Raw genomic sequence first — 259,170 nt, 5'->3', positions numbered from 1 at the left:
AAAAAATCCAGTTAGCTACTCTGTGCCTTTTGGTTGGAGATTTTAACCCATTTTTATTTAAAATAATTTTTGGTAGGTAAGGAGTTATTATTGCCATATTGTTAATTGTTTCCCAGCCATATTGTAGTTCTTTGTTCTTTTCTTCCTTTGTTGTGAATTGTTTGTCTATCATTGTTTGTGAATTGATGGTTTTCCGTATTAGTGGTATACAGTTGAGCAACACAGTGGTTAGTGGTGACAACACCCCATGCAGTCAAAAATCCACATGTAACTTATGATTGGCCTTCTTATATGCAGTTCCACCATATCTATGGTTCCTCTGTATCTTCAGTTCCATATCCTAGGATTTTGTCAATTGCAGATTGTGTAGTACTGTAATATTTACTTCAGAAAAAAAAATCTGTGAATAAATGGACCTGCACAGTTCAAATCTGTGTTGTTCAAGTGTCAATTGTACTCTCATTACATTTTCTTTATATTTTCTGTATCTACTATAGATTTTTGTTTTTTGTAGTTATCCTGTGGCTTACTTGAAACATAGATACAACTTATTTTAAGCTGATAACAACTTAAATTTGATCACATGCAAAAGTTTTTTACTCTGCTCCATGTATTTTATATTTTTGATGTCATGATTTACATATTTTTATATTGTTTGTCCATTAGGAAATTATTGTAGCTATATCTATTTTGGAATGCAAAAGTAAGAAGTCAGGAGATACTTGGAGTAACAGCCAAATTTTGCCTTGGAGTACAAAGTGAAGCAGAGCAAAAGCTAACAGAGTTTTGCCAAGACAATGCACTGGTCATAGCAAACACCCTTTTCCAACAACAGAAGAGATGACTGTATACGTGGACATCACTAAATGGTCAATACTGAAATCAGATTGATTATATTCTTTGCAGCCAAAGATGGAGATGCTCTATACAATCAGTAAAAACAAGACCTGGAGCTGACTATGGCTCAGATCAACAACTTCTTATAGCAAAATTTAGGCTTAAACTGAAGAAAGTGGAGAAAAACCACTAGGTCATTCAGATATGCCTAAAGAAAATCCTTTATGATTATACAGTGGAAGTGACAAGTAAATTCAAGGGATTAGATCTGGTAGACAGAGTACCTGAAGAACTATGGATGGAAGTTCATAACATTGTACAAGAGGCAGTGACCAAAACCATCCCAAAGGAAAAGAAATGCAAGAAGGCAAAGTGGTTGTCTGAGGAGGCTTTATAAACAGCTGGGGAAAGAAGAGAAGAGTAAGGGAGAAAGGAAAGATATTCCCAACTGAATGCAGAGTTCCAGAGAATAACAAGGAGAGATAAGAAGGCCTTCTTCAATGAACACTGCAAAGAAATAGAGGAAAACAATAGAATGGGAAAGACTAGAGATCTCCTCAAGAAAATTGGAGATATCAAGGGAACATTTGTGCAAGGATGGGCATGATAAAGGACAGAAATGGTAAGGACCTAACAGAGGCAGAAGATATTAAGAAGAGGTGGCAAGAGTACACAGAACTATACAAGAAAGGTCTTAATGACTAGGATAATCAGAGTGGTGTGGTCACTCACCTAGAGCCAGGCATCCTGGAGTGTGAAGTCAAGTGGGCCTTAGGAAGCATTATTACCAACAAAACTATTGGAGATGATGGAATTCCAGTTGAGCTATCTCAAATCCTAAAAGATGATGCTGTTAAAATGCTACACTCAGTATGTCAGCAAATCTGTTCAGTAGACATGTACAGATATGAGTGTTAGACTGTAAAGAAGGCTGAGCACAGAAGAATTGATGCTTTCGAATTGTGGTGCTGGAGAAAATGCTTAAGAGTCCCTTGGACAGCAAGGCGATCAAACCAGTCTATCCTAAAGGAAATAAAACTTGAATATTCATTGGAAGGGCTCATGCTGATTTTGAAGCTCCAGTACTTTCTTTGGCCGCGAGATGTGAGGAGCCAGCTCATTGGAAAAGACCCTGATACTTGGAAAGACTGAAGGTAAAATGAGAAGTGGGTGCCAGAGGATGAAGTGGTTAGAGAGCATCGCTGACTCAATGACATGAACTTGAGCAAACTCCAGGAGATAGTGAAGGACAGGGAAGCCTGGTGTGCTGCAGTCCATGGGGTTGCAAAGTCAAGCACGACTTAGTGCTCAACAACAACAATACATCATTAGCAAAAAAAAAAAAAAAAAAAAACCACAAAGTGAGAAACACACGTTAAAATGATGTATAACATAACCACATTCATTTACGAATGTATTCCAATATCAAATGGCAGAGTTCAACAATGGAAAACTGCTGTTACTTCTGAACCAACAAAATATCTACAAAAATGATCATGTTATCTCATTTTCTAACATATAACTCAGACAGAAATTCTGTTTAATAAATAACATAAATCCAACCTTTATCAAAATTGAGAGAAAACATGCTGTAATTAGAAATAATGTAATCAGAAAGAATGTGGAATGACCTTTAGTAGTGAATATCAGTTTACTCAACATCAGGGAACTCAAAGCAAAACAAAACAAAAAGACATCAGAGAACTCATACTGGTGAAAACACAATGACTGTGAGAAGATGTTTAAATTTAAGTCACTCAGTCCTTACCATACCATAGAGAATTCATATTGGTTAGAAATTTACTAATGTTAAGAATATGAAGGCTTCCCTGGTGGTTCAGTGGCAGAATGTCCACTTGCCAATTCAGGAGATATGGGTTTGATCCCTGGTCTGGAAGGATCCCACATGCCACAGAGCAACTAAGCCCATGTGCCACAACTATCAAGACTGTGCCCTAGAGTCTGGGATCTGCAACTACTTAGCCAACTCACCACAACTACTGAAGCCCACATGCCCTAGAGCCTGTGTTCCACAACAAGAGAAGTCACCACAATGAGCACCCCATGCACCAAAACTAGAGAGTAGCCCCCACACACCTAGAGAAAAGCCTGCACAGCGATGAAGACCCAGCACAGCCAAAATAAATAAAATTATAAAAAGAAGAATATGAGAAAGTTGTTATTTGTGTGGATAATATAGTCAATACCAGAGAATCTATACTGATGGAAAATCTTGTGAATATAAGGAATGTAGGTAGTTGTTTAGAACTAATTGAGTTCTTTTTGTAAACCAGAGAATTCATACTGGTGATAAACTTTATGACTATTAGTAATGTGGGGAAGCCTTTCTTATGTGCATACAAATTACTTAACATTGGTAGTTTATACTGATGAGAAACCAATGAATGTAAGAAATATGGAAGAATATTTAGATTTATTGCAGTCTTTACCATGTATTAGAGAATTCATACTGGTGAGATGCTTTATGAATATTAGAAATGTGATAAGGCCTTCATTGTGTGTGGACAATTTGTCCACATTAGAATATTCATACAGGTGAAAAACAATAGGAATATAAAGAATGTGGGAAGGTCTACAGACTTGATTGCATTCTTTCCTCAAGGTGGAGAATTCATACTGGTGATAAATTTTATGAATGTAAGGAGTGAAGGAAAGCCTTTATGTGTGGACAAGTTACTCAACATCAGAGAATTCATACAGGTGAGAAATCACAGGAATATAAAAGAAGGACTTTAGACTGAATTGAGTTCACTCTTTAAGTCAGAGAATTCATACTGATGATAATCTGTATGAATGTAAGAAACGTCATTATTGTGTCTGTACAAGTGACTTAATATGAGAGAATTCATACTGGTGAGATACCTGATTAATATAAGAAATGTGTAAAACTGTTGCTGGGAATATAAACTGATACAGCCACTATGGAAGACAGTATGGAGATTCCTTAAAAAACTAGGAATAAAACTACCATATAACCCCAAAATCCCATTATTGGGCATATACCCTGAGAAAACCATAATGAAAAAGATACATGTACCCCAATGTTCATTGCAGCACTAATTACAATAGCTAAGACACAGAATCAACCTAAATGTCCATACAATGCAATATTACTCAGCCATAAAACAGAATGCATTTTGAGTCAGTGCTAATGAGGTGGATGAACCTAGAGCCTATTATACAGAGTGAAGTAAGTCAGAGATAGAAAAACAAATATCATATATTAATGCATATATATAGAATCTAGAAAGATGGTACTGATGAACTTATTTGCAGGGCAGCAGTGGAGACGCAGACATACAGAACAAACTTATGGACATGGGGAGGGGAGGAGAGGGTGGGACAAATTGAGACAGTATCATGGAAACATATACCCTACTGTTTGTAAAATAGACAGCCAGTGGGAATTTGCTGTATGACTCAGGGAACTCAAAACGAGGCTCTGTGACAAACTAGAGGTGTGGAATGGGGTGGGAGGTGGGAGGAAGGCTCAGGAGGGAGGGGATATGTGTATACCTATAGCTGATACATGCCGATGTATGGCAGAAACCAACACAATATTGTAAAGCAATTATCCCTCAATTAAAAATAAATTGTTTTTAAAGTGTGCCAAGACAACCCACAGAATGGGAAAAAATATTTGCAAACAGCTGACTGGCAGGTGATTAATCTCCAAAATTTACAAACAGCTCATGCAGCTCAATACCAAAAAACCAAACAACCCAATAAAAAAATGGGCAGAAAATCTAAATAGACATTTCTCCAGAGAAGACATACAGATGACCAAGATATGAAAAGATGCTCAGCATCAGTAATTATTAGAGGCAAACCAAAATTATAATCAGATATCACCTCACAAAAGTCAGAATGGCCATTATTAAAAAGCCTACAAACAATAAATTCTAGAGAAGGTGTGGAGAAAAAGGGACTCTCCTTCACTGTTGGTGGGAATGTAAATTGGTAGAGCTACTATGGAGAACAGTATGGAGGTTCCTCAAAAAACTAAAAATAGACCTAGCATATGATCCAGCAATCCCATTCCTGGGCATATACCTGGAGAAAAACGTGTTTCAAAAGCATACATACATCCAAACATTCATTTTAGCACTGTTTACAATAACCAAGACATAGAAACAACCTAAACGTTCATCGACAGATTGGTGGATAAAGAAGATATGGTATATACAATGGAATAGTTAAAATGAAAGTTGCTCAGTAATGTCCAGCTCTTTGCAATTTCATGAAATTCTCTAGGCCAGAAAACTGGAGTGGGTAGCCTTTCCCTTCTCCAGGGGATCTTCCCCACCCAGGATCAAACCCAAGTCACCCACATTGCAGGCAGATCCTTTACCAGCTGAGCCACAAGAGAAGTCCCAGAATAGTGGAGTGGGTAGCCTATCCCTTCTCCAGTGGATCTTCCTGATCCAGGAATTGAACCAGGGTCTCCTGCATTGCAGGCAGATTCTTTACCAGCTGAACTATCGGGGAAGCCCCCAATGGAATATTACTCAGCCATAAAAAGAGTAAAATAATTCCATTTACAGCAATATGGATGGACCTGCAGATTTTCATACTAAGTTAGTCAGACACAGAAAGACAAATGTAATATGACATTGTTTATATGCTGAATCTAAAAAAAAATGATACGAATGAACTTATTTGCAAAACAAAGACTCATAGACTTAGAAAACAAATTTATGGTTACCAAAAGGGAAAGGTGTGGGGAGGGGAGGGATAAATTGGGAGTTTGGAATTGACATATACACTCTACTATATTTAAAATAGGTATGCTAAAAAATAAAAATAGGTAAGCAATAAGGATCTACTGTATAGCGCAGGGAACTCTACTCAATATTCTGTAATAACCTAAATGGGAAAATAATTTGAAAAAGAATATAAGTATATACACACAACATTGGAAGTCAACTATACTCCAATATAGCATACAAATTTTAAAAAACGTGGAAAGATATTTAGACTTAACTCAGTCCTTACTATATGTTAGAGAACTCATACTGCTGAGAAGCTTTATGACTATAAATACTTAATAGAGTCTTTACTGTGCATGAACAACTTACTTAATACCAGTTTATTAATATTGGCCGAAAAATTCTCTGCATGTAATCAAAATGGGAAAACTATTAGCATGTATCAACAGGTTCTTTGATAATATTCATATTGGCAAGAAGCTCTTTGAGTGTAAGGAATGTGTGAAAGCTTTTAGATATAATTCAATCCTTAATACATGTTGGTGAATTTATACTGGTATGAATTATTATGAATATATGGAATGTGAGAAAGTTTTTAATCAAAGAAGACATCCTGATATGCAAAAGAGAATTTATAATGATGAAAATTCTATAAATATAAAATACGTGGCAAAGCCCAAAATAGTGGCTATCAGATTACTCAATTTCAGTGAATTCATACCAGGGAGAGACTCTATGGATGCATGGTATGTGGGAAGACCTTTATTCATGTTAGAAATCTTAGTTTTCATCAAGTAATTCATTCTGGTAAAAATAAATTTTAGGAACTTAGGAAGAACTTTAGGCAACATTTACATCTTTCTCAGTTTGGGAGAATTCATAATAAAATTTAATTAACAAAGAAAGCCTTCACTTTTTATACTTCTGTTTGTAGATAATCAGAATATCTATCCCAGAAACAAAATGGGTAGTGTAGAAACTCTGTATGCTAATTTACGTTCATATATCTTTTACTGGTGCAGTTTTACCAGGTATAATTTGGAATTATAATAGTTACTTTGGAGAAATTTTGATATGGACTAGAATGTTCATTTTGAGGCACAAAGGAAATAATATTTCTACTTCCCAGTGGAATGCTTTATTTAATTTCTGTGAGGACTCTTCCACCTTGAAACTGGACTTTAAAATTGCCTGACAAAATAATTGCTTAAAGCAAATTAAAATCATGAGAAAGTTAGAAATGCCTTATTTGTAGATCCACAAAAGCCCATTACGTTCCCCTCCATATCTTTTCTACTTTTCCCTTACCCATCTTCCACTTCCAGGACCTTGTTCAATTTTCACTGATTCCTTACTTTTACTCCTCCTCCTTTTCCTCAACTGACAAAACCCTCATTAATGCCTCTTAAATTTTATGTTCTCACTTGGGAAAGACTTCAACATGTAGCCATGTTTGGATTTCTGTGCCATTGTTTGGACTTCCCATGGCTCAAAATAAAAAAGAATAACGTTTATTAAGATGATCATGTGTTTTTGTCTTTTATTGATTTAGAGTATTGCACTAATAGATTTTCAGATGATGAAACATCCTTGCATTACTGGGATAAATCACCATTAGTCATGATGCTTTATCTTTTCAAAATTTTGCTGGATTCAATGTACTAGCATTTTGTTGAGTATTTTTGTCTATATTCATAAGAGATATGGGTAGGTTTTTAAAATTTTTTTTATTTGTTTATTTGGCTGCACTGGATCTTAGTTGCAGCTTGTGGGATCTTTGATCTTTGTTGTGGCAGGTGAAATCTTTGGTTGCTACATGCAAACTCTTAGTTGTGGCATGTGGCATCTAGTTCCATGACCACAGGTCAAACCCAGGCCCCCTGCATTGGGAGCGCAGAGCCTTATTAGTCACTGGACCAGCAGGGAAGTCTCTATGTGTTCTTTTTTTTCTTATAATATCTTGTCTGCTTTTACTATCAGTGGCCTCATAGAATGAGTTGAGAAATATTCCTTCTTTTCCTATTCTTTGGCAGGTGTGATGTAAAACCTCTATTAAATGACTATTTGGTCCTGGGATTTTCCTTGTGGGAAGTTTTTTTTTTTTTTTTTTTAATGACTAACTCAATCTCTCAGAGAAGGCAGTGGCACCCCACTCCAGTACTCTTGCCTGGGAAATCCCATGGATGGAGGAGCCTGGTAGGCTGTAGTCCATAGGGTTGCTAAGAGTCAGACACGACTGAGTGACTTCCCTTTCACTTTTCACATTCATGCTTTGGAGAAGGAAATGGCAACCCACTCCAGTGTTCTTGCCTGGAGAATCCCAGGGATGGAGGAGCCTGGTGGGCTTCTGTCTATGGGGTCGCACAGAGTCAGACACAAATGAAGCGACTTAGCAGCAGCAGCAACTCAATCTCTTCACTTGTTATAGGTCTATTCAGATTTTTATATTTTTTCTATAATCAATTTTGGTAGTTTGTGTCTTTCTAGGAATTTTTCCATTTCATCTACATTATCTAATTTGTTGTTCCACACCTGTTCACAATATAACCTTATCATATATGGTTCTTATTTCTACAAGGTCAGTAGTCATGTTCTTTCTCTCATTTCCAATTCTAGTAATTTTATTCCTTTTCTTTTGTCAGTGTAGCTAAAGTTTGTCAATCTTACTGATCTTTTTAAAGAACTATCTTTTAGTTTTATTGATATTTTATTTTTTCTTTACTTTAGTTCATCAATATCTATTATGTCTTACTATTTATGTCCTTCTGGTTGATTTAGGTTTAGTTTGCTCTTCTTTTTTCCCTTCAGTGTCTTAAGGTAGAAGTTTAATTTATTAATTTAAGATCATTCTTCTTTTTGAACTTACAGTTGTAAATTTCCCTCTAAGCACTTGTCTCCATTATTGTTTGGTATGTTGTGCTGTATTTTTATTTACCTCAAACTATTATTTTTTTGATGTTTCTTCCTTTGATGATTGGTCATTTAGTAATATATTATTTAATTTTTACATATTTTTTATTTCCCCAATTTTTTTCTGTTATTAATTTCTAATTTCCATTAAAGGGGAACATCCTTTAGTGAGTTATCTTTTTAAATTTATTGAGACTTGGTTTATGTCTTGTTTAAGGTCTATCCTGGAGACTGTTTCATTGAGTACATTGAGTGTATATTTTACTGATGGAGTTTTCTGTAGAAGTGTGTTGTATCTAGTTTCTAGTATCTAGTTTCTACAGACAGTTGTTCAAGTCTTCTGTTTCCTTGTTGATCTTACGCATGGTTATTTCATACAGGATTGATAGTGGAGTATTGAAATCTCTGTTGTGGAATTATAATGTGTCTTAGTGTTGGTTTCTTTTTCTTTTTTTTTAACAAAAGATAAGAGTTACTTTTACTTAATTAGCTCATTCTCTGACCTCCATGATGGCAATTTAAATAAACATGGAATCACTATCCATATTTTCCTGTGTTAATTTCCCAACTATTTTCAGTGTTCATTTTTGTCTCAGAGAAATTCACAGAATATACCTCAAACTTTACAATTTTTTAAAAACTGAGTACAGTTAGCTCCGTGATGCTTCATTTCTAAAAACTTGTTAACAATGATTACAATTCACAAATTTTTTAAAAATTGAAATAATAATTACATGGTTATTTTTACAAAGTGGCAGACTAAAATCCAACAAAAGAATACACTATAATTAAATTTAATGATGGGCACATTTATAGATAAATAATGATTATGGTTTTAATTACATTATCAACACAGTGGTGCCTATTTTATCCAAGTGCAATCTGTCCAAAAAAAGGGTTTAAGATACACTCTTCATTCAAGCACAAACTTCATTCAATGGAAAATAAAAGAAAATCAGCCAGTAAATTTCACCACCACCAAATTAAATTAAGGAGACAAAATCAGAAAGAAATAGAATATCCACATTCATGAAAAGCTGTGATCATAAAACAATCATATGAAAGTCAAAAGAGATTTTTATGTTTGTCAGTAAACCTCAAAAATTATTCCAAGTCATATTAAAGGGTGTAAATACTCAGTAAGGCATATATGTCAAAACTTTTCTTCAGGTGGAGAAGTGAGCAAGTTGGGAAAAAGAGACGTTCTCTCTATGTCTTTATCTTGTATGAAATAAAAAACACAGCACTGTTTCCGCCACAGAAAGAGATAAAGGGAGATAGGAAGGACAAATTAAATCAGAAATCTAGTTTCGTAGCAACGTTCACAGTAGTAATTTCATAGTGAGGTTCATGAGATTCCTAACCCCTAAGAAACTTTTTTTCTTATAAGGAAGTTAATCTATGTTCCTCACAAGTAATTATTCTAAGAATGGGACTATCACATGCATTCATATGATCATAGTTCATAGGCACCAAATCTCAGCAACTTGTAGCTGAGGGGAAAAAATGCCACGTTTAAACACTGAACTATGCCAATGAGTGAGCCATAATTACAATCCATTCTCTATTAAGTCTCAATAAAATATTTTTCTTTAAAATTAAACCACTTATTAAGATCTGTTCCATAACAAAGAGAGCCAGAATACTAGAGAATTTAAATATATACATATATATATATATATTAGCTCTCTTAGCACATGAGGACAAAAGGCATTTTCATGGGAAAGTGAAACCTGTATTTGGCTGAAACCTGTATTCTTGCTGAAAGTGACTTGCTCTTATCTTTTCCCTACATTAGATTTGGGGTACTGATAGCTTCCACAGCTAAAGACTTACTGCTACTGCTAACTGCTGCTAAGTCGCTTCAGTCGTGTCCGACCCTGTGCGACCCCATAGACAACAGCCCACCAGGCTCCACTGTCCCTGGGATTCTGCAGGCAAGAATACTGGAGTGGGTTGCCATTTCCTTCTCCTGTTGGTTTCTTTAGATTTATTCTACTTGGAGTTCCTTGAGTTTATTGGATTTGTAGATACATGTGTGCACTTTGCTCAGTCATGTCCGACTCCTTGCAACCCCATGAACTGTAGCCAGTCAGGCTCCTCTGTCCATGGAATTTTTCAGGCAAGAATACTGGAGCGGGCTGCCATTTCCTACTCCACAGGATCTTCCTGGTCCGGGGATCGAAACCATATCTCTTGCATCTCTTGCATTGGCAGCCACCTGGGAAGGCCAGTATATTTTTAAAATAATCTTTCTACTCATTTCTCCTTCTCCTCTCACTCTTGGGCTCCAATAATGTATATATTCTAATTATTGGTGTCCCATGAGTCCCTTAGGGCTCCAATTACTTTTCTTCAATCTTTTTTCTTTCAGTTCCTCAAACATTTCCATTGTCCTACCTTCCAAGTTTGCTGATTCTTTATCCTGTCTACTAGTTTTGGCTGTTGAACTACTCTGGCGAATTTTTCACTTCAGTTATTGTATTTTTCAGCTTTTTTAAAAAAGTATCTTTGGTTGTGTTGGGTCTTCATTGCTGCATGGGCTTTTCTCCAGTTGCGACAAGTCGGGGCTCCTCTCTAGCTGTAGTGTGTGGGTTTCTCAGTGTGTTGGCTTCTCTAGTTGTGGAGCACCTGCTCTAGGATGTTCAGACTTCAGTAGTCATGGCTCCCAGGCTCTAGAGCACAGGCTCAAGAGTTGTGGCACATGGGTTAAGCCACTCCACAGCATGTGAGATCTTCCCAAATCAGAGATCCAGTATGTGTTTCCTATATTGGCAGGAAGATTCTTTACTGGTGAGCCACCAGAGAAGTCCTCAGGTTTTTTTTTTTTTTTTTTTTTTCAGGTTTGTTTTTTATACCATTTTCCTATTGAAGAGTATCTTATTTTTCCCCCCAGTGTTTTGGATACTGTAAACAATGTTTATAATGCTATTAACATTTATCTAGAGGTTTTTTGTGTGAATGTAAGTTATTACTTCTTTGGGATAAGTGCCCAGGAGTGCAATTTTAAGTCTATCTATTCCAAAAGAATAGGCCAATCTATTTTCCAGAATGACTGTTGTATTTTATATTCTCAAGAAGCCACTTATGAATGATCTAGTTTTCTTCATCCTTGCTAACACTTGATATTTTAACTTTTTATTTTAGCCATTCTGGCAGGTATATAATGATATCTCATTATAGTTTTAATTCGCATTTACCCAAATGCTACTGATATTGAAAATATTTTCATGTGTTTCTTTGACATCTGTATATCTTTTTTGGTGAAATGTTTCTTCATGTCTTTTGTCAAGGTTCTAATTGGGCTATTCACTTTTTTACTGTTGAATTTTGTTTTTTCATTATACATTCTAGATATGAGTTCTTTGCCAGTTTTATGCACTTGCAGACAATTTCTCCAAAATTTTAGCTTTTATTCCCAAACCCTAAATATGATATTTCACAGGGTGAACTTTCTTAAATTTTGATGAAGTCCAATTTATCAATTTTTTCCTTTTACAGACTATGTTTTTGCTATCAAGTCTAAGAACTCTTTCCCTATGCTTAGATCTTAAACATTTTCTCCTATTTTTGGTAAAAATTTTAGAGTTTTATGTTTTATTTTTATGGTAATGATCCATTTTGAATTGATTTTAATATAAGATGTGATACTTAGGTGTGTCTTTTTGTTTATTTTTTGTTTTTTCTAACAAAGTCCAATTGCTGTAACAGTATTTTCTAGAAAAGCTGTCTTTTTTGCATTTAATTGCTTTTGCACCTTTGACAAATTCAGTTAGTTCAGGACATTTGAGTGGGTCTATTTTTGGATTATTTTTGTTCCATAGATTGATCTACCTGTCTGTTTATGTACCAATAATACAGACTTGATTTCCACAGCTGTATAATAACTCCTAAAATAGGATACACTGGTTCCTTCTAATTTTTACTGTTTTAAAAAATTGCTTGAGGTGTTATAGTTCCTTTACCATTCCATATAATCTTGTCTATGTCTATAGAAAATCTTGTTGAGGTTTTGGTAGAAATTGTGCTAAATCCATATGTTAATTCAGGAAAAAGTGACATCTCCCCATAGCATATTGAGTCATCCAATTCATGAACACAGTAGAAATCCCCGCTTATTTAGATATTCTTCCATTTCTTTTATCAGTGTTTTGTTGTTTTCAGAATATGGTATACACTTACACCTAAGTATCTTTTTTGAGCTAACATAGGTAGTATTGTATTTTAAATTTAATTTTGGTATGTATATTTTCATTGTTAGTAAATGGAAATATATTCATTTTTGTATGTTTGTTTTCTGTGACATTGCTGAACTGACTTCTCTAGGAGGTTTTTAAAAATTCCTTGAGGTTTTAATGTATACAGTTGTGTTATCTGTAATTAGGGGAAGCTTTGTTTTTCTCATCCATATGCCTGTTATTTCCTTTTCTTGCTTTATTGCACAGAGTAGAACTTCCTGCACTATGCTAAAAAGAGTAGCAAGACCAGACATTTGGCTTTGTTTCCAGTCAGAGATTGAGGCATTCAGTTCTTCACAATTAAGTGTTTTCTAGAATCAATATTGCCAGGAGAAATATCAGTAACCTCATATATGCAGATGATACCACCTTTATGGCAGAAAGTAAAGAGGAACTAAAGAGCCTCTTCATGAAAGTGAAAGAGGAGAGTGAAAAGCTGACTTAAAATTCAACATTTAAAAAAATGAAGATCATGGCATCCAGTCCCATTACTTCATGGCAGATAGAAGGGGAAGCAATGGAAACTGTGACAGACTTTCTTTTCTTGGGCTCCAAAATCACTTTGGATGATAACTGTAGCCATGAAATTAAAAGACACTTGTTCCTTGGAAGAAAAGCCGTAACAAATCTAGACAGCATATTAAAAAGCAGAGACATAACTTTGCCGACAAAGGTCCATCTAGTCAAAGCTATGGTTTTTGCAGTAGTCATGTATGGATGTGAGAGTTGGACCATAAAGAAAGCTGAGGGCCAAAGAATTGATGCTTTTCAACTGTGGTGCTGGAGAAGACTCCTGAGGGTCCCTTGGATGCAAGGAGATCAAACCAATCAATCCTAAAGGAAATCAGTCCTGAATATTCATTGGAAGGACTGATGCTGAAGCTGAAGCTCCAATACTTTGGTCCCCTGATACAAAGAGCTGACTCATTGATAAAGACCCTGATGTTGGAAAAGATTGAAGACAGGAGGAGAAGGGGACGACGGAGGATGAGATAGTTGGATGGCATCACCGACTTGATGGACATGAGTTTGAGCAAGCTCCGGGAGATGGTGATGGATAGGGAAGCCTGGTGTGCTGCAGTCCACAGGGTTGCAAAGAGTCGGATATGACTGAGGGACTGAACTTTCTATAGGCTTGTCATGGATGCACTTTATCAAGTTGAGAAAGTTCTATGGTTTTTGAGGAAAAGTCAGATATAATTTTTATATTTGTTCATGTATAGGTAAAGTGTATTTTCCCTCTGGCCTCTTTCAGGATTTTTTAAAGTAAACTTTTTATTTTGAGATAATTGTACATTCAGATTTAGTTGTAAGTTATAATACAGAGAGATCTTGTGTACCTTTCACCCAGTTTCCCCTGATGATAACATAGAGTAAAACTGTAGTACAATAATAGAATTTTAATTTAATCTTTGATTTTCTATAATGTGAAACTGATATGCCTAGATGTAGATATTTTGGCATTTATTCTGCTTAGTATTATCTGAGCTTCCTGGATCTGTGATTTGATGTCTGAAATTAATTTGGAGGAAATTCTCAGTCATTATTATTTCAAATATTTCTTTTTCTTTTCTCTCTTCTCCTAGTACTCTCATTATGTGCATGTTATACTTTTTAAAATTTGGCCCACTGTCCTTTGATTTTATGTTCTGTTTTTTAAAACCTTTTTACTCTTTGCTTATTGTTTTCTGAGGAATCTATTGATACATCTTCTAGCTCAGAGATTCTTTCCTCATCCGTGTCCAATTGACTAATGAAGATCAAAGTCATCATTAGTCATCAAAGTCATCTTTCATTTCCGTTACATTTTTTAAAAAATCTCTAACATTTCTTTTTGGTTCTTCCTTAGGACTTCCATCTCTCTGTTTACATTGCCCGTCTCTTCTGTTCTTACATATTGTCTATTTTATCCATTGGAGTCATTAGTACATTAATCATAGTTGATTTGAATTCCCAATCTGATAATCTCAACATTCCTGTCATGTCTGGTTCTGATGTTTGCTCTGCTCTTCAAATTATGGAGTTTTTCCCCCCTTTTCGGTATACCTCATAATTTTTTGTTGATAGTTGGACATAATATAACCGTAAAAAGAACTTTTATAACTAGTCTAATCATAATGAGGTGGTGAGGTGTGGGGAGAAGGGAAACATTCTATAGTCCTATGATTAGGTCTCAGTCTTTTAGTGACCTTATGCTTCTGCACTATGAACTTCACAAGTGTTTCTCATTCCCTCCACCACAGGTCAGACAGGATAGCTAGAATGCCCTGGAACTGGGTGTTTTTCCTCTCTCTTATGGAAGGTTAGATTTTTAGTATATGTGCTGCCAAAGAGTTAGAGTCTGCTGGAATTGGGTATTTCCGTTCCTTCAGGTCAGTTAGGCTCTGATAATAAACAATAAATAGTTAAACTTCCATTAATTAGTTTCCCCTGAGGGAAAACCTCATTAAGAAGCAAAGAGTACTCTGGGTATTTCACAATGGTTCCTTTTCCCCTCCCACTGCCAGAAACATGAGGGGATTTTTTCCTGATATTTACTGTAGGAATCTGGTCATGTCCTGGGAGATAAATTTCAAAACATTTTTGCCCTCCTTCACCTCAAACTGCTTCCCCCTAGATTTTTCAACTCTGAGACTCTAACACATTGAGCCTCCAGCAATTTATGCATTACAATTCAAATACTCCTGCTCCAGCTCTGATTCCCATAGTGGCTATTGCTCTTGGGTCTCTGTGTCAGTAATTTCTGACTTTCTGTATTTCCCTATTTCTTTTATTTTGGGGGCAGTGGTTTGCCCTGTGTCCTTCCTTCTCTTACATATCCAAAAGAGAGTGTTGACTTTTTTTCAGTCTGCTCAATTTTTGTTGTTAGAATGCAGTGGTGATTTCAAAGCCTCTTACATTCAGAACTAGAAGCTGGAAGTCCTTGATAGTGTCTTTTGATGGAAAAATTATTTTTCAACTTTTTTGGAGTCTAATTTGTCTATTTCTTATTTTGTTGCCTGTAGCACATACAGGGAATCATCACCAAACTGAAAGTCATGAAGCTTTTGCCATGTATTCAGCTAAGTATTTTACAGTTTTAAGTCTTACATTTAGGTCATGGATCTATTTGAGTTAATTTTTGTATGTGGTGTTCAGTAAGGGTATAACTCATGAGGATATCCTGTTTTCCCAGGTGGTGCTAGTGCTAAAGAACCCACCTGCCAATGCAGGAGACATAAGGGATGTGGGTTTGATCCCTGGGTCAGGAAGATCCCCTGGAGGAGGGCATGGCAACCCACTCCAGTCGTCTTGCCTGGAGAATCCCATGGACAGAGGAGCCTGCTGGGCTACAGTCCATAGGATCACAAAGAATCAGACATAACTGAAGCAACTTAGCATATCCTGTTTTCCCAGCACCATTTGTTAAAAAGACTATTTTTCCTCCCCTTGAATGGTCTTAGCACTTTTGTTGAAAATTGTTTGACCATATATGTAAGAATTTCTTTCTGAGTTCTTTTTTTCTATCCCATTGGTCTATGCATCTGTATTTATGACAGTAACACAGTTTTGATTACTGTAGCTTTGTATTAAGTTTTGAAATCAAGATGTGTGAGTCTTCTGGCTTTGTTCTTTTTCAGGATTGTTTTGGCTATTTATGGTCCCTTGAGATTCTGTATGTTTCCATATGCATGCCTGCTAAGTCACTTCAGTTGTGTCCAACTCTTTACAATGCTATGTACTGCAGCCCACCAGGCTCCTCTGTCCATGGGATTCTCCAGGCAAGAAGACTGGAGTGTGTTGCTATGCCCTCCTCAGGGGAATCTTCCTGACCCAGGGATGGAACCTGTGTCTCCTACATCTCCTGCATTGGCAGGCAGGTTCTTTACTACTAGTGCCACGTGGGAAGCCTATGTTCCCATACGCTGCTGCTGCTGCTAAGTTGCTTCAGTCATGTCTGACTCTTTGTGACCCTGTGGACTATAGTTCACCAGGCTCCTCTGTCCATGGGGATTCTCCAGGCAAGAAGACTGGAGTGGGTTGCTGTGCCCTCTTCCAGGGGATCTTCCCGACCCAGGAATCGAACCCGAGTCTTCTGTATTGCAGGCAGATTCTTTACCACTGAGTCACCAAGGAAGCTCATGTTTCCATATACTAATTACCAAAAACTAAAGAAGGAAACTCCATTTTGTCACCACCAGAGAGAAGACAAAAACTGTAAAGAGATAATTTATCTCAAACATGAAGCTTTAAAAAAGCAAGATCTTAAAGTAAAGTGAGAGCGACAGGAAAGGCGTAGTGCTTTTTCAATGCTATTTTCAAGGAGAGGTGACCAGGGACGCCAGTGCCTGCTGCTCTCACTTCTACTCCTTACAGCCTGAGGGACAGGCAGTGGCCAGATTCGTTCTCCGTTCCTGAGGAAGCCAAACACAGCACCTTTGTGGGTCGCATCGCCCAGGACCTGGAGCTGGAGCTGGCGGAGCTGGGGCCTTGCCTATTCTGGGTTGCATCCAAAGGCCACAGGGAACTTCTGAAGATGAATCTGTAGAATGGCATTTTGTTTGTGAATCCTCGGATCCATTGGGAGAAGCTGTGTGGACAGAGGGCGAAATTTAATATCCACCTGGAGGTAATCGTGGATAAGCTGCCTCAGGTTTTCCATGTGGATGTGGAGATGCATGTTTTAATAAAAATCCTCTGGTCTTTAGAGCAAGAGAAACAGGTTAATTTATTTCTGAATCTAGACTGCTGGATTCGCGTTTCCCGATAGAGGGCGCTGCTATCACAGACATTGGTACCAATGCTATTCTAACCCTCAGCTCCAGGGTTTATTTCTCTTTGGGTGTACAGGCACGTGGTGAACTAAGTCACTTTAACCTGAATTGAAGTCTTTGAATAAGAAGAAACACCAGAACTTCGTTTATTATTGACAGCCACTGGGACGGGAGCAAACCAGAACTAGAAGGTACAGTTCAGCTGCTGATCACAGTGCTCGACGCTCCATTGTTTGCCCAGGACGTGTACACAGTGTACTTATTAGAGACTATAGCAAATGGAACATTAGTGATCACATTAAACACCTGTGACGCTGATGAAGGTATAAATGGTGAAACTGCCTTTTTCTTTGGCAATGATATCCCTCTTGACATAAAAAGAAACAAAAAGCTTCAAAATTGATTCCAGCTCAGGGGAAATTAGGCTAATTGGTAGACTGAATATGAAGAAATGAAACCCTACAAAATTCAGGTAAAAGCAGTTGATAAAGGAGGTCCTCCAATATCAAATGACTGCAAGGTTTTAGTGAGTGCTGGATGTAAATGATAATACTCTTTACCAGTCAGAGGGGACCCTCCACTCTGCACTGTCATTGCCTTCATCTCCTTGTCCAACTGTGACTGCGGTGTCAATGGGTAGGTGACCTGCACCCTGAGGCCTCATATCCCCTTCAAGCTGGTGTCCAGCTATGAGAATTCATTGGTGCTGGACAGCACCCTGGACTGTGAAAGCGTGTCAAAATATGTGGTGGTGGTGACTGTAAGGTGCTCACCTTCCCTGTCGACCACGACCAGCGTGTTCGTGGAGGTGGCCAATGTGAACTGCAACATGCCTGTGCTGCTGCCTCCCAAGCTGGATGACTGGGCCATGCGGTGAGCCAGCTGGTGGCAGGGTAGGTGGGTGCCGGCCACATGGTGGCGAAGGTGCACATAGTGGAAGCGGACTGGGCTACAACACATGGCTGTCTTAAGGACTTGGGGATACCATGCGTGGCTGTCACACGAGCTGTAGCTAATGGTGGGTGGCGAGCACAGCTGTACACTGGTGAGATCCGCACGACGCACGCCCTGGACAAGGTGGACGCACTGCGCCTGCTGCTGCTGGTGAAAGATGAGGGTAAGCCGGGCTGATGGCCACCGCTACCATGCTAGAGGACAGCAGCTGGGCGCCCACAGCCTCTGTGTGGGTTTCGACGGGCATCGCTGGAGCGGAAATGGTGTTGGTGGATGTGAACGTTTACCTGATCATCGCCGTCTGGGCGGTGTCCAGCCTGTTGATGTCATGCTGCTGCTGTACACGGCGCTGTGCTGCTCCGTGCTGCCCAGCGAGGGTGCATGTGGTCCACGAAGCCCAAGCTGATGTGCTCCGTCACGGTGGGGAGCTGGTCTTACTCTCAGCAGACGCAGCAGGGGGTGGGTGCTCTGAGGAGGGCCGCCCAACACTGACGTCATGGCTTTCAGCTCCGTCTTTGTTCAGGTCTGAACATGTTGGGAGGAAAGGAACATCCAGAAACAAATTCGGATCTTTCTGGTAATGTAAATTCAACTCCCAAGCTTTAGGTTTAGTTTTTAAAATTTTTAACTTATCTAACCATCTTTTCAAATGTCACTTTAAAAACTGTATTCCAAGTGTTCTGATTAAAGTCAGAACAAATCTTACCATTTATTGTAGATCTTTATTCTATTACATATGGCTGCATCTTGAATGGAACTTGGAATCAAACAACAAGCACATATAGGGACAAATCATATTCCTTGGTTTAAATAGCAGGATACTTTTGAAAGAAATACTGAAATATTAAGTAGGTTTGAGCATATTTAACATAGGATCTTAATGTAGTAAAATACAGTGACATTTTCAAGTTTATATCTCACAATGAAACGTCAAGGTCTGGAAAAAAATTATAGGCAAATTTTTAGAAACCATCTGCCTTAACATTTTAAGTTTCAAAGTGGGCAATTTAAAAATCATTTTAAGCAAAAGTAATTTAAAAAATATTTTTAGGGTGATATTTTAATTTTTATATTAAAATATACAGTTATTTTTTGGTTGCCATTATGGTCACTATCCTGATGCCAATGACTTTGAGTTCTGGTTCTAGAAAGCTTGATGTGGAATGAATTTGTTATTATAGGATCATTGACTAGGAAACACTTACTGAGCACCTTCCATTTACTCACAAATGTTCTAAGACACTTTATTTTTACTTCTCTCAACCTTTCCAATAACTTTGTGAAGTGCATACTTCTTTCTGCTGTAAACTCAAACAGTTGATTCCTGATCATTATGTGAGGGTTTAGCCATATACTGAAGAGTATGTGTGATTAGTTTTGCAAAACCAGCTGAAACATATTTGTTAAAAATATTATACTTGCTAGTCACTAAGTCAAGAGCATAATGTTAAATTTTATTTCCTATGTTTAATTCTGAAGTTACACAAGCATTAAATGAACATATTTTTGTCTGCAAACATTCAAATAAACATACAGAAAAATCCTATGAAAGTCCCTTTATAGAAGCATTCTATAAGAAGTTAGTAAAATTTTTTTTTTTTTTTTAGGTCAATCCCAACCTCCCACTTCCCCCCACACCCTCCCCCGTCCCTGTAGAAGTTAGTAAAATTTAGTAGTTAAATTTCTAGAGATTTGAACTGATATAGAGCTGTTGCTTAGAGTGTTTCAAAAAACAGGTGGTGAGCATGTTTCCGCAACTTTTCAAATATTAATTATCACCCCCCCAGGCTTCTGGCAAAAATCAGCAAAATAATAATAATAATAATTTTAAAGTCATATTGCCAAGTTTCCAGCTCCTTTAAATATGAGGTAAACTTTGCAAGATTATAAAGTTGAGAAAGATAAATTGAGTCACAAAAGAATTTCTCTTCCCTAATTCATACTACCTATGTGCCCATGTCGAGGCTTAGGAATTTCTCTAGGGACACTCAATATATTTACTGATGGATCCATTCCACAAGCACAGACAGAAAGCCTACTGCATACTAAGTCCTGCTGTAGAAACTAGGGACCTAGCAAGAGTGAAACAAGATAAGTAAGGTCCCTGGCTTCAAGGTGATCACACTGTAACCTATTTAAAATCACAATCGTGTTATGAAAAGACTTGGATTAGGGGTAATATTGCCTTTTCAGTTTTCTTTGTCTAAACAAATTGTCTTATAAAGGAGAATCTCATTCTATTAATAACTTTTTAAAAATAGGCAATATAATGCTGACTGCTATTAGCTGTAGTTAATATTCTTGTGCTGTTCGGAATCTTTGTGCCAGCTTTCAATAGTTTTGTATTCCTTTATAAGATTTCTTCCATGAAATGTATTCCTTCCTTTCTTCTTCATTAAGATGACCCAGTTGCCTTATTTGTCTATTTTTCCACCATTCTTTGCTATCATTAACGTGTTATATAGATTTATGGGAAATTTTATTTTTTGGCACATATTTCATGGTATGTTTACAATTCAAATTAGTCATTCATTTGGGAAATTTATTAACTTAAAATGGCCATATCTTCAAAAGGTAAAATTAGATATGCTGAGATCTTATCAGATATAGTGGGCTATAGTTCATAGAGTTGCAAAGAGTTGGACACAGCTGAAGCAACTTAGCACACATGCAATTTAATTAGTTTTGGTTAATATTAATTATCCATTAAAGCTGGCAGCTTCACACCTTTGTCATACATCTGAAAAAACTAGACAGAGATCATTGTGCTGTTAATACTTTTTATTCTCATTTTCCTATGAAGGCTCCAAAAATCATCCCAGTGGAAACAAAACCTATCATTGCTTTCAGTAAAATATTGGTAAAACATACCTTATTATCATTTGATTATTCAATTTCAGTAATGAATTTCAATTTTATAACTATGATTTTAGGAACTGTAATTTTACTTTCATGTTATCTTGGTATGATTATAACAATGTAATTTAATTTGTAAGGGAATACTACAAATTAGCTTTGTCTAAAATATAAGGAATAATACCCAAGAAGACTATTTCTTGATATGTTCCTTCTTTTTCAGAAAACTTCTTTTCTAAGATTAGAACTGTGATTCTATTTTCTAGTATTTGTTGTTCAGTTGCTAAGTCGTGTCTGACTCTTTGCGATCCCATGAACTGCAGCATGCCAGGTTTCTCTGTCCTTCACTATCTGAGTTTGCTCAAACTCATGTCCATTGACATACCATTCACCTGACATGTCCAAACTCATGACTATTGAGTCGGTGATGCCATACATCTCATCCTCTGTTGCCCCTTCTCCTCTTGCCCTCAATTTCCCCCAGCATCAGGGTCTTTTCCAATGAGTCAGCTCTTTGAATCAGGTGGCCAAAGTACTGGAGCTACAGCATCAGTCTTTCCAGTGAATATTCAGAACTGATTCCCTTTAGGATTGACTGGTTGGATATCCTTGCAGTCCAAGAGACTCTCAAGAGTCTTCTCCAGCACCACAGTTCAAAAGCACCAATTCTTTTGTGCTCAGCCTTCTTTATGGTCCAACTCTCAAATCCATACATGACTACTGGAAAAACCATAGCTTTTACTATATGGACCTTTGTCAGCAAAGTGATGTCTCTGCTTTTTAATAAGCTGTCTAGGTTTGTCATAGCTATTCTTCCAAGGAGCAAGTGTCTTTTAATTTCATGGCTGCAGTCATCATCCACATTGATTTTGGAGCCCAGGAAAATGAAATCCGACACTGTTTCCACATTTTCCCCATCTATTTGCCATGAAGTGATGGGACTGGATGCCATAATCTTAGTTTTTTGAATGTTGAGTTTTAAGCCAGCATTTTCACTCTCTTCTTTCACCTTCGTCAGAGGTTCTTTTGTTCCTCTTCACTTCCTGCCATTTAAGTGATATCATCTGCATATCTGAGGTTGTTGATATTTCTTCTGGCAATCTTGATTTCAGTTTGTGATTCATTCAGCTTACTGTTATTTTCTAGTATGTGCTGTGCTGTGCTTAGTCATGTCCGACTCTTTGCGACCCCATGGGTTGTAGCCTGCCAGGCTCCTCTGTCCATGGAGATTCTCCAGGCAAGAATACTGGAGTGAGTTGCCATGCCCTCTTCCAGGAGATGTTCCCAACCCAGGGATCAAGCCCAGGTCTCCCTCATTGTAGACAAATTCTTTACCATCTGAACCATCAGGGAAGTCCATGAATACTGGAGTGGGTCGCCTATCCGTTTCCAGGGGATCTTCCCAACCCAAGAATCAAACCAGGGTCTCCTGCATTGCAGGAGGATTCTTTACCTACCAGGGAAGCCCATTTTCTAGTATAACAATAAATAATTAGAGAAGTTAGGTGTCACTTCAAGTACCTTTGAGACCTATGGTTAGGCAAGGATACAAATAGATGAGAATGAGAAACAGTTGTTTATTTTGGTAGCCACTGTCAATATTCCTGTTCTTCTCCTTCTGGGAACACTGGAGGATTTCATTTCCTTGCTATCATGAGCTTTGATTTTCTTTGATCAAATACATGTGAATGATATATATCACTTCCAATCAGAAACAGATAATTGCCAGTGAAAGATTGCCTTCTGCTGTCTTTTCCTGTTGTAGCATTTATGGAAGTAAAGGTTGATGCTGAGATGCCATTGATCAAAATATTCTGGGATGCTGAGCCAACATGTGGAGAAAAGCTGTCCTAGACAGTCTCCCTAAACCACAGAGGACTTTGTCAGAGATAAAATTGTGTTTATTTAAAATGGAGATAGTCAATATACAGCAACATGATCATTGGGGTTCCACTGCCATTAAGCTAATGTGAACAGAACACATTTTACAAGAAGAGCATTACAACAGGTAGTCTATACAACTGATAGGAGAACATTATTACTGACCCTTTCACTAAAGTATCTGACCATTAAGTAGATTAGATAACTTGGATTCCATGGAAAAATTACTGTGTAGTGATTTCTTTTTATATAAAAATCAGGAGAAGAAAAATAATAAACTGAATTTAAAATGTCTTAGGAACCTCTTTTTTTTTCTTGCCTATCATCCACTTCCCTCTCTTGTTTTCTTCCTTCTTTGTTGGGGCTTTGTTGTAGTTTTGTGAAATACTTGAATGAGCATTTTTGAAGAATGAATGCTCAGAGACATAAAATCACAGGGAGTTGACAGTTTGCTTTGGTAAGTGCAAAGGGTATTCTTTTAGCAATGGATACTATATTGGTTTTGTAGTGCTTCTGTATGTAACAAATTACCACAACCTTGGGGGCTTGAAACAACACAACAGAAATGTATACTCTCACAGTTCTAGAGGCCAGAAGTCCAACAAGGTGTTGACAGGGCCATGATCCTTCTGCAGACTGTAGGGGGAGAACTCTTCCCGGCCTCTTCCAGGTTGTGGTGGCTCCAGCCATTCCGTGGCTCGTGGCAGTGTAACTCCAGTTTCTGTCTCAGTGTTCACAGTCCCTTCTTTCACATGCCTCTATGCACTTTTTTCTGTCTCTTATAAGGATATTTGTCATTGGATTTGTGACCCACCCAAACCTAGGATAATGCTAAGATTAGGGTTATCTTAATTATGTCTGTAAAGATCTCTATTCCAAATAAAGACACATTTTAAGGTTCTGAGTGGATATATCTTTTGGGAGCTACTATTCCAAACACTACAGATACAAAGAAATGTCAAGTTTATTGGCTGAGCTTGACCAAGTATTGGCGCTTCAGCTCAGCATCAGTCCTTCCAGTGAATATTCAGGGTTGATTTCCTTTAGAACTGACTGATTTAATCTCCTTACTGTCCAAGGGACTCTTAAGAGTCTTCTTCAGCACCACAGTTTGAAAGCATCAGTTCTTCAGCATTCAGCCTTCTTTGTGGTTGTGACCTCCTTAGAGTAACTGAAGATAACTTTTATGCGTTTTGAACACTGACTTACCCTCAATTCATTTTGTTTTATCCCTATGTTATCTTTGTCATATTTTCATATCATTTGTGTATGAAGGGGACAGCAAAGAATGATTAAAGTAAGATATTCTCAACACTAAAAAGAGATCAATTGTACTGTTCTTGAATAAAAATCCAAATGTAGTAGAAAAAGAGATATTCTTAATTAAGAATACATTATCCAGATGAGGAAAATGAATTATTAATTTACAAACATCTGTGAACAGTCCAGAAAGCAAAATTAAATCACAAAAGCAAAAATGAAATCTATAAATATATTTTCAATTTATAAAATATAAACTAAAATATCCTTTGATTTCTATGTGCTTTACTTGAAGAAACAGAAAAAAATTTCTGTTATATCTAAAAGAACTGAAAGCAGGGTCTCAGAGGTATTTTCATGGTGGTGGTGGTTTAGTCGCTAAGTTGTGTCCGACTCTTGTGATCCCATGGACAGAGGAGCCTGGCAGGCTACAGTCCACGGGATTCTCCAGGCAAGAAAACTGGAGTGGGTTGCCATTTCCTTCTTCAGGGGATCTTTCCAAACCAGGAATCGAACCCTGGGTCTCCTGCATTGTAGGCAACTTCTTTACCAACTGAGCTACAAGGGAAGCCCATATTTTCATACCCATGCTTATAACAGCACTATTCTCAATAGCTAAGAGGTGGAAGCAACCCAGATATCCATGGACAGATGGATGAATGAATAAGCAAAATGTGGTATACAAAAAACATCAGAATATTATTCAGCCTTATAAGTAAGGAAACTTATCACATGCTACAACATGGATGAACCTTGAGGATATGCTAAAGTCAAATAATCCAGTCACAGACAAACTGTGAGATTTCACTTATGTAGGTACCTAGAGTAGTCAAATTTGTAGAAACAGAAAGTAGGATGGTGGTGAGAGAGGTGCAGTGTGGTGGAAAAGGGGAGTTGTTTTCTAATGGGTATAGAGATTCATGTTTGCAAGATCAAAGTTCTCAAGATATTTCACAACAATGTGACTATAACAAACTAAACTGTATACTTAAAAGTGGATGAAATGGTAAATTTAGTTATATATTTTTAACACAGTAAAAGGGGGAAATGATATATTGCAGTTTAAGATAGGTATTTTTCCTAAATGAAAGCTATCAGAAAACTTAGCCTGGACAATTGCTAAAATTTAAATCTACAGAATCAACAGTAGAGCCTAGATTTTGGCCACATGATGTCGCTGTCTTACCACAGTATAGTTCTAAGAAGAAAAATACCCAGAACCCTATTGTAACTCCAGCGAGGAGGAGAACAGTAAGAGAAGCAGCAGGACTTGAACAGAGATTAGAGGACAACATTTAAAATTTTGCACAACACGATATTCTAATTTGATCAACTCACTGAGAACTGGTGATGGTGTCTTCTAAGAGAAGGGGCGTGGAGGTCCGGCATCTGTTTCTGCTGCTTCTGCTCTTAGCTGTAGGTGAGGCTGGGAGCGGCCAGGTCCGCTACTCAGTCCCTGAGGAGGCCAAACACGGCACCTTCGTGGGCCGCATCACGCAGGACCTGGGACTGGAGCTGGCGGAGCTGGTGCCGCGCCTGTTCCGGGTGGCATCCAAAGGCCGCAGGGATCTTCTGGAAGTAAATCTGCAGAATGGCATTTTGTTCGTGAATTCTCGGATCGACAGGGAGGAGCTGTGCGGGCGGAGGGCGGAGTGCAGCATCCACCTGGAGGTGATCGTGGACCGGCCGTTGCAGGTGTTCCATGTGGAGGTGGAGGTGAAGGACATTAACGACAACCCGCCAGCATTTCCAGTGGCGGTAAAGACTATCCGTTTTCATGAATCGAGACTGCTTGACTCACGGTTTCCACTAGAGGGGGCATTTGATGCAGATATCGGAGTAAATGCTCTTCTCACCTACAAGCTCAGCTCCAGTGAGTTTTTCTTTCTAGATATACAGACAAATGATGAACTAAGTCAGTCTTTGTCTCTTGTGCTGAGGAAATCTCTGGACAGAGAGGAAACTGCTGAAATTAATTTGTTACTAGTGGCTACTGATGGGGGCAAACCTGAGCTCACGGGCACCGTTCAGTTGCTTATTAAGGTATTAGATGTGAATGACAACGAACCTACTTTTGACCAATCAGTTTACAAAATACAGCTGTTAGAGAACGTGGCAAACGGAACCTTGGTGATTAAATTAAATTCTTCTGATGCAGATGAAGGATCAAACAGTGAGATTGTGTATTCATTTAGTAGTGATATGTCTCCCAATATAAAGACCAAGTTCAATATAGATCCCAGCTCAGGGGAAATCAGAACTAAGGGACAATTAGATTATGAAGACGTGAAATTCTATGAGATTCAAGTTATTGCGTATGACAACGGGACTCCGTCAATGTCTGGGCACTGTAAAATTTCAGTAAAACTTGTGGACATCAATGATAACTCACCAGAAGTCTCAATCACGTCTCTTTCACTTCCCATTCGAGAGGATGCTCCACTGGGCACTGTCATTGCTCTCATTACGGTGGCCGACCGTGACTATGGTGCCAATGGACAGGTGACCTGCACCCTGATCCCCCAAGACCTCTTCAAACTGGTGTCCACCTTTAAGAATTACTATTCACTCGTGTTGGACAGTGTCTTGGATCGCGAGAGCATGGCGAACTATGAGGTGGTGGTGACTGCGAGGGATGGGGGTTCGCCTTCGCTGTCGACCATGGCTAGCGTGTCCGTGGAGGTGGCCGACGTGAACGACAACGCGCCCGCGTTCCCACAGCCCGAGTACACGGTGTTCGTCAAGGAGAACAACCCGCCCGGTTGCCACATCTTCACCGTGTCTGCGTGGGACGCGGACGCGCAGGAGAACGCGCTAGTGTCCTACTCGCTGGTGGAGAGGAGGGTGGGCGAGCGAGCTCTGTCGAGCTACGTGTCGGTGCACGCGGAGAGCGGCAAGGTGTACGCGCTGCAGCCGCTGGACCACGAGGAGCTGGAGCTGCTGCAGTTCCAGGTGAGCGCGCGCGACGCGGGCGTGCCGCCCCTGGGCAGCAACGTGACGCTGCAGGTGTTCGTGCTGGACGAGAACGACAACGCGCCTGCGCTGCTGCCGCCCGGGCCAGGCGGAGGACTCAGCGCGGTGAGCCAGGTGGTGTCGAGGTCGGTGGACGCGGGCCACGTGGTGGCGAAGGTGCGCGCGGTGGACGCGGACTCGGGCTACAACGCGTGGCTGTCGTACGAGCTGCAGCCGGCGGCGGGTGGCGCGCGCAGCCCGTTCCGCGTGGGGCTGTACAGCGGCGAGATCAGCACGACGCGCGCCCTGGACGAGGCGGACGCGCCGCGCCAGCGCCTGCTGGTGCTGGTGAAGGACCACGGCGAGCCGGCGCTGACGGCCACGGCCACCGTGCTGCTGTCGCTGGAGGACAGCGGCCAGGCGCCCAAGGCCTCTTCGCGGGCGTTGTCTGGTGCAGCTGGCGCAGAGACGGCGTTAGTGGATGTGAACGTGTACCTGATCGTCGCCATCTGCGCGGTGTCCAGCCTGTTGGTGCTCACGCTGCTGCTGTACACGGCGCTGCGGTGCTCGGCGCCGCCCAGCGAGGGCGCGTGCGGGCCGGTGAAGCCCAGGCTGGTGTGCTCCAGCGCGGTGGGGAGCTGGTCTTACTCGCAGGAGAGGCGGCAGAGGGTGTGCTCTGGGGAGGGGCCGCCCAAGGCCGACCTCATGGTCTTCAGTCCTAGTCTGCCTCAAGGTCCAGGCTCAGCGGACGAAAGACAACAACTCTCCGAATCGGAACAATTCGGAAAGGTGAGTCTTAATTTTTTCCCCATCATCTCTAAAATTGTTTTATTTCTTTTTTCTCTATAATTCTATTAGTTATTTTTATTCATAGCTCTGTTTTTATTTTATATCATTGTCCTATTGTGCAATATGTGGTATGAATAGAAATCAATTTCTTTCATTGAGAATAAATTACTTAGATGATCTTTTTACATTTTGAAAATTCCATAAATTCCAAAATTATTCCAAAATAATTTTCCAAATTATTCCTTTCACCACAAATAATAGGATTAAAGGAATGAAAAAAATACTTCAGGAAAATCTGAAAACTTACTATTACCTGTAAATTATTTTTCTCATATTAAAAAATTACAATTGGGAAAAATTTAGACCATGATTATGGAATATATATTTTCAATTTACATCATGCATCCATTCTGTCAAAATATGTTGGAAATTTCCCAAGTTATTCCTTTGCTCAAGAATTTGCCTCTGTTTATGTAACAGTTAATATGCTAGTTTTTCTCTCCATGTATTTAAAAGCAGCCTGAATAAATTTATAATGCCTGGACCTCCAAAGTACATATCATAGATCATCACAACAGATGACATCATTTAGAAATAATTGCTAATCTTACATATGACTTTCAATAGTAAAAACAACCCCTTATTTGGGATAAAGATTTCACATTTGCGAAATTCTTAGTTTTAAGGCACAACAGAGAGTTCACCAAGAAAAGAGCTCCCTTTCAATGTTGTTTAATTTAAAAAACACTTTAAAAAGTCACATTGTGGGGTGGCCAGGTAGTGGGACTTTTTCTTCATACAAGTGGAGAATACTATATAACCAGTCCTTATGTTAGTGGGATGTTTAGTCAGGCTTAAAGTGTATCACTGGGTTAATGTGCGCAGACCTCCCACTGTGCAGATTGACCACCTTCCTCTGGCATCACACACAATGTCTATGATAACATTTTCCAAGAGTGGCAGCAATCATATTCCTATGAAGTTTGAGTTTTCCCAAAAGGTAACATAAGGAAGGGCTTCCCAGGTGGCACTAGTGGTAAAGAACCTGCCTGTCAATGCAGAAATAGTAAGAGACTCAGGTTGATCCCTGGGCCTGGAGGAGGGCATGGCAACCCACTCCAGTATTCTTGCCTGAAGAATCCCACGGACAGAGGAGCCTGGCAGGCTACAGTCCATAGGCTCTCACAGAGCCAGACACAACTGAAGCGACTTAGCACCGCACACAAGGTAAGGAAAATGTAGTTATTCAATGGAAACTACTATGCTGGATTAAACACTAAACTTGGTGAGTAAATGTTACATTTGGAAAGGATGTTAAAAACACTTTTTTCCAACCAAAAGGAGATGTCTTGGGGTGAAATTACTGTCTCCTACTATTCTTTGGTCCATAGTTATTTGCTTTTTTCCCCTCAAATATATGTGGATATTGATGATTAATGAAATAACTTCCACTAAGTGATCTTAGCTTTAGCCATTTTACAGATAGGCCAGAATATAAACTTCTATCTGGGATCTGTTATTACAGGAATGGAGTTTGGTGGGGAAATAGTGACCTCCATTTAAGTATAATCTGTTCCTTCAGGAAACTTATTAGCACCTCAGAGTTGATATACCTCAAAATGCAGGGAGTATATATTTCCTGGGAATCAGAAAAGTTCATCTGAGTCTTTACAGAGAAAAACAAATGTCTTGAACAGATGAGGAAAAAGCTCTTTCTTAGATGAGTCATCACTACTCATCACTTTCTTGAGACTTGTGTGCAGAAAGTATGAATGGTCAGATGGACTCTCTCCTACCATAAGTCTGGTAACTATATTCTATCCTAGGTAAATTGTAAGCTTTTAATATTATATCCAGGTGTGTCCATATCTCCAGAAATCACAACAGATCATTGTATAAGCTCTTACTGATTTTTACTTCATATTTACATTTTCTTGACTCAGTTGCCAAGAGATGTCTAAGTGAGAGTAGGTATTACTCACTAATACTTTATCCACATATTAGCTCAGTTTTGTAAACTCATATAGTTTCTTTATTATTACCTTCATCTCTTAATAATCATTATGGAGTCTACTCTGTTATAAATTCCCCATGGCATTCCATTTTGCAGAAAGTATACTCTTAAGTGTCATGAAATGTATAGTATTACAGTAACCTGTGAAAGATATCTTACTGATATGAAGTCCATGATATTTAAAAATTTTAATTTTGTCTCTCATTTTAAAACTAACTACTACTACCTTTAAAGATCCACCAAAGCACCTACTGGCATACTGATAATTATAATTATTTCCTAGATCCATTCTTTTCCAAAATAAGTCTTAAATGTTGACTTCTTTTTCATGAACTAGTATAGCAGAATCAATTAGAAATTATGTGTTTGATATAAACATCATTAATTTAATTTACCTCATATTTTAAAGAAAGTTAATTTAAACTATTCACTTATTTATTAAAATTTAATTGATAATTTATTCTATTCTAAATATGAATGATAAAATATGAGTAAATGGCAACACTGGCTTGCATTCAATGCGTACATGGAAAAACCTGCTATGGGAACTAGTCTCATAATACTTAAATCACAGTTTGTTTTTAGCCACACTCCCAGCACTGGAAGCAAGGAGTCCTAACCACTGGACCAGCAGGGAATTCCCTTAAATCACGTGTTTGATTTCATTTAAAAAGAGTCTGATTATAAGCAAAATTTGGGCATACTCTTACCTCTCTAAATTCAACCTCTTCTCATGAATTTTCTCTGTTCAACTTCCAAACGCTCAGAGAATGCACACATCTTACTAACTTCACAAATACATTTAGTATAATTCATGGCCTAGTTTTACAATATGTTGACTAAGTGAGTCATATTCTAAAACTACTTTTCACTCTTTAATGATTAAACACCAGTTCTTTCAAGTAACAACTTTTTAACAAATTGGAATCCAAAATTCATCCAGAGTGAAGATTATTGAAAACACAATCATGTCATATTGGGAACATTTTAGGATATACCAGTAAATAGAAATGTATAAATGGTGTAGAAATTTTAAAAAATTAATATAATTTCCCTGGTATGATGTGAATATAACAAATATCCAAATCAAACTGTTTTTATGCAGCAAAAACCAAATTTACAAAATAACTGTACTGTAAAATACTGACTTTGGCTTCCCTGGTGGCCCAGTAGTAAAGAATCCGCCTGCCAATGCAGGAGATGTGGGTTTGATCCATGTGTCAGAAAGATTCTCTAGAGAAGGAAATGGTAATCCACTCCAGTGTTCTTGCCTGAGCAGTCCCATGGACAGAGGAGCCTGATGGACTACAGTCCATAGGGTTGCAAAAGAGTCAGACACGACTTAATGACTTAACAACAACAAAAAGACTGACTTGTGAAATCTTCATATAAATAATAGTTGAGACAGCTAACAAAGATGCAGTTGTTGGATAAAGGACACAAGGATGGTTTGTAGACATTCTACAAAGGAAGAAATACAAGTGAACGTATTTTATAAATTAACAAATTGCCATAATAATATAGAAGTAAATTGTGTATATATATATACACATTTTTATCAGTCTTGTTGTTTTAATGGTTACAAATATCAAAGGCCTGATTTTTCTGTAAAATGTAGACTTTGTGATCAAGTGGTTAAAGTCATGAATCTTGAATTAGATTGAGATCCCACTCAACACCACCAAGTCAATATTATTTTTTCAGTTACTAACCTGTACATGTTTCCACTTCAATATTTGTAAAAACTGAATCATATTAATACCTACCTCAGAAGGTTGTTGTGAGAATTTAATGAGATAACCCATAACCCTGTTAAAACAAATGAAATAGTACTTGTCACACAGGAAATATTTCCAATAGATGTCCACTACTGTTACAACAATAATCCCTATTTTACTATATTTAACTATATGGAATGGACTGGCCTAATTGAAAGTCATGAGTTAGTATAAACGTTCTAAGCATATATTTTAAAAAAAATGAAGACTTTGAGGAATGGGAAGGAAATTAACAAGGAAAAAATTGAGGGAAGTTCAATGGAAGATAGATTTATTTAATACCTACACCTTTAGCCACATGATGTCGCTGTCCACCGCAAGGTATTTCCTCACCAGAGGAGAAATACAGCATTCATTACGTAGTAAGATGCTGCTTTTCCTCACCATCTGTGAAATGCGGGCATGGAATGATTATTTATGAAATGAGGAATAAGGAACTAAAAGTATTTTCAATTTTTTGATCGTTGCAAAAGCGACCCAATACTTGGAAAACGCTTGCAATGGTACTTTCCTGGAGAGAAGGTCAGGGAGACTGCCGACTACTGCTTTCGGTAATGCTTCTCCTATTCTGGGAGGCCGGGAGAGGCCAGGTCCACTACTCGGTCTCCGAGGAGGCCAAACACGGCACCTTCGTGGGCCGCATCACGCAGGACCTGGGACTGGAGCTGGCGGAGCTCGTGCCGCGCTTGTTCCGGGTGTCGTCCAAAGACCGCGGGGATCTTCTGGAGGTAAATCTGCAGAATGGCATTTTGTTTGTGAATTCTCGGATCGACCGGGAGGAGCTGTGCGGGCGGAGAGCAGAGTGCAGCATCCACCTGGAGGTGATCGTGGACCGGCCGCTGCAGGTGTTCCATGTGGAGGTGGAGGTGAAGGACATTAACGACAACCCGCCGGTTTTTCCAGTGGCAGTAAAAAATTTGTTTATTTATGAATCCCGGCCGCCTGGTTCTCGGATTCCGCTAGAGGGCGCATCAGATGCAGATATCGGAGCTAATTCTTTATTGACTTACAGGCTTAACTCCAATGAATATTTTACCTTGGATGTAAAAAGAAATGATGAGGAAATTAAATCCCTTGGACTTGTGCTGAAAAAACTTTTAAATCGAGAGGACACTCCTGAGCATCACTTACTTATAACTGCAGTTGATGGTGGGAAACCAGAACTCACTGGTACTACTCAACTGAAGATCACCGTTCTAGATGTAAACGACAATGCTCCAGAGTTTGAGAGCACGATCTACAAAGTCAAATTATTTGAAAATGCACCAAATGGTACCCTAGTAGTGACTGTTAATGCCTCTGATTTGGATGAAGGAATAAATAAGGACATTGTGTATTCTTTCAATACAGACACATCAGCAGATACTCTGTCGAAATTCCACTTAGACCCTGTTAATGGATACATCATTGTAAAGGGTGACATAGATTTTGAGTTAACTAAGTTATATGAAATACAGGTAGAGGCAACAGATAAAGGAAATCCCCCAATGGCAGATCACTGCACGGTTCTAGTGGAAATTTTGGACACCAATGATAATGTTCCTGAGTTGGTTGTCAAATCACTCTCTTTACCTATATTAGAAGATGCTCCAGTAGGCACAGTCATCGCCTTGATCAGCGTGTCCGACCTCGATTCCGGTGCCAATGGGCAGGTGACCTGCACCTTGACTAATCATGTGCCCTTCAAGCTGGTGTCCACCTTTAAGAATTACTATTCACTTGTGTTGGACAGCGTCTTGGATCGCGAGAGCGTGGCGAACTATGAGGTGGTGGTGACTGCGAGGGACGGGGGCTCGCCTTCGCTGTCGACCATGGCTAGCGTGTCCGTGGAGGTGGCCGACGTGAACGACAACGCGCCCGCGTTCCCGCAGCCCGAGTACACCGTGTTCGTGAAGGAGAACAACCCGCCCGGCTGCCACATCTTCACCGTGTCGGCGCGAGACGCGGACGCGCAGGAGAACGCGCTGGTGTCCTACTCGCTGGTGGAGCGGCGGGTGGGCGAGCGCGCGCTGTCGAGCTACGTGTCGGTGCACGCGGAGAGCGGCAAGGTGTACGCGCTGCAGCCGCTAGACCACGAGGAGCTGGAGCTGCTGCAGTTCCAGGTGAGCGCGCGCGACGCGGGCGTGCCGCCCCTGGGCAGCAACGTGACGCTGCAGGTGTTCGTGCTGGACGAGAACGACAACGCGCCTGTGCTGCTGCCGCCCGGGCCAGGCGGAGGACTCAGCGCGGTGAGCCAGGTGGTGTCGAGGTCGGTGGACGCGGGCCACGTGGTGGCGAAGGTGCGCGCGGTGGACGCGGACTCGGGCTACAACGCGTGGCTGTCGTACGAGCTGCAGCCGGCGGCGGGTGGCGCGCGCAGCCCGTTCCGCGTGGGGCTGTACAGCGGCGAGATCAGCACGACGCGCGCCCTGGACGAGGCGGACGCGCCGCGCCAGCGCCTGCTGGTGCTGGTGAAGGACCACGGCGAGCCGGCGCTGACGGCCACGGCCACCGTGCTGCTGTCGCTGGAGGACAGCGGCCAGGCGCCCAAGGCCTCTTCGCGGGCGTTGTCTGGTGCAGCTGGCGCAGAGACGGCGTTAGTGGATGTGAACGTGTACCTGATCGTCGCCATCTGCGCGGTGTCCAGCCTGTTGGTGCTCACGCTGCTGCTGTACACGGCGCTGCGGTGCTCGGCGCCGCCCAGCGAGGGCGCGTGCGGGCCGGTGAAGCCCAGGCTGGTGTGCTCCAGCGCGGTGGGGAGCTGGTCTTACTCGCAGGAGAGGCGGCAGAGGGTGTGCTCTGGGGAGGGGCCGCCCAAGACTGACCTCATGGCCTTCAGTCCTAGTCTTTCATCTGGTCCCATAAGTGGAGACAGAGAAGAGCAGTTGGATGTGGAGACTGATCTTCCTGCCAAAGTGAGTAATTTTTAAAAACCCTTTCAAAAATGTCTTTGTTCTTAATTCACTATTTCTGCTTCTTCGGAAGCATTTTTTACCAGTAATTAGTCTTGTTTCTGGCAGTAGACTTTTCCATGTATTGGTTTTGTGGTTAAAATATTTGAATTTCTTGTGACTAATGAATGATTTTGAACCAAATCAGCAATAAGCTGTGAGTACCATACTTGCCAGTGTTTAAAAATCGTTGGAGGATTATTATATTGGTAAAAGTCTGGATAGAAAAATATATATATTTTCCATGGTACTTTGCATTGTTTACAATATTTGACTTAAATGTGGTGTACTAATACCTGCAAAATGCTTCAATAGCTAAGGATACTTTTCATTTGAAATTTGGAGTAGACGTTAGTCCAAATGTCACTGACCCATATAGTTTTTTTTTTTTTAACCTGTTGTCTCCTATAGATCCCCTTTACTCATTTATTTATTTATTTGGATTCTCATTTCTTCTTTCTACTTGAATATGATGTTTTGATTTTGTGTTCACATTTTGCAATACTGGGTATTGTTTCTAGTTTTCCAATTGGGTAAAAAAGCTAGAATAGTAAATTTATTGCTTTTAGAATTGTATCTTTTTCATCTTCAGTTTCTTACTACTTTTCATTAATAAGCATTAAGAAATCAACAGGAAGTGAAATTTTAATACTCCCTTTAGTATATCATCATTTAGAAAATGTTGCTTTTGGAAGAGTATTATTAGTCTTGTTAAGAACTATTATTTTCTACCTGCACAGTGTTGCAAAAATACTGTACATCTCATTTAAAAGCCATTCCACTAGCAAAACTTATTGTCATTAATCTCTTTTACATACAGTATTAAGGATGCTAATATCCAAAAATTTCAATGTCATTACTGGTGACCTTCCTCTGAATACCAACCCATTAATGTATGTCATATAGTAAGTACAAAGTTCCAAATAATTGGAAGTAAAATTATTTTCCATTCATACCATTCATTGATATTTGTTCAGTTCTCCTAGTAAATTGCTGAACTCCCATTGATGTTTCTTTGCCACTGGAAACCAAAGCTTAGGCATGTTAGTGACTGGAGAATGGGCAAGTATTTCTAAACCATTAGAGACAAAAATGAAGACACCAACCTTTCTCATGGGAGGGGAACGTGTTCCCATGTATTCCATTCTGATTGTATGCAATACTTTTCTACACAAGGTATGCACTCTACAACTTCCTACTTCCTTGTTCAAGTTTCCTTGGTAAAAGCTGGTTAATACTCAATGACATTGTAGGGGAGGCTAACATATAAAATAGATAATCCTGCATTTTCCCACTTCCATTTCCACTTTCTGGCTCTGTCCTTTGTGACCCCCTGGCCATCAATTGGGACTTCCCTGGTGGCTCAGATGGTAAAGCATCTGTCTACAATGCAGGAGACCTGGGTTCAATCCCTGAGTTGGGAAGATTCCCTGGAGAAGGAAAGTATGACCCACAGCATGTCCAACCTCAGCTCACTATTTATTTTATTAGGTATCATTTTCATCCTGTTGTAAATAATAGAGCCATCCAGAGTTCTTGTCTTCCAGGATATGGGACTTCAGTCTGCAAATTCAGTTCTCCTCTTCAAATTCTTGACTAACATGAGTCTCAGCTAATAAGACATTTTAAAAACTTTTGAATTTTTCCCTTTAGAGATGTGTTGCTACTATACCAGGTAAATACTGAATAGTTCCCAAATATCCTTTCTGTTCTTCTGCATTCCTTATCTATTTATTTAATTATTAGCAAAATAGAGTAAATGGTCAATGATTCTTTTTTACTTTGTTCCAGTGTTTAATACCAATTATTTTGCACAAATCTACAGGTTGAGTCCTGTAACTGAAACTACTTTGATTTATGTTTTAATTCAGAAAAAAAATGATGGCGGTGAGGAGTGTGGCTTTTCCTAGAATGGGAGCCTAGGGCTATTTTCACTAGATTGATTTGATTTTTTTCTTTTTTTGGCTTCACCATGCACATGCTGGGGATCTTAGTTCTCCAACCAGGGATCCAACCCTTGCCCCTTTCAGTGGAAATGCAGAGTCCTAATGACTGGACTGCCAGGGAAGTCCCAGATTGATGTTTTTTGTCCTCGACAACTATGGAGTATGTGGTTTATGAACAGAAGAGTCAAAGTTTGAAAATAACTACCATTATGTCCTTCTATATTGGTGTGTGTGTGTGTGTGTGTGAGAGAGAGAGAGAGAGAGAGAGAGAGAGAGAGAGGAGGGTATATTGTGCTGTGTTATTTGGGAATGCTTAATTGACCATCAGAACTATTAATGTCTCAAGGATCATGCTTGCCAAGAACCGGAAAGAAAACTAACCTGAAATCTATGTTTTCAATATGGCAATTGAAATCTATCTTACATAGAGCAGTGCCTAAGGAAAATATTTCCTTTATCTCTGGAAGTTTATAGAGGTTGCTGAGACGTCATATTTTCCTAACTAGCTACATGATCACCTTAATTTAAAGCATTTTATTAAGCAATAGAAGAAAACCAAACTATTCTATTCAGTAAATATTCACTAACTACTCAATAAGTATTCTGAATATTAAAATATTATGATAAAATATTCTCTTTAAAAGTTTACATTTAAAAATGTATACCCAAATACCTAAAAAAGAGAAATTAATGTAATAAATGGCCAATGTGATTGATCTAGATGCTATAATATAAAAGCAAGTAAAGATGCCTGCCCAGTTGACTTAATCATGAAAGTCTTCCTTGGTCAAGGAAGTTTTAAGTTGTTATATAATGGGGGAAGAGGCTTTTAGAAGAGTTTGGAAATGCTGGATATTACTTAGGCAGAGAATGAAATGAGTATATTTGTTTAGCAAAAAATGTTATTGGAAGCAGCAAATTGTCCACCTTGACTAGACTATATGAGTACTCTAGGAGAAACAGAAGTTGAGGCATATTAGGTCCTGAAGAACAAGCAAGTGTTTATAAACCATGAGAGCCAAAATGAGAATACCAATGTTGTTCATGGGAGGTGAATGGGTTCCAGTGAATGAAATTATTTGGAATACTTTCCAACACAAATTGTATACTGCAATATCTTACTTTCCTGTTAAAGCTTCATTGCCCTCCACCCTTAGATTATTTAAGGAAGACTCTCAATTATTTGATGATGGTCTTTGCTTCCTTTTTTGAGTATTTTTTGAAATTCCCTTTCAATTACCTATTTCTGAGATCAGAGTTTTCCTAGAGATGTATTCTCTGAAGTCTTCAATAACCAGAATGTAAAATCCAATGATGAATAGTGTCATCATTAATAATTACCTTCCTTCACTCTCAGGAACACAAAAATGTCACAGATTTTCCTAGTCAACACTTTGCCAACTGTATAAAGTGTTATGTTAACTATAGCTGGGTCTCTGTAAATACTTAAAACTTGTATGGAAAAAGTATTGCCACTGAAGTGAAATCTGCTCCTGTGGTGAAACTAAGGATCACAGTCAGTCAGTAGCGCAAAATGTGTACTGCAGTAGTATAAAATGTGATTCTATTCTCCAAGGGCATTAAAATCCACGGAAAGGCAGAAAGAAAAATGAAGACTTAACAGTTCTTAGTATGGAGTTCCAGAATCTGTTACTTACGGTTTTGAGCCACATGATGTCGCTCTGTACCATAAAATAGATACCATAAAGCAAAAAAAGAAAGAAAGAAAGAAATCCCTCCTGTTCTTATTCTAAAGAAGCTGCATCCACCACTGAAAAAATGGAGGCTGCAATGGCACTGGACTGAACGGTCAGGAGGTAGTGCTTCGTTTGGAAACAAGACCCTCTTCATGAGAACAAAACACTGAGGACATGAGATGGAGTTTTCCTGGGGAACTGGCCAGGAATACCGGCGTCTGCTGCTCTCAATTCTGTTCCTCGCAGCCTGGAAGGCCGGGAGCGGCCAGGTCCGCTATTCTGTCCTGGAAGAGGCCAAACACGGTACCTTTGTGGGCCGAATCGCTCAGGACCTGGGGTTGGAGCTGGCGGAACTGGTGCCGCGCCTGTTCCGTGTGTCATCCAAAGGCCGCGGGGACCTTCTGGAGGTTAATCTGCAGAGTGGCATTTTGTTTGTGAATTCTCGGATCGACCGGGAGGAGCTGTGCGGGCGGAGAGCAGAGTGCAGCATCCACCTGGAGGTGATCGTGGACCGGCCGCTGCAGGTGTTCCATGTGGAGGTGGAGGTGAAGGACATTAACGACAATCCTCCTGTGTTCCCAGGAACACAAAAGATTCTGTTTATGGCTGAATCCAGGCCGCTTGACTCTCGATTTCCACTAGAGGGCGCCTCTGATGCAGACATTGGCGCCAACGCTCTGCTGACTTACAGGCTGGGTCCCAATGAATATTTCTCGTTGGAAAAACCATCCGATGAGGAGCGGGTAAAACGTCTTGGGCTAGTATTAAGGAAACCTTTAGACAGAGAAGAAGCTCCGGAGATTTTTGTAGTGCTTACCGCCTCTGATGGCGGCAAACCTGAGCTGACTGGCACTGTTCAATTACTCGTCAGAGTGCTGGACGCCAACGACAACGCCCCAACTTTCGACAGAACAATCTATGAAGTGAAATTACTAGAAAACGTTCCTAACGGAACGTTGGTAATTAAACTTAACGCCTCAGATTTAGACGAAGGCTTGAATGGGAATATTATTTATTCATTCTCAGCTGATATTTTACCCACTGTGAAATCCAAATTCTACATGGATCCAATTACTGGGGAAATTATGGTAAAGGGATATATTGATTTTGAAGAAACCAAATCCTATGAAATTCTTGTAGAGGCCATTGATAAGGGGCAGCCGCCACTTTCTGGCCATTGTACAGTTATGGTGGAAGTTGAAGACACCAATGATAATGCCCCAGTAATGGAATTCAAATTCTTGTCACTCCCAATTAGGGAAGACGCTCCACTGGGCACCGTCATCGCCTTGATAAGTGTGTCTGACCTCGACTCCAGTGTCAATGGGCAGGTGACTTGTACCCTATCGCCCCACGTCCCTTTCAGGCTGGTGTCCACCTTCAGGAACTACTATTCACTCGTTTTGGACAGCACCTTGGATCGCGAGAAAGTGTCGGTCTATAAATTGGTGGTGACCGCTCAAGACGGGGGGTCGCCTTCCTTGTTCACCACAGCCAGCGTGTCCGTGGAGGTGGCCGACGTGAACGACAACGCGCCCGCGTTCCCGCAGCCCGAGTACACCGTGTTCGTGAAGGAGAACAACCCGCCCGGCTGCCACATCTTCACCGTGTCGGCGCGGGACGCGGACGCGCAGGAGAACGCGCTGGTGTCCTACTCGCTGGTGGAGCGGCGGGTGGGCGAGCGCGCGCTGTCGAGCTACGTGTCGGTGCACGCGGAGAGCGGCAAGGTGTACGCGCTGCAGCCGCTGGACCACGAGGAGCTGGAGCTGCTGCAGTTCCAGGTGAGCGCGCGCGACGCGGGCGTGCCGCCCCTGGGCAGCAACGTGACGCTGCAGGTGTTCGTGCTGGACGAGAACGACAACGCGCCTGTGCTGCTGCCGCCCGGGCCAGGCGGAGGACCCAGCGCGGTGAGCCAGGTGGTGTCGAGGTCGGTGGACGCGGGCCACGTGGTGGCGAAGGTGCGCGCGGTGGACGCGGACTCGGGCTACAACGCGTGGCTGTCGTACGAGCTGCAGACGGCGGCGGGTGGCGCGCGCAGCCCGTTCCGCGTGGGGCTGTACAGCGGCGAGATCAGCACGACGCGCGCCCTGGACGAGGCGGACGCGCCGCGCCAGCGCCTGCTGGTGCTGGTGAAGGACCACGGCGAGCCGGCGCTGACGGCCACGGCCACCGTGCTGCTGTCGCTGGAGGACAGCGGCCAGGCGCCCAAGGCCTCTTCGCGGGCGTTGTCTGGTGCAGCTGGCGCAGAGACGGCGTTAGTGGATGTGAACGTGTACCTGATCGTCGCCATCTGCGCGGTGTCCAGCCTGTTGGTGCTCACGCTGCTGCTGTACACGGCGCTGCGGTGCTCGGCGCCGCCCAGCGAGGGCGCGTGCGGGCCGGTGAAGCCCAGGCTGGTGTGCTCCAGCGCGGTGGGGAGCTGGTCTTACTCGCAGGAGAGGCGGCAGAGGGTGTGCTCTGGGGAGGGGCCGCCCAAGACCGACCTCATGGCCTTCAGTCCCAGCGTTCCGGACTCTGGGGACAGAGAGGATCAGCAGCCAGCAACTGTGGATTCTCTTTCAAAGGTTAGTTTATAAATATCCTTATTTACTCTGAAGTCTCGGTATTCTTTAATTCTTTCAATTTCTTCTTAATTAAAAATTTCTCAAAACTAAATTTCTCTGAACTAAATTTGTTTACTTTTTCTTTCATCCCCTTTTAAACTAAAATCTTTTAGAGTAATAGGACAACAAGGTAATACTTGTTTTATTGTTTTTAATATTTATTATTCAATGCATATTTATATAACTAGTGTTATAAATTTTGTGATTTCTATCTTCATCTTTATTTTCTGTTGTAATTAACTTTTAGAAAGCATTTTCTTGTTATTTGCCTATAAATCATTGAAAAGTACACAGAATACTACAGCTTAATCAACTATTTGAAAGTGAAAACTGTTACCTTCACTCCAGAGGACACTCAAATGTACCTCCCAAATGTCTTTCCCCTCTTCCCCTCATATGTAGCCATAGTTTTAATTTTATAGCTGATTAATTTTTACCTGCTTCTTGAATTTTTCTAAATGGAATTGCACAAAATGTGTTGTATGTGTGCTTGTTTCTGTGTTCTTCATATTTATCATTCACTATTCTGTGGAATCATCCATATTGCCCTAAGTACTTGGAGTTAATTTAATTTATTATCTCTAATAGTTTTTTCTTTCTCTAGTATGTTTTATGGACAGGGTATGCGTTATTCTGTTGAGAATTTCACATTATTTCTCTTTGTATGTGTTTTACCTAATGCTGCCATCAATAGTTTGTAAAGTTTTCAATGCCTATTTACAAACTTTTCTGTATTATTTAGCTAGGATGGAGATTAGTGGAACATAGGCTCTGTACTTATCTTCTCCTTTAATTGATCAGTTTAGTGGCTCAATCATGACTCTTTGCCACCCCATGGACTACAGCAAGCCAGACTTCCCTGTCCTTTACTAGCTCCCAGAGCTTGCTCATACTGATGTCCATTGAGTTGGTGATGCCATCCAACCATCTCATCCTCTGTCTTCCCCTTCTCCTCCTGCCCTCAATCTTTCCCAGCATCAGGGTCTTTTCAAATGAGTCAGCCATTTGCATCAGGCCAAACTATTGGAGTTTCAGCTTCAGCATCAGTCCCTCCAATGAATATTCAGGACTGATTTCCTTTAGATAATTGGTTTGATTGGTTTGATATCCTTGCAGTCCAGGGGACTCTCAAGAGTCTTCTCCAACACCACAGTTCAAAAGCATCAATTCTTTGGTGCTCAGCTTTCTTTATAGTCCAACTATCACATCCATACATGACTACTGGAAAAAATCATAGCTTTGACTAGATGGACCTTTGTTGGCAGGGTAATGTCTTTGCTTTTTAATATGCTCTCCAGGTTGGTCATAGCTTTTCTTCCAAGAAGCAAGCATCTTTTAATTTCATGGCTGCAGTCACCATCTGCGGTGATTTTGGAGCACCCCAAAGTAAAGTCTGTCACTGTTTCTATTGTTTCCCCATCTATTTGCCATGAAGTGATGGGACCAGATGCCATGATCTTTCTTAGTTTTCTGAATGTTGAGTTTTAAGCCAGCTTTTTCACTCTCCTCTTTCACTTTGATCAGGAGGCTCTTGAGTTCTTCTTTGCTTTCTGCCATAAGGGTGGCGTCATCTGCGTGTCTGAGTTTATTGGTATTTCTCCTGGCAATCTTGATTCCAGCTTGTACTTCATCCAGCCTGGCATTTCGCATGATGTACTCTGCATATGAGTTAAATGAGCAGGGTGACAATATACAACATTGACATACTCCTTTCCCAATTTGGAACGAGTCTGTTGTTCCATGTCCATTTCTAACTTTTGCTTCTTGACCTGCATACAGATTTCTCAGGAGGCAGGTCAGGTGGTCTGGTATTCTCCTCTCTTTAAGAACTTTTCACATTTTGTTGTGACCCACACAATCAAAGGCTTTGGCATAGCCAATAAAGCAGAAATAGATGTTTTTCTGGAACTCTCTTCCTTTTTTGATGATCCAATGGATGTTGGCAATCTGATCTCTGGTTCCTCTGCCTTTTCTATATCCAGCTTGAACATCTGGAAGTTCATGGTTCACATACTGTTGAAGCCTGGCTTGAAGAATTTTGAGCATTACTTTGCTAGTGTGGGAGATGAGTGCAATTGTATGGTAGTTTGAGCATTCTTTGGCATTGCCTTTCTTTGGGATTGGAATGGAAACTGACCTCTTCCAGTCCTGTGGCTGCTGCTGAGTTTTCCAAATTTGCTGGCATATTGGGTGCAGCACTTTCACAGCATCATCTTTTAGGATTTGAAATAGCTCAACTGGAATTCCATCAGCTCCAGTAGCTTTGTTCGTAGTGATCCTTCCTAAGGCCCACTTGACTTTGCACTCCAGGATGTCTGGGTCTAGGTGAGTGATCACAGCATTGTGGTTATCTGGGTCATGAAGATCTTTTTTGTACAGTTCTTCTGTGTATTCTTGCCACCTCTTCTTAATATCTTCTGCTTCTGTTAGGTCCATACCATTTCTGTCCTTTAGTGTCCCCACCTTTGTATGAGATGTTCCCTTGGTATCACTAATTGATAATGTCAATCAATTGGTATCTTTAATTGATGTCAATTTCCCCAAATGCTTTTACCTGTTCACACTTTTGCTAGTTCTGTATGTTTCAGTTGCTCTTCATCATCTGGAAAGCTTGGCATTGTTAATTTACATTGTTGCCAGTTTGCTTGATGTGCTTATGTTTCCCAATTTATAATTGAGGTTGAGCACAGTTTTGTATTATTATTGGCCATTTTAATATCCCATTCTGTGCAATAACTGTTCAAATCTTCTGCCTATTTTCCTATTCTGTTATTCAGTAGAAGAATCTACTGTTTTTAAAATTAATTTTTGGCTGTACTGGGTCTTCATTGGTGTACCTAGGGTTTCTCTAGGTTTGGTGAGGGGGGCTACTCTCTAGTTGCAGTGCATGGGCTTCTCATTGTACTGGCTTCTCTTGTTGGAGAGTACAAACCCTAGAGCACTAGGGCTTCAGTAGTTGAGGTGCATGGGCTTATTTGCTCTGTGGCATGTAGAATCTTCCCGGACCAGGGATCCAACTCACAACCCCTGCATTGGCAGGCAGACTCTCAACTCTGGACTACCAAGGAAGTTCCTTCTACTTCTTTTTGAAAAGTTTTATGTTCTGGATATGACCCCTTTCTTGATTTTCTGCATTGTTGCACACTGTGACTTGTCTTTTCATTCTTTTGTCATTTGGTGAATAGTAATTTTCATTTTAGTTAATTTATCATTTTTTTTATCATTTAGTTCAATTTATCATTTTTTTTATTCTTGATTCTATTCTCTGAAGATAATTTCTTGTGTCTTTTGTTTTCTTGTTTGCATTACATATGCAATCAATTTTAATTTTTTGTCTTTGCTGAGACCCAAGGATCAAGCTTAACTTTTGCCAAACATGTTCATCTGAGGCAAGACCATTAAAAAAAAATTTAGTTCCATAGTTGTTCCTTAAATAATCATAGTCTTCTTGCTTTTGTTTTTCTAATCAATTTGATTGTTTTTTCCATTAATGTCATGCTGTCTCTTTAATTTCAACCTAGATTTGTATATTAATTCCATAAAAACAACTTGGTGAGCTATTGATTTGGATTGCATTGTATCTATTGTGATAATATATAATTATCCTGATAATTTTGTCAGGATAATTAGCTATATTAGCCTGATAATTCTGTACTGAGTTCTGGGTATTGTACATGAAACCAGTTGACATCTTTACAATAATGAGACATTCACTTCATGAGCATGCTCTATTTATCTAAATAACCTACAATGGTTCTTAATATTTTATAATTTCCTGTGTAGAGGTCCTATTCATCTTTTATAAGATTTATTCTTAGATAATTTCCATTTGTGATCATAATACATATCAGCTCTAAGTTTAAATTATTTTCTTTAATAATGGTACATATGAGGAAATTCCCTGGTGGTCTAGTGGTTAGGACTCTGTACTTTCCCTCCTGAGGGCCCAGGTTAAATCCCTGGTTGGGGAACTAAAGAAGAAATTATTTTATATTTCTTTTAGTGGTGGTAAAGAATTCTCTAATATTTAGTATATGAGAAATATGCTTATTTTGCCAGCACTTCTGAAAAATAGTTTTGTTGAGTATCAAGTTCTGGGTTGTAACTTGTTTCCCCCCACCCTATTGCTTTTAAGATTACATTCCATAGTCTTTTGAGAAGATGGCTGTCAAGTTTATTGTTCAGGTAGTAAAACCTTTTTTTCCCTGTCTAGCTGGTTTGTAAAATTTTTCTTTGTTTTTTATTTTCAAGGGCTTTATGCTCGGTTTTAGTTTTCTTTGGTTTTTATCTTGTTTGCAGTTTTTAAAGCTTCTTGAATATGTGGTTTGATGTCTTTCATCTGTATAGGGAAAATTCCAGCAGTCTGCCTTTGATGATTGCTTCTGCCTCATGTTTTTCTCTCTTTCTCTACTTTAAGTCAAGGAATAGGTGTGTTAAATCTTTTCACCATATCTCTTATATCTTTTATGCCCCCCTCTATTTTTTTCAGCATCATTTTTGCTATTACCTGATGGATATTTTATTCTGACAATCTTCTACTTCAGCAAATTTCTCTTCTTAAGTCATCAGTTGAATCTAAACTTTGATTATTATCTTTTTTAGCTTTAGAATTATAATTTTCCTTTAAAATATAGATTATATTTTTCTGGTGAAATAATTTATTATGTATTTGTTTTGGTACCTTAATTACAGTTTATTTATGGTCTGTCACATCAGTGTAATAATCGGATCATCTGTTTGTGGTTTTTTTTTTTTAAATTTATTTATTTATTTTTTCAGTGGGTTTTGTCATACATTGACATGAATCAGCAATAGATTTACACGTATTCCCCATCCCGATCCCCCCTCCCCCCTCCCTCTCCACCCGATTCCTCTGGGTCTTCCCAGTGCACCAGGTTCGAGCACTTGTCTCATGCATCCCACCTGGGCTCGTGACCTGTTTCACCATAGATAATATACATGCTGTTCTTTCGCAACATCCCACCCTCACCTTCTCCCACAGAGTTCAAAAGTCTGTTCTGTACTTCTGTGTCTCTTTTTCTGTTTTGCATATAGGGTTGTCGTTACCATCTTTCTAAATTCCATATATATGTGTTAGTATGCTGTAATGTTCTTTATCTTTCTGGCTTACTTCACTCTGTATAATGGGCTCCAGTTTCATCCATCTCATTAGAACTGGTTCAAATGAATTCTTTTTAATGGCTGAGTAATATTCCATGGTGTATATGTACCACAGCTTCCTTATCCATTCATCTGCTGATGGGCATCTAGGTTGCTTCCATGTCCTGGCTATTATAAACAGTGCTGCGATGAACATTGGGGTGCACGTGTCTCTTTCAGATCTGGTTTCCTCAGTGTGTATGCCCAGAAGTGGGATTGCTGGGTCATATGGCAGTTCTATTTCCAGTTTTTTAAGAAATCTCCACACTGTTCTCCATAGCGGCTGTACTAGTTTGCATTCCCACCAACAGTGGAAGAGGGTTCCCTTTTCTCCACACCCTCTCCAGCATTTATTGCTTGTAGACTTTTGGATAGCAGCCATCCTGACTGGTGTGTAATGGTACCTCATTGTGGTTTTGATTTGCATTTCTCTGATAATGAGTGATGTTGAGCATCTTTTCATGTGTTTGTTAGCCATCTGTATGTCTTCTTTGGAGAAATGTCTGTTTAGTTCTTTGGCCCATTTTTTGATTGGGTCATTTATTTTTCTGGAATTGAGCTTCAAGAGTTGCTTGTATATTTTTGAGATTAATCCTTTGTCTGTTTCTTCATTTGCTATTATTTTCTCCCAATTGTTCATTTTTTCTCGTGATTCTCTTTCTTGGTAAGCCTGATAATTTTGTATTGAATTCTGGGTATTGTACATGAGAAGCTGTAACTATTCTAGATGTAGTTATATTACTCTAGAGATGGATACATAATTTACAAATACCTGATAGATAGGCATTTAGAAATTTATGGAAAAGTTTGAATTAAGGTAAATATATCTTTTCCTTTTTTATCTTCTACAGTGATGTCTGTCATTACAAATCTTCTGAACATTTTATTTTATTTTATTTTTTTCTGTTTTTTTTTTTCTAAAAATATGGAACGCTTCACGAATTTGCGTGTCATCCTTGCGCAGGGGCCATGCTAATCTTCTCTGTATCGTTCCAATTTCAGTATATGTGCTGCCGAAGCGAGCACTGAACATTTTATTTTTATCTCTTCTACCTTATCCAAGGTCTATTTTGTAGTCTCATACAAAGTTAATAGAATAAGGATTTTGTACTTTATTTTAACCCTTTTTCTGTCCTCCTTTCCTCTTTCCTTTGTTCATAAGAACCAAGCTTACTGAATTTATTTATTTATTTTTTGCTGTTTAGTTTCCCTCCTTCTTTTTCACCCTGGATATTTACTAATGCTTTAAGAATCTTGCATCTCATCATGTTTCCACTCACTTGGCCTAGAATTTTAAAAGATATGACCTCAGAGGTTGTAATTTCTTTCAATTTAATGACTGAATTGTGGCCTGGAGACACACACAAAAAATTGAGGCCATATGAATATTATTATGAATGCATAGAATAGAACCAAAAGTGCTTGAATTTAGCTCATTGTCTCTTTCCACTTTTAAATGAGCTCATTGGGAATAATGAAGGCAAGAGGATTGTGAGTAAAAACTATGCTTAATTTAGCTTCCTTATTCCCTCAGAGGTACTTTAAAATTACTCTCAGGTTTCCTCAGAATGTGTATATAACATAAATATTTTAGCACAATATTTTGTTGGGAGGCTGAACCATTACAAAAGTAATGTAAAAATGTGTACCATATGCATATTATGTGAGGTAATAGGATAAGTTATTTTTTACATATAATTAAACTTTTTGTTCATATTTGATGCAGGAGGATGAACTGTTTACAAACCTTTAAAAGATTGCTTCAATTTCACCTGTTACATCTCAGCAGTGTGGTAGACTTAGATAATTTTCTACACATAGGTGGGAAAATAGCTTATTAAAATTTTATTCTGGAGTTTTGCAGGAAATGAAAGTCATCTAGACTCCAATACAAAATTAAATTTTCTAGTGTACTGTCCTCCTGAATGTTCCGCAGTAAATTAAGTAGAGATACCTCAAAATACTATTTGGTTTCCTTAATCTAAATTCATTGTCAGGAAAGGAGTCTTAGTTCTGCCATGGGGCATACATAAGTATAACTGAAAATTTTCTAGAAACTATGTAATAATAATCTATAATATTTAATTGAAAGAATGGATTGGAAAAAGATTTAAAGAATTTTCTCTACTTATAGATTTTATGGAATTACAACTAAAGAGTCTATATTTGTTGAAAAAATAACCTCCAAAACAAGAGTTGAGCAATGAAAGACAAATGCAAGGGATAATTTTAAAACTCTGTAATCTAAAAGATATGAAGACAGTTCAAAAGCCAAGAGTCTTATTTTCTCCTGTATATATTTATGTGAAAAAATTACAAGCTGAAAGAAGCATATGATACTATTGATGGCATTTTCTCCATTGAGTGTATTTTTTAAAGTTTTAAATACTTACTGAAAATATTCTGTAAAATACTCTGCATGCATTGTTAATATCACACTATCAGTTGGCTTTTAAATACTTAATATTTACCTTTCTTAAGAGTAAATTTTTTTATTGTAGTTTTGTAGATCCACATCAATCATGGTTCCATAATAGAAGGTGAATCAACATTAACTGATGATATTTTCAACTCAGATATTATAATTTTTTCTTATAATGTATTAAAATACTTTAAATTATCCTTATAAGTGACTATTAGATAAATAGCTCTGAAATTTGATTGCTGTTTAGCTTTTTTAGTGTTTGGATGTTCTGAATGCTAATAAATCTTTCAAAAACTAAAGGAAATGATAAATATACTCTTAAAGATTGTATCAGAAACAAATTCCATAACATTATCTGATGTCCTTACATTACTGTTTTGAATACTGAGAAGCAAGTTAATTTCAATTGACTTTGTATTTTCTAGTAATCTTATTTCTTTCCAAGCTAGTTTTTATAGTACCACTTTTCCATGTTTGCTTTATACATGGACACAAAATACATCTAATTCCACATATGACTTATACCAACATTAAAAAATGTGTTTGGAGCTTATGCTTTACATGTGAAGCATTAAGTAATAGAATTATTGATTTCCTGGCCCCTCTTATATTCACAAGAAAAGATAATTTTGTAATATTTAAGGAATTCTAGGAAGGTATATACTTAAGTAGAATGTTAAATTTTTTTAAGAGGAAATGTTGGTTTATTTTATATTGGCCATATTTATTAAGTGAAGTCCAAGTCCGTATAGCAAATAAAATGGAGCAGTGGAATGAGATGAAATTAACAGAGTTAACCTGTTAATAATGTGATTTCTTTCCATGTTTTAGTTTTTACTGGAACTCAAATATTTTATATAATAATATATCTCACAAACAACATTAGGATTTTGATTTGCTACATAAAAGAAAATATATATGCTTTCACAATTTATATCAATTGTGATTTATCAGTTATAGCAACTTGAAATGCTTGTCTGTATGCTGTGCTGTGCTATATGTATTAAGTTGCAAATAGTGTCATGTCCACATTACAGTTTTTGAGTTAACACTAAAAGTAGGTAGGTAATATAGAGAAAAAGGAAATCAATAAATTTTCAGCAATTTGAAAATCAGACTTCCAAATGAACTCAGGCACAAATTCTATTCAAATAGCTTGTTACTTTGAAAATAACATCAACAAAAGCCAATATTAAATATTGCAAATAGGAATATAAACTTGTTTTGTGAGTGATATAAAGACTAGTGTACAAACATCCCATTAAAATAGTAGAGAAGAAAATCGGTAATTTTAGTAAGTAATATGTAAATACGGAAAGATATAAAAAATCTAAAACTTTTAAAGTCCATTAGGAACTATACAAACCCTAAATATACAGAATAGGCCAATACAAATCATGCTAGTAAAGATTGGGTGTCATAACTTGAGTAGTATTGATTCTGCAGTATTTTAATGAAACTTGATACATTTTATTAAAAATTTAATTATGTGTTTGATTAGAGATAAGGAATATAATGAGTCGTTGAAATTGGGAAATATTTAAAGAATGTAAGGTAAATAAAACATAACAAAGTAAAATAACTCCTTTTTCGTCCACATGATGGCGCTGGAAACCGCAAGTTCAGTTTCTTTTTTTTTAACAACAAAGGAACACAGCGAGTTTATTTTCCTGAGAAAGGAGGAAAAAGCCACTCCATTTTTTCACTCTGCTGCTGAAGCATAAAAGGTGAGCAAATACGAAATTGTATAAAATTGGGAATTAAATTTCCAAGAGCTACATGGTAGTGCAATAGGTATTTGAAAGTTGATACAAATTTGCGATGGTATATTCTCAGAGAAAAAGTCGAGGATCTCAGCGCCTGCTGCTATTGCTTCTGCTCCTCGTAGCCTGGGAGTCGGGGATCGGCCAGGTCCACTACTCGGTCTCCGAGGAGGCCAAACACGGCACCTTCGTGGGCCGCATCGCCCAGGACCTGGGACTGGAGCTGGCAGAGCTGGTGCCTCGCCTGTTCCGGATTGCATCCAAAGGTCGCAGAGACCTTCTGGAGGTAAATTTGCAGAATGGCATTTTGTTTGTGAATTCTCGGATCGACCGGGAGGATCTGTGCGGGCGGAGAGCGGAATGCAGCATCCACCTGGAGGTGATCGTGGACCGGCCGTTGCAGGTGTTCCATGTGGAGGTGGAGGTGAAGGACATTAATGACAACCCTCCAAGGTTCTTGCGACAAGAACAAGCACTGTTTATACTCGAGTCAAGAAGAGCGGATTCCCGGTTTCCGCTAGAGGGCGCGTCTGATATGGATATCGGAAGAAACGCAGAATTGAGGTACAAGTTACAAGCAAATGAGTATTTTGACTTGGATGTTAAAACAAACGAAGAGGAAACAAACTTTTTAGAGCTAGTTTTGAAGAAACCAGTAGATAGGGAAGAAACGCAAGAACATCGTTTATTGCTGATTGCAATTGATGGAGGAAAACCTGAATTAACAGGTACAGTTCAGTTATTGGTCAGTGTTTTGGATGCGAATGATAATGCTCCAGAATTTGATAAATCAATTTATAATGTCAGATTATTGGAAAATGCACCGAATGGGACACTAGTTATTAAACTGAACGCCTCAGATGCAGATGAGGGCATTAATAAGGAAATAGTATATCTCTTTAACAATCTTGTTCTTGACAATGTAAAATCTAAATTTGCGATCAATTCTAATAGTGGGGAAATAACAGTTAAAGGAAAACTGGATTACGAAGACTGTAATTTATATGAAATTAATATTGATGCTGTTGATAAAAGTTCATTCCCATTAACTGGACACTGCAAAGTAATAGTGAAACTGTTGGATGAAAATGATAATATCCCAGAGATGGTCATAACCTCACTATCTCTGCCTGTGCAAGAGGACGCTCCACTGGGCACCGTCATTGCCCTGATCAGTCTATCAGATCTCGACTCTGGTGCCAATGGACAGGTGACCTGCTCTGTGACGCCTGATGTTCCTTTTAAGCTGGTGTCCACCTTCAAAAATTACTATTCATTGGTCCTGGACAGCGACTTGGATCGTGAGCGCTTGGCGAACTATGATGTGGTGCTGACTGCGAGGGATGGGGGCTCTCCTGCCTTGTCCACCACGACCAGCGTGTCCGTGGAGGTGGCCGACGTGAACGACAACGCGCCCGCGTTCGCGCAGCCCGAGTACACCGTGTTCGTGAAGGAAAACAACCCGCCCGGCTGCCACATCTTCACCGTGTCGGCGCGAGACGCGGACGCGCAGGAGAACGCGCTAGTGTCCTACTCGCTGGTGGAGCGGCGGGTGGGCGAGCGCGCGCTGTCGAGCTACGTGTCGGTGCACGCGGAGAGCGGCAAGGTGTACGCGCTGCAGCCGCTGGACCACGAGGAGCTGGAGCTGCTGCAGTTCCAGGTGAGCGCGCGCGACGCGGGCGTGCCGCCCCTGGGCAGCAACGTGACGCTGCAGGTGTTCGTGCTGGACGAGAACGACAACGCGCCTGCGCTGCTGCCGCCCGGGCCAGGCGGAGGACTCAGCGCGGTGAGCCAGGTGGTGTCGAGGTCGGTGGACGCGGGCCACGTGGTGGCGAAGGTGCGCGCGGTGGACGCGGACTCGGGCTACAACGCGTGGCTGTCGTACGAGCTGCAGCCGGCGGCGGGTGGCGCGCGCAGCCCGTTCCGCGTGGGGCTGTACAGCGGCGAGATCAGCACGACGCGCGCCCTGGACGAGGCGGACGCGCCGCGCCAGCGCCTGCTGGTGCTGGTGAAGGACCACGGCGAGCCGGCGCTGACGGCCACGGCCACCGTGCTGCTGTCGCTGGAGGACAGCGGCCAGGCGCCCAAGGCCTCTTCGCGGGCGTTGTCTGGTGCAGCTGGCGCAGAGACGGCGTTAGTGGATGTGAACGTGTACCTGATCGTCGCCATCTGCGCGGTGTCCAGCCTGTTGGTGCTCACGCTGCTGCTGTACACGGCGCTGCGGTGCTCGGCGCCGCCCAGCGAGGGCGCGTGCGGGCCGGTGAAGCCCAGGCTGGTGTGCTCCAGCGCGGTGGGGAGCTGGTCTTACTCGCAGGAGAGGCGGCAGAGGGTGTGCTCTGGGGAGGGGCCGCCCAAGACCGACCTCATGGCCTTCAGTCCTTCCCTGCCTCAGGGTCCCATCTCTGTGGACACAGTGAGTCTCAAAAACTTTGTAGAATTTTTTCGTTATGTGCTACTGCTGCTAAATCGCTTCCGTCGTGTCCGACTCTGTGCGACCCCATAGACGGCAGCCCACCAGGCTCCCCCGTCCCTGGGATTCTCCAGGCAAGAGTACTGGAGTGGGTTGCCATTGCCTTCTCCAGATTTTCATTATGTATTTAATATTCTTTATCTTCTCTTTAAATTTTTAAAGTATGGCTTTGTAAGTAGTTATTGTATCCTTTTAGATATAAATTCTCATGGTACTAATTAATTTCTCTATACTTAACAGTTATGCTTAAAATTTACTTTGTTGAAGACAACTGCTTTGCACTATAGTGTTATTTCAGTAACAATGCCCTTTTTATGAGCTTTAAAGGCTTGAGTTAATGAACTGGTTTTCAGTTCACCATAGAAAATGTTTCCAGAAGTAAATTTTCAGTGAACATTTCAATTTTCAAATTTTAATAACTGTTATAGGAAGATACTTGTAAGGTACATTCTTGGTGTTATCATTTATTGTTAAAGTCCAGTATTGTAACTATACAGAAATATTGTAACACATCATGTCAACTTGCTTTTTTTCCCCTCCACTGACTATCCATTATTTGATTTTATTTGTTTGTTTTTGTTTGTTTGCAGTGGGTCTTCTTTGCTGCCCTTGGGCTCTCTCTAGTTTCTGAGAGTGCTACCCTCTAGTTGTGGTGCGCAGGCTTCTCATTGCTATGGCTTCTTTTGTTGTGGAGCATGGGCTTTAGGGTGCACGGGCCTTAGTAGTTGCTACTAGAGAGCTGTTTAGCCTGGGTTCAGTAATCATGGCCCACAGGCTTGCTCCAGGGCATGTGGGATCTTCCCCATCCAGGGATTGAACCTGTGTCCTCTCCATCGGCAGGTGGGTTCTTAACCACTAGACCACCAGGGAAGCCCCTATTTGAGTATTTTTGTTATACATATTGAATTAATTTTTCCAGTAATATTTGTGCATTGAATGACTCTTTCAAGTCTTGTTTAAATGTTAGCCTTGGCATGCTCATGGTGAGTTTGATACTTATAATTTGAAAATTTTAGCTCTAGTGGCTTAATTTTATTCATTTTTTATTATAAAATATATTTCATGATTTAAAATGTTTTAAAATGTGTCCATTCCACCTCCAACATCAAGCCACTTAATCAGTTCAGTTCAGTTCAGTCTCTCAGTCATGTCTGACTCTGCGACCCCATGGACTAGAGCATGCCAGGCCTCCCTGTCTATCACCAGCTCCCGGAGTCCACTCAAACTCATGTCCATTGAATCAGTGATGCCATCCAACCATCTCATCCTCTGTCTTCCCCTTCTCCACCTATCTTCAGTCTTTCCCAGCATCAGGGTCTTTTCCAATGAGTCAGTTCTTCACATCAAGTGGTCAAAGTATTGGAGTTTCAGCTTCAACATTAGTCCTTCCAAACAACACCCAGGACTGATCTCCTTTAGGATGGACTGGTTGGATTTCCTTGCAGTCCAAGGGACTCTCAAGAGTCTTCTCCAACACCACAGTTCAAAAGCATCAATTCTTCAGCACTCAGCTTTATAGTCCAACTCTCACATCCATACATGACTACTGGAAAAACCATAGCTTTGGCTAGATTGACCTTTGTTGGCAAAGTAATGTTTCTGCTTTTTAATATGCTGTCTTGGTTGGTCATAGTTTTTCTTCCAAGGAGCAAGTCTCTTTTCATTTCATGGCTGTATTTACCATCTGCAGTGATTTTGGAGCCCCCCAAAATAAAGTCTCTTATTGTTTCCATTGTTTACGGATCACATACTGTTGAAGCCTGGCTTGGAGAATTTTGCGTATTACTTTGCTAGTGTGTGAGATGAGTGCAATTGTGCAGTAGTTTGAACATTTTTTGGCATTGCCTTTCTTTGGGATTGGAATGAAAACCGACTTTTCCAATCCTTTGGCCACTGCTGAGTTTTCCAAATTTGCTGGTATATTGAGTGCAGCACTTTCATAGCATCATCTTTTAGGATATGAAATAGCTCAGATGAAATTTCATCACCTCCATTAGCTTTGTTCATAGTGCTGCTTCCCAAGACCCACTTGACTTCGCATTCCCAGATGTCTGGCTCTAGTCTAGTGATCGCACCAGCGTGGTTATCTGGGTCATGAAGATCTTTTTTGTATAGTTCTGCATATTCTTGCCACCTCTTTTTAATATCTTTTTCTTTGTTAGGTCCATACCATTTCTGTCCTTTATTGTGTCCATCTTTGCATGAAATGTTCCCTTAGTATCTCTTTTTCTTGAAGAGATCTCTAGTCTTTCCCTTTCTATTGTTTTCCTCTATTTCTTTGCATTGATCATTGAGGAAGGCTTTCCTATCTCTCCATGCTGTTCTTTGGAACTCTGCATTCAGCTGCTTATATCATTCCTTTTCTCGTTTGCCTTTAGCTTCTCTTCTTTTCTCAGCTATTTTTAAGGCCTCCTCAGACAATCATTTTTCCTTTTTGCATTTCTTTTTCTTCAGGATGGTCTTGATCACTGCCTCCTGTACAATATCATGAACCTCCATCCATAGTTCTTCAGGCACTCTATCAGATCTAATCCCTTGAATCTATATGTCACTTCTACTGTATAATCATAAGGGATTTGATTTAGGTCATACCTGAATGGTCTAGTGGTTTTCCTTACTGTCTTCAATTTAAGTCTGAATTTTGCAATAAGGAGTTCATGATCTGAGCCACAGTCAGCCCCTGGCCTTGTTTTTGCTGACTGCGTAGAGCTTCTCCATCTTTGGCTGCAAAGCATATAATCAATCTGATTTCAGTATTGACCATCTGGTGATGTCCATGAGTAGAGTCTTCTCTTGTGTTGTTGGAACAGGGTGTTTGCTATGACCAGTGCGTTCTCTTGGAAAAACTCTTTTGTTAGCCTTTGCCATTCTTCATTTTGTACTCCAAGGCCAGATTTGCCTGTTACTCTAGGTATCTCTTGACCTTCTACTTTTGCATTCCAGTCCCCTACGATGAAAAGGGCATCTTTTTTGGGTGTTAATTCTAGAAGGTCTTGTAGGTCTTCATACAATCGATCAACTTCAGCTTCTTCAGCATTACTGATTGGGACATAGACTTGGATTACTGTGATACTGAATAGCTTGTCTTGGAAATGAACAGAGATCATTTGGTCGTTTTTGAAGTTGCACCCAACTATTGTATTTCTGATTCTTTTGTTGACTATGAGGGCTACTCCATTTCTTCTAAGGGATTCTTGCCCACAGTAGTAGATATAATGGTCATCTGAGTTAAATTCAACCATTCCAGTCCATTTTAGTTCACTGATTCCTAAAATGTCAGTGTTCACTCTTGCCATCTCCTGTTTGCTCACTTCCAATTTACCTTGATTCATGGACCTAACATTCCAAGTTCCTATGCAATATTGTACTTTACAGGATCGGACTTGACTTCCATCACCAGTCATAGCCACCACTGGGCATTGTTTTTGCTTTGGCTCCATGTCTTCATTCTTTCTGGAGTTATTTCTCTACTCTTCTCCAGTAGCATTTTGGGCACCTACCAACCTGGGAAGTTCATCTTTGAGTGTCATATCTTTTTGCCTTTTCATACTGTTCATGGGGTTCTCAAGGCAAGAATACTGAAGTGATTTGCCATTCCCTTCTCCAGTGGACCACGTTTTATCAGAACTCTCCATCATATACCTGCTGAAATATTTCAAATGTTCTAATTTATTGGTTATTCTCCTAGAGAATTTTTTATATACAAGTGAACTGTCTTCTCCTACTTTAAAACACAATGTTTATATTGATTTTCCTTTCCTCCTTCATTTGATATAATTTGTCTATTATTTAAGGAGATTTTTTCATTCTTTTCTCTAGTCCATGTTGTCCCATTTTGCAGCTGTATCATAATTCCCAACACCAATGTTAAGTAGAGCAATGATTAATTCTTCTCTTATTTTTTCTTTTTCAATTCACAAATTATTATATTGGTGGGAAGTAATTGTGAATTCTCACCCCTGGGAAAATCTTAACTTTTTTTAATTAGAAGACATTTGTTTTTTTTGTTGCCTTTTGTTTTTAGATTAAAAATACTATATGATATAATGAAAAATACTGTATGATATGAGTTTATTGTTTACTAATACAATTTTTTTTACAACAAAGCCATACATTTTGTCTGCTATAGGTGATAATGCTCTTCATATCAAATACAGAGAACTATTTTTCTACACTTTTTGAAAAAACAGTATGGGCTTAGGCAGTAATAAATATTTCACATTTCATATGACAAAATGCCAATTTCCCTTTTTATTGCTTTTTCTATTTCTATATATTCTCACATATATTTAATTCTTAAATATATTTATAACATATTATTTAAACATTTCTAATATCTCATTACTTTGGGGAAGTCCTATAAACAGAGAAGGCATTCTCACCATTGTGTGAATTTGTAGTTACCAGTTGTCAGCTTTTTAAAAATCAAGTTAATTCAGTTTTGAAATATAAACTCTTTGATTTATAACTAAAATTTTTCTTTGCTGAGGAGGAAGCTGTTAATAAACTTTTTTCTGTACATAATATTTTTCCTTGACTAGATGAACTATTTGAGTTAATAACTGAACAAAAATATAAGATGTTTCTTATGAAGAGACCAGTATTTCCCTTTTCCAAATTAATTTATTTTGCATATATGATTTCAGTAACATCGTATAATTTTCTACCTGGAGCCAATAAATAGAATTATTGCAACTCTTCCAATTAATCAGATTATATTAGCAACCTTCTGGAAATTGCTAGGAACTCCAATAGAAAGAGAAACTTGATACTTTAACTATGTTAGAAGTTGATATTCAAAGAGACTCTTCATTTAGGGCAGCAATTTATGAAATACCTTAACCACTATAGAAAACTTTCAACTAACAAGACTATACGGCAATATAGATTTTGTCAAGGCTTATCTTCCTGTAAGCAAAGGAATCTTTTGCTTGGGGGGCTTAGTTTTGGTTAGCAAATGAACTCAATAGTTACTAAAAATAATTGTAATAGAAAGTCAGTGATAAGGACTACTACTTATTGGATAAATGTTAGATATAGGATATGTTATGTAATTTATGTAAGGTGTTCTCATGTTGGGGATACTTTGTATTACAGTTGTCTGTGAGGATTATACAAGTATATCAGGATTCTGGAGAAGGGTGAGTGTTGGTGTGTGTTTATTTGAAAAATCTTTTTTATGACTTTCATTGTATCATTTAGAGAGAGTTTAATTATCTACAGTTGATGACAGTAAGGATGAATTCATGGTAAAATTGACATTTTGACATGACTTTCATATGAGTGGAGCATTTTTTACAGGTAAAGGTGGAGATAATTTTAAAAAATTGAACAAAGATTCTATTGAGGAAGAAGGCAAGTAAGTGATCTATGTTGTCTGCAAAATAGAGATAATATTGGAAACTAGTTAAAAATAACACCAGAAATGTGGCTTGTGATCACATCTCAGGTCACAGAGAAGTGATTCTAACATCTTGGAATTTATTCGTTTAGTGCAATCCAATAAAAACTGTACCCATGAAGATAAATATGGTGGTATGTGATAAGACAGATGGGCTATAGGCCAACTTTGAATAGGACAAGTAGGGGACATGGAGTAATAAAAAAAATTCCATAGAGGTGACATGTAAAATGTTAATGCCATTAAATAAAAGGTGAATTGAAGGGTTTGAATTTGGTGAGTATTAATAATTTATCTTTATAACCTTCAAATTGTAATAAAATTATTTTCTGGGAGTTATCAGCATGTATAGGTAAAAATGATTATCACAACCATTGAAAAGAGGAAGGAAGATGTGAATTGGGGAATACCTTCAACAAAAGTCTTGTTTGAAATGTTGGAAGTGGATAAGAGCACTTTAATGAAGGCATGTAAGAGCTTGAAGTAGAAAGAAAAGGATAACGTCATTAAAGCACAATAGGTAGAAATTCCACAAGATTTTGCAGTGATGGAGATGTATGCAAAGGAAAACGTTTTGAGGGGGAGACCTAATAGAAGCTGTAGAGAAATTAAGAAATGCTGTAAAGATTATGTTCCCAAATTTTCATCCTCCATTATTAAATAAAGGAAACATTATTAGGAGCAGTTGATGTTCATTGAACAAAGGAAGAATGAACTTTGATCATCTATAAGGTCTTTAAAATTTGGGTAAAATTTGTTAATTTAAAATCACACTCTTTTATCAGAGCAAAATATAATAGCATATCTTGTGACAGAAATATATGCACATGTTTCTTCTCTACACAAAATATGGAGGATAATTTGCACTTCTAATTCCCACTTAAACTTGCTAAACTGGTTGATACAGTTTTTACATTACTAGAAGAAAAGTTGTTTCACTGTGAATATTCTGAACCCTTACTCTAAACTAATAAGACAGATGAGATATTTACAAACATGAGGAGATATACTATAAAAGTAAGGTAAAAGACATATATATATGTATAATATATATAGCATGAATTCATTTCTTACCCTTTGGAGCCGCATGATGTCGCTGTCTACCATGAATACACAAGCTGCTATTCAAGTCCATTTCCTCCCTTTATTGCATCCTTCCAAGAGTGCTGAATGATGGCAGTCGCAGAAGAACTGAATTAACAGACTCGGGATCATACAATATTTCATCTTAATGCCTAGACAAGATTTCCTGATGGAAATAAACCAGCAAGTATTTGAAATGGTTATTACGCTTGAAGGTCGACTGAGATCCTGGTGTTTGCTGCTCTCGCTTCTGCTTCTTGCAGCCTGGGAAGCAGGGAGCGGCCAGGTCCACTACTCGGTACCGGAGGAGGCCAAACACGGCACCTTCGTGGGCCGCATCGCCCAGGACCTGGGACTGGAGTTGGCGGAGCTGGTGCCCCGCCTGTTCCGGGTGGCGTCCAAAGGCCGCGGGGACCTTCTGGAAGTAAATCTGCAGAATGGCATTTTGTTTGTGAATTCTCGGATCGACCGAGAGGAGCTGTGCGGGCGGAGCGCGGAGTGCAGCATCCACCTGGAGGTGATCGTGGACCGGCCGCTGCAGGTGTTCCATGTGGAGGTGGAGGTGAAGGACATTAACGACAACCCGCCTGTGTTCCCGGTAAAGGAACAAAGAGTGTTGATTTACGAATCTAGGCTGCCAGATTCTTTGTTTCCACTAGAGGGCGCATCGGATGCAGATGTGGGGTCAAATTCTATCTTAACCTACAGACTCACTTCCAACGAGAATTTCGCGCTGGATGTGAAAACAAACAGCGATGACAGTACACAAATTGGGCTCGTGTTAAGGAAATCCTTGGACAGAGAGGAAGTGCCCGAACATAACTTACTCCTCATGGCCACTGACCAAGGCAAACCTGAGCTCACTGGCACTGTTCAGCTGCTGATCACCGTACTGGATGTGAATGACAATGCTCCCAGTTTTGGACAATCTGAATATGAAGTAAAAATATTTGAAAACTCAGATAACGGAACAATAGTTATCCGAGTGAATGCTTCTGATAGGGATGAAGGAGCGAACGGGGAGATAGCATATTCTTTTAATAGTCTTGTTCCAGCCACTATTAGTAACCAGTTTAGAATAGATGCGAATACTGGAGAAATAGTTATTCAAGGGAACTTAGATTTTGAAAATATGAATTTATACAAAATCCGTATTGAAGCGACTGACAAAGGCCACCCTCCCATGGCTGGTCATTGCACTGTTTTAGTGAAAGTCTTGGATAAAAATGATAATGTCCCTCAGATTGCATTGACTTCCTTATCCTTGCCCGTCAGAGAGGATGCTCAATTCGGTACTGTCATAGCCCTAATTAGAGTGTCCGATCTCGACTCAGGTCCCAATGGGCAGGTGACCTGCTCTCTGACGCCCTATGTTCCTTTCAAACTGGTGTCCACCTTCAAGAATTACTATTCACTAGTGCTGGACAGCACCTTGGACCGAGAAAACGTGGCGAACTATGAGGTAGTGGTGACAGCGAGGGACGGGGGCTCGCCTTCGCTGTCGGCCATGGCCAGCGTGTCCGTGGAGGTGGCCGACGTGAACGACAACGCGCCCGCGTTCCCGCAGCCCGGGTACACGGTGTTCGTCAAGGAGAACAACCCGCCCGGCTGCCACATCTTCACCGTGTCGGCGCGAGACTCAGACGCGCAGGAGAACGCGCTGGTGTCCTACTCGCTGGTGGAGCGGCGGGTGGGCGAGCGCGCGCTGTCGAGCTACGTGTCGGTGCACGCGGAGAGCGGCAAGGTGTACGCGCTGCAGCCGCTGGACCACGAGGAGCTGGAGCTGCTGCAGTTCCAGGTGAGCGCGCGCGACGCGGGCGTGCCGCCCCTGGGCAGCAACGTGACGCTGCAGGTGTTCGTGCTGGACGAGAACGACAACGCGCCTGCGCTGCTGCCGCCCGGGCCAGGCGGAGGACCCAGCGCGGTGAGCCAGGTGGTGTCGAGGTCGGTGGACGCGGGCCACGTGGTGGCGAAGGTGCGCGCGGTGGACGCGGACTCGGGCTACAACGCGTGGCTGTCGTACGAGCTGCAGCCGGCGGCGGGTGGCGCGCGCAGCCCGTTCCGCGTGGGGCTGTACAGCGGCGAGATCAGCACGACGCGCGCCCTGGACGAGGCGGACGCGCCGCGCCAGCGCCTGCTGGTGCTGGTGAAGGACCACGGCGAGCCGGCGCTGACGGCCACGGCCACCGTGCTGCTGTCGCTGGAGGACAGCGGCCAGGCGCCCAAGGCCTCTTCGCGGGCGTTGTCTGGTGCAGCTGGCGCAGAGACGGCGTTAGTGGATGTGAACGTGTACCTGATCGTCGCCATCTGCGCGGTGTCCAGCCTGTTGGTGCTCACGCTGCTGCTGTACACGGCGCTGCGGTGCTCGGCGCCGCCCAGCGAGGGCGCGTGCGGGCCGGTGAAGCCCAGGCTGGTGTGCTCCAGCGCGGTGGGGAGCTGGTCTTACTCGCAGGAGAGGCGACAGAGGGTGTGCTCTGGGGAGGGGCCGCCCAAGACCGACCTCATGGCCTTCAGCCCCAGCCTACCAGCCTGTCCAGTAGTGGCGGATATGGGCGAGCATCAGGATTTAAAGGATGATGGTCTTTCCAAAGTAAGCCTGAATTTTCATAATTACCAGTTGATTTTTTAAAATGTTTTCATTATTTTCCTTGGGTTTATGTTTAAACTTTCCTATTTCAACAAAGTGAGTAATTTTGCATTATATACATGTTTTTTTTCTTCGTTAATTATTATAATCTCTTTGGTTTTTTAAACTTGAGTAGAGTGGAATCAGACATTATTAAAACATCATTCTACACGTCAAGATTTTTGTCTCAAAACTCAAAATTTCCTTAGATAACCAATTGTGATACATTTAAAAAATGCATTGGTAGTATTTTTCCTTATTAATTTTGTAGACTTTGATAATTTTGCATTTGAACTTCAGGAGAGTTATTTCACACTCATTTTAATTGATATATTATTTCAACATCACTTTATTATAGTTTTATCCTTCAGCTTCCTTCTTCCTTCCTTTCCTTCTTCTTTCTCTCTTTTCTTTGATGCTTCTGCTTAGCCAACACTGTCGATTATCCACTTTGTTTAATGACTGTCTTCATCATATCTTAAATCTATATTCCTTTTTGGGCTTGGTGATTCCAAGAGTCCAAGAATCTGTAGTGCTTATTTACTGTTGTCCTTTTAAATGATTTAGAGACAAAGTACATAATGATAGTTATTCCAATAACTAATATTCTTCTTTTTAAAAATTATTTATTTATTGCTTTGCTGGATATTCATTACTGTGTGGGGTTTTCTCTAGTTTTGGGGAGCAAGGGCTACTCTCTAGCTGTGGAGCATGGGCTTCTCATTGTAAAGGCTTCTCTTGTTGCAGATCACAGGTTCTAGAGCTGGTGGGCTCAGTATTTGCAGCTCCTGAACTCTAGTGCACAGGCTCAATAGTTGTGGTTCATGGGCTTAGTTGCTCTGGGCATGTGGGATCTTCCTGGATCAGGGATTGAACCCATGTCTCCTGCATTAGCAGGCAGATTCTTTACCTTTGAGCCTCCAGTGAGGCCCAGAATACTTCTGATTGGGATGAAAAAGTAAATGGGGAAATTTCACACTCTTTCAACTACCATGTAGCACCCATGTTATTGCTCGGCTTATCAGGGATCCAAATATTTGACAATAATTCAATAGAATGTGGACTTTGACCAAGTAAATTCATGTAACATGTGCATTGAGTTCTCAGACACTGAAAACCCCATATTTATGTTTGACTTTTATTTGGTGGGCTCCTTTTCATAGGGAGTTTATTTCTTCTAATTTAATGCTTTCATTATTTATTCTGTATTATGATTTAAAGTATTCATTTCTCTACATGCAAGAAATAGATAGTAGTGTTAATTTTTGTAAGTTTTGAAAATGATGCTGTGCCAAGAATCATTGAGTTAGCAAGACCCAGCCCCTGGCTTCAAGAAGTTGGTAGAAAAATAAAGATATCTGTCATACATAAATATTATCATCATAGAAGGCTGAATATTATAACAGGTACAAGAAATGTAAATTACTGTGAGTGGATTGAACAGAAATAACTGCCTATTTTTCTATTTGAAGAAACCCTTCAAGAGGTATGATACTTTTAGCGGTTTGTAAATGGAAAAGTTTCCTTTGAGAGAATACTGAGTATAATAGGTATTCTTGGGAACAGAGGAACTTAAAGAAATGAGTACATACAAAATCCCAAATGTACCTGGACACAGAGAATAGTTTGTTTTGGTTAAAACATGGTTCCCATAGGAAAGAGTATGTGATAAAGCAGGAAAAGTAATGTGAGAAAAAGTTCTTGGGTAATTTGAGCACTTCACTAAGAAATTTTGACTCACCTCTCATTATTTGAAAGGTATAAAAAATGTGAATCAATAGGAATAAAAGGTGTTTTTCACTAAGATGACTGCCAGGATTAAGAGAAGGATAAAGGAGTTGTGACAAGATGACACAATAAGAAGCTATTGCAATAATTCAGGACAGCAACAATATTTAAAACCCATTTAGGTACATGTAAAACTTGGAGAGCATTAGAATACAGATGTTAATTATTTTATTTGCATTGGGAACATAGGAGTGAAATATTTTTAAAAAAACCCTCACTCTGTTAAGTAGAAGTAAAAAGGATAAAACACCCCAAGCTTGATTAAAGTCTGCTTTCTTAAGTAAAGAATGTGAATTATTTCCTCATATTCCTTGCTCCCCCAAACAAATAACCTTTCTAAGTTTTTATTCCATTAGATTCTTGAGATCCTGGGTCCCTAGAGAGACCAGGAATTTTCTTAAAAGAAACAGAAGAAAAATGAATTTTCTGAACTGTGAACTAAGGATTTTAAAATTTACTATTGCTAACATAATTCAATTTGTAACTAATTTTTTTATCCTAATTTTAAATGTTTTGTAAAGAACATATTTTCAAGGCATAAGGAACCACAATTATGGTCATATTAAATATTAGGCACATAAATCTCCTAATAAAGCCTTAAACAAGCATGAGAAATATGGTCCTACACTTGAAGAAAAATAAAGAAAAATTCAGAAGTTGAAATAAAACCTCGTGTCCTAATAATACAAAGCTGATTTTTTTAAAATTCGTACTTACTATTTGGGCCACATGATGTCGCTCTTTACTGTGAAATTCTCTCAAGTGAGAATTAAGTCACATTGGAAAGAGTCTCCACTCTGTTCGGAGGTTGAACAATGGCGAACACATCATGAAAATAAAGAAGGGATAAGAAGATTCCTCTAAATTTTGGAACAAGATACACTGGAAGAAAATCCCAATAATTTGAGATGTACTCAATTCTAGGTGACTTGGGGAACCGGCATCTATTGCTATTTTTTATAATTCTCTCGATCTGGAAGACAGCAAGCGGCCAGGTCCACTACTCTGTCCTGGAGGAGGCCAAACACGGCACCTTCGTGGGCCGCATCGCCCAGGACCTGGGACTGGAGCTGGAGGAGCTGGTGCCGCGCCTGTTCCGGGTGGCGTCCAAGGACCTCGGGGACCTTCTGGAGGTAAATCTGCAGAATGGCATTTTGTTCGTGAATTCTCGGATCGACCGGGAGGAGCTGTGCGGGCGGAGGGCAGAGTGCAGTATCCACCTGGAGGTGATCGTGGACCGGCCGCTGCAGGTGTTCCATGTGGAGGTGGAGGTGAAGGACATTAACGACAACCCGCCTGTGTTCCAGGGGACACAAAAGAATCTGTTTATCGCTGAATCCAGGCCGCTTGACTCTCGGTTTCCACTAGAGGGCGCCTCCGACGCAGATATCGGGGAGAACGCTCTGTTGACTTACAGGCTGAGCTCCAGTGAGTATTTCTCTCTGGACGTACCAACCACCGACCAACAGGTAAAACCTCTCAGTCTTGTATTACGCAAACCTTTAGACAGGGAAGAATCTCCGGAACTTCATTTAGTGCTCACGGCCACTGACAGAGGCAAACCTGAGCTGACTGGCACCGTTCAGTTACTCATCAACGTGCTAGACGCCAATGACAACGCTCCAGTTTTTGATAGAACACTCTATGCTGTGAAATTAGCAGAAAACGTCCCTAATGGGACGCTGGTAATTAAACTTAACGCCTCAGATTTAGACGAAGGCTTGAATGCGGATATTATTTACTCATTCTCTAGTGACGCTTCTCCTGATATAAAATGTAAATTCTACATAGACCCTGTAAGTGGGGAAGTTACAGTTACAGGACACATCGATTTTGAAGAAAGAAAAACCTACAAAATCCGAGTAGAGGCGACTGATAAAGGCTCCCTACCCCTGAATGGTCACTGTACAGTTCTTGTGGAAGTTTTGGACGCTAATGACAATCCTCCAGTGTTGACTGTCACTTCCCTGTCCCTTCCTATCTCAGAGAATGCTCAGCCAGGCACAGTCATCACCTTGATTAACGTGTCTGACCGAGATTCTGGAGCAAATGGACAGGTGACCTGTTCTCTGACGCCACATGTCCCCTTCAAGCTTGTGTCCACCTTCAAGAATTACTATTCGCTGGTCCTAGACAGTGCCTTGGATCGTGAGAACGTAGCGAACTATGAAGTAGTGGTGACAGCGAGGGACGGGGGCTCGCCTTCGCTGTCGGCCATGGCCAGCGTGTCCGTGGAGGTGGCCGACGTGAACGACAACGCGCCCGCGTTCCCGCAGCCCGAGTACACCGTGTTCGTGAAGGAGAACAACCCGCCCGGCTGCCACATCTTCACCGTGTCGGCGCGGGACGCGGACGCGCAGGAGAACGCGCTGGTGTCCTACTCGCTGGTGGAGCGGCGGGTGGGCGAGCGCGCGCTGTCGAGCTACGTGTCGGTGCACGCGGAGAGCGGCAAGGTGTACGCGCTGCAGCCGCTAGACCACGAGGAGCTGGAGCTGCTGCAGTTCCAGGTGAGCGCGCGCGACGCGGGCGTGCCGCCCCTGGGCAGCAACGTGACGCTGCAGGTGTTCGTGCTGGACGAGAACGACAACGCGCCTGCGCTGCTGCCGCCCGGGCCAGGCGGAGGACCCAGCGCGGTGAGCCAGGTGGTGTCGAGGTCCGTGGACGCGGGCCACGTGGTGGCGAAGGTGCGCGCGGTGGACGCGGACTCGGGCTACAACGCGTGGCTGTCGTACGAGCTGCAGCCGGCGGCGGGTGGCGCGCGGATCCCGTTCCGCGTGGGGCTGTACAGCGGCGAGATCAGCACGACGCGCGCCCTGGACGAGGCGGACGCGCCGCGCCAGCGCCTGCTGGTGCTGGTGAAGGACCACGGCGAGCCGGCGCTGACGGCCACGGCCACCGTGCTGCTGTCGCTGGAGGACAGCGGCCAGGCGCCCAAGGCCTCTTCGCGGGCGTTGTCTGGTGCAGCTGGCGCAGAGACGGCGTTAGTGGATGTGAACGTGTACCTGATCGTCGCCATCTGCGCGGTGTCCAGCCTGTTGGTGCTCACGCTGCTGCTGTACACGGCGCTGCGGTGCTCGGCGCCGCCCAGCGAGGGCGCGTGCGGGCCGGTGAAGCCCAGGCTGGTGTGCTCCAGCGCGGCGGGGAGCTGGTCTTACTCGCAGGAGAGGCGGCAGAGGGTGTGCTCTGGGGAGGGGCCGCCCAAGACCGACCTCATGGCCTTCAGCCCCAGTCTGCCTCCATTCCCAGGTGCTGAAGCCATAGGCAAACAGCAAGACTTAAATGTTGATCATTGCACGGAAGTAAGTCTATTTATGTTTACATTATAATTATTTACAGTGAAATATCATAATTACTTTAAAAGTATTTCATATATTTTCTTTTTAAAATATATTGCAAATTTCACAGTTCCTTATACAAACATTATTTTGGTTTATAAATATCTACAATTAATTGTTAGTTTCCCCAGATTTATAGAAATAGTTGTTGTATAACATTCCCCATAAGGTGTAAAAGATGATAATTTTATATACGTGTATATAGTGTATTTAGTTGCAATTTCTCAGTGCTATCCGACATTATTAACTATTTCCCCAAGTTGGATTTCTGGTCAAATTAAAATTATCCTTCGATGAATTTCTTATTGGATATGATTTTATCCTTTGTAATACCTCACTTTATGAACACTAAGAACTTCCAGTGTATATGTATTCCTCCACGTAGCATTTATTTTCATGATTACGTATTGTGTATACTATTTAACCTTCACATTGTATGTTTTGATAATATTGAAGTATTGTTTGGTGATTAGTTTTAATTTACTCACTTAAGATCAGAGTCCATACATTTCATTTCATTTTCTTCTCTTTCTTACTGTTGTTATATAGATATACAGATATATCTACAACTTTAACTGTACTATTTTCAACCCGGGTCTCCCATATTTGGGGTTATTCTTTACTGTCTGAGCCACCAGGGGAGCCCGTATTTATATAGAGTTTCTCTGTTGGTATATTAAGCAGTTTAGTTATGCTGTTTTTCAGTTGCTAAGTTATGTGCAACTCTGCAACCTCATGAATTGCAGCATACCAGGCTTCCGTGTCCTTCATTATCTCTGGGAGTTTATTCTAACTCATGTCCATTGAGTCAGTGATGCTATCCAACTATCTCATACTTTCTTGTCCCTTTCTCCTCTTGCCCTCAATCTTTCCCAGCATCAGGGTCTTTTCTAATGAGTCAGCTCTTTGGCTCTTTGCATCAGGTGCCCAAATATTGGAGCTTCAACATATCAGTCCTTCCAATGAATATTCAGGGTTTATTTCCTTTAGGATTGACTGGTTTGATCTCCTTGCTGTCTAAGGGATTCTCAAGAGTCTTCTCTAGCACCACAATTCAAAAGCATCAATTCTTCCACATTCAACCTTTTTCATGGTCCAACTCTCACATGCATACATGACTACTGAGAAAACCATAGCTTTGAGTACCTGGGCCTTTGTTGGCAAAGTGACATCTTTGCTTTTTAATACACTGTCTAGGTTTGTAATAGCTTTCCTTCCAAGGAGCAAGTGTCTTTTAGTTTAATGGCTGCAGTCACCATTCACAGTGATTTTGGAGCCCAAGAAAATAAAATCTGTCACTATTTCCACATGACTATTTGCCATGAGGTGATGGAACAGGACGCCATGACCTAAGTTTTTTGAATGTTGAGTTTTAAGCCAGCCTTTTCACTCTCCACTTTCACCCTCATCAAGAGGCTCTTTAGTTCCTCTTCACTTTCTGTCATTAGTGTCATCTAAATCTGAGTTTAAAGAGTAATAATTTCTTCTCAAAATTTAAATGTTTTCATCCTATATTTATTATAGACCAGAAATTATAAAAATAGGTAATAAAAAAGGAATAATAAAAATAGGAACTATCAGGTTATTCCTTGGAGGTCCAATGTTTAGAACTCAGTGATTTCACTACTGGAGACCCAAGTTTGTAAATCCCTAATAGGGGGAATAAGATTCTGCAAACTACTCAGCCAAACAAAGAAAAAAACCCCAAACAGAAAATACACAAAAAACTCACAATACAATATCCTCTCAATACAATATCAAATAGATCATTTTACTATTTCAAGATATATACTTTATTATCAGATAATTTTTGTCATGTCAATCATTTAATATGTTTTGAGGATGTAAGTATAGTGAATAATTGCTTTTAGACTGATAAAAATCTACTTAATTCTAATTATTAATATTGAATAAAGTACTATCAGCCCTTAGTAGATGAGTTGGAGTAGTGCGGGAAAATATTTCTCATTGATTTTTATTTTATATGTGACTTAGAAAAATATTGTGAATAGAAGAAGTATGTATGAATGCCATTCTTGGTGACCCACTGGTAAATTTATAAATTTTCATTACATAGAATATGCAGATGTTAGGACCCATTAATTCAAGTAAAGATTTTTAGTGTTATAGAGTAAAATTTTGAAAGTCCAAGGAAGTTTATTAGTTTGCCATTTCATGTTTTCATTTTTTTGCTTGTTCTTGTCTTTTTAAAATATTTTTTCTTATAACTCTTTGACCTGCCTTGATGTTAATCAGACAGTCATAGATTTTGAGCATTTTCTTTTGGAGAAAATAGTGTCATTTAATGGAATAGAACGAAAGGTTTCTGGTATTCTCAATTCTTATAATTTGTTATTAACATATTTCTTCATCTTATTATCAGTTACAGTCAGCAATGTAATTTGTGATCTCATCTTATTTCCTTTGATCAATTGTAAGTAATCTGAAATCAGTGTTATTTTGCAGTTTATTTTATATTTCTTAAAATGCCATCACTGCCTATAGTTGATTATTAAAAGTACATGACATAAAAAGAATAACTTTAATTTTAGTCTTCAATGTAAATGGCTGTGTATTGTTATATATGCTTATTTTTATTGTACTGCTTGAATCAAATATGGAGTTTTAACTTTGTGAACGTGATAGTACTCTTAGATTTCCTATTCCATGCTTATCTGATTCTCAGGTATAACTTTAATCCCTCAATTCTCCTCCTGTTTATTTTTTAAAAATTCCTTAATTAGAAACAAAGACTGTTTCCACCACCTACCATTTACGTGACAACTCTTATAATTTCAATCACTTTAGTTCTGTGTTCCTCCAACTCTCTAACTGGTATTTGAATTTCAATTTGGAAGTATGCCTATCACAAAGAGGGAGTCAAAATCTACATCTGTATTTTAATACTTTTCACTATTTTATCAATGCAAAGCTTTTAGCTATTAAATATTTCTTAAACTGAAAGGCACCAGAGCTCAGTTATTAAATACTGTGAACCCTGAAGCATCCTGTATCAAAATTTCATCTCTATAAATTTTTCTTCATATAATGTTTGTTAAAACATCTGTTATTTCAATTCCTTGGCTTCACATCCTATGAAAGATGAATGAGTTCTATTGCATAGAATTTTTGTATCAAATAAGTAAATATTTATAAATTTGCTTATAAAACTATGGCAAGTACTGTGTGCATAAGAAAATTTAATTACTATTATTCAAAAGAGTACAAGGAGTTCATATTTGGAAATGGAGAAACTAAAATCTTTGAAAGTCATTATGACCTTCCATATTACTCTTATGTAAAAATCATCTTTTGTGAAGTTATTTTCAGATTAACCTAGAATGTCTCAATGCTTTGAATTCTTTGGGGTTAGAATAAAAAATTCATCGAGGGACTTCCCTGGTGGTCCAGTGGCTGAGACTCTGCACTCTCAGTGCAGGGGTTCCGGAGTTCAATCCCTGGCTAGGGAACTACATGCCATATGCCACAACTAAGATCCAGCAAAGTCAAATAAAACAAATAAATATATTAAAAAAAAAATTCATCGAAAAGTCAGTTGTTATGGGTTTTGGAAACTCTAATTAGCACTCTGGGTATAGAAAATCTTTTTGGATCTAGAAAGTTATTTAGATAAAACCTCCTTAGGGAAAGTCTAGACTATCTTGTGTGGACAGTGATGTATTTTTCCATGTTTATAAGTTGCATCAAATCAGAAGTCTGAGAACATGTTTGAAATCTTTGTTCTTTTCCATTAGTAGTGTTTCCTTTTCCTTAAAAAGAAATACACAATATGTCTTATTGATGATTTAAAAATTAGTAGTACTTACTTCCTGCTAAGGAAGTAAGCCACATATATAGAGTGTTATAGAATAACTTTTAAAATATAGCTATTTATCTTCATTAAATATTAATAGATCTTTAGAGGATTCCAAGACCATGTCAGCATGCTAAAAACAACTGAATTATGAAAACCCAGCCTCTAATTTTGAAAAGCTTGAGATAAAAAACACATGAGTCATACAACTTAAAAGAAGATATTAAAAAAGCTATAAAAGTGGGGCTACAGTTGAAAGAAAATCATTCCTTGTTTGCATTTTTAAAGGAACACTTGGAAGGGTCATGGTGTTTTCAAATGAGTAAATTTCCCCTGAACACTTCTGTGAAGGAGAAAATTAGGCAAACTTGAAGACACCCACAAGTTTCAATTGACTGGAAACATGGAATAATCCATTTTGATGAAAACATGTGGTTCACATAAAATAAAGGCCAAAAAGTGATATGAAAATATCTCTTGATTTTGAGTACTAGACTAAGTCACTTTGAGTAGTAGATTAAGAAATTTGGATTCTTCAGAAGTTAGTTGGGAGCTAGCAAAAGATTTTAAACAAAGAAGTCAACATTGTATTTCAAAAGTTTGGATGGAAAGAAAATCTAGGAAGCTACTTCAATAATCAAGGATAACAGCATTAGGTAAAAATGTTTCTTAGGTTGCTGTAGGAATATGAAAGAAAAGAAAGATATATAGAAGCATCAGTGGCACCATAAACTATATAATTTTGCTTCTACCAATTAAATTTTTAAAAAATTTTATATTGGAGTATATTTGACTTATGCCTTTACTCTTGAGAAGCACTAAAATCTAGATGTGAGTAATCTATTTGCTGTTTGAAATGAGAGTAGAATTCACAAGTGAACTTTCCTTGTTAAGTAGATACTAAGAAGGAAGAATCCCAAGCATATCTTCAAAACTGGAAACTGGCCTAAGTACTAAAGATGAACAATAATGAAATTAAATATATATTATGAAAAGACATAATATAAACTATAGTGGGGATTTTTAAATAAGATATTCATAAATACTAAGGCTTGGAAAAATTGAACTATATAGATATAGGCACGCAACACATTTCTGGAAACAAGTTATATAATCTCTAATAAAAATATAGAATAGTATCTTGGTACACAATATAGTAAAGCAAATTCTGGTCTTATTTTACATACATTCAATTCATAAAATTACTTAAGAAAATACCCAGTATTAACTGCTCAATTTCCTAAATTATTTTTTCAGACATGAGAGAGTGGCTTTCTCATCGGTAGGGTTTCCTAGAGACCCTGGAAATAATCACCAAAATCTTATAGCCAAAACCCTAAATCTATAAATGTGGAAGATCCTGAATTACAGGATGAAAGAATCTTCCACTTTAAAATTCCTGGTTGTTTGATCATTTTTATTGTTACTTCATTTCTGTGATTATTTTAAAATTGTGTGGAATGTTTTCCCAGGTGACAAAAGTTCACAATTTTGGTTTATACTAAACTTTTAGAGGTACTTAGTTTGCTAGAATGCCTCCAACAAGACACAAATAGTGTTCTCTATTTCATTAAGGATTAAGAAAAAATTCAGAGAAGGAAGTAAAATTTCTCAGGATAAGGTAAAATGTTTAGCCATGGAGTATGTACTTACTTTTTGGGCCACGTGATGTCACTCTCCGCCGAGAAATTCTCTGATTCAAGGCGCCAGCCATCTTTGAGGCTTAGGAAAGATACTCGAGTCTTTTATAGTTTCCTAGTGCAGAACAATGACGAACACAGCAGGATGGAACTGACGGAATCAGAAGATTTACCTTAATATTGAGACATTTTTCACTAAGAAGAAATAAGCTCGACTATTTGAAATGCTGTGCGCAAGTCAAGGCAACCAAGGGAAGCGGAATCTACTACTACTGTTTGTCACCCTCCTAGCCTGGGAGACAGGGAGTGGCCAGGTTCGTTATTCAGTTATGGAGGAGGCCAAACACGGCACCTTCGTGGGCCACATCGCCCAGGACCTAAGGCTGGAGCTGCAAGAGCTAGTGCCCCGCTTGTTCCAGTTGGATTCCAAAGGTCTTGGGGACCTTCTGGAGGTAAATCTGCAGAATGGCATTTTGTTTGTGAATTCTCGGATCGACCGGGAGGAGCTCTGCGGGCGGAGGGCAGAGTGCAGTATCCACCTGGAGGTGATCGTGGACCGGCCGCTGCAGGTGTTCCATGTGGAGGTGGAGGTGAAGGACATTAACGACAACCCGCCTGTGTTCCAGGGGACACAAAAGAATCTGTTTATCGCTGAATCCAGGCCGCTTGACTCTCGGTTTCCACTAGAGGGCGCCTCCGACGCAGATATCGGGGAGAACGCTCTGTTGACTTACAGGCTGAGCTCCAGTGAGTATTTCTCTCTGGACGTACCAACCACCGACCAACAGGTAAAACCTCTCAGTCTTGTATTACGCAAACCTTTAGACAGGGAAGAATCTCCGGAACTTCATTTAGTGCTCACGGCCACTGACAGAGGCAAACCTGAGCTGACTGGCACCGTTCAGTTACTCATCAACGTGCTAGACGCCAATGACAACGCTCCAGTTTTTGATAGAACACTCTATGCTGTGAAATTAGCAGAAAACGTCCCTAATGGGACGCTGGTAATTAAACTTAACGCCTCAGATTTAGACGAAGGCTTGAATGCGGATATTATTTACTCATTCTCTAGTGACGCTTCTCCTGATATAAAATGTAAATTCTACATAGACCCTGTAAGTGGGGAAGTTACAGTTACAGGACACATCGATTTTGAAGAAAGAAAAACCTACAAAATCCGAGTAGAGGCGACTGATAAAGGCTCCCTACCCCTGAATGGTCACTGTACAGTTCTTGTGGAAGTTTTGGACGCTAATGATAATGCTCCTAAGTTGACTATCAAAACTCTCTGGCTCCCCGTCAAAGAGGACGCTCAGCTGGGGACAATCATCGCCCTGATCAGTGTGATTGACGGAGATGAAGGTGAAAATGGACAGGTGACCTGTTCTCTGACACCTCATGTCCCCTTCAAGCTAGTGTCCACCTTCAAGAATTACTATTCGCTGGTCCTGGATAGTGCCTTGGATCGTGAGAGCGTAGCGAACTATGAAGTAGTGGTCACCGCGAGGGATGGGGGCTCGCCTTCGCTATCGGCCACCGCCAGCGTGTCCGTGGAGGTGGCCGACGTGAACGACAACGCGCCCGCGTTCGCGCAGCCCGAGTACACGGTGTTCGTCAAGGAGAACAACCCGCCCGGCTGCCACATCTTCACCGTGTCGGCGCGGGACGCGGACGCGCAGGAGAACGCGCTGGTGTCCTACTCGCTGGTGGAGCGGCGGGTGGGCGAGCGCGCGCTGTCGAGCTACGTGTCGGTGCACGCGGAGAGCGGCAAGGTGTACGCGCTGCAGCCGCTGGACCACGAGGAGCTGGAGCTGCTGCAGTTCCAGGTGAGCGCGCGCGACGCGGGCGTGCCGCCCCTGGGCAGCAACGTGACGCTGCAGGTGTTCGTGCTGGACGAGAACGACAACGCGCCTGCGCTGCTGCCGCCCGGGCCAGGCGGAGGACCCAGCGCGGTGAGCCAGGTGGTGTCGAGGTCGGTGGACGCGGGCCACGTGGTGGCGAAGGTGCGCGCGGTGGACGCGGACTCGGGCTACAACGCGTGGCTGTCGTACGAGCTGCAGCCGGCGGCGGGTGGCGCGCGCAGCCCGTTCCGCGTGGGGCTGTACAGCGGCGAGATCAGCACGACGCGCGCCCTGGACGAGGCGGACGCGCCGCGCCAGCGCCTGCTGGTGCTGGTGAAGGACCACGGCGAGCCGGCGCTGACGGCCACGGCCACCGTGCTGCTGTCGCTGGAGGACAGCGGCCAGGCGCCCAAGGCCTCTTCGCGGGCGTTGTCTGGTGCAGCTGGCGCAGAGACGGCGTTAGTGGATGTGAACGTGTACCTGATCGTCGCCATCTGCGCGGTGTCCAGCCTGTTGGTGCTCACGCTGCTGCTGTACACGGCGCTGCGGTGCTCGGCGCCGCCCAGCGAGGGCGCGTGCGGGCCGGTGAAGCCCAGGCTGGTGTGCTCCAGCGCGGTGGGGAGCTGGTCTTACTCGCAGGAGAGGCGGCAGAGGGTGTGCTCTGGGGAGGGGCCGCCCAAGACCGACCTCATGGCCTTCAGCCCCAGCCTACCTCCGTGTCCTGGATCTGTAGCCAATGATCCACAGGCTTCTTTGGACTCTTCTGGTAAGGTGGGTTATTCTAATATTTTATTTGTTCATTGTTGTGTTCCGTCTTGAAAAATATCTTAATTATCTTTTAAGGTATATTAGAATGCTTTTCATCCATTTATCCTAGTTCTGCCAGGATGTTTAAATTTATTTGCAGAACGTGAATACCTTTATTTATTTATTTTAATTTTGAGTTTTTTATATGTACTTCCAATAGAGAATTATTATAAACCATGCATTAAACAGATATTTTTTGAGACTGAATTCATTTTACTTAGAACCTGTTCTGGGAGTCATATTGAATTCCTGATCCATTGTTGCCACCTTAACTGAAAACTATTAGGTGTAAACAAATTTAGTCGTTACTCTTTAAGTAAATGGCAACACCATTCTAAACTAAGCATGGGACTGTAGTCTTAATTCTTTTGTTTTTAAGCAACCCCATAGCAGGTATAGTGAGTGGGCTTCCCTGATGACTCAGAGGGTAAAGCGTCTGTCTGAAATGCTGGAGACCTGGGTTCGATCCCTGGGTCAGGAAGATACTCTGGAGAAGGAAATGGCAACCCACTCCAGGACTCTTGCCTGGAAAATCCCATGGACAGAAGAGCCTGGTAGACTATAGTCCATGGGGTTGCAAAGAGTCGTATGCAACTGAGGGACTTTGCTTTTACTTTACTTTACTATAGCAGGTATATGAGTAACTGTGACCTTGTTAACTTGGTAGTTGTCTACCTTTTTGGAGACATGGTGGTCAGCACTAATTAGTGTCTGTAACTTCAATGAGTAACTTTCTCTATACCTAGAAAAAAGATGCTTTACTTTAGGAATCTCATTTTGAATATAAGTGTTTCAAATATAACTCATTCCCTCTTGTTAAAAAAAATTTTTTTACATTGTCTGACAGTGTAGTTCACAAGAAAATGTTGTTTAAGAATCTTTTCTACCACTTAGAAAATTTCCTGAAATTCATGTTTTATCTGATATTGAAAATACTTCCTGAAAGGTACTCTCTTTCCTCGAGAAGACTTTCTCCTTTTAAATTTTTTTGTTAGTGATATAATAATGCTCAAGCATTAAAAATATATCTACATTCTGCACTTCGAATTCTCTTGAAATTAACTGTATGGAACTTAAGCAGTTTACAAGAGGATTTTTTTTCTTTCAATAGTTCAAAAGACAGAAATCTGTAGATGAGATTGTGCACCTTTAAATTTATTACATGTTAAACTACATTTCCTGGATTGTGGCTTATGAGTTTCAAATTGGTGGTTCTCCACACTCTATCTTTAGTCTGAACATTCGTTTTCTTTTCTAATTTATATTTTAAAAACTTCCTTTATTTTTGCATTGTATTTTTCTAATGCACCTTGTATTTCTACTCGGGGATTTTATTCTTTATTGTGTCAGGTGTTTTACAAGGTATTTCTTAATTAAAGACTCAGCAGAGCAAAATCAGAATGGCTTTGAGAGTAGAGTCACCATATAACCATAAATGTGCTAGTAAAAATCTCTTAAAATAAAACACTTCAGTGCTTTTCTTGTGTCCAAAGAACATATTTGGTATATGCTACAAAGCAATCTACTATTTTCCATTCTATTTATTTCAAAACTTGAGTATTTTCTGAACTCCTGTAATAAAACCTATGTCTATTGGCATAACTCACTTTAAATACAGACTTATACTTCCAGTTATTTCTGTCTGTGCACTTTTTCAGTTTTCATATGCCACATGTATGTGGGTCAAGGTATTTGATTATGTTATATGGATTGAGGGATACTAGAAATGTCATTTGCTTCTCCCCCAAATTCCCACCACTCTTCTAGTATCTTAGATCTAGTATTATTCATTAAGTACTTATTACATCTTCTATAATTATACATTTTATTCTTTATCATTTTTAATTGTATCAATATAATTAGTAATTTGGTCCCTTATACTAATCTTTATTCCCTCCCAGAACGTGGGTTATCATTGTGTGCAAATTTTCAGATCAGTAAACATCTTAGTCATTTATTTTTCAGGCCATCAGGAAGCATGAGCACAGTATAACTCGGGGAACTGGGAAGTTCCAAAAGAGGGCAGAGGCCAGAACAGAGAGGTGAGAGCTTAGAAGACACTTCAGTGTTTTGCCTGCCTAGTAACTAACTACCCCTCTGTTTATCTGTAGATATCATTCTTCACTTTAAGCCAGAATCATGAGACCAGCAATGAAGCCCCCCTATGCCAGTCCCTGAATTGTAGTGTCAAGATAGGGCTAACTACAGTTATGACATTTAGACACTTTTGAGAGTGAAGGGGGCACTATACAGATTTATACAAGATTGTAGACAAACACAGAGGGTATCCAGGCTGACTGGGGTCTGTGGTCAGCCTGTCCTCAAAACTGAACATTCTGGTTCCCAGACATCACCTCAAATTTCTGAAATTATCAGTAAAATTTGTATTTTAACAAGCATTCCAGGTAACTCTTATTCAACTGAAGTTTTAGATGCAATAGCTCTAATGAGTTGCTTGGGAAAGTAAGTTCTTATCAAGACAAGATGTAACTTAACTACACTACTTTTTATTCATTATTGGAGATTTATATTGGGACATTTATGCTATTAATTGGTTCAAAAATGCTCATTAACAGCAATAGAATTTACCTTATATCATTATCTTGTGTTGAGATGATTAATCAATGATAAACTTATTTTTAGACTCCAGATAGTATTGACAGCTCACACTGAACATTGCCATTATGGATGGATAGATGAACTCATTTAAATTTTGATTATGTTTTGTAAGAAAAGTAACTCTTAAAATCAGAATTTGAATAGACTTTGACACTAGAATCATTCTAGAGGAGTATAGGACCATAATATCAGAATTTAGCAGCATACATACATCAGTGAATTAACTGACCCTCATTCCTATAAATTTTCCTATTCATAAATATTCTATTTTCCAGCTCTTAATAACTGTAAGAGTTCAAAATTATTGATTTCTTTTAAAAATAAAAACATATTAAAGAAATTATCCTTTGGATCAGACAAAACTCTTAAGTTTTCCTTTTTGAAAAAGGAGAAACTTCAGGTTTTATCATTAGTGTAGATGTATTAATTGAGAATTTCAGTTACTGAATATTTGATTCCAAGAATTTTGAGATAAAATATTTTTGCCACAGGTGATGAAAAACTATTGAAACAGAAAATTATTAGATAAAGCCAAAACTCTATATTTGGGGTATTTGAAAAAACAAAAATATGACAAAGATGAAATTAGTTGTCTCTGAAAGTAGAAATCAAATTATATTATTTTAAATCATAATTAAGATTTTTTGCTCATGTAAGATGTGTATAAAAACTGAAACTTCCCCCTCTATAACTACTCAATAAAAGCACTTTTCTGTTCCCTTAAAGATAGGAAAACTGCTCAGCCTGTGCAGCAGCAATAGTAAAGGCTTTATAGGGTGACACCATTTTATAGGTAATAATTTTCCCCAAAGAGCCAATTCTGGTCTTGAGCATTATGAAAACAAAGTGGCTAAAGTGAGTTCTGAGAATAACTGCCATTTATGAAACACTCACTCTCAAAGTACTATTCTAGGCACTTAATATATCATAATTCATGCAACCACCATATTATTATTAATCTTCTATGAGTGTTATCAAAGTGGAAACTGAGATGGAGAGGTTAGATTATTTTCCCCAAGTCACACAGCTAGTAAGTTGAAGACTAGGAATAAGAAGAGAGGAATTTCTGATGTTGAAGCCTGTGACCTTCTCTGCATTCTAGTGATGATTGGCGCTTAGAAGTTGCAAATACCTCACAGAGAATTGATGATTGAAATTAGTGTCTGAATAAGGTTTACTTAATATCAAAATAATGATGAAGAGAGTGAATTGTGTTAGAAGTTGAAGAGAGTTAAATTCGTTATCCAACAAAACACTAGTACACTCAGTATTATACAAATATTAAAGTTGTTTTCAAATTTAGCTAATGACAGTCATGGTTGGAAGGAATTACTTCTGGGTGCTTTTCCATTCAAGAAAATGCTGCACTGCATATGGACAATGATTATTATTGTATACAGAAAAAACATAATGTGTCTTTGAAAGTTCATAAAGATATAAATTTGTGAAAATACAATGAAAAGATACCAATGAGTTGTTAAACTCATCGAATTGTACTTACACATTAAGCCACCGGATGTCGCTGTCTTCCACAAAAATGGCTTTTCAGAACAGACTCATAATCCTGTTTCTCAAGGACTAGGAAAGAGCTACATTCGGAGATCTCAGCCATTTCGATAAAATTGAATGTAAGATATGGAATAGGAAAATTCGGAGCGTGTGGGTGTGTTCTAGACGACCCAGTTATTGATTTGTAAAACAGAAGATGGGTATGATGTTGGTCTACAGACCCAGCGGTCTGAGCACCCGGCGCCTGCTTCTCTCCTTTCTGTTTGTTGCAGCCTGGGACGCTGGGAGCGGCCAGGTCCACTACTCGGTCCCGGAGGAGGCTAAACACGGCACTTTCGTGGGTCGCATCGCTCAGGACCTGGGGCTGGAGCTGGCGGAGCTCGTGCCCCGCCTGTTCCGGATTGCATCCAAAGGCCGCGGGGACTTGCTGGAGGTAAATCTGCAGAATGGCATTTTGTTCGTGAATTCTCGGATCGACCGGGAGGAGCTGTGCGGGCGGAGCGCGGAGTGCAGCATCCACCTGGAGGTGATCGTGGACCGGCCGCTGCAGGTGTTCCATGTGGAGGTGGAAGTGAAGGACATTAACGACAACCGGCCGGTTTTCTCCACCTCAGAACAAAAGCTCTCAATTCTGGAATCTCAGCCGCTTGACTCTCGATTTCCTCTAGAAGGCGCATCTGATGCGGATATTGGAGAGAACGCAGTGCTTACTTACGGACTCAGTTCAAATGAGTTTTTCACTCTTGATATTATAAACAAAAAGGACAAAGGCAAATTACCAGTGCTTGTTCTAAGCAAACTGCTGGATCGTGAAGAAAATCCTCAGCTTCGGTTGTTATTAACGACAACTGATGGAGGCAAACCTGAACTTACCGGATCTGTTACTCTGCTGATCCTGGTGTTAGATGCCAATGACAATGCACCTGTATTTGACCAAACCGTGTATGAAGTTAAGATGTATGAAAATTCAGCGAACCAAACATTGGTTATTTGGTTAAATGCTTCTGATGCGGATGAAGGGATAAACAAGGAGGTAATATATTCATTTAGCTCTTTGGTTCCACCCACCGTAAGAAGGAAATTTTTAATTAATGAAAGAACGGGAGAAGTAAGAATCAATGATGCCATTGACTTCGAAGATAGTAACACTTACGAAATTCATGTAGATGTTACAGATAAAGGAAACCTACCCATGGTTGGTCACTGCACCGTCCTAGTGGAAATTCTGGATGAAAATGATAATTCACCTGAGCTGGTTGTCACTTCTTTGGCTCTCCCGGTGCGAGAGGATGCTCAGGTAGGTACCGTCATATCCCTGATCAGCGTGTCCGACCGTGACTCTGGTGCCAACGGGCAGGTGACCTGCTCACTAACACCTGAAAGCCCCTTCAAACTAGTGTCCACCTTTAAGAATTACTATTCACTCGTGTTGGACAGCGTCTTGGATCGCGAGAGCGTGGCGAATTATGAGGTGGTGGTGACTGCGAGGGACGGGGGCTCGCCTTCGCTGTCGGCCACAGCCAGCGTGTCCGTGGAGGTGGCCGACGTGAACGACAACGCGCCCGCGTTCCCGCAGCCCGAGTACACAGTGTTCGTCAAGGAGAACAACCCGCCCGGCTGCCACATCTTCACCGTGTCGGCGCGGGACGCGGACGCGCAGGAGAACGCGCTGGTGTCCTACTCGCTGGTGGAGCGGCGGGTGGGCGAGCGCGCGCTGTCGAGCTACGTGTCGGTGCACGCGGAGAGCGGCAAGGTGTACGCGCTGCAGCCGCTGGACCACGAGGAGCTGGAGCTGCTGCAGTTCCAGGTGAGCGCGCGCGACGCGGGCGTGCCGCCCCTGGGCAGCAACGTGACGCTGCAGGTGTTCGTGCTGGACGAGAACGACAACGCGCCTGCGCTGCTGCCGCCCGGGCCAGGCGGAGGACCCAGCGCGGTGAGCCAGGTGGTGTCGAGGTCGGTGGACGCGGGCCACGTGGTGGCGAAGGTGCGCGCGGTGGACGCGGACTCGGGCTACAACGCGTGGCTGTCGTACGAGCTGCAGACGGCGGCGGGTGGCGCGCGCAGCCCGTTCCGCGTGGGGCTGTACAGCGGCGAGATCAGCACGACGCGCGCCCTGGACGAGGCGGACGCGCCGCGCCAGCGCCTGCTGGTGCTGGTGAAGGACCACGGCGAGCCGGCGCTGACGGCCACGGCCACCGTGCTGCTGTCGCTGGAGGACAGCGGCCAGGCGCCCAAGGCCTCTTCGCGGGCGTTGTCTGGTGCAGCTGGCGCAGAGACGGCGTTAGTGGATGTGAACGTGTACCTGATCGTCGCCATCTGCGCGGTGTCCAGCCTGTTGGTGCTCACGCTGCTGCTGTACACGGCGCTGCGGTGCTCGGCGCCGCCCAGCGAGGGCGCGTGCGGGCCGGTGAAGCCCAGGCTGGTGTGCTCCAGCGCGGTGGGGAGCTGGTCTTACTCGCAGGAGAGGCGGCAGAGGGTGTGCTCTGGGGAGGGGCCGCCCAAGACCGACCTCATGGCCTTCAGCCCCAGTCTTCCGCCGTGTCTTCAACCAGAAGTGGAAGTGGAAGAACAGTCTATTGAAGGCGACCGCTCTATCAAGGTGGGTTATTACTTTTTTATTTTCATGCTTTGCTGCGTGAATATTTTATTTTACCCCGTTTTCCCGCCTCAAATATATTTCTTGGAGTATCTTTATCTTTTGTCTAAAGAACATACATTTTTATAAAATATCTGAAACATTTCTTGTAATAAGTTTTGTAATATTGTTTTTTTCTAAAGATTCACTTTATATTTTGTTTACAGTACCCTCTGCATCACCTTTTGATTGATACTTCAATTTTTAGTAAATGCCTTGTATACTAAATTCATTTATATTTTCCAGTACAAATATTTTGTGTAGGTTGAAGGTTTTGATGTTTTCCCCCAAAACCAGTATCTTTTTATGTTAGAAATATTTGTAAGGAAAGTACTTTTATTATTAAATCTAAAATTTGAAATGACCCTATTGCATTAAAAAAAACTGCTATGATCAATTCCGTCTGTGGTAAAAATGTGGGTTTTGCTCCTTAAGTAAAGAATATGTGTAGTGCAACATAACTTTTAATGCATACTTGAACTTCAGTGTTTACACATTGGAGTATGTATACTGGGAGATAGTTCATAAAATATGTCCTAATCAATGGAGTTAAGTGTTTGGACTCAAAATATTTTTCATTTTTATTTATTTTATTTTATTGATTTTAAATTTTAATGCGACAATATCTTCCAGTGGCTCTGTTATTAAGATAAATATATTTTTATTTTTAAAAATATTTGGTTGTACTGAGTCGTCGTTGTTGTGTAGACTTTTCTCTAGTTGGGGTGAGTAGGGCTTTCCCTGTAATTGCTGTGCACGAGTTTCTCATTGCAGTGACTTCCCTGTGCAAAGCAAGGCTTTTGGGCTCATGGGCTTCCGTAGTTGAAGCACGTGCACTCAGTAATTGCCACTTCAGGGCTCTGGAGCACAGGCTCAGCAGTTGTGGTGCATGGGCTTAGTTGCTTGGCAGCCTGTGGAATCTTCCCAGACCAGGGATGGAACCCATATCTTCTATATTAGCAGGCAAATTCTTTACCACTGAACCACCAGGGAAGCCCAACATATATCTTTTAAACAACTTTGTGGACAGTTACTTTCATTCAATTCAGAAGGACTGACATTTTAGAATCAAGTCATATAAGTTTCCTGAGTCAAGCATTACTCTCACCCCTTCTCCCTGGGAGCCACCCAGCTTGAGGGAGGGATCTTAATTTCTCCACGAGGGATGGAACCAGAGCTTGCTGCAGGGGAAGCACCGAATCGTAACCTTTGGACCACTAGGGAAATCCCCAAGGATTGCTTTTAACATTCTTGCCAAAAAAGGAGTTAGTCCATTTGTTTTGAAACTATAACACCTTATTTTTATAACTCTGTTTAACATGCTCTGTATTAGATGGCATTAAAATGAGGCAAATTATTAGTATCCCCAACTTTCAATGGCTTAGCATTTGTGATAGCCTGTTTCAAGATGAGTGAAGAACCCACAGGTTTATTAATATACTGTAGTAAGTTAGCTATATGATAACCTTGGAATGTGGGAGCTTTAAAAGCTATCTTTCATATGTTCTTAATCAATGAAGCAACTCTTTAAGGCAAAAGTGGAACAGATTTTCAGCATGGAGTCATTCTCATAGGAACTGGAGTATTTCTATCAGCAAACATGAAGAAGTTTGTTTCCTTGTCATATCTCTTTCTGAATTTAGTCACACCTATATGCTGAAATTTTCCTGCTGTCTTTTAGGTAAATATATTGGTCTTGAATTTATGGTTTCCACAATTAATAAAAGAGAAGTAATTAGAATGAAAAATCTTTGGCATAGATTTATAATTATTGACTCACTATTTTACAAAGTGTTCAGAATAAATATTGTAGCTCACTTTTACATGAAATGTGAGATTTCTTTGGATAACCACTTATAATTTTTTTAAGGAGAGAAATGGGATTTTCCAAATGACTGTCCTCTTCCTGGAAAGATTTCAAATATTGGATAGTTGGCTCCTTAACAATCTTGAGAATGATTAAAATTTTTTTTCTAAGACAACACTGATAAGCTTTATTGCAATCGATGAATAATTGTTAGGCAAATTTCATTGTTTAAAAAAATGAGATAAAAGAGGAAAACAAAATTGAGTGATTACATGATATTTAGAATGCTCCTTATACCCTAGTCTCCTTAAGCCAATTTTGGAATAAAATGGGTATGAACAAAGTGACAAATACAATTTGGATTTCTGATCAGTATGGTTTTGGGGGGGGTTAGGAAGATTATTTTTACAAACAACAGTGGATATAACACAAATTTAAGTTGTCATTCAGGATGGAAATGACAACATTCACCCTGGGCAGATCTAGTAATTGGGAAAAAAAACGTTTAAATGAGACAAAGATAAATATGTTTCATATTTCCAGGAGTCAGTATTTGGTAAATTCATTAGCATCAGAGCAAATAAGTTTTTGGACAGCTTAGAAGTAGCTTGCATATTAGCACTGATTCGGAACATCATCATGTTGAGAAGGTAACAGAGAATTGGCATTTTGAATTATCTTGTACACAACTGGACTAAATGTTTAGAGTAATTTAACACAGTATAAGGTTTAAGCAATAGAAAATTATAGCGTTAGCAATTAAATAAACTTAGTAAGAGGCCATTCAAAATTATCAAGTTCTGAAAGTCTTTAAAAAACTGTATCACTAGTAACTTACAAACATGGATTTTTTTCATGTTCATATACATAATAGTGCAGTAGTATGTTCTCTTAGATGTCTATATAAAAAATAGAACTCTTCTTGGAATTCTAACTTCTAAAACCAAACCACCTTTAAAGAGTTAGTGGTCACACACAAGGAATGAAAGAACTAAAGGCTGACAAAAACAGACTAATATGAAGGAATCACGAAAGAAGTCAAATAAGTGAAAGAAATAATATGAACGCCAAACGCACTTCCACTTTGACCCACAGGATGTCGTTGTTCTCCAAGGAGAGGATTGTTTGAACGGAAAAAAGTAAAGATTATTCCCGGAACAGAAAGACCCATCACTGTTCCGGTGCTTTAAAGACTATACACACACCCATATTGTTAAGATTAGTTGGGATATCAGGACTAAGACTCAAAGATCTCGAAAGGACTACGTATTTCTACTCAGGAAATGTGATTTACTAACCAGGAGCGATGTTAGCTTCAGGATCTGGTGGCCCAGGAGCCCGGCGCCTCCTGCTCTCACTTCTGCTTCTCGCGGCCTGGGAAACTGGGAGCAATCATGTCCACTACTCGGTCTCCGAGGAGGCCAAACACGGCACCTTCGTGGGCCGCATCGCCCAGGACCTCGGGCTGGAGCTGGCGGAGCTGGTGCCCCGCCTGTTCCGGGTGGCATCCAAAGACCGCGGGGACCTTCTGGAGGTAAATCTGCAGAATGGCATTTTGTTTGTGAATTCTCGGATCGACCGGGAGGAGCTGTGCGGGCGGAGCGCGGAGTGCAGCATCCACCTGGAGGTGATCGTGGACCGGCCGCTGCAGGTGTTCCATGTGGAGGTGGAGGTGAAGGACATTAACGACAACCCGCCTGTGTTCCCAGCGACACACAGAAATCTCTTTATTTCCGAAGCTAGGGCTCTTGAGTCTCATTTTTCACTAGAGGGCGCCTCCGATGCAGATATCGGGGAGAACGCTCTGTTGACTTACAGACTGACCCCCAACGAGTATTTCTCTCTGGAAGTACCGAGCAACGATGAGCAGGTAAAACCGCTCGAACTAGTACTTAAAAAACGTTTAGACAGAGAAGTCGCTTCAGAGCTTCTCTTGGTGCTCAAAGCAACGGATGGGGGCAAACCTGAACTGACAGGCACTGTAAAGATAAACATCACAGTGCTGGATGCAAATGACAACGCCCCAGTTTTTGACAAAGCAGTTCACCGTATAAAATTACTGGAAAATGCAAGAAATGGCACACTGGTTATTAGACTTAACGCCTCAGATTTGGACGAGGGTTCAAACGGCCACATTCTTTATTCCTTTGCAACTGATGTTTCCACTAAGACAGAAGCCTCTTTTCGCATAGATTCAAACAGCGGAGAAATAAGAGTAAATGGAAAAATAGATTTCGAAGAAACTAAATTATGGAAACTTCAAATAGAAGCAGTTGACAAGGGAAATCCTCCAATGTTTGGCCACTGCACAGTCTTGATAGAAGTCTTGGACATCAATGATAATGCTCCCGAGTTACTAGTGACATCACTGTTGCTTTCTATTCCAGAGGATGCTCCACTAGGGACCGTCATCACTCTAATCAGTGTAACTGACCGTGACATCGGTAGCAATGCCCAGGTGACCTGCTCACTAACACCCCACGTCCCCTTCAAACTGGTGTCCACCTTCAAGAATTACTATTCGCTAGTGCTGGACAGTTCCCTGGACAGAGAGAAAGTGTCAGAATATGCTCTAGCACTGATCGCGAAGGACGGGGGCTCGCCTGCCTTGTCCACCACTGCCAGCGTGTCCGTGGAGGTGGCCGACGTGAACGACAACGCGCCCGCGTTCCCGCAGCCCGAGTACACGGTGTTCGTGAAGGAGAACAACCCGCCCGGCTGCCACATCTTCACCGTGTCTGCGCGAGACGCGGACGCGCAGGAGAACGCGCTGGTGTCCTACTCGCTGGTGGAGCGGCGGGTGGGCGAGCGCGCGCTGTCGAGCTACGTGTCGGTGCACGCGGAGAGCGGCAAGGTGTACGCGCTGCAGCCGCTGGACCACGAGGAGCTGGAGCTGCTGCAGTTCCAGGTGAGCGCGCGCGACGCGGGCGTGCCGCCCCTGGGCAGCAACGTGACGCTGCAGGTGTTCGTGCTGGACGAGAACGACAACGCGCCTGCGCTGCTGCCGCCCGGGCCAGGCGGAGGACCCAGCGCGGTGAGCCAGGTGGTGTCGAGGTCGGTGGACGCGGGCCACGTGGTGGCGAAGGTGCGCGCGGTGGACGCGGACTCGGGCTACAACGCGTGGCTGTCGTACGAGCTGCAGCCGGCGGCGGGTGGCGCGCGCAGCCCGTTCCGCGTGGGGCTGTACAGCGGCGAGATCAGCACGACGCGCGCCCTGGACGAGGCGGACGCGCCGCGCCAGCGCCTGCTGGTGCTGGTGAAGGACCACGGCGAGCCGGCGCTGACGGCCACGGCCACCGTGCTGCTGTCGCTGGAGGACAGCGGCCAGGCGCCCAAGGCCTCTTCGCGGGCGTTGTCTGGTGCAGCTGGCGCAGAGACGGCGTTAGTGGATGTGAACGTGTACCTGATCGTCGCCATCTGCGCGGTGTCCAGCCTGTTGGTGCTCACGCTGCTGCTGTACACGGCGCTGCGGTGCTCGGCGCCGCCCAGCGAGGGCGCGTGCGGGCCGGTGAAGCCCAGGCTGGTGTGCTCCAGCGCGGTGGGGAGCTGGTCTTACTCGCAGGAGAGGCGGCAGAGGGTGTGCTCTGGGGAGGGGCCGCCCAAGACCGACCTCATCGCCTTCAGTCCTAGTGTTCCCCCAGGTTTGAATTCTGGAGATATTGGAGACCAACAGGAGTTTTGCGAGAATGTAAGTACAGTAATTCTGGGATGTATCATGCCTATTAATGTCAATCACATAGTAGTTCACCAACAAATTACTCTAAGTCCATTGCTTGAAATATTTGTTGTCTTTTTCTTGTGATCGTTTATTCTAAAGCACAATGGAAGTCCAGTCATTTTTACTTCTTTTCTCCACAATCTTCTTAAATACACTTGAGAATATTATTTAATTGTTGGAAATACTAATAACAGTAATAATGAAGTAGACTGTCACAGCTTCCTGTAAATGAGCAAGGCTAAGTCAGCCAAGAAGGAAAGTATCACTGATGGAAATGGAGCATGTGGGTGAGGCTCAAATATTCTACTTCTCAATTTTGCTGCAAGTTCATTCTTCCTATTCATTTTTTAAAATTCTATTCTATTTGGTGCCCTCCACTCATGTTTGTGCCTTCAAAATTTCCATAATAATTCATAGTTCCATAATTTGGTTAATTTGAGTTTAAACATGTTGGAATTCTTACCTCCCTATAAGTTTGTGTATTACTGTCAGGCATGGGCTGTTAAGGTGGCTTAATTTTATAAATCATTTCTTTATAATCAATAGCACGCTTCTTTCATAAAGTAGGTAGAATTTTAGCCTTTCTTTTGGGTATGATTTTACTTTTTTGCCTTTAATCCCTTCATTATTTAAACTCCTTTTCTTCATAGTCTTCAGATGCTTGAGATATACAAACAAAAATTTTTTTTCTAATATAATGATGGGTTTGCTAATTGCCTGGTGGCTTGCTACTCTCCTCCACATTAATTTGCTGATTTTTATTTGGAAGATTTATTTGAGCATTGATCATAATTCTATTTCTTGCATTCATGGTACCTATAATGAGGTTGTGGGAAAATTCATACTCCTTTGTGCTTTGAGTTTCAAAAATGTCTTCTCATATATGCAGAACTGTGATACTTCTGTCCATGTTCACCAAGCTGCTTGGACTTCAAAATAACATTGCCTTAAATAACTTAAGCCTGATAACCATGGAATATCTATAAAGGCACTTCCGCTTGACTGGTGCTGTTGAAAACATTTCAAAATTAACATTGTGTACTTAAAATATTTTTAAACATTGTGTACTTTAGATACATTTGATGCAAATTTCTTTTTGCTCCAATGCTATATTCATGTGAATGGTTTTCCCTAAAGAGGTCACAGAGAACTTGAAATTAGAGCCGTAAGGGTATGAATCAAATAATGTGGAAGTTGATTTTGTTCTTTTTGGCTCAGTTGTGCAAACTAGTGATTCTTTAATTGTATAGTATGGAGAAATAAATTATATATGATATATTTACATGTAGGTGGAGAACCACACTATAGATAGGGTAAAGTTAATGGAAATTCTGAGATAGCTATTTTCTACCCAGAAAGTAGGATGATTTCCATAAAGATGAACATTAGGAAATCTTCAGAAAAGGAAAAGTCATATCTTGATTTATGGCACTGGAATCTTCTTCATCCACAGCTACAGACTACAAGAGTTAAGGATACAACATTGGTCACTAACTATAATCAACCACCACTATTTGAGATATTTCTATTTGTAAGATATGGTATAAAGGGCTTAAATAATAATTTTGTTTAAATCTTATAGCAACCTGTAAAGTACATTCAACTATCCAAGTTCTAAAGATTAGATAAGAGATGGTGAGATACTTATCTGTCTTGTCCACTGCCATCCAGTTAATATATGATGGAGATGATATTCAAATGTACATCTCTTAGATTTAAGAGCCATTCTTTTATTAACTGTATAACTTTTTAGAGTAAATCTTTCATTTAATGTTCAATTGCTCAGTTGTGTCTGACTCTTTGCAACCCCATGGACAGCAGCACATCAGGCTTCCCTGTCCTTCACAGTCTCCCAGTCTGCTTAAACTCATGTCCATTGAATTGGTGATGCCATCCAACCATAGTTCTGGCTAGAAAAATCAAGCACAAGCTATATACAAGTTAATTCTCCTTTCTGTTTTACTTAGGAAAAAAACCTCCATGAGTATCTTCATGATTAACTTTGTACAATACCATAACTGAGATAGGAATTAAAGTTTTTTTAATGTTGCTAAGTGATTCTTTTCTCAGAATGTTCATGGTCATCATTATCATTTGTCTTAGTCAATGCCATACTGAGATAGGAGATTTACATTATTAATAATTAAGCATTGTCCAATAAGCACTGTTGATCACTTGTTTGGAAGTGATATAAATAAGCAAAATCATTTAATATATATGGAAAAGCAGAAGACTGTGCTCTGCTACATTCTTGCAGAACACCAAACCCAAATTTTTTATATATATATATATACACACACACATACATGTACTTATCCTTTTTACACTAATACAATAATAATTATGTTTTGACACATATAAGTGGTAATATAATTATTTCTTGGATCCTGAATACCAGTGAAAAGCAAAGGAGAAAAGGAAAGATATTCTCATTTGAATGCAGAGTTCCAAAGCATAGCAAGTAGAGATAAGAAAGCCTTCCTCAGCGATCAATGCAAAGAAATAGGGGAAAACAACAAAATGGGAAAGACTGGAGATCTCTTCAAGAAAATTAGAGATACCAAGGGGACATTTCATGCAAAGATGGGTTTGATAAAGGACAGAAATGGTATGGACCTAACAGAAGCAGAAGATATTAAGAAGAGGTGGCAAGAATACACAGAAGAACTGTACAAAAAAGATCTTCATGACCCAGATAATCATGATGGTGTGATTACTCACCTAGAGCCAGACATCCTGGAATGTGAAGTCAAGTGGGCCTTAGAAAGCATCACTATGAACAAAGCTAGTGGAGGTGATGGAATTCCAGTTGAGCTATTTCAAATCCTGGAAGATTATGCTGTGAAAGTGCTGCACTCAATATGCCAGCAAATTTGGAAAACTCAGCAGTGGCCACAGGACTGGAAAAGGTGTTTTCATTCCAGTCCCAAAGAATGCTCAAACTACTGCACAATTGCATTCATCTCACATGCTAGTAAAGTAATGCTCAAAATTCTCCAAGTCAGGCTTCAGCAATACGTGAACCATGAACTTCCAGATGTTCAAGCTGGTTTTAGAAAAGGCAGAGGAACCAGAGATCAAATTGCACCTGCTGGATCACCGAAAAAGCAAGAGAGTTCCAGAAAAACATCTATTTCTGCCTTATTGACTCTGCCAAAGCCTTTGACTGTGTGGATCACAATAAACTGTGGAAAGTTCTGAAAGAGATGGGAATACCAAACCACCTGACCTGCCTCTTGAGAAACCTATATGCAGGTCAGGAAGCAACAGTTAGAACTGGACATGGAACAACAGACTGGTTCCAAATAGGAAAAGGCGTACATCAAGGCTGTATATTGTCACCCTGTTTATTTAACTTATATGCAGGGTACGTCATGAGAAACACTGGGCTGGAAGAAGCACAAGCTGGAATCAAGATTGCTGGGAGAAATATCAATAACCTCAGACATGCAGATGATACCACCCTTATGGCAGAAAGTGAGGAGGAGCTAAAAAGCCTCTTGATGAAAGTGAAAGAGGAGAGTGAAAAAGTTGGTTTAAAACTCAACATTCAGAAAACTAAGATCATGGCATCTGGTCCCATCACTTCATGTGAAATAGATGGGGAAACAGTGGAAACAGTGTCAGACTTTATATTTTTGGGCTCCAAAATCACTGCAGATGGTGATTGCAGCCATGAAATTAAAAGACACTTACTCCTTGGAAGGAAAGTTATGACCAACCTAGACAGCATATTAAAAAGCAGAGACATTACTTTGCCAACAAAGGTCTGTCTAGTCAAGGCTGTGGTTTTTCCAGTAGTCATGTATGGATATGAGAGTTGGACCGTGAAGAAAGCTGAGTGCCGAAAAATTGATGCTTTTGAACTGTGGTGTTGGAGAAGACTCTTGAGAGTCCCTTGGACTGTAAGGAGATCCAGCCAGTCCATCCTAAAGAAGATCAGTCCTGGGTGTTCATTGGAAGGACTGATGCTGAAGCTGAAACTCCAATACTTTGGGCACCTCATGTGAAGAGTTGACTCATTGGAAAGGACCCTGATGCTGGGAGGGATTGGGAGCAGGAGGAGAAGGGGATAACAGAGAATGAGATGTCTGGATAGCACCAGTGACTCGATGGACATGAGTTTGAATAAACTTCTGGAGTTGGTGATGGACAGGGAGGCCTGGCGTGCTGCAATTCATGGGGTCGCAAAGAGTTGTACATGACTGAGCGACTGAACTGAACTGAATTGAATACCAGTGAAGGATCAGTAAGTGTTTCCAAAATTGTATACTTCAGGAATAGCTTTAAAGGTGTATATTTCCCATAAAAATCTTTGAATGTGTGTAGGTCTTTCAGAATTCAGTCTTCTTCAGTCTTACTGTTGCCTGAGAGATTGTGCCAACTGAACAAATAATCTGTGATCAAATAACTGTATATTTCAATGAGTCATGATAGCACAGAGTGAACATCACTGCTTATATTCTGTAGTTTTGTAGATACAATGCTGAATGGTACTTCTAATCCATTAATTTTGAAAAACCTACTGGTTTCCAAGAGTGGCTTCAAGATTTATTTTTGGTTCTATGTTTTCAATAAATAGTAGTACTAGATCTATTATGGAATATTAGTGGATGATGAGGACTGGCAGAACATTAAACCATGCACTCTAACACTTGACTAGCAGGACCTACAGCTGGAATTTAAGACTAAGCAGATTGATTTTGAGAAGGTCAGGGTCAAAGTTCCTTAATCTTTTCAGTCAATCTTACAAAATCAATGTTAACATATTATATAGATGTGATTTCTTGGCACCAGCCTATTATCAGATCTCAGGCCCATCCCCAAAGATAAGTTCAAAGATATAATCTATTCTATAGGAGCTAGTTGAGAAGATGAAATCTGAAGTATCACAGCCAAAATGCAACGGATGTGACATTGGTTCATACAGTATATCCAACTCTTTTATGACTTGGCATTCTTCCAGTGTCACTTAATATACTTGTGTAACATGTGGTTTCAATTTAGACATGTAATATAATCTCTTAGATAAACTTTCTCATATTTATTTCTCTACCTTTAAAAAACATCATGTTGCATGTAACATCTCAATCCCAAGTTTCCTTGGGGAAGTGGTTGGAAGTTTGTTGCTTCTTTCTTCTGCCAAATCTGACCGGCTTCAAATATCATGTTAGATCTACTGTTCTCTAGCCTAATGGTATACTTTGAAAATAGGCCTATTTGACTGGTTGTTTTTTATTAATAGATGCATAACAGAATTCAGTGTCACAAATGGTTATCAGTCTGTTTTGTTAGTTTTTTAAAAAGGAATTTTAAATTTACTTTAAAGACAGTTCTAGCAGAATAATAATGTTGGGAAAAGAACAGACTTGAAATAAATGAAACAAGATTTGAAATTAGCAATAGAACATATGTGTGTATTCATGATAAAAGAAAATATTAACATAAAAATAAATATACTAGCAATTTTTTACTGTAATATTTTTAGATTGGATATGAACCATCAAAACTGTACAACAAAATACTCAAGCTAGAATGATATTTATCCTGAACCACTTTCTTCTCTCAGTTTTCATTGTACCCTTTTTTCCTTACTCAAGTCCCAAAGTAATATGAAACAATAAAGGACATGTAACTAAAGTGCAACTTCAGGCAATGAAAATTCACATCAGTTCTAAATTTCTAGTTGATATCTTATGAAATTGAATTTCCATTAACACTGAGGTCATTTAGTTTTTGGTTAAAATCGATTATTTTCTGTTTTCTTTAGCACAATATTAGGCACTTAGAGGCAAAGTGTTTAAAAATAATTTCCCTTATTTTGGATAAATTTACAACCTCAAACCCAGAATTTTTTAAAAGAAGAAATAGGTCAACTATTCTCATGACTATATCTTGATAAATATATAAAAGCCAATGTTGTTGAGAGGAAATACCAATATGGCACAGAAGTTTTCATGGTGATTTTTATTTCATTGAATGGTAAAAAAGTTCACCATGAAAGAAGTAGTCTTTCATATACTGACACCATTACATAAAGTAACAAAGTAATCATTTTGATACCTGTTATTGTTAGCAATGCAGCTTACATGAGAAATCATATATGCCAAATATAAATTTCATTTACATCAATAGACTTTTCTCTTGTGAATTTCCTGTCTTAAATCACCAAATTTGAAATATATTTTTGTTTTCCTTGTTGTTCTTTAGTGGATATAAAGTTTCTTGTAACAGGAACACAATTAAATGTAAATACCAATGAAGAATTAGAACTAAAGAAAAATATAAATCAAAAGCAAGTACATAGTGCACATAGATAAAAATACAATATGTAGGCTTAAAAACTAAAGAATTGTTATTAAAGTTTCAAATTTGTCTTTGAGTTTCCTAGCAGTTGAAGTATCAAGAGAAACTAGAAGTAAAACAATTTTTATATGAGGAAATGTTTGACTCTTTTTTTCATAAGGCTACCTATGGAATTGATCTCTCTCTGTCTCTCTCGGTGTGTGTATACGTGTAGATAAGGAAAAGAGCTCTAAATCAAACATAGGAACAAACATTTCAGTTTGACGTTAATCAAGAAAAAAACACCATTTTCCATATACCATCAATTTCAATATGACTTAAAATCTGAATGTTCCACAAATAAACACTTTGGAAATATTTAGGGTATAAAATAGCTTGAAACACGTGCACTTATTTCTCTTCAAGTACAATTCTGTGGTGTTGGATGTAGGGTACAATACTCACAATTTCAGGCACAAGGTGTCGCTCTTTACTTGGAGGAAGTAGTTCATTCAGGGGTTAGTCTGCGCTGCCAGGAACTCCCCATTTAAAGACTCCGTCATGCCGGATGCTATCGTTAAAGGATCCTTTGAAACTTCTCCAAGATTCAGCAAGATATTTAACCGGGAACTGGAGTCTATGGTACTGTAAGTGTAAAGTATCGTATTTTGGAAGTCAGTATATGAGATGTCCGCGACTCAAAGAAGTGGATTGGGCAATGGGCGACTGCTGCTGTCGCTTCTGCTCCTCGCAGCTTGGGAGTCAGGGAGCGGCCAGGTCCACTACTCCGTCCCTGAGGAGGCAAAACACGGCACCTTCGTGGGTCGCATCGCCCAGGACCTGGGACTGGAGCTGGCGGAGCTGGTGCCCCGCCTGTTCCGGGTGGCGTCCAAAGGCCGCGGGGACCTTCTGGAGGTAAATCTACAGAATGGCATTTTGTTTGTGAATTCTCGGATCGACCGGGAGGAGCTGTGCGGACGGAGCGCGGAGTGCAGCATCCACCTGGAGGTGATCGTGGACCGGCCGCTGCAGGTGTTCCATGTGGAGGTGGAGGTGAAGGACATTAACGACAATCCTCCTGTGTTCTCTCTCAGAGAACAAAAGCTGCTGATTTCTGAATCTAAACAACCTGACTCTCGTTTTCCTCTAGAGGGAGCTTCTGATGCGGATATAGGAGAGAATGCTCAATTGACCTACAGACTAAGTAAAAATGAGTACTTTTCTTTAGAATTACCAATAAATAGTAAGCCGACTAAAAAACTGTCACTTACGTTAAAGAAGTCTCTAGACAGAGAGAAAACTCCGGAATTTAATTTACTACTGACGGCTGCAGATGGAGGGAAACCGGAGCTCACTGGCACTGTTCAACTCTTCATCCGCATCTTGGATATTAACGACAATGATCCGGAATTTGAACAATCAGAATACAAGGTGAGATTGATGGAAAACGCAGCTAAAGGAACTCTTGTGATACAGTTAAATGCCACAGATCAAGATGAAGGAGTCAATGGGGAGGTAACATACTCCTTAATGTCAATTAAGCCCAATGGAAAACCTTTATTTACACTAGATGAAAATAACGGAGAAGTGAAGGTCAATGGAACTTTAGACTATGAAGAAAACAAGTTTTATGAAATTGAAGTACAGGCCACAGATAAGGGGAATCCCCCAATGGCAGGTCACTGCACAGTCTGGGTTGAAATCTTAGATGCCAATGATAACGCCCCTGAAATCACTGTCACTTCCCTGTCTCTACCAGTACGAGAGGACACTCAGCCAAGCACTGTCATTGCGCTGATCAGTGTATCTGATCGAGACTCTGGTGACAATGGACAGGTAATCTGCTTTCTAACGCCCAACGTCCCCTTCAAGATTGTGTCCACATTCAAGAACTATTATTCACTAGTGCTGGATGGCAGCCTGGACCGTGAGAGCGTGTCTGTCTATAAGTTGATGGTGACAGCGCGGGACGGGGGCTCGCCTTCGCTGTCGGCCACAGCCAGCGTGTCCGTGGAAGTGGCCGACATGAACGACAATGCGCCCGCGTTCGCGCAGCCCGAGTACACGGTGTTCGTCAAGGAGAACAACCCGCCCGGCTGCCACATCTTCACGGTGTCGGCGCGAGATGCGGACGCGCAAGAGAACGCGCTGGTGTCCTACTCGCTGGTGGAGCGGCGGGTGGGCGAGCGCGCGCTGTCGAGCTACGTGTCGGTGCACGCGGAGAGCGGCAAGGTGTACGCGCTGCAGCCGCTGGACCACGAGGAGCTGGAGCTGCTGCAGTTCCAGGTGAGCGCGCGCGACGCGGGCGTGCCGCCCCTGGGCAGCAACGTGACGCTGCAGGTGTTCGTGCTGGACGAGAACGACAACGCGCCTGCGCTGCTGCCGCCCGGGCCAGGCGGAGGACCCGGCGCGGTGAGCCAGGTGGTGTCGAGGTCCGTGGACGCGGGCCACGTGGTGGCGAAGGTGCGCGCGGTGGACGCGGACTCGGGCTACAACGCGTGGCTGTCGTACGAGCTGCAGCCGGCGGCGGGTGGCGCGCGCAGCCCGTTCCGCGTGGGGCTGTACAGCGGCGAGATCAGCACGACGCGCGCCCTGGACGAGGCGGACGCGCCGCGCCAGCGCCTGCTGGTGCTGGTGAAGGACCACGGCGAGCCGGCGCTGACGGCCACGGCCACCGTGCTGCTGTCGCTGGAGGACAGCGGCCAGGCGCCCAAGGCCTCTTCGCGGGCGTTGTCTGGTGCAGCTGGCGCAGAGACGGCGTTAGTGGATGTGAACGTGTACCTGATCGTCGCCATCTGCGCGGTGTCCAGCCTGTTGGTGCTCACGCTGCTGCTGTACACGGCGCTGCGGTGCTCGGCGCCGCCCAGCGAGGGCGCGTGCGGGCCGGTGAAGCCCAGGCTGGTGTGCTCCAGCGCGGTGGGGAGCTGGTCTTACTCGCAGGAGAGGCGGCAGAGGGTGTGCTCTGGGGAGGGGCCGCCCAAGACCGACCTCATGGCCTTCAGCCCCAGCCTACCTCCGGGTCTGGATAGAGAAGTCGGAGAAGAGAGGCAGGAGGCAGGATCAAATCAATCCGGTCTGGTGAGTTCTATAGATCCTTCCCTTCTTCTTGAAGTTTATGTTAATTGTTTAAAAAATCCAGTTTATTTCATGGATGTCTTATACTTCGAGTATCGTTTTTAAAAACATTTGTTAGCGAAATGCCAAATGATACACATATCCAATTTTAATCATATAAAGTATTAGGCTACTTAGCCAGTAAATATCCTATTTCTCCTAATGTTTTGTTAGAACATGTTAAAAAAAAAAGGAAGATGAAAGAATGACGTTTTTGTCATCACTTTATTAGAAATAATTTATTTTCAACTCATCTACTCAAATCACTCCGTCATCCCTAATCTAATTAATATAGATAATAACTATGGATTTTTAAAATTTTACTCATCCTCTTTGCTTTTTTAAACAAGCTTTAGCTTTGATATTTTCACATTATTAGATCAATGACTTTTGTCACTTCAGGCTTGTATCAAAATTTTAACACTGTTAATTAGTTCTGAAAGGACTTTCTTTTCTTTTTTTTGGTTTTGAACATTCATCATACATCTATTGTCCATTAAATAATCCTCAGTTTTTCCTCTACCAATAAGATAAAACCTGTTTTCATATTATTTGTGGTAAAAGAGTACAGACTTTTGTCTTAGTGTGCTTATTTCATTGAAATAATATAACTAAAATTTCTGTCCATTTTTAATTTTTTAATTTTGTTCTTTGAAATGGGGAGAGATTTATCTACTATGTACTGAAACAAAGCAAACAAAGCTGCCAGAGTCACTAGGCAAATAAGGTTATTAATATTCCTCAATTAAGTCATTCAAACTTGCTAAAGGCATGCATATAGGCTTATAACATCTGCAATATGTGCTAGTTGGCATTACTTCTTAAGTTTCTGGTTTTATCTATATAGAAAAAATTAATTCTATCAAAGTGAAGCCTATTGACATTTATCAGTTTCTTTCATTTTAAATTTCCTATCCTTAAGTGCTTTATTGCTGGCATTTGTAAAAGTTTCTTTCCATGTAATATACCCATGTATATACATGCCCATGTACCACATCTGAAAATTCTAGCAAAAATCATTTGCCTCTAGGTCATCCTTCTAATTCAGTGGTTCTTAGCCACATGTAGGATGGTGGAATTGCTGACCTCTTTTGAGAAGCTAATGAAAGTCATTCTCCCTTTAAAATTACACAGCAAACCACTTGGCATAATAGTCAAAGACTCCATGCTGAAGCTCATCCTTGGACCTCTTTTTGTGAAACTTTGTATCTCAATATTAATTGTCTAAAAAATTCTTTATTCAAAATTAGTCAATAAGATAAAAATGTAAAATATTTCAGGCTCAAAAGTAATTAATCATATAACTTATGAAAGTTTGTAAATATAAATAAATGTGAATGTTAGATAGGGCACATAATATTACCCATTTCCAAACTAACTTCTTGGAATGACTCAACATCATTTTAATTTAATATAAAATGTAATGTTTTAGGTCCAGGTTAAAATTTTGCAGATTGTTACTATTGCATAATATATAAGTAATCAATACACATTTTAGATAATTCCAAGTTATGTGGATTAATTTCTACAAATTTAGTGTCTTTTATACTTAATTTAAATTTCAAGATTACATTCTAGAATGCAAAATTGTTATTTCATTCTATTTTGTAGTTTGATTGTTTAATTATTGAGCTAACTTTGGATTTTTCTATCAGTTTAATCATTTAATTATGTCTAACAGTGAGTGAGGATGTGTTGGGTCTCCTGAATACATTACAATAAGGTTCCTTGTGAATTATGGTACATTGACATTTTTGAAAATGGAAGATATAAAATGAATAAGCTTGACGGTGATAGATAGTTTGAATAGTCCCATAGCATCAAAATTCAAATATGTATTTCATTAATTCGGGGTGAGTGTGGTAGTTGATTTAAGTTATTTTACACTTGTAGAATCATTATTGGTTATTATTTTCTGGCTCTTTAAAAATTTCACTTCTCAGTTTCCTTTATTATGTGTTAAAATAGTAATGAGAAATTATTGGTTTAAAGATTTTGATTTAAATTTAAACGAGCTTCTAAATAATATGCTTACTTTTTTTTTTTTACAACTTCTGTAGGATCTTATCTGTGTTCTGTTTTCCCTTAAAGCTAGTCTTGAATTACTGAATAAAATTATGAAGAAATATTTTGATTCTCCCTTGAATCATAGTCAGCATCGTTGTCTTCTGAAGAGAAGCTTATTTTATATAACTACTAACTGGCCTGGAAGGAAGGACATAGAGGGACACAAAATGGTCATTATGAAGTTCATATTCTTTTGACTTTAGTCAATGAGATTGGGCTCCAAAACATTTCATGATATCTTTTTCAGATTAGTGCTCTACTACCACTTCAGAATACCATGAAATTTGGAGGTTTTGACTCAACATTTTACATGAAAATGCTTTACTCTTGCTAGAGTATTCTAGAATCTGCACCCACAATTCATTTTTCAACATATTATAAGAATGAGAGCAGCTGTATGAAAAGTCATCACATGTGAGCATCAAGGAACCAAAAATAACATCTTCCATATTAATGATGAGTTCTAATATTGGTCATATTTATGAATAAAATAATTTATATGAATGAAATATTTTCTCCTTTACTGCTACTGCTGCTGCTAAGTCACTTCAGTCATGTCCAACTCTGTGCGACCTGATCCCTGGGATTCTCCAGGCAAGAACACTGGAGTGGGTTGCCATTTCCTTCTCCAATGCATAAAAGTGAAAAGTGAAAGTGAAGTCGCTCAGTCATGTCCGACTCTTCGCAACCCCATGAACTGCAGCCTACCAGGCTCCTCCATCCATGGGATTTTCCAGGCAAGAGTACTGGAGTGGGGTGCCATTGCCTTCTCCATTCTCCTTTACTAGACAAGGAAATTCTTGGCTTTCTCATAAAGACTTAGAATGAAGTGCTTGTGAGGCATGAAATTCCATTATGAATGTGAATTGTAAGCAATACAAGGGCTGGGGCGGTGTTCTCAGGCATGTCCGACTCTTTGCAATCCTATGCGCTGTAGCCTGCCAGATTCCTCTGTCCATGAAAATTTCCAGGCAAGAATACTGGAGTGGGTTGCCATTTCCTACTTCAGGGCATCTTCCCCACCCAGGAATCAAACCCGTCTCTTGCATCTCCTGCAGTGGCAGGTGGATTCTTTACCACTTTGTCATCTGGGAAGCCCAGTGGCAGGGGTGATAGATATTATTCTTCATTTTATTTTCCACAATAGCTAGCTAATGAGTAACTTCTGCCATGCCACATTTCAATGATTATTTTATGATAGACTTTGAAGCAGAATTATTTTAAAAACTGAAGTATAATAGAAGTATTTGTGCTTTGTTAAGAATATTATATATATTAAATAGGTATTTGCAAATGATCCATGAAACTATCCAAAAAGTTGAAACATATTTAAAGTGAACCAAGAAGTGGCTAAACCAAAAAGAACCTCAGGATCTTTCTTGTACTTACATAATCAGTCACATGATGTCGCTGTATACTCAAAAGGTGAAAAGGGAAAACTCTCCAAGTCCAGATTCCAACAATCCACAGAATAGGATAGACTCCATATTGACCGGAAAGCTGGGTAAAATTTACTGAAGATATACTTACGGAAGGGGAGACTGGTCATAAATGTTGGCAGGCGAGCTATCCCTTAAAACTGACAGTCTCACCTCAGAGATCCCTTTATCTGCAATGGTGTTTTCTTGGCGAGGAGGCTTCGAAGCTCGGTGCCTGCTACTCTCGGTTTTGCTCCTCGCAGCCTGGGAGTCGGGGAGCGGCCAGGTCCATTACTCGGTTCTCGAGGAGGCAAAACACGGCACCTTCGTGGGCCGCATCGCTCAGGACCTAGGGCTGGAGCTGGCGGAGCTGGTGCCGCGCCTGTTCCGGGTGGCGTCCAAAGGCCACGGGGACCTTCTGGAGGTAAATCTGCAGAATGGCATTTTGTTTGTGAATTCTCGGATCGACCGGGAGGAGCTGTGCGGGCGGAGCGCGGAGTGCAGCATCCACCTGGAGGTGATCGTGGACCGGCCGCTGCAGGTGTTCCATGTGGAGGTGGAGGTGAAGGACATTAACGACAACCCGCCAGTATTCAGAGGAGAACAAAAGGTACTCATTTCTGAATCTGCTCCTTTGGAGTCTCTTTTTCCTCTAGAGGGCGCGTCTGATGCGGATATCGGCCTAAACTCTCTTCTGACCTATAGGTTAAGTCTAAATGAGTATTTTACTCTTAAACTAATAACGAAAACCGACAAAAGTATATTGCCTGAACTCATTCTTCGGAAGTCATTGGATAGAGAAGAAATACCAGAACTTAATATGTTGCTGACCGCTCTGGATGGCGGTAAACCCCAGTTAACAGGATCTGTTCAGATTCAAATAACCATCCTGGATGTTAATGACAATGCTCCTGAGTTTGATAAGCCTGGCTATAAAGTGGTGCTGTTTGAAAATGTCCCAAACGGCACCAGAATCATTCAACTAAACGCTTCTGATCTAGATGAAGGACCAAACAGAGAAATTTCCTATGGAATCAGAATGATTCTGCCACGGAGTGAGAAATGTATGTTTTTAATAAATCCAGAAACAGGTGAAATTAGAATTTATGGGAAACTGGATTTTGAAGAGAATAATGAGTATGAAATCCAGGTTAACGCCATTGATAAAGGGATTCCTCCCATGGCTGGTCATTGCACGGTCCTTGTGGAAGTTCTAGACCTGAATGATAATACCCCTGAGGTAATGATCACTTCACTCTCGCTCCCAGTGCGGGAGGACGCTCTGGTGGGCACTGTCATTGCCTTGATCAGCGTGTCCGACTGTGACTCCGGCGCCAATGGGCAGGTGACCTGCTCACTCACACCACCCCATTTCCCCTTCAAGCTGGTGTCCACCTTCAAGAATTACTATTCACTAGTGCTGGACAGCGCCCTGGACCGCGAGAGTGCGTCGAACTATGAGGTGGTGGTGACAGCGAGGGACGGTGGCTTGCCTTCTCTCTCGGCCACCACCAGCGTGTCCGTGGAGGTGGCCGACGTGAACGACAACGCGCCCGCGTTCCCGCAGCCCGAGTACACGGTGTTCGTCAAGGAGAACAACCCGCCCGGCTGCCACATCTTCACCGTGTCTGCGCGAGACGCGGACGCGCAGGAGAACGCGCTGGTGTCCTACTCGCTGGTGGAGCGGCGGGTGGGCGAGCGCGCGCTGTCGAGCTACGTGTCGGTGCACGCGGAGAGCGGCAAGGTGTACGCGCTGCAGCCGCTGGACCACGAGGAGCTGGAGCTGCTGCAGTTCCAGGTGAGCGCGCGCGACGCGGGCGTGCCGCCCCTGGGCAGCAACGTGACGCTGCAGGTGTTCGTGCTGGACGAGAACGACAACGCGCCTGCGCTGCTGCCGCCCGGGCCAGGCGGAGGACTCAGCGCGGTGAGCCAGGTGGTGTCGAGGTCGGTGGACGCGGGCCACGTGGTGGCGAAGGTGCGCGCGGTGGACGCGGACTCGGGCTACAACGCGTGGCTGTCGTACGAGCTGCAGCCGGCGGCGGGTGGCGCGCGCAGCCCGTTCCGCGTGGGGCTGTACAGCGGCGAGATCAGCACGACGCGCGCCCTGGACGAGGCGGACGCGCCGCGCCAGCGCCTGCTGGTGCTGGTGAAGGACCACGGCGAGCCGGCGCTGACGGCCACGGCCACCGTGCTGCTGTCGCTGGAGGACAGCGGCCAGGCGCCCAAGGCCTCTTCGCGGGCGTTGTCTGGTGCAGCTGGCGCAGAGACGGCGTTAGTGGATGTGAACGTGTACCTGATCGTCGCCATCTGCGCGGTGTCCAGCCTGTTGGTGCTCACGCTGCTGCTGTACACGGCGCTGCGGTGCTCGGCGCCGCCCAGCGAGGGCGCGTGCGGGCCGGTGAAGCCCAGGCTGGTGTGCTCCAGCGCGGTGGGGAGCTGGTCTTACTCGCAGGAGAGGCGGCAGAGGGTGTGCTCTGGGGAGGGGCCGCCCAAGACCGACCTCATCGCCTTCAGTCCCTGTCTTCCAGCGCCTGGAGAAGATTGTTTAAATCCTTCCAGTGAAGTAAGTCCTTGATATAATTTAAGTATGTTAGTCATTTTGTAGTTTTCATATGTATTAGTCCAAATTTTCAAGCATTCGGTTCAGTTCAGTCGCGTCTGACTCTTCTCGACCCCATGGATGCCAGGCTTTCCTTTCCATCACCAGCTCCCAGAGCTTGCTCAAACTGATGTCCGTTGAGTCGGTGATGCCATCCAACCATCTCATCCTCTGCGGTCCCTTTCTCCTTCTGCCTTCAATCTTTCCCAGCATTCCATTTTATCTTTTCCAATTATTTTCAGCATTAAATAATTGGAGAAGATAAAATGGAGGCCATGGATAACCAGATTTAAAGTTTCCTGGCTCTATAATTTTTCATATTATCTATGAATTTCTAGCCTTGAAAGAAATAAGTACATTTGAGTAAACACTGTCTAAGTTCTGATAAATTTATTTTTAATTGGTACTCAATTTCATAATTAAATGAAATTTGCAAGGCTAGTGTAGAGAGTTCCCAGATATCATAAACTAGATTCCTTTACTGCTCTTTACATGCATAGACTTGTAAAGTAATCTTCTTGATCACTCATCTAGTTGCAGTACAATCCCCTTTCAAGTAGTATAATAAAAATTATCAATTCTAAAATGAGTAATTTATGTTATTGCTCCCATAGAGTACCTTCTTTCTTTCCATTGTGATTGGCTACAGTACTGTCATTATTTACATAAAATATGCCATTTAAAATGTTGTAATATCTATCTAAAGCAGGATGCACCTTATAATTAATGTTTTATAACAATTTAACTGATTCTTTTTCTTGGTAGCACACAAGTAATGGCACATCTTACAATTAGTAACATTTCTTTGATTCCATAAAATATAAGAATAGTTATTCAGGACTTGTCTGGTGGTCCAGTGCCTAAGACTCTGCATTCCCAAAGCAGGAAGACTGGGTTTGATCCCTGGTCTGGGACCCAGCACAACCAAAGAATATTTATTGCCCCCTATTTTGTCCAGGACCTGTTCTAAGATCTTTAATTGTATTATCTCATTTACTTATGAAATCACCCCTACAGTGCAGGTACAATATTTGTTATTAGCATTCTACTGATAAGTCTGAAACTTAAGCCACATAGATCATGCAAAGTGACTCAAACCCAGTTTTGGAGGATCACCACCCCATTGTGGCATGCTACTGCTCTGATACAATTATCAGGTGAATCTTTTAAAAGTGTATTTTACATCTTGTAATTTTCTTCTACACAAAGCCTTTCTAGAGTGTTTTTTAACATGAGGGAAAGAAGTGAGTAAAGAGGGAGATACTGAAAATTAGACAGGCAGAGAAGGAATGAAGATGAAGATGAAAAATATGAATGAGAATAGAGAAAAAATTTAAGACAGTAGGGTTGGCCTTAAAAGTGGCATGATTTTTCCTTAGTAGTGAATGAATAATAGAGAATATAAAGAGAAATGTCGACATAAGAAGAGAGCCATTGAGTTTGTATTTGATGACTTATCTTTCTGGGTAAGTCATCTGAGAATCACATGGTTGGAATGAGGTTGGGAATTTGAGAAAAAAGAAGAAAGTACGGAAGAATCTCTATGGGCAGGAATTATGAATTCACTTGAGGGGTCAATTGAAGTAAAGGTGAGTATAAACTTGTAGAGAATAATGTTAAGTGGCTAATGAACTGAGGAGTTCAATAGAAAGCATGGACAAAATGGTTAGGCTGTGTATTGAAAGCTAAAGAAAATGTTAAAGAGGGGTGATATAAGAAGATATGTACCTATAGGGTATCTGAAAGGGCATGTTTTATTTTATTTTTAAAAATTTTAATTTGTGTTGGAGTATAGCCAATAAACAATGTTGTGATAGTTTCAGGTAGACAGCAAAGGGATTCAGTTATACATACACATGTATCCATTCTCCCCCAAACTCCCCTCCCATCCTGACTGCCACATAATATTGAGTAGAGTTCCATGTGCTATGCAGTAGGTTCTTGTTGGCTATCCATTTTAAATATTGCAGTGTGTACATGTCAATAGCAAACTCCCAAACTATTGGAAAGGCATGTTTTAAATGGTTGACTGTGTGGTCTAGGTTAGGTGGAGAGGTAAAAAAGACAAGGTAGGGCCTGATAGACAAGAACAATTAGAATCAAGAAGCTATTCCCATTATGAAAGTAAAGGTGTGTTAATAAAAGTAATGGAGCAATCAGGAGAATGATGGTGAGAGAATATCAAATACTCACATTTTCAGAGGGGAGCAAAGGTTCAGAAATGAACCCAACTCTTATTTCCTGCAGAGTTGGGCAAAAAACAGGCAAGAAAGTTACGGAGCTATACTCTCTCTTTCCTAGCTCTATTGGCATGGAACTTGGTGACTTGGTAAAGATAAAAGTAAGATTCCCTCCCTTTCTTCCTTGCTAGAGGTGTGTTAACATCTGTATCTACTTGTTGTTACTTGGAAAATCAGAGTCAACTTACATGATAGTAGGAAATTCCCCAGTAATGGTATAAGATAGGGAGAAAGAAAAGGGAAGTTTAACTTACTGGTAGTAATTTCATTTTTAGCAAATACATGAGATACTAGTTCTTGGCATGGTTTATATAAATAAAATCCAGGGCTTCAAAGTATTGTTATATCTTAATGGTCAATAATGTGTGTTTATGTACATACACACTCACATACAAACTCATATTTACATCGATGGACATTTTCTTCCAATACAAATATTTTATCCAAATTCACAATCATGTTTGGGGGAACTTAAAAATATTGCATTTATTTAAAATCTGGTATATCAGTTACAGAATTTTCCATGTTCATTTATTTCATTCTTATGTGATTCGTTGTTTCTGTTTGGAGTCAAGGGAGTTGTGTGAGTAGGTCTCAAAAATATTACAGGAAAAGGACATTCCCACCAAAACCTACAAAGCTATGAAGAACTAGAGTCTGATTTCCAAAAGCAAATGTGGACTACTACCTCTTTTTACAAATTCTGCACCACGTTTTACACATGCAAAAATATTTTTGTGGAAAGATGGAACTCATAAACTGATTTCAACTAGAAGCCAGTGCTGAACAGAATACAGTGAGTAACTGTTGCTGGAGAGAAAAACATTTAATATTCCATTACGTATTTGCAGTGAAAAATGTCATGAAATGCAAGAAGAAAAAAAAAAAACACCCCTACGGCAACGGAAATTATGAACTGAGTCGTTATTACACTTACACATTCATGCGCATGGTGTCGCTCTTCACTGAAAACAATTCCGCGAAGAAAGCGCCGCCGCTCATTCCTTCTTGGAGAGAATTGGGCAGATAGTGGAAAACCTCCGCGAATCCTCCCGCAATAGAAGGCTGTAAAATTACACCTTGAGGGGCATTTGAAGTAAGGTAGCCTATAGACTTAAGATATCTCTGAAGGCTTTTGAGTGTACCATGCTGTTTTCCTGGAGAGAAGGCCCAGGAGCTCGGCTTTTGCTGCTCTCGCTTCTGCTCCTCGCAGCCTGGGAGTCGGGGAGCGGCCAGGTCCACTACTCTGTTCCTGAGGAGGCAAAACACGGCACCTTCGTTGGCCGCATCGCCCAGGACCTGGGACTGGAGCTGGCGGAGCTGGTGCCGCGCCTGTTCCGGGTGGCGTCCAAAGGCCGCGGGGACCTTCTGGAGGTAAATCTGCAGAATGGCATTTTGTTTGTGAATTCTCGGATCGACCGGGAGGAGCTGTGCGGGCGGAGCGTGGAGTGCAGCATCCACCTGGAGGTGATCGTGGACCGGCCGCTGCAGGTGTTCCATGTGGAGGTGGAAGTTACAGATATTAACGACAACCCGCCTGTGTTCCCAGAAAGTGAAAAAAGAATAGTCATTGCTGAATCTAGACCTCCGGAAACTCGGTTCCCGCTAGATGGCGCATCTGATGCAGATATTGGAGTAAACTCGGCTTTGACGTACCGAGTCGATCCCAACGATTATTTCACTTTGGACACACAAAACAGTCGTGAACAAACGTCTTCGTTATCACTTGTGTTAAGGAAATCATTGGACAGAGAAGAAATTCAGGAACATAGTTTATTATTGACAGCTAGTGATGGAGGTAAACCCGAGTTGACCAGCACAGTTCAGTTGCTGATTACAATCCTGGATGTGAATGACAACGCACCAGAATTTGACCAATTAATTTATAAAGTGAGAATGTTAGAAAACTCATTTAATGGCTCATTAGTGATCAAACTAAATGCCACAGACCCTGATGATGGTACAAATGCAGACATAACCTACTCATTTAGAAGGCCTGTATCACCTGCAATATTATATGCGTTTTACATAAATCCCGACAGTGGAGAAATTAGGACAAAAGGTAAACTGGATTTCGAAGAAAATAAATTGTATGAAATATCCGTGGAAGCGATTGACAAGGGGAATATTCCAATGGCGGGTCATTGTACCATTTTGGTGGAAATAGTAGATATAAATGACAATGCTCCAGAAGTTACCATCACTTCTTTGGCTCTTCCGGTGAGAGAGGACGCTCAGGTGGGCACTGTCATCGCCTTGATCAGCGTGTCCGACCGTGACTCCGGCGCCAACGGGCAGGTGACCTGCTCCCTGATGCCCCCAAACCCGTTCAAGTTGGTGTCCACCTTCAAGAATTACTATTCCCTAGTGTTGGACAACACCTTGAACCGCGAGAGCGTGGCGAATTATGAGGTGGTGGTGACTGCGAGGGACGGGGGCTCGCCTTCGCTGTCGGCCACAGCCAGCGTGTCCGTGGAGGTGGCCGACGTGAACGACAACGCGCCCGCGTTCCCGCAGCCCGAGTACACGGTGTTCGTGAAGGAGAACAACCCGCCCGGCTGCCACATCTTCACCGTGTCTGCGCGAGACGCGGACGCGCAGGAGAACGCGCTGGTGTCCTACTCGCTGGTGGAGCGGCGGGTGGGCGAGCGCGCGCTGTCGAGCTACGTGTCGGTGCACGCGGAGAGCGGCAAGGTGTACGCGCTGCAGCCGCTGGACCACGAGGAGCTGGAGCTGCTGCAGTTCCAGGTGAGCGCGCGCGACGCGGGCGTGCCGCCCCTGGGCAGCAACGTGACGCTGCAGGTGTTCGTGCTGGACGAGAACGACAACGCGCCTGCGCTGCTGCCGCCCGGGCCAGGCGGAGGACCCAGCGCGGTGAGCCAGGTGGTGTCGAGGTCGGTGGACGCGGGCCACGTGGTGGCGAAGGTGCGCGCGGTGGACGCGGACTCGGGCTACAACGCGTGGCTGTCGTACGAGCTGCAGCCGGCGGCGGGTGGCGCGCGCAGCCCGTTCCGCGTGGGGCTGTACAGCGGCGAGATCAGCACGACGCGCGCCCTGGACGAGGCGGACGCGCCGCGCCAGCGCCTGCTGGTGCTGGTGAAGGACCACGGCGAGCCGGCGCTGACGGCCACGGCCACCGTGCTGCTGTCGCTGGAGGACAGCGGCCAGGCGCCCAAGGCCTCTTCGCGGGCGTTGTCTGGTGCAGCTGGCGCAGAGACGGCGTTAGTGGATGTGAACGTGTACCTGATCGTCGCCATCTGCGCGGTGTCCAGCCTGTTGGTGCTCACGCTGCTGCTGTACACGGCGCTGCGGTGCTCGGCGCCGCCCAGCGAGGGCGCGTGCGGGCCGGTGAAGCCCAGGCTGGTGTGCTCCAGCGCGGTGGGGAGCTGGTCTTACTCGCAGGAGAGGCGGCAGAGGGTGTGCTCTGGGGAGGGGCCGCCCAAGACGGACCTCATGGCCTTCAGCCCCAGCCTTCCTCCTTGTCTGAGTTCTGCGGAGGGACCAGGTGAAATAGAAGCAGAATTAGAGCAGTTGAAAAAGGTGAGGTCATATTTTAAATTTTCTTTCTGTTTTAGCCATCCTCACAGTTTTCTGTTTAAGATTCTTCAGTTTTTAGGTCATTCTTTAATTTGGTCATTATGGTGTTTAATGAGTGTTACTGACATCATGAGTTCCATTGATCTTCAAATTAAATATTAGTAAAAAACCATAGTATTGGTCATAATGCTAATTATTTGCTTTTGTTGAATTCTTGATAGTTTTAAAATATTTATTGCCTACATAAGCATTTTTCAAGAAACTCCACATTGTGAGTGCTTAAGCATCTAGAAAACCGTAATTAAACATTTTAAAATCTGTGTCTTTAAAATTTATGGATATACCCACATACAGATTTTGTTTTGAATGGGGCCAATAAAGTTTTTTTTTTTAAGGTGCATTTTTCTTACTTCTTAAAGAATCTTTTGTTTGCTTCTTCCTTATTTTCCTCTGGCACATCACCATTCCCCTGTCTGTATACAATCTGAAAAACCTTATGATTTTCCTTTAATATTTTTATTTGCAGTTACATAATTATTCACATACATGCATACACGTGGTGGGTTTTTGTTATTGTTTCTTTTGGAAATTTTGTTAGCATAGATATTGCATTTTACATTTCACAGTCACCATTACTTTGTGGAAATCCCTGATTCATTTAATAGCTGTATAGTACTCTATAGTGTGGATGTACCATTTCTATGATATCATTTATATCATTTATCAGTTATTCACCAGCTGATGAGTACTTTGTGGGTTTTTTGCCCTCATAAACCATGCTGTGGAGAAGGCAATGGCAACCCACTCCAGTACTCTTGCCTGGACAGAGGAGCTTGGTAGGCTGCAGTCGCTAAGAGTCGGACAAGACTGAGCGACTTCACTTTCACTTTTCACTTTCATGCATTGGAGAAGGAAATGGCAGCCCACTCCAGTGTTCTTGCCTGGAGAATCCCAGGGACGGGGGAGCCTGGTGGGCTGCTGTCTATGGGGTTGCACAGAGTGGGACACGACTGAAGCAACTTAGCAGCAGCAGCAAACCAAGCTGTTATATCATTTTACATATTCCTAAAATATTTGTGCCTTTGTATAAAATTCATTTTCAGGTATTGATGAACCTAAGGGTATGAATAATTTCAATTTATTTATTTATTTTTTTTCTGTTTCCTTGACTTTATTTTTTTTTTTAATTAGTTGGAGGCTAATTACTTCACAACATTTCAGTGGGTTTTGTCATACATTGATATGAATCAGCCATAGAGTTACACGTATTCCCCATCCCGATCCCCCCTCCCACCTCCCTCTCCACCCGATTCCTCTGGGTCTTCCCAGTGCACCAGGCCCAAGCACTTGTCTCATGCATCCCACCTGGGCTGGTGATCTGTTTCACCATAGATAGTATACATGCTGTTCTTTTGAAATATCCCACCCTCACCTTCTCCCACAGAGTTCAAAAGTCTGTTCTGTATTTCTGCGTCTCTTTTTCTGTTTTGCATATAGGGTTATCATTAGAATAATTTCAATTTAAATATATGTTTCTAGATTACTTTCCCAAAATTTTGAATTTCTTTTTATCTCCACCAACAAGTTTGAGCACTCTCCCTAAAAGCAATAGCGGTCTTACATTCTCCCAATGTGATATGTATAAAATGGTATCTTTGTTACTTTAATTTTAATTCCTGTATAGCTTTGAGCATGTCATCAGCATTTGGTTTTCGTTGATTTGTCAGTTAAGTTTTTTGGTTGTTTTTCAATTTGGGAGAGTTCTCTGTCAATAATTAACTTTTATCTCCCATTTTTATCACAGATATTTTTCCTCCTATATATTGATTTGTTTAGGGTATATTTTGCCATATGAAAGTATTTTTAAAATTTCTCTGTTTCCTGTTATGGATTTTAAAGACTCTTAGGTTTACTTAGGGATATCTTCCCAAGTTTTATACTGAACATTCATTAATTAAATTCATTTAAAAACATTTAAATTTAATTTAATTAAAAATTGAAGTATAATTGATATTAGTTTCAGGTGTAGAATGTAATGATTCAGTATTTGTGTATATTGTGAAATGATCACCACAGTAAATCTAGTTAACATTCATCACTGTACATAGTTAAACAAAATTTTTTTCGATGAGAACCTTTAAGATCCTTTCTTTAGCATCTTTCAAATATGTGATACAGCATTATTAACTATAGTCACCATACTGTGCATTATATCACTAGGACGTATTTATTTTATAACTGTCAGTTTGTCCATTTTGATCACCTTCACCCATTGCACCCACCCCTTGCATCTGGCAACCACTGATTTGTTCTCTGTATCTATAAGTTTGTTAGATTCCACATAAGTGAGATCATTTTTCTTAATGTAGGCATTTATCATAATAAACCTCCCTCTTAGCATTGCTTTTGCTGTATTTCATAAGTTTTTTAAAAATATGAGTTTATTTATTGATTGATTGATTTTTGGCTGTGTTGGGTCTTTGTTGCTGCGTGAGTGAGTGGGTGATACTGTCTAGTCACAGCATGTTGGCTTCTGATTGTGATGGCTTCTTCTCTTGTGGAGCATGGGCTCTAGGCATGGCGGCTTCAGTAGCTTCAGTAGTCTTGGTGCAGGGGCTTTAGTTGCTCTGCAGCATGTGGGATCTTTCCAGATTGAGGATTGAACCCTAATCTCCTATATTGGCACATTGATTCTTTACTACTGAGCTACCAGGGAAGCCCACCTCATAAGTTTTGATATGTTGTGTTTTCATGCTCACTTGTTTCAAGATATTTTTGAATTTTCCCTTGATTTCATCTTTGATCCATTGGTTTCCAGGAATGTGTTGTTTAATTTCCACATATTTAACCATTGTGGTTGGAGAAGATACTTCATATAATTTCAGTCTTTTAAAATTTGCTTACCCTTGATTTGGATCTAATACCTGATCTATCCTGGAGAATGTGTCATGTGTGCTTGAGAAGAATGTATATTCTGCTGCCCTTGGATGGAATGTTCTACATGTATATCTGTTAGGTACATTGGATGTATAGTTCAAGTTCAATGGTTTCTTATTGATTTCTTTCTGGATAATCTATCCATTGATGAAAGTGGATATTGTAATGTTGTCTATTGTTCCCTTCACTCCTTCAGATCTGCTAGTATTTGTTTTTATATTTATGTGCTCTGATGTTAGGTAGATATGTATTTATGATTGATTTATCTTCTCGATGACATGACCATTTTATCAGTTTTAGTGACCTTTTTTGTCTTTTGTTACAGTTTTCTACTTAAAGTTGATTTTGTCTGATATAAGGATAGTTAACTCTGCCCTCTCTTTTGGTTTCCATTTTCATGGAATGTCTTTTTCCATATCTTCATTTTGAGCCTGTGTATTAGCTGAAGTGAATGTTTGAAGGCAGCTTGTATTTGTGTCTTTTTTTTTTTTTTAACATTTTTGGCCATTCTGTGTCCTTTGATTGGATAATTTAATCCACTTACATTTAAAGCAATTCTTGATAAGTAAAAACTTACTATTGCCATCTTGTTCATTGTTTTCTGGTTTTCTGGTTGTTTCATTCTTCCTTTGTTCTTTTCTTCCTCTCTTGATATCTTCTTTTGTGAACTGATGATTTTCCATTGGGGTATACTTTGATTCCCTTTTCTTTATCTTGTGTGTATGTGTCTACTGTAGTTTTTTGTTTGTTTTGTAGTTACCCTGTGGCTTACTTGAAATATCTTACAGATAAAACAGTTTATTTTAAGCTGATAACTTTGATCATATAAAAAAAAACTCTACTCTTTTTCCTCTCCCCTTACTTTATGTTTTTGTTGCCATAATTGACATCTTTTTTATATCCTGTACCATAAACAAATTATTGTAGCTATATTTATTTTTAACACCTTTGTTTTATAACCCTTATACTAGAATTAAATGGTTATCACACATCATATTACAATATTAGATTATTCTGAGTCTGACTACATACTTACCTTTACCAGTGTATCGTGTATTTTCATATGGTTTCATGTTATTAGTTAGCTGCCTTTCATTTCAGCTTGAAGAACTCCTTTCAGCATTTCTTATAAGGCACATCCAATAGTAGATGATGAACTCCCTCAGCTTTCGTTTGTTTGGAAAAGTCTTTATCTCATCTTCATTTCTGAAGGTCAGCTTTGTAGGGTAAAGTTTTCATGGTTGACATTTTTTCTTTTGGCTCTTTGAATGTATCCTCCCATCCTTTCCTGGCATACAATGCTTCTGCTGCAATATCTGCTGATAGCCTTATAAGAGTTGTCTTGTATAAGATAAATTTTTTTTCCCTGTTGCTTTAAAAATTCTCATTTCTTCTTTGATTTTATACAGTTTTATTATAATTTGTCTTGAAGAAGATTGTCTTGCATTGAAAATTTGAGGTAACCTATTGGCTTCATGAACTTGGATGTCCAAACCCCTCTCCAGGTTTGGGAAATTCTCACCATTCTTTCTTAATTTTTTTTTAAAAAGTATTTATTTATTTATCTTTGGCTGTGCTAGGTCTTAGTTGCTGTGTGGGCTTTTCTCTAGTTGTGACAAGTGGAGGCTACTCTCTAGTTGCAGTATGTGGGCTTCTCATTGCAGTGGCTTCTCTAGTTGTGGAGCTCAGGCTCCAGGTGCATGGGCTTCAGTAGTTGCAGCACATGGGATGAATAATTACGGCTTGTGGGCTCTAGAGTGTGGGCTTGATAGTTGTGGCACACAGGCTTAGTTGCTCTGAGGCATGTGGAATCTTCCCAGACCAGGGATCAAACCTGTGTCACCTACATTGGCAGGAGGATTCTTATCCACTGCAACACCAGGAAAGAACCTGTAATTTCTTTATATATGCTTTGTGCCCTTTCCTCTTTCTCTTTTCTGAGACTCCAATGATTATTTCTTTTAATGGTGTTCCTTAAGTCCCATCATCCTTCTTCATTCTTTTTCACTATTTTTTTCTTTTTACATCTCTTTATCAGATATTTTAAAATGATCTGTCTTGCTCCTTCTACTGTCTTTCTGTAGCATTTCAGCTTTTCTGGTTCTACAGCAGCAAGCTATGCATGTTTGTTCTCAGTGACCATTAGGCATCTAAACTATGGTGGTTCCCTGACAGTTTCAAGTCAAGTGAGACAGATACTAGTTCCTTGAGCAACCCTCCAAAATCCAGAAGGGCTGGATTCATGCACGTTCTCCCTCCTTCCTAAAGGAGCTAGCTGCCTTTTTGCTAGCAGCTAAGTTGCTTATTCTTCATGGCTTCCAGGCATCCAAACTATGCCAGTTCTATCAGTCCTCTGAGTAGGGCAATATATAGAAACTAGTCCCTCATGAAGTTCTCCAAGAAGCTGAAACATTGGACACATGCTCTACTCTTCTCTTTCCCCTTGAGGGTGGGAGAGTGAACCAGGGTGTTTTTTCCTGGTGCTGAGCTATGCCAACTTCTGGGAGGGGCTGCTGTGAGTAAAGTAAAATTACTCTTATTTGTTCCAATACAGCTGTTTAAGTTTTAAACTCATTTGGGTACTCCAACTTCTTAACTTAATTATGGAATTCTTGTAAGGGTATTTCATTACACATATCATTACTAATTAGTATTTTTGTGGGAGATTTAGGGCTGGGACTTTCTATTCTGACAGCAAGGAGCAAGTGTCTTTTAATTTCATGGCTGCAGTCACTACCCACAGTGATTTTGGAGCCCAAGAAAATAAAATGGGCTTCTCTGGTGGCTCAGACAGTAAAGAATCTGCCTGCAATGCAGGAGACCTGAGTTCGATCCCTGGGTCAGAAAGAGCCTTTGGAGAAGGGAATGGCTATCTCCTCCAATTTTTCCTCCCTGGAGAATTATGTGGACAGAGGAGCTTGGTGGGCTATAGTCCATGGGATTGTAAAGAGTCAGATATGACTAATAGCAACATTACAAGATATTAAATATGGTTCCCTGTGCTATACAGTAGGTACTTGTTGTTTATCTGTTTTATATATGGTAGTGTATATCTGTTAACTCCAAATTCCTAATTTATCCCTGCCTTTCCCCTTTGGTAACCGTAAGTTTATATTCTGTGTGAGAATGTTTTTGTTTTGTTAATAAGTTCATTTGTATCATTTTTCTAGATTTCACATATAAGTGATATCATATGATGTTTGTCTTTTTCTATCTGACTTACTTTACTAAGTATAACAATTTCTGGGTCCATTCATGTTGCTGCAAATGGCATAATTTTATTATTTTTCTTGGCTGAGTAAGTAACATTTCACTGTATATATTTACACCACCTTTTCTTTATCCATTAATCTGTTGATGAATACTTAAGTTGTTGATGAACACTCAAACTGCTGCACAATTGCACTCATCTCACACACTAGTAGAGTAATGCTCAAAATTCTCCAAGCCAGGCTTCAGCAGTACGTGAACTGTGAACCTCCAGATGTTCAAGCTGGATTTAAAAAAGACAGAGGAACCAGAGATCAAATTGTCAACATCAATTGGATCATTGAAAAAGCAAGAGAGTTCCAAAAAAACATCTACTATTGCTTTATTGACCATGCCAAAGCCTTTGACTGTGTGGATCACAACCAACTGTGGAAAATTCTCGAAGAGATGGGAATACCTGACCACCTGACCTGCCTTCTGAGAAATCTGTATGCAGGTCAAGAAGCAACAGTTAGAAGTGGACATGGAACAACAGACTGGTTCCAAATTGGAAAAGGAGTACGTCAAGGCTGTATACTGTCACCCTGATTTTTTAACTTATATGCAGAGTGGTGGTAGTGGTGGTGGGTGGTTTAGTCGCTAAGTCATGTCCAACTCTTGTGACCCCATGGACTGTAGCCTGTCAGACTCCTCTGTCTGTGGGATTCTCCAGGCAGGAATACTGGAGTGGGTTGTCATTTCCTTCTCCAGGGGATCTTCTTGACCCAGGAATTGAACCTGGGTCTCCTGCATTGCAGGCAGATTCTTACTGACTGAGCTATGAGTCAGCATGCATTATATGGAACAGCATGCATTATGTGGAACAGCATGCATTATATGCACAGTATATCAAGAGAAATGCTGGGCTGGATGAAGCACAAGCTGGACTCAAGACTGCTGGAAGAAATATCAATAACCTCAGATATGCAGATGACACCACCCTTATGGCAGAGAGTGAAGAACTAAAGAGTCTCTTGATGAAAGTTAAAGAGGAGAGTGAAAAAGTTGGCTTAAAGTTCAGCATTCAGAAAACTAAGGTCATGGCATTGGGTCCCATCACTTCTTGGCATATAGATGGGGAAACAGTGGAAACTGTGAGAGACTTTATTTTGGGGGGCTCCAAAATCACTGCAGATGGTGACTGCAGCCATGAAATTAAAGACACTTACTCCTTGGAAGGAAAGTTATGACCAACCTAGACAGCATATTAAAAAGCAGAGACATTACTTTGTCAACAGAGGTCCATCCATCTAGTCATGGCTATGGTTTTTTTAGTAGTCATGTATGGATGTGAGAGTTGGACTATAAAGAAGGCTGAGCGCCGAAGAATTGATGCTTTTGAACTGTCGTGTTGGAGAAGACTCTTGAGAGTTCCTTGGACTGCAAGGAGATCCAACCAGTCCATCTTAAAGGAAATCAGTCCTGAATATTCATTGGAAGGACTGATGCTGAAGCTGAAACTCCAATACTTTGGCCACCTGATGCGAAGAGCTGACTCATTTGAAAATATCCTGATGCTGGGAAAGATTGAGGGCAGGAGGAGAAGGGGACGACAGAAGATGAGATGATTGGATGGCATCATCGACTCAATGGACATGAGTTTGGGTAGGCTCCGGGAGTTGGTGTTGGACAGGGAGGCCTGGCATGCTGCAGCTCTTGGGGTCGCAAAGAGTTGGACACGACTGAGCGACTGAACTGAACTGAAGAAGACTCTTGAGAGTCCCTTGGACTGCAAGGAGATTCAACCAGTCAATCCTAAAGGAAATCAACCCTGAATGTTCATTGGAAGGACTGATGCTGAAGCTGAAGCTCCGATACTTTGGCCACCTAATGTGAAGAGCTGACTCATTGGAAAAGACCCTGATGCTGGGAAAGATTGAAGGCGATAGGAGAAGGGGGCGGCAAAGGATGAGTTGGTTGGATGGCATCACTGACCCAATGGACATGAGTTTGAGCAAACTCCAGGAGATAGTGGAGGGCAGAGGAGCCTGATGTGCTGCAATCCAGGCGATTGCAAAAAGTTGGACACGACTTAGAGACTGAACAACAACAACAATAGTTGCTGTATAACACAACAACAATGACAAAGGTAACTCTGTGTTTAGATAAACCAAACCTCCATATTGTTTACCTTAATGGCTACACCAATATACGTATCCACCAACCTTGTAGGAAGGTTCCCTTTTATCCACACTCTCCCCAGCGTTTAGTATTTGTATACTTTTTGATGATGGTTATTCTGCCTGGTGTGAGGTGATGCTTCTTTGTAATTTTGATTTGCATTTCCCTAAAAATTAGCAATATTGAACATCTTTTTGTGTGACTTTGGCCATCTGTATGCCTTCTTTGGAGAAAGATCTATTTAGGTCTTCTGTCCATTTGTTAATTGAGTTGTTTGTCATTTTTTGATATTGAGCTGTATAAGCTGTTCTTATATTTTAGAAATTAAGCCCTTGTCAGTCACATTGTTTGCAAATATTTTATCCCTTTCCATAGCTTGTCTTTTTGCTTTGTTGATGGGTTCCTTTCCTTGCAATAGCTTGTAAGTTTGATTAGGTCTCATTTATTTATTTTTGTTTTTATTTCTTTTGCCTTGGAAGACTGATCTAAGAAAGTATTGCTATGATTTATGTTCAAGAGTGTTTTGCTTATGTTCTCTTCTAGAGGTTTTATGGTGGTGTGTCATATTTAAGTCATTAAACCATTTTGAATTTATTTTTGTGTATGGTGTGAGCAAGTGTTTTAACTTGATTGATTACATGTGACTGTCCAACTTTCCCAACACCACTTCCCAAAAAGGCTGTCTTTATTCTTGCCTCCTTTGTTAAAGATTTTTTGCCCATACATGTGTGGGCTTATTTCTGGGCTCTCTATTCTGTTCCATTAATCCGTATATTGTGCCAATACCATGCTATTTTGATTACTGTAGCTTTATAGTATTGTCTGAAGTCTAGAAGGGTTATGCTTCCAGTTTTGTTCTTTTTCCTGGGATTGCTTTAGCAATTCCAGATCTTTAGTGGTTCCATATAAATTTTAGTATTATTTGTTCTAGTTCTGTGAAAAACATCATGGGTAATTTAATAAGGAGAGTATTAAATCTGTAGATTGCTTTGGGTGGGATGGCCATTCGGACAATATTAATTTTTCCAGTTGAAGAACATGGAATATCTTTCCATTTATTTGAATCATCTTCAGTTTTCTTTATCAATGTTTTATAGCTCCCATTGAGTGTGTAAGTCTTTCATCTCCTTTGTCAGGTTTATTTCTAGGTATTTTGTTTTTTTAAATTTGATTTTAAGCCAAGTTTTTAAAAATTTTCTCCTTCTGATATTTCATGGTTAGTGTAAAAAAATGCAGTGGATTTCTGTATGTTGATCTTGTATCCCATACCTTGCTGAATTTGTTTATCAGTTCTAATAGTTTTCATGTGGAGTCTTTAGGGTTTTCTTTATAGAGTATCATGTCATCTGCATATACTGACAATTTTACCTTCCAATTTGGATATTTTTCTCTTTTTCTTGTCTGATTGCTGTAGCTGGGACTTCCAATACTATGTTGAATAGAAGTGGTCAGAGTGGGCATTCTTGTTTTGCTCCAGATTTTAGCAGGAAGGCTTCCAAATTTTCACCTTTGAATATTTTGTTGGCTGTGGTGTATTATATTTATTGATTTTCAGATGTTAAATCAACCTTGCATTCCTGGAATAACTCCTGCTTGGTGATAGTGAATAATTTCTTTACTGAGTATGGTTCTCTAGTATGTTGGTGAGAATGTATGTTTTTATATTCATGAGAGATATTGGTCTCTAGTTTTTTTGTGTGATGTCTTTGGTTTTGGTATCAGGGTAATACTGCCCTCAGAATGAAGTGTTTACTTCTCTTCTATTTTTGAAAAGAGTTTGTAAAGAACAGGTATTAATTCTTATTTAAGTGTTTGGTAGAATTCATTCATAGTAATTTTTGGTCCTATTTGTTTTTGTTTTGTGTGTATTCCTATCATTATTTATTCAATGTCTTTACTTTTTATAGATCCATTCAGATTTTCTATTTCTTTTTGACTCAGGTTTTGTATTTGCATTTTATATAAATTTGTCTGTTTTATATAAGCTATTTATATATTGGCATACAATTGTTCATGGTATTCTCTTATAATCCTTTTTATTTCTGTGAGATCAATAATAATACCCCTTATTTCATTTCTGGTTTATAGTAATTTTAGTCTTCTGATTTTTTTTCTCTCAGTCAACCTAGCTAAAGTTTTGCCAGTTTTGTTGATATTTTCAAAGAACCAACTTTTGGCTTTATTGTTTTACCATTCTTAGTTTCATTTATTTCTGCTCTAATCCTAATTATTTTGCTTCTTCTGCTTGCTTTAGATTTGATTTGCTTTTCTTTTTGCAGTGTCTTAAAGTAGAAGATTAGGTTATTGATTTCTTCTTTTTAAATCTTTTTAAATGTCAACATTTATAGCTGTATGTTTCTCTATAACCATTGTTTTAGTTGCATCCCATAAGTTTTCATATGTTGTGTTTCCATTTTTGGTCATTTAAGAGTATTTTCTGATTTTCCTTGTTCTTTCTTCTTTGACCCATTGGTTATTTTAGCATATGTCATCTAATTTTCACATATTTGTGAATTCCTCAAACTTCCTTTTGTTATGATTTCTTGTTTCATTTCATTGTGGTCAGAGAATATTCTTTGTGTGGCATTAATTTTTAAAAATCTGTTGGAGCTTGTGTTATGACTTAGTGTTGAGAAGGGCAGTCTCATGTGCACAGTCTTTCAACCTTCATTCAGCTACATAAGAATGGGTCTTGGCAAGTTCAATGCGGATGAATTTGAGAACATGGTGTCAGAAAAGCGACTCATTCCAGACGGCTGTGGGGTCAAATACATCCCTAATTGTGGTCCCCTGGACAAATGGCCGGCCCTGCACTCCATGAGCATCAGTGCTGTCCCCTCCTTAATCACACTCACCAATAAATGCTATTTCCTGTCGGGAAAAAAAAAAAGAATGGGTCTTGGAAAGGGAACCTATGTACACTGTTTGTGGAAACATAAATTGGTGGCTACTATGGAAAACAGTATGATATATTCTCAAAAAACTAAAAATACAACTACCATGCGACCCAGCAATTTCAGTTCTGGATATATATTTGAAAAAAATGAAAACACAAATTCAAAAAGATACACATACCCCAATGTTCATAGCAGCATGTGTGTGTGCTCAGTTGCTCTGTCATGTCCGACTCTGTGATCCAATGAACTGTACCCTGCCAGGCTCCTCAGTTCATGGGATTCTCCAGGCAAGAATACTGGAGTAGGTAGCCACTCCCTTCTACAGGGAATTTTTCTGACCCAGGGATAGAACCTGGGTCTCCTGCATCACAGGCAGATTCTTTATTGTCTGAGTCACCAGGGAAGCCCTCGTGGCAGCGTGTTATTTACAATGGCCAATAGAAGCAACCTAAGTGTCCATCAACAGATGAATGGATAAAGAAGATGAAGCCATAAAAAAGAATGAAATTTTGCCATTTGTAACAACATGGATGGACCTCGAGTGTATTATACTAAGTGAAACAAATCAGATAGGGAAAGACAAATACTGTATGATATTACTTATTTATGGAATCTAAAAAATAAAACCAACTAATGAACGTAACAAAAAAGAAATATACCTATAGATAGAAAACAAACTAGTAGTTACCAGTCGGGAGAGGGAAATGGGGATGGATAAGAACAGGGGAGGGAATACAAACATAGTAGTTTGTAGAGGTATAAACTATTATATATAAAATTTAAAAAGCTACAAGGATATATTGCACATCACAAGGAATATAGCCAATGTTTTATAATAACGGTGAACCAGTATGGTGTACATATGTAACTTATTTTTAAAAAGAAGGTATTGTCAAATGTAGTCAATAAAGTTTGAGAAATATTTGTGCTGTAAAGTAATAAAATTGTTTTAAAGTAGAATTGTTATGGCTACACAGTTTGTACATTTTCAAAAATAAGTTGTTTATTTAAATAAGTGAACTTACAACAAAAAATTATACCTAAAAAATAGAATGTGTCTTGATAAGGAATGGAACATTACTTATCAAGAGATGAAGAGTCCATACAGCCTTTGCTAGGTGTATATACAATGTGGGGCTACATTTCCCTGTTTCAGGCTCAGCGGATGCTCTGATTGGAGCATGCACATCATGTGGCACCTTTCCAACTCCACTTAAAAAGTTCTTTTTATTGAAGTATAGTTGATTTATAATATTGTAACATTTTTCAGGTGTATAGCAAAGTGATTCAGATATACATGTATCTGCATGCATGTGTGAGATCCTAGGAATGGTAGCTTCCATAAGCCTCTTATCCTTATCCATCAGAGGGCAGACAGAATGAAAACCACAATCACAGAAAACTAATCAAACTGATCACATGGACCACAGCCTTGTCTAACTTAATGAAACTATTAGCCATGCCATGTAGGGCCACTCAAGACAGACGGGTCATGGTGGAAAGCTCTGACAAAATGTGGCCCACTAGAGAAGGGAATGGCAAACCACTCAGTATTCTTGCCTTGGGAACCCCATGAAGAGTATGAAAAGGCAAAAGGATATGACACTGAAAGATGAACCCACCAGGTTGGTAGGTGCCCAATATGCTACTGGGGAAGAGTGGAGAAATTACTCCAGAAAGAATGAAGAGACGGAGCAAAGCAAAAACAACACCCAGTTGTGGATGTGACTGGTGATGGAAGTAAAGTCTGATCCTGTAAAGTACAATATTGCATAGGAACTTGGAATGTTAGGTCATGAATCAAGGTAAATTGGAAGTGATCAAACAGGAGATAGCAAGAGTGAACGCTGACATTTTAGGAAAGGAGAAAAGGAAAGATATACCCATTTGAATGCAGAGTTCCAAAGAATAGCCAGGAGAGATAAGAAAGCCTTCCTCAGTGATCAATGCAAAAAATAGAAGAAAACAATAGAATGGGAAAGACTAGAGATCTCTTCAAGAAGATTAGAGTTACCAAGGGAACATTTCATGCAAAGATGGGCACAATAAAGGACAGAAATGGTATAGACCTAACAGAAGTAGAAGATATTAAGAAGAGGTGGCAAGAATACACAGAAGAACTATACAAAAAAAATCTCCATGACCCAGATAACCACAATGGTGTGATCACTCACCTAGAGCCAGACATCCTGGAATGTGAAGTCAAGTGGGCCTTAGGAAGTATCACTACGAACCAAGTTAGTGGAGGTGATGGAATTCCAGTTGAGCTATTTCAAATCCTGAAAGATGATGCTGTGAAAGTGCTGCACTCAATATGCCAGCAAATTTGGAAAACTCAGCAGTGGCCACAGGACTGGAAAAGGTCAGTTTTCCTTCCAATCCCAAAGAAAGGCAATGCCAAAGAAAGCTCAAACTAGTGCACAATTGCACTCATCTCACATGCTAGCAGAGTACTGCTTAAAATTCTCCAAGCCAGGCTTCAGCAATACGTGAATTGTGAACTTCCAAATGTTCAAGCTGGATTTAGAAAAGGCAGAGGAACCAGAGATCAAATTGCCAACATCCATTGGATCATTGAAAAAGGAAGAGAGTTCCAGAAAAACATCTACTTCTGCTTTATTGACTCTGACAAAGCCTTTGACTGTGTGGATCACAATAAACTGTGGAAAATTCTTCAAGAGATGGGAATACCAGACCACCTGACCTGCCTCTTGAGAAGCCTGTATGCAGGTCAAGAAGCAACAGTTAGAAGTGGACATGGAAAAACATGGTGATTGCAGCAATGAAATTAAAAGATGCTTACTCCTTGGAAGGAAAGTTATGACCAACCTAGACAGCATATTAAAAAGCAGAGACATTACTTTGTCAACAAAGGTCCACCTAGTCAAGGCTATGGTTTTTCTAGTAGTCATGTATGGATGTGATAGTTGGACTATAAAGAAAGCTGAGTGCCGAAGAATTGATGCTTTTGAACTGTGGTGTTGGAGAAGACTCTCGAGAGTCCCTTGGACTGCAAGGAGATCCAACCAGTCCATCCTAAAGGAGATCAGTCCTGTGTGTTCATTGGAAGGACTGATGTTGAAGCTGAAACTCCAATACTTTGGCCACCTGATGCGAAGAGCTGATTCATTTGAAAAGACCCTGATGTTGGGAAGGATTGAGGACAGGGGGAGAAGGGGAAGACAGAGGATGAGATGGTTGGATGTCATCACCGACTCAATGGACATGAGTTTGGCTAAACTCTGGGAGTTGGTGATGGACAGGGTGGCCTGGCATGCTGCAGTTCATGGGGTCCCAAAGAGTCAGACATGACTGAACGACTGAACTGAACTGAACTGAACTAAAATGGACTGGAATGGGCAAATTTAACTCAGATGACCATTATATCTACTACTGTGGGCAAGAATCCCTTGGAAGAAATGGAATAACCCTCATAGTCAACAAAAGAGTCAGAAATGTATTACTTGGGTGCAGTCTCAAAAATGACAGAATGATCCCTGTTCATTTCTGAGGCAAACCATTCAATATCACAGTAATCCAAGTCCATGCCCCAACCAGTAATGCTGAAGAAGCTGAAGTTGAAGGTTCTATAAAGACCTACAAGATGTTCTAGAACTAACACCCAAAAAAGATGTCCTCTTCATCTGAAATGAAGGGACTGAAATGCAAAAATAGGAAGTCAAGAGATACCTGAAGTAACAAGCAAGTTTGGCCTTGGTGTACAAAATGAAGCAGGGCAAAGGCTAACAGAGTTTTGCCAAGAGAATGCACTGGTCATGGCAAACACCCTCTTCCAACAACACAAGAGAAGGCTCTACACATGGACATCACCAGATGGTCAATACTGAAATCAGGTTGATTATATTCTTTGCAGCTGAAGATGGAGAAGCTCTATACAGTCAGCAAAAACAAGGCCAGGAGCTGACTGTGGCATAGATCATGAACTCCTTATTTAAGTAATTCAGACTTAAATTGGAGAAAGTAGGGAAAACCACTAGACCATTCAGGTATGACCTAAATCAAATCCCTTAGGATTATATAGTGGAAATGACAAATAGATTCCAGGGATTAGATGTGATAGACAGCATGCCTGAAGAACTATGAATGGAGGTTCATGACATTGTACAGGAGGCAGTGATCAAGACCATCCTGAAGAAAAAGAAATGCAAAAAGGCAAAATGGTTGTTTGAGGAGGCCTTACAAATAGCTGTGAAAAGGAGAGAAGCAAAAAGCAAATGAGAAAAGGAAAGATATTCTCATTTGAATGCAGAGTTCCAAAGAATAGCCAGGAGAGATAAGAAAGCCTTCCTCAGTGATCAATGCAAAAAATAGAAGAAAACAATAGAATGGGAAAGACTAGAGATCTCTTCAGGAAAATTAGAGATACCAAGGGAACATTTCATGCAAAGATGGACACAATAAAGGACAGAAATGGTATAGACCTAACAGAAGTAGAAGATATTAAGAAGAAGTGGCAAGAATACACAGAAGAACTATACAAAAAAGATCTCCATGACCCAGATAACCACAATGGTGTGATCACTCACCTAGAGCCAGACATCCTGGAATGTGAAGTCAAGTGGGCCTTAGGAAGTATCACTACGAACCAAGTTAGTGGAGGTGATGGAATTCCAGTTGAGCTATTTCAAATCCTGAAAGATGATGCTGTGAAAGTGCTGCACTCAATATGCCAGCAAATTTGGAAAACTCAGCAGTGGCCACAGGACTGGAAAAGGTCAGTTTTCCTTCCAATCCCAAAGAAAGGCAATGCCAAAGAAAGCTCAAACTACTGAACAATTGCACTCATCTCACACGCAAGCAAAGTACTGCTCAAAATTCTCCAAGCCAGGCTTCAACAGTTTGTGAACTGTGAACTTCCAGATGTTCAAGCTGGATTTAGAAAAGGCAGAGGAACCAGAGATCAGATTGCCAACATCCATTGGATCATCAAAAAAGGAAGAGAGTTCCAGAAAAACATCTACTTCTGCTTTATTGACTACACCAAAGCCTTAAACTGTGTGGATCACCACAAACTGTGGAAAATTCTTAAAGAAATGGGAACAGCTGACCACCTTACCTGCCTCCTGAGAAATCTGTATGCAGGTCAAGAAGCAACAGTTAGAAGTGGACATGGAAAAACAGACTAGTTCCAAATTGGGAAAGGAGTACGTCAGGGCTGTATATTATCACCCTGCTTATTTAACTTATATGCAGAGTATATAATTTGAAATGCTGGGCTGGATGAAGCACAAGCTGGAATCAAGATTGCAGGGAGAAATATCAATAACCTCAGATATGCAGATGACACTACACTTATGGCAGAAAGTGAAGAAGAACTAAAGAGCCTCTTGGTGAAAGTGAAAGAGGAGAGTGAAAAAGTTGGCTTAAAACTCAGCATTCAGAAAACTAAGATCATGGCATTGGGTCCCATCACTTCTTGGCAAATAGATGGGGAAACAGTGGAAACAGTGACAGACTTTGTTTTGGGGGGCTCCAAAATCGCTGCAGATGGTGATTGCAGCCATTAAAGTAAAAGACGCTTGCTCCTTGGAAGAAAAGCTATGACCATCTTAGCATATTAAAAAGTAGAGACGTTTCCTTGCCAATCAAGGTCTGTCTAGTTTAAGCTATGGTTTTTCCAGTAGTCATGTATAGATGTGAGTGTTGGACTTTAAAGAAAGCTGAGCGCTGAAGAATTGATGCTTTTGAACAGTGGTGTTGGAGAAGACTCTTGAGAGTCCCTTGGACTGCAAGGAGATCCAACCAGTCCATCTTAAAGGAAATCAGTCCTGAATATTCCTTGGAAGGACTGATGCTGAGGCTGAAACTCCAATACTTTGGCCACCTGATGTGAAGAGCTGACTCATTCAAAAAGACCCTGATGCTGGGAAAGATTGAATGCAGGAGGAAAAGGGGACAACAGAGTATTAGATGGTTGGATGGCATCACCGACTCAATAGACATGAGTTTGAGCAAGCTCTGTGAGTTAGTGATGAATAGGGGAAGCCTGGTGGCTGCAGTCCATGGGGTCGCAGAGAGTCAGACTCGACTGAGCAACTGAACTGAACTGGAATGTAGCCTGCTAGGCTCCGCTGTCCATGGAGATTCTCTAGGCAAGAATACTGGAGTCAGTTGCCATGCCCTCCTCCAGAGGATCTTCCTGACGCAGAGATCGAAACCTCATGGCTTTTGTCTTTTTCATTGACAGGTGTGTTCTTTACCACTAGCACCATCTGGGAAGCCCACTTGTGTGTGTGTATGTGTGTGTGTGTGTGTATATATGTATATAATTTTTCAGATTAGTTTTCATTACAGAAAATTGTTTCCTATGTAAAAATTGTTACAGTAAATCCTTGTTGTTTATCTATTTTATTTTATTTATTACTTTTTTTTCCCACACTGTGCAGCTTGTGGAATCGTAGTTCCCCAACCAGGGATCAAACTCAGGTCCTCGGCAGTGAAAGCGCAGAGTCCCAACCATAGGACTACCAGGAAATTCCCTATTTTATATATAGTAGGGCTGCCCTGATGGCTCAGAGAGTAAAGAATCCCCCTGCAATGTAGGAGACCTGAGTTCAATCCCTGGGTTGGGAAGATCCCCTGGAGAAGAGAATTGCAATCCATTTCAGTATCCCTGCCCGGAGAATTCCATGGACAGAGGAGCCTGGCGGGCTATAGTCCATGGGGTTGCGAAGAGTCAGACACGACTGAATAACTTCCATTCACTCACTCACAGTATGAATCTGTTAACAACAAACAACGATATGTTATTCCCTACTCCTAATTTATCCCTCCCCCTTCCCTTTCCTCTTTGGTATCCTTGAATTTGTTATCTTTGTGAGTCTATTTCTGTTTTGTAAATATACTCATTTGTATTTTTAGATTCCACTTTTAAGTGATATCAGGTAATATCTGCCTTTCTCTGACTTACTTCACTCAGTGTGATATTCTCTAGATCCATCCATGTTGCTGCAAATGGCAACAGTTCATTCTTTTCATGGCTAAGTAGTATTCCATTGTGTGTGTATATCACACACACCACATCTTCTTTACCTAGTAATCTGTTGATGGTCACTTAGGCTGCTTCCATGTGTTGGCTATAGTAAATAGTGCTGCTTTGAACATCGGGGTGTGTTGTATCTGTTTTGTTTTTCTGGTGGTACTGGGTCTTCATTGCTGTGGGTGGGCTTTCTCTAGTTGCGGTGAGTGGGGGCTCCTCTTCATCGTGGTGGCTGGGCTTCTCATTGTGGTGGCTCCTCTTGTTGCAGAACATAGGCTCTAGGCACGCGGGCTTCATTACTTGCAGCATGAGGGCTGAGTAGTTGCAGTGTGCAGGCTCCAGGGCACTGCAGGCTTCAGTAGTTACAGCTCACAGGCTCAGTAGTTACAGCTCACAGGCTCGGTAGTTACAGCTCACAGGCTCAGTAGTTACAGCTCACAGGCTCGGTAGTTACAGCTCACAGGCTCAGTAGTTACAGCTCACAGGCTCGGTAGTTACAGCTCACAGGCTCGGTAGTTACAGCTCACAGGCTCAGTAGTTACAGCTCACAGGCTCGGTAGTTACAGCTCACAGGCTCAGTAGTTGCCACTCATGGGCTTTAGAGTCAAGGCGCAGTAGTTGTGGTGCAGGGGCATGTGGAATTTTCCCAGACCAGGAATCAAACCCTTGTCCCCTGCATTGACACTGTGCCACCAGGGAAGTCCTGTGGTATCTGTTTTTAATGGGGAAGGGAAAAAGTCTTTCTATCATGGCACAAGAGGGGTGCATATAGGCAAACTGCTCTGCAATTGCCTCTTGTCTGCTATTTTACTTTTGGTTTCTTTATGTCTTAATTCTCCTTGTTTTTATATTCCTCCTTTACCAATATTTTTACTAAGTGAGTATTTTCAAATGTAGCATTTTAATTCCTTCAAAGGGTTTTAAACTGTATTTTTGAGTTATTTTCTCAGTGGTTTCTCTAGAGTTTATTATATACATTATAATACCAATATCTCCTTCAGATTTATATTAACTTAATTCTATTAAGGTATAAAGATATTACTCCTATATAACTCTTTTTCTTTCTTCCTTTTTGTTCTATTATTATATGTATTACATCTTGTAGTGGGTTGAATTGTGGCCTCCAAAAAGGTATGTCCACTTCCTAACCCTGGGAACCTGTGAATGTGACCTATTTGGAGAAAAAAAGGACTTTGAAGATGTAATTAAGTTAAGGCTCTTGAGATGAGGAGTTTATCCTGAATTTCCCAGGTGGGCACCAATTCCAACGAGAAGTGTTTTTTATAAGAGAGAGAATAAGGGAGGACAGAGACACAGAGGGAAGGTCATGTGAAGATAGAAGCAGAGTGGAGTCATGAACACAGCCATCAAAAGCTGTATGCGGCAAGAAATGAAATCTCTGCTAGAGCTTCCAGAAGGGGTGCAGCCTCTCCAATACCTTAAGTTTGAATTTCTCCCCTCCAGAACTATGAGAAAAACTGTTTTAAGCCACACAGTGTGTGGTGACGTTTTTGCAGCAGCTACAGGAAAGCAGTATACATCTCTATATATTACAAACCCAACAGTACATTGTTACAGTTATTACATTATATAATTTATTGTCTCTTAAAGATGTTGAGGGCAAAAGGAAAGCAATTATATATTTATAGTGTTTCTCATTTCCCATTTTTGGTTCTGTTAATTTATTGCCCTGCATTGGAATTTCCTTATCCAATACAGCTGTTCTTCCATCCACTTCCTTTGTACTGTAATTGGCAATTTTGTTTCATTTCTATATATTATAAGCCCAGAAATATGTTTATACATATTGTTACATGCAATTGGTTTTTTAAAAGAAGAAAGGAGAAGCTTCTGGGCCTACCTCAGAAGGAGTACTCTTCCTCTCTCCCTGCCAGAGCCAAGGAGATCTTTCTTGGATGTTCACTTTGAGAACCTAGTGGGATTCCTGAAAGTAAAGCCCATAAAAGTAGGCATGCTCCCCCTTCACCCCAACTGTGACCTCCATGAGTTTCTCACTCTTAAGATAGTCCACAACTCAGCCTCCAGCAATTTGTCAAAATTTCCATTTAGGTGTTCCTAACAGGCTGTGCCTCTAGAGGCTTCTGTTCCATGGAAACAGATCTTGGCTGACTCTCTGCATTTGCTTATTTATCCAGATTTTGGTGACTTCCCTGGTGGCTCAGATAGTAAAGCATCTGCCTACAATGCGGGAGACCCAGGTTTGATCCCTGGGTTGGGAAGATCCTCTGGAGAAGGAAATGGCAACCCACTCCAGTACAATGGCCTGGAAAATCCCATGGACAGAGGAGCCTGGTAGGCTACAGTCCATGGGGTCACAAAGAGTTGGACATGACTGAGTGACTTCACTTTCACTTTTTTCTTTCCAGATTTTAGAGTAGAGGTTTTTCCTGTAAACTCAGTTCTCTGATGGGTTCAGGAAAAGTCATGTATCCAGCTTTTCTTGTTGTTATTACAAGAAAAAAAAGTGATAAATTCTAAGCTCTTTACGTATTGGAGGTGAAACTGGAAGTGTGTTCTTTCTACTTTCTTTTCTCAGCCTTCTCAAGTGTTTCTTCTTGTTCTTGACTATGTATTAATACCAAGCAGAACCTGTTCACTTTTTTACTATTTCCAATGTGGCCCTAATTTCTGTTATTATATTCTATTATTTCTGATTTATATTTCTCTTCCACTTATTTCATGAGTTGCATCAGCTCAGTTTTCATGGTCTTCTGTGGCATTTTCATTTTCTTTTTGAAATTCTGTATCCCTGAGTTCTTAATTCTCTGAGACTCTTTAAAACTATTTCATGAATCTTTTGACTAGAGACCTTTAGAGACCTGTGTGTTATTATCTGTTATTTTTCATATTTATTTTCTTATTCCTTCTTTTAATATTCATATAGATCCTGCATTGGCTCTTTTTTGATTAGTATTTATCTTTGAGAGGAGTTCCTTTAGGACCAGCTATCTGCAGGTAGAAGTGTAGATGGATGGGCCTGTAGTGCTCTGGACTAAGGTGAGCATTTCCTGTTTACCATTTGTTAGAGGGGTTTGTTGGAGAAGGCAATGACACCCAACTCCAGTACTCTTGCCTAGAAAATCCCATGGACAGAGGAGCCTGGTGGGCTGCAGTCCATGGGGTCGCTAAGAGTCAGACACGACTGAGTGACTTCACTTTCACTTCTCACTTTCATGCATTGGAGAAGGAAATGGCAACCTGCTCCAGTGTTCTTGCCTGGAGAATCCCAGGGACGGGGGAGCCTGGTGGGCTGCTGTCTACGCGGTCGCACAGAGTCGGACACTACTGATGTGACTTAGCAGCAGCAGCAGCAGCAGCGGAGGGGTTTGTGTATACCTTAGCTTTTACATATCTTCCAATAATGAGAACTGGCAGCTGCAGAGCAATTTGTCCTCCACAGTTTTCTCTTAATTTTACCACATACTTAGGTTCACTCTTGAAATAAGTGTGCATCTGCTCACTAGTGCATTCACTCCTGCTTTTTCTCCTATTTTGTGCTGACAAATAGGATTATGGAAAAGCCCTACCTGATTTAGCCTAGGCACCTGGATATTTTTGTTTCAAATAAGAGATCTTTTGTTTTATATCTCAGTGTGAAGTACTACTTTGGAAAACTCTAATCTACCAGCTCTTCCCAGGGTCTCCAGTGGCAAGTATATTCTCTCAGCATTTTCTGGCATCTTGGTCCAGTTTTCTTAGCACTTGGTAACTTCTCTTCATATATACTATGGTTGAAGTTCAAGCGCTTTAAGGAGTTTCATCAATTTATTATTTTATTTTTTGTTGGCTATTCTTCTATTGTTTTTGGTAGGTTTTATGGAGAAGAAATCCATTTTCATTTATCCATAATTGATTAAAATCCCTCTTTTTGTCTAGTTATTGCAGTTATGTAGGAAAACTGTTTTTTAACTTAGTCATCTCATCAAGCTCTTTTAGTTCTATTTATTTTTCTTTAATTCTCTTGGACTTTATGAATAGAAAATTTTATTACCTATAAATTTATCATCTATTAGTAACAGTATATTTTACCCTCCTAATACACACACACATATGCACACACACTTCCTTATCTTGTGTTGTCTAGAATTTCCAAGTCAGTATTAAATGATAGGTATTACATGAAGTGTGCTGTTATGCTTATGATTTTTCATGGCAATAATTCTGATATTTTTATTGTTTAAAATAAAGATGGCCATTTGGGGGGGTGATAGATGGGAAATTTTTATCAAAATTAAAAAAATATATAAATAATTATGATCTGGAAATACTTTGTTTTGAAACTATAATATAATGTGAGATTTATGTAGATTCTTTTTTGGAGAATGTTGATAGTGCCTTTGTCAGATCTTTATTTTAGGTTAGGCACTCCTATAAAACTGATGTCAGATAGGGTGATTGGTAGTGGTTGCAAGCCTTCCTTTTCAGCCGCATGTGATGAAATTTTTTTCAGCAGCTCAGAGGAAGATCTGGTGTGACTGCTTACCAAATATGTAGGAATATGAAATTTGATATAGGTAAAATATGTGATTGAACCAGACTGGCTAGCTCTTAACACAATGTGACATTCAGCCAATTTGACTTTAAAAAATTAAGTGTAAAAGTCTAGGATTTTTTGATCTGTGGCTTAATAGCATCTAGAAAAAAAACCACATACGAATTTTAGCTTTAAATCCATCATAAAAAAAGTTATGTGATGTGGCTGTTAAAGAACCAGATGCAAGATTAGACCCTTCCTTGATATGGAGTATTTAGAATGAAAAAGCAAGCTCTCCTGTTCTTGGATATTATGACCAATCTGGAGCATGACTTTAAGTTCTGAGGACTATACTTTGAAGATGAAATAGAGTAAGACTTTATAAAGAGGTAATTCTAGAAAAATTAGCATAGTTATAAAAAGGAGTAAGAAAACACAGCATAGAGTTAATTAGAGTGAAGATTCATGAAAAAAATGTCTGAGATACTTTGTATAATATTATGTTATGGAGAAAAACTTTGTACAAACTTGAGAAAGAAGTTCTATAGTAATGTGCTATTGGTAAAGTGTTCAGGTTAAAAAAGAAACAACAATGACTGACATAGGCTGTTGTGTACTGAGAGTAGTTGAGCCACTTAATTTATGTGCCTGGAGCTTAGCTAGATATTTCAGAGACAAAATTGAGTGATACAGATCTCTACCCTCAAACAATTCACACTCTGTTAGGCTTGATTTGAAACCTTCATGAAGCAATATTATGGGATGAAAATTTGCTTAATGTGATTGTGATGTCCAATTTTTTAATTTACTTCCCATAAGTACAGAATATACTCCCAAAAGAATAACCTTAATTACTAAGAAAATCTTAAGTACAATAACATTTTGTTGACAAACTCTGGTGGATATTCAGATCATTCTCCTGTTTGGCTTCAGGATCTCTAACATGAACTTATGCATTATGGCTAGCAATCTCTTGAATTTACAGATTACAGCCAAGTTTGGTGGGAGAGCATTATAATAACAGTTTTTGCACTAGAACCCAAGCAGAAATCAGAACAGTGTTTTTGCACAGAGTCCTCTTAAAGTTGTACTTGCACCTAATTAAAAGCTTGAAAATACTTGAATTAGGAGACACTATAGAAAATGCCACGAACTGGCAAAATGAAATATTAGAAAGGAAGGGTTCTGCTATAGAGAAGTTATGTTAATTCATGATTTTAACCTTAACTAGTAATATTATACACAAGAAAAAAAGTTTTTAGACTTTCTCATCTTCGGGATATCCAAATATTTAGATATCTAAATATTACTTTCCCACAAACTCTAGTTTATATCAGTAAATATTGAGTGTATGCTGTTGCTTCAGTCGTGTCCGATTCTTCGTGACCCCATGGACTGTAGCCCGTTAGGCTTCTCTGTCCAAGATTCTCCAGGCAAGATTACTGGAGTGGGTTGCTATGCCCTCCTCCAGGGGATCTTCCTGACCCCAGGGATTGAACCTGTGTCTCCTGCAGCTCCTGCATTGCAGGTGGATTCTTTACCACTGAGCCACCAACGAAACCCAAGGTCGGGGTGATATATATTATTTTTCATTTTATAGTCCTTGATAGCAGAGGAGTAACTTTTGACATGCCACATTTCAAAGATTACTTTATGATAGGCTTTGAAGCAGAATTATTTTAAAAACTGAAGTATAATAGAAGTATTTGTGCTTTGTTACAGTTATCATATATATTAAAAAAACAGGCAGCTTGTAAATAAAACAAGTAGGTAGTTCAGTGGTCAAAGAATCTGCCTGCCACTGCAGGGGAGTCAGTTTCGATTCCTGCGCTGGGAAGATATCCCTGGAGAAGGAAATGGTAATCCATTCAATATTCTTGCCTGGGAAATCCTATGGACAGAAGAGCCTGGTGGGCTATAGTCCATGGGGTCCCAACGAGTCCGGCACCACTTAGTGACTAAAACAGCAACAAGAGGCAGCCTGCCCTACTTCCTTGGAAGAAATAAGGGGTGGGTTTGTGATAGACAGAGGAGGTGATTGGTGTTTAGTGGCACAGTGAAGTTACCAATCCCACTTAGTCTTAAAACCAGAAAGCTGGAGGTGCCTGTTTATCCCTGCCTGCCCCACCTACATTTTAAGTGACAGTTAAAAAAATTATTAGAGAAATATTAAGGCATACAGTAAAGTTGAGAGAATTGTGTAATTAATTCCATGTATCCAGTACTCTCAGCTTCAGTAATTAGCCGTATGTTTAGGCAGTTTTCTGACCAGTAAATATAATGCCCTGAGAGCTTCAATTCTTTATCTGTATTCAGCTTTTGTCTTTCAAATTTTGGTTCTTGAGGCTTTGGACACTGCTATTGTATTAAAAGAAGGATTTGAGTGATGAATTTAGTGTTCAAGGGGTCAGTCTCTTTTTCAGCTCTCCACCCTCTCAGGAGAAGCCACTAGTTGTAGGGTGCTAGGTGGAATTTGGAAGTATTGCGGCCAAGAGCTGTTTTTCATAGAACAGAGGACTGTCCCGATTTCCCTGCCGAAGACCAGAAAAACAAAGCTGGGGAACCGACGGGCATCAAGTCTGCTCTTACACCACTTCAGTAGTTTTCTGAATAAGAGCAAAGTTACAGAACAGTTTCCTGGTCACGCTCATGGAGAGTATCTCAGTATTTTCCCCTTCATTTTCTACGTTCAGGTTGTTTGGGGATGAGCTGTCAATCTTTCTGAGTTTCTGGTGCTTGATATTGACTGGCTTCTAACCACTTTCCTCGCCCAGAGCTTGCAGAGCATTCCCCTTAGGGCCTCCTGGGAAAAAGAGAAAAACTGCTGATTCGCAAAAAAGAGGGAACGTTGAACCGGAATTGCGCTTGCCTAGTTTTGTGCCTTGAAAAGCTAGAGTACCGGGGAATGGTCCGCATATGCCCCTCGCTGGTTCTCGCTATAGAAATCTTGGCGTCTCCGGGGAATTAAGAAAGTGCAGGAGAGACTTAAAGTCGCAGGGGAGAGGCTGAGAATCCAACACGGAACGCACCATAGCACTTGGTTTGGGGGTTCCTGTTTCCTTAAGCCTAGAAGGCAGAGTGGTTCACGATCGTGGCCCCGCCTCCCAGCGTGTCGGCCCGGCGGTTCCTCTCGGAATTCCGCCGTCTCTGCCGGCACTGTAGGGAGTCAGTGGGTCCAACCGCCCGGGACCCGATGCTCGACTCTCAAAATAGTCACTGAGAGACGCCCAGCCGAGCTCAGCCCCAGTTTTAAGCCGTCTTCAGGTAGAGTTTGTAGACGTTAAGACTGCGGCGGTCAGGGCGTTGTCCTAGGAAACGCGGTTTAAGGGAAGGTGTGTTAGTTTCTCCGAGCATCTCTTTGCCGCGCCCTGCGCTCGCTGCCGGGGCGCGGGGCGAGTTCCCGGTGGGCCGGGAACGGAGACGGCTCTTCGCGGAGCCCGGAGGTTTTCCTCGCCTCTGCACCCCTAGGCGGCGCTGCGCTCCTCCGCTCCCGCCGGCTCGGCTTTCCCAGACGGCTGCCGAACCTCCAGTCTAGCAAGCCTTGCTCTCAGCCGGCCGGTCCCGGGCAATTACGGCATTCGGAAGGCGAACGTCGGCTGTCTCTGCACCTTTAGCGGGCAGCGGCGGCCGACCGGCCCTCGGTTTTTTTTCCTTTTACCACGGCTCGCACTCTCCGGGAGTCCGGAGCATGGTCCCGGGTCACCGCTGGTGGAGCGGGGACGCCGAGAGGGAGGGGGATGGGGGGCTGGAGGGTGGCGGTTCTATGTTTGTGGGTTTCCTGCGGCTCTGTAGCGGGACAGCTGGAATACTCAGTGTCGGAGGAGACCGAACGGGGCGTAGCCGTAGGCAATGTTGCCCAGGACTTGAGGCTGTCAGCGGCCTCTCTGTCCTTGCGGAACTTTCGCTTCCTTTCCAGCCGCGGCGAGACTTACTTCGGGGTTGATCTGGCCAGCGGAAGCTTGGTGGTCAGAGAGCCGGCGGACCGCGAACGGCTGTGCGGGGCCAAAGCTGCCTGCGTCCTGATCTATGAGCTTGTGCTCGAGGACCCGCTAGAGCTGCACAAGGTCCATGTTCACGTCCCGGACATCAACGACAACTCGCCTCACTTCCCTGCCGGCGACGTGCAGTTCCACATTCCCGAGTTCCTTATGCCCGGAGCCCGCTTTACTCTGCCTAATGCAGAAGATGCCGACGAGGGAAGCAACGGGTTGCTAAGCTACAGCCTGAGCCCCAGCCGACACTTTAGCCTGGACATGGGTTCGCGGGTCGACGGCAGCGAATTCCCAGAGCTGGTGTTGGAGAAAGCGTTGGATCGGGAGCAGCGTGCCACGCATCGGCTAGTACTCACCGCTCGGGACGGCGGGCTGCCAGCGCGCTCCGGTGAGGTACAAATCACCATCGTCGTGGTGGACACAAACGACAATGCACCTGTATTTGAGCGCTCAGTATACCGCACCAAGGTGCCAGAGACTGCACCCCGTGGGACTGTGTTATTCCGAGTGAAAGCCTCGGACCCGGATGAAGGCTCCAATGGGGAAATCCGGTATTGCTTAAGCAACAGCACGCAAGCCAAGCTGCGACATCACTTCCACGTGCACCCTAGAAATGGGGAAGTGCGGGCCGCTGCTTCACTGGGTCCTCCCGAAACGCTGTTGGAGGCGTACATTGAGGCAAGGGATGAGGGTGCCTTCAGTCTAGCCAGCACCGCTAAACTGCTGGTGGAGGTGACTGACGTGAACGATCACGCCCCTGAGGTGAACCTTCTCACTCTCTCCAGTCCCGTTTCCGAGGATGCCGCCACTGGCACAGTGATTGCTCTCCTTAGTGTAAGGGATGAAGACCTTGGTCCCAATGGTAAAGTCGCTTGTAGCATGTACAGTGCAGGCCCCTTTAAGTTGACGGCTTCCTTTGGCAACTACTACAGCTTGCTGACTGATGGGCCGCTGGACCGGGAGCAAGTCAGTGAATACCAGGTTCTGATGACTGCCTCGGATGGTGGCTCACCTCCACTTAGCACTCGCAGGACACTGACTGTGTCAGTTGCTGATGTGAATGACAACACACCAAGCTTTCTTAAATCGAAACAGGAACTTTTTGTGGCTGAAAACAATGCCCCTGGGGCCTCCCTAGGACATGTGTTTGCCCAGGACCCAGATCTGGGGAAGAATGGCCTTGTCTTCTATGAGCTGTTGGATATTATCTCTGAAGGGCAGGCAGCCTCTAGCTTGGTGGCAGTAGATTCACCCAGTGGGGCTATCACTGCCAAAATTTCCTTTGACTTTGAGCAGCTCAGGGGGTTTCACTTCCAAGTGGAAGCCCGGGATGGTGGCTTTCCTCCCAGAAGTTCAACAGTGACTGTGAACTTGTTTGTGGTAGATAGGAACGACAATGCTCCGGTCATCTTGTTTCCCTTGTCCAAAAATGGCTCTGTCCCAGTGGAAATTGTGCCCCGCTCTGCCAGAACAGGACACTTGATCACAAAAGTGGTAGCAGAGGATGCAGACAGTGGCTCCAATGCTTGGCTTTCCTACTATATCTTTCAGGCTTCTGACTCAAGCCTTTTCAGAATTTCAGCCAACATGGGAGAGCTCCGTACTGCTCGTTTAGTTCTTCCCTCTGATGCAGTTAAACAGAAGGTGGTGGTGGTGGTTCAGGACCGTGGAGACCCATCCCTCTCCGCCTCTGTCTCACTGAGCGTGCTGTTGAGCAGCTCTGCCCCTCAGGTCCTTCCAGACTTTGAAGATGGCTGGGAAACAGGAGGGCACCTTTCTGCCCAGAACCTGTATTTAACAGTTGCCCTGGCCTGTATTTCCTTTTTATTTCTGGGGTGCTTACTTTTCTTTGTGTGTAGCAAGTTGAGCCAGAGTGCAGGTTGTTGCACTCAGAATTGCTGTCACTCTCCAGAGGAGCTGAGGTATGGAAGCAAGGTGGCTTCGAATCCTTGCATGTCATCAGCCACAATAGATGTTACTGCAGTCGAAAGACTTTCTCATACTTATCTCTATCGGGCCTCCCTGGGACTTGGTTATGATAATAACAGTTTGCTGTTTCATGGGGAATACAGTGCTGCTGACCTGAGAAATCTGGCCTCTGGAGTAAGACTGAATGTGCCAATATCCTGTATCCAGATTCGGAATAGGAAAGGGGATCATGCAAATGTCAATGCCATGGTAAGCATATTTTATGGAATTTGATTCCCTTGAACAGGAGATGGTCACTAGCTATTTCTAAACTGTTATATGAGTCTTTGGCAGCGTGTAATCCATTGAATTGAACACTCCTGCTCAGCATCCCCTGTGCTAAGGATTCTGGGAAGATCCAGGTGTTAAAAGAGATCGTTTTTGGCCTCAAAGAGGTTGCAGTTTATTTTTGAAAAACCAAGGTAAGACATTCAAACCTATTAAAGAACAATTAAAGTAATACAGTATAAAGTTCTAAAATTGAAAAGAATAAACCACAAAGTTTCTGGAACAGGTAATAAACAACCTGGGATGTCTTTGAATAATTCCTTTTAGGAATTTCTTTAAGGAATTACTTTATTTTTTTTTTTTAAGGAATTACTTTAAACAAATATCCTTTCATTAGAAAACATATTTTTGAGCAACAGATATGTTTAAGGCATTCTGATACCTAAAGTGAGAATGAAAATTATGTAAGAGTCTTTGCGTAATACAAACTCAATATGAATGATGAGACATTTACTCAAACCATAACAATACATGATTTAAACATGATGATAACCTAAAACATGTAAAAATAAATTGTAACAGATGTTCAAAGAAGGGAGAGAGCGAGCATCTAGACAGGGAAGAGGGAATCAGAGAAGGTTTTGTGGTAGAGATGGCAGTGAATTGGATTGTGAATGCTATACCATTTAATAAAATGCAGCATATTCCCTAGGCTATATTTTACAGTGAATACTGTTTTGACAAAGTAGTCTTTTTTGAGAATGATATTCCAAAACACAGCTAATAGTTCCACACAGTATTTGTAAATATATAGAAATAATAAGCATGTCTCAGAACACTTACTTGTACTGACAGAAAGATGATACAGTTGGGTATAGGACTTGACAATCTTTTATTATGTGTTCTTATTGATGCATTTCACAAAGAAGACAGATGCATAATTGCCATGTCAGAAACATTTGTGTGTTCAAGGTGCACTTCCCATTTGAAGTCCATTCAACTTGGATTTAATTTTCTTATTATTTTAGAAGCCAGTAAACTTTGAAATAAGTAAATACCATGTTAAGGTATAATGTCCCTAAGAAGGCTTTCCTCCTAGCTCAGTCAGTAAAGAGTCTGCCTGCAGTGCAGGAGACCCAGGTTCGATTCCTGGATCAGGAAGATCCCCTGGAGAAGGAATGGCAACCCACTCCAGTATTCTTTCCTGGAGAGTCCCATAGACAGAGGAGCCTGGCAGGTAGTCTATGGGACTTGACAGTCTATGGGTTTGCAACAATCGGACATGACTAAACACACACAGCAGCAGCAGTGGCACCTAAGAAAGATTAAATTATTCAAATACTTCAGTTCATCTATAGTGGCCCTTGGTATTTCAAAACTTTCTGAGTGAAGTGGGAGCAATTGGATTAGCAATTTTCCAGTATTACTTTCTAACTTCTCCTAGAGATCATGGATACAAGGGAAGGAGGTATGCAGAAGTTAGGGAAGGGAATGTTTTACCATTTCAGATAATAAGGGGGAAATTGGGTTATAAGTTACTCTACTTCAAATAATGATGTTAACTGCAAATAAAATAGATTTGCATCTTTTATTATAATTTTGCATATTTAATATTTATAGCATGATACAGTGGAATCCATTATATACTATATGATTAGTCAATACTTGTTGATGAATAAATGATTCAATTTGTGAATCTATGAAATTGAGTGGTAACACTGTATAATATATAGTGAAAAATTTACTTTTTTACTTTATATATAGCTAGTAGTTTAAAGGTCCTTTTCAAATGCATTATTTCAATGATTATTTTCTTCCTTATGATATATAATCATGAAACAACACAACAGGGATTTTCTGGTCTAGAGCTAGCATGAACAACATCAATGTTGTGTTCTGGGGCTTAATACCAGTCCAGTTTCTGTAGATGACAAAGTGATTAACAGGAATGCACATAATTACATTGTGAAATTTGCATGAATGAAAATTAAAGTGCAGCTAATTTTAAGGGAGAAAATTGGTGCACAAGAAGTATTTCAGGTATCAAAACACAATGTGTAAACTCTCCTTCTATTAAGAGAATTCACCATTTCTTTCTTTTTTTCATTGCTTTCTGTAACAAGGAGAGATAAGAATACCAGTAGTGTCTCTGAAGTTTGAGAATTAGGAATTGTTTGAGAGAAACATTCTGACTAGCCTGCAAAGGAAGCATAAGTTAGCGTTAGGAAGGCCAATGGATCTGGGAGTTAGAAGGAAACGTATCCACTTAGAAGGAAAGAATATTGCTAATGACAGAGGAATATGTCCCCTGCCACAGAATGTTTAAACTTATGTGAGTGATAAAGTAACAGAGATATATACTGTTTAGACATGGAGGACTATTGTGTCATCTCATCCATCCAGTTGAGCAGTCTTCCCATCATTGTTGATATTTTGCTTTATAGGTGGTTCACTGTTCATTTTTATGGGCTGGATATTTCCTTACATATAAAGAAAGTTTGTTGTACAAAAACATGGACAAAAATAACTTCTATGAAGCTGGAGTATTTGTAATTAAACACAGGCATTTATCACTTACTTTTTCCTCCAAGTGCATATCGATCCAGTCTTTTGATGCTTTAGAAAAGAATGCTTGTCATGGTGTTCATTGAATGCCTTAAGAACAACTACAGAATTCCAGAAATAAGGTATTTGTTGCTTCAGTTTTAGAAACCATCTATCTTTTGAAAAGCCTGCAATTTCATAATTTTAACTGTGTCCGAGTCACACAGAATCATGTTGATGCAGATGTACTTTTATTTTGTTCTACTCTAAGCTCTCTCTTATTTTAGAGTGTGTTAGTATAGTTTACAATACTCAAAAAACAGCTTATGAAAATCAGGGAAAAAAAGAAACTCAGGAAAACATTTTATCTGTATCTCTCCCTTGATAATATTTGATAGATATAAGCAAAATTGACCTACTGTGCAACAAGTAAGCAATATGAGTCTCATGTCAATTTTTTTCTGTTAAGATTCTTGATAATTTAATTTTTTAGATGATATCTGTGATATATCTACTTCCTTTTAAAAACTGCATTGGCAGTTTTTTAAAGATAGTAAATATTAGTGTCCCCAAAATGCACAACAGCATAAACTGACTTTGTTAAAAATTTCACATGAAAATTATATTTTTAACATACCAGTTTAAATTAAACTAAACCAAATTAAAGCAACTTCTCTTTTGCCAGGATCTATGGGGCATAAAATATTTCCCCTTTGCAGTGTCACATGTTAACAGGGTGGTAGAATGTTTTTGGCATTCTGGGTGTTTTTATTTGCTAACGTATATTCCCCAAGTAGACTTGCCCATAGGTTAACTGGATATTTCCTTATATCTATTTTGACTTTGAAACTGATAACCACACTTTGAAAAACTTTAGAGTGCAGAATCTAAGGAAGCATGCAGGCTATATGAAATATATTCAGATTCAAATATATGGAGACAGCACAATAGTATTCTTTGTATAATATGGAAACCTCAAACTAATGAAAAGGAGAGAAGAGCATCATAACTTGAGTAGAAAAGAGAAAAGCAATGCTTTGGGGAGGTGTATGAGTGGAAAAGTTTTGACAGCATGTATGATAATGTTAATGACCTATTGATTTTCGTTGCCTTCAATATTTGCAGTAATATTTCAGAGACTAAATACTCTTTAGCTGGGTTGGGATGAAAGTAGACTGAATTACTAAGAGGTTTTTATATTGCTCAAATGCATGTAATGTGAATATCAGAAATAGCATTTGGCAGAATGTCAAATGAATATAGATCACAATCTAGGATTCTGACTAAAGTATGGGAAGTAAAGAATTTATTGGTAAGGATTATTCTTTAAAACCAAAACTTAATGATAAAGGTGGTTACTCACTTTGTTCCCAGTTTTAATTGATGAGAGGAGAATGGGTCAAGATATAAATAAGTTACATGTCTCTTTTATACTGCATTTATGAAAAATAATTGGCAAGAATAAGGCAAGAATACTGTAGTGGGTTGTCATTTCCTTCTCCAGGAGATCTTCCCGACCCAGGGATTGAACCTGGGTCTCCCGCGTTGTAGGCAGACGCTTTACCATCTGAGCCACCAGGGAAGCCCCATATGAAAAATAATTAGGAAAAGAATTTCCTCCTCAATCTTTGAACACAGAAGGTCATTATATATTCATCTGGAACTTGTCTTAGAATCTAGGGATGAATATGCGATCATATAGTCTTCTGTGCGGCAGAGAAAGAGAAAAGCCTTTCTGTCCCAGCTCAAATTGTTGGCTGTTCTTAGAGTCATGTGATTGCCATGTACACATACACTAGTTTCATAACTGAGCTCTATTGACATACCTCAAAAATGTACTCTCTGAATTTCAGGTACATTATGCTTATTCTTTGGAATCTTTAAGCAAAGATTACAGCTGTTTTGTTTAGAATCAAAATGATGTTCTTACAAAATAAAAACAACCAATAAAGACATCTTAATAATGTATTCATCACTTGAGATTGGCATGTCATTTTCCTTTCTTTTAAGGATTTGCTATCAAGGTTATGCTGGCCTTATTAAGCAAGTTAGAAGTGTTTTTCTTTTTTCCTCTCCTTTTTTTCTAGTCTCTGGTCATGTTAAGATTGGTGATATTTTCTCAAATACTTAATAGAATTCACTAAGGATATTCTCTGTGCCTTAAGTTTTCTTTGTGGAAAAGTTTTAAATCATGAAATCACATTTCTTTACTATAGAAGAAATATTCATATTTTTATTCTTGTTTCATTTCTATAAATTCTCTTTTCCAGAAATACATTAATTTTAGCTAAATTTTCAAATATTTAAGCTAAAATATACACTAAATATGGCATAAATTTTTTTTATAATGTCTTCTTTGTAATCTTTTAACATTTACAGGATCTGTAGTGATATTCTTCTTTCCAATCCTAATGTTATTGTCAGCTCTCAGTTTTCCTGGTTAGACTTGGCAGTCACTTATTATATTAGCCTTTTCAAGGACTAACTAAGTTTTTGGGATTCTCTTTCTTGTATATTTGCTTTCTATTTCATTGACTTCTGCTCTTAACATTATTTACCTTCTCATATTTCTTTATATTCAGTTTGCTATTTGATTTCTAGCTTTTTGTTTTTCAGGTTTTGTTGTTTCCAATGTATGGATTCATGGATTTAAAACCAAAAAATTTCCACTTAGTATTAGCTGATTTATGTAAATCTTATTTTTAAAATTTTATTTAAAATATAACATATATAAAAGTTCATATATCATACATTATCATACATACAAGTTCATATATCATACATGTACAGCTTGCTGAATAATCAAAGCCAACACAGTCATGTGATCACCACAGGGATAAGGAAGTAGAAGAGCATTACCAGCACCCCAAGCCCCCCTCAGCCTCCTCTATCATTGGGCTTCGCTGGTGGCTCAGACAGTAAAGAATCTGCCTGCAATGCAGCAGACCTGGGTTTGATCCCTGGGTTGGGAAGATCCCGGGAGAACGGAATGGCTACCTCCTCCAATATTCTTGCCTGGAGAATTCCATGAACTGAGGAGCCTGGTGGGTTACAGTCCATGGGGGTTGCAAAGAGTTGGACATGGCTGAACCACTAATACCTCATTACTCTCATCTGAAAATATCACTATTATAATGAGTTTCAATGTCATAAAAATAGGATCATATAGTATGCTTATGGTTTTGTGTCTGGCTAATTTAATTCAATATTATACATGTGACGTTCATCTGGCCTGCTGTGTGTAGCAGTAATCCATCCATTAAACTGCTGTTTATTGTGTTGTATATCACAATTTATTTATCCATTTTTCTATTGATGGGACATTTTTTCAAGTTTATTTTTGCTATTATAGACAATTATGCTATGGACATTTTCCCTATGTCTTTTGGTGCACACATTAGCATTTCCGTTAACAGTGTATCTAGTAGTAGAAATTGCTTGTTTATGTAGTATGAGTATTCTCAACTTTCATAGGTACTGCCAACGGTTTCCCAAATTAGTTGTTCCAAGTTATTCTCCCACCAGCTTGAGAGTTTTAGTTACTCCACATTCTTGAATAATTAGTATTACTAGTATTTACCAGCCTTTTACATTTTCATCATTATAGTGGTATGTACTCATATCTCATTTTTAAAATTTAAACTCTAGATTTGAGCTAGTTTTTTTTTCATGTAGTAAGCGAATATGGAACAGTCTACAAGGTGAATATTAAAATGCTTAGACCATTTGTCCCTTCCTTCCACTATATACTTTTTAAGTCAGGTTTATTGGTTGTTTGGGGAAGGCAGTGGTAACCCACTTCTATATTCTTGCCTGGGAAATCCCATGGACAGAGGAGCCTGGAAGACTACAATCCATGGGGTCGTAAAGAGTCAGACATGACTTAATGACTAAACAACGACAACAACAACAATTGGTTGTTTGGGAAATGTTGCTCTCTGAGTTATACAGATCTTCCAGATGTGGACACATTTTATTATGCAATAAAAAATAATATTTATCAATACCGCCATTGCTCTCATCAGACGGTTTTTTAGTATTGGAAGCTACAGGCTCACCATGGTAGACAAAAGTTTTCCAAAATTATAACTGTCACTCAAAATCTTAAATTTTAGTATTTGCAATGAATACTATCATTTATTTTCCTTACAGTGAGGGATTCATTTCATTCATTTTTAAGAGACTGTCTGCTTTGTGGTATTATAAATACCCAGATTCATTTTGTAAATTTCCTGTCTTGGACCTGGAATCAACCATTCCCCAAGGATCCTTCAATTCTTTTTTGTGGGAGATGTCATTTAGAAATATAATCTGGGTGGTAGGTGTGTTTATTCCTACAGGATTGAGTCAGTGTTTCTAGGTATTTTCAGTCACGGAACTAAGGGATATGCATTTTAAAAAAAGTAAAATCACAAGTTCATACTAATCTTTCCAATTCAATTCAGAACTACAAAGTTTTTAGTTAATTTCATTACTCTTACATTTGTATCTCCTTTCTCCCACCATAAAAATCCCAGTGTTCATTAATATCAATATAATTACTAATTTATTATCACACACTACTCAAAGAACAGATTCAGAAAACAGTACCAGCACTACACTAACAATGTGGTTACAGTAACAGTTTAATGTTTTTGCCATTCTTTTCATTTGTAGGCTGCATTTTATTAGGCTTGTACAAAACGTTGTTTAGTTGCTAAGTTGTGTCCAACTCTTTTGTGACCCCATGAACTGTAGCCTGCCAGGCTCCTCCGTCCATGAGATTTCCCAGGCAAGAATACTGGAGTGGATTCTCCAGGGGATCCTCCTTACCTAGGGATTGGACCCATGTCTCCTGCATTGGCAAGCAGGTTCTTTACCACTGAGCCATCAAGGAAGCCCGTTGTATAAATTACCATGTTTTAAAGTATCTTGGAAAAAAAAAATAAAGTATCTTGGAATAGTTCATCTCTGTGTAGTTAAGCCACAAACTACATAGAGTTAGATTCACTTGTTTCAAATTGCTTTCAAAATTAGGGCTTTTTAAGTTTAAGTATTTTTGAACCACCTTTGTCCAATTCCCCCTCTTCCCTACCCCCACCTCTGGTAATCACAGATCTGATCTCTTTTTCTGTGAGTTTGTTTTTGAAGTATAATTAACCTACAGCACTGTGTTAGTTCCTGATGCACAACATAGTGACTTGGTATTTCTATGTGTTATGAAATGGTTGCCGTAATAAGTCTAGTTACCATTTGTCCCCATACAAAAGGTATTATATCATTATTGACTGTATTTCCCACAGTGTACATTTCTTACCTTTGACTTATTTATTCTGTAGCTGAAAGTTTGTACGTCTTAATTTCCCTTACCTAGTTTACTCATCTCCCACCCTCCTCCCTTCTGGCAACCACTTGTTTCTTCTCTATATCTATGACTTTGATTCTATTTTGTTTATTCATTGCTTTTTTTATATTTGTTTTTCAAATGTAAGTGGAATCATGCCATTTTTGTTGTTGTGTGACATATTTCACTTAGCATAACAACCTCACAATCCATCCAGATTGTCATGAATGGCAAAATTTTATTCTTTTATATGACTAATATTCCATTATATGTATGTGTGTGTGTGTGTGCATGCACACACACACATCACATCTTCTTTACTCATTCATCTATTGGTGGACACTTAGGTTGCTTCCATATCTTGGATATTAATAGTGATTAATGCCACAGTGAACATAGGGGATCTGTATATCTTTTCAAATTAGTGTTTTCATTTTCTTTAGAAAAGTATCCAGAAGGGGAATTGCTGGGTTATATGGTAGTTCTGTTTTTACTCTTTTGAGGAAACATCATACTGTTTTCCATAGTGGCTACATCAATTTACATTCCTATGAACAGTGCATGAGGGTTCCATTTTCTTCACATGCTCATGAATACTTCTTTCTTATTTGCTGTCTTTTTGATAATAGTCATTCTGACAAGTGCAGAGTGATATCTCAGTGTGGTTTTGATTTGCATTTCCCTGGTGATTAGTGATTTTGAGCATCTTTTCTTGTATCTGTTGGCCGTCTGCTTGTCTTCTTTGGAAAAATACCTATTCAGATCCTGTGCCCATTTTTTAGTCAGGTCATTTTTTTTATATTGAGTTATATGTATTCTTTGTGTATTTTGGATATTAGTCACTTACTGAATATATCATTTGCAAATATTAATATCTTTTCCCATTCAGTAGGTGACTTTTTCATTTTGTCAGTAGATTCCTTTGCTGTGCAAAATGTTTTTAGTTTGGTGTTGTCCCATTTGTTTATTTTTGATTTATTCATTTCATCTAGATTGTCTATTTTATTTGCATATAATTATTCATAGTAGTCTCTTGTGAGTCTTTGTATTTCTGTGATATCAGTTGTCACTTTTTTTCATTTCTGATTTTATTTATTTGGCTCCTCTCTTTTTCTTGATGAGTCTGGCTAAAGGTTTATCAATTTTATTTATCTTTTCAAAGAACTAGCTCTTAGTTTCATTGATCTTTCCTATTTTTTTAGACTTTATTCTATTTATTTCTTCTCTGATCTCTATGATTTCTTTCCTTCTGCTAACTTTGGGTCTTGTTTGTTATTCTTTTATAGTTCCTTTCAGTGTAAGGTTAGGTTGTTTATTTGAAATTTTTCTTGTTTTCTGAGGTAGGCTTGTATCTCTGTAAAGTTCCCTTTTAGAACTGCTTTTGCTGTGTCCCATAGATTTTTAGATCACTGTTTCTGTTTTTATTTGTCTCCAGATATTGATGGATTTAATAGTAACAAACCAATCTTGCATTCTTAGCATAAATGTAGGTTTGTTGTGATGTATTATTCTTTTTATATCACTAGATTTAGTTTCTTAATGTTTTGCTTAGAATTTTAAAAATCTGTATATAAAAGAAATTGACTTGTAATCTTTCATTTTATAATGTTTTTGACAGGTTTTGGTATCGAAACTATGCTGGTCTCATATAGTACATTGAGAAGTATTACCTTTTTTCCAGTTCTTTGGAAAGTTTGTATATGTAAATCATTGGTTTCTTTCCCTCCTGTAAACATTTGGAAGAATTCAGAATGAAGCCTTTTTGGACTAGCATTCTCTGCATTGAAGTCTTTAATTATAAATAAAAATCTGTTATAGATATGAAACTATATAGATCTTCTGTTTCTAGTTATAACAGTTGCTTCATTGTGTTTTTCAATAATTTTGTGCATTCAAATAAATGTGAAAATACATATTTATAGAGTGTGGGCTTAAAGTTGTTTCATAATATTTCTTTTTCTTATTTTGAAATGTAGGAACCATATGTTTCTTTCTGTATTGCTAGTGTGATATTTTTTATTTCTCTTTTTGGATAAGCTTTGCTGTAGATGTGTTGGGTTTTATTAGGCTTTTCAGTGAGTCATCTTTGACTGCCAGAAAATAAAAAGAAAACACTACCTTTAAATGAGCAATAGGAAGATGGACAACTGAGGTCTCAAGGGAAAAATAGAAGCCAGAAAACAATGAAATGACATCTTCAAGGGATTTAAGAAAACCTGAAAAACCTAGAATTTTGTACCCAGCAAAAATATCCTTAAAAAAAAAGAAGTAAATAAAAATATTTTCAAACAAAACAAAGTTGAGGAAATGCATCCCAATCAGATCTGCACTGAGGGAAATAGTAAGTGATTTCTTAATGGAAAATTTTCCCAATTAGAAGCACAGAAATATAGAAAGGAAGGAAGGGGGAAAAGAGGGAAGAAGAGGAAGTAAATATTTACTGACTAAAACAATAATAATGCACAGTAGAGTTTAAAATGTAAGAAGAACTGAAATATATGAGGACAACAACAAAAATATGGAAAGAGGTAAATGGAATTAAAAGGGTTTAAGGCCATTACATTGTCCTGAAAGTAGTGAAAGTAAAAATTATATTAGACTTTAATAAGTCCAGGATGAATGTTGTATTTTCTAAGAAAATCCATTTAAGATAGTAAAGAAAAGTAGCCAATAAGTTAATAGCAGAGAGAAAATTGAATAAAAATATACTTAATTAGTCCAAATGAAGGCTAGAAATAGGGGAAAGGCAAATTAGACAAGATAAATACAAGTAGAGATTAAAATCCAGGTATATAACTAGTTACATTAAATGTAGATAGACTAAACACTCGAATTACAAAAATGGTCATACTGGTTAGAAATTATACTCCCATATGTCAGTTATCAGAGACACACTTTTACAAAAAGGATAAAAAAAAAAAGTGGGAAGTAAAAATAAATAAATAAAAAAAAAAGTGGGAAGTAAAAGAATGGAAAGAGACATACCATGTAAACACTTATCAAAAGGAGACTGTAGAGCTAACTCTACAGGTATCACTTATAGTGGACCTGAAGACAAGAAGCCTAATAGATAGAAATAGGGGCATTATGTAATAATAAAATGGTTAGTCCATTAGGAAGATAAAACAATCATAAAATTTAATGTGTTAATAACATCATGTTTAAGTACCTTAAGCAAAAACAGTTAAACTTTAAGGAGAAGTAGAGAAATCTATAACCAGAATAGGAAATTTTAACATACTTTGTTCAGAAACAGAATAAGGAGACAGAAAAAAAAACAACAATGAGGATACAGAGAATTTGAATAAGGGGGTTAATGAGCATGTATGTGTGTGCATATAAAACCACCCAGTAACTGCAGAAGGAAAAATCTTTAAAATACACATGAGCATGTGGTGCATGTAAGAAAATCAAGTGTAATCTGGACCATTAAAGAAATATCAATGAATCCATGACAAGTTTTCATGTATGCATGCTTAGTTGCTCAGTCGTGTCTGACAGTATGTCAGGCTGTGAATGGTTGATTTTTGTAAATGTTCATGAGTGTCTGTGTTTATGAAAGGGGTAATATTATGAAATTGCCTGTAAAAGTACTCTGTATATGTCTGTTAAGTCTTTTGCCAGTTGTGTTGTTCAAATATTCTGCATTCTTTTTTACTCTTTTTATTTGCTTATTTTGTGTGACTGAAAAAGTTATGTTAAAATGTCTCACTGTAAATGAATTTTTTATTTCTTCTTGGATTTTTGTCACATTTTTACTTCATATATTTTGAGGCTTTTTATTTTATTTAGATACTTAACCCAATTTAGATTTGTAATATTTTCCTGTTAAATGGAAAACTTCTAACATTATGGAATAACTCTCTATCTCTACTTCTATTGGTGATGAACTGTTTTAGTTTCTGTTTGCCTATGATGTCATTCTTGGTAGATATTTTTCCTTGGGTATAGAATTCTAGGTAAGCATTTCCTTCACTTTTGCACATTAAATTTATCACCTACTTTTTGGGTTTCACTGTTGTCTTGTTGTGCTCTTTTTTGAGAAATTTCTTATTATTTTTCTTTCAGTTTTGCTTATTTTGTCTTCCTTTGTGCCTAATATTCTACTGAAAGTGTCCCTTGAATTTTCTTTTTAGTTATTCTGTTTTTCATTTAAAAATTCTAATATTATTGTTCATATCTTCTGGGTTATTTTAAATTTATTTTACTTCTCTGAAAATATTTTCAAACTTGCTTTTTATTTCTTTAAATATATTAAATCTCTGATATTTATACAGTCTGCAGTCTGAAAGTATGTTTCTGCTGAGTGCTGCATCAATTAGTTTTTTATCACAGCTCCGTATTTCCATGTGTTCCAGATTTCCCCCGACTTCTGATGGTCATTACCCTGAAAATAATATTTCTCAGGATATCCTGAGATCTTGTTTGAAAGTACCTTCAGGATAGATTTTTATTTACATCTGCCAGTGTCTGAGGGGCTTCCCAGGTGGCTCAGGAGTTAAGAACCTGTCTGCAATGCAGGAAATGCAGGAGATACTGGTTCAATCCCTGGGTCAGGAAGATCTTCTGGGGAAGATATGTCAACCCACTCCAGTATTCTTGCCTGGAGAATCCTATGGACAGAGGAGCCTGGCAGGCTATACAGTCCATGGGGTCAGAGAGAGTCGGACACTACTGAAGTGACTGAACACACACATGCCAATGTCTGAATACTACTAGTTGCATGCTACCTTAATTTCAAGATTTGAAGATCTTTGGAGGCTTAGGCTCTATGTATACCCAGCTGAAGATCTACAGGATATCCAGTATCCAACCACAACTTTATAAGACTTTTTTTCCTTTCCTGTTTTCCTTCTGTTTTTGTTGTCTTCAAATGAAATTTCCCAGCAGTGGATAGGTTTAGTTTTGTTACACCATCTCCTGGAGGGTATGGTCCTTGGGTTCCAGATGACTGTAGTTTGGAGAGCCTATAAGATTTCTCTTCTTATGTACTTTCTGGTCCTTAATTTCTGTCTTCCTTATCCTACAAATTATCTGGATTTACAACCAAGTTTATGTTGGCAGATGCTTTCAAAACAAAAAGCAAGTTCAAAATTCTGCTCACCTCTCTGGGTTTAAGTTTCCTCCAGACTTTGTCTTAGCAGTTCTCACAATCTTATCAGATTTTCAGTGCTTTTAAGATAATTGTTTTAATATTTTATCTAGAATATTTACTTGCTTTCAGTAAGATGGCTACTCTGAATAATTTAAGCTTCCATTACCCAAGATTCCATAGTATACAATGTTATCACCAGCATATTAGCATCTAAGTAGTATTGAAATGCTTTATAGGGGAATTTAAATCTTTTATTATTATTTTGGGCTTCCCAGGTGGCACTAGTGGTAAAGAACCAGCAATTACTGATTTGGGGAAAAAAAGTAATTCATACATTAGATCTACTATGAACCAAGAGAGCACATGCTTTCACTTAAAACATTCAGACAATAACCTATTGTCTGAAAAAGAATACACACACACACACACACACACACACACACGTTACATCTATGTAACTGAATCACTGTGCTGTATACCGACACTAATGTGACATTGTAAATCAACTATATTTCAATAAAAAGCAAACAAAAACATTCAGATAATCAAATTTTATTAAAGGTGGTATTTGTGACTTTGCTTGACATACAGTTTCCATATTTCTTTATTCTAGTCACTCCATCTGACATACTTTTTAAAGCATGAGACACTCAAAATGTAGAGACAGATAAGATATAATCCATAACAGTGAAAGATAGCTCAACAATAAACAGGTAAGCCATCAATTATAATAGAAACAGATTAGAGCTACAATGAAACAAATACATGCTACCCTGGAATGCAGAGGGAAAGCAACTAACTTAGTATGTTGTTCGGTTGGGAGTGGGGACATGCAGAGGGATCCCATGTAAGATATCTCTCTCTATAGTAGAGGATTAATGGATGATTTGGGAAGCAAGGAGGTAGATTGGTGAATGAGTATTTCAGGCAGAGCAAAATCCATAAAGCCCTGGAGAAATGAGAAAGCGTAAGAGAAACTGAAAATACTTTGATTTGTTCAGAATATACTGTATATGTGTAAGCAGAGAAGAAGTTGAGGCTAGAAAAATAAATAAGAATCAGGTAAGATTCTTCAGTGTTTAGAATATCAGATTTTATCATGAAGAAATAGGTAGCTGATAAGGTTGAGAAAAAGGTTGAAAAATAACTTTTCCATTAAATAGTACCACATGATCATTGTAGATGTTTTATAAAAAGAAATTACCTGTAGTTCCAAAACCTAAGTACAGTCACAATTATATGTTTACAGCTTTTTTTTTCACTTATTTTTATTAGTTGGAGGCTAATTACTTTACAATATAGTAGCTCTTTTTTAAAAAACATGTTCCATGTGTATTTTTAAAAATAGTTGAAATAATATATAAATAATTTATATATTATAGAATATAGTAAAATTTAGGGAAGTATAGGCATTTTTAAATGATTAAGTTTTTATTGAGATATAGTTGATATACAATAATGTATGTTTCAGATGAATAACGTAGTAATTCACAGTTTTTAAATGTTTTATTCCATTTATAGTTATTATAAAATATTTGCTATATTCTCTGTGCTGTACAACGTATCCTTGTAGCTTATCTGTTTTATATAGTCTGTAGCCCATCTTGCTCCCTCCTCTTCTCTCTTCCCGCCGGTAACCACTAGTTTGTTCTCTATGAATCTGTTTCTTTTTTGTTATAGAGGTCAACATTTTAGGTGACTGTATGATAGTTCATCACAGATAATTTTCCTATGCTGAACATTTGATTCTAGTGTTTATTATAAATGTCACTGCCGTGAACAAGTTTGTACATTGATCTTTGCTTGATTTTCAGATAAATTCCTTAGGAAAATGCATAGAAGACATCCTGCTATTAGCTTGAAAGTTGACGTTTTTTGTGTTTTTTAAACTTTAAAAATTCTTTTTTTTATCACTTTGGTGGTTATCTTAGGTATTACAACATAATCCTTGACTTCTCAAAGTCTAATTACTAATTAGTACTTTTAGCTCTTTTTGCTGGATCTATTTCTGTAATAGTTGTGGGTCATGATTTATTCTTGCTCAGACATATTATTTTTTTGTCCCTATTTCTAGCCACATTTGGGACTATTTTGGAAAATACTGTTCAGTCATGTCCAATAATAATTGCAAGTTAATTAATTAGTTGAGCCAGATTTTGTCTAGTTCCCAGATCAGTAATTAGAAATAACACAGACACCCAGGATGTAAATAACATAACTGTTAATAGTTTCCCATTCCTGCTCTTTTGACTTGAAAAATGGCATGTAATAGATAAAAGGTTTTACATTTGTCTTCTTCTCTTAGAAAGGAGGGCACATTCTATATCTCCATCAAAACCTTTAAAGGATATCTTCTTCAGATTAATGATAGTAGTCTGAGCAAGATTGTTAATTATTAATGTGTGTAAGATTAAATGTTCCTCCCAAGCACCTGTCCCCTACCATCAAGGATTATGATTATAATCTCAGAAGATTATAGCCATGCATTTGGATTCATTCTGAATCATAGAATGATTGTTGTAATGCCTTTCAACTTTCATTCAACTGAAAATCAAATAGGTCTGAATTGTCATGGCACTCTTTTTACTTCTGTGGAGAGCAAAGAACCTTATAATTTTGAAGACATAGCACTAGCGTTTGCCTCTTTTATGGTGTCTTTCATAAGCTATGACCCTTGGGCTCGCAAACATTTTGTTCATAAATGAGATTTTATCACCAAGCAAGAAGATTTACATAAGTCTGTATAGTAACTGAGGAGTTGATAGTAGTTCACGTTAGTATTTATAGCTATGATATTATTCTACCTATTTAGATGAACAGAGGAATAAATTGTGAAAATTTAATCTATAGTTTACATACATATGAGCTGCCATCTGCCTCACTTAAATTTGCCTCTCCTCTGAAACCCACTGTTTATTCCTTCTGTGATTCATTTGTAAGTTAATATTTTATCTATAGTTCTCTTGAAATGCCCTATTGAAGGTTGTGCCCTAGGGTGGTTTGATGGAATTTACACTAAGAGCTTTTTTTTTGGTCTATGTGATGGCTGAATGTTCTCCTGTTTAACAGCTTATTTGAGGGTTTTTGGAAATACAAGACCAGAAGAAACTTAAATCACATTTTTGTGTTTGAAAATTTTGTTTTCTCCTTATAACATCAATAGATTTTGTTTTACAGCTAAAATAATATTAAAAATATTACATGAAAACTCTAAAATCACCAGGATCCCCCAAGATATTAATCTAAATTTAGACAAGCAGTTAATTATATGTGGGTTCTTTACCACTAGTGCCACCTGGGAAACCCGTAAGGAAAGGGAATAATTTCCTTTTTTTCTTTAAAGGTTGTTATCAAGTACTTCAGGCTTCCCTAGTAGCTCAGTTGGTAAAGAATCTGCCTGCAATGCGGGAGACCTGGGCTCGATCCCTGGGTTGGGAAGATCTCCTGGAGAAGGAATAGTGCCCACTCCTGTATTCCAGATAATTTGGTCAGGATGAAAACAAGGCCAGTTTCCACACTTGTTTAAGAACCTTAAAATTTTATAGTGATATTCATGGCTTTATTTTTTATCAACTTATTATAATTATCTTAATAACTATAATGTATAGTTATAATGTATAGTATAGATAAAGCTATATCTTAATAGACTATATCCATTTAAAGTATTTGATCCAGTGAGTTTTGTTTTTAAAAACTGAGGTTTATTATATGCAATATTATATAATTTTCAGGTGTACAGCATACTGATTTACAATTTTTAAAGGATTTGTTCCATTTATAATTATTATAAAATATTGGCTCTATTTCCTGTGTTGTACTGTATATCCTTGTAGCTTATTTGTTTTACACACAGGAATTTCTCCCTGTTAATCACCTGTCCCTACTTTGCCCTTCCCTCCTCCCCTCTCCCCAGTGCTAACCACTAATTTGTTCTCTACATCTGTGAGCCTGTTTTTTTAAATTATAGTCACGAGTTTATTTTTTAGATTCCATGATTCAATGCATTTTAGTGTACATTCTTGAAATTACCACTAACCTAAAGGTATAGAATATTTTCACCACTCCCCAAAGTTTTCTGTGGTTCTTTTGCAGTTATTTCTCCCTTCAACTCAGGCCTCAAAGAACTACTGATCTGCTTTCAGTTACTATAAATTGATTGCATTTTCTAGAATAATATATAAATGGAATTGTTCAATAAGAAGTTTTTGTATCTACCTTCTTTAGCTCAGCATAATGATTTTCAGATTCATTCATATTGCTGGGTATTTTGAGTAGTTCATTCCTTTTCATCATTGAGTAGTATTCCATTGTATGGATATATCACATTTTTATTGCCTAGCCACCTGTCAATGGAATGTTTTTTCTAATTTTTAGCTGTTAAGAAAAAGACTTCTGTGTAGACTGGTTACATCCTCTGATAGGTGTATGTTTTAAGAAACCAACACACTGTTTGTCAAAGTGTGCACCATTTCACATGTTCACTAGCAACCATATGGGGCTCCAGTTGCTCCACATCTTCACAAACATTTGGTCAGTCTTTTTAAAAAAGGTCCTTTATCACAACCATTCTAATGAGTGTGAACTGTTATTCAATTGTGGTTTTAATTAGCATTTCCCTAATGATTTTGTGCTTTTTTTAAAATGTGCATCCACTTGTATGTCTTCTCCTAAGGAGTATATTAAAATTATTTTCCCATTTTTTATTGGTTTGTGTGCCTCATTATTACTGAATTGTAAAAATTTATATACAAGTCCTATATCAGATACATGTATTGCAGATACTCTCTCCCTTCTGTGTCTTACCCATTCATTTTCTTAATAGTGTCCTTTAAAGATGAAAGTTTTAAATTTTGATGAGGGTAAATTAGTTTTTGTTTTATGATTTATGTATTTTATGTTCTCCTTAGAAAACTTTTGCTTATTCCAAGTTGATAAAGAATTTTCTCTGTGTTTTCTTCTAGAAGCTTTTAGATTTAGTTCTGTGAGCCATTCAAGCTAATTTCTGTGGATGGTATGAGGTAATGTAGATTTATTTTTCTCCATTCAAAGACTGTTTATTGAAAAGACTTACTCTTTTCACTTATCATGGCATGTTTATCAAAAATCAATGGACCATATTATGTTGGCCTTATTCTGGACTCTATTTCCTCCCTTTGATCTGTATGTTTTTTCTTTCACCAGTAGTAAATTGTTTTGATATTGTAATTTTATAAGTTTGGAAATGAGCTGTATAAGATTCCTTAGGATTTTCTAATTGTATCATCTGGAAATAGACTCTTACTTCTTTCTTCCAGGATTACATTTAATATTTTTATTTATTACTTAATAGCAAGGGCTAGGACCTATAGTACAATAGTGAATAGAAGTGATAAGAGCAGGCATCCTTGCTTTATTTCACCATTAAGTATTATGGAAGTCATAGATTTTTTATAAATGCTTTATCAAATTGAGGAAATTCCTTTCTCGGATTGTTCAGAATTTTATCATGAGTAGTTATGAATTTTGTCAAATATTCTTTCCACATCAATTGAAGTGAAAATAAAGTTTTCGTCTTTAACCTACGAATATGGTAAATTATACTGATTGTTTTTGAATGTTGAAACAACCTTTCATTCCTGGGATAAACCTTAGACATGATTATTGTCTTTAAGCATATTGTTGGATTAGATTTGCTAATATTTTGTTATTTTTACACCTGTGTTTGTACAAGATATCTTTATGTGATTTTCTCATTTCTTTCTTTTCTATTCTTTCTGTTGTGATATCTTTGTCAGGCTGTGCTATTATCTGACCCAATAAAAAGACTCAATTTCTTTGATAGATTTTTAAATTAAAAATGGAAACACTATTCATGTATTTGTTTCATCTTGAGTTAGTCTTAAGATGTCTTTTTCAAAGAATTTGTCTGTTTCTTCCAATTTGTTATGTTTGTTAGCACAAAATTATTAATAGTGTTCTCTCATCTTTTAATGTCTGTGTAGTCTATAGTGATAGCATTCCTTTTATTCCTGATATTGATGATTTGTGTTCTATTTTTTTCTTGATCAGTCTAGCTTGAAGTTTATCAATTTTGTTGATCTTTTCAAAGAGCCAGCTTTTGACTTTTTTCATACATTTTCTATTATTTTTCTGCTTTCTGTTTTATTAATTTCCTCATCTTGATTATTTGCATTCTTCTCTGACTTTGGGTTTACTTTGCTCCTTTTTACATTTTTGAGTGCATTTTTCTATATCCTTTAGGTATATTCTATATCTAATTTTAAACTTCTAATAGAAAAAAATTAAGGCTACAAAGTCCCCTCTAAAAACTGTTTATTTGCATTCAACAAATTTCGATATATTATATTTTTATTTTTGCTCTTTTTAAAGTATGTTCAATTTCCCTCTGATTTATTCTTTTGCCCATTGATTACTTAGGAGTGTCTTCAAGTTTACAAATATTTGTGGTTTTCCTAACTATCTTATTACTTTTGATTTCTATTTAATTGTTTTGTTCAAAGAAGATACTCTGCCCAATTTCAGTCTTTTGAGGTTTATTTTTATTCCCTGGTGGCTCAGATGGTAAAGCATTTGACCACAATGTGGGAGACCCGGGTTCAATCCCTGGGTGGGAAAGATCCCGTGGAGAAGGAAATGGCAACCCATTTCCAGTACTCTTCCCTGGAAAATTCCCTGGATGGAGGAGCCTGATGGGCTACAGTCCATGGGGTCACAAAGAGTTGGACATGACTGAGTGATTTCACTTTCTTTTTATGTCTCAGTATACAGTCTATCTTGGTGAATGTACCAATGTACTTTAAAAGAATGTGTATTCTGCAGTTGTCAGGTGTAGTGATTTATAAGTATAAGTAATTATTTAGGTCTTCACTGATACTTTTGCATAGTTCTATCAGTTGCTGTGAGAGCAGTGTTAAAGTGTTTATTATTATTATAGTTCTCCCTTTAATTGTGTCCATTTTTGCTTCATGCATTGTGAGGCTCTACTATTAGGCATATGTACACATTTATGATTATTACAATCTTCCTGATTTACTGACCCTTCTATTTTTATGAAATATCTCTTTGTTGCTCAGATTATGAACTCCTCATTGCCAAATTCAGACTTAAATTGAAGAAAGTGGGGAAAACCATTAGACCATTCAGGTATGACCTAAATCAAATCCCTTATGATTATACAGTGGAAGTGAGAAATAGATTTAAGGGACTAGATCTGATAGACAGAGTGCCTGAACTATGGACGGAGGTTCATGACATTGTACAGGAGACAGGGATCAAGACCATCTCCAAGAAAAAGAAATGCAAAAAGGCAAAATGGTTGTCTGAGGAGGCCTTACAAATAGCTGTGAAAGGAAGAGAAGCAAAAAGCAAAGGAGAAAAGGAACGATATACCCATTTGAATGCAGACTTCCAACGAATAGCAAGGAGAGATAAGAAAGCCTTCCTCAGTGATCAATGCGAAGAAATAGAAGAAAACAATAGAAAGGGAAAGACTAGAGATCTCTTCAGGAAAATTAGAGATACCAAAGGAACATTTCATGCAAAGATGGGCACAATAAAGGACAGAAATGGTATGGACCTAACAGAAGCAGAAGATATTAAGAAGAGGTGGCAAGAATACACAGAAGAACTGTACAAAAAAGATCTTCATGACCTAGATGATCACGATGGTGTGATCACTCACCTAGAGCCAGACATCCGGGAAAGTGAAATCAAGTGGGCCTTAGGAAGCATTGTTACAAACAAAGCTAGTGGAGGTGATGGAATTCCAGTTGAGCTATTTCAAATCCTAAAAGATGATGCTGTGAAAGTGCTGCACTGCCAGCAAATTTGTAAAACTCAGCAGTGGCCACAGGACTGGAAAAGGTCAGTTTTCATTCCAATCCCAAAGAAAGGCAATCCCCCAAAATGCTCAAACTACTGCACAATTGCACTCATCTCACACACTGATAAAGTAATGCTCAAAATTCTCCAAACCAGGCTTCAGCAATACATGAACGATGAACTTCCAGATGTTCAAGCTGTGTTTAGAAATGGCAGAGGGACCAGAGATCAAATTGCCAACATCCGCTGGATCATTCAAAAAGCAAGAGAGCTCCGGAAAAACATCTATTTCTGCTTTGTTGACTACACCAAAGCCTTTGACTGTGTGGATCACAATAAACTGTGGAAAATTCTTCAAGAGATGGGAATACCAGACCATCTGACCTGCCTCTTGAAAAACCTGTATGCAGGTAGGAAGCAACAGTTAGAACTGGACATGGAACCAACAGACTGGTTCCAAATAGGAAAAGGAGTACATCAAGGCAATATATTGTCACCCTGCTTATTTAACTTACATGCAGAGTACATCATGAGAAACACTGGCCTGGATGAAGCACAAGCTGGAATCAAGATTGCCGGGAAAAATATCAATAACCTCAGATATACAGATGACACCACCCTCATGGCAGAAAGTGAAGAAGAACTAAAAAGCCTCTTGATGAAAGTGAAAGAGGAGACTGAAAAGTTGGCTTAAAGCTCAACATTCAGAAAACGAAGATCATGGCATCCAGTCCCATCACTTCATGGGAAATAGATGGGGAAACAGTAGAAACAGTGGCTGACTATATTTCTGGGCTCCAAAATCACTGCAGATGGTGACTGCAGCCATGAAATTAAAAGACGCTTACTCCTTGGAAGAAAAGTTATGACCAACCTAGATAGCATATTTAAAAAGCAGAGACATTACTTTGTCAACAAAGGTCTGTCTAGTCAAGGCTATGGTTTTTCCAGTAGTCAAGTATGGATGTGAGAGTTGGACTATAAAGAGGGCTGAGTGCAGAAGAATTGATGCTTTTGAACTGTGGTGTTGGAGAAGACTCTCGAGAGTCCCTTGGACTGCAAGGAGATCCAACCAGTCCATCCTAAAGGAGATCAGTCCTGTGTGTTCACTGGAAGGACTGATGTTGAAGCTGAGGCTCCGATACTTTGGCCACTTGATGTGAAGAGTGACTCATTTGAAAAGACCCTGATGCTGGGAAAGATTGAGGGCAGGAGGAGAAGGGGACGACAGAGGATGAGATGGTTGGATGGCATCACCAACTCAATGGACATGAGTTTGGGTGAACTCTGGGAATTGGTGATGGACAGGGAGGCCTGACGTGCTGCAGTTCATGGGGTCGCAAAGAGTCGGACACGACTGAGTGACTGAACTGAACTGAATACTCTTTTTTTTAAGTATATTTTATCTGATATTAAAGTGGCCATTCCAGTTTCATATTTACTGTGTGCTTGGCATATCTCTTTTCATCCATTTACTCTCTGTTTCTTTACATTTAAAATATGCCCTTGTACAAAGAATATGTTTTGGTGTTGTTCTTTTATCCATCTTGGTAACTGTTATCTTTTTTTTTTTTTTTAACTGTTATCTTTTGATTGAAGTTAATTTATGTGATTATTGATATGTTTGAATTTGTGTTCTCTAATATACTGTATTTCATTTTCCACTCTGAGTTTGTTCTTCTGGTCTTCCTTGTTTCTTTTGAATTATTTGAATATTCTTTAGAATTCTGTTTAATTTTTGGATATACCTATTTTTAGTTAAATCTATTTGCATATTTTAGTTGTTGCTTTAAGGATTATAGTATGTATCTTAACTTCTATCAGTCTACTTAGAGTTACTTGTGTTCCACTTTCATAAAACATAGTAACGTAGTAACCCGTAACCATATAAAACTGTTCAGCTCATGTCATTGCAATGACATGTCAAGCAATGACTCTCTCATGTCATTGCTTATACTATAGTTTTCATTTGTATTAAACTAGTACAATATTAAGCCAAGACACAAGATACAGTTATAATTTTTGTTTAGTCATTGTGTGCTCTAGAGATGTTAAGATAAAAAGTCATTTTTATTCATCCAGACATTTACCATTTTTAGTGTAGTTATTTGTCTCCAAAGAGTCTAATTTCCCTGTAGTATCTTTTCACTTCAGCCTGAAAAAGTTTATTTAGCATCTTTTAATGCATATCTATTGCAATGATTTTTCTTAGTTTTCTTTATTGGAAAATGTATTTATTTCTATTGCATTTTTGACTGATAAAGAGTTCTGAATTGATAGTTTTTTCTTTCTTTCAGCATTTTAAAGATTTTATTCCACTGTCTTTTAACCTCTGTTTCCTTATATTTACTTTTGGCTGTGCTGGGTCTTTGCTTTGCATGGGCTTTCTCTAGTTGTGGAGAGCAGGGGCTACTCTTCATTGCGGTGCGAGGGCTTTGTATTGTGGTAGCAACTCTTGCAGAGCACACGCTCTAGAGTGCTGACTGTAGTTGTGGCCCACGGGCTTAGTTGTTCTGCAGCTTGTGGAATCCTCCTAGATCAGGGATTGAACCTGTGTCTCCTGCATTGGCAGGTGGATTCTTACCCACTGTGCCACCAGGGAAGTCCTTAACCTCTGTGTTTTCTGATGAGAAGTCTACAATCATTTAAGTCATTGTTACCTTTCTATAATATGGTTGTTTTTGTTACTCTTTTTTTGGGTGAGGTGTACTGATTTCAAGGTTTTCTACTTATCTTTGGTTCAGAAATTTGACTATGATGTGCTTGCTTGTAGTTTTCTTCATATTTATCCTGTTTGGGATTACCTGAGTTTACTAAACCTGTAAATTTTTGTCTTTCACCAAATCTGGAAAAATTTTTGTCCTTAATTCCTAATAGAGCCAAAAAATATTTGGCTCTATTCTCTGTTTTCTCTCTTTCTGATTTCTTTTACCTACATATGAAACCTTTGAATATTTTCTGGTTTTATCATTGTAGGGTTTAACTTTTGTCCTTAATAGTCATATTTCTATAACCTCATATATAGGAATATATGTCCTATATCCTCTATATATCCTATATTCTATTCTAGAATATTCTTACATTGTCCTGTAGGTCTGTGAGGCTCTGTTTATTTGATTTCAATTCTTTCTCTCTCTCCTTCAGTTTTGATCATTTCTCTTACTCTAATTTCAGGTTCACTGACTTTTGCTTCTATTATCTCCACTCTTCTATTAAGCCTACTCAATGAATTTTTATTTCAGACATGATATTTTAGTACTAGTATTTCCACTTGGTTCTCTTTTATATTTTCTATGCTCAGATTTTCTTTATTTTCATTCATTACCAGCATGGTGTTCTTCATGTTATTAAATATAGTTAGAGTGGCTACCTTAAAGTCATGGTCTGCTAATTCCAAATCCTGCATCATCTCAGGTTTGGTTTCCTGGTGGTCTTTACCCTTGAAAACACATCACATTTTACTAGTTGTTTGTATGCTAAGTGGTTTTGAATTGTATCCTGGATATTGTAAGTGTTGTGGAGATTCTGTACTGTGTTACATTTTTCTGAAGGGTGTTCATGTTTTTGTTTTAGGAGAGAGTAAATGATTAGACTGAAAATACAAAACTTCTCTGGCTTGTGATGGGCAGTAGTTCAATTTTAAGTTTAGTTCTTTTAGCTCTAGCCTTGTTTTTCTATATGTGGTTCAGGGGTCTACAGAGATGTGTGAAGAATTCACTTTATCTGGCTCTCTCCACTTAAGGATCTTTCTCTCCTCTGATTGTTGTAGTTGCTACTGACTCCTCATTATTCCTCATGCCTGAGAAAATGAGGTCTATCTGTCAGAGCTTTAGCTTCTTCATGTTGTGCCACAACCATGGCCTGTCCTCAGAGCAAAGCAATAAAAACAGGAAGCTTACACCATGCTAAACCCTTTCTCCAAATTTTGGCTCCCCACCAGATCTCCTTGCTCTTCTTTACTCTCAGGAGCCCTCAGAAAGTTACTATATGTATTTGTTCAGAAGGCCTATTATGAGTTTAGGTATACTGGATTCAGCTTCAGACCTTTTCTTTAAAGCTTTTGCTTAAATATCACATTAATTCAGGAACTAAATTTAATAATTTATTTATCTCTGGATAAAAGGTTGAATGTTTGAGAGAGTTAGATATCAAGAAATGTATTTTCTTTTCTTAAAAATTCTTTATTTTTTAAATTATGAAAGTATGATAACACATTTACAAGAGACTTGGAAAATACAGAACAAAGTTACATATAGTTCCACTATATATTATAATTATTTTTAAAGTAGGTAAATTAAGATTTTTAGTTGGGGTTTCAATATCAAGCTCTCAAAAATTAATAGAATGAACAGACAGAAAAGTAGAAGGGTATGGTAGACCTGAAAGCACTATTAACCAGCTCAATATAATTAGGATTTATACGGTTAAGGAAGGTATATTCTTAAAGGAACAGCTTTTAACCCTACTGGATATAGGGTAAAAATGACATAAAAACACTGTGATGTGGGGACTTCCCTTGTGGTCTAGTGGTTAAGACTTCACACTGCCAATGCAGAAGGCACAGGTTCTGGTTGGGGAACTAAGATTCCACATGCAGTGTGACCAAAAAATAAAAATAAATAAGTAAAAACAGTATGATGAAACAAGTCAGCTTAAGTGAAATAAATTCAAAGAAGTAAACTGACTTTCTCAATGAGAATTTAGGTGTAATTTATAGGAGCAATATGAAATAATTATGAGACCTTTTATTAAGGAAAACAAAATATTGCTGTGAACATGATTCTGTGTTTCTTTACTGTATTATGAACTAAGAATTTTAAAGACAAATTAGAAGTAAGTGAATTGGCACTTGTACCATTGATTGTGAGTTGTAAATTGGCACAGAAATTTAGGAAAGTATTTTGCCATGTCTGATTAAAATTTAAATGTGCATACTTTTAACTATGCACCTCTCAGAATAAACACATAAGCACATACATACACGCACACACTTTCAGAAATACACCTAAATATTCAATCATATAGTAAACATAAATTATGAAATATTCATTATGGCTGAATATTATACAGCCATTATCAGGAGTAAGACAGAGTTACCTGGGAAATTCCCTGGCTGTCCAGTGGTTGGGACTCTGCTTTCACTGCCAAGGACCCGGGTTCAATCCGGGTCAGAGAACTGGGATTTCGCAGGTAGCACCACAGGGCCAAAAAACAAAACAAACAAACAAAACCCCCCAGAGTTATCTGCAGTGACATCATAAATGTTAAGTAAAAATAAAAAAACACAGTAGTATGTAGAATGTGGTTACATTTGGGTAGTATATATAATGTACATATTTATGTATATGTAAAAGTCTGGAGGCATATACCATTATCTATTAATGATGTCGTGTACAGGAGAATGGGATTTGAAAGGACTTTCACTTTTTTTGCCTTTTCTGGATGAATTGAGTTTTATACGAGCAGCATGTATTTTTTAATGTTATTGAACCTAAATAAAATAAATAGAAGACCAAGAAAAAAATAAAAATATTTCATGCAGGAAATATAACCAAAATTTATATCTTTTTAAGACCTAAAATATATGGACATACTGTATTCACTTATTGAAAAAGCACATACATACACAATAAAGCTTTTTACAGCAGGATAAACAAATACACTTGTACTTGCTAGTGATCCCCAGATGTTGTTTTCTTTAGTTGATTATAATATAGCTTTAATATAATAAATAAATTAAAATTGTATATGCGATACCAGGAAAGGGCATCAGAGGTTTAGTGTTGTGTTCTTGTCACAAAGTAAATTTTCAGTTAATGTTGAATGAATGAAAAGCTTCCCTATATCAGAAAAAAGAATTTTTCTTTTAATAAGAATGAGTGAGATTGTTCAGCTCTGAAGTATTTCTGCAAATAAGATTCTGACACCCTAAAGTAGGCAATTTTCTTGTTTACAAATTCTGAGCCTTAATAGTAAAATAGCATAGAGAAAAAATAAATGGAAATACAGTGCAATCACATATTACTCTAGGGTTAGGGTCCAAAGTGTATGTGTGTGGTGAATAGCATGTTTAATTAGTAAAAACTAGCAAATCACCTAAATCTTTCCAAGTACATTTTCCCTAGTTGTATTGGTACCACTTTAAAGAGAAATTCTTATGTATGCTAAAGTTTAAGAATTACTAACCTCATCTAAATCAGGGAACAAAATAAATTTTTTTATCTGGATATTCAGACTTTTCTGCCATTAAGATAAATGATGAATGAGGATTGATGGAGGATTATAAAGTGCTCCTGCTTGCCTATAGGGTTTATTCCATTTGCTTTTTAATGTTAACCTAGTAACCTTGATGCATATACAAATTCTTTAATGAGAATTAAATTTGATAATTTATTTTGGCTATGTATTGTAACATTATTGAATTTCTCCATGATTTTTTAAAAAATATATTGGGGGGAGAATAAGCATAAGGAATAATCCATCATAATTTAATTTTCTGTCCCTACCCCCAACCTAAAATTGCCAAGTTCTCAGAATTATAGCTACTTTCTCATCCAGGGATGTATACTCAGGAAACTCATGGTCTGATTTTTTCAGGGTCGCAGCTACTTTCTTAACACATCATTGTTGACACTTAGAAAGAAGGACTTTTTTGTAATTTGAAAATCCTCTTTATTCTTCAACTCCTGCTAGCTTAAGGAGCACTAAATCTACATATCCTAGGAGGCATATCTGTCTAGTATATCCTATGTATACATTGATTTATGAACCAATAAATGTTTCATATACAGTTGAGATTTCAAATGAGCTTATGATAATTGGATCAGAGGAATACTAGTCTAGCTTGAGAGTATAGCAGAAAACCAATCATGGCAGGCTATGATGAAATTTTAATTATAAAGGATATTGAATATCTTAGGGTGACAGTTCTGTTATAATAGATGTAACGTTGAATTGGAAAGGGAGAAAGTGAGATTTTTTCCCCCTCTAGATCTGCTTGAAACCAACTCTTATTTCTAGTAAATTATCAAACCATTCTGTGCTTCAGTTTTATATCTTCATTAAAGTTACCACCTTATTGTCTTTGGTTTACTGAGTTTATTGAAAAATCCCCCAATGATTATTAGATAAAGAAAAAGTCTCAAGTTAAAGTGTTAACTAATTGGAAAGTTTGGTATGTAGGTGTGTATTCAAATTTTTCTATTCACGGCTGGAAGGCTGAAGTAGGCATCAACCCACTTCAGGTTGTAGATGTATAAATTAAATGATATTAAGATCTTTTTTTATGTAGAAAAGCAATTTATTCCATTATAAGCACTTACACAGTTAGTCGTGGAGAGTAACAGGCCTGCTGGTGAAACAGGTCACCCAAAATTGAGATGGTATCAAACTAGTGGTCAAAGACTAACTCCTTAAAAAAAAAAGGCAACTCTTATCCAGGATTAATTTAATTTTAAAAACAAATACAAGCTATTGTAGTCTTTGTTGATCACACATTCTTCTACTGCGTCATCAAAGGCTGCTTCCTTGTCGGCCATGGAGGGTAGGCAAGCTGGTGGGGATCCTGTGATTTTAAGATCTTTGAGACCATTAGATCAGAGATGCTATATAAATAGAACCAGTACTAGATTTTTCTTCTTAGTACTAGATTTTTCTTCTCAATTCCATCAGTCAAGAATGCAAAAAATGAATGCAGAAACTTGGGGTTTTGCTCTTTTCACTCATCCCTCCTTTCTCCTCAAGTTATTTTGATAATTTTATGAGTCTTCTATCCCTATGCTGTGCTCTCTTTTTTCTGGCTAATAATCATTGAAAATGCATACAATGGAAATTTTACATGCTTTATCTCAATAAATGCCTAGCAGAAACTGTTAGTAGTAAGTACTGTTTTCCCCTATTTCACTAAGCTGAGATCTACAGAGAGAAAGAGAGAGAGCATGCAAAAGCCTTTCCCAAGGACACATAATAAACAGTAGAGCCAGATCTTGAATCTTAAGAGTCTGGTTTTACATTAAGCAGGATTATTACAAGAGGACCCTCCCTGGGTACATGACCTAAGCATATGATATGATTAAAAACCTTCAAGTGGAGTTGGGTCTATATTTGCTAGTAGACTTTAATCCTAGAATCTTACTACCTAAAAGATGCATTGTAAAAAGTTCTGAGGATACCACAAAAATGAAGAATCTATAAGTCTCTTGTAACTCTAAGAGGTTTCTAACTTTGATAAAAGTTTTAGATAACAGTAATTGCTCATCAAAATACCTTAAAGATCTTTTCATAATCACAGGATACATGGTACATCTTAACTTGGCTAATTTAGAGAATTTATATTTTACCCACCTTATAATGTACACATAACTGCTGAAGAATTTATGTAACAATATCCATCACAACACATACATGAATGAGATATTAGAAAAGTGTGGGAATTCCCTGGGGGTCCAGTGGTTAGGATGCTGTGCTTCCATTTCAGGGGGCCCAGGTTCATCCCCTGGTCAGGGAACTAAGATCCCTAAGCCAATTTATTTGTAAAACCCCATACTTAGGCAGAATATTGTAGATGAGATCCTGCAAACCATGTAGTATGGCCAAAAAAGAGGCTCATTTGTAAAACCCAATTACTTAGGCACAATATTGTAGGTGGGAAGATGGTACTGGAAGAAGAAATGAAACACGAATCTGTTTTGTATTGCAGTTTTGCTAAGGTCAGCCACTGTGTGTGTGTGTGTGTGTGTGTGTGTGTGTGCCTCCCGGGTGGCACGAGTGGTAAATAACCTGTCTGCCAATGCAGGAGACATAAGAGACACAGGTTTGATCCCTGGGTAGGGAAGATCCCCTGGAGGAGGGCATGACAACCCACTCCAGTATTCTTGCCTGGAGAATCCCATGGACAGAGGAGCCTGGCGGGCTACAGTCCATGGGGTTGCACAGAGTCGGAGACGACTGAGCAACTTGGCGTGCACACACATGTGTGTGTGTATATAAATATACGTATATATTCCAACTGAAGTCTCTAAAAGATAAAAAAATTATAGTTGTAATAGGAATTGGATAGGAGCTCATAGAAAATACTTGGAAATTTTTGCTGGAGGCAGTAACATAATTCTTAATTAAGAGTGCACGTGTAGTGGCCAGAGGTGGTATTTCTAGTTCAAGAAAAAAGAGCATGGAAAAGAGCTTCCTGAAGATTCTGTTAAATTCCTTCACCTTTTGGGTATCTAGTTTTTTCATCAGTATCAACCTGACTGGGAAATGTGCTCTTGTGAGCATTAAATTAAATAATATGTATAGAAACAATATGTAAACGTAGTGCTAAGGCATCAACATGGCAAGGAGGAACCAAAAAGCCAATAATTACTTGACGCTCTGTATATATGAACAGATACTTTTGAGAATTCATCCTTTTTAGGTGGAGGTGTATGTTTGTTTCCGCCAAGCCTCAAACACAATGGGTATAGAAAGAAGACACTGTGACCTTCATTTAGACCAAGCTTAGGTCAATCCTGGAAGACAGTTCTAATTCCAGGTACCTCACCAATATCTACATTTTTTGAAATTATAAAAAAAATGTGTACAAATCGATGACTGCTTTGGCTAAAACCCACTTGGAAACAAGGGTATTTTTTTAGTGCCAAATTACCATCTTATTTTATTCTATGGCTAAAATCCCAAGAATTGAAGAGGAGAAACAGGGCCAAACAAGTTTTTCTATTAAAGTAAAAGGCTTCGAGTGATGAATGGAAACTTGGAACAGGTTTTAATGGCAAGGAAGCCATTTAATTCCGGAAGCCAGGAATTAACTTAAATACAAACTTTCCAATTTCTGGCATGCATTGAGTCTCAAATAGAATATTGGTTCTAATTTTAGTGATTAGAAACATGGCTTACTCCAGGAAGTTGGTATTCTCATTCCAGAAAGCTCAACTTGTTGCTGGATTGGACTGGACAACTGATGCTTCCTTGCTTTGAGTCATTGATAAAATGTTGAATAACTAACTGCTAAGACCAATGGTGAATCTCTGCAGTCACCTACAAGAATTCTCCTTTCAGGCTGAAACATTCCATTAATAAACACTTTTTGTCACTGTTATCCAAATAATTATGAAATCATCTAATTATACTGTCCATAGCCTTCCTTCCTTCCTTTTGTCTGTAAGGATATACTGGGGGAGTTTATTTAATGTCTTCATGAATTCCAAATAGACCGTGCCTGTAGCATTTTCCTTGTCAATTATTCTAGCAACTTGATAATCTAAAATGCCCATGTGGAATTTTTTTTAAAGTTTATGTGGTTGGTTTGATGTTACTAGTTTTCAGTTAAGCCAAAGTGGTCCCTAGTATGAATGCCTTTGTCTCTAAGTGCTCAAAAGCAGTTACTTAGGTAACAATAGTTTTGAAGGAATTTATATCAGACTCAATGGTACTTTTTAAAAATACGAAATTTGGTACTCTAGTCATATCTGTAAGTTCCTCTAGTACTCTGGAAGATCATTTATTACTTGTCTTACTTATAGCACTTTTATGTTTCCTATCTCCTCACTGATCTTGAGGTTCAAGTTCCACTTAAACATTTTGCTCAATGAAAAATAAAGAATTTGGGTGAGATACTTTCTACATTTCTCTCAACCTTTAACATTCCGTGATTTTTGGTAGGCCATCTCAATTGAAAATAGTGATAGAGAAGCAAAGCTCTCTAATAATTGAATAGTTTTATTTTATCTGTTATATTACACTATTTGCCCCCAAGCCCTTAGTGTATCTCTCCCTTTCTATTATTTACCCAAAGATAGTTTGGGTTCCTTTGTTTATTCTAAGCAATTTTCAGATGCCTCAGTCTCGAATCAACATTGTATTAATTTCTTAGAACTAAAGACTTAAAGGATCTTTCCCTAAAAGCTAATGCATTCCTTCTGGAGGAAAGGGACTGTGGAAAAAATTCAACCATCATGTTAAATGAAAAATCTTTTTTTATCTTTCCAACAACTGGATGCTGTACCTGTAAAGAATGCTATAATGATATTTGTAAACATTTTCCTTTTCAAGATGTATAAAGATCAGAAGTGCAGTTCTTTTATAACAAGATGGAACTTTTAAACTATTTTGGGCTACACTAAACATTGGGATGTTCATTTGTCTCTGTTTTTAAATTACATGTCATGTGCTCAGTTGGTGGAACAACGTAAATGCACACCTTAAAACTGAAAATTATAACCTTCCCTATTTGACAGATATTCCCATAATGGTTAGCCCAAAGCCTGATCCAACTAATGAGGACACCCTGTGGTCAAAAGACTCTACATTGTTTGGTTCCCCAAAGTAAAATGATTTGTAATGACACTAATAATAAAGAAAGGAAAATTTATGTGAATTAGGAGAGTTCACTGAGCACCAGTATTTTCTCAGAGGCTTAACTGGGTTGTGTTCTGATTGGTTTGCTCCTTAACTGGGTTGTGTTCTGATTGGGTTGTGTTCTGAGGTCCAATGACCTCATGATAGATGCATTTTACAGATACAATTAAGGGATATAGTTAAGGGAGACTATTTCAGAGTTTTTGGCTAACATGGGGGTAAACTCATGTTTTTTTTGTGTGTGTGGTGCTTCTCATATCATGTTACTTTCTTTGTTAGTTATGAGCAGGGAATATCTTTATTTTATAATTTATAATTATAAAGTACAAAGAGTGATAATATAATAATTCTGAGCAGATCCTTTCTTAAAGAGTTCAGCAACTTTAGAATTAGTTCCAGGTTTGAAATATCTTGAATTTCAGATTTTAAAGGAAGTTAGATCATTGTGGACTGTTGAACCCTCTCACCATGAGATCTGGGAAAAAAAGAGGGAAATAGTAGCTCTTATTATATCTGCTAAAAAAGGATCTGAAGAAGCAGAAACACCCATCACTTATTTATTGAGAGGTTTACTACACTGTAAAGAATATACAGACACATACAACATGGCTTCTGCTTGTAGGTTGGTTATAATTAAGATAAAGAAATAATATTGAAGCATTTGGATGAATTAAAACATGATACATTTAGAATTCTGAATGTCAGCATTTAGAGAGATGTATACTGTGAAAGAGATAAAAAGACCTTATGTTTAGAATAGACAATGTTTCGTGGATTAGGTAGGTTTTAAGATGGATCTTGAAATATAGATAAGATTTGGAAAGGGGGAGAGAAAAGATGAAGCTATTTTTATTTGAGATAATTATACAGTGAAGTTGTAAATTTAGTTCTGTTCAAGAAACATTATTAAGTACCTCTGTGCCAATCACTACACTGGGCGTTAGAGATTACAGCATGTTTGGCAATAGTTCTGCACTGTGTTGCTAACGTATTTTCACATTTCTTAAAAAAGGTGAATCTCTTGTGAGGGAACAAATCCCTTGAAGGAATTCTCATGATGCAAGTCCCTTTTCTTTGGTGATATAGAAAAGGACTGGTTTTTGTTTTCAAAATATAGGATAAGTTTAACTTTGGTACACATTCATCTTCCCCATAATCACTGACTTCCTGTCTGGCATAGTTACAGGTGCTAATCTTTGTTTGATACTTTAAAGGGCCATGCTATATACAGATTGCAACTAAGGAGGTTATCTGATGATAAGAAGTTGTTGCATTTTGATAGTAATAATATTTGTCAATTACTATGTAGGTTGTTTTTCTCTTTCCAGTTTTATTGAGATATAACTGAATACAGCATTGTATAACTTTAAGGTATACAGCATGATGATTTAAGTTACATACATCATGAAATAATTACTACAATGTTTAATGAACATCCATTTTCTCATATAGATAGAAAATGAAAGAAAAAGAAAATTTCTTTCCTCGTGATGAGAACTCTTAGGATTTATTCTCTTAACAGCTTTCATATATAATATATAGCAGTATCAATTATATTATTTATCATCTTGTACATTATATCCCTAGTACTTATAACTGGCAGTTTGTATGAAGCCCATCTTCTAACTGGTTTCATCTAACTCCCCCTCTCCTACCCCGTCACCTCTGGTAACCATAAATCTGATTTCTTCTTCTATGAGTTTGTGTGTTTGTGAAGTATAATTGACCTACAGCACTATGTTAATTTCTGGTGTACAACATAGTGATTCAATATTTCTGTGTGTTACAAAATGATCACCACAATAAGTCTAGTTAGCATTTGTCACTATACAGAGATATCACATTATTACTGACTATATTCCCATCCTGTACGTTTCATACCTGTGACTTATTTTATAAGAGGAAGTTTGTACCTCTTTAATCTCCCTAAGATTGTTTTATATACATCATTTCATGTAATTATAATGATTCTATGAGTTTACTTAAAATTGTCTTCCCCAATTATAATGAGTAAGCTAAAGTTTCAAGTTATATAACATGACCAAGGCCACATGGTTAGTCATTGGCAGGGGTGTGACTGACTTCAAAATCTGTCTTACTAATCACTGTGCTACTCTGCTTTTCTGTAGAGCTTCTGGAAGGTCTGAGGAAAGGAAGGAGTGCATAGTGGTGTGGCCGAGGCATTAGTACTAATATTCATGGACAGGGCACCTACCAGCAGTCTAAACAATCCCATTCCACCAACTAGTAAGGTTGGCATGAGACATGTACAATATATGAGGAACTAAATCATTGGAGTGCCAAATACAGAGTACACCGTCTCTTTAGTACATCTTTGAAAAGGTGGCTGATTTGCACTGAACTGGTGCTGTTTGCCTTCTCAGCCATTGAGGGAGTAAGCACTAGTTGAAGCTTATGATCCTGACACATCAAGATGGACAACCTGGCAAATGTCCTTGCTGGAAGATGACAAGATTACTAAGAGAAGAGCCCTGATTTTTCTCCTGAGTTGACACTTGGGGGCTTCCATTAAAAACATTACCAAGCCTCTGTCATTTTCATCTCTTCCTTAAGAGCCTGCGATCTTGTCAGGGGCACAGGTTCATGCATGGTCAATGCCTACTGACCAGGTTTCCGAGTTGTGGGCAGAGGTGGCAGTGACTATGAAAGCCTGGGAGGAGATGAGGGAAGAAAAGGTCATTCTTCCTGACAACTTATAACTTGATTCCACTTATAAGCCATTTATTTTCAGAAATAAGTAATGAGTGAAGACATAGGCCAGACCTACAATTCATGCACTTGAGAGTTTAAGGCTTTCTGAGATCAAATTACCACAGCAAACAGAGACAGAGTTACTATACGGACATTTTGGAAGGAAGCTGACAGAGGGAGAAGCCAGAGGCCTAGGAAAGGAGATAGAAATAGAATGTGATGGAAATTGCTTCCCTCTCTGCACCCTTGAGGGAACGAAGAGGGCAAAGAAGCAGCAGCACATAGAAGACACAGAAGGAAGAGATAGAAGGAAGCTGGGAGCTTCTCTGGAATAAAATGAGTTAGGTTGTAGAGTTGTCAGAGGGTGCACTTGGTGTGTGGGAGGAAGAGATGCCCTAGTCCAGGCCTTTGAAACCTGGGTGCCTTGGCCCCTTCACCCCCTGAAGGAGCGAAGCATGTCCAATATCAGGTCTTGTTCTAGTTTTGTTGCAGTTCATAGCTAGGAAATGACCCACAGCAGAAGATCAAGGGGTGAGAGGATGCTAAAAGAAGAGATGGAGTGAGTCCTTTTTTTTTTTTTAAGTGGGGCATTGTTTTTAAACTCTTGTAGAATAGATGAGAAGAACTGGGGAACGTGGATGCTCAGAACAGAGAAGCAGAGGCAATGACACAGCACAGAAAGGCTTCCTCTGACCCTTCTGCCTTCCTGTTCACTGAAGGCAACTGGTTATCCTTTTGTTGCCTGTGCAGCAATACAAGGGGTGTATTACACCTGCAGAGACCAGCAGGTGTAGAGGAGCCTCATATTTATGGAATATGAGCTGCAACCATTGAAATTGCTGCCTGGTAGTGTAAGATAAATCCTAGCCTCCCACATTTTGCTTAATAACAGCAGACTTTTCACTGCAAAGCATTAATGGATCCCAACTTCTGGACAGGCTTGGGAAATCAAGAGTAACAATCTTGATGTAATGGTTTTGCAGGCTCTTGACATTGTCATCCATTAAAGAAAAAAAATTAAATCACTTGAAAGAACAAAGAAAATGTTTTAGGTGATAAATGAAAAAGATTTGAAGTACAATGAGGAAAAGCTTGAAGGAAGAATCTCTTTAAAATTTTACCAGATTCTCCCCACTATGATCAAAAGTGTTAAAGTAAGAGCTTAGCCTGCAGCTTCATGGAACCAATTTTTAAAAATAATTTCAAAACCTGAAATATTGGTTACTTGCCAAGGCACACACTGAAAGTAAAGGCCATTCGGCTAGGAGCAGAATCGAGTGTTGGATCCCAGGATGCTAGTTTTAGGTCTGCTCCGCGAAAGAGGACAGCACTTGCCACCCCTTCCCTCTGCTCTAGAAGTTGAACACTTTCTGCAGTATTTAGTATTCAGGGAAAATGCTGGGGTCAGAGAAATAATCCCCGTCATCCTCCAGAGTGCGTCTCTCGCGTTTGTTTCTTTGAACGTGAAGCCGCCGCCCAGATACCCGTACTTAGCTGAGGCCCTCGGTGTATTTTCTTGAATTGCGCTTGGAAATCTTTTCTTGGGAGCTGATAGCTCGAGTCCTAGAGACTTAGCAGCTTTTCCTAGAATCTGCTTACAAGACCCGTGCAGCAGCCGAGGGACCGTGGAGACGGGCTGAACAGAACAGTGGGGGCAGGGAGAAAGGGAGTGGCCGTGTTCCCGCGGTCCGCCGGGACCCGGCGGGTCCGGGGTAGAGGAGCTGGGGCTGGAGTGGTTGGGGCGACTGGGCTGACCGGGTCGGTCGTCGTCCGCCACCTCGGTGCGGAATCGGAGCCGGACTTGCGGAGCACTCCTCCCCCTCCCCTTCTGCTTCCTCTTCCCTCCCCCTGGACCAGCGGCGGCGGCGGCGGCAAGGAAGCGAAGCCGGGCAGAGCGACTCGGCGGCGAGCGGATGAGCTGGGATATGGGGAGCCAGGGCTGGCGGCGGGGCCGGGAGCCCTCCGAAGGGCCCACGAGGGGAGCGGCCCCCGGCATTTGCTAGCGTTTGCTGGCACGTGAGGTGTGGGGGAGCGGGCGCTGGGCGGCACGAGCGGAGGCGGAGGCGCGGCCGGGGCGTGGAGCAAGGCTGGGGAAGCTGCTGCCTCCGGCCCTGCCCGGCTGCCTCCGCCGTGGCCGGTGGCTATGGAGCTGGCGGGCACCAGACCCGGGGCGACAGTGCGTCCGCGACTCCAGCCGCCCATGTCCTGGCTGCCGCTGCTGCAGCTTCTCCTGCTGCTGCCGAGCCCAGCGGCCTCCCAGCTGCGATACTCGGTGCCGGAGGAGCAGGCACCCGGCGCGCCTGTGGGTAACGTGGCTCGTGCGCTGGGGCTGGAGCTGCGGCGCTTGGGGCCGGGCTGCCTGCGCATCCACCACCTGGGTGCGCCCAGCCCGCGCTACCTGGAGCTGGACCTGACCAATGGAGCGCTCTTCGTCAACGAGCGCATTGACCGGGAGGCGCTGTGCGAGCAGCGGCCTCGCTGCCTGCTCAGCCTGGAAGTGCTGGCGCACAGCCCGGTGGCGGTGAGCGCCGTAGAGGTGGAGGTATTGGACATCAACGACAACTCGCCTCGCTTCCCGCGGCCCGACTACCAGCTGCAGGTAAGCGAATCGGTGGCCCCTGGAGCGCGCTTTCACATAGAGAGCGCGCAGGACCCCGACGTGGGCACCAACTCGGTGCAGACCTACGAGCTCAGCCCCAACGAGCACTTCGAGCTGGACCTGAAACCCCTGCAAGAGAACAGTAAGGTGCTGGAGCTGCTGCTGCGGAAGGGCCTAGACCGCGAGCAGGCAGTCTTGCACCACCTGGTTCTCACAGCTGTGGACGGGGGCAGCCCAGCCCGCTCCGGCACGGCGCAGATCTCGGTGCGAGTCCTGGACACTAACGACAATTCTCCCGCCTTCGACCAGTCCACTTACCGCGTCCACCTTCGAGAGGATTCGCCCCCAGGCACGCTGGTAGTGAAGCTGAATGCCTCCGACCCGGATGAGGGCTCCAATGGCGAGCTCACGTACTCCTTGAGCAGCTACACGTCGGACCGGGAGAGACAGCTCTTCAGCATCGACGCCAGCACGGGGGAAGTGCGGGTCAGCGGAGCGCTGGATTACGAGGAGGCCTCCTCCTACCAGATCTACGTGCAGGCAACTGACCGGGGTCCGGTGCCCATGGTGGGTCACTGCAAGGTGCTGGTGGATATCGTGGACGTGAATGATAACGCACCAGAGGTGGTGCTCACGGACCTGTACAGCCCGGTGCCCGAGGACGCTGCCCCCAACACTGTTGTGGCCCTTCTCAGTGTCAATGACCAAGACTCGGGTCCCAACCGGAAGGTGAGCCTGGGCCTGGAGGCCGCACTGCCTTTCCGACTGAATGGTTTTGGAAACTCCTACACACTGGTGGTGAGTGGACCCCTGGACCGGGAGCGGGTGGCTGCCTACAACATCACAGTGACTGCCACTGATGGGGGAGTGCCACAGCTCACGTCCCAGCGGACACTGCAGGTGGAGATATCTGACATCAATGACAACCCCCCCAGCTTCCCAAAGGACTCCTACTCCATCTACATCGAGGAGAACAATTTGCCAGGGGTGTTGCTCTGCACTGTGCAAGCGACGGACCCAGATGAAAAGGAGAATGCGGAGGTGGCCTACTCCCTCCTGGAGAGGGAGGTTCAAGGGCTGCCAGTCACCTCCTATGTCTCCATTAACAGTGCCAGTGGTAGCCTTTATGCTGTCAACTCCTTTGATTATGAGAAGTTTCGGGAGTTTTTTGTGATTGTGGAGGCCCGGGACAATGGGAGCCCACCACTGAGCAGCACTGTGACCGTCAATGTGTATATAGTGGACGTGAACGACCACGCCCCTCACATCCTGTACCCTACCTCAACCAATTCATCAGTAGCCATTGAAATGGTGCCTCGAACTGCCCCTGCTGGCTACCTGGTCACTAAAGTCATAGCCATGGACTCAGATTCTGGGCAAAATGCTTGGCTCTTTTACCATCTGTCCCAGATTTCTGACCTGGACCTCTTTAAAGTAGAGCTCCACACAGGAGAAATTAGGACTACCAGGAAGATGGGAGATGAGACTGGAACCACTTTCAACCTGACCGTGGTGGTCCGAGATAATGGAGAGCCATCGCTGTCAGCCTCTGTGGCCATTACAGTAGCCGTGGTGGATAGGGTTTCCAGAATCCTCCCTGACACTCAGAGACATGTGAAAAGTCCTCGGACATACTCTGAAATTACACTTTATCTCATAATAGCACTAAGCACAGTGTCTTTTATATTTCTTTTGACAATCATTGTTTTGAGCATCATCAAGTGCTACCGCTACACAGCTTACGGCACCACGTGCTGTGGAGGCTTCTGTGGAGTGAGGGAGCGGTGCCCTGCAGAACTCTACAAGCAGGCCAATAACAACATTGATGCCAGGATACCTCCCGGCCTCAAAGTGCAGCCTCACTTCATCGAAGTGCGAGGGAACGGCTCCCTCACCAAGACCTACTGCTACAAGGCCTGTCTGACAGCAGGCTCAGGGAGCGACACCTTCATGTTTTACAACACAGGGGCACAGACAGGACGGGGACCTGGGGGAGCCCAGGCAGCGGCAGGTGACAGCAGGCACCTCACGGGCCAAAGTGGGCAGAGTGCTGGGAACCTGGTTATTCTCAAAAATGAAGCTGTTTCTCAAAATGAGGTGAGATGGTAGTCAAGGGGTCTTCCACAAAGTCTTGCATTTTTCACCCCCCTCCACCATTATCATGTGGTTGGCTTTATTGAGTTATTAACAATGACGAGGGTTATCTGGTAAACTGAATATGTGTAGTACCTGTGACTGGGTTATAATCTAATGTGTTTTCCTCTCTAGAAAAATAGCACTAGAGAATTCTTTTAGTTTCCCATTTCTTTTCAGATATGTGAAGACTTGACTATAAAATTGTCTGAGAAATGAGGGTTTGTCTTAAGTGTGTGGTGTTCAAGCACAGCTTTGTAGAGAAATAGGATAGGCCTGAGAATAAGATGGTGCTATAGGGGGTGATGTTATGAGACTCAAGGAGGAAGGGCTTGTGCCATGTCATCCACAGGGCAAGTTCTCTTTTGAAACCCTTGAGGAGTGTTGTTTTTTCGAAGTTCTTAGACTTCAGGGTTATGGTGGTCACCTCTGTATGCTTTCCATACTGTTTATACCTTGGACTATCTACAGTGTAAAGTATCTAGTTAATATTTCTGGATATTAGTTCATATTAGTTAATCCAGTTAATATTTCTAATATTAGTTTTGCATTGTACTAATGTGATAAGATCTGCTAGAAACTCTTATCAGAGTTGATAAGACCATAGAATGTGGACCCTCTCCCCTGAAGACGAAGTTTGTTTTGGCTCTTTGCTGTGGTAACTCTTCTGTAGGGGCTGTCAGAGGATATGAATGATAGTAAGGCCGGGAACCAATTTGTCTGGTTGGACCATGAAGATGTTAGAATGAGTGGACTAGGGATGTGAGGGTATGGTGAAGCCTGGAACAAGCTGGGGTTGGGGAGAAAGAAAGGGGGGAAGAATTCTGCCCTTAGTCACCTTTCTTGGCATTGTGTGAACTCATTGTAGGAGGATTTCCCTGCATTTAGAGTAAGTGTGGTCTGATTCCCTCTTAACAGTTTCTAATGTTTTGATGAGATGTGAAGCAGCCTCTTCAAGGCCCTCCTGTCTTTAACTTAAATGATAATACTTTAAATAATACTTCAGTATGTTCCATAGCACATGTTCATTTTCTGAATCTAGCTACAAAAGCCTTGGAAAGTGGGACTTATCATACACGAAGGACAGGTGTTAGTAGACACACTGGTTTTAGGTTTTAAGTAGGCGTAAGACTTGTTTGCTCATTACATGCAGGATGTGTATGTTGGATAGCGCATGTGTTTTGTGTCGTGTGTTTGTCTCCACATGCATTTTCTGTGATACTTTAAATGGAATTTCAGAAGTTAAAATTTTATCTCATAAATAGTGATAAATTGTTTCTTCCCAAACAACTACTTTCAGAGGTACTGCAAAATGAATTAATAGTATTTGTCCCTCCCATATTTTTGTGATGTGTTTTCGTTGACATATTGCTGTCTTTTTATTATTGTCCATAGTTTCACATTCTAAATTCATGCTCATCTTCAGGAAATTAATGCATAAGCATAGAGTAGAACAGAGATGGATTGAGAGAATTTCCATGTACATTGAAGGTAGATTTATCTGAAGAGCCTGGTGTTAGTCAATGCTGAGCAGTCACCAGAGGCAGATTGCAGATTAAGAACAGGGGCTGGGGAATCAAGGAGTTTCCAGAATTCTTTTGGAATTCATAGCTTTTGGCAGCATGTAGGGGAGCCTGGTGGGCTGCTGTCTATGGGGTTGCACAGAGTCGGACTCGATTGAAGAGAATTAGCAGCAGCAGCAGAAGGGCTTAATTTTAAATAAGGATGCTGTAGACATTTGCTGAACAAATTCCTGAGAAGTCCTCATGAGCCTCTCTGTAGAGAGCAGGGCAGGCGAGCTTTGCTACCAGCTGTGAGCCAGAAGCGAGGGGAGTGAACTCTTACCCTCCCTCTCCTGACTCAAAGCTTGGGACAATTTGATATGTGAACTATTTCTGTCTCACACTGACCTGTGTGTTAATATGTGCTTTGGTTCACAAACCTTTAATCTAGGGAGAAAATTGTGTCAGAAAAGTGCTTACTTCTGTGGGATTTTGCCAGGAGAGTGCTTGATTTTAATAATGGCAAATTTTTGCCAGACGCTTTTGGAAATTCAGTGCCTATCTGCAGCTCCTGGAATACTTGCGGTTACACAGAGAGAGTGAGTCATGTTGTCATAGCATGGCAAAATGGGGACAGAAACCATTCAACTCTGAAAGTCATCACCGCTAGATCAACCTGTTAAATTCTCACATTAGGCTTTCTGTCTTCTCTACCCAGTCCTTTCAGATGGCAGGAGAGTCCTGGGGTGCAATTAATTCCATGTGCCTAAAATTAGTTGGAGACTGGAAAAGATGAATAAGGCATTTGTGCTCACTGACCACCCAGCTATATATAAAAATATTCTGCACTGCAATATATGTATGGTTTCATTACCTGTAAGTCATACATTAAACAAATACTTATCAACATCTAGCATGTGAGGAAACAAGATCAGAGAGGTTAAGTAACATACACAGTCACTCTACTAGTGGTATTTTAAGTCATATCTGTCTAACTCCAAAGACTGTGCCTTTTGAAATGTTATAGATAGAAATCTCATTGCTTATATTCCTGTTGATATGGGATACTCAGGCATTTAGGCACTGCTGATTCACCTAGTAGTGTCAATAAACTGCTCTGGAAAAAGAGGAATTCTTTGCATAAAAGTAGGTCACCAATGGGAGGATCAGTGAGTAAAAAATGTTACTACCAAACTAGCATATTTTTATTTGTTTTACCATTGACAAAACCTGTTCAACAGATCTTTTATCTTCATTCTTTCTCTGGTTTCTCTTGTTGCTTATTAAATATCAGTATTTAATACCAGACTAATCTTTCAGTAGATTTTATCCCCCAATGAGTTTATTTCATGAGCCACTTGTGCAGTGAGGTTTTTGGAGTAACTGTTTAACAATGGGGCAGAAGTTTTCTTTGGAGAGATCTGAAAACCTCATATTGAATGTGGTTGGCACCCTCTTCAGAATCACCAAGAAAAAAACACAAAGCTTATGGTGGATTCTGTGCACCTGTGGTCCTGTGAATGCGGATGAGTCACATTGAGTGCTCTGGGCAGAATTGTCCAACTGGGCCTCACTGGGACTAGTTGGCCCAAGATGTAGAAATCACAAGAGAGTAGCAGAAACGAGGTATATTTACATTCACTTTCACTTATTTTAAAGCCATTTGGAGTCACCAAATCTTCAGTTATTTTTGCTGCTATGTGTACATATTCACTCTAATTCCAGATGTAGTAACCTGGAAAGTAACCCTCCTTTCAGTGGCACCTAATTTATTACCCACAGGACTGACTCTTCTAGCTGGTGACTGACTGTGCCCTGGATCAGAATGTACACTTTGTGTAAAGTGCCATTGTAGTGAATTCATTAAAAACTGCACAGTGGTCAAAATAGGCAAAGAAATTGTGTCTGAGCTTCCATTTCAATGTCTCATCCTCATATGGTCACTTTTGAATGGGTGGGGCTGTTTTGTTTTGCCATTTCTGTTTTGCTTATAGGGCTGTTCTGAGCAAAGGTTTCTTTGGTCTAAGAATACAATAATTTATTCACATTACCCCCTTCCTCCCCTTTTCTACAGATCAGCTAAGCCAGATGGAATTATGGCTGAGCTCCTCTCTGTCTCTTTATCTTGCACATATTCTGATTGTTGAAGAAATCTGTTTACTGTAGCTTGAATGTCATTGGCCTACCCTTTGTACTGACCCAGGAGTGAGCCTGCACACGGGCATCTGGTCTAACTCAGAACACTCGGCAGGGACACAGGCTGGCATGTTATAAATTGTCTATTGGCATGCTGTCTGTTTCACAGAATAGCAGAGTCGGTTCTGGCTACTTGCCTTGGTTGGCCACCAAGTTTTGCTCTCAGTGAGAGGTCAGGTTGATGTCAGTTTGCAAATGTTTGAGGAAAAATTACCACCAGCAAGCCAGAGGTTTAGCTGAACTATGGGGATTTACAGATGTCTTCAAATGTGACTTTTGTAAATTTCACCTGGCTCCATGTTCTTGTGCATTTTATAGTACGAATATAAATTTGGCTTATTCATATGATAATATTTTGAGTATTTTAATCTAAAAGCATGATTTCAAAAATCAAAGGTCAAGAGAATCCCTCTGAAGTGTTTTAAATATGCTAGCCTAAAAATTATGCAACTTTTTGGCTTTCAAGGATTTGAACTTGACAAATGCGAAGAAATCTCCAAAATTCAAAAATTGAAGAAGAATGTTAGTTCCTTGGCACATAAGCAACACCGGTTCCTTTCTGGCCTTGCAGGGTCAAAACTCTGGGCTCCAGGGAAGTAAAACTGTGAGTGAGAAAGTAACTGCTGTGCTAGCAGGCTGTGCATCCAGAGTTAAGCAGACCTAGCATTTTCTGTTGTACTGGAACCATTATGTATGTTTTAAAGTTATGTGTACTTTATTTTCCTGCTCTGTGGATTAAGGTTATAAATGACTGTTTTTAGAAGTAAGTATTCACCTAGAGGGGCTTCCCAGGAGGCACTAGTGGAGGGTTCAATCCCTGGGTCAGGAAGATCCCCTGGAGGAGGGAATGGCAACCCACTCCAGTATTCTTGCTTGGAGAATCCCATGGTCACAGAAGCCTGGCGGGCTACAGTCCATGGAGTCGCAAAGAATCAGACATGACTGAGCCACTGAGTGTGATTACAGTTCACCTAGAAATCTCATACTTATCACTTTTCATTTTGATTTACGAGAAGACTAATATGTAACATAACAATTATTATTTTAAATGTTAGATTCCTTTTTGCCTTGATGACCAACAGTTTTATGTATTCATTTCCTATTGCTTTGTAACAAGTCACCACAGATTAGTGGTTAAAACTAATACTCAATTATTACCTGCCCATTGTGGCTGGCTTCTCTGCTCAGGTTTTCACAAGGCTGAAAGCAACATGTCTGCCAGACTGAGTTCTCTCTTGGAGACTCCGAGAAAGACTCTGCTTCCAAGTTCATTCAAGTTGTTGGGCAGAATGCAGTTCCCTGAGGACTGAGCTCCCTGTTTTCTTACTTGCTGTTGGCTGGAGTTCCTACAGGTTTCTTTAGGTCCCTGCCCCACGGCCTCCTCCATCTTCAGAGCTGGAGAATATTTTGACAGTGGAAAATATTTTCTCTTGTGGACTCTCTCTCATGCTTCAGATCTCTCTGATTTCTGTCTCTGATCTCTACACCCAGATTTAAAAGACTGGAATGATTAGATCATCCCCACCTATATTTCCCTTTTTCAAGGCCAACTGTGCCATATAGTATGACTTGATCATGGAGTAAGGCCCATCATATTCAGTCTTGGAGATTATACAGGGCATTCACATGGGGTGTAGGGATCCTGGAGGTCATTTTTGGGTCTTGCGTACCATAATTTATATTAGTGTTCATAAAATATCACTGAAAAATTTCCAGTGGATACATCTTTAATAGATTCCTACTAGGAAGGAAAAGAAGATGCTACATATAGTCTTGTTTTCTCAGACGACCATTTATTGACAGCTTCGTGGACTTCCATGATAAGAAGATAGCATTTACTTAACTGAGTAGTCCTATGATTTTATGAATGGCATAGAGGATCTGTCCTAGAAAAGGTGATTCACCCTTTTGTAGCTGAAATATTCCACAGTATAAATAATAAATAATACCACTACAGGATAAATCAAATCTCAGCTATAACTTTGATAGAAATGTAAATGGATTCTTGTTCTTGAATACTACATCACCTGCATGAACTACTTAATTCAGCTTTTCCAGTTCTGGAATTTTGTGACTTATTCTACTGAAGGACTGCTCTTTGAAACAACATACTGGGGCTTTTTACCTATAGAAATTAAGCAAAGCCCAGGGATGTACCATCCAAGTATTAGAGAACTAAACATATGTCTCATTGTATCAGGTATATCAGTAGTCAACCTCTCAGCTTCAATTTTTCCAAGTTCAGATGAAACCCATGTACATTTTTTTACTTTTAATTTCATATCATTTTAAAATCAATCAATATTGGGGGAAGTCAATCATAAAAAAGAGAAAAAAGTATATCTGTCGTTACATGCAAAGTTATTTAAAACACAGACTTTCACATTCAGTTCAGTTGCTCAGTCATGTCCGACTCCTTGTGACACCACAGACTGCAGCACACCAGGCTTCCCTGTCCGTCACCAACTCCTGGAGCTTGCTCAGACTCATGTCCGTCAAGTCGGTGATGCCATCCAACCATCTCATCCTCTGTTGTCTCCTTTTCCTCCCGCCTTCAATCTTTCCCAGCATCAGGGTCTTTTCAAATAAGTTAGTTCTTCGTGTCAGGTGGCCAAAGTATTGGAGTTTCAGCTTCAGCATCAGTCCTTCCAATGAATATTCAGAACTGATTTCCTTTAGGATGGACTGGTTGGATCTCCTTGCTGTCCAAGGGACTCTCAAGAGTCTTCTCCAACACCACAGTTCAAAAGCATCAATTCTTCAGTGCTCGGTTTTCTTCATAGTCCAAATCTCACATCCATACGTGGCTACTGGAAAAACCATAGCTTTTTTGGTCTAGTCCGTCTAGTCCGTCATGTCTAGACTGTCATGTCTAGTCCGTCTAGACATTACCTGGCAAAGTAATGTCTCTGCTTTTTAATATGCTGTCTAGGTTGGTCATAACTTTCCTTCCAAGGAGCAAGCGTCTTTTAATTTCATGGCTGCAGTCACCATCTGAAGTGACTTTGGAGCCCCCCAAAATAAAGTCTCACTGTTTCCATTGTTTCCCCGTCTATTTGCCATGAAGTGATGGGACCAGATGCCATGATCTTAGTTTCCTGAATGTTGAGTTTTAAACCAACTTTTTCACTCTCCTCTTTCATTTTCATCAAGAGGCTCTTTAGTCGTTCTTCACTTTCTGCCATAAGGATGGTGTCATCTGCATATCTGAGGTTGTTGATATTTCTCCCAGCAATCTTGATTCCAGCTTGTGCTTCATCCAGCCCAGCATTTCTCATGATGTACTCTGCATATAAGTTAAATAAGCATGGTGACAATATACAGCCTTGACATACTCCTTTTCCTATTTGGAACTAGTCTGTTGGTCCATGTCCACTTCTAACTGTTGCTTCTTGACATGCATACAGCTTTCTGAGGAGGCAGGTCAGGTGGTCTTGTATTCCCATCTCTTGAAGAATTTTCCACAGTTTATTGTGATCCACACAGTCACAGATTTTGGCAAGTCAATAAAGCAGTAGTAGATGTTTTTCTGGAACTCTCTTGCTTTTTCAATGATCCAGTGGATGTTAGCAATTTGATCTCTGGTTCCTCTGCCTTTGCTAAATCCAACTTGAACATCTGGAAGTTCATGGTTCACGTACTGTTGAAGCCTGACTTGGAGAATTTTGAGCAATACTTTGCTAGTGTGTGAGATGAGTGCAATTGTATGGTAGTTTGAGCATTCTTTGGCATTGTCTTTCTTTGTGATTGGAATGAAAACTGAGCTTTTCCAGTCCTGTGGCCACTGCTGAGTTTTGCAAATTTGCTGACATATTGGGTGCATCACTTTCGTAGCATCATCTTTTAGGATTTGAAATAGCTCAACTGGAATTCCATCACCTCCACTAGCTTTGTTTGTAACAGTGCTTCCTAAGGCCCACTTGATTTCACTTTCCTGGATGTCTGGCTCTAGGTGAGTGATCACACCATCGTGATCATCTGGGTCGTGAAGATCTTTTTTGTATAGTTCTTCTGTATATTCTTGCCACTTCTTAATATCTTCTGCTTCTGTTATGTCCATACCATTTCTGTCCTTTATTGTGCCCATCTTTGCATGAAATGTTCCCTTGGTATCTCTAATTTTCTTGAAGAGTTCTCTAGTCTTTCCCATTCTGTTGTTTTCCTCTATTTCTTTGCATTGATCACTGAGGAAGGCTTTCTTATCTCTCCTTGCTATTCTTTGGAACTCTGCATTCAAATGGGTGTATCTTTCCTTTTCTCCTTTGCTTTTGCTTCTCTTCTTTTCACAGCTATTTGTAAGGCCTCCTCAGACAACCATTTTGCCTTTTTGCATTTCTTTTTCTTGGGGATGGTCTTGATCACTGCCTCCTGTACAATGTCACAAACTTCTGTCCATAGTTCTTCAGGCACTCTGTCTATTAGATCTAATCCCTTGAAATCTATTTGTCACTTCCACTGTATAATATATAATGACTTTCACATTAAGTGAAGTGAAGTCGCTCAGTTGTGTCTGACTCTTTGCGACCCCATGGATGTAGTCTACCAGGCTCCTCCATCCATGGGATTTTCCAGGCAAGAGTACTGGAGTGGGTTGCCATTTCCTTCTCCAGGGGATCTTCCTGACCCAGGGATTGAACCCAGGTCTCCCGCATTGCGGGTAGACGCTTTACCATCTGAGCGACCAGGGAAGTTCCCTTTTCACATTAGGGGTACCTAAACATGACTATCAGCCAGACCTACTTATGAGACAGGCAATTAATCTCTCTAAAATTCCAGATTTCTAATTTTTGTAATTTAAGCATGATAATGTTACCATTGCTTGTAGTTAATTTATTTGAAAGGATTTTAAAAGCCTATCCAATACCTGAACCTTGCTAGCTTCTGAGGATATAACTATTATTATGAATATTTGAGACTATCTATATGCTTTATAAACAAATATATAGTCCCTTTCATAGAGATTATGGTCTAACAAAGGTGTTAGGATAAATACAGTAATATGTATAAAGTGCTTATCCCATTGCCTAGTATTGTGTGGATACATAAAACATATTAAGTACTTTCTTCTTTACCTTTTCCCTGCCTGATCTCGTTGCTGTAAGATGTATCATAACTATGATTCTGGCAAATAAATCTCAGAAGCATCGTGTCGCTGAAGAATTAGTATTGAAAATAGCAGCATGACAAATTACACGTTGCTGAGGAAGTGGGATTATGTAATGGACTGAGTTTCCTGGTCAATCTTGCTAGAACTGTGCCTTTCAGCAAAATGAAGTTGGTGATTTTGTTCCCAAGATCAGCAGTTTTCATCATGGATGTTACCCGGTCATAGAAAAATTGGCAGCATTGACTCAACAGATGTCAGAGTCTTTCTTGAAGGAACGGTCTCATAGCTGACAAGCTGACACCAGCGCTACTGATTGTCAGGGCAAAGCCGGTGATGACAGGATTAATAAAAAGTATTTTGATCACTTTTTGGGTTTACCAGATGGTTGCAATTATTTTCTCTGTTGCTCCCTCTACTACCACTGATAGAAAATGGGAACCCTTCATTTCATCTGTAGATAGTTTTATGCTACTTTATGAGGAATATCAATAGCAGTTTGTGAACTCAAGAACCAAGGGTGAAGCAGCTTGTATGTTCGTATCTTGCCAACAGAATGGAAGGGACTAGAGAGGGCAGTTAGTGTATGGGGACATTTGAGGCAAAAGTATCCTAGAGTTGTTGCTTTTTCTGGGCCTTGACTTGGCTAAATCTCAGATTATCATCTAACCATCCCAAAGTCTGCCTGGAAGTTGAGATTCTGATCACTTCTTTGCTGGATGTTGTGAAGAAATAATGTTTATGAAATACTGTGTATCCCTTGAATGAACTATAAGAATGACAGGATCAAGACTTACTGACATTTTGAAATAGTTTATTGGCATTAATGTGGCCTTTTATCTACCAAATATGATAATTATACTCCAGAGGAAAATACAAAATACAACCTCTATCTCTTCATCTTTCCACTCAAATAGACGTCAGTATTCAGTGACAGGACCTCTTTATTATTTTTTTTCCCAGATACTTTTTAAAAAATTTACTTTTAATTGAAGGATAATTGCTTTACAATGCTGTGTTGGTTTCTACTGTAAAACAACGTGAATTAGCCATAGTTACATGTGTATATATATGTACATCTCCTCCCTGTTTAGCCTCCCTCCCCTCTCGCATCCCACCCCTCTAGGCCATCACAGAGCACCAGGCTGGGCTTCCTGTGCTGTGAGGCAGCTTCCCACTAGCTGTCTGTTTTACACATGCTCGTGTATACATGTCAGTGCTACTTTCTCAGTTTGTCCCACCGTCTTCTTCCCCTGCCGTGTCCATAAGTCCTTTCTCTACATCTGCATCTCTATTCCTGCCCTGCAAATAGGTTCATCAGTACCATTTTTATAGATTGACAGAAGTACTTTAATCTCTGTTCATGAAAACACATCGAGAGGAACATCTGTCACAGGTTTTACTTAATAAAAATTTTGCTAATTGTTACCAGAATAGTGGTGGTGATTGATTTTGTCCCTGGTGACTCCTGAGTAGCTCCTACTCAGCACATAACTCCCAGAACAGTCTTCTGATACCCACATTTTCCTCTGTGTCCCCTTCACTCTGAATTGACAGTTTGTAGACACAGGGCAATCCATCTTTCCAACACATAGGTGGTGCAGAGTGAGTCAGGTTCTTCTTAGGTCTCCGGTTAAGCAGAGCTTAGCGAACAGTAATTGAATAAGAAGGCAAAGCACTCAGAGGAGCAGGAAACAAGTACAGTTTTATCAAAAGGATTATGCAGCACAACAAGGTCAAACCCTGCCACGGTTTGCTTTCCTCTCCCTTGTATTCCTCTTCGATCAGCAGAAGAGGCTGTTATCAGTTGTTGGCATTATGACTGGGCACATCCGTCCAGGGTCAAACATGCTGCAGTCTGCAAAGCCAGCAGCAGATTGCAGTGCTCTGCAGTCCAGCCAGACCAGCAGAGCTTGTGTAGTCCTGTGCCTGTTATAAACTAGAATACCAAACTGGGATGTTGCCTTAATGGGGCATTTGAGCGCAAAAGCAATGAAAACTTTTCCTGTTTCAGAACAAACTGTCCTTCCATAAGTGCTGCATTAGGAACATAGACCTGTGTTTTGTTTTTTAATGGAAATATAGTTTATTTACAATATTGTGTTAGTTTCAGGTGTACTGTGTGATTCAGTTATACATATGTATTCTCTTTCAGATTCTTTTCCACTTTAGGTTATTACAAGATATTAAATAGAGTTCCCTGTGGTATATAGTAAGTCCTTGTGGTTTATCTATTTTATATATACACAGTAGTGTGTATTTGTTAATACATAGACCTGTTTGGAGCAAGGCAAAGCCAAAGCTGGTCCTCACAGCATCATTAAATTCAGTTTTCCATGATATTTAATCTGTGCATTGACCCTGATGAACTAATTTTCTTCTGAAGTGCTGTATGTGTGGATATCATCTTAGAGTTGCATATGAAATGGCAACTTCAATATTTTCAATAGATGCATGGAGATATTTAAGAACCAACTTACCAGTGAACATCATCACTAGGAGATCATTGTTTTGCCATATTAACAGAAACTCCCTTTGTGATTTTGCAGCCACGACAGCCCAACCCTGACTGGCGTTACTCTGCCTCCCTGAGGGCAGGAATGCACAGGTATGTCTTTCCCTCCTTCTGTTGTCAGAAGTTACTGTAACTGTGTGAATCAGATAAACTCTTGTCTTCATAGGCCGGAAGCAGCTGTCAAAACTGAGAAGCCTAAATACTTTGCCAGGGGAATACACTTATTTTTGTCTCCGTATCTGGAAGTGGTCAGTGCCAAATGCTTATTAAGTGCTGTCAAATAAGAGTGCCCTGTAAAGTCACAGACAGGCAGCTGTGTACCTTTTTCTCATGAAAATTTCTATAAGGACGTAGTTTGAACTTCTTTTATCCTTTTTCTATCTATACTTTCTGACCCTCCCGTAAAATGATAACTAACACTGATGCTTTGGGACTTGAGTATATTGTATAATACATGCTTATGTTGTCCACCTTGGTTTTCCATCATACATTGACTATTATATCCTATTAGCCACATAATTGTTATTCTCGTCCATGTTCACTCTTATTAGCATCTCCTTATCTTTTCCATCTTGTTGCTGTCTTATTGCCTGCCCTCAGTGGCATGGACTCCTCAGAGGATGAGCCACGTGAAGGGCCTTTATTGAATATCTGGAGACCAAATCAAGCTTACTTTTAAATTAATCTAGAGTAATAGCATTACTCTAAGACTCAGATTAAATATAATTTTGCCTTCTCTACTTTGTCTCTTTGACAGTAATTGATTAACTACCATTATTCCCAGACCTGATCTAGTATTCATGCTACAGGGCCAAATAAAAGATTCATCATTTGTGAGTGTCTTTGGGAAACCAAATGGAGAGCACCAAGCAACTAATGTTCACTACCACCAGAATAATTTAGTTTTAAAGAAGAAATAAACTCCAGAGCTAAGCCCCTCAAAATATCTGCGCAACTTTTGAGTAGATCTTTAACCAAACCTTGATCAATTTCTAAAGAGAGAGTTTACAGAGTATGTGTTGAGTTAATGAAAAATTGGCTTTAACCCATTAAAAATGTATTAAATTCAAATAAGTCAGTATATTCCCAATCATTTTATTTCACATTGAGCAGAAATCATTATATTAGGTGCTCTTTCTGAACAAGAAGTGATCAGTTGAAGACTGAAGATCAGCAGATAGTTTGGTGAGACACTGCACTAGAATCTGGTCATAATTTTAGGCCAGAAACACTTGGGCAGATGCCATTATACTAGGTTTAAGAAATATTCTTTCTATTTGTTGGAAGCTATCTTATGCTTTTTCCTGCATCTGAGCTATTGTGGTAGACTATATGATAGGAAAAAATATGGTTTATGTTACCAACTCTTTATCTCCCAGTTGAATTAGTACTTTATTTGAAAAGTACCAAAGCTATAAGATTCACCTTTAAAACTATATTAAAATAAAATGCTAAAACATATCACTTCCTTATTCCATTTTCAAGTGAAAAAAAGCCATATGTGCTTCTATTCAGGTTTCAACTAAGATGTCATAAGATTCAAGTAGGATAAGAAAGGAAATAAAAATTAAAACTAAAAGTTATTTATTCCTCACAGTGTAGCACATGGAACGTATGTTAAGTTGTGAACTTAAGTAATACTCATCTTTTTCATGCATATGCTTGGCTTCCTGACCTTTCTAGCCTCAGATATTGTGTACCTGTCCTTTGAAAATTCTGCTTGAGCTGAGCTGGTTCCCAGGGTAGTTATATCTTCAGAGAGAATCTAATTGAATCCACATAATTTGTTGGTAGGCTCCAGCAACACCTTCAGCAGTACCTGAATGATATTAATATTTGGAAAAAAGAGAAAATTCTAGTATATAGATGAAGGGAAGAACAGCAATAGAGCAGAGCTTATTGAGTGAATTTCTACCAGATATGTTGTTTGAAGTCAAAGAGTAAGAGGATATTGGGAATTCCCTGGTGGTCCTGTGGTTAGGACTCTGATCTTTTACTGCTAAGGGTGCATGAGTCCCTGGTCAGGGAACTAAGATCCCACAGGACGCATGATGTGGCCCAAAAAAAGGAAAAGAATGTTGAATTGAGAGAACTTCCCCCATAATATTTCAAGTTTGCCTGCTCTTTTGAGTCACATGACCTCTTCAGGCAGTTGTCCTCTAAGTTTTACTTCAGTAACTTAATTTCCAAGGTGAATCAATGTCTAGTTTCAGAGAGTTCTCTTATTTTGCTGACGGTTTTCTTGGGTGATATTTATTCTTAGGGTCCCATTCATTCCTTGCTTCATCCAAAAAATATTTGAGAGTTTCATATGTGCTTACATTACACATACATAAATGAATATGATGTTCTCTCTGCCCATGAACAGTTTACGTTCTATCTCTGCTTACCTCTAAGGATCTCCCAGTTCATGTCTCACTCCTTTGCAGTATTTCATGTGGAGTTAATCTCTTCTGAATTGGGGTCCATGAATGGTGATGATAAACTTTCTCTAGTCCCAGGATATGTAGGGTGGGTTTTCTTTGAGGAAAAAATAAAGAATGATGAAACAGAAAATAAAGTTAGGAAATAATTGGGCAAAACTGGAATAATACTATAGTTACCAGCAAATAATGTTTGTGCTTTCCTCTGTCCTACAGAAAACCCAGAAATCAGAGAACCAGCAAAAGAAACATGGGGCTTTTGAAAATAAGCTCTCTTCATCTGCTTCAGCATTAAGATGATAAAGTGGCATTTTTAGCCCTCTGATGGGCTTCCTGTTAGATTTAATGAACACCACACGGCTTTAATGAAAACCAAAATTGCTATAAAGATAAAACACGTTTATCTTCTGCATGGTGTAGCAGGCAGTAAGTCAGCAATGCTTTTGCATTTTATGCAAGGTGGCTGCTCAATAGTAATTGCTTCAGTTTAAGCACGAGTAGAAATTGTGAGCTGCAGTCCTGCCTCCAGAGATGTAAGCACTTTCTGAGGGTGGAAGGAGAGCTGGAAAGACAATTATGGTCTAACTTTTATTTGGGTCTGTGTGTTTACTCAGCTCTGTGCATCTGGAGGAGGCTGGCATTCTCCGGGCTGGTCCAGGGGGACCCGATCAGCAGTGGCCAACAGTATCCAGTGCGACACCAGGTAAAGACCCAGGGTCTCGCCCTTTTTGTTTGAGTTCTGGAAAGTCATCAGATGACCTGTTATTGTAAGACCAGGAATATCAGTGACTCTTTTTTAATTCTTTCTTCTTTTCCTTACCTGCGTGACTTCCTTATGTACATCATTATACACAAGTATTTTGATTTTCTTCTTAATGTACCTCAATGGTTGGAAACAGGTAACATAAGGGTGTGTGTGTGCATAAATTTCTTTTCTGTAATAACCAGGTACATGTCAAATACTTAGTCTGTCTGAGCTACACAGACAAGATCTGGTGGCCTCATGCACAGAGATGACACTGTTAGCAAAGATCTTTTGGTTAAAGATGTTGGAAATCCACTCCAAGTAGTAAACAAAAGGGAGACTATAGATTGATAAATAGATAGACTGATGAAATGGAGTTTCTCGTGGAAGTGGAAAACTTGTCAGAACCAAGGCACCACTCTGACTTCAAGTCTCAGTCAGTCCTCCTTTCCCGACATCCACATCTTTCAGTAGACTGACTTTTATTGCCCTGACGTGCACGTTGCCAAACATGACCAGTCTTGCAGTTTCTTAGTGCAGAGGACCAGTGGGAACTGATTCCTAATCCAAACTTTCAGGAAAGAGGATCTGCCAGATGACATCAAGAACCCAGTGGCTGGGTGAGCATTAAAAAATTTCCCCAGTTCACATTTCTTTATTTTCCTTAGCTTGCCCAGTCACTAAAGCAGTGTCATATAATGTAAATATGGCTTTGGAGACCCATCCTGGTGGCAATTTTCAGAAAGGAACAAATATAGAGATTCCAAATGTTGTCTAGCATAATCCTCTATAAATAGAACATCATTGTGGTGATAATAGTTACTAATTTTTGAGACACACTGTATCCAGACACTGTGCCGTGGATGATCTTATTTACTCCCTGAGACAGTCTTGCATGGGATTTATTATCTCTCTTTTACATAAGAGGAGCTAGAGACACAGAAAGGTTAAGAAACATACCCAAGTTCACAGTTTGTGGTAGAGGTAGGATTCAAACCTAAGTGTGCCTAACTTCTAATCCAAGTGTCTCTAATTCTTCTATTCATAGCATGGCTGGCTTGCAAGAATCCACCCAAATTCGAACACACACACACACACACACACATATATATATATATATATATATATATATATATATATATATATGTATATTCACATGCATAACAGATTATATAAGTGTATGTGTAAAAAGTTCTTTCCAAAAATAATCTGGTGCCTTTCAAATGATTAGGCTGTGCAAGTAACATGTGCAGCTAAGGGCCCATTTTTGCTGGCAGCTCTTAAGAGTTTTCGTTGATTCTAATCAGCCAGCATTTGCTATTTATGAATGTTGTATAATTCAACTAAAAGTCACATTTGTCAAAAAAAACAAACGCCTAAGTTAAAGCAATTCATTAGAGAGCTAATATTCCAGATGGCAAGGGGGAGAACATAAAATAGTTCATTGACAAATTTGCAACCCCAGTTGCCAGTGATGGCATAATGTGGTGGAGAAGGAAGTGGTTTTAGACTGCCAACCGTTGCAGGATGGGAGGCATCTGAGAGGTGAGAACTGCTCAATCAAAGCAGTGCCATGAAATCATGCCCTACCATCCTGCCTCCATTTCAGGGTTTTTCTTGTTCTCATAGAGACTTTGCAGGTCAGGCTGGTGAGTCCAGAACTAACTTTGAATACATTCTCCCTTTCATTGATGGTGCTAGTTGGTGTATATTCCTAGGCAAGTGGGAAATAGGAACTGTTTATAGATTATTTTATCTGCATCTGGCCCAGGACTCTCCTTCAAATTCAAAACGATGTTAAGAACCCATCTTTTAAAAAAAAAATGACTGAAGTATAGTTGATTTACAGCTGTACAGCCAAGTGATTCAGTTATACATATACATACGTTCTTTTTTATATTCTTTTCCATTATGGTTTATCATAGGATGTTGAATATAGTTCCCCGTGCTATACAGTAGGACCTTGTTGTTTATCCATTCTCTATGTAATAGTATGCATCTGCTAACCCCACACTCCCAATCCATTCCTCCCCTAGCCCTGTTCCCCCTTGGCAACCACAGGTCTGTTCTTTTTGTGTGTGAATCTGTTCCTGTTTTGTAGATAAGTTCACTTGTGTCATATTTTAGATTTCACATATAACTGAGATCATATGGCATTTGTCTTTCTGACTTCCTTCACTTAGTATTATAATCTCGAGGTCCAACCACGCTGCTGCAAATGGCATTATTTCATTCATTTTTATGGCTGAGTAGTACTCTATTGTATATATATATATACCACATCTTGATCCATTCATCTGTTGATGGACATTTAGGTTGCTTCCATGTCTTGTCTGTTGTAAACCATGCTGCTGTGACACAAGGGTGCATGTATCTTTTTGAATTATAGTTTTATCTGGGTGTTTGCCGAGGAGTGGGATTGCTGGATCATATGGCACCTCTATTTTAAGCTTTTTGAGGAACTGCCTTACTGCACCAATTTACATTCCTACCAGCAGTGTAGGAGGAAGGAACCCATCTTCTTGACAGAAGATAGAGAAGGAGTCGCCATGGCTGCCCTTCCCTGCTCTCCTGACTCCTCTTGTATAATCCCTTCTCTTCAGGGCTATCCCTGGCTGTTGACTCATGAGTCACAGTTTTCATGGACTGAGCTGGACAGAGCTTCTATCTTCCATGGGTGACCTCCCCATACTTTTCAGCATACCTCTGCACCAGTGATGGGACATCAGAGAGATGCTCCTCTGTGTTCTGCTCTGTTCTTTTGGTATTTTAGAGTTTTAGGACTCAAAATATGTTCTGCACTGTTTGAAGGGAATACGGGATAAAGATTTAAGATTATGGTTTAAAGTCAGATCTGAATTGAATTCCAATTCCAAACTTACTTGCTGGGTGAGCGTAAACAAATTGGTTAAATTCATGTTTTCTTTGCTACCTTATCTGTAAATTGGGTATAATAATAACACTGATTTTTATCCAGTTGCCATGATAACTGAAGAAGAAAGAACTGAATATAGCGCTTGACATATAGTATTAGTAAATGTCTAATCTTTTCACTCTTTTTTTTTCTGGCATACTTTTGTTTCCTGTAGTCTTTGTTGTGGCCTTAGATGGTAGCATGGTGGTCAACATTCAGTAGTTCTCACTTCTGAGCCCAGATACAGACCCTCTAAAGTAGTCTGGATCATCCTGACATCTGTACAGTCCCGTTACACCTCGCCCCCCAACCCCAGCCACTCTCCTGAAGAATTCATCAACATGCTCCAAAACATTTGGTTGTTTTCATTCCTGAGTAGAGCTTGCCTTTCACGGATTCTGCTGCCCTTAGCGCTTCATGATGAAGGTGTAGTTCCTTTCAAAAGGCTTCCTCCTGGTGCCCAAATCCCCTCACACTTGTGTCTGAGAACTTCTCTGGAAATAGCACCTTCTTCACACCAACCCCGGCAATACACACAACCAGCCGTGGGAATAGAGAGAGGCCTGCTGTGACCCAGTCCTCCTTTGCATGTGTTCTTTGTAGTTGTTTTTCCTCCACTGATGAATCCTTTGGCTTTGTCATCAAACTGTTCATTTATTGTCACAGTCCACAGAAGCTGAGGCTAAAATGCCACGCTCTAAAGGGGTCAGTGGGGACATCACCAGGTGATGTTTCCCGCAGGATAAACAAGTCAGGCATTAAATCCGCTAATCCCAATTCCTGGCGTCTTTCTCCAGCCTCACTTCTGTGTGAGCGGGCCTAGACCACAGGCTTCTTATTGCCTTAGCAGCTCGGTGAGACTGAGCTCCCGCCCCAGCGCCCAGTTCCTCTTCAGATGGAGGACGTGTGGGGGAGGGGCATTAAAGGGCCAGCCATTCACACTTACAACTGTTTTAACCTTCTTAGTGTGCAGTCTCTGAAGAGGTTTTAATGAGTGCCCTCTTGTGACAGTTCCTAGAGGGAATCCCAAGAGATTATGAAAAGACTGTCTGTACCTTCCAGAGAGCCAGTCTGGCTTCAGGGTCCCTGGCGGCTTTGCTCTCACGCTGGTTCTTCCAGGCTCCTCTTTCCACATTTCATGGGATCTCAGGACTGACCCAAGGCAACAGTACATTGTTTTTGGAGTGGGAGATATTCACTGTTTTCCAAAAGAGCTCAGGGAATTCTAAAAGGCACAGCACCGCCAAAGATAACATTACGGCTTTTCAAGCACCCCCCCCCCCCCCCACCCCGGGACCTGGGGCTGAACTGTGAAAGGTTAATTCGGTAGGTGAGGCAGCTCAGGCCCTGAGGCTTCTTTAGACAAGCTTAGTTTAGAGTGACTGCACAGGGCTTCTCCAAGGATGGTTCCCAGAGCCACACTGACAAACACCCGTCAAACCCGAAAATCTTGGGCGGAGGCCCAGCCGTCTGTGTTTTAAGGGGCCCTCTAAGTGACCCTGATGAACTCTAAGGTTGAGGACTGGTCGAGAGTTATGGGTAAATATTCCTGAGGTTGTTTCATACCTTTGGAGGCTTAGAAACCATGCAATGAAGGCCTCTGTTTATGCGTCTGTTTATGATTCTTACTAGAAACAGTAAGCCTTCCGCATATCAAAGGTCAGAATAACCCTATTTGAAATCTCGCTCTTCCACTCAGAGGTTGTATGTTCCTAGGACTCTTATTTTTCTGAGTCCCAGTTTCTTTCTTTTTGAAATGGATATAATAGTGTCTACCTTATAGGGTTGATGCATGAATTAAATGAGACAGTACACACATCTGCAGAGCCTGGAGAGCAATGTTTAGTAAACGATGGTTATTTTTAGGATTTTTCAAGGTATGAGTCTACCTTTCAACGTCAGAATTTAGGTCTGAGTTGTTCTGAGTAGTCTCTGTGGGAAGGCTTTATTATAGAGCAGACTTTTAAAAAAGCACCATTTTGTGCCCTTGGGGGATTGTTTTTGCCCTGGTTTGCTGCATCTCTTTACTCTGTGGAAAATGGACAGTTAACATGCCCTAGTTTTATAGGGAGATTCATGCTCTTATTTGTCTTAGGGATTCCCACCTCCCTGACAAAATCAACTCCCCATGGAAGGTCTCCACAGAGACTTTATCTTTGATTCTTCCCCAGAAAGAAGACATGATCCTTAAATTTGGGGGAATCCATTTAGGAGCACTGCCAACATGAATTTTTCCACTTCATGAGTGACTGCAGCCTCAGGCCTTGTCCGAGAATTTAAAAAGCATGCTGTTCCACTAACCTGCTCACCCTCAACTTCTGCTGTTGTCATGGCAACGATAGTCCTGGGAGATGTGTGCATATCTTTATCAGGGAGGAAAAAAATAAGATCAGCGATCTATGTGGGTGGGGCAGCTCCCTCCCATCAGTATCCTCCACTCTCACCTTGCATCTCACAGTCCAGGAGTGCCATATTGCCTTAGGGTTGCTAGTAGCCGAGAAAAATAAGTCCTTGTGTAAGATACACTTTTACTGTCTTGGTGGTGTAGATCTCATCAGGTCTGTTGGAGTTCTCTGTGTAGCTTATCTTGTGTGTTCTGACCTGGCCTGAAGGGCCTGAGCAAGGTGTTGTGAGAAGGGGAATTAGAATCCTCTACCCAGGAGAAGCCAGAAAGTTTGTCTTTGCTAGCTCCATCTGTCTGGTACTTTCTTCAACTCCTTCTTAAAGAGCACTTGGTACCGCACTTGGCACCTTCTATTTTTAATGGTCATGTAAATAAAAAACTAGAAGGAAGCCTTCCTGCTTTTTCTGAAAAGTTTCTGTTGAATAAATAGATTCTGAGATAGCTCTTTCTCTCCACCCTGTATTCCCCACACCGCTCTCATTTTTCCTACATCCATTCTTCCAGGCTCAATAGGCAGAATACAGTCAGGGTTGGGGCCGTGATACATAGTAAAAGAATTTCTTCCTTGTCAGAGGCCCACAACAGATCCTGTGCCTCCTGAAAATGGAATCCCTTGTGCACTGAGATGTGTGCTCCTGAGCATATATTTTGGAGAGGGAGAGTGTGGTGAGGAGAGAGGAGCAGCAGAAACTGTTGCCTTAGGCCACAGTTTCCTTCAGCCTCACAGATGCAGAGAAGCAGCTAATGCAGGGCCAGGAAATGGAGGCTCATTACAGTTCCCTTGGTTATTATCGATCCATCTAACGAGCCTCAGGAGGAGTGCAGTCTGGTTCCTGCAAACTTCATCATGAGAAACAATTTTTGCATATGTCTTTAGAAAATAATACACTTCATTCTTCTTTTATTTGAGTGTTGCATGGAACAGGAGAGTTTCTGAGTAACCTTCCTTTCTAGCTTTCTCTACACACTGTCCTTGGTGGCTGAACTTTTAAGTCCCTTTTTGAAAGGGAAATTCAAGTTTCTGCTCGGGAGATGTCCAAAGACCACAAGGAAGGGGGCGTCACCAACTCTGCTACCTGACTTGGCTCAAAGATGACAGGCCACCTGTGTGTTGGAGAGCTTTGTGGGGAAGCAGAAGTGTTGGGTGAGAGTCCACACTTCATTCTGTGGGACAGATTTCTTGGGTTGCATGGAACTGGTGGGCTTGGAGCTCCTCCCTGGGAGGTGCTTGGATGAGAAAGACCTATTTACGGCCAGGGTTGAGAGCAGATGGGTAGCAATAACTTGTAATGCCTTTCAGCTTTGCAGCTCTAGCAGGCATTGCCCTCAGCCTCACTGATTCTAGTTAACTAGAAATGAAAGCTAGTCCCCAGCAACAGCATGGATCTTTATGACAAATATTTTCAGAGCAACTCACCCCAGATTCCAAAAGAACTTGAAAAGTTCACTTTCTCAGAGGCAGTCAACTTTGCAGTTGAGAAGGTCACTGCCTAATCTGGAGAAACACATTCAGGTCAAGCACTGGCTGGAGACCAGGGGCCTCTAGGGGAAGGTCATAATAGAGTTCAGTGCCAGGAGGCCTGGAAGTGAGCCTGTGGGTTGGAGAGGAGCCCCTCTCTGCCTCAGCCCTCAGAGCTTGTTACCCAGAGTCAGAGAAAGGACAAGGAGCAGAGATGGATGTGTGTCACTCCCAGCTCAGTGAGACCAAGAGCTTCCTCGGCAGCTCCCTGCCTAGAAGGGTCTGACTCTAAGGCAGTGGGCTAGGTGAAGGATTGGAGAAGGCAGTCGTGATGGCAGTACTAAAGGAGATAAAGGGGGAAAAGGTGCTTGTGCTCAGTATTAAAAAAGGAAATGGAGAGCTTTGTAGAAGTCAGATTCAAGAGGTTAACTATAGAAGGTTAGGATAGGAAAAGGTAACTTTCATGAAACCAAATTTGAATCCATAACATAACAGAAATAATGAGAAGTCTGTTGTTACTAGAGTTATGTCCTTTAAGCACTGAATACCAAACAGAGTACCCTAAGCCTCCAGATTATAGCTGCAATTGCATGTGAAAAACAACCAAACAAACTTCAAAAGTAAGTACAGCCTGTCCTGTACAGAAGGTCTGAACAAACAAGTTTGTTGTTGATGGTCCAAGAAAGCCCGCCAACTTGGGTTTACTTCCAACATCAGGCCAGTCCCCTGTCCAGAGCTATTGCTCTAGGGCGACATCATGGGCCACACTGAGCAGTCAGGTGACATTCTCGCTCTTATTTTCTTCAACTCTGCATCATAGATACTGTCCTACCTAAGTACACATATGTTATATGTGTTCCCTTGATCACCTGCTGTTACCTAAAGGTCTGTGACAAGGCTAGAAGCTTCAGCCAGTGTAAATGACTTACATTAGATGTACACCAAACTCCATGTCAGAGTTTTGTGGGGAGAAGAGCATCACTGGATGTGTAAACAGACTGAGGTGGATGCCCTTGAGCCTGGGAGCTTGGCACCATGTTTGATGAGCCAAGGAGAAGTCCCCTTCCCTCAGCTAATGCCTATTTGTAAGGAGATGTGGAGGGTCATTTGGTGGGTCTTTGTCGTTGAAGTTTCAAAGTCTTTAAATCCCATCCTGTTGCCCCCTTGGGCTGTGGGAAATGTATTTTAGAACAAGAGAAAGGAAGACTTGATATGATAGCTGTTATTTGTTGAGAACTGTGATAAGCACTTTATATGCCTTGCCTACTTGAACAAAACAGAAATTATTATTCCCTTGTTCTATATTAGGAAAATTGAGGCTCGTAGGAATTAAATGACTTCCTTATATTCATCCTTTTTTACATCTAGTGTTTTTTGCTCACTATTATATTCCCAGTGTTAAGCTAGCTGTCTAGTACATGATGGTGCTTAATAAATATTTGTTGAATTCATCAGTGAATAACAATGGCTAAGGCAATATTCGAACCCATGTCTGCCTGCTTCTGAACTCTATGCACTAAATGACACACTACAGTTACTTTGTCCCACTTGCCAAGTAAAGGAAATAGTTTGGTAATTTGGAGAAAACTGTTCACTGTCTGAGCTCCAAGGCAAACTGTCGGGGTCTAATTACTTTCCCATTTCTGCTGTAATAAGTTCCCACAACCTTTGTGACTTAAAACAATACAAATTTATTGTGTTATAGTTCCAGATGTCAAACATACAAAATGGGTTTTACTGTGCCACAATATAGGTGGGTTCCTGCACTATGTAACAAGGATCTACTTTCTTTAGTTTCCAATAACATGTTCCTCATTTCCATCTGAGCCCTCACTGGCACCATCTTTCAAGACCTTATTTCCACAACAGTCTGTTAGTGACACTTAGGTATTCCCCAAGACAATGTAGGTTTTCCCTACCATCATCCTCACTTCTGAGTCCTCTCTAGCAGAGTCATTAATGTCCATATTTCTACTAACAGCCTTTTCAAGGTAATCAAGACAGTTTCTCCATGCTCCTCAAAATCCTCAAATCTCTGTCTGTTGCCCAGTTCCAAAGCCACTTTTACATTGTTAGCAATTTTCACAGCAACAGCCCACTTTCAGATCCCAAAATCTGTATGAGTTTCTATGGCTGCCATAGCGAATGGCAAAACTAGGTGACTTAAAACAGTACAAATTTATCACCTTATAGTTCTGGAAACCAGAAGTCCACAATGGGTTTCCCTGGGTTAAAACCAATGGATTTGCAAGGCTGCATTCCTTCCGGAGGCACTCCAGGAGGATATGTTTCCTTTTCTGTTCCAGCTCTCAGAGGCTGCCTGCATTTCCAGGCTCAGTGGCCCCTTCCTGCATCTTCACAGCCACACAGAGCATCTGCAAACCCCACTCTCTGACTCTCCTACCTCGCTCTTTCCTTCGTGAGGACCCTTGTGACTACATTGGGCTCCCCTAGATAATCCAGGATAACCACTCTAGCTCAAGATCCTTAATTTAATCACATCTGCAAAGTGCTTTTCTTTCTTTCTTTCTTTTTTAACCATGTAACATAACATAGTCATAGGTTCCAGGAATTAGGATGAGGGCATCTTTGTCATTGTTTAGTTGTCCAGGCGTGTCCAACTCTTTTTTGACTCCATGGATTGGGATTTCCCAGGCAAGAATACTGGAGTGTGTTGCCACTTCCTCCTCCAGGGAAATCTCCCCAACTCAGGGATCGAACCCTCATCTCCTGCCCACGTCTCCTACATTGCAGGCAGATTCTTTTTTTTTTTTTTTTCCATTTATTTTTATTAGTTGGAGGCTAATTACTTTACAATATTGTAGTGGTTTTTGCCATACATTGACATGAATCAGCCATGGATTTACATGTGTTCCCCACCTCCCTCCCCATCCCATCCCTCTGGGTCATCCCAGTGCACCAGCCCCGAGCACTTGTCTCATGCATCCAACCTGGACTGGCGATCTGTTTCACACTTGATAGTATACATGTTTCGATGCCATTCTCTCAGATCATCCCACCCTCGCCTTCTCCCATAGAGTCCAAAAGTCTGTTCTGTACATCTGTGTCTCTTTTTCTGTCTTGCATATAGGGTTATCGTTACCATCTTTCTAAATTCCATATATATGCGTTAGTATACTATATTGGTGTTTATCTTTCTGGCTTACTTTACTCTGTATAATGGGCTCCAGTTTCATCCATCTCATTAGAACTGATTCAAATGTATTCTTTTTAATGGCTGAGTAATAGTCCATTGTGTATATGTACCACAGCTTTCTTATCTATTCGTCTGCTGATGGGCATCTAGGTTGCTTCCATGTCCTGGCTATTATAAACAGTGTGCAGGCAGATTCTTTACCACTGAGCCACTGAGGAAGCCCGTGGACATCTTTGGGGCACCATCATCCTGCCTGTCTCAGGATCTTCCATGAGGCAGAGGTGGCTCTGTGTGTCTCTGTGTGTGTAAGTTTCAGTGTAGGTGAAGGTAAAGTTAGGTGCAAATTAGGACCCTGAAGAGGGTGTAGTCAGTGTGAACTAGACTTTAAAGGCCTTTTGAAAGCTATAAATTGTCAACAGTGTGCTGGAGATGAATTCATCACCCCCTCCCTCTCCAAATCTTAGCTAATTAGGAGTAGATGCATAGGACCGACTGAGAAAATCAAAGTTCAGAATCAGGCGTGTTATTGGTAAAGAAGTTCTGGAGACTGTGACAGGGCTTTCAAGTTCCTGAGTGCAAGGGAAGAAAGTCAAGAATGGAAGAACTCTCCCTTGGTGAGGAGGGTCACTTGTCCTGGTTTGATTACCAAACAGAGGCTGACCTGGAGCAGGCAAAGAATTAGGTAAGAGCTATATCATGAAAGAGGGCTTCTCTGATAGCTCGGTTGATAAAGAATCCACCTGCAATGCAGGAGACCTGGGTTCGATCCCTGGGTTGGGAAGATCCCCTGGAGAAGGGAATGGCTCCCCATTCCAGTATTCTGGTCTGGAGAATTCCATGGACTATCCATGGAGTCCCAAAGAGTTGGACACGACTGAGCGACTTTCTCTTCACTTCAGTTCACTATGTCATGAAAGAACGATAACTGTTGATGTTAACTTGGCCCAGTCAAGAAACACAATCTGAGGAATTCCCCAGCAGTCCTGTGGTTAGTTAGGACTTGCTACTTTCACTGCCTGATTTGATCCCTGTTTGGGGAACTAAGATCCGGCATTGCAGCCTGCGGCACAACCAAAAAAAAAAAAGGGAAATATAACGCATTTAAACTTTAGCTTATGATAATCTCCCCAATGAGACAACTTTTCTGAGAAGAGTAAGTAAGAAAGTGGAGCTAAACGTGAAAAGTCCCTTCCTAGCACATTGCTATGAGGTTGGGAGGATGGTTGGTGGGTGTTGCCTCCTCTGTGGGAAGAGCTGGAAATGTGGAGAGAGGAGGAAAGTCCCCACTCCATTGTTATGTTAAGGGATTTGACGTACTGTTTTGTCCCAGGCTTAAGAGTATTTTCCCAAGAGTCACGGAGCAGTCAGGAGAAGACAGGCCTCTTTGGGTCCATTCTCAGGAAAGAGTCAGTTAAAGGCCTGGCAGAAAAGTCACTGCCCCCAGGGTGATGCCAGGAGGCAGGGCACTGCCCATCACGTGTCCTGTATGTGTCTAGCATCTGTGTCTAGGTGAAAGCAGATTAAAATATATATCTAGTACTTTCTTGAAGAAGAAAGTGTAGAGCCTGACCCGTGTATATGCATGAGTTGGCGGTTGTGGGCGGGAAGGAGTACTTTAGTCACTATTTCTAAATGTCACCATTCCTCAGGGATGCCTCCTGAGTCAGGAGCAGGGGTCAGGGTGATTGTAGGCCAATTCTGTGGATACATATGCACTCAGGATTTGTTTGTTTGTTTTTTAGGAGCATTTTGCATAACAAATCTATTCTCACACTAGCTACCTCCTTGAGATCCTAACAGGCTAAGCATTCCCAAAGCCTAGAGCGTCCCAGCACCCTCAGCAGCTCTGACTGGAGACTAAATCAGCCTCTTGCTTCTGACAGTGATTAGCCAGGATACCCGTGGAGGAGCCTCCTGAGAGGCCAGCATCCCCTGGAGGCTCCTTGTGTCACTAAGATGTTGATCTGACTGCTGTCCCTCAGTCTGCAGCCAGTGGGGTTGTGTTTCGTCAACGATCAGTGTCGTGTCCGTTTCCCTCTCTTGGACCAAGTGTAAATTGATTCTAAATATCTGCCCGGGGGAAATCTCTGTAGGGAAGATGAGCGTTTCAGTGTGCTCGCTCTAATTCTAGGCACTTAGAGTATAAATTAGCTTCCTTGGTCTTTTCTCACTCAAGGTCACAACCTTTCCTCCAGGGTACTAATGTTCTAAATGGTTGTGATTTGAAGGGCACTAGGAAGGTCCTCACAAAACCCACCTGACAGACAGGTCCTGAGAACTTTACCGTTAACCTCCACCACTGTCGGCATTCTCTTTTAAAATGCCCATTCTTTCATCCATCCATTCATTCATATTTTCTCTTCCTCTCTCTCTCGCTTGCGCACACACACACACACACATACACACACTAAAGAGGTATCAGACTATCCTGTCCAACAGAACTTTCCTTGGCTTGGCTTTAATGTAGAATTTGGTTGGAACCTCCTATATTGTCATTAAACAAGCATTTGTGAAGAACCTTCTTAAGGCCAGTCTCTGTTCTAGGTGATACAGATACAATACTAAATGTAACAGCCCCGTTCTCATGATCTAGTGGGGGAGACAGAAATGTAAAGAAATAAGATGGAAATATTACAGTGTCAGGACCGTAATAGTGCCATGTATAGGCAGGTCCAATGAGGGGAAGGACGGGACAAACCACTAGGGCCTGTCAGTCCAGGATGGATGGGACCCAGAGTCTGTCTGTGTTGTAATCCATACAAACCCTATGTAAACATGGTCAGCTGGTTCATGTTTCCTGAGAGGGACCTCCTAATTGTTTAACAGGGCCCAAACCCTCCCTCAGCAACCATGAATAGCAGATATGTTGTGGGAGCCCAGAAGATGGAATTGGGAATTTAGGGGACCAGGTCAGAGAGTATGTGACATTCAATACTGTATTGAAGGATGGTACATAGATTGTGGGAAGAAAGTTCTGGCCAAAGGAAATAATACATGTGCCCCCAAACCAGAATACATAATATCGGTGAACAGAATGAATACATTTGATGGGAAGGGTGGCGTGGAAGACTGTCGGGAAATGAGATCAGAAAGACTAGAGTCAGATTTTCTTGGCCTTCCACAATCCTGCTAAAGAAGGAGAACTTTCATTCACTTGCTAGAAGTGGAGAGCCGCCTCAAGGTCTGTTTTTTTTTCCTTTTTAAGAACAGAGCCTCTATTGAGCCTCTTAGCTCTGCTGAATCTGCAAAAACTGTCCTGTAATATGTCAAGACAAACTCATGAGCTATCAACCTAATGTTTTTCTCCACCTAAACCAGGAGTTAGAAACTCTTGAGTGTCTAGAAATGTGGGACCAAGAGGGTAATGAATGCAGCATTTTTGTAAAAGGGACTGGCCTTGGAAATGTTCTTAGGTAATTCTCCTGGACTTGGTTTAATCATGTCTAAGAAAATGTGAAATGAAGGGAAGGCTTGTTTAAATTTTGCCTTGTGTTAGCTCTTTAGGGGAGGCAGTGTGGCACTGCATAGTCCCTCTGCTCCCTGTGGGACCACTTCATCATTGTGCTTCAGATTTATTAATGTGTAAAAAAGGAAAGACTGTAGGCTGCTGTAAGGATTAAATGAGATGATGCCTGTGAAATGCTTAGCACAGTGCTTAGTTCATGGTAAGCACTCAAAAGTGTTACCATTTTCTCAGTTTTAATACTCCTGGCACTTAGCACAGTAAATAGGATTCCCAGTGTCTTTGCTAGAGGAAATGGAATGGTCTTGGAGATGGTGGTAGAGGAGAGGGTCCTCTCCGATGACAGTCATTCCCCTGCCCTCCTCCCTGCAGTGTTCTGACAGCACCTCCATTTTACACCCTCAGTGCAGAGATACCACGGCTTGTCTAGAAATGGTTGCTCAAGGCCGCAAAGTGACACAGCAACATAGAGCCTGGGATCGCTGCCAAGTTTTAAGAAGCGCAGATTGTGACAAAGTGAGGGAGGGAGGCAGAGAAGAAAAATCTGAAAACCGGAAGCAGTGTTCTTGCTGAGTGGCACGATGACGGCTCACACAGTTTCGGGTGGGACAGGCAGTGTGAGGGGTCACTGGCAGGCGGGGGTGCTGCAGGAGGAACCCAGTAAGGGACTCCAGGGTCCAGGCAAGGCTGCTGCATGGGACCCTGCACTTGGAAAAGGCCCTGTTGGGTTTAATACTCTGCTTTTGCCATCTTGAAGTTCTTAATCTTTTTTTAACAAGGGCCCCCCATTTCCATTTTGCAGTGAACCCTGCAAGTTATGTAGCTGGTCCTGGGTCTAGGCTACCTGGGCCAGGGACATTTTGTCTCAGCTAGTTTTTTTGAGCTAGTTTTTTAACTTACAACTGATCAAGTAGACTAGGTTAGTAGTCTGTTTTTAAAAAATTTTATTTATTTACTTATTTTTGGCCATGCTAGGTCTTTGTTGTTGAATGGGCTTTTCTCTAGTTGCAGCTAGTGGGGGCTACTCTCTAGTTGCAGTGCACAGGCTTCTTATTACGGTGGTTTCTCTTGTTGCAGATCACGGGCTGTAGGGACCTCAGGCTTCAGTAGCTGTGGCGCAGGGGTTTAGTTGTTCTGCAGCATGTGGGCTTTTCCTAGGTCAGGGATCGAACCCGTGTCTCCCGCATTCACAGGCAGATTCTTTACCACTGGGCCACCAGGGAAGCCCTAGTATTCTTTTTAATCTCTCTCTCTCTAATTATAAAAGGACAAACATGATAACAAATTAAACCTCTAAAAACTGAAATAAAATGAGTAGCACCTCCTTTTCTCCCCAGAAATAACCACTAAAAATGCTTTAGTGTGTATCCCCCAGGTTTTATAGTTTTTTGTTAACTATAAAGTATAAAGTGCTATATTATAAAATAATATGCATTTACATTGTTGATGTAAATGTTAAACAACACAGCATCATTTATGTGAAAATATTCAAGTTTCCCTCAGACCCACTCCCCTTCAGTGAGGCAACCACCATTAACAGTTTTGTCTGTATGCTCCAAATATATTTTTTGAATAAACTTTATTTCTTTAGAGCAATTTTAGGTTCCTAGAAAAATTGAGTGGAAAGTACAGAAAGTTTCCAAATGCCTCCATCCCCACACTGCACAGCCTCCCCCACTATTTATAACCAGACCCAGAGCCGTACATTGTCTCACCCATACTGACACATCATTGTCACCACCCAGAGTCCCTAGTTTATATTAATACTAGAGTTCAGTCTTCCAAATATTTTTCAAATTAATTTTTAGTTACATAACTGATGCATGAATGTGTTTTCTATGTTTATTAAAAATAAGTAGGCTTTCAGAAAGCAAAATGGGATAATTTTATGCATATGAGTATGTAGCTTGTTTTTATTTTTTAACAAATGCCTTTCCAAGTCACTACATATAGACCTTTCTCCTTCTTCTTTAATAAGAGCATACTGTGTTGTATGCCTGTATTACCAGTTATTTATCAAATTTCCCTTTGGTATATATGTTTTTCGAACAATGCAGTACACTTTCTATTTTTTAAGTTAAAAAAATTTTTTTTTAATTGTAGGATAATTGCTTTACAATGGTGTGTTAGTTTCTGCTGTACAGCATTGTGAATCAGCTATACACACACACACATACACACACACACACATATATGTATACATATATCCTCTCCCTCTTGAGAGTACATGTTCTTATGCATATTTTTTGTGCTCCTAGTATATATAGGATAGGGTATGAAAATATCAAATTGGCACTCTCATATCTGGGGTTGACTGCACTTGTTATACACTCCCTCTAACCCCCACCTCTATGTCACTTAACTCACTGGTACCATCTTCCAGGGACTTAGCCCTCAGGGTTGAGAATCCTGGAGCAGAAGAAAGGAGAGAATTTATTTGTGACTAATAATAGTAACAGCTCACCTGTGTTGAGCACTTAAACCATGTTTTATGCACTCAAGCCGCATGTTGTTCTAAATATTTTGTGCTGTGCTTAGTCACTCAGTTGTGTCCGACTTTTTGCTACCCCATGGACTGCCAGGCTCCTCTGTCCATGGAGATTCTCCAGGCAAGAATATTTGAGTGGATTGCCATGCCCCCCTCCAGGGAATCTTCCCAACTCAGGGATTGAACCCAGGTCTCCTGCATTGTAGGTGGATTCTTTAACGTCTGAGCCACCAGGCAAGCCTGAGAATACTGGAATGGGTAGCCTATCCCTTCTGCAGAGGATCTTCCCAGCCCAGGAATCAAACTGGGGTCTCCTGCACTGCAGGTGATCCTTTACCAGCTGAGCTACCAGGAAACACTTTATTTGTATTAAATCTGTTGATCTGTATAACCACCTCAGAGATAAGTCTGTTATGTTACCCATTTTATTTTATTTTTTAAAAGCCTTTATTTTATATCGGAGTACAGCCGATTACCAATGTTATGTTAGTTTCAGGTACACAGCAGAGGGACTCAGTCATACATATACAAGAATCCGTTCTCCCCAAACACCCCTCCTATCCAGGCTTCCAGGTAGCACTGAGCAGAGTTCTGTGCTGTAGAGTAGGACATTGTTGGTTATCGATTTTAAATATAGCAGATTACACCTATTTTAATACTTAGGAAACTGAGACACCTAGCGTTAAGTAAGGTCACACATCTGTCTAGTAAATGCCAAGATCTAAAGCAAGGCTCTTTGACTTCTCAGCCTGTGCTCTTAACCTCTACACACACTCTCTCTAGAGAGTTTAATGCCGTAACAATGTCAGAGTTTCTCTACATTGTTTATTCCTTAAAACAATATTGTATTTATTCATTTACTTGTCTTGTTCTACACCGTAACTCTCTGAGGGGAGGGTGCCTGTCCCAAGTATTTTTCATAACCCTATACCCTAATGTCTAGCACCACATCTGCTTTATTGTATGTAATAAATAAATTTAGTTGAATGGATAACAGTGCCCCGGGAGGTCGCTACTATTTCCATTTTATAGATGAAATTACAAGTCAGTGTCACCCACATAGTATAGTAGAAAATAGTAGGAAGCAGAATAGCAGAGCTGCAATGTGAACCCAAGGCTTTTGATACCTAATCCAAGGTGCCGTCCACCTTGTCTAAGCTGCTTCCATTCTGCCTGTTTCAGAGGGCTCTGGAGAATGGTTCCCTACTTAGCAACCGTTTCTAAGCTGGAAGACTTCACAGCTAGCTGGTTTTAATGATCCCTGGGAGGGGCAGAGCCTGATGAGAGGAAGGCCCTTGGAAAAGAGTTTCTGGAAGCCCTGCATCCGGGAATCAGTTGTTAGAAGGGTCAGGTTCCTTAGAGGACTACCATGTAGTAATAATATGTATCCTTTATTTCAGTTTCTGCATGCTAAATATTATTCTGTGTGATTTATGAGCAGTGTCTCTTTTTAATGATCACAGTCCCATTAGATGGATATTGTTATCTTTGTTTTACATGTGAAAGAACACTGAGAGGCCAAGTGGCTTGCTGAAGGTTACACTACAAATAAGTGCTAAAAGTAGGATTCAACTCAAAATGTGTGACCCCTAAACATTCATTTCAAGCATTCTGCTACCCTTGGTTATAAGAGAAGCTGAAGCAGGGGGCATTGTAAGAAGAAATTGCCCTCCCAAGACCCTGGAGGACATTAGTGATGAGAAAATAAGGTAGAGAAAACCATGTAGTCTGAGCCCTCTTAGGTGAGGGGGGCGGGTCACAGAAGAAACGTTATTTATTTATTTTCTAGCTGACTATGGAGAGCTAGGGAGATTTGAGACCAGCCATTCCAATTTTTGAATCTGGGTTCTCAGCACGTGATGTCTTTATAGTCTTAACCTAGAAATGGCAGAGTTATTTTGGGCACAGAGCAAGAGCTGTGGCTTTAAAAATATGCCACTGTATTTATCTCTTCCGCTTCAAGATTACTGAAAATTAGCCCAGCTGTGGCCTCAGGCGCCAAACAGCCACACAGTCTTCTTCCAGATCACTCAACCCACCCAAGGTGGCTGAAACGGCCAGAAGTGGCAGCCTCTGGGGAGTGGCTATCAGATTAGTTCTCCATCACCAAGCCTAATCTCTGATCACACAAGCACACCGTCCTTTGCCAGCTACTGCAGGGATCAGGATGCGAGGTCTGTGAATCAGCTCAGCTCTGCCTTCTCCCCCATCCCCAAGGCTTTAATAGAAGTAAAAACATTAATAATTCTATTATTGAGCTGGGGAATCAGTACAAGAATAATTTTTCAGCTTTGTTACCCAATTGCTGTTTGAGTTAAGGCAGATAATCTTGCTATAATTTAAGCCTTCAGTTTCCTTATCTATAAATTGGAAATCTTGTGTGTGTGTGTATATATATATGCAAAGTACTTAATAAAGTGCTTGGCCCATAGTAAGCAATCAATTGATATTCCTTAAACACATCAATCTTCTGTCACTGTGGAATTATAGGTAAAATGGTGATGAACTTTTACTTTGTGCCAGGCACTGTGTTATGTGCTAAGGATACCTGATGACTCTGCAGATAAAGAATCTGCCTGCATAGGAGACACAGGAGATGAGGGTTTGATCCCGGGGTCAGGAAGATCCCCTGGAGAAGGAAATGGCAACCTACTCCAGTATTCTTGCCGGAAAAATCCCATGAACAGAGGAGCCTGGTAGGGTATAATCCATGGAGTCACAAAGAGTCAGACATGACTGAGCAACTAAACACACATACAAGGATAATTACGTTTAATCCTGTAACAGCCCTATGAGGTAGATGCTATTACCCCTTTACACATGAAAACTGAAGCCCAGAGGTAGTTAAATAATTTGCTAAACATCACATAATTTACATGAAGTAGCCAGATTTAGACCTAGTACTCTGATTATAGAGCCTAAAGTCTTAAAGAGAAGAGGGAAGAATATTTTTCCATTCTCCAGTTTCCATGGAAAATTCTCTCCACTGTCAACTGAAGGACGAAGAAGCTGTGGGGAAATGCTGTAAGTGCTAGCCCAGGTGGTTTCAGCTTTCTTCCCCTCTCTGTGATCCTGGACAGGATTTGAGTTTCCAACCGTCATTCTCCTGTGTTTTCTGGGCTGTAATTACTCAGATTTACTTTGTCCAATTCATATAGGATCCAGCAAGGGAGAGGAGGTGGAGCTTGTCTAAGCAATTCATAGTCCCCACTGACGGTGGAGTAGGGGGTGGGGAGGGAGCTGGAGATGTTTTACATCCTAATCTTTCAGTGGGTTTGCTGGCAGATACTTTTTGCCTTTTGGTCTGAGCATGTATTCAGGCCAGGCGTGTATAATTCTGCAGTCTACCAAGTTCTGGTAGAGAGAGAGACAGAGAGAAAGACAGACAAACCGACACACACACTCTCTCTCTCACACACACACAAACACACACAAACACAGAAAGACAGACACACGGGGAAGGAGATGGAATGGTTGCTCAAAGCTGCAAAAGGCTCCAATGAAATTGGAACTGCTTGAAAGGCCTCAGTGGCTGGCGGGGTGGGAAAGAAGTCCAGGAGAAGCAAGATGTCGCTGTGCAGAAAGCCTGGATGTTCACTTGCAAACCCAGAATCTGCGCAGCCTTCTGGGCCCGACCCTTCCCTGGGCAGCCAGAGGCAGCAGCAGCAGCCCGAGCCCGCGGGAGAACAAGCAATCCAGGGGAGCTGTCTAGCGGAGCCGGAAACGCCTGTAATCATTTAATAGCCTTTGCTGGCTGCCCCGACAGAACGGAGTGGGCGGTAGGCAGGCTCCAGAGTGCTGTCTGGCAAGATAGTCCCTGGCTTTAATCAAAATGATGGGTTTCCTGGAAGCTCTTTATTAACCTCAGCACCAGAATCCCAGAGAAGGTAACAAAAGGATGAATGGGGCGCGGAGGGGAGGGGCTGAAACCTGCAGGCTGGGCGGTGATTTTCCTGAGCCGAGCACTCACTCCCGCAGGCACCCCTCCCCCCAACTGCACAAGTCTTTACACTGATGCTCGCTTAGAGAGAAGCTCCTGCCTGCATCGCCATCTCCCAAGCGGGTGACTAAACAGATACAGCCGTAGAAATTGCTACACTTGTATAATGCCTCAGGGTTTTCACAGAGCCTTCCTATACAGCTCAGGATGTTGGTGGGTCTCATGACAGGAGTGAGACTCCCTAGATTTGAGTCCCAGGCTCCACGGTTAGTAACCCTTGATTGGTCTTCAGTATCTTCATTTATAAAACTGACATATTTATAAAGCAGACATAGATATTGGTCGTATCTACTTCCTGTGGTTCTTGTGAAGAGTAGAAATTATGTTGCATGCAAATCTGCTTAACTGGGTGCCACACACAGAGGAAGGCAGAGGAAATGTTAATTAATTCATGACTCTGATGGAGACAGAAAGGTGATCACCTCCATTTTTATGCCTGAGGCAACTGAGGCTCAGAGTTATTTCTATAAATTGCCTAGGACTAGGTACCCTTAAGGGCTTCCCTGGTGGCTTAGATGGTAAAGAAATCTGCCTGCTATGCAGGAACCTGGGTTCGGTCCCTGGGTTGAGCAGATCCCCGGGTTCGGTCCCTGGGTTGAGCAGATCCCCTGGAGAAGGGAATGGCTACCCACTCCAGTATTCTTGCCTGGAGAGTTCCATGGACAGAGGAGCCTAGTGGGCTATAGTCCATGGGGGTTGCAAAGAGTTGGACATGACTGAGCAGACTAACACTTTCACTACTAAACTTTTAAATTCCATTAGGTTGTAATCTGAATGTCAGGGAAGGGCTGATGTCTGTCAGAAGCCCTTTTTAGAGGACTCAGTTCAGTTCAGTCACTCAGTCATGTCCGACTCTTTGTGACCCCGTGGACTGCAGCATGCCAGGCTTCCCTGTCCATCACCAGCTCCCAGAACTTGCTCAAACTCATGTCTATCACATCGGTGTTGCCATCCAACCATTTCATCCTCTGTTGTCCCCTTCTCCTCCTGTCTCCTGCTGTTTAGGTTGGTCATAGCTTTTAATTTTAATTTCATGGCTGCAGTCACCATCTGAAGTGATTTTGGAGCCCAAAAAAATAAAATCTGCCACTGTTTCCACTGTTTCTCCATCTATTTGCTATGAAGTGATGGGACTGGATGCCATGATCTTAGTTTTTTGAATGTTGAACTTTAAGCCAGCTTTTTCACTCTGCTGTTTCACTTTCATTAAGAGGCTCTTTAGTTCCTCTTCGCTCTCTGCCATAAGGGTGGTGTCATCTGCATATCTGAGGTCATTGATATTTCTCCCAGCAGTCTTTATTCCAGCTTGTGCTTCAGCCAGCCCAGCATTTTGCATGATGTACTCTGCATTATAAGTTAAATAAGCAGGGTGACAATATACAGCCTTGACGTACTCCTTTCCCGATTTGGAACCAGTCTGTTCCATGTACAGTTCTAACTGTTGCTTCTGTACCTGCATACAGATTTCTCAGGAGGAAAGTAAGGTGGTCTGGTATTCTCATCTCTTTAAGAATTTTAAGACACTAGTAGATCCATTAATTTGGGTTGTGGCTTGTCTCAGTCTTCGTCAGCCAGTGTGCTGGGTCCCTGGCGGCGGAGGGGAGGGGGCCTGTGGGAGGTCCCAGCAAGAGGAAGGGAGACAGTACAGAGGAAGCATTCCTTCAACTGACCTGGGACTGGCCCTGGGCTGGGGTTAGGGGCAGAAAAGGCATGCTTTCCTTTCTCATCTTTTACTCATCTTCCTTTCTCATCTGTCTCATGAGATACTCTCCTCAAGTATCTCCTTGATTCTGCCCTCAAAGTCACAGTATTTTATAAACAAAGTCAGCCAAGGGTTTCAGTGCTCTTGGTCAAAAGGGGCTCAAATGAAGAGGTCAGTAAATGTTGTTTGTCAGATCCTTTCAGCTGTTATTTCATCCAAATGAACCCTCAGAGATGTTTGTGCATACGCTGGCCTGAACAGGTTGAGTACAAGGATCCAGGAGATGCTGGAGAAACCAGATCCTGTTCTGCTCTGCAGAAGTTGAATATGGGGAGGATGTACCTGAATGGTTCTCTGATTGCATCTTAGAGTGGAGGCTGAGTCAGACCCAACCAAGACTCCCAGCAAAGGCACAGAAGCTCAGTGACGTACAAAAGAAGCTCATTAACTCTTAGAAGTCCGGCTGTGAGGGGCTGTCTCTGTCAATAGACATGGTTATTCAGGTCCCTTAACTCTACAAGATAAAAACATCTCTGAGCTTGGCTTCTCCAGATGACCATCCTGAAGGCCTTATGCAGGGTCCTGGCTGTGGTCAGAAAAAATTGCCATCCTAGGCTTTGAGAGCAACTGAAGGACTATAGAGTGGTGTTGAAACCCAGTTCTCCTAGACGCCAAGTCAGCGGCTTTTAAATACATTTCCCACTTTTGTCTCAGTCTCTCAGAGGTAGGGCCTGTAATTGAAAGGTCAACAGGCAGATTCTGGCTGAGCGCAATTGCAGATCTGATTATCTTAGGTGAAACAAAGAAATCAGTCTTGGGGACAAAATATCTATTGCCCTCTGTCCAACAGGCTTCCCAGGTGGCAGTAATGAACCTGTAAGAACCTGCCTGCCAGTATGAGAGACACAAGTTTGATCCTTAGGTCAGAACGATCCCCTGGAGGAGGAAATGGCATCCCACTCCAGTATTCTTGCCTGGAGAGTGCCATGGACAGAGGAGTCTGGTGGGCTGCAGTCCATGGGGTGGCAAAGAGTCGGACGACTGAAGTGACTTTGCACACACACACACACATGCCCTCTTACAAAGAGCTATATTGTCAGCTCTGCCCGGGAAGCATGGTGAAGCACAGGAGTTTATGGGAGAGAAGAAACTCTTCTATCCCCTTTCCCTACTGTCTGCTGGTACTTGGACTAAATCTGCAGTATCCTTACCCTGCCCTTCTAGCCCTGAGAGCTGTGCCTTGTATATCGCCAGTGTGTGATTCCATTTGTTGGGCTCTTACACGGCGCTGGAGACAGCCTCGGCACTTCGCATGCGTTTCCTGATTGTCCTTAGGGACTCCCAAGTGCGGCAGAGGGAAGTTGTTTGAGCTCCTGAGGAGCTGGCACCGCTTCCATTTCTCACATCAGTCCTTTCATTCATCCATCTAGCAAGTATTTATCAAATACCTGTTATGGGCCAGGAGTTGTGCTAGACACTGGCTACACATTGGTGAATAAAACAGATATATTTTCTGCTTCTCTGGACTTTACAGTGATAGAGACAGAGGTGAAGGGAGGTGCCGCTTGGCTAGGATGACTGTAGACTGCCTGTCTGAAGAGGTTCCAGTTAAGCGCAGGCTTGAAGAATGAGAGTCTAAGCATGAAGGGGAGATCATTCAGGCAAAAGGAGACCGTATATGTACAGACCTTGAGGCAAAGACAACCCCAAGGGGTACTGAGGAATTGAAAGAAAACTTGTGTGGCCAGAAGATAGTGGTAAGAGGGAGACTTGTAGATGAAATTGGAGAATAAAAAAATAACAGGTTATTGAAGGGCCTTATATACCATGTTAAGGAGTTTCATTTTTTTTTTTCTCAAGGCAATAGAAAACATTCAAATAATTTTAAGCAAGGGGAGTGATATAAAATAATTTCTATTTTTAAAGGATTTTACTGTGTATATATTATACTTTAGTACTTTTAAAAGGGAGAAAGACTTAAAGGAATAAAGGTAACTCCAGCTGTGTGGAAGGTTAGAGAGAGGCAGAAGTAGAAGCAGTTTGAGCAAGGAAGAGGCTGTAATCGTTGTAATTCACAAACAAGATATAGTAGTGGTATCTTGAAAAAAGGTAGCAGCAATGAAGAAGGGGAGAAGAGGACACTGGTTACATTCAGGAGGCTGAAATGACAAGTGTTGGTGTATTATAAATGAACAATGAAGAACAGAGACAAATGAATAATGACTCTGGAGTTTCTGCCTTGAGCATTGGAGTGGATGGAGTATCATCGACTGAGATGAGAGATTTAGAAGGGAACAGAGGAAAGGAATCATGAGTTTGATTTCAGATTGCTTCTGTTTGAGATGCCCATGAGACTGCCAAGAGGAGATACCAGACAGGCAGTTGGATACATGAGATTGGAGAGACCTGTGGGCTTTAAATTTGTATCTCATCAGCATGTTTAGATGGTGTGTATACCCATACAGGCTGAGATCCCAAAAGGAGAGAGTGAAGAGAAAGAAGAAGAAAAAGTCTAGGGCCAAACCCAAGGAATCTTCAACACGTTAGATGAACAGTATCTTGTGAGGAAACTAACAGCCAGAGAGAAAGGTCAGGAGGATAGTTTTACTTGCAACTCATTAAACATAAGTGTTTCAGGACGTTCCTGGTGGGAAAGTGGTTAGGTCTCTGTGTTCCCAATGCAGGGGAGACAGGTTCAAACCCTGGTCAAGGAACAGAAATTCTGGATGCCATGCAGCATAGCCAATAAATAAATGTTTCAAGAAGGTTTGAAACGAATGCTGCTGAGATGTTTAGTAAGATGTGACTAAAATATGATCACTGGCTTTGGAAATGATACAATTAGTGAGCTTGCTGTGAGCAGTGTTAGCAAAGCAGTGCTCAAAGATGCCAAATTAGAGGAGATTGACAAGTGATGGGAGGTAGAGAGATGGAGATAGCGCATGTAGAGAATCCCAAACTACAGTCAAACATTGACTATTTGTCTGGCGGAAATTTTCATGGCTCCTCCAAAGGAGCAGTGTCAGATACATGAACCTTCTGTGATGCCAATGAGTTCCAGTGTCATGGCCCTTGGGATCACTTTGCCCAGACAGACCATTACTCTTCTTCTCCAGCTCTGACTTCCACTCTTCTAGGTGTCTTTGGTATACTTTAGGTGTGTCTTCCATTAGAAGACTCCTGGGAAATTCTTGCATTGGGAACCCCTGTGGATGCATAATCATTTTCTTCAAATCTCAGCGCAAATTTCACTTCTCTTCTGGAAACTTGTTTGAATTTCTCAAGTGTGATTATTGATTTTTGCCTCTCAGTCCTATAATACTTTGGGGCTTACCTGATGGCTCAGTTGGTAAAGAATCCACCTGCAATGTAGGAGACCTGGGTTTGATCCCTGGGTTGGGAAGATCCCCTGGAGGAGAGCATGGCAACCCACTTCAGTATTCTTGCCTGGAGCATCCCCATGGACAGAGGAGCCTGGTGGGCTACAGTCCATGGGGTCACAAGAAGTCGGACACGACTGAGTGACTAAGCACAGCACCCATATATATCTTTTATTTTTAATTGAGATATAATAGACACATAATATTATATCAGTTTCAGGTGTACAATATGGATTACTACTTGTATATGTAGGAAAATGATCACAATAAGACTAGTTAACCTCTGTCAGTACACATAGTTACAAAAACATTTTTATTATGATGATAACTTTTAGGATCTCATCTTTTAGCAGCTTTCAAATATGCAATACAGTATTAGTAACTATAGTTACTGTACATTACATCCCCACAACTAACTTATACTATAACTGTAAGTTTGTACCTTTTGGCACCCTCACCATCACCACCATCACTACACCCCACCTCTAGCAACCACCAGTCTGTCCTCTGTATCTATAAGCTAGTTGTTTTATTTTTTTTTATGTGCCATGTATGTGAGAGCACATGTATTTGTCTTTCTCTGTGTTATTTTGTCAAATATTTAAATATTGATTTATTTCACTTAGCATAATGCCCTTGAGGTCCATTCATGTTGTCACAAAGGGTAGGATGTCATTCTTTTTTATGGTTGAACTTTATATATATCCATCACATTTTCTTTATTCATGAACCAGTAGACACTTAAATTGCTTCCATATCTTGCCTATTGTAAATAATGCTGCAGTGAACATGGGGTACATATATCTTTTCAAGATAGTGTTTTTGCTTTATTCAGATACATACCCAGAAGTAGAATTGCTGGATCATATGCTGGCTCTATTTTTAATTTTTTGAGGAACCTCCATATTCTTTTCCATAGTGACCATACCAATTTACATTCCCACCAACAGTGCACAAGGGATCCCTTTTCTCCATACCCTCACTGACACTTGCTATTTCTGGGTTTTTTTTGATAACAGCCATTCTAACAGGTGTGAGGTAATAGCTTATTGTGGATTTGATTTGTAATTCTCTGATGAGTAGTGACATTGAGCACCTTTTCATGTACCTGCTGGCCATCTGTATGTTTTCTTTGGAAAAATGTCTATTCTTTCCACTTTTTAATCAGATTGTTTGGGATTTTTTTTATATTGAAGTCTATGACTTCTATATATATTTTGGATACTAACTCCTTATTAGATGTAGAATTTGCAATTTTTTTCTCCCATTCCATAGGTTGCCTGTTTCATTTTGTTGGCTTCCTTCTTTATGCAGAAGTTTTTTAGTTTCATGTAATATAATTTATTTGTTTTTACTTTTGTTACTTTTACTTTTGTTATCAGATTCAAAAAAATCATTGTTAAGACTGATGGTAAAAAGCTTACTGTTTATGTTTTCTTCTAGGAGTTTTATGGTTTCAGGTCTTATGTTCAAATTTGTAATCCATTTTGAGTTAATTTTTGTATATGGTGTAAAATACAGGCCCAGTTTCATTCTTTTGTATGTGGCTGTCCATTTTTTCCAGCATCATTTATTGAAGGTGCTGTTCTTTTCCCATCGTATATTCTTGGCTTGTTTGTCATTAATTGACCATTTTTGCTTGAGTTTATTTTTGGGCTCTATATTCTCTTCCATTTATCTATGTGTCTTTTTATGCCATACTGTTTTGATTAATTAGCTTCATAATATAGTTTAGAAGCTTCATGCCTCCAGCTTTGTTCTTTTTTCTCAAGAATGCTTTGGCTGGGACTTCCCTGGCAGTCCAGTGGTTAAGACTGTGCACTTCTACTGCAGGGGGGTACGAATTTGATCTGTGGTCAGGGAACTAAGATTCTGCATGCCATGCAATGCAAAAAACAATACAAACAAACAAAGACAAAGAATTTGGCTACTGGGTTCTTCTGTAGTTCCATACAAATCTTAGGATTGTTTGTTCTATTTCTGTGAAAAATGCCATTGGAATTTTGATAAGAATTGCTTTGAATCTATAGATTGCTTTGAGTAGCATGGGCATTTTAGCAATATTAATCTTTCTAATCCATGAGCGTGGAATATCTTTGCACTTGTTTCTACTTCAACTTATTTTATAAATGTTGTAAAGTTTCTGGTGTACCAGTCTTTCATCTTCTTGGTTAAATTTATTCCTAGGTATTTTATTGCATATTCTACTTTAATCCAGTACATTTCCTGCCCCACTCCCAGGCAGGGTAATCACAACCAGATATTCTTTAGGGAATTCTTCACAAAGAACCAAAAATATATTATTAGAAACTTAGATTTGTGGACCCCGTGGTAAAAAAAAATCTGCCTTCCTGCTTGTTTCCAAACACTGGCCTTGCCCTAGGCTTAAAGAAATACCCCTGATTTCATGGGTGCTGTGCCTGTCTGTGCAGCCTCTCTTGTGTTCATTGTGGCACATGGAAGACATGTGTTGACTCTGTGACTGACTTGCAGTGCTTTGTCTTGCAGAACCAGAGGCAGGAGAGGTGTCCCCTCCAGTCGGGGCTGGTGTCAACAGCAACAGCTGGACCTTTAAATATGGACCAGGCAACCCCAAACAATCTGGTCCCGGTGAGTTGCCAGACAAATTCATTATCCCAGGATCTCCTGCAATCATCTCCATCCGGCAGGAGCCTACTAACAGCCAAATTGACAAAAGTGACTTCATAACCTTCGGCAAAAAGGAGGAGACCAAGAAAAAGAAGAAAAAGAAGAAGGGTAACAAGACCCAGGAGAAAAAAGAGAAAGGGAACAGCACGACCGACAACAGTGACCAGTGAGGTCATCTAATGGAAACAAGCCACTTAGCCAATTTTGTAATAATGGCAGATCTCTCCCATGTAGCAACTCCCTACTCCCTTCTCCTGTCCACACAGACCCTCTCTTATAGACCTCAGAAATCTGCAGAAAGTTCCCTGTGTCTGTCTAGATCACATTTAACAGGTTTTTGTCTTAAAAGCTTTGCTAAGTCTGGTGTTAACTCTTTCTCTCCACTCTGGCTTGTTTGCAGAACCTAAAAAGCAGACCCAAGTTTCCTTTCTCCTCCGCCGCAAAGGAGAGGCTTCCCAGCCCCGCCAGTGAGAGGTTGGACTCTCTGCCCTGTGCTCCGGGGATCCTGTCTTGATGACACTTAAAGGGCAGGCTGAAAGGTTTTGAGATTGAGCAGCTTGAGTGTCTGTGGCTACTGGGTATGTGTGGCCACCGGGGATAGGTGAGTGTCAGATGTTGGCTGGGATGGGCCAGGTTAGACTAGGAGGGTTGGGAAACAAAGGCAAATCAACAGTGGGAAGTATGAAATGAAAAAGGACCAGACTTTCTAAATCTTTACAACTCAAGAAGTGGTGGCCACCCTCTAGCAGACAAAATTCCCTCCACTGACAAGGCTTTAGGAATCCCTAAGTCTCTTGGCTGTGGTGTCATTATACCTAAAACCTGCATTTTTACCTACAAGCCTGTAGTTCAGTGTTCCATGGGGGGCCAACCAGGGCAGCAGAAGCAGATCTGATGTGTTTCCTGTATATGTCCTTGTGCTCACTTTATTAAAAATTCTTTTGCACACGATGTTATGAAAAGGTCAGATCCTTTTCCAACAACACATATGCAAAAGCAAAAGAAAACCCCAACACCTCACTTTATGCTGTTTGTTGTTTGATAGATTTATTTAAAAAAGAGCAAATCTATAACTATAAATCTTTAAAGAGAAATATGATTAATACAACTCCCCTAAACTATCCTCGAAAGAGAATTCCGTCTACAGCCATTTAAATGATCATTGCTGCTACAGAAGTGCTTTAAGAGAACTGCCTGAAACATCTGTATTATACCGGCCACCTGCCAATCACAGCTTTACTCTTTCAGGTCACTCTGGGGCTGCCTCTTGCATGTATTAATTACTAAATAAAAGGATCTTTCTCTCTCTCTCTTTTCTAAAAAACAATTATGTGCACTTTGAATACACAACCTTCTCTAGCCAACTCTACCAAGACCCAGAAATTGAAGAAAAATATTGTTTTCTCGTACATAACAGTGAGCAGACTTTTCAATCCTCGAATTCTGTGATTTGTCTTGGAGTGCTAGCCAACACCTTCTCTTTGGTTTACTTTTCCTTTTCTATAACACTCTGAATTGCTAATCTTGCTAACACCTATGATATTACCTGAACTCAATCTCCCATATGTATGCTGTATGCTATTATAAGACTCCTGAAATATATTTACTCTGTGCTTGTGTATGTGAATGTTATTGCAACTATTACCTAGAGTGAACTTTAAGCTTTATTGTTGAATGTAATTCCATTATATTTCCTTTTGTACACCTGTGAAAAAGTGGAGTAGTGTTTTTTTAACCATTGTTAATCAACTTTTGTGTATGAAAGACACAGTAAAATTTCTTTCTTAAATCAAGATACTGGTGATTCAAGGAATTTTATTTATGGTCAGCCAAGAGCCATCTCTTGCCAAGACTCTGGCTGGCAAGGGAATGGATAAAGCTGTTTTTTTCTAGTAACAATTCTGGAATACATACTGAAGATATTCCCTGAGGGTGTGTGCAAGCACAAAATTTACCAATTTGACCTCTTTGAAGCTGCAGAATGCGTTGAAATTCTAACAATACCTGGAATATCAGCTCATAGAAAATAATAAAATTTACTGCCAACCTTAAATAAGAAATTTTAATTTTGGTTAAATGTACGGTTTAGAAGTTTGATTAACTATATTATATTTTAAAAGTTAACATAAAAGAGGTAGGAGTCTGTTATTAAAGCAAAAGCATTAAATCTAAAAAAAAAAAAACCAACCTGTTTTGTCTACTTTTAGCTTCATTCTCCCATTTTTTGAAGGGTGTGTAACTTCAGCTCTGCAGGATTGCATGGGGTAAAACTTCTTGCTAACACATGTGAATCATTGCTACATTGTAGGTTGTGATCATTTTGCCCCACTGAAACCCATGTATCTGACCTTACGTGCCTTTTGAATACTAGGAGAATTGGGCTAATTTATTAATGATGATAATTATAATGTATGTGTACAGCACTTTTTACATTTGCAAAGTGCTTTCCAATCCATGTTAGTTACTAGTTATTACAGCTGTAAGGATAAAACACATCATGTGGATTCATTTTTGATTGGTGCTATTGGTATTTCCTCTGTATTGCTAATAAATGGAAAATGGTGGTATGAAAGAAATGGTGGTCATTTCTAAGTATAAAAGTAGGAGCAAATAGAACATTGATTATCATTAGCTATTATTATTGAAGAAGGTTGCAGTGTGAAACTTACTGTGTCACTCTCTGGCTGTCTCCCTGGCTATTATGTTCATTACTAAGGCACGACACCCAAGAATCAAATTCCACAATATCACCAGAACAGGCAGCCAGGAGATTTCTGGGTCACATCCCAGTATACCATTTCAGTCTTCTCTAATAAGAATTCCAACAAACCAATTTTAATCACTAGAGCCCTCCAGTCATCTAGTTCGTATTTTGTTTAGCCCTTGCATCTCTCCACAATTGGGAAATCAAATGATACCCCCAAGAAATTAACTTTTATTGAGTACAAGTGTATGCCAGCCCGTGTAATAGGTAGGCTCATAGTACATGTTCTGTAACAAATAGATGATATTTTCCTTCTGTAGTTAAAATTTTATGAGCATGTGCTTTTTAAAAAATAAAAATAAAATAACTGACAATAACATGGAGATTCCTCCAGGTCAACTCTTAAGTCATTCTTTTTAATTCCAGTACAAATCCCATATGATAGCCAGATTATAATGTCATAATGTACTCATTTTTTTCTCTATTAATGGACAGTTGGGTTATATCCAGATTTTTGCTACTAGAAACAACAAATAGCACTTAATATGCAATGATGAATTCAGTTGCCGAACTTTATAAAACCTGGTCTAGGTGTATCCCAAAGAGGAAATGTGGAAGGCTTTTATGAACATTACGTGACTCCTTCTGCAATAACTGCAGTCCTCTATCTGAACATACACTTATTTTTAGCACTGAGCAGTCGATTATGGCTCTATTTATATAGATGAATGATGAAAAACAGAATAGACGTTCACAAGAAAGACAAAAGTCAGAAAGATTTGTTTTCATTTACTTTTCCAAAATTATTTCCTAGGAGCTCCATTTCACCCCAAGACTTTTCTTCTTCCAATTGTAGATTGAGATGCATGTGTCCAGGAGGAAGAAATTTTCCTTTATCCTTCTACATTCTTCTGGCTGATCAAAGAACGAAATCGACATGAGACAAATTAACATGAGAAAGTCAAACGGAAGTTTAATAACAGGTCTATGTGGGAGAGACCCAGGCAAACTGAGTAACTCACTAAAATGTCCAGAACCCTCGCCTTAAACACCATCTTCAGCTAAAGACAGAAGAGGATGTTGGGGGTAGAGGTTTGAGACTTTAAAGGAGAGGGAGGCAATTCACATGGAGATAGAAAAGCAAATGTTTGGTAAACAAATGTTTGCTGGGCCTGCAGAGACAATGGGACACAGAATGGACTCTAATCTCTATCTAGGCCCTGCCCAATTTCCCCCTAGTTTTTCTTTGCATATGTCTGATGACAGCACTATTCTGCAAACAGGCCCTTTACCTAAATTCTTTTTTTTTTTTTTTAATTGAAGTGTAGTTGGTTTACAATGTTTTGTTATATCTAAATTCTTTAGGCAGCTAAGTGGGAAGTAAAAAGAGAGACTTCCTGAGTCTTCAGTTCCTTAAAAATAATCAGCTTAAATTAATCCTCATGCCAAAGAGATGCATTCTGGGTGGAAAATTTTGTCCCCTGCACCAGTTGTGAGACATTGATGTTGGGCTTGTTAGGGAGCTGTAGCTGGGATGGGGGCTACCCAGATGAAGCTGGTGGTAAAGAACCCACCTGCCAATGCAGAAGACATTAAGAGATGTGGGTTCATTCCCTGGGTCGAGAAGATCCCCTGGAGGAGAGCATGGCAATCCACTCCAGTATTCTTGCCTGGAGAATCCCCATGGACAGAGGAGCCTGGCGGGCTACAGTCCAGAGGGTTTCAAAGAGTGGGACAGGACTGAGCAACTGAGCACACAGTACAGCTGGAATGAGCAGTCCTGGATCAAGCCTAGGGTTGCTTGTAGGACAGGGAGGTAGGTTTTTATAGACTGAATTTAAATCTGATAGTAATTTTAGTTTCTTTGTGTAAATTTGGGATGCTAGGGCCAAGAGGCTACTAAAGATGAGGTCTGTTTCTGCTGGCTAGATGTACATTGAAGAAAAGATTGTTTGATTGCAGGTTAAAGAGACTAGCTCTATTAATAACTTAAGCTAAAAGGACTATCTAGTATAAGGCTACAAGTTTGCCTCACTGAAACTAAGAATAGGAAGGCAGCTGGGCTTCCAGAAGGGACCAGAGACTAGAAAGCCAGAAGAAATATTAAAAAAAATTTTTTTTAACTTTATCTTTAATTATTTTTCATAGTCTGTTTTATTCTTCTTTATCTCTACAGACCAGTTTTTTCTTCTTTTCTTTTCCACAGCTTCTAAATTTATTTGCCCTTGATTCTAGTGGCCCACAGAAACCTACCTTCTCTTTCTAAATCCCCTTTCTAAATTCTTCATGGTGAGAAAAGTTGATTGGATCACCTTCAGTCAGGTAGCCACTTTTGGACCCATCAGTCATGGGCCAGTGGGTTATGGATAGGAAAGATAGTTCCCCATAAAGAAGAGTCAGACACTTAGACACAATTTTAATAGCTCGCTAACAGCTGACATTAATTACCCAAATGTATACTAAACATCAGTGTATAGCATCTTAGAGCCTAAAGGGAACTTATTTAATAAATAAGAAAACTGAAGAAGGGAAATGACTCTTTCAAAAAGTCACACAGCTAGTCAATGACAAAGCAAAGTCATTATTCTATTACCATGGACTGCAAGACCAGAGGCCACCAGGAATGAATAACATTGTCTATTTCATTATATTCTTGACAGTCATAAGTAGTATGGTTTAGGGAGGCCATGTTTATTTCACTTTTGTTGGTGTTTAGTCGCTAAATCATGTCCATCTCTTTTGCAACCCCATGAACTGTACCCGCCATGCTCCTCTGTCCACAGGATTTCCCAGGCAAGAATACTGGAGTAGGTTGCCGATTCCCTTCTCCAGGGCAGGGGTCGAACCTGACTCTACCTGTGTCTCCTGCGTTGCAGGTGGATTCTTTACCACTGAGTCACCTGGGAAGCTCATAGAACGCTTATTTCACAGAGTGTAGTATATCATCCTTATATATGTTTTATTCCTCTTTTTAATCAAAGTAGAAACATTAATACTGATTTTATTGGTTCTGAAAATAGAACACAATTATGTATACATATGTTTTTTAAATAAAATATGCAGAAGCCGAGAATTTAGAAAGTAAAGTATCTACAGAGAGCACCATTAAGGAATTTGAAGTCTGTTCTTCCATGTTTTTTCGATGCATATTGGTGCTTGAAAGTGCCTGATAAATAGCGGCTTTCTGCCTTGTCCAGAGTAATGAATAAACTTATAAATAAGATGAATAGAAGGCAAAAATGTTACTCTGATTCATGTAAAGATGAATTAGAGGATGTTGATTAGTGTGGGTGCCAGAGTAGGGACTGCTAAATGAACTCCGGAATTATTCAGGGTTTCCCTCCTAGTATCAGGCAGGAGAGACAACCTGGATGAGCAGAAATGAGGTGGTATTCCCAGCAGGCAGCACAATTCCAAGCAGAAAAGGGGCACAGTTGAGTCAAGTATTGTATCTGAGTTGGACATTACAGGGCCTGCTCAGGACAGATCCACCGTGTCCTCCGCCGGCCTCCTGTTTGTAAAAAAGTTTTCCTTTCCCAGGCCTCCCCTGAGTCACAAGAGGCTGGCTCAAGAGTTAATGATTGAAAGAATGTGAACAGATAGTAACAATAAAAAATAGCAGTGGGGTCAGGAGTACTGGTAACCATTTAAACACTAAATCAGCCAAACAGCAGTCACAGAATCTTTTTGTTGCCCCAGAAGGACACAGAAAACAGTTGAATGCACATTCCTGAGTTATTGTACAGCTACTGAAACCCTCACCAGATGGGAGAGGTTAACTGCCTGATGACCACTGGCCCCTAGGCTGGCTGGAACCAAAGATTGATAATGTTAAACACCTGTGACAGCGTCCTGTAACTTCACCATCCACCAATCAGAGAACTGTGCACGAGCTGATCATGCACCCTGCAGCGCCCCTCCCTCACCTTGCCTTTAAAAACTCTTTCCAGAAACATCTTTGGAGCATTAACTGCTCGGTGTCTTTGCTGAGCGTAGTTATTTCCTTCACTACAACCTGGTGCCTGTAGGCTGGCGTTCCTGCTCACTGATCAGCGGACCAAAGTTTGATTCCTGTCAGTTTTAACTTCTCCACATTGCCAATCAAATGAATCACTGCAATTCGACGAGAAAGCGTGCATATAGGAGTATAGACAGGTAAGACTGCAACTAGGTTCCCTTTGCACAGAAGGGAACACTCAGAGGGAGAGATGCATTTTTTCCCGTGAATATGTATGTATATTTTAGAGGGTCATACTAGTCTTTCTGTAACTTTTTCTCACATAAATATAAATCTTCTAAGTTATTTGCATGTATTCTATGATATAACTAATTTATTTAACCAGTCTCTGTTAATAGATATTAAAGGTTTTTCAGTTTTACTACTGTAAACAGAGCTCTAATGAATATTCTTTTACCACATTTGGCATGTTGTCCAATTTTCCTTCAGGACAAGTTCCAAAAAGTGGAATTACTAAGTAAAAAATATACACATGAAACTTCTTATATATTTTACAAAATTGGCTCTTAGAATTGCAGTATACTCCCACCAACAGTTTATAAGAATTTCTGGGGCTTCCCTGGTGGCTCAGTGGTAAAGAATCTGCCTGCCAGTGCAGGAGACACAAGAGATGGAGGTTCAGCCTCTGGGTCAGGAAGATCCCCTGGAGAAGCAAACGGCAACCCACTCCAGTATTCTTGCCTGAGAAATCCCATAGACAGAGGAGCCTGGCGGGCAACAGTCCATGGGGTCGTAAAGAGTCAGACACAGTTTAGTGACTAAACAACATGTATAAAAAATAATAATATAAGTCAAAAAAATTAACATAAAAAGAATTTCTACACCTGGCTAAACATTGAATGTTATCAGTCATCCTCGTTTTTTGTTTTTTTTTTTTTAAATATAAGCGAAACGTTGTTTAATCTGTATTTCTTTGATTACCGTATAAAGTTGCAGCTTTCCCCCATCTCTCCTATCAGAAGATGATTTGACCGGTCTGATTTACTGTGTTGTGGTGTAAACCGTGACAGATGCTTGACTTCAGCTTTGATTGCAGAGGCATCCACTTTAAAGGGGCCTCCATTTCAAAGATGCCTGTCCTGAGTAAACACAGCAGCAGCCACTTGACTAGATAAAGAGACAGGCTGCCCCCTACCTCTTTTGATTTTGAGATCTTGGTCAATTTTGATAACTGACCCTTTGGGCCTGGTTTTCCCCTCCACCTCTGTGCTTTCAATTTCCTCCTTATGTTTTAAATTTACCAATAAAGAGTAAGCTCAGAAATGCTAGGCCCCCACCCTTGACTCCAATAAAATCAGAATGCTAAGGTACACACATGTTTTTTGCTTTCTCTCTCTCTCCCTTGTCCTCACTATGGCCCTAGTTATGTGATTTCCAGGATCTGTAAGTATTAAACCTTTCCCTCTCAAGGTTTCCTGGTGACTATTGCTGAGGGTGTCTTGTAGTCATAATAAGTACCATAAGGGCCGGTCCAGCCACAACAGTGGTTATTGATAGGGTGAGACTGGCACGAAACAGGAGTCAGTTATTTACCAGAATATGAGATGCCTTTAAGAATCTGAGCAGCAAATCTGGCTTCAAAACAGAGTGAAAAATTGATGGTGTTATTTGGCCCAGCAGATGTATTAGGTAGATTACAGTGTGTGATCTCAGAATCGATGTTCAGTCCATATATTTGTGCGAAGGACTATTACTGTAATAAACACAGACTTGACAATTCAATAGAAGGAACAGAGTGCATTAGGCCTGTGTCCCAGAGGGCTTGCTGGATCAGGAGCTTTGAAATCATCCAGAACAGTGGGCTGAATGCCTTGCTTTCAGAACTCCACCCTTCAGTCCTCATAGTGACTGGAGGCCAAACCAGAGCACACAAGATTTTGTCTTCCATTTTTCTGAAAAGGAGCCCACATGTTATTGATCCTGGTTCTCTGGGCACATTGATAGAAGTGTGACTAACTCTCCAAGTAGCAGACTTGGAGCCTTTTCTGTATGGGTTTTAGTGTAACTGCAAGAGGTTGGTAACCAAACCCAAGTTCAGCTGCTCACTGTTCATCTTGAAATGTCAATATTTGAGAGATAAGTGGTAGTGGAAATGGTGAAGTTGTTTTATTTGGAAAGCCAGCAATCTGGGATGATGGTAGACTAATGTCCTAAGATCATCTCCAAGTTGCTGGTTAGAGGACAAGGCTTTAGAGGGAAGTTTCAATGTGTTACTTTTATATCCTGCAACTTTACTATATTCATTGATTAGCTCTAGTAATTTTCTGGTGGAGTCTTTAGGGTTTTCTATGTAGAGGATCACGTGATCTGCAAACAGTGAGAGTTCTACTTCTTTGCCAAACTGGATTTCTTTTATTTCTTTTTCTGTTCTGATTGCTGTGGCCAAAACTTTCAAAACTATGTTGAGTAGTAGTGGTGAGAGTGGGCACCCTTGCCTTGTTCCTGACTTTAGGGGAAAGGCTTTCAATTTTTCACCATTGAGGATAATGTTTGCTATGGGTTTGTCATATATAGCTTTATATTATGTTGAGGTATGTTCCTTCTATTCCTGCTTTCTGGAGAGTTTTTATCATAAATGGATGTGGAATTTTGTCAAAGGCTTTGTGGGATTCTGTTTGCTGGAATTTTGTTAAGGATTTTTGCATCTATGTTCATCAGTGATATTGGCCTGTAGTTTTCTTTTTTGTGGCATCTTTGTCTGGTTTTATTAGGGTGATGGTGACCTCATAGAATGAGTTTGGAAGTTTACCTTCCTCTGCAATTTTCTGGAAGAGTTTGATAGGTGTTAGCTCTTCTCTAAATTTTTGGTAGAATTCAGCTGTGAAGCCATCTGGTCCTGGGCTTTTGTTTGCTGAAAGATTTCTGATTACAGTTTCAATTCCTGTGCTTGTGATGGGTCTGTTAAGATTTTCTATTTCTTCCTGGTTCAGTTTTGGAAAGTTATACTTTTCTAAGAATTTGTCCATTTCTTCCAAGTTGTACATTTTATTGGCATATAGCTGCTGGTAGTAGTCTCTTATGATCCTTTGCATTTCTGTGTTGTCTGTTGTGATTTCTCCATTTTCATTTCTAATTTTGTTGATTTGATTCTTCTCCCTTTATTTCTTGATGAGTCTGGCTAATTAAACTTAAAAGTTTTTGCACAATGAAGGAAACTATAATCAAAGTGAAAAGACAGCCTTCAGAATGGGAGAAAATAATAGCAAACGAAGCAACTGACAAATATTAATTTCAAAAATATACAAGCAACTCCTGTGGCTCAATTCCAGAAAAATAAATGACCCAATCAAAAAATGGGCCAAAGATCTAAACAGACAGTTCTCCAAAGAAGACATACAAATGGCTAACAAACACATGAAAAGATGCTCAACATCACTCATTATCAGAGAAACGCAAATCAAAACCACAATGAGGTACCATCTCACGAAGGTCAGAATGGCTGCTATCCAAAAGTCTACAAACAATAAATGCTGGAGAGAGTGTGGAAAAAAAGGAACCCTCTTACACTGTTGGTGGGAATGCAAACTAGTACAGCCACTATGGAGAACAGTGTGAAGATTCCTTAAAAAACTGGAAATAGAACTGCCATTTGACCCAGCAATCCCCCTCCTGAGCATACACACTGAGGAAACCAGAATTGAAAGAGACACGTGTACCCCAATGTTCATTGCAGTACTGTTTATAATAGCCAGGACATGGAAGCAACCTAGATGTCCATCAGCAGACGATGGATAAGAAAGCTGTAGTACATATACACAATGGAATAGTACTCAGCCATTAAAAAGAATACATTTGAACCAGCTCTAATGAGGTGGATGAAACTGGAGCCTATTATACAGAGTGAAGTAAACCAGAAAGAAAAACACCAGTACAGTATACTAATGCATATATATGGAATTTAGAAAGATGGTGATGATAACCCTATATGCAAGACAGCAAAAGAGACACAGATGTATAGAAGAGTCTTTTGGACTTTGTGGGAGAAGGCAAGGGTGGGATGATCTGAGAGAATAGCATTGAAACATGTATATTATCATATGTGAAACAGATTGCCAGTCCAGGTTTGATGCATGAGATAGGGTACTCAGGGCTGGTGCACTGGGATGACCCAGAGGGATGGGATAGGGAGGGAGGTGGGAGTGGGGTTCAGGATGGGGAACACATGTACACCCATGGCTGATTCATGTCAATGTATGGCAAAAACCACTACAATATTGTAAAGTAATTAGCTGCCAATTAAATAAATTTTTTTAAAAATTAAAAAATGGAAGTTTCAGTGGTGTCCAGGCAGGAGGCCAGGTGCTAATAATCATCTCAAAACTGGTCATGGAGCACTCTGGTCAGTGTCAGCTTGATGGTTTTATGCCCAATTCATCTTCTATTCCAAGGTAGGTCTGCTCCCACCTCCTCAAGGCCAGACTCTAGAATTTTTAAGCAAGCAAGATCAATTCTCTCCTAGTTAGCCAGACATTATCTGTAACTCTTAAGACATGCCAGAGTCAGGAGGAGAGAAAAATGTAAGTTTTAAAATCTGTGCTGCTGAAAATGGAGCATCTTATGCTGTGGCCACATTAGATTTAATAGTACAAACAAAAGCAAATTTAGACACGTAGGTCTAATCACACATCCAGAGAGAAAACTGAGTAAGGATCTTAGAAAAAGGTTAAGCACAGAGGAAGCATTTAATAAATGTGACACATTTTTAATAAGTTGACATGTTTTATAAGTATGGTTTATGAGCCCATTTTGAATGAGTGAGAATCAATTTTTTTTTCTTTCTCCCTCCTCCCATTTCTTTTTCACTCTCTGGCCCTTCCCTCTTCTTTTCTGCCTTTCCTCATCATTTTATCTCTCCTCCATAACTTCCTCTCTTCTTCTCCCTCCCTTACTAGTTTAATTAAACCCTTTTCTTGTCAATGAGAGGTTATGATTGAAATTCTCAATAGCAACTCAGAGTCAACAAACTACAAAAAATCAATTTACAGAAAGTGAATCTGCTTAATGTTTAATTGGATTAAAAAGTAGTTTTTTTCAATTCAGTTTTTCCAATTTTATATGGGACATAGTCTTTCCTCATATTTGCATGCTTTATAAGTTAAGTTGATATCATCCTCCTTATATTTCAAGGGTTTCTAACTGGATTCTTTCAAAGTCACTTTTAAAGAAAACTGCGCATTTTAGGCTGCTGGTCAGAAGGGCAAAGTGTCCAGAAAGGGTTGACCACTTGCAGAGACGATTATCCCCTTCTAATTAATAAATCAAAAATCACATAAATTTGTACTTTTTCTTCACTTCTTTCCCTCTTTGCCTGCCTGTGGAGTGCCGAGGCAGAGGGCTAAGAGGAGGAAATTTGGGAGATGGGCTGAAGGCAGACAGAAGGGTTTTCATCGACACATCAGAATGAAACATAAATGCAATTTGCATTAAAGAGTTAAATATAACATAAACTATAGAAGAATTAGAGTAAGACAAAAGCACATGTCTAATAAAGGCAATAAGTTAAAGCTTAAGAAATAGATTGACTATATACATTTCTTTTATATCCCTAAGTTAAGACAAATGAGCTACCAAATATATTAACAGAAAATAAATAATAAAGAATGAGGCTTCCCAGCTGGCACTAGTGGTAGAGTCCTCCTACCAATGCAGGAAATGCAAAAGACATGAGTTTGATCTCTGGATCAGGAAGATCCCCTGGAGTAGGAAATGGCAACCCACTCCAGTATTCTTGCCTGGAAAATTCCATGGACAGAGCAGCCTGGTGGGCTACAGTCCATGGGGTTGCAAACAGCTGGAGACAGCTGAGCACTTGAACACCCTTTAGCACATAATAAAGGATAACTTTTATTGTATAAAGACATTATACAATTTGATAAGAAAGATGCTCAGGCTCTAAGAGATACGAACAACCAGAGAATTTTAAAATATTTTGGAAAGTGTTCAACTGTTCAACCTCATTAATAACCAAAGGTAAAAATTAATTAGATATCATTTGTGGCCTATTCAATTTTTTCACAAATCCAAAATTTCCAGTCCTTACAAAGATGTGAGATGACACTTTTTCTCTACTCCTTCGTTCTGGGGGAGCTCTAAAATGACTCAGTCCTTCCAGTCTCTTCCCAATCCCTCACTCCGTAAGGGAAAAGACATCTGATAGAGTTTGAAAGGCCTACAGACACCATCCCTGTTCTTTTTTTCCTTTCCTGGTGGATTCGGCTCTTTCCATTGGAGCCTATGTTCTAACTCCAGCCCTACTGGTTTGAGAAATGCTACCACCTGTGTTTAATTCTTTTTTTTAATTAAAAATTTTTTTTAATTTTGGCTGTACCTCACAGCATGTAGAGTCTTACTTCCCTGACCAGGGATCAAACCCTTGCCTCTTGCACTGGAAGCTCAAAGTATTAACCACTGGACCACCAAGGAAGTCCCTATGTTTAATTCTAGAGATCAGACTAAGAAGCAAATTTCCTAATATCAGATTTAACAGTGATAAAGGGGATATTTTCATCTCCATATAGCTTCTTCCTTGTTTTATATTCCCATTGCTTTACATATTGGACACAAAGAGGGGTACTACTTATCGGGGCCTGTCAAAATTGAACATTTTATCACTGTATATCCAAAGCTTTAAAGGTGTTCAAAGCCTTTTATCCAGTTCTGGAAATTACATTTAGACACTAAGCTGTATGCACTAAGATCTTCATTATGTTTTCATTATTAATGATAAAATAATGGCTAGTGAGCCACTTCCCTGGTGGCTCACAGGGTAAAGCATCTGCCTGCAATGCGGGAGACCCAGGTTTGATCCCTGGGTCGGGAAGATCCTCTGGAGAAGGAAATGAAAATCCACTCCAGTATTCTTGCCTGGAAAATCCCATGGACGGATGAGCCTAGTAGGCTACAGTCCATGGGGTCGCAAAGAGTCGGACATGACTGAGCGACTTCACTTCACTAATGGCTAGTGAACCAGTGTTGTATCCACTAACATTTCACTAAAAGGCAAAAATCAAGATGCAAAAGAATGTACACACTTCATTCATTCAACCAATTTTTTTAGCTTGTACAATGAGTTGAGAACTTTGCTATGTAAATCACAAAGAAAAAGTCTACGCACACAGAAGTACAGAACAGACTTTTGAACTCTGTGGGAGAAGGTGAGGGTGGGATGTTGCAAAAGAACAGCATGTATATTATCTATGGTGAAACAGATCACCAGCCCAGGTGAGATGCATGAGACAAGTGCTCGGGCCTGGTGCACTGGGAAGACCCAGAGGAATCGGGTGGAGAGGGAGGTGGGAGGGGGATCGGGATGGGGAATACGTGTAAATCTATGGCTGATTCATATCAATGTATGACAAAACCCACTGAAAAAATAAATAAATAAAGGAGAAATTGGAAAAAAAAATAAAAAAAATAAGGTACAAGGAAAGATTAAAAAAAAAAAAGTCTACGCAGAAGTACACAAAAAAATCTTAACAATATTTTGTTTTTGTGAGTTTTGTTTTTATTATTTTTTTTAATGTGGACCATTTTTTAAAGTCTTTGTTATAGCATTGTTTCTGTTTTATGTTTTGATTTTCTGGCCCTGAGGCAAGTGGGAGCCTAGCTTTCCAGCCAGGGATCAAACCTACATGCACTGCTTTGGAAGGTGAAGTCTTAACCACTGAACCACCAGGGAAGTCCCAACAATGTTTATTGTTAAGAAGTAAGATGAAGACTGATAGCTTCTTCCCGATTACATGTTTCTTTTTAAATTGACACGTGCTAACTTTCTGATTTTATAAAAATATATGTCCTTGTTGTTTAGCTGCTAAGTTATGTCTGATTCTTTGCAGCCCCGTGGACTGTAACCCGCCAGGGTCCTCTGTCTGTGGGGTTTCCCAGTCAGTACTGGGGTGGGTTTCCATTTCCTTCTCCAGGGGATCTTCCTGACCCAGGAATTGAACCCATGTCTCCTGCATTGAAGGCAATTCTTTACCATTTGAGCCACCAGGGAAGCCCATAAAAGTGTATACACCAAAATAAATTCAAGGTGGAGAGAGAGAAATAATACCATTAACAGCAAACATAATGTGTCATTCAGGTTGAAATATTTCTAAAATATGTTGATATATTTCTAGGAGGAGGAGCAAAGATGGTGGAGGAATAGGATGGGGAGACCACTTTCTCCCCCACAAATTCATCGAAAGATCATTTGAATGCTGAGCAAACTCCCAAAACAACTTCTGATTGCTAGCAGAGGACATCAAACGCCCAGAAAAGCAGCCCATGGTCTTCGAAAGAAGGTAGGACAAAAACATAAAAGATAAAATATGTTGATATATTTATAAAAGACTCAAAAGTGATGGGAAGTATATCCCTTTCATAAAAAGAAGTCTGAATATAGAGAGTCAAAGCTAATAGGGTAGCTTTGCTATGTCACTAGGGACCTAGGATCATATCTTCTGCTCTGCCACAATATTCTGCTCAGCATTCTTCCTCCTCATCAAGGTCTCCCAAATAATGGCTGCTAGATATCCAGCCATTTCACGAACAAGAAGGAGGTAGCAAAGTCTTTTAAGAAAGTTTCCCAGAAGTCCCTCCTAACATTTCTCTTTATGTCTCACTGGCAAATCAAACACATGGTCAAAACTAGATGCAAGGATGTAACCAATTAAAACCTGGGCTCTCTGTCTTTGATGTGGACCATTTTTTAAGTCTTTGTTGATTTTGTTACAATACTGCTTCTGTTTTATGTTTTGGTTTTGGCTGCCAGGCATGTGGGACCTTAGCCATTCAACCAGGGATTGAATCTACATCCCCTGATAGCTCAGTTGGTAAAGAATCCACCTGCAATGCAGGAGACCCCAGTTTGATTCCTGAGTCAGGAATATCTGCTGGAGAAAGAGACAGGCTACCTACCCCAGTATTCTTGGGCTTACCTCGTGGCTCAGACATGACTGAGTGACTAAACAGACTGATACTATAATAAACAACATTGAAAAAAAAAACAGTGTGGCACTGGCTAGATAACAATCATATAGGTAACTGCAACAGAATAAGGGCCCAGAAATAAATCAACACAACAACAATCTTTGATGAAGAATGTAAGTACATACAATGGTGAAAAGACAGATACATGTAAATCAGTGAGCGTAGAAGTCTCCCTCTCACCATATACAAAGAAAACTCAGAATGGTTTAAAGACTTAAATATAAGCTGTGAAACCATAAAACTTGTAGAAGAACACAAAGCCAGGGCTTACCCGGTGGCAAAGAATTCACCTGCTGATGCAGGAGACACAGGTTGATCACCGGTTCAGCAAGATCCCACATGCCAAGGAGCAACCAGTCCTGTGCACCACAACTATTGAGCCTGTGCTCTCGAGCCTGGGAGCCCCAAATATGAAGGCTGCACACCCACAGCCCGTGTTCTGCAACAAGAGAAGCCACTGCAATGGGAACCCAAGACACCGGTCCACTGCAGTGAAGAGTAGTCACCTGCTCATGGCAACTAGAGTAAAAGCCTCATAGCAACAAAGACCCAGCACAGCTAAAATAAATAAATAAATGAAATCAAGAAAGAAAACAAGGGCAAAATGTGCTCTGACATAAACTGTAGCAATATTTTCTTAGATCAGTCTCCCAAAGCAAAAGAATTGAGAGCAGAAATAAACAAAAGGGATCTAATTAACCTAATAAGTTTTGAATACCATAGGAAACTTACAACGAACAATAGAACAACTTACAGAATGAAAGAAAATGTTTGCAAATGATGCTACCGACAAGGACTTAGTTTCTAAAATATAGAAAGGGATAAACAACTCAATAAAAAACCCACTTAAAAAATGCCCAGGAGACCTAAATAGACATTTCTCCAAAGAAGACATCCAGATGGCCTACTGACACATGAAATAATCTGCTCAACATTATTGATCATTAGAGGAATGCTAATCAATACGACAAAGTGGTATGATGTCAAACAGGTCAAAATGACCATCACTAAAAATCTAGAAATAACAAATGCTGCAATGGTTGTGGAGAAGAGGGAACATTCCTACATGGTTAGTGGAAGTATGTTGGTGAAGCCTCAGTGAAGAACAGTATGACTATTCCATAAAAAAATACAGATAGCGCTACCATATAATCCAGCAGTCTCGCTCCTGGGCATACATCCAGACAAAAGTATCCTTCAAAGACATGCATGCACCCTGATGTTCATAGGAGCACTCCTAATGGTAGTCAAGACAGGGAAACAAGTTGTGTGCCCTTTGACAGACCAAGAAGATATAGTACACATATACAGTGAAGTACTACTCAATCACAACAAATATAATAATGCCATTTGCAGCAATATGGAAGGACCTTGACTTTACCAGAATAAGTGAAGGAAGTCAGAAACTGAGACAAATACCGTATGATGTCACTTTTATGTGGAATCTCAAATATGACACAAATGAATTTATGTACACAACAGAGGCACACAGACACAGTAAACACACCGGCAGTTGCCGAGACAGAGGGGGACCTGGGGGTGGCATAGGGAATGGATTGGGAGTTAGGGATTAGCAGATGCATACTATCATATACAGAATGGATAAACCACAAGTTCCTAACTGTATAGCACAAGGAACTCTATACAATGCCCTATGATATACAGTAAAAGAAAAGAACTTGAAAAAGAGTATTTATTTCTGTATAACCAAATCATTGTGCTATACAGCAGAGCTGAACACAAGTATACTACAATAAACTGCATTGTTTTAAAAAAGTGTTATTTTAGTTAAAAAACAGTCTTTTAGATCAATGCAACAAAATAGGAGCCCAGAAATAAATCCATATGCCAGCAGTCAGTTAATCTTGGTGGAAAAATGGGAATGGGAATATATACAGTGGAGAAAGGACAGTACCTTCAGGAAGTGGTGTTTGGAAAACAGGACAGCTACAAGTGAATTAGATATACATGTTGTAATTACTAGAGTAACCATTTAAATAATAGAAATAGATACTTAATACCTACTCAAAAGTAGGAAAATTTAAATGAGAAGTAAAAACCACCTTCCTTCCTCAAAAAAAGCAAGAAGTTAAAAACAGATGGAAAAAATAGCATAAGTTATGATACAGAGATTAGATACAAATAAGTACTTAAATACAAATATGTATTTCTAAGAAATATAAATTAACTAAATGCTTCCGGTAGACTCATATTGTAGGATAAATAAAAAACTGAATTATTTAAAGGTGTTTAAATCAGATCACAACAATATACTAGAAGAGAGAGTTTTCTCCCATCTACTCGGCAGAAATGAGGTATCATGGAGCAAATCAGTAAGAGGAAATAAAGAAGCGTTTCCTTACACACAGGAACATAGTGTATGTAAATTAGAAACCCTGTCACATCATTACATAATTTTTCCTTTAGTTTAAATTGTCATAATTTTCAAATAAATAATCAATGAAGCTATGTCTGACATTCATACTTATAGCTCTATCTTTAGCCACATTCCCTGGACAGCTACAAAATGATAATTATTTGCATATAGATGAACCTGAATATCTGTGAATATGTGTTACATTACCTTCAAAATCACTTCAGAGAAGTTCAGTCACAGTTTGTATAGTTGTATTGGTATATTATTCTAGTTCTCTGAATAGTACTTGACACCAATAATCTCTGATTAACCAATTTTTCCTTTCTAAGCATGCTGGAATTCATTTCACAATACATGAAAAATCATTCATCTACTTTATTAACCACACAACTATTCAGTAGAAATTTATTAACAATTACTCTGTCAACACAGAAGTCTCCAACTGAAGACTGGAGAGTATATTCCCAAAGGCTTGAAAAACAGAAATTTCTATATTAAGATGGACCAGGGGGAGTGGACTTAGCTTTTAAATCCCATGGCAATAGTGGAGAGAGATTGGTAATAAAAATAACATCTCTACCTTTCAGACAGCTCTCTGGCACAAAACCTGAGTGGCAACAAAAATTGAGCCTTCCTAGAGTTTCCTTTTTGGGAGAAAGGGTAAACAAATAATTAGATGGTAAAGAGCTCTATAGAAAAAAATAATACAGGGAAGGAGGTTAGGGAAGGGAGGTACCACAGAAAAGGTAACACCTGAATGAAAACCAGAACACGGTAAGGAAGCAAGGCATGTGGCTATCTGAGAAACACATCCCAGATTAAGTGAACAGTAAATGCGTAGACCCGCTAAAAGAACCATGTCAGGCATGTTCCTCGAGGACAAAGAGACCAGAGTAGTTGGATTAATATCAGTTAAGAGGTAGAATAACAGGAGAAAAAAGTTATAAAGGAGTAGCTTGTGTTGAACCGTGTAGGTGATTATTATAATTTTGACTTTGACTTGGGAGAAATAGATTCTGAAGGAATTATCAGTGTTGACCATCACTACGGCAGCTGTGCTGAGAACAGACTGAAGAGGGCAAAAGAAAAAGCACGGAGACCACTTAGGCGGCTGTTGTAACAACTTGAGAAAGGTTATGGTATCTTGGACCAGAGTGGGAACAGATAGGCTGGGACTTGGGACTCTTCACCACCATGCTTGCACTTAAAATGTCTCCTCAAGCATCAGAATACAAAGAAACTAAAAGGGACTAAAAAAACAATGCATGCATGCACAGTTGAGCTATTTCAAATTGTAAAACATGATGCTGTTAAAGTGCTGCACTCAATATGGCAGCAAATTTGGAAAACTCAGCAGTGGTCACAGGATTGGAAATGGTCAGTTTTCATTATTATCCCAAAGAAGGGCAATGCCAAAGAAGGTTTAAACTACCACACGATTGTACTCATTTCACATGCTAGCAAGGTAATTCTCAAAATCCTTCAAGCTAGGCTTCAACAGTACGTGAACCGAGAACTTCCAGATGTTCAAACTGAATTTAGAGAAGGCAGAGGAACCAGAGATCAAATTGTCAACATTCATTGGATCATAGAAAAAGCAAGGGAATTCCAAAAGAAACATATACTTCTGCTTCATTGACTGTGTTAAAGCCTTTGTGTAGATCACAGCAAACTGTGGAAAATTCTAGAGATGGGAATAACAGATCACCTTACCTACCTCCTGAGAAACCTGTATGCAGTACAAGAAGCAACAGTCAGAACTGGGCATGGAACAACAGATTGACTCAAAATTGGGAAAGAGGTATGTCAAGGCTGTATATTTTCACCCTTCTTATTTAACTTACATGCAGAGTACACATCATGTGAAATGCTGGGCTGGTTGAAGCACAGGCTGGAATTAAGAATGCCAGGAGAAATATCAATAACCTCAGATATGCAGATGCTGCTGCTGCTATTACCACCCTAATGAGAGAAAGCAAAGAGAAATTAAAGAGCATCTTAAAGAAGGTGAAAGAGGAGAATGAAAAATCTGGCTTAAAACTCAACATTCAAAAAACTAAGATCATAGCATCTGGTCCCATCACTTCATGGCAAATAGATGGGGAAACAATGCAAACAGTGACAGATTTTATTTCTTGGGCTCCAAAATCATTGCAGATGGTGACGTCAGCTATGAAATTAAAAGACACTTACTCCCTGGAAGAAAAGTTATGAAAAACCTACCCAGCATATTAAAAAGCAGAGAGATTACTTTGCTGACAAAGTTCCATATAGTCAAACCTATGGATTTTCAGTAGCCATGTAGGGATGTGGGAGTTGAACCATAATGAAAGCTGAGCGCTAAAGATGCTTTCAAACTGTACTGTTGGAGAAGACTCTTGAGAGTCCCTTGGACTGCAAGGAGACCAAACCAGTCAATCCTAAAGGAAATCCACCCTGAATATTCATTGGAAGGACTGACGCTGAAGCTGAAGTTGCAATACTTTGGCCACCTGATGCGAAGAGCTGACTCATTGCAAAAGACCCTAATGCTGGAAAAGATAGAGGGCATGAGGAGAAGAGGGCAGCAAAGGATGAGATGGTTGGATGGCAACACCAGTTCAGCGGACATGAGTTTGAGCAAACTCCAGGAGACAGTGAAGGACAGGGAAGCCTGGTGTGTAGCAGTCCATGGAGTTGCAGAGTCTGAACGATTGGCTGAACTGCAACAACAACAATTCGAACCTGGGGCAAATTATGAACGGCAATGTACAAAAAGACAAAAACCCAACTGCCACTGCTGAGGTGCTGGGAGCAATTCCTGCACACAGCGCCAATGGGTGAGCAAACCATCTAAGCCACCCCTCTGGCTTGATCCACAGATCCATTCCTATCCTCACCCCACCCTCACCTCATTTAAGAGACTGACTCACCCACTCTCAAGGAGCAAGCAAGAGAACCTATTACTGGATTATGCTCCCTTGTGTGACACCAAAAGTCCCAGTAAAGCCTTGACTGAATTTCTCATCTGGCCTCTTATCAATGTCTATTGATTAAAGAGTCCAGAACCGAGATCAGTGCACAAAGACCCAGCTCAGCCAAATTAATTAAAATGAAAATAAGTAGATTTGGTTGAATTCTGAGTAAATTTTGAAGACAAATATGATTTACTTAATTAGATGTGATATAAAAAGGGAGAGGTCAAAGATAATTCTGGAATTTGGCCTGACCAACTGTAAGGATGAGCTGCCTCTCACTGGCATAGGGAAGAGTAGATCTGGGGGAGAAAGATTAAGAATTTGCATTTGGAAATGTTAAACTTGAGATGCCTATTAGACAGCCATACAGAGATGTTCAGTAGGCAACTGGATATACATGTCTGGAGTTCAAGATAGATGTTGGAACTTAAGATAAAATTGGGAAGCAGCAGTTAGTGAATAGGTGGTTTATAAGTCTATGGGACTAGATGAAATAAACAAGGACATGAGGAGAGAGAGAAGAGATAAGAAATATAACACCCAATGCCTGTAGCATTCTAACATTAAGAGATTGTGGTGATAGGAGGAACTAACCAAGAAGACTAAGGAGAACCAGATGTTAAAAAAAACATGTAAAGAAACCATTTAAAGCAGGAAGAAGAAATTCATGATGGTCAATGCTGCAGAAAGTTCAAGTAAGATGAGAATCGAGAATTGAAAACAGCATTTTAGTAGAATGGTTTGTTGTTGCCAGTGATGTTGGTGGTGTAATTATGAAACTATTTTGTGTATATTGTAAGACAGAAAAAAAAAATGAGTAAATGTGTAAGTGCTGTTTGGAACCAGAGTTTTTACTGAAGGAGAAGGGAAATGTAAGGAGGATCCCAATGCCCCTGGATTTTAACTGGAATTGTTAAAATAAACTCAAGGATCCAAATCTACTAAAAGAGCCCAGGAACACAGACACCTAGTAGCAGTGGACATCTTTGACATAGATTGGTTTCTAAATACTCTCCCCACTAAAAGGAACCAGAGATCCTTAGAGAAAGACCTGCTTCAGGCAGGGCAACAGAAGTATAATATCAGTCTGAGGCATCACATATTTCTAAAAAGCAAAGAATACTCAAAGAATGGGGAGATAATGTCAAAGGACACAGAGCTTAACTGAAAGGTGTATTACTGGGCAAACTGAAAAGATGTTGAACAAAGATAATAATGATGGTAATGCACCCTCAAGAATGGGAGAAAATATTTGCAAACAAAGCAACTAACAAGCAGTTATTCTCCAAAGTATACAAACAGCTCTTGCAGCTCAATATCTGCCTCCTGAGAAATCTGTATGCAGGTCAAAAAGCAACAGTTAGACCTGGACATGGAACAATAGACTGGCTCCAAATCGGGAGAGGAGTACATCAAGGCTGCATATTGTCACCCTGCTTATTTAACTTATATGCAGAGTACATCACGCGAAATGCTGAGCTGGATGAAGCACAAGATGGAATCAAGATTGCCGGGAGAAATATCAATAACCTCAGATATGCAGATGATACCACCCTTATGGCAGAAAGTGAAGAAGAACTAAGGAGCCTCTTGAAGAAAATGAAAGAGGAGAGTGAAAAAGTTGGCTTAAAACTCAACATTCAGAAAACTAAGATCATAACATCCAGTCCCATCACTTCATGGCAAATAGATGGGAAATGATGGAAACAGTGAGAGACTTTATTTTGGGAGGGCTCCAAAATCACTGCAGATGGTGACTGCAGCCATGAAATTAAAAGATGCTTGCTCCTTGGAAGGAAAGCTATGATCAACCTAGACAGCATATTAAAAAGCAGAGATATTACTTTGCCAATTTTCCAGTAGTCATGTATGAATGTGAGAGTTGGACTATAAAGAAAGCTGAGTGCTGAAGAATTGATGCTTTTGAACTGTGGTGTTGGAGAAGACTCTTCAGAGTCTCTTAAACTGCAAGGAGATTAAACTAGTCCATCCTAAAGGAATCAGTCCTAAATATTCACCGGAAGGACTGATGCTGAAGCTGAAACTCCAATACTTTGGACACCTGATGTGAAGAACTGACTCACTGGAAAAGACCCTGATGCTGGGAAAAATTGAAGGCAGGAGGAGAAGGGGACAACAGAGGATGAGATGATTGGATGACATCACTGACTCGATGGACATGAGTTTGAGTAAGCTCTGGGAGTTGTTGGTGATGGACAGGGAAACCTGGTGTGCTGCAGTCCATGGGGTTGCAAAGAGTCAGACGCGACTGAGTGACTGAACTGATATATATATGTATACACACACACACACACATATATATATATATAAACTCAATCAAAAAATGGGTGGAAGGACTTCCCTGATGGTCCACTGGTTAAGAATTTACCTGTCAGGGCGGGGGACACAAGTTCGATCCCTGATCTGAGAAGATCCCACAAGCCATGGAGCAACTATAGCTTACTATAGTAAGCCCCTGTATGTCAACTATTGAGCCCATATTGTAGAGTCCAGGAGCCACAACTACTGAAGCTCACAGGCTGTAGAGCCCATGCTCCACAACAAGAGAAGCCACCACAATGAGAAGCCCCTGCTGGCCACAACTACAGGAAGCCCACACAGCAACAAAGACCCAGTGCAGCCAAAATAAATAATTTTTTAAAAAATGGGTGGGAGATCTAAATAGACATTTCTCCAAAGAAGACATAGAAGACATGTGGCCAAAAAGCACATGAAAAGATACTCAGTATCACTAATTATTAGAGAAATGCAAATCAAAACCACAGTGAGGTATTACCTCACACCAGTCAGAATGGTCATCATCAAAAAATCTACAAACAGTAAATGCTGGAGAGGGTGTGGAGAAAAGGGAAACCTCCTACACTGTTGATGGGAATGTAAATCGGTACGCACACGATGGAGAACAGTATGGAGGTTTCTTAAAAAACAAAAAATAGAGCTACCATATAATCCAGCAATCCCACTCCTGGGCAGATATCCAGAGAAATTCAAAAGATACATGTACCTCAATGTTCATTGCAGTACTACTTACAATAGCCAGGACATGGAAGCAACCTAAATGTCCATCAATAGATGCATGGATAAAGATATGGTACATATATATAATGGAATATTACTTAGCCTCAAAAAGAACAAAATAATACCATTTGCAGCCATATATAGGACCTAGTGATTGTCATACTAAGTGAAGTCAGACACAGAAAAACAAATATCATATGATATCAAATGTGGAATCTAAAGAAGGGTACAAATGAACTTATCTACAAAACAGAAATAAGAGTCACAGATGTAGAAAACAAACTTACGGTTACCAGGAGGGATAAATTGGGAGGATTGACATATATACACCAATATATATAAAATAGATGACTAATTAGGACCTACTGTATAGCACAGTGAACTCTACTCAATATTCTTTATTGACTTATATGGGAAAGGAATCTAAAAAAGTGGAGATATATGCACATATATATATGTATGTATAACTGATTCACTTTGCTATACACCTGAAACTAATATAACATTGTAAATCAACTATACTTCAATAAAAAAATTACATAAAAATAATGATGGCAATGCATTATAATACATTGAGTAAAAATAAATGTTTTCCATAATGATACTCAAAAGAGAGAGAGAGGTGAACAGGAGAAACTCCTCTATCCAAAAACAAAACCAAAACCCAGTTAATAAATGAATCATAGAATTAGAAAATTAAACATTTGGTAACCCCCAAACCAAAGGTCCAACTAGTCAAGGCTGTGGTTTTTCCAGCGGTCATGTATGGATGTGAGAGTTGGACTGTGAAGAAAGCTGAGCACTGAAGAATTGATGCTTTTGAACTGTAGTGTTGGAAAAGACTCTGGAGAGTCCCTTGGACTGCAAGGAGATCCAACCAGTCCATCCTAGAGGAGATCAGTCCTGGGTGTTCATTGGAAGGACTGATGCTGAAACTCCAATACTTTGGCCACCTCATGCGAAGAGTTGACTCATTGGAAAACACCCTGATTCTGGGAGGGATTGGGGGCAGGAGGAGAAGGGGATGACAGAGGATGAGATGGCTGGATGGCATCACTGACCCAATGGACATGAGTTTGAGTAAACTCTGGGAGTTGGTGATGGATAGGGAAGCCTGGCGTGCTGTGATTCTTGGGGTCGCAAAGAGTTGGACACGACTGAGCAACTGAACTGAATTGAACTGAACACAACTGGTATTATTATCAATGAAAGTGAACAACATAGATGGATGTTAAACAATTGGGTGAAATCATATGGGAAAGCATGATAATTATAAGTTCTCAAAGTGTCATCTCACAAATTACCTACTAATTTTAAAGTGAAAGTATATCTCCACAAAGGAGAGATATGGTGGTCCCATCTAAGGCTGTAGGACAACCTGATACTATATACCTCTTGATGAGATTCATTATATATGTAGGGGTACAATACATAAACATACATAGCATTCCTGCCAAACAGTGCTTAACCTTGGTCTAATCTTGAGAGGAAAGAATCAGTCAAATCCAAAATGTGCAACACTGTACAGGATAACCAGAACTTAAAAAAAAAGTCAATTGTGTGGAAAAACAGATAACGCAGGGGAGTCATTCTAACTTGAAAGATTGAATGTCAATAATAAAACAAATGCAATAAGCAAAACTCAACTGGATATTGAAATCACCCAGAATTATGACTGGAATAGCACTTGAGAGGATGACAAAATACCAGCAGCTAAAATCTTCAAGAAATGCAGATGAGTAACATGGGGTCCCTGATGCTGGGAAATATTGAAGCCAGGAGAAGGGGATGACAGGGAATGAGATGCTTGGATGGCATCACTGACTCAATGGACATGAATTTGAGCAAACTCTGGGAGACAGTGGAGGTCAGAGGAGCCTGGTGTGCTGCAGTCCATGGGGTCGCAGAGTTGGATCTGACTTAGCGACTGAACAACCATCTAAAAACATTCAGAATTCTGGAGCTCTCACTTAGCTACATCTATCTGATCTCTTTCTTTAAGCACAGAGCCACACAGAGACCCCTCTGACCCTTGCCAGTGCAGGTTTGGAGGCCGGAGGCCGGGGCAGTGCCATGTGGCATGAGAGCCTCCTTCAGCTGCCTTGGGTATTATCCACATCAGGAGGAATCAAGGTTCTGACTTTCTACCTGTTTTGAAGACAAACCTACTCCTGAAGCCCATGCTTCTCAGGAGATCAGAACACAGTGATGACAATTGTGCTGCTCATGCTGCCAGTTCTCACATGGGACTAGGTACTGTGAAAATCAAAGGGAGACAAGAATGTCTAAAATGTAACACTTAAGCTGAAGGGTAGTCATGTTTCCCTGTGGCCAAGATGGGTACTCTTGAACCATGGGAAGTTTAGCTAGAGCCTACTAGAAGATTTTTTAAGTTTAAAAGTTGGCTACTTTCTATCACTAAGATCAGAAACACAATGGTCTAATCAGAAACTGTGGACATTTTGAAATATCCTAATATTTAAGAGGAAATTAAAAGTAAGTCTTGCTTGCTATCATTGTTAAAAATCACGAATAGACACACCATACTGAGTCACTGTAATAATTCTCTAGCCTTCATTCACTGAATCTCTGCAGATTCAATTTGGCATCAAATAACAGCCCATTCTTCTCTGCCATAGTGGTGGTTGGGAGCTGATGAGGGAGACAGATAGCACCTTAGTTACAAAGACAAAGATTTCAGGTGACTGTTTTAGAAAAAGTCTGGAAACGTGCAAGTCTGATCTGTTTTTCTGAGCAACACTAAGCAAAATTGGAAACTTTCACTGTGATATTTTTTTTCTTAAATCAACTCAAGTAGGAGTTAGGATACTGGAGTTATCCTCTGGTTATGTCCCTAACACTTAGCAGTTACTTATAGTTTCTCTGTCTGCAAATGAAAAATAAAACAGTCCCAAAGTGTCAAAGGGGATTTCTGAAACATTGTTGACTTGAGACCAGGGTGTTTCAACCTCAAATTTGGAGAGAATGTTCATATCTTCAGGTCCAGAACTCATTAACTAATAGGCAAGGAATGGAAACTGCTCTTCTCAGAAGAGACCTCACGTAAGCAAAGAGGAGAGCCAGAAACAGATGCCAAATTTAAAGGAGACCCAGTGAGTAATGTCTAGAAAATGAATTAGATATTTAGAAGGACATAATGCCCAAGGGGGGGGTGGACAATATTTTGTAAGAAGCATGCAAAGGTGATAATGGGGAATTAGTTCACCTCATACCATTTCACCTCCGGTCAAATCTCCAGATACCAATTTACCTAATTAATTCACAAAATTAGCATTTTCTAGAGTAGTACTTCTCAATCCTAGCTATGAATTAGGTGGTTCTGATCTGGGAAATTTTAAAAAACATTAATAAATATTTCAGGCAGGCATTCAGACAGGGTCCAGTATTCTAAACAGCAAACACTAAATCATGTCATATTAATAACCAAAAGAACAAAATTGCTTGACATAAAAATTGAATAAGTAATGTATTCCCATGGCACAGTATTGTAAAACTACAAAATTATATAAAATAAAGATAAGCCTCTGTCTCATGCACTTACCAAAGCCACCGTGTCCTCTTCAGAAATAACCCATTGATGTCAAATCCTCATGCCTTTCAGGAATATTCTCTACATACACCAGCATATATGTACATGTGCACACGTAAGATCTTTTCATATACAGGTACCTTATATACTGGCTGTATACTATTCTATTATATAGATACATTAACAAGCCCATATTTGGGGGAATTGAATGATTTTTTAAAAAAATTCCTGACTGATATACAATGCTGCAACACATATTCTTTTGCAACCATCATTTCACCCATGCTAAACCATTAGAATGTATCTTTAAATTCCTAAAGTGGAATTGTTAGGTCAATATTTTTGAGTTGTAGTAAATACTGTCAGATTCTGCAAAAATTTTAGTAAATACTGCCGAATTACTTTTACCAATTTATATCCCATTAGCAATATGTCTGAGCTCAAATTACTTTCAAAAGCAAACCCTGAAATAGGGCTGTGTATAGGCAACTAGTTTGGGAGGTTTGAGGGCTGCACCCTGAAGGTCTGCAAACCTTGTACTTGCTCAGCCACAAGACCGAAGAACATACCTAGAAGCAGTGACAGAGATATCAACAATTTGTTGAAAAGGGAAATTTACAAGTCAGAAGCAAAGTCCTGCACTTAGCAACAAAGATGGCTGCTGGGGAAAAGAAAGAAGTTACCATTCATAGGGGGAACTGAAGTCCCTCTATTGAATTTGGCTCTTTGGTTACCAGGGAAACCAGCTGAGGAGACTGTTCCTTAGAGTCCCTCAGGTTAACAATCATCATGAGGGGCAGACTCTTCTCTTTGATAACCTGGAGTGGAGCTGTTCTGGTCTAAGAATTAGAACAATCACCAGTCGGGGCAGGGGACAAACACGCAGGCAGTTACTGATTAGGCTCTTTAATCAAGAGGGAAGGTCAGTCATGTGAGAAGGGTGCAGGCGAACCAGGAAATGGTTGAGCAGGGGATGCAGAGAGAGCAAGAGAACAGCCATCTTGAGTGGCCTGATCATACAGAGGCGATCTAAAGGATCAGAAGTGAAGGACCAAGAAAAGCAAAACAGAGAAGAGCCAATGCAAGGCTGCTGTGGGCATCTGGGGCCCCAGCCAGCCAGGAACTTCAGAGGAGGGTGTAAGATGCCTCTTGTAATTGTTCACACAAGGGTCAACAGGAGAAACATAGGTCCATCAGTCCTCATCCTCCACAGATTGAAGGTTAGCCCAGAGGTGTTAAGTCCCATGCTTCTAGAATAAACCTGTACCTTCAACCAACACTGACCCATGATGAGACTTCAAAAAAGCTCTAAGAAAGAAAGCAAAAGGCTTGGATGCATACTTGAAGCAATACACTGTCAGTTAGAAATGAGTCTAAGCCTACAGAGGATTTTTTCTTCTGTAGCAACAGCTGGAATCAGAGGTGAAGTTTAGAAGCTGTGAGATGAGGCACAAGATGTATCTGATACATGGCATAGGACTTGCAGCCTTACCAACAATGTGTCATTAAATGCCTTAGCCATTTCTTCAATAGGTGAAAAATGATATTTCACTGGAGTTCTATTTTGATTTTATTGAACCAAAACACTTATACTCTCCTTTTCTGTGAAATGTCCTTTGCACAGTTTTCTATTAACTTTGAGAGTTCTTATCTATTAATGTGTAGGAGATATTATTAGAAATTAGCCCTTTTCTATGACATTAATGGAAAGATATCTTCTGATTTTGTTCATAGTGGTTTTCATAATGAATTTTTAAAAATTTGCCTATACAAAATATTTTTTCTGTCTTCTTAGTATTCTATCATACTTAGAAAATCTTTCCCCATTTTAAGATTTTTTAAAAATCATCTATTTTGTGACAGAGGCTGTAGCCCCCAAATTCTCTTCTCTTTAAACAGAGAACCCTGGGACTTCCCTGGCCGTCCAATGGTTAAGACTTTGCCTTCCAATAAAGAGGTGAAAGTGAAAGTCGCTCAGTTGTGTCTGACTCTTTGTGACCCCATGAACTATAGAGTCCATGGAATTCTCCAGGCCAGAATACTGGAGTGGGTAGCCTTTCCTTTCTTCGGGGGATCTTCCCAACCCAGGGATGGAACCCCTGTCTCTATCTGACTCTTTGCAACCCCGTGGACTGCAGCACGCCAGGCTTCCCTGTCTATCACCAACTCAGCTCAGCTGTTCTATTCTAGGAATTTTATGGTATCATTCTTATATTTAAGTCTTTAAGCCATTTTAAGTTTATTTTTGTGTATAGTGGGAAGGAGTGTTATAAGTTCATTGATTTACATGTGGCTGTCCAGCTTTCCTAATATCAGTTTCTGAAGAGACTATCTTTTGTCTATTGTATATACGTGCCTCCTTTGTTCTAGATTGATGTAGTTGTGTGGGTTTATTTCTGGGCTGTCTGTTCTGTGCCACTGATCTATAGGCTTGTTTTTGTGCCAACACCACATTGTTGTTTTTCTCTTTAAGATAATCATGACTGAGTGAGATGTGGAGATAGTCTTCAGTCTCCATGATTTATTACTTTTTTAAACTTTTATTTATTTTATTTATTTTTTTGGTTGAGCTGGGTCTTCGTTGCTGGGTGCAGTCTTTCTCTAGTTGTGGCAAGCAGGAGCTACTCTTCCTTGTGGTGCATGGCCTTCTCATTGCAGGGGCTTCTCTTGTTGCAGATCATAGGCTCTAGGCATATGGGTTTCAATAGTTGTGGAGCAAGGGCTTAGTTGCTCCGCAGCATGTGGGATTTTTCCAGACTAGGGATCAAACTCATGCCTCATTGGCAGGCAGATTGTCATCCACTGTACCACCAGGGAAGTCCCAGATAGTTTTGATTACTGTATCTTGTAGTACTCCCACTACAGTTTGGAGTCTGGAAGTGTTATACCTCCTGCTTTGTTCTTTTCCATCAGGATTGGCTTGGCAATTTTGGGTCTTTTGTGGTTCCATATAAATTTTAGGATTATTTGTCCTAGTTCTGTGAAAAATGTCATGGGTAATTTGATAAGGATTGCATTAAGAGTAAATTAAGTGTAAATTGCTTTGGGTGACATTTGAACAATATTAATTCTTCCAATCTAAGGTCATGGATCTTCCCATTTCTTTATCAGTGTTTTATAGTCCTCAGTGTATCTTAGGTTTGTTCCTAGTTATTTTGGTGTTTTGACTCAAATTTAAATAGGATTTTTAAAATTTCTTCTTGCTTGTATTTGTTAGTATGAAGAAATGCAACAAATTTCTGTGTATTGTGTCCTGTTACCTTGATGAATTCATTATTAGTCCTAATAGTTTTTTGTTGTGAGTGGCTTTTATTATGTTGGAATATGTTCCTGCTATACTCACTTTGGTGAGAGTTTTTTTTTTTTTTTTAAATCATGAATGGATGTTCAGTTTTGTCAAATGCTTTTTCTATGTCTATTGAGATGATCTTGGGGCTTTTTGCCTTTCCTTTTTTAATCTGGTGTGTCACACTGATTTGTGTATGTTGAATAATCCTAGCAACCCTGGAATAAATCAAGCTTGATCATGGTATGTGATTCTTCACATATTTTTTTATTCATTTTGCTAATATGTTGTTGAGGATTGCTGCATTGATATTCATCAAAGATACTGGCCTGTAATTTCCTTTCTTTGTAGTATCACTGTCTGGTTTTGGTATCAGGGTGATGGTGGCCTCATAGAATGAATTTGGGAGTGTTCCTTCTTCAGTTTTTGAAATAGCTTGAGAAAGACAGATGCAAGTTCTTCTTTGTGTGTTTGATAGAACTCCCCAGTGAAGCCGTTAGTACTGGACTTTTCTTTGCCAGGAGTCTGTTTGTTTGTTTGTTTTTATTTTAATTACAGATTTTACTTCACTTCTAGTGATTAGTGTGTTCAAATTATCTGCTGCTTATTTAAGTTTTAGCTGGCTGTAAGTGTAAGGTAAGAGAGTTAGAGAAGGTGAGGTTCAGAAAAAGAACAAGACTGGCACTTTACAGGAACAGATCACCTTTAATGAGGTAAGAAGGGGCAGCAGTCAGATTAGTGAGCTGCTGCGCTTATCCAAGAAAAGAGTAAGTATATACAGGCATGTGTGTGGAAAGTTAATGTCTTAAGGGGGCCTGTTCTTCTCCAAGGTTGTTCGGAGTAGTTGTCTCTAAATGGCTGGGTCAAGGAATTTTGGAGATAGACCAGAGGCTGGACCAGCTGGAAGCTGGGTGTAATCAACCTTAATGTCCATTTTTTTTCTTCGGGTGAGAGAGTTCTTTGTTTTGCATAGAATGGTGGGGAGAACCTGGAGGGGAGTTTTAACTCCAGGCTATTTTGAGCCATGTAACTTTCCTTCGTTCTAGAACTTAAGGAATATATACAAAAAGAGAAAGAGAGGTGGGCGCCGTTAATGTTTAGGGCTTCTTCGTGCTGATAAATGAGGGTCAGGGATTTGTGGTCTGGGAGGAAGGAAGTGTAAGGCCCGTAGTGTTGATTTTCTATTCTAGCTGTCAGGGTCTCAAGCAAAAGAACAGTCTTGACTTGGTCTCGGGAAATGGCTCAGATTCGGTCTTGGGGGAATCTCTGGAAAAGATTAAACAAACAAGGCCCAAAGGTGAGTAGGAGGATGATAAAAATGAATGGTCTGAGAAGGGGTAAAAGTTATAAAAGGTTTCCTGTAGCCACAGGGCGGAGATGTAATCTTCAATGTGTTGGAGCGTGGATCCTTGAGGACTCGAGACCCAGATATCTGCTAGTTGTTTCAGGAATAATTGTAGCCATGAAACTGACAGGTTCATCCATCACCAGTTGGGGCTGGTGAGAGCTTTAGAGTTGTAGGGCAAGTGTGAGAAACTTGATAAGTATTAGTCTGGAAAGCATTTTCATCACTGGGCTGTATAACCTTTTTAAACTGGATGATGTGTACCCAAGGGGCGATTTTTTAAAAAATTTTGCAGCGGTAGGGGTCAGCAGAATTACCATGTAGGGTCTTTGCCATTTGGGGGTTAGATCTGAGTGGGACTGAACTGTCATATAGACTTTGTCTCCTATTTGAAGGGATGGGTATGGAAGACTGGGGTGTGGTCGAGGGAGTAAGTTATCCATATGTTGTCAAAGGGCATCTCGTATCTGGGCAAGTAAAGGAAAAGGAAGGTGGGAAGGCAGTTTGGGACTGTCCTGGGAGGGGGGAATATCTAAAGGTATTATGGGTCTCCCATACATGGCCTCAAATGAACTGATATTTAAGGGTTTTTTTGGTAAGGCCCGGACCTTTAAGAGGGCTAAAGGGAGGAGTTTAGTTCAGTCTTGATGAAATTTGATCGCTAATTTGGTCAGAGTTTCTTTTAGGACTTGGTTGGCTCTCTCAACCTTTTCGGAAGACTGGGGATAAGGAATGTGAAACCTCTAAGGAACTGGAAGGGCTTATGCAATATTTTGGGTGATTTGGGATGTGAACTCTGGCCCATTGTCAGACTGGAGGGAGGAAGGCATTCCAAACCTTGGGAGGATTTCAGTAAGAATAAGCTGAGCCACAGTAGGGGTTCCTTTGTTAGTAGTCAGGAAAGCTTCAATCTGTCTAGAAAATGCATCTACAAAGACTAGGAGAAATTTCACCCTTTTTACAGGTGGCATGCGGGTGAAATCTACCTGCCAGTTTTGTATGGGAAGATGTGTGCGAATTTCGTGGGTGGGGAAAGGAGGGGGGTAAATGTTAGAATCTGTCCACTGACAAATGGAACAAGTTTGGGTCAGATTATTTAAATAAGTCACATTGTCTTTAGTCAGTTTTAATAAAGTTCTGAAGGAACGCCTTAAGTACTTTTGCAGAGAGATGGAAAAGGGAATGTAAATATGAAAGTAATGTGTTGATGTTAGGCTCCTCAATTTGGGCTATAGTAAAGACAGGACTAACAGAGGCTGGCCTGTCATTTTGTGTCATGATCTGTTATATTGATATAAAAGTAGATAGGACTATGTCGCTGATGTCTCCAGCAATGTATTACCACAGCTTGTTTTGGGAGCTGAGCTGCATGGATGAGATCAGAAATAAAAGAAGCATTGAGAATAGGTGTGTCCTGAGTGAGGAATCTCTTCTCTCTTTAGATTATGTTAGAATGTAATATGTTATAGACATATTTGGAGTCAGTGTAAATGTTTATCTTTTGGTCTTTGGCTAGGGTCAAAGCTTGTGTAAGAGCTATCAGTTTAGCCTGTTGTGAGGATGTGTGAGCTGGGAGTGTGGCTGACTTGATGAGGCGAGGGGGGATAACTTTGTCGGGCTGTCCCTGAACTATAGTGTATTCAGCCCCAAATGGGGCTTGTTTTGGGGCATTGTCATCTATGAACCAGGATGGGACTTTGGGGTCAGTAAGGGGCTGATCAGTTATATGTTTAAAGGGTTTAAGTATCATGTCTAAGGTCTGAACACAGTCATGAAATAGGTGTTGTTTTTGGATCTGGTGTAGGGAGTAAGCTAGCAGGATTAAGAGGTTTACAAGGCATAAAAGAAAGGGATGGGTCGAGGAGGTGTGTGTGGAGGATTTGTAGTTGAGCAGGGGGCAGAGAAAGGAAAGCCTGATGAGAGAGTAAATCTTTGAAGGAATGAGGTGAGCATACATTTAGAGGAGCATTTTGGGTTAGTTTTTGGGCTTCAGGTATTAAGAGGGTGGTTGCAGCTATGTAGGAGCGGGTCTGTTGTAGAAGATGTGAGTAATAAGCTGGCGGGGTTAAGGGGAGAGCAGGGGGAGAATGAGAGCCGAGGGTTGAGGAGAAAGGCATGTAGGACCTGTACCCTGGAAGGGGAAAGGGAGAGGAAAGCCTGATGTGATAGTAAGTCTCAGAAGGTGTGTGGAGAACAGACTGTTACAGGGGCATGTCTAGAGAGTTTATTTGCTTCGGGTACAAGGGTTGCGATAGCAGCCATGGCCTGTATGTAGGGAGGCCATCCCTTGGTCACCATGTTGAGCTGTTTTGACAGATAGACTAGGGGAGCCCAGGTGTCTCCGGCCCACTGACATAGAATTCCTAGGGCCTGTCCTTGGTTGGAATGGGCAAAGAGAAAGAATGATCTGGTGTGATCTGGCAAGTGGAGAGTTGGCACTCGGAGAAGGCTCTGGGTGAGCTGGCGAATAGGATTGGCCAGCGAGGAAGGGTTAAAGAGGGGCTCATCCAGACATCTTTTAGTTGCTTCATAGAGCGGCTTTGCAATGAGGGAGAAGTTAGGGATCCAGATCCAGAAAAAGTTTAGGAGGCCAAGTATAGACAGGAGTTCTCTTTTTGTTTTCGGAAGTGTACGGTTAATTAAGGCCTGGATTCTATCTGGGGGAATAGTTTTTTGTTGGTGGGATATGGAGAGCCCCAGGTAGGTGAAGTTTGTCTGTACTACTTGGGTATTGGATTGGGACACCTGATAACCCCAGGATCTCAGGGCCCCAAGGAGTTTGACAGTATGTTGGAGGCAGAGTTTTTGGGTTGGGCTACAAAGGAGGAGGTCATCTATGTGTTGGAGGAGATGACTTAGGGCTAGGTCTAGTGTCTGTAGGTCCTTTTGTAAAGCCTGTCCAAAAAAGTGGGGGCTGTCTCTGAAGCCCTGGGGGAGAACTGTCCATGTTAGTTGTTGGGAAACATGAGTCTCGGGGTCTTGCCAGGTGAAAGTGAAAGGGGTTGGGAAAGGGGGTGGAGGGGGATGGTGAAAAAGGTGTCTTTGAGATCTAATACTGTGAAATGGGTTGCAGTCGAGGGTATGGCAGACAGAAGGGTGTAAGTGTTAGGGACTACTGGGAACATCGGTGTGATGGCCTTATTGATTTTTTGCAGATTCTGGACCAGTCTCCAAGAGTTTGGTCTCTTCTTTACTGCCAGAATAGGGGTGTTGTGTGGTAAATGAGTAGGAATTAAGATAGAGGCCTGAAGAAGATGGTCTATGATAGGCTTAACTCCCTTGTGGGCCTCCCGGGTGAGAGAGTACTGTTGTTGGGTGATTATAGTCAAGGGGTCCTTTAGGGTAATGTGGACTGGGGAATGATGTTTGGCTATGGATGGGTGATCAGTGTCTCCGACTTGGGGGTCTAAGGCAGGTAGATCTAAGGGAAGGTCAGGGGTGAGGGATAGGGATGGTCTAGGTGCCATCTGCATGTAGAATATAGAGACTGTATCGAGGGGGGATATGGTAATAAAGACTCCGAATTTGGATAACAAATCTCTCCCTGGGAGTGCCATCGGGCACTGAGGCATTATGAGGAATGAGTGTATGAGGGTCAATTTTCTAAATTGACAGAGTAATGGAGGGCTGATTTTTTGCCTTAAGGGAACTCCAGAGACTCCCTTGATTGTGAGTTCTGAGTCTTGAGTTGGGCCAGAGTAGGAAGTTAAGAGAGAGAAAGCGGCTCCAGTATCTACTATAAAGTAGGTCTTTTTTCTGGCCACTACCCCATCTACCCTAAGTTCTGAGCTCATGTCTGGGACACGGGCTGGGGGTCTGGAACCCGGGACCCGTCATTGGAACAACTCTCATAGGGCTGGGCTGGAGTTTTGGGGAGAAGTGAGGATCTCCCCAGGGGTCGCCAGGATGTCCCTGTGGACATTCCACTCTCCAGGTCTAGGAGGTGGGGACCTCCCCAGGGGTGTCAGGGCGTCCCTGAGGACAGTCCACCCTCCAGTGTCCCCACTGACCAAAGGTTGGGCATGCTTTTGTGGGGGGCCGCGGGTTCGGGCATGTCTTTGTCCAGTGTCCTGACTGGTTGCATCAGAAGCAGGGTCCGGGGGGTGGGTCTTAAGTTTCAGTCTGGGATGACTTGGGCCGGGCAGATCTTAATTGTTGCCACCAAAAAGGCATATTTAGCTTTTCTCTCATAGTCTTTTTCTCTCTTAGCCTCTTTCTCTCTATTATTGAACATCTTGAAGGTTATTTCTAGAAGGTCTCTTCGGAGGAGTCTTAGGGCCCTTTTCTAGCTGGCGTAGTTTTTGGCAAATATCGGGGGCTGACTGGCTTATGAACTGGACATGTAGGTACAGAAGTCTGGGAGGGGTAGAAATATCTAGATTAGTGTATTTTTGGACTGCCTCAGTAAGCCGTGAAAGAAAAAGGGCAGGATTTTTATCTTTTTTTTGAGTCATTTTTCTAATCTTTTTGTAGTTAACATGAATTTAAGAGCTTTTCAGCATTTCTTTTAGTAAACAGGTGATCATATGATGCAGGTACTGTATGTTGGCATCGCTTGCTTGACATGTCCACCGTGGCTCAGTTATCGGGACTGCATCATCAGCCACCGGATTAGTCTTATCTTGGTTATGGAGCTGATCAGCATGAGTCCAGGCTGCCTGTCATATCCGTTTCTTTTCATCACAGGTTAAAGTGGCATTTAGGATGTGATAAAGATCACTCTAGGTTAAATGATATGTTTGTGTAAGGCAGAGGAATTTTTTCTGTATCTAGTAGGATTTTTTGAAAAGGATCTCAATTTTTCTTCAATTTGGCTCATATCAGAAATTGAGAAAGGCACATGAACCCACGTAGGGCCCTCTGGTCCCACTACCTCTCTGAGAGGAAATGTGTTTGTTTCAGGTCCTGGCCGATGGAGGTGGGGTGGAAATCTCTTTTGGGGTTTTGGAGTCATCACTTTCTGTTCTGGGGGAGGAAGGGCTAGAGGATGTGGTCTCGTCTCTGGAAGCTTTTTTTCCAGGGTGGTAGGGAGAAGGCTCATCTCTCTGGTCAAAATAGGGGGCCTTTAGATTTGGATTCTTTTGTAATGGAGGGGGAGAGAGAGCAGTGGAGGATTTGATAGGTAGAACAGTCTTTGAGGAGAGAAGGACAGCTTTTAAGGTTTTAGAAGGTTTGAATGTAGGGGACCTTCGACCATTTGCCATTCTGTTTGAGGAAGTTAGTGAGATCTGATAAAATATTGAAATTGAAAGTCCTGAACTCAGACCAGCCGTTTCGGTTGTCTAATTGGTATTGAGGCCAGATCTGTATACAGAGTTGTTTTAAGCAGTTAACTTTGAGTTCAATGAGTGAGAGTGGTCTGAGATTTTTGAGAACACATGCCAGAGAGGAATCCTTTGGGACAGATTGGCCAGACCCCACAATTGAAAGGCAAGCAGAGGCTCCTGTTGGGAGCTCGAGTCATCACCCGTAGTTGCAATAGGAGTTATGAGAAGAGAGCTCTGTGTTGAGGTGGAGCGTCCCCCACCGTCACCTACAGAGTGGCCCTGGGCTGGGGGTCCCTGGGACCGGAAAGGACTGGGTTCTAGGGCGCCTCTAGAACACTGTCCAGATCTTACCTTAATCTAGGGGCCAGCTCGAGTGGAATGTTGCATGTAGAGTGGTCGAATGGCAAAAGGCCTCTGTCCTGGAGTTGGTTGGTCTCGTGGAAAAGAAAAGAGGAAGAAAGAGAGGCCAACATTCTTCAGATTACATGGAAAACCAATAAAGCCCTTACACAGGACTTGTACCGCTCACAAAGGCACAGGGCATCCTCTCGAGGAGGTCTTGAAAGCCGGGGCGGGAAAGTGAGCTCAGCAGGCTTCCACGTTCCAAAGAGCTGGCCGTGGAGAACGAGAAGGAACCTCAACCTCCCAGGTTTCGGCACCAAAAATGTAAGGTAAGGGAGTTAGAGAAGGCGAGGTTCAGAGAAAGAACAAGACCGGCACTTTACAGGAACAGATCACCTTTAATGAGGTAAGAAGGGGCGGCAGTCAGATTAGCGATCTGCTGCGTTTATCCAAGAAAAAAGTATATATAGGCATGTGTGTGGAAAGTTATTGTCTTGAAGGGGGCCTGTTCTTCTCCAAGGTTGTTTGGAGTAGTTATCTCTTAAACGGCGGGGTCAAGGAATTTTGGAGATAGACCAGAGGCTGGACCAGCTGGGAGCTGGGCGTAATCAACCTTAATGTCCATTTTTTTCTTCGGGTGAGTGAGTTCTTTGTTTTGCATAGAATGGTGGGGAGGGCCTGGAGGGGAGTTTTAACTCCAGGCTATTTTGAGCCCTGTAACTTTCCTTCAATAAGTTTCTAGAAACTAGTCCATTTCTTCTATGTTGTCCAATTTGTTGGCTTATAACTGTTAATAGTATTTTTGTGATTCTTTTGTTTCTGTAGTATCAGTTGTTTGTTCTCCTCTCATTTCTTTTTTTAATGGAGTATAGTTGATTTACAATGCGTTAGTTTCTGAAATCCCTGTTTTGCATAGTTTGGCATGCTTTATGTTATTCTATATAGCTCAAATGTTGCTTTTTTATTTCCATTTGTCTTCCTGTCTGCTGTTCTGATTGGGTGATTTCCATTACTCTACCTTCCAGATCATTTATTTGCTTTTCTGTGTCATTTATTCTATTCATAGTTTCTAGACTGGTTTTTATCTTGGCAGTTGAATGGTCTGTTTTTGATTGGTTTGTCTTTGTAGTTTTTAGTTCCTTGTTAGGGTGATCTGTACTTCTTTTCATAAACTTTCTTAAATCAGTGAGCATTTTAAAAATTTTATTCATTTTATTTTCTGTTGCTGAGTCTTTGTTGCTACACACTGGCTTTCTCTAGTTGTGGTCTGTGGGCTTCTCGTTGCATTGGCCAGCCAGAGAGGACTGGCTCTAGTTACACAGGCTTCAGTAGTTGCAGCTCACAGGCTCAGTAGCTGTGGCGCACTGGCTTAGTTGCTCTGCAACATGTGGGATCTTCCTGGACCAGGGGAACTCACGTCCCCTGCACTGGGAGGCAGATTCTTACCAACGGTACCACCCAGGAAGTCCACCACCTTTCCCCCCAAGTTTATTGAATTTGCATTAGTATTTTTATCATCAAGGAGGTATTTCCCTGAGGGGGAACTTTATCCTGGAAGCCAGTGCCCCAGGCCTGCCCAGTCTTTCTCTTTGTCCTTTTAATTTCAAGGAGCTGTATTACTACCTTTTTGAACTCGGGGGTCTGTAGACTGAGCTCTGTTTCATTATTTGTTCTTCCAGGGAATTTTTCTTGTTCTTTTAGCTGAGAGTACGCTGCCTTTTCATTTTACTTATATTTCAGTTACCTTTCATCTCTCTGTCTCTATGAATTTAGGAGAAACAACAGTTATCTACTGTGGTCTTGAAGGGGTGTTTATGTGGAAGCATCCCCATGTAGGCTGTATGTCCAGCATTTTTGGTGTGAGGGCTGGTTTCAGTATGGACACTAGCCTCATCTCTCCTCATCTTTCCTTTCG

General features: G+C 40.3%; 4 protein-coding genes, 1 non-coding gene and 3 pseudogenes across 17 annotated transcripts; 7 read left to right on the top strand and 1 right to left on the bottom strand.

The window, feature by feature from the left end:
• The first annotated feature begins 17,004 nt into the window (after positions 1–17,004).
• On the top strand, positions 17,005–18,952 carry LOC122440832 (annotated as a pseudogene).
• A 6,818-nt stretch (positions 18,953–25,770) lies between these two features.
• Positions 25,771–28,165, top strand: LOC122440831 (protocadherin alpha-2-like). The gene is given in 2 exon segments (XM_043467526.1): positions 25,771–28,041; positions 28,043–28,165. Coding segments are annotated over 2 exon segments (2,394 nt in total).
• A 4,191-nt stretch (positions 28,166–32,356) lies between these two features.
• Positions 32,357–191,710, top strand: LOC122439814 (protocadherin alpha-3-like). The gene is given in 4 exon segments (XM_043465281.1): positions 32,357–34,724; positions 34,726–34,847; positions 188,648–188,706; positions 191,651–191,710. Coding segments are annotated over 2 exon segments (2,343 nt in total). The 5' UTR covers positions 32,357–32,453; the 3' UTR covers positions 34,798–34,847; positions 188,648–188,706; positions 191,651–191,710.
• LOC122439810 (protocadherin alpha-C2) lies at positions 38,538–221,964 on the top strand. Of its 13 annotated transcripts, XM_043465267.1 has the most exons (5): positions 174,248–177,260; positions 188,648–188,706; positions 191,651–191,739; positions 219,257–219,358; positions 219,798–221,964. In XM_043465267.1, exons 1-5 carry the CDS (start codon positions 174,708–174,710, stop codon positions 219,866–219,868), a joined length of 2,874 nt encoding a protein of 957 aa, XP_043321202.1. In that variant the 5' UTR covers positions 174,248–174,707; the 3' UTR covers positions 219,869–221,964. The 13 variants fall into 13 exon arrangements, with proteins under 13 accessions (XP_043321207.1, XP_043321210.1, XP_043321213.1 ...); XM_043465272.1 differs by lacking the exon at positions 174,248–177,260 and adding an exon at positions 38,538–41,090 and having other exon boundaries at positions 219,257–221,964; XM_043465275.1 differs by lacking the exon at positions 174,248–177,260 and adding an exon at positions 50,403–52,890 and having other exon boundaries at positions 219,257–221,964.
• On the bottom strand, positions 47,209–47,315 carry LOC122441040. Its single transcript, XR_006269185.1, has one exon. It is a non-coding gene; the product is annotated as a U6 spliceosomal RNA (small nuclear RNA).
• LOC122439811 (protocadherin alpha-6-like) lies at positions 59,529–191,692 on the top strand. The gene is given in 4 exon segments (XM_043465280.1): positions 59,529–61,898; positions 61,900–62,021; positions 188,648–188,706; positions 191,651–191,692. Coding segments are annotated over 2 exon segments (2,391 nt in total). The 5' UTR covers positions 59,529–59,579; the 3' UTR covers positions 61,972–62,021; positions 188,648–188,706; positions 191,651–191,692.
• On the top strand, positions 64,391–191,711 carry LOC122439812 (annotated as a pseudogene).
• Positions 72,581–191,704, top strand: LOC122439813 (annotated as a pseudogene).
• Positions 221,965–259,170: the final 37,206 nt, after the last annotated feature.

The sequence above is a fragment of the Cervus canadensis genome, chromosome 4, assembly GCF_019320065.1.
Source record: "Cervus canadensis isolate Bull #8, Minnesota chromosome 4, ASM1932006v1, whole genome shotgun sequence".
In the NCBI taxonomy this organism is placed as follows: Eukaryota; Metazoa; Chordata; class Mammalia; order Artiodactyla; family Cervidae; genus Cervus; species Cervus canadensis.
This window is presented reverse-complemented; position numbering and strand designations above follow the sequence as displayed.

Bases quoted from the DNA above. Each gene is read 5' to 3' on its own strand.
- LOC122439810 (XM_043465265.1), top strand. From the start codon at position 174,708: ATGGAGCTGGCGGGCACCAGACCCGGGGCGACAGTGCGTCCGCGACTC. The intron at 177,261-188,647 runs GTGAGATGGTAG...GTGATTTTGCAG, and splicing joins AAGCTGTTTCTCAAAATGAG to CCACGACAGCCCAACCCTGA. The intron at 191,740-219,256 runs GTAAAGACCCAG...TTTGTCTTGCAG, and splicing joins AGTATCCAGTGCGACACCAG to AACCAGAGGCAGGAGAGGTG.